This window comes from Rhinolophus hipposideros (assembly GCF_964194185.1).
Source record: "Rhinolophus hipposideros genome assembly, chromosome: 13".
Classification (NCBI taxonomy): domain Eukaryota; kingdom Metazoa; phylum Chordata; class Mammalia; order Chiroptera; family Rhinolophidae; genus Rhinolophus; species Rhinolophus hipposideros.
This window is the reverse complement of record NC_138059.1, coordinates 39,065,678-39,338,973: the sequence shown is the minus strand read 5'-3', so window position 1 is coordinate 39,338,973 and position 273,296 is coordinate 39,065,678. Positions and strand designations below refer to the sequence as shown.

The 273,296-nt window shown below is 38.8% G+C and overlaps 1 protein-coding gene across 1 annotated transcript; it reads right to left on the bottom strand.

Moving 5' to 3' along the window:
* Positions 1-136,240: 136,240 nt before the first annotated feature.
* On the bottom strand, positions 136,241-272,201 carry CDH17 (cadherin 17; the record flags this gene model as incomplete). The annotated part of the gene is made up of 17 exons (XM_081070799.1): positions 136,241-136,338; positions 166,014-166,127; positions 166,264-166,380; positions 183,575-183,814; positions 186,925-187,055; positions 190,213-190,457; positions 200,267-200,458; positions 202,407-202,483; positions 207,655-207,870; positions 212,239-212,389; positions 212,691-212,822; positions 215,172-215,371; positions 215,475-215,633; positions 224,128-224,266; positions 225,135-225,266; positions 261,901-261,999; positions 272,151-272,201. The coding sequence occupies 17 exons, from the start codon at positions 272,199-272,201 to the stop codon at positions 136,241-136,243; spliced, it is 2,493 nt and encodes an 830-aa protein (XP_080926925.1).
* Between the last annotated feature and the right edge of the window lie 1,095 nt (positions 272,202-273,296).

Here is a 273,296-nt window from a genome sequence, read left to right as displayed (position 1 = left end):
GTTTTATCTTGTATACCTTAAAGATAGGACTTTTTTTTTTTAATGCCCATTAAACAAACGAAAATTTTTTATGGTGATACATGTGGAAGGATTAGAGTGTGCTGCTTTGCTATTGATCTCTCTGTACCTTTCCCACTCAAGAATTTTGTTGAGTTAATTCCTTAAATGATTGAGCTAATGACTATCCTACAAGAAAAAGGCAAATTATACCTTGGTTTTTTTATGGTCTTGGTTTATTACTCCATCAACCATTGCTTTATGATTAGGGATGAGGAAGGAGATAGCTTGAATGCTGACTGTTAAATTAGGAATGGGATGGCATGACTGACTTGAGTATTTCTGCTTTTATTAAAAAGATTAACATTGCCAAGAATGAGCTTTCCTGTTGTCTAAACATGCCTGAATATGGATTATTGTTAGCTTTGTCCTTGGGGATAGCAAGAGGGTCTAGGTAACTGTATCCTTAGTCTGTAGGTTAGTATACCTTAATTCTGACCTTTTTCATAAATAATAAAACAGTTGCTATTCATTATGGAATTTTTCAGATCTTCAAAAGCTGAGTCCCAGACAAGCTGGGAACCATGTTTCCCCGAAAATAAGACCGGGTCTTATATTAAGTTTTGCTCCAAAAGATGCATTAGGGCTTATGTTCAGGGGATGTCATCCTGAAAAATCATGCTAGGGCTTATTTTCTGGTTAGGTCTTATTTTCGGGGAAACACGGTAGATGAACACATCATAATGGCATGTGAACTGACTTGTTACAGTATGGTCATTTCCTTTGTTCCTTTCAGAATTTTGAAAGCCTATTAAATCTGTCTGCCAAGTTCTTATGACAAAATTTATACCTTGGGTTGAATCCTAACAATATATAGCATTGTTTTCTAAATTGTTTCTAAATAACCCTCAAATTACAAGCCTTCTAAGAATGATGAAATTCATGCATTTCATGTGCCATAAATTATTATCCAGTGCACATACTTTAAGGACCACACAATTTATGCTCAATTATTTAGGTTCATAAAATGCACATACTTGATTTTAAATTGTTTTAATAATTTTTAACTTTATCTTGTTTATAAAGATTTTCAGTTTTTTAAGAGCAGGGTTCTTGTGTTTTGTTTCTCTCTTTGAGCTAACATTGAATAAAAAATGTTCAGCATTTATTTTACATTGAAGATACGAGTATATATTCAATTTTTTAAAAACCTAAGTGAACTTTAAGAAATTCTCTCCTTTGTTCATCACAAGGTAACATCTCAATCCAGATACAGAGAAATAACTTATTCCTGTAGCTATAGTTTCATTTTATAGTAAGATTCAATTATTTCTTGAACTAGTTTAAGTTAATACTTAAAAGAAAAAAGTGCCAATATACAAATTGTACCCTTCACAGGCTTAGCCCTCCCAGGGAAATGTCTATCTTTCTTAAGAGAGATCTCAAAGAATTGTCAAGTGAGTATTGTACACAAGTAAATTCAGGTTTCTCAGTAAAACTGCTAAATGGTCCTCATCCAATCCTTGACATCCCCCTCACCCCACCCCAAATCTAATGCACTGAATGGGAGAAGTGTTCTTGGAGGACGCACCAAGAACTGTAGCCATTATTTGGAAGTATCTGGCACCTAGCTCCAGAAAGACTGAGTATTTCATCTTGATTCATCTTACTACCCCAAGAGGTGGTGGGGGGAGAACATTTTCCATCTAAGACCCTACCATAGAATCACACTTCTCTGCTTTTTTAATCCATACCCAATTCACTGACTTCTGTCTGTAGCAGACTCAACTAAACTGCACAACCAAATTTTACTACAGTGCAAGCAGGTTAGTGATCACAGCCTTTCAGAAACCTCAGACCTTGTGTTCTAAGCAACAAACAAGCAGTCAAGAAGAGTCAAAGAACCAAAGATTTTATCTGATTAATCAGTTTGTCTCCTTGAAAGACAGGAACAGTTTGATTGGATGGCAGTGTTGACTGAGAGGCCAACCTAGCATGAAAGTTGAGAAGAATGGAAAATGTGAGAAGAGACCTGAGAGGGGAGAAAAACAGAATAGAGAAGGAAGAGAATGGTGTTGGGCAATCTCAGTAGTGATTAAAGGCAGTAACGGGGCAGCGGAGCATCAGATCCTCTGACGCCTTGGACCAGTGACAGGGATGAAAGGAAAGCAGAGAAAAGACAGCAGCAAGGTGAATGGTGGTGAGGTAAAGGATTTTTAAAAACTTCAAACCTTTATGAGATTGTGTATTTTATGTTAGGACAGCAGCAGTTGGAATGCTAGATAGATAATTTCCATTAGCATGGCCATTTTGTCTCAGCTCATTAGATAAAAGGGAAAAGGAAAGTCTTTGAAACTGACCATAGGGAAAGGGATCTGTGTTGCCCAGATGGACAGTTTCTCAAAAGAACTTTGCTTAGAAATTATTTTTCCTTGCTCCAAACCTGGGGACAGGTTAAAAACAGTCTAATTTAGCTTGATGAAAACAGACTGGATCACTAAAGCCTTGGTATTAGAAGAAACAAGGCTATAAGAACGAGGAGATGAGAGAGAGCTCATTTCTAAAGTAAGGCTTTGTAATCATGAAGTCAATTGCCTGTGACTCTTGCTTAGAGGGGCTAAGATGGCTGTGAGTATAGCCAGACAGCACACTGACCTGTAGCCATTCTAATACTAACAGTAATCACAACTATTAGGTTGGTACAAAATAATTGCAGTTTAAAGGGTTAAAAATAATTGCAAAACCCGCAATTCTGCACCAACCTAATACTATTTTCTTGAGCAGATAACTAAGTGCTAGGTCCTGTGGAAAGTACACTATGTACATTTTCTCATTTAACCCTTGTGCTGGCTAGTCTCTGACCCCTCAACCCCTTCTCGAAGCCAGCTCTGCCCTGCTGTGTGTGCCAGGAAGCCAAACCCTGCAGGCTGCACCTTCCAGGCTCACTTTTCTCCTGACTGCCTGTGGGGACAGAGCCCCAGAGAACAGTTTCCAGGCTCTCAGCCTCGCGAGGGGAGGTGCTGGCTCGGGTAGTGAATGACTGTGGACTGTGAATGGTTGGCCATCAGCTGTGACCGGTTGGCCAATTTGCTACTGATGTAACTGCGGGGCTGCATTGATTGGTTGGCAGGCAGAGAAGTAAATGGCGGACTTCGGATCGTGTGGCTACTGCTGCGGGTGTCTCACCCAGCTGCCAGAGAGAGTATAGTGGTATGACTCCGCTATCTATGGCTCTGTGGGTGTTCCTTTTTGGCCTGACCATGTCCTGCATTCTTGTGTGGGGAGCGGGACTAGGGGCCCTATAGGCTGCCCCGCATGACAGATGGCACAGCGAGTAGGGTCTCCACATGAAACTGCCATTTACATTCAACCAGTGAGTAACACCAGCAGGCAACCAGAGGGTGGGATGAGAAAAACACCAGGACATTTTTCCCTCATTGTCTCCATGCTTCAGGCTGCATCTCCAGCCTTCACCGTGCCCCTACACACTATAGTGCCCTGGGGGAGGGGTCCATTCCAGTTCTCAGTGGCTCAGCTAACACTGTTCCTCCCTTTTTCCTTTCATCATTAAGGATGGTAATGGCTTCCTGCTGTTGCTTGTCTCTGGGTGCCTCAACAACCCTGTTTTGTTCCCTCATCCTTGCTCCCACCTCTGTAAGTAATCAGTTCATTTGAACAATCTGGGTGGAATCAGTTTCCTGGCAGGACCTTACCAATGTAATCTTCAAAACAAGCTGAAGTATTATCTCCCCTTTTTTACGTAGCACACAGAGGTAAGGATACTCGTCCAATGTCACACACCAAACAAACTCATATTTGTATATTTCACAGACCATGTTTAATCACCACATCACACTGCCTGCCCTCTTCCTGTAATCAGAATGATCCTTTTGGAACTGAGAACTGAGGACTATCAAGCGGCCAATAAACAAGTGACCGACCCCTTGAGAAGCAGAGGAAAAGATCCTTAGAAGAAGTTGCAAGGGTTGACAGCTTAGTAGTTAGTCAAGCACAAAGGGAATGCAGCCGCACACGGATGTAGTGTGCCAAGTGAGGACATAAACAGTATTGTAGTTTTACAGAGTATAATCAGAGGTGTCTAGTTTAGCAGTGCATTGCAATGTCCAGATGTCATGCCGGGCGGCCTGCGGGGCCTCTGGTCGTGCTGCCCACATAAGAACACAGGACATGGTGAGGCCGAAAAGGAGCACCCATGGAGCCATAGGTAGGGGAGTCATACCACTATATTCTCGGTGGCAGCTGGGTTGGAGACACAGGAAGCAGGAGCCACACAGTCTGCAACCCGCTGACCGCTTCTCTGCCAACCAACCTCACTTGCTAACTGCAATCTGCCTCTCTGCAATCCACAATCCACAATCTGCGCTTGCCAACCATCATCTGCTGCTAGCTTAGCCACAGCCGTTATATTAGTGACCAATGGCTCACTGGTTACAGCTGATGGCCAAATAGCCACAGCTGATGGCCATTTACTAACCAAGCCAGCACCTTTTCATGTGAGACCAAGAGCCTGGAAACTGCACTCCTGGCTCTGTCCCCACAATGTTTAAAAAAAATTAAAAAATACCCTTAAGTAATTAAGAATAACTCAGAAATTGAAACAAGCACAAGTTCCAACAATAATCCAGAAAAGAAAGTGATTAACTCTCCTGGGTTCCACAGGGACAAGGTAGGCCCTGGAAAGTCAGGAAATTTTCATTAGCAGGAAGAATCCTTGTGCAGAGATTTGAAAGGTGAAAAGAAGTTTCCTAGACAGAACAGGACCTGGGACTGACATTCCTGGAAAAAGGAGAGCATGTATCAAGGCACAGAAACATGAAACAATACTGTGTGTTTGAAGATCTCTGAGTATCTTTTATATGAGTAGAATATGCACTATGAGGGGGGACCATGGTGGAAGATGAGATAGAAAGAAAGGAACTGCGGGAAAGAGTCTTCAATAAATACACAGTGACTGCAGCACCATTGCATCCAGTGTACCTTTATTTGAGAAGGCAAAGACTGGCCAAAATAATCATGGGATGCAAGAGTTGGTAGAGGCAAGGGTGAGAGGGAGAAGTACAAAACAAGGCCAGGCAGAGCCATATCAGTCTCTGAGATCTGGCTTCTAGACACTGGTAGGTGGGAGATTTGACTAATTCTAAATAAAGAAGGACTGATTGGTGGTTAAGCAAGAGAACATCTGTTATTTACATACTTCCATCAGTAATTCATGTGTCTACAGTCACATTTAGAAGAAACAGGGCTGTTATGTAAACCTAGTATGTTTAGTTCGTTAAACATGGTAACATTTTTACTCCTCTCAGTTCCTTGGTTATCATAGCACACGATCGCTGATCTCTACTCAGGTATGGGGCAACTTGACAACTAAACTTGGGTGACCTAACCAGTCATCTTTCTTTCTTTTTCTTTTTTTTTAATTTATTGGGGAGACAATTGTTAGTGAAATTACATAGATCTCAGGTGTACAGTTCTGTATTACATCATTTATAAATCCCATTGTGTGTTCACCACTCAGAGACAGTTCTCCTTCCATCACCATATATTTGATCCCCCTTACCATCATCTCCCACCCCACCCACCCCCTTTACCCTCTGGTAACCACTAAACTATTGTCTGTGTCTATGAATTTTTGTTTCTCATTTGTCTGTCTTGTTCTTTTGTTGTTTTTGGTTTATATACCACATATCGGTGAAATCATAGGGTTCTCTGCTTTTTCTGTCTGACTTATTTCGCTTAGCATTATACTCTCAAGATCCATCCACGTTGTCACAAATGTTACTATATCATGTTTTCTTACCACCAAATAGTACTCCATTGTGTATACATACCACAACTTCTTTATCCATTCGTCTATTGAAGGACATTTTGGTTGTTTCCATGTCTTGGCCACCGTGAACAAAGCTGCAATGAACATTGAAGCACACGTGCCTTAATGCATAAATGTTTTCAGAATTTTTGGGTAGATACCCAGGAGAGGGATTGCTGGGTCATGTGGAAATTCTATTCGTAATTTTTTAAGGAACCTCCACAATGCCTTCCATACTGGCTGCACCAGTCTGCACTCCCACCAACAGTGTATGAGGGTTCCTTTTTTCTCCACAGCCTCTCCAACACTTGTTACTATTTGTCTTGTTGATGATAGCCATTCTGACTGGGGTAAGGTGATATCTCATTGTGGTTTTTATTTGCATTTCTCTGATGATTAGTGATGTTGAGCATGTTTTCATATGTCTATTTGCCATTTGTATGTCCTTTTTGGAGAAATGTCTCTTTAGGTCGTCCGCCCATTTTTCAATTGGATTGTTATTGTTTTGTTGTTGAGCTTCACGAGTTCCTTGTATATTTTTGATATTAGCCCCTTATCAGAGGCACTGTTTGCAAAAATCTTCTCCAATTCAGTTGGTCCTCTCTTTATTTTGTCCATGGTTTCTTTTGCTGTGCATAAGCTTTTAAGTTTCATATAGTCTCATTCATTTATTTTCGCTTTTACTTCCATTTCCTTTGGAGTCAAATGCATAAAATGCTCTTTGAACCCAATGTCCATAAGTTTAGTACCTATGTTTTCTTCTATGCAGTTTATTCTGTCAGGTCTTATGCTTAAGTCTTTGATCCATTTTGAATTAATTTTGGTACATGGTGACAGATAGCAGTCCAGTTTCATTCTTTTCACGTGGCTATCCAATTCTCCCAACACCATTTATTGAAGAGGCTGTCTTTCCTCCATTGTATGTTTTTAGCTTCTTTGTCAAAAATTATCTGTCCATATTTATGTGGTTTTATTTCTGGGTTCTCAAATCTATTCCATTGGTCTATGTGTCTGTTTTTCTGCCAATACCATGCTGTTTTGACTATTGTAGCTCTGTAGTAAAAACTAAAGTCAGGGAGTGCGATAGCTCCAGGATTGTTCTATTTTCTTTCTTTTTTTTTTTTTTTTTTTTTTTTTATTAATTAATTTATTTATTAGTTTCAGGTGTACAAAACAAGGTAATACTTAGACGTTCATCATTTATATCCCTCATACTGTGAACCCCCCTCCCCCCATCCACTATCCCTCCGACCTCACACTGAACCATCACATTATATATATAAAATTATAGTTGGCATTCATTAATGTTTAGCTTCTGATGTACAATGCCATGATCAGGTATCCACAGTATCCCTGAGGTGGTCTCCCAAATAGGACGCATGTCCATCGGATACCCAACAAAATCTTTACAACATTATAGAATACCTTCCCCAAATTAATTTTCAAAAGAAAAACCCTGAGGCCATCTTGTGGTTACCAGCTGCTTCCAAATCCCTTTACCTTTCCCCTTATCCCCAACCCCCTCCCACACACCCATCTAACCACTCTCGGTTTTTTCTCTGCGTCCCCAAAACTGACTCTGATTAGTTCATTCACATAGTCTTTTCTTTAGATTCCATATATAAGTGAGATCATATGGTACTTGTCTTTCTCTTTCTGACTTATTTCACTTAACATAATGTTCTCTAGATCCATCCATGTTGCTGCAAATGATAAGATTTCTTTCTTCTTTATGGCTGCGTAATACTCCATTGTATAAATGTACCACAGCTTCTTAATCCAGTCATCTACCGATGGGCATTTTGGTTGTTTCCATATCTTGGCTATTGTGTAAAGTGCTGCAATAAACATAGGAGTGCATACAGATTTTTGAATTGGAGTTTTGGATTTCTCCGGGTAGATGCCTAGGAGTGGAATTACTGGATCATAGGGTAGTTCCATTTTCAGATTCCTGAGATACCTCCATACTGTTTTCCATAGTGGCTGCACTAATCTGCAGTCCCACCAACAGTGCACTAGCGTTCCCTTTTCTCCACATCCGCGCCAGCATTTGTTGTTTGTTGATTTATTGATAATAGCCATTTTGACTGGAGTGAGGTGGTATCTCATTGTGGTTTTTATTTGCATTTCTCTGATGGTTAGTGAGGTTGAGCATTTCTTCATATGTCTTCTTGCCTTCTGTATGTCCTTCTTAGAGAAATGTCTCCCCAAGTCCTCTGCCCATTTTTTAATTGGGTTGTTTGTTTTTTTGGAGTTGAGTTGAGTAAGTTTTTTATAGATTTGTGATATTAATCCCTTATCAGATATATCATTGGCAAATATCTTTTCCCATACAGTAGGATCCCTTTTTGTTTTATTGATGGTTTCCTTTGCTGTGAAAAAACTTTTTAGTTTGATGTAATCCCACATGTTTATTTTTTTTCTTACTTCGCTCGCGCGAGGGGATATATCAGTGAAAATCTTACTCCGGGTAATGTCCATGAAGTTTCTTCCTATATTTTCTTCTAGGTATTTTATGGTTTCAGATCTTACATTTAAGTCTTTAAGCCATTTTGAATTTGTTTTTGTATATGGTGTAAGGAGGTGGTCCAGCTTCATTTTCTTGCATGTGTCCGTCCAGGTTTCCCAACACCACTTATTGAACAGACTATCTTTACCCCATCGTACATTCTTGCTTCCATTGTCGTAGATTAGATGGGCATATAGGCATGGATTTATGTCTGGACTCTCTATTCTGTTCCATTGATCTATGTATCTATTTTTATGCCAGTACCATGTTGTTTTGATTACTGTAGCCTTGTAGTATAGTTTGAAATCAGGTATCGTTATACCTCCCACTTTGTTCTTATTTCTCAAGATTGCTGAGGCTATCCGGGGTCTTTTATGGTCCCATATAAATTTTAGGATTATATGTTCTATTTCTGTGAAAAACGTCGTTGGTAGTTTGATAGGAATTGCGTTGAATATGTATATTGCCTTAGGCAGTATGGACATTTTAATTATATTAATTCTTCCTATCCATGAACATGGAATGTGTTTCCATCTATTTATGTCTTCTTTCATTTCTTTCTTCAGTGTTGTATAATTTTCTGAGTACAGATCCTTTACATCTTTGGTTAGATTTATTCCCAGATATTTTATAGTCTTTGGAGCAATTGTAAATGGAATTGTTTTTTTAATTTCTCCTTCTGCTATTTTATCATTGGTATATACAAATGCAACTGATTTCCGAATATTAATTTTATATCCTGCTACTTTACTAAATTCATCTATCAGTTCTAATAGTTTCTTGGTGGAGTCTTTAGGGTTCTCTATATATAGTATCATATCATCTGCATATAATGATAATTTTACTTCCTCCTTACCAATTTGGATGCCTTTTATTTCTTTCTCTTGTCTGATTGCTGTGGCTAGAACTTCCAGCACTATGTTGAATAGAAGTGGAGAAAGTGGGCAACCTTGTCTTGTTTTTCTTTCTTTTTTTAAAAAAATAATTAAATTTATTGGGGTGACAAAAGAACAAGACAAACAAATGAGAAACAAAAACTCATAGACACAGACAGTAATTTAGTGGTTACCAGAGGGTAAGGGGGTGGGGGGTGGGTGATGAGGGTAAGGGGGATCAAATATATGGTGATGGAAGGAGAACTGACTCTGGGTGGTGAACACAATGGGATTTATAGATGATATAATACAGAATTGTAACCTGAAATCTATGTAAATTTACTAACAATTGTCACCCCAATGGATTGTTCTATTTTCTTAAGATTATTTTGGCTATTCAGGGTCTTTTGTGGTTCCAAACAAATATGATGATTTTTTGTTCTGTTTCTTCAAAAAATGCCATTGGTTTTGATGGGGATTGCATTAAATCTGTATATTGCTTTGGGTAATATGGCCATTTTAACTATGTTGATTCTTCCAATCCATGAGCATGGAATGTCTTTCCATTTCTTTGTGTCTTCTTCAATTTCTTTCAAAAATGTCTTATAGTTTTCAGCATATATGTCCTTCAGATTCTTGGTTAAATTTATTTCTAGGTATTTTATTATTTTTGCTGCAATTGCAAAAGGAATTGTTTTTGTATTTCTTTTTCTGAGATTTCATTGTTGCTGTATAGGAATGCAATGGACTTTTGTACGTTGATTTTGTAGCCAACAACTTTACTATATTCTTTTGTTCTTTCTAATAGCTTTTTGGTGGAGTCTTTAGGGTTGTCTATATATAGCATCATGTCATCTGCAAAGAGTGATATTTTAACTTTTTCATTCCCAATTTGGATACCTTTTATTTCTTTCTCTTGCCTGATTGCTCTGGCAAGGATTTCCAGCACTATGTTGAAAAGCAGAGGTGATAGGGGACAGCCCTGTTGTGTTCCTGAACGTAGAGCAAAGGGCTTCAGTTATTCACCATTAATTATGAGATTAGCTGAGGGCTTGTCATAGATGGCCTTTATTATTTTAAGGTATTTTCCTTCTATTCCTATTGTATTAAGTGTTTTAATCATAAATGGATGTTGTATCTTGTCAGATGCTTTTTCTGCATCAATTGAGATAATCACATGATTTTTGTTCTTTGTTTTGTTTAAGTGATGTGTCACATTGATGGATTTGCGGATGTTGAACCATCCTTCTGCCCCTGGGATGAACCCCTCTTGGTTGTGATAAATTATCTTTTTAATGCATTCTTGTATTCGATTTGCTAGAATTTTGTTTAGGATGTTTGCATAAGTATTCATCAGAGATATTGGTCTGTAGTTTTCTTTTTTTGTGTTGTCCTTACCAGGTTTTGGTATCAGGGTAATGTTGGCCTCATAAAATGAGTTAGGGAGTACTGTCTCTTCTTCAATTTTTTGGAAGACTTTGAGCAATATTGGTATTAGATCCTCTTTGAAAGTCTGGTAGAATTCACTAGTGAAGCCATGTGGTCCAGGACTTTTGCTTTTGGTAAGGTTTTGGATGCCTGATTCAATTTCGTTACTGGTGATCAGTCTGTTTAGATTTTCCAGTTCTCCGTGGCTCAGCCTTGGAAGGCTATGTGTTTCTAAGAACTTGTCCATTTCTTCTAGGTTATTGAATTTGGTGGCATATATCCTTCGTAGTATTCTTGGATGATCCTTTGTATTTCTGTGGTGTCCGTGATAACTTCCCCTTTTTCATTTCTGATTTTGTTAATTAGTGTCTTCTCTCTTTTTATCTTAGTGAATGTCAATTTTGTTAATCTTTTCAAAGAACCAGCTCTTTGTCACATTGATTTTTTCTATTGTCCTTTTGTTCTCTATTTCATTTAGTTCTGCTCTGATTTTTGTTATTTCCTTTCTTCTGCTGAACTTGGGTTTCACTTGTTGTTCTTTGTCTAGTTCTTTAAGGTTTAACATGAGGTTATTTATTTGGGATTTTTCTTGTTTCTTGAGATAGGCCCGTAATGCTGTAAATTTCCCTCTTAAAACTGCTCTTGCTGCATCCCCAAAATTTTGGGAGGATGTATTTTCATTGTCATTTGTTTCTATATGTCTTTTGATCTCTCCTCTAATTTCTTCTTTGACCCAGTCGTTCTTTAAAAGTATGTTGTTTAATCTCCATGTATTTGTGTTTTTTCCTGCTTTCTTTTTGCAGTTGATATCCAATTTCAAAGCCTTTTGATCAGATAATATGCTGGGTATGATTTCAATCTTCTTAAATTTGCTGAGGCTGATTTTATGTCCCAATATATGGTCTATTCGTGAGAATGTTCTATGTTCACTGGGAAAGAATGTATAATCTGATGTATTAGGATGAAGAACTCTATATATGTCAATGATGTCCATTTCATCTAATGTGTCATTTAGGGCTGCTATTTCATTATTTATTTTCTGTTTGGATGATCTATCCATAGCTGTCGATGTATTTAAGTCCTCTACTGTAATTGTGTTTTGGTCAATTTCTCCCTTAGGTCTGTTAGTAGTTGCTTGGTATATTTTGGTGCTCCCTGATCGGGGCCATAAATATTGATGACTGTTATGTCTTTTGTTGTATAGTCCTCTTTATTGTTATGAAATGTCCATATTTGCTCCTTGTTATCTTTTTCACCCTGAAGTCTGTTTCATCTGATATCATTATGGCTACATCTGATTTTCTCTGGGTACCATTTGCTTGGAGTGTCAATTTCCATCCTTTCACTTTGAGTCTATGCTTGTCCTTGTAGCTGAGATGTGTCTCTTGGAGACAGCATATGGTTGGGTTTAGTTTTTTGATCCAATCTGCTACACAGTGCCTTTTTATTGGTGAGTTCAGTCGATTTACATTTAGGGTGATTAATGATATGTGAGGATTTTCTGTCATTCTATCTTTAGTTTTCTGGTAAGGATGGGTCTCCATTGTTCCTTTGCCTTTTTGTTGTTGTCTATTATTTCTGTGTGGTGGTATTCTATGATGTTTCCCTCTGTTTCTTCTTCTATTACAGTATATATTTCAGTTCTGGATTTTTTTTGAGTGGTTACCCTTAAGTTATGTAAAGGAAAGTTTCATATTTAGAGTATTCCATTTTCTTCAGCACACTTACTTTCTCCATACCCATATTCCAGTTCAGGCCTTTACTCACCCCCTTTTCATGTTTTGGTTGCCACAAAATGTCCCTGTTGATTGTGGATGAATAGCTTCCTTTAGTATTTCTTGTAGTGCAGGTCGTGTATTAGAAAATTCCCTCAGCTTCTGTATGTCTGGAAAGCTCTTTTCCTCCTTCATATCTAAAGGATATCTTTGCTGGATATATTATTCTTGGCTCATAATTTGTCTCTTTCAATAGTTTGAGTATTTGGTTCCACTCCCTCCTTGCTTGTAGAATTTCTCTGAAAAATCTGATGATAATCTAATGGGCTTTTCTTTATAGGTTACCGTCTTATTTTCCCTGGCTGCCTAGAGGTTTCTTTCTTTGTTATTCATTTTATACAGGTTCAATACAATGTGCCTTGGAGAAGGCCTGGTGGGATTGAGATAATTAGGTGTTCTATTTGCTTCTTGGATTCGAGGATCCAGTTCTGTCCACAAGTTTGGGAAGTTCTCATCAACAATTTGTTTGAATATATTCTCTGTTCCCTTCTCTCTTTCTTCTCCTTCTGATATGCCTATTATTCTTATATTGCTCTTTCTGATGGAGTCAGAAAGTTCTTATAGAGTTCTTTCATTTCTTTTAAGTCTCAAGTCTCTTTCTTCTTTCATCTGTGTACTTTCCAGGTTTCTATCTTCCTGGAAATTCCCAGATGTCACTGATTCTTTCCTCCATCTGGTCAACTCTACTATCTAAGCTGGTTATTTCATTCTTAATTTCTTCTATTGAGTTCTTAATCTCCAGAAATTCCATTTGGTTCTTTTTTAAAATTTCAATCTCTTTCGTGAAATGCTCATGTTATTCTTTGATTGCGTTTCTGAGTTCATTAAACTGCCTTTCTGTGTTTTCTTGCATCTCGTTCAGTTTTATGTATATAATGTGATGGTTCAGTGTGAGGTCGGAGGGATAGTGGATGGGGGGAGGGGCGTTCACATTGTGAGGGATATAAATGATGAAAGTCTAAGTATTACCTTGTCTTGTACACCTGAAACTAATAAATTAAAAAAAAATATATATATATATATACATATATATATATACATATATATGTATATATATATATATATCATACAGCCTTACCTTTCCATTCGTAGATGTTTATTTAAGAAATAAAATAGCATATGTCCATGCAAAGACTTGTATATGAATGTTCATACTAGCATAATTCATATTATCCCCAAACTGGAAATAACTTAAATGTGTATCAATCAATAAATGGATAAAAACAATATGTAATATTCACATCACATTTGTCAGATGCAAAGTTCTATATATTATATGATTGCATTTATATGAAATGTTCAGTAAAGCCAAAGCCATGGAAACAAAAGCATATAAGTGAGTGGGGCTTAAAACAGTGTGTAATGACTGAAAATGGCAGGAGGAAACTATGAGGGTAATGAAAATGTTTTAATATTGGATTGCAGTGATAGTTACATAGCTCAATAAATTTACTCAAAATAAATAAATTAAAAAAAAAAAGAAATGCAGAAAGTAAAAAGAAAAGTTCACTTGAAGGCCTCAACAGTAGATTTAAACTGGCAGAAGTAAGAATCAGAAAACTTGAAGATAAATCAATAGAGATTGTGCAGTCTGAAGAACAGAGAGAAAAAAGAATGAAGAAAAGACTAGGTACATCGAGAAATGTGGGACACTATTAAATGTACCAACATATGCATAATGGGAGTACCAGAATGATAGGAGAAAAACGAGAAGAAAAAAAAAATATTTGAAAACTTTCTGATTTATTTGAAAAATATTAATCTTGAAAAATTAGAATACATTTGGAGGACTCATATCTATAATCAAGACTGTGCAGTATTAGCATATAGATAAACATATAGACCAATGAAATCTAATTGAGAGTCCAGGAATAAACCCTCACATTTATGGTCAAATGATTTTCAGCAAGGACACTGAGATAATTCAAGTGTTTTCAACAAATGGTGCTGCTAAAACTGTATATAGCCATATGCAATACAATGAAATTGGATACTTTCCTTATGCTATGACTCAACTTGGATCAGAGGCCTAAATGTAAGGCTAAAACAATAAAACTATTAGAAGAAAATATAGGAGTAAATCTTTGTGACCTTGCATTTTGTTAAGCCTTCTTAGATATGAAGTCCAAAGTGGGATTATATTAAGATAATAAATTAAATAAACTTGTCGGAACAGTTGAGCAAATTTATGAATATTCTGACTTCCCATTTAGTGTCACCATCCTAGTTTTTGTGGATAACTTTATTAATTCCTCTCTAGTTCTTATAAAGTTCTTCAATTTCTTCTTCAGGGTTGTAGTAGAGCCATCACTACCCACTATAATGAACAATGCATTTCACTATTTGTGTGTGGTCTGAAAACCCCTAATTCATCCCTATCTTCTAGGTATTCATTAAGAGACTTCCCTGTTTGTAGGCAACTTCATTGAGTGCAATGGTCCACAGGGTTTCTAGCATTGTTTAAATAATTCTTTCCCTCTCTTTGTCTGCCTCCTGCTTGGTTTGAAGATTAAGCTTGTCCACATATAAGAGAAATCCAAAATAATAGTGGCTTAAGTAAGAAAGAAGTTTATTTCTCTCATAAAAGAAGTCCAGAAGTAGATAGCACAGGGCTGTTTTGGTGGCTCCAGCCATTTGGGGCCCAGGCTCCTTCCCCCTTTCTGCCATGCCATTCTAGTTCATGGCTTCCATCCTCATGGTGGCTGGAGCTCCAGCCATTGCATCCACATTCCAGACAGCAGGAAGGAGGCAGAAGAAAGGAGTTGTTCAGGAAAGTTATCCAAAGTTGAAAATAAAGCAAAAGGTGCTTATGTGTCCTGCCAATGTCATACTAGAGCATTGTCAAGTTCCCAAGAGTTATATCACTTGGAGAATGACATACTTTTTGGTTACTGTTGGTTAGTGTTCAGCCTCTAAAATTAGACGCCAACTTGTAAAACACTGCTGACTTACAAATGAATTTTTCTTAGGAAAGATAGTTTCAGTACTTTGATGAACATTTACCTCTTTTGTATCTAACCTAACATTCTTATTTCAGGATTTCATTTTTCCCTACTAAACTGGCTTTGTCAGCTTGCTGGCTCCTCTCATTAATGAATCAATCACATTTTGGCATGTGCTTGGATGATGTATGGGAATTACGTGGGTTTTTTGTTGGTGTTGTTTTGTTGGTTTTTGTTTGTTTGTTTTAACATTTATATGTTTCAACACTAGGAAGGACAAAATGGCTTTCTCCTAGCTGAGTCAGCAATCTTCCTACACTTCCCACCTAACATATCTACTTATATCTCTTTGGCCAGAACTTAGGTAGTAATAAGGCCACACCTAGCTGCAAGGGAGGCTGAAGAATGTAGTCTTTTATCTAAATGCATTGGTACCCTGATGAAAATCAGGTTCTATTACTAAGATAGGGAGGCAGAAATTAGACAGAAGAGAGCAACTGATAGTCTTTGCCACAAGAACATAGAAACCCTGATTATGCCCCCTTTATCCGGGATTTTTGCCTTTCTCTCTCTTTGCCTTGGCTTCTTTCCAGCAGTCTAAAAGCATACTCTAAGAGCTCCAATAGCTGTAACCCCTTGGTCCTGATTCCTTCTCCAGCTATCATGACAACATTCCTCTTCTTTCTTCATCCACTTTCATCAGAGTTTGGTTCCTCTCACCCTACTAAACCTGCTCTCATAGAGTACTGCTAATCTAACATCAAACTCAAATCAACTGCATCTTGCACAAATCAAATGTTTAATAAATAATTACTGAATTATTTCATTTGTTATTCCATTTCAATTATTCCATTTGTTATTCTTTCTTAGGACAGTGTTATTTTCTATTCTTCTTAAATGTAAAACTAATATTTTAATTTTATTATGGATTAAATGGGTTCTTTTCACCTGTTCATGAAAACCTAATTATCAGACATCACTTTGGTTCTGTGCAAAAATTCATTCTAACTTTCAAAAAATTAACCTAACAGCACACTTTGGAAATGACGTTTTGTAGGCTCAGGTTTTTTTTTTCTCCCCTCTAGTGCATAGAAGAAAGAAATTGGATGTTTGTTGCTAATAAAAGCGGATTGCATTTAGGTTGTTTCTGCAGCACAACAGAGGCAGTGACAAGATGTTTACCTGGCTAAGTTGTAAGGGAACTCTACCCATTTTGAACCTAACAAGGGAAAAACGCCAATAAGATCCTTTGTTTTCATGTTTTTGAAACTCCCTCTTGATTCTTTATCAAAATATGGATCTAGCTATTTTTAAGTTTAATTTGTCCTAAACCAGAGAACCTAGTGTCCTAAATGTATATATACCTTGCTGTCCATAAGCCTCTTCTGCTTTTTCCTTTATCACAAAGGAGTCCTCTACAGGGATTTGGGGCTGGGACAGTGGGAACCCAGATGGTTAGAGATTGCAGGCAGGATGTAGTTGTGCTGCCCCAATATGGCAGATTCCTTCCATTTCAAATGCTGCCTCATTTTTTCTCTCATGCTTCTTTGAAAAACCAACACACTAATGAGGAACAGTTTCTTAGTGAGTACATCATAGGATATTAAAGGGGTGGTATAGGTTTTAGGGGGACCCCAAAATTTCTACCACCCCTTCCTCCTAGGTTTTGGGGGACACAGGGAGGTAAGATGAAAGCTCAGAACTTGAGTAAATCACCATCATCTGCTATATCTGAAGAGCATCTCTAGCAGGGAGAAGGCAAAACCCCCAGGGAAGTAGTTGGTCAGTTTTTAATTAGCTGGAGTTTGTCTGCCAAACTCTAGGTTGCAAATTTGGGACCCACAAGGTAAATATGGCCTTCAGACATTCTGTATTTGGCTGATACAGTGCTTTTTTGTTTATGCTTGGTTTTAAGTTTTAAAAAAATATTTAAAAGGAAGATTTCATATAAAAATACAGACTTCTGGCTCCTTGATATTGTATTACTCAGTTGTAGCAATATTTGATTGGAACTGAGTAGTTGCTCTTACCTAGATAAAATTTGCCTTCTGTATTTTGTCACAGTCCTCATTTCTTTTTATTAGACACCCAGGTGCTTCCCTCATTTACAATACCTACTGTGCCACTGTAGGCAGTTGAGTTTAGAATCCCTATTGTAAACAGCGAGAGATGGGGAAGGAGGTAGAGGTATAAAGGAAGACATCACAGAGAAAGGGAACTTAGGCTGGTTCGTTAAAACTGAGTAGAAATGTTCTAGGTATAGTGGAGAAGTAAGTAAGGGCACTCCAGGTAGAACAGACAGGCAGAGAAAAGACATAGAGTTATAAAGTTTGTTGGAAAGGATCAAATAGAACCTTCAAAAATGCTAGAGTAGATCAAAATGGTGGTGTGAGTTGAGCCTCAGTAAAGCTACCCTGGAATTTACAACTAATCGAACAACAATGGCTCCACAAAGGACTCCATGCACAGCAGAGAGGCAAGACGAGGAGGCCCACTACTGAATTCACCTCCAGGTGGGCGAATCGCACGAGCGGGGGAGGAGGGAAGGGAGAAGTACAGAGATGGAGCCGTGGGGGCGCAGGACGCAGACATAGCTCAGTGCTCCCAGCTCGCTGCATCCTTGAACTACTGCAGCTGTGGGAGAGGGAAGAACTTGGACTACTAGGGCTCCGCTTATAGCCCACAGGGCTGAGGGGGCAGCATATAACACGGCTGAACCCAACGCTCACGGCAGAGGCCTGGCAGAAAAGACTGAGGGAAGAAGGCTGAAAACGGTGGTTTAAGCCCTCACTGCAGCAAAGAACAGGCGCCTGTGCACTGAGACTACCGCCCCCTCCCTGCCTTACCAGAGCTCGCCACACCACAACCTGCCCGGTACTAGAAGCGGAAGAGTAGCAGTGTCAGATCAAAAAAACAGAAAACTTGCTGTTCTGAGAACTGTGGACTGTGGACACAGATTCCTGGCCAAGCTAGTTCCAGCAAAGGGGAGGGAGCTGATGAGGCTGGACAGGCTGTGGTGGTGGTCACCGCCATTGCTCTGGGTCACCTCTCACAACTCACCCCACCCCTGGCCCCACCTATCGGGCGGACCCCTGCAGAAGTAAACAGAACTGCTGAAATATACGGGCTCTGAATCTGGTGCAGAAAGAGATTTGGAACTTCAAAAGCTCTCCTCCTCCCAACAGGGATGTGGCGCCATATAACCCAGGTAAACTGTTAACAGAGGAGAAGCCCGTTTCCATAGGAATCTCCACATTGTGTGAGAAGCTGGAATAGTGCACAGAAAACATAGCACTACTGTGTGAGAGAGGCAGAAAAAGGCTGCAGTCGAAGAGAAAATAAAACATTCTACCAACAAGTATTGGAAAACAAAAGAAAGACCTTTTCCTATCAACCTATTGCAGAAACCACTCCTGTAGATGTCTAGGAAGAGAAATAATAAATCAGTAATTGCCACGAATGACCAAAGCAACAAGACAGCTCACAAAGAAAGTGAAAATCTCCAGAAAAGGAACTTAAAGATATGGCAATGTGTGACTTAAATGACAGAGAATTCAAGATTGCAGTTCTGAAAAAAATCAATGACATGCAAGAAAACAAGAAAGGCAATTTAAGGAACTCAGAAACGCAATCAAAGAACAACACGAGCATTTTACGAAAGAGATTGAAATTTTAAAAAAGAACCAAATAGAATTTCTGGAGATTAAGAACTCAATAGAAAAAATTAAGAATGAAATAACCAGCTTAGGTAGTAGAGTTGACCAGATGGAGGAAAGAATCAGTGACATCAAAGATAGAAACCTGGAAATGACACAGATAGAAGTAAGAGACTTGAGACTTAAAAAAATGAAACAACTCTACAAGAACTTTCTGACTCTATCAAAAAGAGCAATATAAGAATAATGGGCATACCAAAAGGAGAAGAAAGAGAGAAGGGAACAGAGAATATATTCAAACAAATTGTTGATGAGAACTTCCCAAACTTGTGGACAGAACTGGATCCTCGAATCCAAGAAGCAAATAGAACACCTAATTACCTCAATCCCAACAGGCATTCTCCAAGGCACATTGTATTGAAGCTGTCTAATATCAATAACATGAACAATCCTCAAGGCAGCCAGGGAAAAGAAGACGGTAACCTACAAAGGAAAGCCCATTAGATTATCATCAGATTTTTCAGCAGAAACTTTACAAGCCAGGAGGGAGTGGAACCAAATATTCAAACTATTGAAAGACAGAAATTGTGAGCCAAGAATAATATATCCAACAAAGATCTCCTTTAGATATGAAGGAGGAATAAAGACCTTTCCAGACATACAGAAGCTGAGGGAATTTTCTAATACATGACCTGCACTATAAGAAATACTAAAGGAGGCTATTCGACCACCATCAACAGGGACAATTTGTGGCAACATAAAAAGGGGGAGAGTAAAGGCCTGAACCAGAATATGGGAATGGAGAAAGTAAGTGTGCTGAAGAAAATGGAATACTCTAAATATCAAACTTTTTTTCCAAAAACATAAGGGTAACCACTCAAAAAATAATCCAGAACTGAAATATATACTGTAATAAAAGAAGACAGAGGGAAACATCATAGAATACCACCACGCAGAAATAATAGACAACAACAAAATGGCAAGGAAACAATGGAGACCATTCCTTAATGAAAACTAACGATAGAATGACAGGGAATCCTCACGTATCAATAATCACCCTAAATATAAATGGACTGAACTCAACAATAGAATGGCAAACAGTAGCAGACTGGATCAAAAAACTAAACCCAACCATATGCTTTCTCGAGACGCACATCTCAGCTACAAGGACAAGCATAGACTCAAAGTGAAAGGGTGGAAACTGACATTCCAAGCAACTGGTACCCAGAGAAAATCAGTGTAGCCATAATAATATCAGATGAAACAGACTTCAGGCTAAAAAAGATAACAAAGAACAAAGATGGACATTTCATAATGGTAAAGGGGACTATACAACAAGAAAACATAACAGTCATCAATATTTATGCCCCCGATCAGGGAGCACCGAAATATACCAAGCAACTACTAACAGAACTAAATGGAGAAATTGACCAAAACACAATTATATTAGAGGACTAAAATACATCATAGACATTCATGGATAGATCATCCAAACAAAATAAATAATGAAATAGCAGCCCTAAATGACACATTAGATGAAATGAACATAATTGACATATATAGAGCACTTCATCCTAAAACATCAGACTATACATTCTTTTTGAGGGTACATGCAACACTCTCAAGGATACACCATGTATTGGGACATAAAAACAGCCTCAGCAAATTTAAGAAGATTGAAATCATACCAAGCATATTCTCTGATCACAAGGCTTTGAAATTGGATATCAACTGCAAAAAGAAAGCAGGAACAAACGCAAATACATGGAGATTAAACAACATACTTTTAAAGAACCACTGGGTCAAAGAAGAAATTAGAGGAGAAATAAAAAGATACATAGAAACAAATGACAATGAAAATACATACTACCAAAAATTTTGGGATGCAGTGAAAGCAGTTTTAATAGGAATGTTTATATCATTACAGGCCTATTTCAAGAAACAAGAAAAATCCCAAATAAATAACCTCATGTTACACCTTAAAGAACTAGAAAAAGAAGAACAAGCGAAACCCAAGTTCAGCAGAAGAAAGGAAATAACAAAAATCAGAGCAGAACTAAATGAAATAGAGAACAAAAAGACAATAGAAAAAATTAATGTGATAAAGAGCTGGTTCTTTGAAAAGATTAACAAAACTGAAAAACGCTTCACTAGACTCACTAAGATAAAAAGAGAGAAGACACTAATTAACAAAATCATAAATGAAAAATGGAAAGTTATCACAGACACCACAGAAATACAAAGAATCATCCAAGAATACTACGAAGAATATATGCCACCAAATTCAATAACCTAGAAGAAATGGACAAGTTTTTAGAAACATATAGCGTTCCAAAGCTGAGCCATGGAGAACTGGAAAATCTAAACAGACCGATCACCAGTAAGGAAATTGAAACAGTCATCCAAACCTTCCCAAAAGCAAAAGTCCGGGTCCATATGGTTTCACTAGTGAATTCCACCAAACCTTCAAAGAGGATCTAGTACCAATCCTGCTCAAAGTCTTCCAAAAAATTGAAGAAGAGACAGTACTCCCTAAATCATTTTATGAGGTCAACATTACACTGATACCAAAACCTGGTAAGAACAACACAAAAATAGAAAACTACAGTCCAATATCTCTGATGAACACTGATGCAAAAATCCTAAACAAATTTCTAGCAAATCGAATGCAACAATGCATTGAAAAGATTATTCATCACGACCAAGTGGGGTTCATGCCTGGGGCACAAGGATGTTTCAACATCGGCAAATCCATCAATGTGATACATCACATAAACAAAATAAAGGATAAAAATCATATAATTATATCAATTGAAGCAGAAAAAGCATTTGGCAAGATACAACATCCATTTATGATTAAAACACTTACTAAAATACGTATAGAAGGAAAATACCTTAACATAACAAAGGCCATCTATGACAAGCCCTCAGCAAACCTCATAATTAATGGTGAAAAACTGAAACTCTTTCCTCTACGTTCAGGAACACGACAGGGCTGTCCCCTATCACCTCTGCTTTTCAACATAGTGTTGGAAGTCTTGCCAGAGCAATCAAGCAAGCGAAAGAAATAAAAGGTATCCAAATTGGGAGTGAAGAAGTTAAATTATCACTCTTTGTAGATGACATGATGCTATATATAGAAAACCTTAAAGACATCACCAAAAAGCTGTTAGAAACAATCAACAAATGCAGTAAAGTTGCTGGCTACAAAATCAATGTACAAAATTCCATTGCATTCCTATATACTAACAATGAAATCTCAGAAAAAGAAATACAAAGAAAAATTCCCTTTGCAATTGCAGGAAAAAGAATAAAATACCTAGGAATAAAGTTAACCAAAGATGTGAAGGACCCATATGCTGAAAACTATAAGACATTTTTGAAAGAAATTGAAGAAGACACAAAGAAATGGAAAGACATTCCATGCTCATGGATTGGAAGAATCAACATAGTTAAAATGGCCATATTACCCAAAGCCATATACAGATTTAATGCAATCCCCATTAAAATCCCAATGGCATTTTTTAAAGAAATAGAACAAAAAATCATCAGATTTGTTTGGAACCGCAAAAGACCCCGAATAGCCAAAGCAATATTAAAAAAAAAGAACAATACTGGAGGTATCACACTCCCTGATTTTTGCCTGTACTACAGGGCTACAATAATCAAAACAGCTTGGTATTGGCGGAAAAACAGACACATAGACCAATGGAATAGAATTGAGAATGCAGAAATAAAACCACATAAATATGGACAGATAATTTTTGACAAAGAAGCTAAAAACATACAATGGAGGAAAGACAGCCTCTTCCATAAATGGTGCTGGCAGAATTGGATAGCTACGTGCAAAAGAATGAAACTGGACTGCTATCTGTCACCATGTACCAAAATTAATTCAAAATGGATCAAAGACTTAAGCATAAGACCTGACACAATAAACTGCATAGAAGAAAACATAGGTACTAAACTTATGGACCTTGGGTTCAAAGAGCATTTTATGAATTTGACTCCAAAGGCAATGGAAGTGAAAGCTAAAATAAACAAATGGGACTATATGAAACTTAAAAGTTTCTGCACAGCAAAAGAAACCATCGACAAAATGAAGAGGCAACCGACTGAATGGGAGAAGATTTTGGCAAACAGTGCCTCCGATAAGGGGCTAATATCCAAAATATACAAGGAACTCATGAAGCTCAGCAACCAAAAAACAAACAACCCAATTGCAATATGGGCAGAGGACCTGAAGAGACATTTCTCCAAAGAGGACACACAATTGGCCAATAGATCTATGAAAAAATGCTCACCATCACTGATCATCAGAGAAATGCAAATGAAAACCACAATGAGATATCACCTCACCCCAGTCAGAATGACTATCATCAATAAGAGAAATAGTAACAAGTGTTGGAGAGGCTGTGGAGAAACAGGAACCTTCATAAGGTGTTGGTGGAATGTCGACTGGTGCAGCTGTTATGGAGAGCACTGTGGTGGTTCCTTAAAAAATTACGAATAGAATTGCCATATGACCCAGCAATCCCTCTCCTGGGTATCTACCCCAAAAATCTGAAAACATTTATACATAAAGACATGTGTGCTCCAATGTTCATTGCAGCTTTGTTTACGGTGGCCAAGACATGGAAACAACCAAAATGTCCTTTGATAGATGAATGGATAAAGAAGTTATGGTATATATACACAGTGGAATACTATTTGGCGGTAAGAAAAGATGATATAGGAACATTTGTTACAACATGGATGGATCTTGAAAGTATGATGCTAAGCGAAATATGTCAGACAAAAAAAGCAGAGAACCATATGATTTCACTGATATGTGGTATATAAACCAAAAACAACAAAAGAACAAGACAAACAAATGAGAAACAAAAAGTCATAGACACAGACAATAGTTTAGTGGTTACCAGAGGGTAAGGGGGGTGGCGGGTGGGAGATGAGGGTAAGGGGGATCAAATATATGGTGATGGAAGGTGAACTTAATCTGGGTGATGAACACGAACGGGATTTATAGATGATGCAATACAGAATTGTATACCTGAAATCTATGTAATTTTACTAACAATTGTCACCCCAATAAATTTTTAAAAAAGTAGATCTCTCTAGACAGTATATGTGGACTCCTAGACTGTAAGAGGCTGAGGGAGAGATCAAACTCTTTTCAGCTTCTTAGATGGATGGCAGGGGAATGTGCATAATTATCTATCTGGTTGTCATTTATCTCCAGCAGTTCTCCCCACCTGAGGCAGGCTACATTCCTATCTCCATAACTTGGCTCTCAGATAGTATGACAGAGGTAAGACATGACAGTCCGCAACTGCCAGAGTGTACTTCTACTATTGTTTTCTGCTCACTAGTCCTGCCTTCAGCACTTGTAGGAACCACATCTCCCAGCATGCAATGTGCCTCTGCCAGTCCCTCAGTCCAATCTCACTTTTTCTCTAATTGTGTTCTGACAATCTCTGAGTAATGAGGGAGAGCAAGACGAGAGGAAAAGAAGAGAAGCACTCTAGTTGCCCATTTTTCTGGTTGGTCCCACCTTTGAGTTTCTCATCCAGGATTTGCATATAAAGGGAAGATTTCTTATGGCATACTTGCTCTAGTTCTGGCATCAAGTCATAGGTGATATTGTAGGTTAAATAGTGTGCCACCTTCTCCCAGGATGTCTGTATCCTAATCTCTGGGACCTGTGAATATGTTACCACACATGGCAAAAGGGACTTGCTGTTGTGATTAAGTTAATGATGTTGAGATGAGGAGATTGATTATTCTAGATAGTTTGGGTGGTCCCAATGTAATCATAACAGTTTTTGTAAGGTAGAGGAAAGGGGATCAGAGAAACACATGTGATGACAGAAACAGAAGTTAGAGGGATTTGAGAAAGGGGACATGAGACAAAGAATGCAGGCAGCCTTTAGAAGCTGAAAAAGGCCTGGAGGCTCTTCCAGAACCTCCATAAGAAATGCAGCCCTGACAACATCTTGATTTTAGAACTTCTGACTTTCAGAACTAGGATGATAAATTTGTGTTGTTTTAAGTGATGATGTTTGTGGTAATTTGTTACAGCAGCAATAGAAAACTGATACAAGTGGACCATCAATTTAATATATCATCTAGTTCTAACTGTTGTAGTTAGTGAAAACTGTTTCTGATGCTGGTGATAGGTCAATATTACACTCTGAATAAAAATTGTCATAACTTCTGATGAATGTTGAGTTTTTGTATTTTTCTGCACTATTTATGCTGCTGCTGCTTCCTTTTTTTGTGTTCTTTATAAATTTTAACATAGGCATTCCAGTGTAATGTGGAAACTGCCTTGCCTTTTGCAAGGTTTGTGGTATCCTCCCTCTGAGCAGGAAAGAGTAACTCCCTCTTCCTGGTGATGGAGCAGATTATTTATTCCTAACCAATTTGAGTCAGTTGTACATTTCCTATGCAAAGTTTAGTATTAATCACCAACCCAAATTTTGAGAGTCGCTTTGTGGAAGGGAACTAAGGTAGAATAAAAACCACAAAAATACCTTAAAATGCTATAAACATTCCATCTAAGAAAAAGTCTTGAACATTTTAGGTTATGGTCTAGGTATTTAAAATAGGTTGTGAAATGGGACTGGGAAAAGAAAGCATTATGTGGCTGGCATAAGACAAGCACCCTCACTTGACTTGCCACTACTCATTCAGCACTGAGCAGGTCACTTAACTTTCCTGTGCTCCAGCTTCTCTCTCAGGAAACAGTGATTGAGTATTTCAAAATTCATTTTACATTTTATCTATTTACATAACTTTGAAACTATAAAAATTAAGATGGCACAGTCCTTACTCTTGAGTACATCAGGGAAGACACACAGCTCAACAAATAATTACAATGCAGCATGGTAATTGCTGTGGGACAAGGACAAGATGAGCAACTAACAGAACTAGAAGAAAATGGTAGAGGTATTCATTAACTAATTAATCAATTCAAACTGCTACATGCAAGCACTATGTCAGACATTGGATAATCACTTACTCTGAGAATAATAAAAAGCTGTGAAAAGAAATGTGGTGGAAACTCTAGGCCACAGAAACTCAGGACTTCCCCATTTCTGCCCCCTGCAATGTCAGTGCTTGTTTTGAAGTGATGACACATATGCAGGCTAGACACACCTTTAGACACAACTCCAGGTGTGAGGCAGCCACAATCATGGGCTTAAGAAAGAACTTACACCCTACCCTCTGAGGCCTTAGACAGTTCTCTGCTCAAAAATTGTGCCCTTTTCAAACTCTATCAAGCCTCAGTGCTGGGGTTGGAGTGACCGTCTGTATAACATATCACCCAGGACAGACATAGCAAATGTGTCTCTGAGATTCAAATACTGCCAACCTCTTCATACTCTTGCTTTGATTTCTCCCTTCTTATTCGAAGTTGGTTTGTTCACTTTCATAGTCAAAAAGTCTGATGCTCCCACATCTATTTTGGTTTTCTTGTATTTGAACTTATCTTAGTTCTCAAAGACCCTCTTCATAGGCTGTGGTAGAAAAATTAATCTTGCCAATTCCAGGTAATCTTGTCACTTACCTAACCCCTGATTAAATTGAGTGGCTCCTCATATCCATGGGATCCATCCCAACTACATCACATGGTATATTACAGTCCTTGCGCTACTCTCCCACTTTATCTCTAGTTTCACCCCCTTCAAATTCTGTCTCAACCATACTTTACTTATTTATAAAACAAACAAACAAACAAAAAACAAACCTAAAATGTATCTCATTCTCATTCTCTTTGGACATAATGTTTTTTCTGCCTGGAAAACTGCTTCTACTTCCCAACCACCCACCCAAAATATTGACCCACACCCCAAACTCCTCTTTGCTTGATTAATTTCATGTTATCACTCAGATTTTAGCTTAGTCATCCCCTCTCTCAGGAAGACTTCCATGACTCCTGGATGCTATGATCCAGAGCACCTGGTACATCTGTGGTACACTCCGTATACTGTATTGTAATTCTTTTTTACTTTTTTGCAAGCCATCTTAGACCAGGACTTTGCCCAGGTGCCTGGCACTTAAAAGGAATTCAGGAATTATTTGTAGAAGAAATCAATGCACAAATGTCTGAGGTAGGTTTGGCTAGTCCCATTTGCAGAGCACTTCGGAGACTTGCCCCAAATCAGCCACAAAACAGGGAACAGAGTTGAGATTCAAATGCAGGCCTACCAAGTCCTAGTTAAGTGCTCTTTCTAGTATTTTGTAAGGCCTGACATAAGCCTGACTCTTTGGAAAGGCATAAGGGAAACATGACCTTCAGATGGAGTATCATCACCTATATAAATAATTAGAGAAAAATCTGGAAGAAAACACACTAATAGGAAATCATGGTTGTCTCTGGGGAGATGGAAAGTAGTCGGGGATCTTGAACCATACCTATAAATTTTTTTAACAAAGAGAATGTATTCATGTATTACTTATCTAGTCAAAAATTAAATGTAAAAAATGAGCACTATCCAAGGATTTTCTGTACCACATTCTCTACTTGATGAATTTTTCCATTCAAGGATTTGGAATGAGCATTGATGTTTTCCTTTGCTGCTTATTCAGAAAAGAAGACAACCAAAATACTTTGGTCCCAAGTTTTTTAAATGCTCGCCATTACACTCAGTATTAAAACTAATTGAATTGAGAAGATAGACTACAGCAAGTGAAATGTGACAGTGACCAGACTACTTAATTTGTTGGTTTCTTTAAATTTATGATTCTTCGTTATGGACAATTTGTCTTGAATATTTTTTCTTTTTTTGTGTTTATTTCTAGTCATGAAGCATCTGGTCTGTATAATTAAGGGGAGCTGAAAAAATATTATTAGCCAAACATGCAGGAAGTAGGTAGCAAGTTGTCTTTATGACAGAAATGTAGCCCCAGACCATATTCCTTCTTGGATAAATACATTATTCATAGACTCGTATAGGATTGTAAACACTGAATTCTCCATTCCCTAAGGACATTCCTGTATAGCTCCATCTGGTGGATGATCTGTTTAAAAACCCACCTGCACAAGTTGCTTCTTCACCCGTCAGCCCCAATCCTGATTCTGGATGCATGTATAAAACTCCATACTTGTTGGCTTAGAAATGCCCTTAGTGGATGTATATGAGGATGGCTTAAAGTCTAGTTCAAAAGTAAATGCCATTTGGATCCATATAAAGAAAAATGCCAGAGGAAGAAATCAAAGCAAAAAAAGCAGCAACTTCTAGGTAATCATGAAACCCCAATGGGTGTACACCACACCATTTTCTAGAAAAGATGGGGTGGCAATGTGACTACACATACACAGACTTTGGTGCCCTTTGAACAAGCTCTATGTCCAGATGCCACAGTTGAGTATTCATACTAGGGACAGACTGATTACGTGTTATGGGACATAATTGGTATTATCATTATGATGTCATAAGAGACAAAGGCTGTTATAACCATAAGGGTATGGACAGTTTCATATGTAAGGACATATGTGGAGCCTGAAGTGTGAAGGATTTCTAAGTAATTCTGTTTATACAATTCCTTGGATGTGCTTTGTCTAATGGTGAATAAAGCTGATCTGAAACAACAAGAAAACACAAACCAAATGCCCCCAGCAGGCCTGACTGTAATCTGTGGCTGGAAATATGTTGAAAGAGCAACAATCCACATTTCATTACCCCATTTGCTGAGTAAAATACTGGGAAAGCACCGGGCCTCTGAAACAGAAGGATCTGTGTTCAAAGCTGAGACATTGCTCTCCCCTACATGTAACTTTGGGAAAGTTGCTCAATCTCTCTGTGCCTGGTTTACTCACTTTATGATGCCATGGTGCCTGTTACATAAGGTGATGAGGATTAAATGAGTTACTGTGACTAAAGAGCTTAGGAGGGGGCTATGCACATGCAGTCTGAGTAACTGATAACTATTACTGTTCATTTTCACTTCCTTTGCTCCCTTATTCCTCATCCCCCTAGATCCCCAGGTGTGTCTCACATTTGCTCACAAACAAGTAGCATCTGTCATGGTCTCTTGGTTCTCCTGTGGCCCTGCTCACAGAGCTAGGTGACAGTACATTTTCACAACCACCAGGCCTCATCATCACGCAGCAATGGATTTTCCTTGGGATGAGTGCTTGCTTGACACCATCCTCTCTCCTTTGGCTCCCATGGTACTACCTGGCCTATGTGAACCTGGTCCTCTCCATGAGTAGGTAGTTTAGGAGATATCCCTTGATCTGTGCTGTGCCAAGCAGTACCTGTCCTCTGTGAATCTGAAACTTAGATCAAACAGACTCAGAGTTTGTCTGTTTTGCAGCTACAGCATGCTAATAAGAAGGTTTTGTGAGTGCATGCAACGGCCACATTCCCAGACACTCCTTCTTCAACTTCTGAGTCAGCTCCTGCTTTTCGAGAGTTGGAAGGTGGGTGCCTGTCCCATTCAGAGCACCTTTCTTCACTTCTATCACCTCACTAATGTGAGGATCAGTGCCTCAAAGCACAAATTCTCTGCCCCTCCCTTTAATCAGCAGGATAAATAGCCGGTTCGATGATTCTTCCCAAGCTGGAAGTAAGTGTTTTGCTTACAAAACTAAAGCAGGCAGAAGAGTTATCATCTGGAGAGGAATGGAGAACATCTGTAAAATGAGTAGATCTCCTGTTTTCCATGGCATCGGGTATTTAAAAATGTCACAGATGGCTTCACTAGAGGATTATGGACAATGTGCAGAGATCCAAACACATCTGTTTATTTGTTGCCTCATCTCTTGAGTGCCACAATTGTGGGAATAGTTGGGAGACAAAATGGTATAAAGAAAAGAACATTGGCTTTGAGAGCCAGGCAAACTCAGTTTCAAAAGCCCTAGCATGTGTTCTTGTGATCACAAGGGATTTAGCTAACTTCTCTGTTATCAGTTCCCTTGTCCGTAAAATCAAGATAACAATAAAATACACATGATCTCATTCAGGACTCCTTAAGTTGCAATTGATAGAAATCCAACTTGACCTTACTTAATCCAAAAACAGAGACTCTATTAGGTCATATAATCCAGTCAACGAAAGGCCTGGCCTAAGAACTGGCTGGATTCAAGGACTGGATCACTACCAGAAATCTCTGTCAGGTTTTCCTCTTTCATTACTTCTGAAAATTGGTTTCATTCTCTCCTTCTAAAGATAGGTGGCAATTGATGGCATGGAATATGTTCTAGACTCAGATCTTTCCAGATAGAGATTTTGTTCTTTGAGCTTCCACTGGCGACTTTTCTGAGGACTTTGATTCCTCAGCCAAGGACCTCTGCTTACCTTCGACCAATCATGGGGCCAATGGGAGGAGGAACTATACTTGGCTAAGCCTAAATTGTGGGATAGCCTTAGGTGGTGGCATAGTGGGGCTTTTGAGCAAATCACTAAGAGATGTCCCAATGTGTCTACTTCCTCACAGTATCTTTGTGATTTGAAGGAATACAGCACTTGCTTCTGGAATATTCCCTTTGCTGACAGGCCTCCTGGAAGACACTTTGGAGAAAATGTGGGCTACTTGGCCTTTTAGTTCCCCTGACACTTCAGACTCATTCTGTCTAGCTTGGAACTTAACAATTCTTTCCACATGTCTTCCTGACTCGCTGCTTCTGCAGATGGCCCCACTACTAGGCCTAAAGCCATGCCAGCACCTTTGGTATTTCCATGGCCCTTACAACCTGACACTGCTTCTATGCAGCCACATGGCTCTCCTCTGTGCCCTCTTTTCCATTCCCAGGATCATCACTATGGTCTGTTACCTCACAACCTCCTAAACAGGAGAAAGCTCTGATCTTGTCATTGCCCTGATTCAAAGTAACAGTGACTGACTATTACCTTCCAAATGAGGGAAAGACTCCACAGCTTGGCATTCAAGGACTTCCATGATATAATCCTGAGCAATTTCTAAGCCACCCTTGAAGGTACTGGGTGTTCAGATCTTGCTACTGCAGAGCAAACAAATAGGAGAAAACTTGTGAGGACCAGCGTAAAGAAACGAACAAGAAGGAGTGGGGCTTACTGCTGGCAGGTTGCTAGGCAACTATGCAGTGATAAAAGCAACTTGTGCTGAGGCAGATGATGCCAGAAACCAATAAAAACTGCTGCATTCTTTGATTTATATTTTAGTTGGAAAGACCCACCAATTTAGGGTAATATCTGATTCAATTTTTTGAAGGCATTTACCTCTCATACTTAATATGTTCAGGCTCAAGAAAATTTTCCCTCTTTAGTGATAAAAAAAAACCTACAAACTACTATTATTTTTATTGGGGTATGTGTGGGGGGACAGTTAGTTGGTATAAAGTGGGAGACAATTTCTAAGTAGCAAAAAAGAAGAACAAAATGAAAGTCTTATTCTGCTTTTCAAAACTAGTTGCCATTATTTCATAATGGCTTCCTAGAAACTTTGTTTATGTTATTTATAAAGAAAGAAATGCTTAACTCAGGCCTAGAAATTCAAATGAAAAACATGCCACTCTCAGCTCTGAGATGCTGTTTTTGGACTATGAGGCTAAGATGCCATGCTTGCCTGCATCCTTCTGTCTCAAGACTATCTTTTCAATCTCCTAAAAAAGAAAATTTATATACATTCGCACACGCATGCACATGTATATGTACATACAAATGTGTATGTGTGTACATATATTTAATAAATATTTGAAGCCACTCAGAGGTTTTATTTACTAAGCTGTTTTTTAAAAATTACAATGAATAATTATTGTCAATAGCCATCCATTTATTCTTAGAATTGCTTGCTAACACTCCTGGCACCTAAGCATAATTAATATGGAGAGGAGTATAGAAAATGCAATGCAGGGGTGGCTGATAATCCAATTTCTGCTTGTCATCGCCTTGGCCCGGCTCAGCTACTCACACAGATGAAGGAGGAGGACAGCGACAAGTGAGGCTTCAGATTTGGCAGCTGTGCATCAAATGACTCATAGGTCAAAACCAGAATTTTCAAGCACTGCTCTGGCTGAAAAGTTCCAGTTTCCCTGTGCTTCACATCCTGTTCTGTTTTCATGAAAGAGAACATTAAAACTATACATGTGTGTGAGAGGGGAAAAAAATGGCGGCGTGAGGTGAGCCTCTGTAACGCTCCCCTGGAATTTACAACGAATCGGACAACAATAACTCCACAAAGGACTCCTTGCACAGCAGACAGGGAAGACGAAAAGGCCCACTACTGAATTCACCTCCAGGTGGGTGAATCGCGCGAGCGGGGGAGGAGGGAGAGGAGAAGTGCGGAGAGGGAGCCGTGTGGGCGCAGGACTCAGACCTAGCTCAGTGCTCGGAGCCCGCGGCTCCCGGATATTCCGCAGCTGCGGGAGAGGGAAGGACTCGGACTGCTAGGGCTCCGCGTATGGCCCACAGGGCTGAGGAGGCAGCATATAGCACAGCTGAACCCAACGCTCCCAGCAGCAAAGACTGAGGGAAGAGGGCTGAAATCGGTGGTTTAAGCCCTCACTGCCAAGCGGAGAAAGGAAGCCCTAGGCACGGAGACTAGCCGCCCCCTCCCTACCCTCCCAGAGCTCGCCCCGCCCCCACCTGCCCGGTGCTAGAAGTGATAAAGTAGCAGTGTCGGATAAAGGACAGAATATTTGCTGCTCTGAGAACTGTGGACCGCAAACACAGATTCGCACCTCAACTAGTTCCAGCAAAGGGGAGGGAGCTGTGGAAGCAGGACTGGCTGTGGTGGTGGTCGCCGCCATTGCTCTGGGCCACCTCTCACAACTCACCCCGCCCCTGGTCTCACCTATCTGGGCGGATCCCTGCAGGAGTAAACAGAACTGCTGAAACATATGGGCTCTGAATCTGGTGCAGAAAGAGCTTTGGAACTTCAAAAGCTCTTCGCATACCTATCAACCTGTTGCAGAAGCCACTCCTGTAGATGTCTAGGAAGAGAAATAGTAAATCAGTGATTGCCATGAATAACCAAGGCAACAAGATAGCTCAGAAAGAAAGTGAAAAGTCTCCAGAAAAGGAACTTAGAGATATGGACATTTGTGATTTAAATGACAGAGAATTCAAGATCGCAATTCTGAAAAAACTGAACGAGATGCAAGAAAACACAGAAAGGCAGGTTAATGAACTCAGGAACACAATCAAAGAACACCATGAGCATTTTACAAAAGAGATTGAAATCTTGAAAAAGAACCAAATAGAATTTCTGGAGATTAAGAACTCAATAGAAGAAATTAACAATGAAATATCCAGCTTAGGTAGTAGAGTTGACCAGATGGAGGAAAGAATCAGTGACATCGAAGATAGGAACCTGGAATTTACACAGATGGAAGAAGAAAGAGACTTGAGACTTAAAAGAAATGAAAGAACTCTACAAGAACTTTCTGACTCCATCAGAAAGAGCAATATAAGAATAATGGGCATACCAGAAGGAGAAGAAAGAGGGAAGGGAACAGAGAATATATTCAAACAAATCATCGCTGAGAACTTCCCAAACTTGTGGAAAGAACTGGATCCTCGAATCCAAGAAGCAAATAGAACACCTAATTACCTCAATCCCAACAGGCCTTCACCAAGGCACATTGTATTGAAGCTGTCTAAAATCAATGACAAAGAAAGAATCCTCAAGGCAGCCAGGGAAAAGAAGATGGTAACTTACAAAGGAAAGCCCATTAGATTATCATCAGATTTTTCAGCAGAAACTCTACAAGCTAGGAGGGAATGGAACCAAATATTCAAACTATTGAAAGAGAGAAATTATGAGCCAAGAATAATATATCCAGCAAAGATCTCCTTTAGATATGAAGGAGGAATAAAGACCTTTCCAGACATCCAGAAGCTGAGGGAATTTTCTAATACACGACCTGCACAACAAGATATACTAAAGGAGGCTATTAGACCACCATCAACAGGGACAACTTGTGGCAACCGAAACATAAAAAGGGGGAGCGTAAAGGCCTGAACTGGAATATGGGAATAGAGAAAGTAAGCGTACTGAAGAAACTGGAATACTCTAAATATCAAACTTTCTTTTACATAAACTCAAGGGTAACCACTCAAAAAACATCCAAATCTGAAATATGTACTGTAATAAAAGAAGAAACAGAGGGAAACATCATAGAATACCACCACACAGAAATAACAGACAACAACAAAAAGGCAAAGAAACAATGGAGACACAGCCTTACCAGAAAACTATAGACAGAATGACAGGAAATCCTCACATATCAATAATCACCCTAAATGTAAATGGACTGAACTCACCAAGAAAGAGACACAGAGTAGCAGATTGGATCAAAAAACTAAACCCAACCATATGCTGTCTCCAAGAGACACATCTCAGCTACAAGGACAAGCATAGACTCAAAGTGAAAGGGTGGAAATTGACACTCCAAGCAAATGGTACCCAGAGAAAATCAGGTGTAGCCATAATGATATCAGATGAAACAGACTTCAGGGTGAAAAAGATAACAAGAGAGAAAGATGGACATTTCATAGTGGTAAAAGGGACTATACAACAAGAAGACACAACAGTCATCAATATTTATGCCCCCAATCAGGGAGCACCGAAATATACCAAGCAACTACTAACAGAACTAAAGGGAGAAATTGACCAAAACACAATTATACTAGGGGACTTAAATACATCATTGACAACTATGGATAGATCATCCAAACAGAAGATAAATAACGAAATTACAGCCCTAAATGACACATTAGATGAATTGGACATAATTGACATATATAGAGCACTTCATCCTAAAACATCAGACTATACATTCTTTTCTAGTGTACATGGAACATTCTCAAGGGTAGACCATATATTGGGACACAAAATCAGCCTCAGCAAATTTAAGAAGATTGAAATCATACCAAGCATATTCTCTGATCACAAAGCTTTGAAATTGGATATCAACTGCAAAAAGAAAGCAGGAAAAAAACACAAATACATGGAGATCAAACAACATACTTTTAAAGAACGACTGGGTCAAAGAAGAAATTAGAGGAGACCTCAAAAGATACATAGAAACAAATGACAATGAAAATACATCCTACCAAAATTTTTAGGATGCCGTGAAAGCAGTTTTAAGAGGGAAATTTATATCATTACAGGCCTATCTCAAGAAACAAGAAAAATCCCAAATAAATAACCTCATGTTACACCTTAAAAAACTAGAAAAAGAAGAACAAGCGAAACCCAAGGTCAGCAGAAGAAAGGAGATAACAAAAATCAGAGCAGAACTAAATGAAATAGAGAACAAAAAGACAATAGAAAAATTAATGTGACAAAAAGCTGGTTCTTTGAAAAGATTAACAAAATTGACAAACCCTTGGCTAGACTCACTAAGATAAAAAGAGAGAAGACACTAATTAACAAAATCAGAAATGAAAAAGGGGAAGTTATCATGGACACCACAGAAATACAAAGGATTATCCAAAAATACTATGAAGGACTATATGCCACCAAATTTAATAACTTAGAAGAAATGGATAAGTTCTTAGAAACATATAGCCTTCCAAGGCTGAATCATGAAGAACTGGAAAATCTTAACAGGCCGATCACCAGTAACAAAATTGAATCAGTCATCAAAAACCTTCCCAAAATCAAAAGTCCTGGACCAGATGGGTTCACCAGTGAATTCTACCAAACCTTCAAAGAGGATCTAATACCAATCCTGCTCAAACTCTTCCAAAAAATTGAAGAAGAGTCAGTACTCCCTAACTCATTTTATGAGGCCAACATTACCCTGATACCAAAACCTGGTAAGGACAACACAAGAAAAGAAAACTACAGACCTATATCTCTGATGAATACAGATGCTAAAATCCTAAACAAAATTCTAGCAAATCAAATACAACAATGCATTAAAAAGATTATTCATCACGACCAAGTGGGGTTCATCCCCGGGGCACAAGGATGGTTCAACATTCGCAAATCCATCAATGTGATACATCACATAAACAAAATAAAGGACAAAAATCATATGATTCTATCAATTGATGCAGAAAAAGCATTTGATAAGATACAACATCCGGAGTGACGTCATAGGAATGGCGGCAGCGGGGCACATTTTCTGAGTTCTCCTCCGGATTTTATTACAAACGGGACATATAACCCATCAAACAACTCTTCGCTCATCACGCAGAACAGCTAAGAGACTCCTAAGAGACTCGTGTAAGGATTACTTGAAGCTGCGCAAATTGGGCGAGCAGGGGAAGAAAGAAGGGAGCGGAGAGGAAACGTGCGGTCGCGCGGTGGAATCAAGCCGGCGGCGGCGGCTGCGGCGGTAAACTGCAGCTCTAAAGACACAGGGAGATATAGAACACGCAGAACAGCGGGGAGACTCGTGGAGGAATTTACCTGAAGGTGTGCACGGATTACAAGCAGGGGAGGAGGCAGGACAGCGAAGTGGAAGCGCGCCCCCCCACCCCCACCCACGCGGAGCCGAGGCCAGCGGCGCCAGGACTACGGAGCGCAGACTCCTGGAAGCGGAGCACAGGCCGTGCAGCGTTGCTGCGCGGCTCCCAGGTCGGACGGAGGCTCGTGGAAGGTTTGCTTTGAGGTGCACTAGGTGGGCGAGCGGGGGGGGGGGAGGAGCGTGCCCACAGGAAAAGTGGAAGGCAGCACCCGGGGCTCTAGAGTCCCACGGGAGCCCAGGGTGTGGCGGAGAGCGTAGGGTCCAGGAAGTGGGCTCTTTCCCTGCGTCCCACAGTTGATCGCTCCCGCTGGGGCGGGCAGCTCGTGGGCCCTAGGGCAGACAAAGAACTCAGACGCCACACCTGGGCCCCTCACCGCGCTTTTCAAATCCTCCCCCCGCCCTCCCAGAGACGTAAACTACCCCTAAACTGAGGAGTGGTGTCAGATTACAGAGGGGCGTCTGTGCTCAGGCGCTGGGAAGATTGGCAGCCGGCTCTGACCTTCGGAAGAGGCTGGGAGGAGGGGATTTTCGCTGGACGAGGAGAGAGGAGACTCCCACACCCCCAGCCACCACCTTTTCAGGCCTGCGGGAGGAGTGTGAGTGGCTGGCCTGGGAGGGAGGAGACCCCTCCATCCCCAGGCCCCACCCTTTCTGGCTGGCCTGGGGCGGGGCAAGGGCAACCGCGGAAGCAATCCCTGAGTTCAGCAGTAAGCGGCAGACGCAGCTCCCGGCTTTCAGCAGCTTAGAGATCTCCCGCCCGCCCCCTCCCACAAACCCACGGAAGGAGGGCCCTAAGACTCAGGAGTACTGAGCACAGGGCTGGTGGAGCTACTTTCAGCGTGCATTTGTGCAGGAAAGGACAGAAACTGCATGGTCTCTCTGAAAACTGTCATCCAGGCCCCTCAGCCCCTCGCATTTAAACCTACACTCCCAAATTCACTCTGGGCACCAGGTGACTAGTGCTGCCTGCGCACTAGGCAGGGAACTCTTTGGCACAGCGGAGGACAACCTGGAGATTACCTGGTGGGCTTAAACCAAGACTGGTGCTGATTTCTGTTTTGCTTTGCTTGGTGATTTTTTTTTGTTTGTTTGTTTTGTTTTGTTTTGTTTTTGTTTTTTTTGTTTTGTTTTGTTTTTTTTGTTTTTTTGCTTTTGTTTTTGTTTTTGTTTTGTTTTGGGTTGTTTTGCTTTGTTTTTCTCTTTTTTCCTTTCTTTTCTTTTTCTTTTTTTTCTTTCGTTCTCTTCTTTTTTTTCTTTTTTCGGCTTGTTGTGATTTGCTTTGTTCTGTCTTTATTTCTTTGATATCTTTGCCTATGCTGAGTGGGGATTGTCGGTTGTATTTTACATGTAAATGTACTTGATTTGTTTTCTTTGTTGTTGTTGTTGTACTTGGTAACTTTATTTGTGCTGAAAACTGCCCTACCAGGGCCCAGCTTAAGAGGCACAAGATTCAACATATCCAGAAGCCAACTCTGGACCAAACCAGAGTACTACCGGGTTTGACCTACAAGTCACCCATGGAAGGAGGGCCCTAAGACTCAGGAGTACTGAGCACAGGGCTGGTGGAGCTACTCTCAGCGTGCATTTGTGCAGGAAAGGACAGAAACTGCATGGTCTCTCTGAAAACTGTCATCCAGACCCCTCAGCCCCTCGCATTTAAATCTACACTCCCAGATTCACTCTGGGCACCAGGTGACCAGCGCTGCCTGCGCAATAGGCAGGGAACTCTTTGGCACAGCGGAGGACAACCTGGAGATTACTTGCTGGGCTTAAGCCAAGACTGGTTCTGCTTTCTGTTTTGCTTTGCTTGGTGTTTTTTTCTTTTTTTTTTTTTTTTCTGCTTGTTGTGATTTGCTTTGTTCTGTCATTATTTCTTTGATATCTTTGCCTATGTTGAGGGGGGATTGTTGGTTGTATTTTACATGTGAATGTACTTGATTTGTTCTCTTTGTTGTTGTTGTTGTTGTACTTGGTAACTTGATTTGCGCTGAAACTGCCCTACTAGGGCCCAGCTTAAGAGGCACAAGATTCAACATACACAGAAGCCAACTCTGGACCAAACCAGAGTACTACCGGGTTTGACCTACAAGTCACACACCCAGAGGGAATCCTCTGAAGGCCCAAGAGCCCATAGAGGCCAAACCACATTTAAGTGGCCAACACTCACCCAGCAGAACATCCTGAGGTGAGCAGAGCCAAGTTTCACAAATAGACGGCCTAGGAGTTAAACCCACCTACTCACTAGCAAAAAGCAATTAAAGTTCTTCTTGAACAGGACGATGTACTAAACACACGACCACCTGTGGAGCACATGCAGAGAAGAACGAAGTAGTCCAAGTCAAATATAAAGGACACATACTTCATAAGATAACCCAGCAAGAACTAAGAGCTCTAGGGGATCTTCCTAATACAACAAAGCAAACACAGAGAGTCAGTCAGAATGGGGAGACAAAGAAACATGTCCCAAATAAAAGAACAGAAGAAACCTCCACAACTGGAACCAAATGAAGCAGAGGTAACCAACATGTCAGAGACAGAGTTCAGAACACTGGTGATAAGAATGTTTAAGGAGCTTAGAGAAGACATAAAGAAGGATATAGAAATCATAAAGAACAACCAGTTAGAGCTAAAAAAGGATGTAGAAATCTTAACGAACAACCAGCTAGAACTAAAGAACACAATTACCGAAATTAAGAACTCACTTGAAGGAATGACCAGCAGGTTAGATGAAGCAGAGGACCGAATCAGCGACTTAGAAGACAAGTTAGCAGAGATCACTCAAACTGAACAACAGAAAGAAAAAAGAATAAAAAACAATGAAGATGGGTTAAGAGACCTCTGGGATAACATCAAGCGCAACAACATGCGCATCATAGGAATACCAGAAGGCGAAGAGAAGAAGCAAGGGATTGAGAACATATTTGAGGTAATAATGTCCGAAAACTTCCCTAACCTGATGAAGGAAACCAACATACAAGCCCAGGAAGTGCAGAGAGTTCCAACCAGGATAAACCCAAACAGGCCCACACCAAGACACATTATAGTCAAAATGGCAAAGCTTAAAGACAAAGAGAGAATCTTGAAAGCAGCAAGAGAAAGGCAGAAGGTCACATACAAGGGAACTCCCATAAGACTATCAAATGACTTTTCTTCAGAAACATTGAAGCAAGGAGGGAGTGGCAGCAGATACTCAAAGTGATGGAACACAAAGGCCTACAACCTAGATTGCTTTATCCAGCAAGGCTATCATTTAAAGTTGATGGAGAGATAAAGAGCTTCCCAGAAAAGAACAAACTGAAAGAATTTATGACAACCAAGCCAGCATTGCAAGAAATACTAAAAGGACTTCTGTAAATAGAAGAAAGATGAAAACAATTTACTACAAATCTAAAAATGGCAATAACTATGTACCTATCAATAATCACTTTAAATGTAAATGGATTAAACGCTCCAATCAAGAGACATAGGGTGGCTGAGTGGATAAGGAAAGAAGACCCTTGTATATGCTGTATACAAGAGACTCATTTCAGATCAAAAGACACACACAGGCTGAAAGTGAAGGGTTGGAGTAACATATTTCATGCAAATGGAAGCAAAAAAAAAGCTGGAGTTGCAATACTTATATCTGACAAAATAGACTTTAAAATGAAGAACATATTAAAAGACAAAGATGGGCACTATATAATAATAAAGGGATCAATCCGACAAGAGGACATAACCCTAGTAAACATCTATGCACCTAACATAGGAGCACCTAAATATATAAAACAGGTACTGATGGACATAAAGACAGAGATCAACAGCAACACTATCATAGTAGGGGACTTCAACACACCTCTGACAACAAGGGACAGGTCCTCCAGACAGAAAATCAATATGGAAACAACAGCCTTAAATGATACTTTGGAGCAGTTGGATTTAATTGATATTTTCAGAGCATTTCACCCCAATGCTGCAGAATACACGTTCTTTTCAAGTGCACATGGAACATTTTCTAAGATAGATCATATGTTAGGACATAAGACAAGCCTTGATAAATTTAAGAAAATTGAAATCATACCAATTGTCTTCTCTGACCACAGTGCTATGAAATTAGAAATGAACTACAGGGGAAAAAAACCAGGAAGATACACCAATTCATGGAGGCTGAATAACATGTTGCTAAATAATGAATGGGTCAAGCAGCAGATCAAAGAAGAAATCAAAAGATATCTTGAGACAAATGAGAATGAGAACACGACGACCCAAAATCTATGGGATGCTGCGAAAGCAGTCCTAAGAGGGAAGTTCATAGCACTGCAGGCCTACCTAAAGAAACAAGAATCATCACTAATTGACAGTTTATCTTCACACTTAAGGGATCTGGAAAAAGAACAGCAAAATAAACCCAAAGGGAGCACAAGGAAGGAGATAATAAGGATCAGAGCAGAAATAAATGAAACAGAGACCAGAAAAACAATACAAAAGATCAATGAATCCAAGAGTTGGTTCTTAGAGAAGATAAACAAAATTGACAAACCTTTAGCCAGACTCATTAAAAAAAGGAGAGAGAGGACCCAAATTAATAAAATCAGAAATGAAAGAGGAGAAGTGACAACAGACACCACAGAAATACAAAAAAATTTAAGAAATTACTATGAGCAACTATATGCCAACAAATTTGACAACCTTGAAGAAATGGACAATTTTCTAGAGGCGCACAACCATCCAAGGCTAACTCAAGAAGAAACAGAAAGCCTGAACAGTCTGATTACCACCAGGGAAATTGAATCAGTAATCAATAATCTCCCAACAAACAAAAGCCCTGGACCAGATGGCTTTACAGGTGAATTTTTCAAAACGTTCAAAAAAGAATTATCACCTATTCTCCTCAAGCTCTTCCAAAAAATCCAGAAGGAAGGAAGAATCCCAAACACTTTTTACGAAGCCACTATCACCCTGATCCCAAAAGCAGACAAAGACACCACAAAGAAAGAAAACTACAGGCCGATATCTCTAATGAACATAGATGCAAAAATTCTCAACAAATTATTAGCAAACAGTATTCAGCAATACATTAAAAAGATCATACACCATGATCAAGTGGGATTCATTTCTGGTATGCAGGGGTGGTTCAACATCCGCAAATCAATTAATGTGATACACCACATTAACAAAATGAAAAATAAAAATCACATGATCATATCAATAGATGCAGAAAAAGCATTTGATAAAATACAGCAACCTTTTATGATAAAAACCCTTAAGAAAGTGGGAATAGAGGGATCATATCTTAACATAATAAAGGCCATATATGACAAACCCACAGCTAACATCATACTCAATGGGGAAAAGCTAAAACCATTCCCCCTAAGATCAGGAACAAGACAAGTTTGCCCACTTTCTCCACTTCTATTCAACATAGTGCTGGAAGTTCTAGCCACAGCAATCAGACAAGAGAAAGAAATAAAAGGCATCCAAATTGGTAAGGAGGAAGTAAAATTATCATTATATGCAGATGATATGATACTATATATAGAGAACCCTAAAGACTCCACCAAGAAACTATTAGAACTGATAGATGAATTTAGTAAAGTAGCAGGATATAAAATTAATATTCGGAAATCAGTTGCATTTGTATATACCAATGATAAAATAGCAGAAGGAGAAATTAAAAAAACAATTCCATTTACAATTGCTCCAAAGACTATAAAATATCTGGGAATAAATCTAACCAAAGATGTAAAGGATCTGTACTCAGAAAATTATACAACACTGAAGAAAGAAATGAAAGAAGACATAAATAGATGGAAACACATTCCATGTTCATGGATAGGAAGAATTAATATAGTTAAAATGTCCACACTGCCTAAGGCAATATACATATTCTACGCAATTCCTATCAAACTACCAACGACGTTTTTCACAGAAATAGAGCATATAATCCTAAAATTTATATGGGACCATAAAAGACCCCGGATAGCCTCAGCAATCTTGAGAAATAAGAACAAAGTGGGAGGTATAACGATACCTGATTTCAAACTATACTACAAGGCTACAGTAATCAAAACAACATGGTACTGGCATAAAAATAGATACATAGATCAATGGAACAGAATAGAGAGTCCAGACGTAAATCCATGCCTATATGCCCATCTAATCTACGACAATGGAAGCAAGAATGTACGATGGGGTAAAGATAGTCTGTTCAATAAGTGGTGTTGGGAAACCTGGACGGACACATGCAAGAAAATGAAGCTGGACCACCTCCTTACACCATATACAAAAACAAATTCAAAATGGCTTAAAGACTTAAATGTAAGATCTGAAACCATAAAATATCTAGAAGAAAATATAGGAAGAAACTTCATGGACATTACCCGGAGTAAGATTTTCACTGATATATCCCCTCGCGCGAGCGAAGTAAGAGAAAAAATAAACATGTGGGATTACATCAAACTAAAAAGTTTTTTCACAGCAAAGGAAACCATCAATAAAACAAAAAGGGATCCTACTCTATGGGAAAAGATATTTGCCAATGATATATCTGATAAGGGATTAATATCACAAATCTATAAAAAACTTACTCAACTCAACTCCAAAAAAACAAACAACCCAATTAAAAAATGGGCAGAGGACTTGGGGAGACATTTCTCTAAAAAGGACATACAGAAGGCAAGAAGACATATGAAGAAATTCTCAACCTCACTAACCATCAGAGAAATGCAAATAAAAACCACAATGAGATACCACCTCACCCCAGTCAAAATGGCTATCATCAATAAATCAACAAACAACAAATGCTGGCGCGGATGTGGAGAAAAGGGAACGCTAGTGCACTGTTGGTGGGACTGCAGATTAGTGCAGCCACTATGGAAAACAGTATGGAGTTATCTCAGGAATCTGAAAATGGAACTACCCTATGATCCAGTAATTCCACTCCTAGGCATCTACCCGGAGAAATCCAAAACTCCAATTCAAAAATCTGTATGCACTCCTATGTTTATTGCAGCACTTTACACAATAGCCAAGATATGGAAACAACCAAAATGCCCATCGGTAGATGACTGGATTAAGAAGCTGTGGTACATTTATACAATGGAGTATTACGCAGCCATAAAGAAGAAAGAAATCTTATCATTTGCAGCAACATGGATGGATCTAGAGAACATTATGTTAAGTGAAATAAGTCAGAAAGAGAAAGACAAGTACCATATGATCTCACTTATATATGGAATCTAAAGAAAAGACTATGTGAATGAACTAATCAGAGTCAGTTTTGGGGACGCATAGAAAAAACCGAGAGTGGTTAGATGGGTGTGTGGGAGGGGGTTGGGGATAAGGGGAAAGGTGAAGGGATTTGGAAGCAGCTGGTAACCACAAGATGGCCTCAGGGTTTTTTTTTTGAAAATTAATTTGGGGAAGGTATTCTATAATGTTGTAAAGATTTTGTTGGGTATCAGATGGACATGCGTCCTATTTGGGAGACCACCTCAGGGATACTGTGGATACCTGATCATGGCATTGTACATCAGAAGCTAAACATTAATGAATGCCAACTATAGTTTTATATAAATAATGTGATGGTTCAGTGTGAGGTCGGAGGGATAGTGGATGGGGGGAGGGGGGTTCACAGTATGAGGGATATAAATGATGAACGTCTAAGTATTACCTTGTTTTGTACACCAGAAACTAATAAATAAATTAATTAATTAAAAAAAAAGATACAACATCCATTTATGATTAAAACACTTACTAAAATTGGTATAGAAGGAAAATACCTCAACATAATAAAGGCCATATACGACAAGCCCTCAGCTAATCTCATAATTAATGGTGAAAAGCTGAAGCCCTTTGCTCTACGTTCAGGAACACGACAAGGTTGTCCCCTATCACCTCTGCTTTTCAACATAGTGTTGGAAGTCCTCGCCAGAGCTATCAGGCAAGAGAAAGAAATAAAAGGCATCCAAATTGGGAATGAAGAAGTTAAATTGTCACTCTTTGCAGATGACATGATGCTATATATAGAAAACCCTAAAGACTCTACCAAAAAACTATTAGAAACAATCAATGAATACAGTAAAGTTGCTGGCTACAAAATCAACGTACAAAAGTCCATTGCTTTCCTATATAACAACAATGAAATCTCAGAAAAAGAGATAGAAAAAACAATTCCTTTTGCAATTGCAGCAAAAAGAATAAAATACCTAGGAATAAACTTAACCAAGGATGTGAAGGATTTATATGCTGAAAACTATAAGACATTTTTGAAAGAAATTGAAGAAGACACAAAGAAATGGAAAGACATTCCGTGCTCATGGATTGGAAGAATCAACATTGTTAAAATGGCCATATTACCCAAAGCCATATACAGATTTAATGCAATCCCCATTAAAATCCCAATGGCATTTTCTAAAGAAATAGAACAAAAAATCATCAGATTTGTTTGGAACCACAAAAGACCCCGAATAGCCAAAGCCATATTAAAAAAAAAAGAACAATACTGGAGGTATCACACTCCCTGATTTTTGCTTGTACTACAGGGCTACAATAATCAAAACAGCTTGGTATTGGCGGAAAAAAAGACACATAGACCAATGGAATAGAATTGAGAACCCAGAAATAAAACCACATAAATATGGACCAATAATTTTTGACAAAGAAACTAAAAACATACAATGGAGGAAAGACAGCCTCTTCAATAAATGGTGCTGGCAGAATTGGATAGCTACGTGCAAAAGAATGAAACTGGACCGTTATCTTTCACCATGTACCAAAATTAATTTAAAATGGATCAAAGACTTAAGCATAAGACCTGACACAATAAACTGCATTGAAGAAAACATAGGTACTAAACTTATAAACCTTGGGTTCAAAGAGCATTTTATGAATCTGACTCCAAAGGCAACTGAAGTGAAAACTAAAATAAACGAATGGGATTATATGAAACTATAAAACTTCTGCACAGCAAAAGAAACTATTGACAAAATAATGAGGCAACCAACTGAATGGGAGAAGATTTTCGCAAACAGTTCCTCTGATAAGGGGCTAATATCCAAAATATACAAGGAACTCATGAAACTCAACAACAAAAAAACAAACAACCCAATTGAAAAATGGACAGAGGACCTGAAGAGATATTTCTCCAAAGAGGATATACAAATGGCAAATAGACATATGAAAAAATGCTCAACATCGCTAATCATCAGAGAAATGCAAATAAAAACCACAATGAGATATCACCTCACCCCAGTCAGAATGGCTTTCATCAACAAAACAAATAGTAACAAGTGTTGGAGAGGCTGTGGAGAAAAAGGAACTCTCATACACTGTTGGTGGGAATGCAGACTGGTGCAGCCGCTATGGAAGGCAGTGTGGAGGTTCCTCAAGAAATTACGAATAGAATTACCATATGACCCAGCAATCGCTCTCCTGGGTATCTACCCCAAAAATATAAAAGCATTTCTCTATAGAGTCACGTGTACTCCAGTGTTCATTGCAGCTTTGTTTACGATGGCCAAGACATGGAAACAACCAAAATGTCCTTCGATAGGTGAATGGATAAAGAAGTTGTGGTACATATACACAATGGAATACTATTCGGCGTTAAGGAAAGATGATATAGGAGCATTTGTGACAACATGGATGGATCTTGAGAGTATAATGCTAAGTGAAATAAGTCAGACAGAAAAAGCAGAGAACCCTATGATTTCACTGATATGTGGTATATAAACCAAAAAGAACAAGACAAACAAATGAGAAACAAAAACTCATAGACACAGACAATAATTTAGTGGTTACCAGAGGGTAAGGGGGTGGGGGGTGGGTGATGAGGGTAAAGGGGATCAAATATATGGTGATGTAGGGGGAGCTGACTCTGGGTGGTGAACACACGGTGGGATTTATAGACGATGCGGTGCAGAGTTGTGCACCTGAAATCTATGTGGGTTTGCTGACAATTGTCACCCCAATAAATTTAATTAAAAAGAATATATATATATATATATATGTGTGTGTGTGTGTGTGTGTGTGTGTGTGTTTGTATATATATACCGATTTCCCTGGCTGACTTTTCTTTCTGGTTCTAAGAAGTTTCTCTTGCATTCTCAAAAGCCTGCAGTTAATTTAGCATTTGAAATGTGAGTTTCTAAAACAAACTCATGAATGCTGCATAGCCATGTTTGTTTTTGCTGTTCTCTTGAAATCCCCTTCTGGTTTTTGTTCATATTAAGACCAAAAGAGAGAGAGAGAGAGAGAGAGAGAGAGAGAGAGAGAGAGAGAGAGAGAGAGAGGGGGGGGGGCAGGGGTAAGGATTTTTCAATGTGTTTCCAAAATAGCCACTTCTAGACAAATACCAGAAAGGCAAGATATTCTCATATTGCAGTAACAGTTTTCCAGGCACCAAGAAATAAGTCATGTTGCAATAACTAAGATTGCACAACATAATCATTGCCTTTTTCTCTTAGAGAAGCCAGAATTCTTCAAGCATTCTTAAAGACTGTAAGATTTTCTGTGCCCTTAGAGATTGTGAAATTTCAGTCTTCATGAGATGCATGTCAATATTTCTAGAGGAGAAAAAGTGCCACATGAGTTTAAATGGCAAGCTTATGATCACCAAGAAAGGAAAACTATACTTATTACAGGTGTGATCACTGCTTTGTACCATGTGCCTAGACTAGTATGCTTACCTAGTCATTCATTCATTCACTCCATATTTATAATCAGTAGTGAACATGACAAACAGAATTTCTCTTCTAATGGACTTTGCAGGCTGTTGTGGGAGGTGATGGAAGAATGCAGACAGACATTGAATAAGTACTTACAAGTGCACTTAGTTTTACAGAGAATGGGTGGTGCTTTATGTAATAGTCAGAACTAACCTAGTCTGAAAGTGTGTAAAAGATTGCTGCAAAGATGACCACCAGCTTTTCCTTCTAACCCTCTAAGTATTTGCCACTCCAAGAGATGGAGTCTTTTTTACCTCCTTCTAATCAGGGATGGTCCTGTGATTTGCTTTGATTGGTAGAATGTAGCAGAAGGGACATCATGTGACTTTCAAGCATGGTCCTTAAAGTGCTTTTAAGGTTTCATTTTCACCCTCTTGGAAGCCAAACACCAGTGTAGAAGTCCAGGTGGAGAAATCTCATGGGGAAATAGTGGGACCCAAGCAGCCATTCCAACTGAGGTGCCAGACATGTGAGTAAGCCATTTTGGATTCTGCAGCCTCAGCCAAGCTAGTTTAGCCGATGCTACATGGAGCAGAAATGAGCTGTCCTCAGTAAGCTCAACTCCATCACATATTCATGAACAAATAAATGGTGGTTGTTTTAAGCCCCTACATCTTAAAGAAGTTTGTTATGCAGCAATAAATAACTGAAACAGAGGATCAAGGAGGCTTTCTGAAGGAAGTTCTATTTTAGCTAAGATCTGAAGAGTAGGTAGAATTCAACTCTTCGGGAAGGGGCTGGTGTTCCAGGCAGATGGAGCAGCATGTGAAAACCCAAAGGTTGGAGAAGCATGGTGTCGTCCAGAACTAGAAGAAGCCCAGTAAGTCTGGATGTAAGGAAGCTAGGGGAGAGTAGTGAGTGTGCAGGATGGGAGGTAGACAAGGACCAGACCATGCAAGGCTCGTAAGTAAGAAAACAATATATGAAGTGTGATCAAACAATAGGGTGAATGCTGCTGCTGAGTGCCATCCAACAGAAAGGCAGGATCTTCAACACAGGAAGTGGCATGTAACAGTGTGTGACAAGTTACCTTAGTAACAGTGTGTGACAAGTTTCACCTTGTTCAGTGCAGTCAGTCGGGTGTGACCTACGTTTGAGAGAAGGTGTGTTTTAAAGTGTGCTGTAAATCACCCTCCACTATGACAACGCTCCATGTCACAAATTGCTTCTGGTATGGCAATTTCTGTCAAATAAAAACATTATGGTGTGTCCTCATCCACCTTATTCACCAGATCTGGCAAGTTGCGACTTCTGGCTCTTTCCCAAAGTCAAAATAACCATGAAAGGTAAACATTTTGAATCAATTCAGGATATCTAGGCAGCCACAACAGCACAACTAAAGACACTCAAAAAACAGGACTTCCAGAACTGCTTCAGAAAGTGGCAAGAATGATGGGATAAGGGATAAGTGTGTTCGAAGTGAGGGGGAGTATTTTGAGGGGGATTAATGGCAATGTGTTTTTTGCTGTAATAATTTTTTTAAATTTAAACATTCACCATAATTTTTAATTACACCTCGTACATGATCCTTCCCTTCATTCTACATGGTTAGCTTAGCAAAAATGAAAGTAAGATCTTTGCCCAGAGGGGAAAATTCCATCCCATAGGTCCTGCTAGCTTTAACATAAAGACACATCACTGATTACAAGTAAGGTATGATGAGAAACAGAAGATTCATTTATCCAAGGAATATTTGTTGAGCAGCAGTCACCTTTATCATGGGGGGAAAAACTCACAGTGCTTGCCTACTAAACATGAGTCAGTGACATGCACACAAAAACACATTTCAGAGGTCCACACACCTGCCAAAATCCAAAGGGGGCTTAGTGTCAGGCAAGCCTGTGTCACTTCAGGAAAGTCACTTAATTTCACTGAGCTTCATCTGTAATATTGCAATAATAACACTCCCTCTATAGGATTATTGGGAATTTTAAATGAGAAAATCTATGTAAAGTATTTAATGAAATAAATACATGAGTTGCTCAAAAAATGGTAGCAAATTTAAAGAGAAAATATACAGATACAGTTCAGAGCAAGATATGGCAAATCTAGCTCACAGTAGAAGTGGAATTCAACCATTTAAGACAACAGAAAAGTGCCATTCTTTTGCCTTCCTTATTGTATTTATCAGGAAATCTATTTCTGTCAGTGGATGTGGACTATTCTGGAAAAAAAAAATCAAAAAATGTTTGTGTTGTTAGCAAAGCCTTTTCCTGGATCCATCTCTATACTCAATGACATGATAGGTAATCAACAACACATCTTTTGAGACTGTTTGCTACAGTGACGTTCAAATGTGCAACAAGGAATATAAATGAATGATAGTTGTTCCAGGCATGGTGTACACATAAAGTCATTTACCTCCCAAGCAATCCCCAGTAATACATGTTAATCTTCTTATTTTGCAGATGACGAAAATGAGAGTCAAAGAAGTAACTGACTTCCCTGTCACTGGGTCCCACAACCAGAAAGTGCCAGACCCAAATTCAATTCCAGGTGTGCCTGACTCCAAATCTTATGCTCTTTGCCACAGGCCAAGCCAACTTTCCATGTACCTAAGTTTAGATGCACTGTCATTTCTGAAGGAAGTTATCCCAATTAAAAAGTTATGGGACTTCACAAGGGGCGTGTACTGTCTCTTTCAGGACAACCCTAAGTTAGTGTATGTTTTAAAAGCAAGTAATATATCAAAGTAGATGAACCCAAGGGAAGTGGATTATTTCTTGGGAGAAGCAGCATAGTGAGGCAGTATTGTCAATTTACTAGAAACTCCTCAAGAAAAAGCCAAAATGGGATCTGACAGCAATGACCATCTTCTTGTTATTTGCTTATTTTTAAACGTATTAATCTATTTGAAACCTGTCAAATTACTTGAGAGTCAATAGAGATTATCACTAAAGGCCATTTTAGCTCCAGGATTCTATTATTTCACAAATTCTGCCATGTTAAATTGCTTTGGAAAGATGGAAATGTCTATGAGCAGAGCTCTTATTCCTCTAATCTTGGATACAGACTCACAGATATCTAAGAATGAGACTCTTTAAGACAGTACAAGCTGAATGACTTCTTCCAAGGAAGGAAGAAAAAAAGTTATTAAATTTTGTTTTGTGAGACAACCAAGATGGTGTAGTAGGTAAACACTGTGTTTACCTTCTCTCACACCCACGTCAAAATTACAACTAATCTACATATCAGCCATAACTGACAATTGCCTAAAATCAAGCTGAACTGAAGCCTTTCAACTAAGGATGTGCAAAAGAAGGCATCTCCAGACTGGTAGGAACGTCAGAGACACGGAACGGGCTGGTCCTACACCCATGTGTGACCATTAAAGATTGGGAGAGTATTTCAGCTGTGGAGGGCCCTCATCCCCTAAAGGAGCGAGAGATACTCACCCCACCCAAGCCCAGGGTTCTAGTGCTAGGGAAAGAAGTCCCCATAATTTTTGCTTGTGAAAAACAGTGGAGATTGTGACTGAGTGAGATAGTGCAGCTGCACTCACAGGTGCTCCTCTTAAACAGACTGCCTGTGGACTTACTCACCAGTGGAATCACTTGCTCTGAGCTCCAGTGCTGGGGCAGCAGCTGGAAAGGTGGCAGAGACATATGGTGGGTGTGGGGACAGAGCCCCAGAGAGCAGTTTCCAGGCTCTCGGCCTCACATGGAGGGGTGCTGGCTCAGGTAGTAGATGGCCGTCAGCTGTAACCAGTGAGCCATTGGTCACTAATATAACTGCCATGGCTTTGCTAGCTGAAAATGGGGACTAGCAAGAAGATGGTGGCTGAGCCTGCAAGCGGTGCAGTGAGGGTTGCAAACAGTGTGGCTCCGACTTCCTGTGTCTTCAACCTAGCAGCCAGCGAGAATATAGTGGTATGACTCCCCTAACTATGGCTCCGTGGGTGTTCCTTTTTGGCCTCACCATGTCCTGCGTTCTTATGTGGGGATTGGGAGCTGAGACCCTGCAGGCCGTCCCACGTGACTCCCTGCATGACAAATGGTGCGAGCAGGGTCTCCCGCATGACAGTGGGGAACTGAGTTGTCTGGCTTGGGACGGGGACTGGAGAGGTGGTTTTATCCTGGATGGGGGAGCTGGTGGAGGCCATTGTTTCTTTGTTGAGCCCTTCGCCTTCCTGACATACGAACACAGGCTGCTGCCATTTTGGAGTCTCCGCTGTTCGTTCGCTATGCCCTCGTGATTTGAGACCTGGCCCCGCCCAACTTTTAGGCACACCCAGGCTACTCTCAGTGTCTTTTTCATGCAGACCTCCTGTCTTGGCTCAAGCTTCACTTTTCCTAGGGTCTCTCAAAGGTTTGCCGAACCCAGACAAGCAGCATTTGGCTCGAGCGTGTCCTGTACCTCTGGCTGAGCAGCCCTAAGCCGGCACTGGTGGCAGCTGGCCTTGGATCATGGCTTGGCTTCTCAAAGCCTCTTCCAAACACAACACAGGTGGCAGACATCTGCAGATTTCTTTCTGGCTCCTACTAGGTGGCCCTGGGTGGGGCACAAACTAGCTGAAGTAGACGTACAGCAGATCCCCTCCAAGGTGGTTCTGGGGCTGGCTTCCCCAGTGGCCAGCTTCAGAATGAGCTGGAACATCACCTAGCTGTCTCCAAGTATGACACACTCAAGGGGCAGATTGGGCAGGCACCAGAGTCCTGCTGAGGCAGATCCTGCTCTGTAATATCAGCCCCTGCACAACAACCTTTCCACTGTAGTCAAAGCCAGTCCTTACAAACAGTGAGCCCAAGAGTCAGTCCCTTACATTAATGCGCAATTATCAATCAAGGCTCAACTACAAGAGGAGGGCACACACAGCCCACACAAAGGATGCACCGGGAGTGTGTGACTCGGGTGACCAGAAAGACTGCACTACTGAAGCCCACAGCACACCTATTACATAAGGCCACTCTACTAAGACTGGAAGACATAGCAGCCCTACATAATACATAGAAACAAACACAGGGAGTCAGCCAAAATGTGGAGACAAAGAAACATGTCCCGAATGAAAGAACAGAACAAAACTCCGTAAAAAGAACTAAGCGAAACGGAGATAAGCACTCTATCAGATACAGAGTTCCAAACACTGATTATAAAAATGCTCAATGATCTCATAAAAATGGAGATGGAAACCATGAAAAAGAACCAGTCAGAAATAAAGGATACAATAATGAAAATGAAGGATATATTAAAGGGAATCAGCGGTAGATAAGATGAAGCAGAGGATCCAACCAGCAATGTAGAAGATAAGGTAGCAGAAAACACCCATCCAGAAAAGCAAAAAAGAAAAAAGATTCCAAAAAACTGAAGAAAGTTTAAGGGGCATCTGGGACAATATCAAGCATACCAACATTTGCATTATTGGGGTACCAGAAGGAGAAGGGAGAGAGCAAGGAATTGAAAACCTGTTTGAAGAAATAATGACAGAAAACTTCCCTAGCCTGGTGAAGGAAATGGACATACAAGCCCAGGAAGCACAGAGAGTCTCAAACAAGATAAACCCAAAAAGGTCCACACCAAGACACATCATAATTAAAACGCCAAAGTTTAAATACAAAGAGAGAATTTTAAAAGCAGCCTTAGAAAAGCCATTAGTTACCAACAAGGGGAACCCCATAAGACTGTCAGCTGATTTCTCAACAGAAACTTTGCAGGCAAGAAGGGAGTGGCAGGAAAAGCAACGACCTACAACCAAAATTGCTCTACCCAGCAAGGCTGTCATTTAGAATTGAAGGACAGATAAAGAGCTTCCCAGACAAGAAAAAGCTGAAGGAGTTCATCACCACCAAACCAGTATTACAAGGAATCTTAGCAGGGACATCTTTAAGATGAGAGGGGAGTTAAGGATGGGTGAAAGGGGAAGGGATTAAGAAGAACAAATTGGGTGTTATACAGTAGTCATGGGGATGTAAGTTATAGCATAAGGAATATAATCAACAATATTGTAATAACTAGGTAAGGTGCCAGATAGGTACTAGCTCTATCAGAGTGATAGATAGGAATGGGGTTGGGGTCACGGTGAAAAAGGTGAAGTCATTCAGAAATATAAATTGATAGTTAATATAGTATGGGGAATACAGTCAACAATGTTGTAAAGATCATGTAAGATGCCAGATGGGCACTGGACTTATCAGGGGGATCACGTCATAGACTGTGTAGATGCCTGACCAATGCACTATACACCTGAAGAGCTGGAGTAGAATAATCTTGAATGTCAACTATAACTAAATATATAGCATATATAGTCACAGGATGTGGAGAACAACATAGGGAAGGTAGTCGATGGTATTGTAATAGCTGTATAAGATGTCAGATGGGTAGTAGCTTGGGGCGGTGGGTTATCACTTCATGAAGGGCTTAAATATCTAACTATTATGTTGCTTCGTACACCTAAAACAAATAAAAAATTTTGTTTGTTTGTTTTGTGCCAGGAAACTTGTTAAGAATTTCCCTTATGTTATCAATCCTAAATCTGGCAACCCAGTCTATCAAGGCTAAATTTGGCCTGAAAGCAGTTTAAGAAAAATTCCATCTTTATCACTGGTATCTGTTTGTTGTGGAATAGCACTGGCTGAGGTGGGTAGATATCCATTCATCCGTGCTTCAAAATACTTGATTAGCTTGATATGTGATATGCAGAGCAAAAACTGGAAGAATTACAAAAAAGAGCTTGGTAAACAGCAAAGAATACATTTCAGTGCTTTCGTAAGACATGCCAGACACAACCCAGAAAAGAAGTGAATATCCAGCCTTCATTGGGGGTGAAGGGCAGTATGAATGGGCTTTGTTGGGACACCAGAAATATGGGTAAAGCCAGGAGAAAGAACAACAACAGATGCTACAAGAAGCAGACAAAAGAGGTGACAAAAGTAATAAGCATGATAATGGCTATCAGGAGCCTGAAATACATAAACATCAGGCCACCTCTTTGACATGCATAAGAAATAATGGCGTACACGTGTCTCTATAGAGAAATGCTTTTATATTTTTGGGTTAGATACCCAGGAGAGCGATTGCTGGGTCATATGGTAATTCTATTCGTAATTTCTTTTTTTTTATTATCTTTTTTTAAATTTTTTATTTATTAGTTTCACGTGTACAAGACAAGGTAATACTTAGACGTTCATCATTTATATCCCTCACACTGTGAACCCTCCTCCCCCCATCCACTATCCCTCCGACCTCACACTGAACCATCACATTATATATATAAAATTATAGTTGGCATTCATTAATGTTTAGCTTCTGGTGTACAATGCCATGATCAGGTGTCCACAGTATCCCTGAGGTGGTCTCCCAAATAGGACGCATGTCCATCGGATACCCAACAAAATCTTTACAACATTATTGAATACCTTCCCCAAATTAATTTTCAAAAAAAACCCTGAGGCCATCTTGTGGTTACCAGCTCCTTCCAAATCCCTTCACCTTTCCCCTTATCCCCAACCTCCCCCCCCATACACCCATCTAACAACTCTCGGTTTTTTCTTTGTGTCCCCAAAACTGTTTCTGATTAGTTCATTCACATAGTCTTTTCTTTAGACTCCATATATAAGTGAGATCATATGGTACTTGTCTTTCTCTTTCTGACTTATTTCACTTAACATAATGTTCTCTAGATCCATCCATGTTGCTGCAAATGATAAGATTTCTTTCTTCTTTATGGCTGCGTAATACTCCATTGTATAAATGTACCACAGCTTCTTAATCCAGTCATCTACCGATGGGCATTTTGGTTGTTTCCATATCTTGGCTATTGTGTAAAGTGCTGCAATAAACATAGGAGTGCATACAGATTTTTGAATTGGAGTTTTGGATTTCTCTGGATAGATGCCTAGGAGTGGAATTACTGGATCATAGGGTAGTTCCATTTTCAGATTTCTGAGATACCTCCATACCGTTTTCCATAGAGGCTGCACCAATCTGCAATCCCACCAACAGTGCACTAGCGTTCCCTTTTCTCCACATCCACGCCAGCATTTGTTGTTTGTTGATTTATTGATGATAGCCATTTTGACTGGAGTGAGGTGGTATCTCATTGTGGTTTTTATTTGCATTTCTCTGATGGTTAGTGAGGTTGAGCATTTCTTCATATGTCTTCTTGCCTTCTGTATGTCCTTTTTAGAAAAATGTCTCCTCAAGTCGTAAATCCATGCCTATATGCCCATCTAATCTACGACAATGGAAGCAAGAATGTACGATGGGGTAAAGACAGTCTGTTCAATAAGTGGTGTTGGGAAACCTGGACAGACACATGCAAGAAAATGAAGCTGGACCACCTCCTTACACCATATACAAAAACAAATTCAAAATGGCTTAAAGACTTAAATGTAAGATCTGAAACCATAAAATATCTAGAAGAAAATATATTCGTAATTTCTTGAGGAACCTCCACAATGCCTTCCATAGCGGCTGCACCAGTCTGCATTCCCACCAACAGTGTATGAGAGTTCCTTTTTCTCCACAGCCTCTCCAACACTTGTTACTATTTGTTTTGTTGATGAAAGCCATTCTGACTGGGGTGAGGTGATATCTCATTGTGGTTTTCATTTGCATTTCTCTGATGATTAGCGATGTTGAGCATTTTTTCATATGTCTATTTGCCATTTGTATATCCTCTTTGGAGAAATGTCTCCTCAGGTCCTCTGTCCATTTTTCAATTGGGTTGTTTGTTTTTTTGTTGTTGAGTTTCATGAGTTCCTTGTATATTTTGGATATTAGCCCCTTATCAGAGGAACTCTTTGCGAAAATCTTCTCCCATTCAGTTGGTTGCCTCATTATTTTGTCAATAGTTTCTTTTGCTGTGCAGAAGCTTTTCAGTTTCATATAATCCCATTCGTTTATTTTAGTTTTTACTTCCATTGCCTTTGGAGTCAGATACTCCAATGTTCATTGCAGCTTTGTTTAAGGTGGCCAAGACATGGAAACAACCAAAATGTCCTTCGATAGATGAATGGATAAAGAAGTTGTGGTACATATACACAATGGAATACTATTCGGCGTTAAGGAAAGATGATATAGGAGCATTTGTGACAACATGGATGGATCTTGAGAGTATAATGCTAAGTGAAATAAGTCAGACAGAAAAAGCAGAGAACCCTATGATTTCACTGATATGTGGTATATAAACCAAAAAGAACAAGACAAACAAATGAGAAACAAAAACTCATAGACACAGACAATAATTTAGTGGTTACCAGAGGGTAAGGGGGTGGGGGGTGGGTGATGAGGATAAAGGGGATCAAATATATGGTGATGGAAGGAGAACTGACTCTGGGTGGTGAACACACAATGGGATTTATAGACGATGTAATACAGAATTGTACACCTGAAATCTATGTAAATTTACTAACAATTGTCACCCCAATAAATTTAATTAAAAAAAAAAAGAAATAATGGCACCAACCGTTTCCTATCTGAATACTAAGAACAAATGTGAAATTATATTGTCTGCAATGCAAGGGTTAGCCACACAAAATTTAGTCCTAAAATTAATCCTGAAGTCTAAAGGCTTTTAAAGGAAAGTGGAACAAAAGGAACCCAAGTCTCTGGAATGCTAATTTGATAGGAGATGACAGTTGCTTGAAGTAGTCAATAGATGGAGCTGGGGGATTGCTAACTCTGATTTCAGCAGGAATCAGGGCATTTGCGCAGAAAACAAGGCTTCCTGCCGATAGCAGAAATCAGTGCCATCACTTACATGCTAATCAAATATATACACACATGCCACACAAGACCCTGTTTGTGTGGTGGGAAAAATATGATTCCAATACAAGTAAGACGTGGGCAGCTGATGGCACAGTGATGTGTGTGTGGATCCTGCCAAGACTCTGACGCAGCCCAGGACAAAGCTAGCCCTTTTTCTACCTTCAGTACTTGGGGAGGATCTGTGTTCCCATACGCTGAACTTCAAAGAGTACCCACTTTGGAAAATACAGGAAATCTGGCCCTTATATTTTATTTAATTTGTTTACTTACATTAGTCTCACTTATAAATGATCTCATCTGTCCAGAATCGGCATTTTCTCTAACAAAGATACGTCTATAAAAAGAAAGAAAAATCAGCTAGAAAGGTCCCCATTGTGTTGCCTGATGTAATTGAAATGAACTAGGGACTTGGAGAACCAGCCTAAAATCAGCTGCAGAGCTAGGCTCCTGGGGAAAAGAGGGACAGCCACTCCTCCATGGGGGGCAGTCCCCCTAACAGCATGACAGGGTTTAAGCTCCATGAAGGCAGATTTTACTTCTCATTTTATCCATTCTATCCCTGACATAGTTTATGGCACATAGTTGGTGCTCTAAACTTTACTGTTGACTGAATGAATGAAAAACATGAATAAATAAAAGCCACTGTGGCTTTGGAAGCCCAATAGGAAGACTTTGAGCTAAACAGATCTATAGTTAAACTCTGGCTCTTCAATTCTGTCACTGATAATGTACTGGGTAAGTTATTTAACCTCCTCTTGGCCATTAGTTCTTCAACAATAATAAGCTGTATTCATCACTATATTCTCAGTGTCTGAAAAATAATAGGTGTTCAATAAATATTTTATGTAAATGAGACTCTATGCCTCTGTTTACTTATCTGTTGAAGAGGTTTCATAATATCTATCTAGTGAGATTAACTGCTATGAAGGTTAAATGAGATACTGTATTTAAAGTTCCTGGCACATAAGAAGTTGAATAAATACATGGTAACGATTATTTTTGTTGCCAAACATTGCAACTGCCCTTTGTCACTGTACTCTAGGTAATCCTCAAATATGAACATGAGACATAACACTATGAACTTCTCCAAGGACTTTGTAGCAGCTGTTTGTATTCTGCCTGCCCTCTTTTACTCACCCTCCAAGTATCTGGGCTTGTACTCAGACACTGAGGGGTGTCTGATTGGGGAGGCCTTGATCAGAGATCATTAAAAGGACTGTTTTCATTAAAATGACTCAAATTTTACATTTTATAGAAGTTAAATATGAATCTCTTTCCTTTCAAATTCTAATAATTAGTTGCAAATACGTGACAACTATTTCCCATGAATTTGTCTTCTGAAATATATATGAAGGAATGTCACCTTAGGGAAATACTTTTCTCAAAAAATATGAAAAGTTGTGCCATATAATTTGAAACAATTTGAACCATGATTGATTCTTGGATAGGTGAGGACTCTTCCTTTCTGAAATATATTTCTTAAATTTCATACATATTTACTTGTTTGTCAGCTTTGACATACACATGATCTAGAAAGCAAAACTGCCTTAAGATGAATTCAGCCGTGATTGATTTGATTGTTTGAATGATTTAACAGCTGTATAATTTACAAAGTGAAGTTATAATCACATACATGTTTTTCAGAATAACACTGTCACAAATTCAATTTCTTCACTCTTGTTTCTGAAGATATTTTTTTCTTGTTTTTTTTTTTAATTTATTGGGGTGACAATTGTTAGTGAAATTACATAGATTTCAAGAGTACAATTCTGTATTACATCATCTATAAATCCCATTGTGTGTTCACCATCCAGAGTCAGTTCTCTTTCCATCACCATATATTTGATCCCCTTTACCCTCATCTCCCTCCCCCCACTCCCCTTACTCTCTGATAACCACTAAACTATTGTCTGTGTCTATGAGTTCTTGTTTCTCATTTGTTTGTCTTGTTCTTTTGTTTGTTTTTGGTTTATATACCACATATCAATGAAATCATAGGGTTCTCTGCTTTCTCTGTCTGACATATTTCGCTTAGCATTATACTCTCAAGATCCATACATGTTGTCACAAATGGTCCTATTTCATCTTTTCTTACCGCCAAATAGTATTCCATTGTGTATATATACCACAACTTCTTTATCCATTCATCTATCGAAGGACATTTTGGTAGTTTCCATGTCTTGGCCACCGTAAACAAAGCTGCAATGAACATTGGAGCACACATGTCTTTATGTATAAATGATTTCAAATTCTTTGGGTAGATACCCAGGAGAGGGATTGCTGGGTCATACGGTAATTCTATTTGTAATTTTTTGAGGAACCTCCACACTGCCTTCCATAGCAGCTGCACCAGTCTGCATTCCCGCCAACAGTGTATGAGGGTTCCTTTTTCTCTACAGCCTCTCCAACACTTGTGGCTATTTGTCTTGTTGATGAAAGCCATTCTGACTGGGGTGAGGTGATATCTCATTGTGCTTTTTATTTGCATTTCTCTGATGATTAGTGATGTTGAACGTTTTTTCATATGTCTATTTGCCATTTGTATCTCCTTTTTGGAGAAATGTCTCTTCAGGTCCTCTGCCCATTTTTCAATTGGGTTGTCTGTTTTTTTTGTTGCTGAGCTTCATGAGTTCCTTGTATATTTTGGATATTAGGCCCTTATCAGAGGCACTGTTTGCAAAAATCTTCTCCCATTCAGTTGTTTGCCTCTTTATTTTGTCGATGGTTTCTTTTGCTATGCAGAAGCTTTTAAGTTTCATATAGTCCCATTTGTTTATTTTAGCTTTTACTTACATTGCTTTTGGAGTCAAATTCATAAAATGCTCTTTGAACCCAAGGTCCATAAGTTTAGTACCTATGTTTTCTTCTGTGCAGTTTATTATGTCAGGTCTATGCTTAAGTCTTCGATCCATTTTGAATTAATTTTGGTACATGGTGACAAATAGCAGTGCAGTTTCATTCTTTTGCACGTGGCTATCCAATTCTCCCAGCACCATTTATTGAAGAGGCTGTCTTTCCTCCATTGTATGTTTTTAGCTTCTTTGTCAAAAATTATCTGTCCATATTTATGTGGTTTTATTTCTGGGTTCTCAATTCTATTCCATTGGTCTACGTGTCTGTTTTTCTGCCAATACCATGCTGTTTTGATTATTGTATCTCTGTAGTACAAGCTAAAGTCAGGGAATGTGATACCTTCAGTATTGTTCTTTTTTCTTAAGATTGCTTTGGCTATTCGGGGTCTTTTGTGGTTCCAAACAAATCTGATGATTTTTTGTTCTATTTGTTTAAAGAATGCCATTGAGATTTTGTTTGGGATTGCATTAAATCTGTATATTGCTTTGGGTAATACGACCATTTTAACTATGTTGATTCTTCCAATCCATGAGCCTGGAATGTCTTTCCATTTCTTTGTGTCTTCAATTTCTTTCAAAAATGTCTTATAGTTTTCAGCATATAAATCCTTCACATCCTTGGTTAAATTTATTCCTAGGTATTTTACTCTTTTTGCTGCAATTTCAAAGGGAATTGTTTTTAGTATTTCTTTTTCTGAGATTTCATTGTTAGTATATAGGAATGCAAAGAACTTTTGTACGTTGATTTTGTAGCCAGCAACTTTACTGTATTCATTGACTGTTTCTAATTGCTTTTTGAAGGAATCTGTAGGGTTTTCTATATATAGCATCATGTCATCTGCAAAGAGTGGTAATGTAACTTCTTCATTCCCAATTTGGATGCCTTTTATTTCTTTCTCTTGCCTGATTGCTCTGGCAAGGATTTCCAACACTATGTTGAAAAGCAAAGGTGATAGGGGACAGCTCTGTTGTGTTCCTGAACATAGAGCAAAGGGCTTCAGTTTTTCACCATTAATTATGAGATTGGCTGAGGGTGTGTCATATATGGCTTTTATTATGTTAAGTTATTTTCCTTCTATACCAATTTTATTAAGTGTTTTAATCATAAATGGATGTTGTATCTTGTCAAATGCTTTTTCTGCATCAATTGATAGAATCATATTATTTTTTTCCTTTATTTTGTTTATGTGATGTATCACATTGATGGATTTGTGTATGTTGAACCATATTTGTGTTTTTGGAATGAACCTACTTGGTCGTGATAAATTGTCTTTTTAATGCATTGTTGTATTCGATTTGCTAGAATTAAGTTTAGGATTTTGCATCAGTATTCATCAGAGATATTGGTCTCTAGTTTTCTTTTTTTGTGTTGTCCTTACCAGGTTTTGGCATCAGGGTAATGTTGACCTCATAAAATGAGTTAGGCAGTACTGTCTCTTCTTCAATTTTTTGGAAGAGTTTGAGCAGGATTGGTATTAAATCCTGTTTGAAGGTTTGGTAGAATTCACTAGTGAAGCCATCTGGTCCAGGACGTTTGCTTTTGGGAAGGTTTTGAATGACTGATTCAATTTCGTTACTGGTGATCGGTCTGTTTTGATTTTCCAGTTTTTCATGGTTCCACCTTGGAAGGCTATATGTTTCTAAGAACTTGTCCATTTCTTCTAGATTATTGAATTTGGTGGCATATAGGTTTTCATAGTATTCTCGGATGATGCTTTGTATTTTTGTTGTGTCCGTGATATCTTCCCCTTTTTCAGTTCCGATTTTGTTAATTAGTGTCTTCTCTCTTTTTATCTTAGTTAGTCTAGCCAAGGGTTTGTCGATTTTGTTAATCTTTTCAAAGAACTAGCTTTGTCACATTAATTTTTTCTATTGTCTTTTTTTTCTCTATTTCATTTAGTTCTGCTCTGATTTTTGTTATTTCCTTTCTTCTGCTGACCTTGGGTTTCACTTGTTCTTCTTTTTCTAGTTCTTTAAGTTGTAGCATGAGGTTTTTTATTTGGGATTTTTTTTTCTTTCCTGAGATAGGCCTATAATGATATAAATTTCCCTCTTAAAACTGCTTTCGCTGCATCCCAAAAATTTTGGTAGGAAGTATTTTCATTATCATTTGTTTCAATATATCATTTGGTCTCTCCTCTAATTCTACTTTGAGCCTGTCGTTCTTTAAACGTATGTTGTTTAATCTCCATGTATTTGGTTTTTTTCCTGCTTTCTTTTCGCAGTTGATATCCAAATTCAAAGCCTTGTGATCAGCGAATATGCTTAGTATGATTTCAATCTTCTTAAATTTGCTGAGGCTGATTTTATGTCCCAATATATGGTCTATCCTTGAGAATGTTCCATGTACACTGAAAAAGAATGTATAGTCTGATGTTTTAGGATGAAGTGCTCTATATATGTCAATGATGTCCATTTTAGCTAATGTGTCATTTAGGGCTGCTATTTCGTTATTTATCTTCTGTTTGGATGATCTATCCATAGCTGTCAATGATGTATTTAAGTCCCCTAGTATAATTGTGTTTTGGTCAATTTCTCCCTTTAGTTCTGTTAGTAGTTGCTTGGTATACTTTGGTGCTCCCTGATTGGGGGCATAAATATTGATGACTGTTGTCTTCTTGTTGTATAGTCCCTTTTACCATGATGAAATGTCTATCTTTGTCTCTTGTTATTTTTTTCACCCTGAAGTCTGTTTCATCTGATATCATTATGGCTACACCTGATTTTCTCTGGGTACCATTTGCTTGGAGTGTCAATTTCCACTCTTTCACTTTGAGACTATGCTTATCCTTGTAGCTGAGATGTGTCTCTTGGAGACAGCATATGGTTGGGTTTAGTTTTCTGATCCAATCTGCTACTTTGTGCCTTTTTATTGGTGAGTTCAGTCCATTTACATTTAAAGTTATTATTGATACGTGAGGATTTCCTGTCATTCTATATTTAGTTTTTTGGTAAGCCTGTGACTCCATTGTTTCTTGGCCTTTTTGTTGTTATCTGTTATTTCTGTGTGGTGGTATTCTGTGATGTTTCCCTCTGTTTCTTCCTTTATTACAGTATATATTTCAGTTCTTGATTTTTTTTTTGAGTGGTTATCCTTAAGTATATGTCAAAGAAAGTGTGATATTCAGAGTATTCCATTTTCTTCATCACGCTTACTTTCTCCATTCCCATATTCCAGTTCAGGCCTTTACTCTCCCCCTTTTTATGTTTCCACAAATTGTCCCTGTTGATGGTGTTCGAATAGCCTCCTTTAATATTTCTTGTAGTGCAGGTCGTGTATTAGAAAATTCCCTCAGCTTCTGTATGTCTGGAAAGGTCTTTATTCCTCCTTCATATCTAAAGGAGATCTTTGCTGGATATATTACTCTTGGCTGATAATTTCTCTCTTTCAATAGTTTGAATATTTGGTTCCACTCCCTCCTGGCTTAGAGTTTCTGCTGAAAAATCTGATTATAATAATGGGCTTTCCTTTGTAGGATACTGTCTTCTTTTCCCTGGCTGCCTTGAGAATTCTTTCTTTGTTGTTGATATTAGACAGCTTCAATACAATGTGCCTTGGAGAAAGCCTGTGAGGATTGAGGTAATTAGGTGTTCTATTTGCTTCTTGGATTGGAGGATCCACTTCTGTCCACGAGTTTGGGAAGTTCTCATCAACAAGTTGTTTGAATATATTCTCTCTTCCCTTCTCTATTTCTTCTCCTCCTGGTATGCCCATTATTCTTATATTGCTTTTTCTGATAGAGTCAGAATGTTTTGTAGAGTTCTTTCATTTCTTTTTAGTCTGAAGTCTCTTTCTTCTTCCATCTTTGTAATTTCCAGGTTTCTATCTTCGATGTCACTGATTCTTTCCTCCATCTGGTCAACTCTAACACCTAAGCTGGTTATTTTATTCTTAATTTCTTCTACTGAGTTCTTAATCTCCAGAAATTCTCTTTGGTTTTTGAAAATTTCAATCTCTTTCACAAAATGCTCATGTTGTTCTTTGATTGCGTTTTTGAGTCATTAAATTGCCTTTCTGTTTTTTCTTGCATCTCGTTCATTTTTTTTCAGAGCTGCAATCTTGAATTCTCTGCCATTTAAGTCACATATTTCCATATCTTTAAGTTCCTTTTCTGGAGACCTTTCACTTTCTTTCTGAGCTGTCTTGTTGCCTGAGTTATTTTTGGCAATTACTGATTTATTATTTCTCTTCCTAGACTTCTACAGGAGTGGCTTCTGCAACAGGTTGATAGGAAGAGGTCTTTCTTTTATTTACCAATACTTGTTTGTAGAATGTTTTATTTTCTCTCCGACTGCAGCCTTTTATTTCCTCTCTCACACAGTAGTGCTATGTTTTCTCTGCACTATTCCAGCTTCTCACACAATGGGGAGATTCCCTGGGAAATGGGCTTCTGCTTGTTAACAGTTCGCCTGAGTCATAGGGTGCCACGTCCCTGTGGGGATGCAGTGAGCTTTTGAAGTTCCAAAGCTCTTTCTGCACCAGATTTAGAGCTGGTATGTTTCAGCAGTTCTGTTTACTCCTGCAGGGATCTGCCCAGTTAGGTGGGGCCAGAGGCGGGGTGAGTTGTGAGTGGTGGCCCAGAGCAATTGCAGCAAAGGACACCATAGCCGGTCTCGCTTCCACAGCTTCCTCCCTTTTGCTGGAACTAGTTGGGCTGCGAATCTGTGTCTGCGGTCCACAGCGCTCACAACAGCAAATATTCTGTTTGTTTGATCTGACACTGCTACTGTTCTGCTTGTAGCACTGGGCAGTTGGGGGCGGGGCGAGCTCTTGGAGGGTGTAGAGGAGGCGGCTAGTTTCAGTGTCTAATGCTTTTGTTCTCTGCTCGGCACTGAAGGCTTAAACCACCGTTTTCAGCCTTCTTCCTTCAGTCTTTTCTCTGAATTCTCTGCAGTGAGCGTTGGGTTCAGCCGTGCTATAAGCTGCACCCTCAGCCCTGTGGGCCATAAGTGGAGCCCTAGCAGTCCGAGTTTTTCCCTATACTGCAGCTGCGGTAGTTCCGGGATGCAGCAAGCTCGGAGCACTGAGCTAGGTCTGCGTCCTGCGCCCGAGCTGCTCCACCTCCGCACTTCTCCTTTCCCTCCTTCCTGGCTCTAGGGATTCTCCCACCTATAGGTGAATTTAGTAGTGGGCCTCTTCATCTTGCCTGTGTGCTGTGTAGGGAGTCCTTTGTGGAGTTATTGTGGTTCAATTAGTTGTAAATTTCAGGGGAACTTTACAGAGGCTCACATCATGCCTCCATTTTGATGACATTCTGAAGATATTTTTAAAAGAAATCAGCAATAGGACAATCCCTTCTGTTCGAATAAATGTGACAGGCAGCCGTCTATGTCTGGAAAGGTTAGAATTAATTTTAATGCTGAACTTCATTAGTTCATTCATTCATTTATCAAAAAAAAAAAAAGAAACAAAAGAAAAAAATCATTCTACATACCAAGCATTGCTATCTAGGCATGGATGACGGTGAATGAAACTCGTGGTTCCTGCCCTCGTGGAACTTAAAGAGTAGTGTGGTTTTACTCACTGTATGTCCTTAGGCAAGTTACAATACTTCTCTGAGTTTTCTTTTTTACTGTAAATTATGTAATAATGGATACTAAAATACTGAAATAAATGAATACTAAAATGCATTTTCACAATACTTTGTGAAAATTGAAGCAGCATAAAGCATCTGATTCATGACAGATGGTCAGTAAATGCTGTTGTTTCCCCGATTTCATTAAATCAAGTTCAGCAGCAGAGGGCAGTAGAATCTCTTATGACCTTTGTAGTCTTAAAATTCCACAATTTGGCTTTTATCCTCAAAAACTTCTAGAAGAAAATACAGGAAGTAAGTTTGCAGACATTAACTTTAGTAATATTTTGACTGATATATCCCCTTTGGCAAGAGAAATAAGAGAAAAAATAAACATATGGGATTACACCAAACTAAAAAGTTTTTTCACAGCAAAGGAAACAAACCATCAATAAAACAACAAGGCATCCTACTGAGTAGAAGATATTTATTAATGATGCATCTCATAAGGGGTTAATATCCAAAATTTATAAAAGACTCAGTCAACTCAACACCAAAAAAGCAAACAACCCAATTAAAAAATGGGCAGAGGGCATGAAGAGACATTTTTCTAAAGAGGACGTACAGATGGTAAACAGACATGAAAAAATGCTCAACCTCACTAAATATTAGAGAAATGCAAATAAAAACACAGTGAGTACCACCTCATTCCAGTCACAATGGTTATCATCAATAAATCAACAAACAACAAATGCTGGCGAGGATGTGGAGAAAAGGGTTCCCTCATGCACTGCTGGTGGGATTGCAGATTGGTCCAGCCACTATGGAAATCAATATGGAGCTATCTCAAAAAACTGGAAATGGAACTACCTTATGACCTAGCAACTGCACTCTTAGGTATCTATCCAAAGAAATCCAAAACTCTAATTTGAAAAAATTTAGGCACCTCTATGTTTATTGCAGCTTTATTCACAATAGCCAAGATGTGGAAACAAACAAAATGCCCATCGGTAGATGACTGCATTAAGAAACTGTGGTACATTATACCATGAAGTATTGCTCAGCGATAAAGAAAAATGAAATCTTACCATTTGCAATGATATGGATGGACCTAGAGAACATTATGCTAAGTGAAATAGACAGAGAAAGATAAACACCATGTGATCTCACTTATACAGGTATCCCCTGTATAACATAGTTGTTCAATTCCTAAAAATGCCATGTTATGCAAATCTGTGTTATATGAAACAAAGAACTAGTAAAGAAAAGAGGGTTAGATTCCAAAAATTAAAAAAACATACTATTACATTTTTATAATTAAGAGAAATATCTTTATTAAAGCAATTTTCACCAAAAGTATAACATATTAATACTTTTTAAATATTTTCTTCATCATCACTACTAAGCACCATTAACTGAGAACATTTTCTTTTTGACAAAATATCTTCATCCTGTGAATTTAATACTCCATAAATAAAATGGATTTAAAATTCGAATAAATTTTAAAATTCTGCAGTCAAATCTGATATTACATCCATGCTCGAATGCAAAATTTCAAATGAGATATGTTTTGCTCTTAAAAGCTTTAATTATGTTCTGTGTTATTTGGCGATTTCCTTAATTTCGAATGAGATATATTTTGCTCTTTAAAGCTCTTATTGGGTTGGCCTGGTGGCTCAGGTGTTTGGAGCTCCGTTCTCCTAATGCCAAGGTCGCTGGTTGGATTCCCACATGGGCCAGTGAACTGCACCCTCTACAGCTAAGATTGTGAACAACAGTTCTCCCTGGAGCTGGGCTGCCATGAGCAGCAGGAGGTCTGCGTGAGCTGCTGTGGGCTGCCTTGTGCTGCAATGAGTGGCTGTTGGCCAGTGTGAGCTGCCTGCAGCCATCGTGAGCTGACAGCAGCCGGTGAGAGCTGCCGTGAGCTGCTGTGAGCAGCCTACCATTGACTGGTGACCAACTGCCTCAGCCGGGAACAGCAGAAGGCTCATAATACCAGCATTGGCCAGGGAGCTATGTCCCATGCAACTAGACTGAGAAACAACGGCTTGAACCAGACTGGGGTGGGGGGAGGTAAAAGAAGGGGAAAGAAAAAGCTCTTATTACGCTCCATGTTGTCTGGGGAATTTCTCTAATTCTCAAACCATGTTAGAGTGAAACCGTGTTCTAGGATGCCATGTTGTGCGACGGTTTCCCCCAACTCTCGAACCGTGTTACAGCAAAATATTCTTATTTTACTATAATATCAGACCAGGTCTTATCTACATAATATAATGTAATACTGGGTCTTATATTACTTTTTGCTCCAAAAGACACATTAGAGCTGATTGTCCGGCTAGGTCTTATTTTCAGGGAAACATGGTATATACGATGTCAGAAGGATAGTAGTTTGGGGGAGGGGCGTTATCACTTTGTGAGGGGTATAAATATCTAACTATTACATTGTTTTGTACACCTAAAACTAATTAACAAAACAAAATGCTACTCACTGAAACTGCTCTCATAGACCTCCCATAACTGGAGATCAGTGGGCTTTTCTTAGGCATCATCCTCTTCTAAGCCCTTGGCAGAACACTTTGCTGATCATGACCTCTCACTTGAATTCTCCCTCTCTTGGCTTCCCTAATTCTATGCTCTCTCTCCAGGTGCTCTTTCTACTTTCCAGCTCCTTTCTCTTCCTCCTCCCCCCTACCCTATTTATGAGTACCATCTCAGTTCACAAGGCACCCACATCTTGGTCGGCCCTGACTGTTCTGTGCTCCAGTCACATATGTCCAACACCTCCAGCTGAACAATTCTAGAACTGACTATCATATTCTCCTCAATGAGACCTCCTCCTCTTACTTTTCTATTTCTATTTATGAAGTCACTTAAGCTCTCAGACACCCTGGTTGGAAAACCTGGAATCTTTTGGACTCTCCCTGTCCCTCAGTTCCCACATCCAAATAATGACCACATGTTGTTGATTTGGCCAAATCTCCTGACTCCATCCTCTCCTTCTCCTTTCCATCACCCTGTGCAACCTCACACACCTCTTATTCAGACTACAGTAACAGCCTCCTAACAGGGCCCTGCTCAGTCTTTCTCCAGCCCACCTTGTTTCCATCTTGGTTATTACTACTAGATTCAACTCAACTCTGATCACCTTGCTTCATTGTTCAAAAACCATTAATGACTCCCAAAGAATACAAAGTCATGTTCAATTTCCTCAGTCTAACCTCTCAGCAACTCTTCACAGTCTGACTTTAGCTGACATTTTCCTGTCTTATCTCTTTGGCAACCTCTAGTCTCCTCCCCAAACTCCTGTAATTTACAGTCCAGTGGGGGAATGAACACTAATCAATCATCACAGGAGCACACATCTATGAATTATGACAAAGATTCTGAATGGCAGTAGAGGATGTTTTCAGATCATAAAACTGAGAGCCTGGTTTGGAACATTCAGGGAGCTGACAAAAGATTGGAGAGACATGAACCGAGGGGATAGTGTATAGATGTGTGCAGCTGGAGAGGTGGCAGGGCCATCCATTCAGGGCTTTAGGGAGGCCCTATATGGATTTTGTTCTTTCTCCTAAGAGCAATGGAAAGCTATTGGATGGTTTTAAATGTAATGAGTGGGATTGAAATCCATTTTTAAAAGATGATCCTGTGGCAGGTAAGCTCCCTGATAAGGAGGACTTTGCCTTTAGTTTTTGGTGTTTTTCAGAGTGCTTGGAATAGCATCTTCTAAGACTAGGGCTCCTCAAGGAGCTGTAAATGAATATCTGGACAAAAGGAATGAAAGCAAATGTAAAAGAAGAAGAGAAGTTGAAAGAAAGAAGGGAAAATAAGGAGAGCCAGTTAGATTGACTGTAGAGAGGTGAAATCCATTTGCTATTCAAGATGTATGTGTAAAACAGTGAGATACTTTCACACAAACATTCTAAGTGTGGGCTGCCATTTCACAGCTGTCACCACAAGTGGGTAGAAACCCTGCTGGAATTTGGCTTTGGGATTGCCTTCAGAGGCTGCTTATCAATTACACACTTCAGATCTCATTACTTTACTCTCAAACTTTGTACAAAGTTGGTCTATTTTTTTGCATGTTTCCCCCCATGCCTATATGTTCTTTTTATATGCCTCTTTATATTGTTTTCTTGGGTTATAAATTATATGCCTATTTATATTGTTTAGTTGGATTGTAAACTTCTAGAAGAACGAGACCAGATCTTTTAAATAAACTTTAATAGGAAAGGCAAATGTTATGGAGCTGAATGCCCCATTGGGATTTCTGTTTACTAGGAAGGTGGAAGGGGAGTGGAATGAGGGATTGAGGAGTTGAAAGGAAGACTAGGATGAGGGCGAGGAAAGGAGGCTTCTGCCTTTCTTCTTTCTTCTTTATCTAGTACACAGGATTTTGAACTACTTGAAATAATATATACTATCCTAGAGAAATAGCCTTCCTATGAAGAATATGGTTCCAGTGGTTTAAGCATGGGTTCTAGAGTGCCTGCCTGGGTTTAAATTCAGGCTGCATTACTTACTAGCTGAGGGGCCTTGGGCAAGTGACTTAAGCTCTCTGTGCCTCGTTTTTATTATCTGCAAAATGGGCTGGTCATATTGTCTATCATATAGTTGTTCACAGATTAAACGTGGAAGCCTTTCCTGGGGAGCACTAATATTTTGAATATTACTGTTCATAAGCAAGCACATAATATTTGTGCTTCTTCCAGTTTTAAGATACTTTGTTCCAAAAGATTTAAAATTGCAATTATGAAGTTTGATGCACATTATTCATTATTCTTCTACAGACTTTGTTCTGATGGTCCACAGAACTGTAATTAGCATCGTGCAAATATTTTGGTTAGGACTAAAAGCTGCCTCCAAAATTTATCACAAAGAACAAAATGTAAGAGTTTTCACGTGAATGTGAGATCTCTGTGAGTAAATCCCCTAACAAGTGAGAGATTTTGAATAAACAGTAATTTTGTAGCAAAAACCTAAGAAATAGCTGCAGGGAGTATTGAAACAAACAGAGATGAGGGGTTTGTGTAAATGCCGGATATAACCTGGTGGAATAATTTATTATCTGGAACAACTGAAGTACCAACTGAAGTTGAAGTACCAACTTCAGTTGAAGTACAACTGAAGAATGAAAATACTTCTATGTCATCTTGGAACATTTATTGCCACAGTGTTTACTTTTCAAAAGTAGGTATGATATTAGCCAGCTGTGGTTTACTAGTATGGTGTGTAATAATAGTAAAACATGTATATTTATTTGATATTCTCAGAATTTCCAGTTATTTTCTAGCCTGAGTGTGGCAGCAATTTTCCATTTCCTCATTATTTTTATTCAGCAGCAATTTTTGAAAGGATTTTAACACTTAAAGTAAATGATGACTCTGATTAGTTCATTCACATAGTCTTTTCTTTAGATTCCATATATAAGTGAGATCATATGGTACTTGTCTTTCTCTTTCTGACTTATTTCACTTAACATAATGTTCTCTAGATCCATCCATGTTGCTGCAAATGATAAGATTTCTTTCTTCTTTATGGCTGCGTAATACTCCATTGTATAAATGTACCACAGCTTCTTAATCCAGTCATCTACCGATGGGCATTTTGGTTGTTTCCATATCTTGGCTATTGTGTAAAGTGCTGCAATAAACATAGGAGTGCATACAGATTTTTGAATTGGAGTTTTGGATTTCTCCGGGTAGATGCCTAGGAGTGGAATTACTGGATCATAGGGTAGTTCCATTTTCAGATTCCTGAGATACCTCCATAGTGTTTTCCATAGTGGCTGCACTAATCTGCAGTCCCACCAACAGTGCACTAGCGTTCCCTTTTCTCCACATCCGCGCCAGCATTTGTTGTTTGTTGATTTATTGATGATAGCCATTTTGACTGGGGTGAGGTGGTATCTCATTGTGGTTTTTATTTGCATTTCTCTGATGGTTAGTGAGGTTGAGCACTTCTTCATATGTCTGTTTGCCATCTGTATGTCCTTTTTAGAAAAATGTCTCCTCAAGTCCTCTGCCCATTTTTTAATTGGGTTGTTTGTTTTTTTGGAGTTGAGTTGAGTGAGTTTTTTTTATAGATTTGTGATATTAATCCCTTGTAAGATATATCATTGACAAATATCCTTTCCCATTCAGTAGGATCCCTTTTGTTTTATTGATGGTTTCCTTTGCTGTGAAACTTTTTAGTTTGATGTAATCCCACATGTTTATTTTTTCTCTTACTTCCCTCATGCAAGGGGATATATCAGTAAAAATCTTACTCCGGGTAATGTCTGTGAAGTTTCTTCCTATATTTACTTCTAGATATTTTATGGTTTCAGATCTTGCATTTAAGTCTTTAAGCCATTTTGAATTTATTTTTGTATATGGTGTAAGGGAGTGATCCAGCTTCATTTTCTTGCATGTGTCTGTCCAGGTTTCACAGCACCATTTATTGAACAGACTATCTTTACCCCACCGTACATTCTTGCTTACATTTTCGTAGATTAAATGAGCATATAGGCATGGACTTATTTTTGGACTCTGTATTCTGTTCCATTGATGTATGTGTCTATTTTTATGCCAGTACCATGCTGTTTTGATTACTGTAGCTTTGTAGTATAATTTGAAGTCAGGTATCGTTATACCTCCCACTTTTATCTTATTTCTCAAGATTGCTGAGGCTATCCGGGGTCTCTTATGGTCCCATATACATTTTAGGATTGCATGTTCTATTTCTGTGAAAAACGCTGTAGGTAGTTTGATAGGAATTGCGTTGAATGTGTATATTGCCTTCGGCAGTACAGACATTTTAACTATATTAATTTTTCCTATCCATGAACATGGAATGTGTTTCCCTCTATTTATGTCTTCTTTAATTTCTTTCTTCAGTGTCTTATAATTTTCTGAGTACAGATGTTTTACTTCTTTGGTTAAACTTATTCCCATGTATTTTATAGTCTTTGGAGCAATTGTAAATGGAATTGTTTTTTTTAATTTCTCCTTCTGATATTTTATCATTGGTATATACAAATGCAACTTATTTCTGAATATTAATTTTGTATCCTGCTACTTTACTAAATTTATCTATCATCTCTAATAGTTTCTTGGTGGAGTCTTTACGGTTCTCTATATATAGTATCATATCATCTGCTATAATGATAATTTTACTTCCTCCTTACCAATTCGGATGCCTTTTATTTCTTTTTCTTGTCTGATTGCTGTGGCTAGAACTTACAGCACTATTTATAATAGAAGTGAAAGTAATGGAAAACCTCACCTTGTTTTTGATCTTAGGGGGAATGGTGGTTTTAGCTTTTCCCCATTGAGTATTATGTTAGCTGTCAGTTTGTCATATATGCCCTTTATTATGTTGAGATATGATCCCTCTATTTCTACTTTCTTAAGGGTTTTTAGCATAAATGGTTGCTGGATTTTATCAAATGCTTTTTCTGCATCTATTTATATGATCATGTGATTTTTATTTTTCATTTTGTTAATATGGTGTATCACATTAATTGATTTGCGGATGTTGAACCACCACTGCATACCAGGGATGAATCCCACTTGATCATGGTGTATGATCTTTTTAATGTATTGCTGAATTCTGTTCGCTATTATTTTGTTGAGAATTTTTGCATCTATGTTCATTGGAGATATCGGGCTGTAGTTTTCTTTTTTTGTGGTGTCTTTGCTTTTGGGATCAGGGTGATAGTGGCTTCGTAAAAAGTGTTTGGGAGTCTTCCTTCCTTTTTGTTTATTTTCTCTAAGAACCAACTCTTGGATTCATTGATTTTTTGTATTGTTTTTCTGGTTATAATTTCATTTATTTCTGCTCTGATCTTTATTATCTTCTTCCTTTTTCTCCCTTTGGGCTTATTTTGCTGTTCTTTTTCCAGATTCCTTAAGTGTGAAGAAAAACAGTCAATTAGTGATGTTTCTTGTTACTTAGGTAGGTCTGCAGTGCTATGAATTTCCCTTTAGTACTGCTTTTGCTGCATCCCATAGATTTTGGATCGGTGTGTTCTCATTCTCATTTGTCTTGAGATATCTTTTGATTTCTTCCTCGATCTCCTCCTTGACCTATTAATTATTTAGTAATAAGATATTCAGCCTCCATGAATTGGTGTGTCTTCCAGTTATTTTTCTGTAGTTCATTTTTCATTTCATAGCACTGTGGTCAGAGAAGACAATTGTTATGATTTCAATTTTCTTAAATTTATCAAGACTTGTTTTGTGGCCTAACATATGGTCTATCTTGGAAAATGTTCCATGTGTGCTTGAAAAAGATGTATTTTGCAGCATTGGGGTGAAATGCTCTGAAAATATCGATTAAATCCAAGTGGTCCAATGTATCATTTAAGGCTGTTGTTTCCATATTGATTTTCTGTCTGGAGGACCTGTCCTTTGTTATCAGAGGTATGTTGAAATACCCTACTATGACAGTGTTACTGTTGATCTCTGTCTTTATGTCAGTCAGTACGTGTTTTATATATTTAGGCGCTCCTATGTTAGGTGCATAGATGTTTACTAGGGTTATGTCCTCTTGTCGGATTGATCCCTTTATTATTAAGTAGTGCCCATCTTTGTCTTTTAACATGTTCTTCATTTTAAAGTCTACTTTGTCAGATATAATTATTGCAACTCCATCTTTTTTCTCATTTCCATTTTCATGAAATATCTTACTTCAACCCTTCACTTTCAGCTTGTGTGTCTTTTGATCTGAGGTGAGTCTATTGTATACAGCATATACAAGGGTCTTGCTTCCTTATCCACTCAGCCACACTATGCCTCTTGATTGGAGCATTTAATCGCTTTACATTTAAAGTGATTATTGATAGGTACATAGTTATTGCCATTTTTTAAATTTATAGTTAGATTGTTTTCATGTTTCTTGTATTTACAGAAGTCCTTTTAGTATTTCTTGCAATGCTGGCTTGGTGGTAATAAATTCCTTTAGTTTATTCTTTTCTGGGAAGCTCTTTATCTCTTTATCAACTTTAAATGATAGCCTTGCTGGATAAACCAATCTAGGTTGTAGGCTTTTGTTTTCCATCACTTTGAGTATCTCCTGCCACTCCCTCCTGGCCTTCAATATTTTTGTAGAAAAGTCATTTGATAGTCTTATGAGAGTCCCTTGTATGTAACCCTTTGTCTTTCTCTTGCTGCTTGTAGGATTCTCTCTTTGTCTTTAACCTTTGCCGTTTTAACTATAATGTGTCTTGGTGTGGACCTGTTTGGGTTTATCCTGGTTGGAACTCTCTGCACTTCCTGGGCTTGTATGTTGGTGTCCCTCATCAGGTTAGGGAAGTTTTTGGACATTATTACTTCAAATATGTTCTCAATCCCTTGCTTCCTCTCTTCACCTTCTGATATTCCTATGATGCGCATGTTGTTGCGCTTGATGTTATCCCAGAGGTCTCTTAAACCATCTTCATTGTTTTTTATTCTTTTTTCTTTCTGTTGTTCTGTTTGGGTGATCTCTGCTAACTTGTCTTCTAAGTCGCTGATTCGATCCTCTGCTTCATCTAATCTGCTGGTCATTCCTTCAAGTGAGTTCTTAATTTCGGTAGTTGTGTTTTTTGGTTCTAACTGGTTGTTCGTTATGATTTCTACATCCTTCTTTATGTCTTCTCTGAGCTCCTTAAACATTCTTATCACCAGTGTTGTGAACTCTGTCTCTAATAGGTTGGTCACCTCTGCTGCATTTGGTTCCAGTTGTGGAGGTTTCTTCTGTTCTTTTATTTGGGACATGTTTCTTTGTCTCCCCATTCTGACTGACTCTCTGTGTTTGCTTTGATGTGTTAGGTAAATCCTCTAGAGTTCTTAGTTCTTGCTGGGTTATCTTATGTAATATGTGTCCTTTATATTTGACTTGCACTACTTCGTTCTCCTCTGTGTGTGCTCCAAAGGTGACTTTTGTGTTGTGTATATTGTCCTGTTCAAGAAGACTTTAATTGCTTTTTGCCTGTGAGTAGGTGGGTTTAACTCCTAGGCTGACTAGTTGTGAGACATGGCTCTGCCCATCACAGGGTGTTCTGCTGGGTGAGGGTTGACCACTTAAGTGACGTTTGGCCTCTATGGGCTCTTGTGCCTGCAGAGAATTCCCTCTGGGTGTGTGACTTGTAGGTCAAACCCAGTAGTACTCTGCTTTGGTCTGAAGTTGGCTTCTGGATATGTTGAATCTTGTGCCTCTTAAGCTGGGCCCTGGTAGGGCAGTTTCAGAACAAAGCACATCACCAAGCACAACAACAACAACAACAACAACAAAGAAAAAAATCAAGTACTTTCACATGTAAAAACAACCGACAACCCCCACTCAACACAGGCAAAGATATCAAAGAAATAAAGGCAACAAAGCAAAGCAAAATAAACAAACAAACAAAAACAAAACAAAAAACAAAAACAAAAAGAAAAAAACACAAAGCAAAGCAAAACAAGAAGTAGCACCAGTTTTGGCTTAAGCCCACCAAGTAATCTCCAGGTTGTCCTCTGCTGTGTCTAAGAGTCCCCTGCCTATTGCACAGGCAGCGCCGGTTACCTGGTGTCCAGAGTGAATTTGGGACTGTAGATTTAAATTCGAGGGGCTGAGGGGTCTTGATGACAGTTTTTAGAGAGTCAGTGCAGTTTCTGCCCTTGCCTGCCCATATGCATGCTGAGAGTAGCACCACCAACCCTGTGACCAGTATTCCTGAGACTTAGGACACTTTGTCCGTGTGTGTGTGTGGGGGGGAGGCGGGTAGGAGATTTTTGAGCTGCTGAAAGCCAGAAGCTGCCTCTGCCGCTTACTGCTGATCTCAGGGAGTGCCTTTGCAGTTGGACCTGCCCGCCCAAGGCCAGCCAGAAAGGGTGGGGGCTGGGGATGGAGAGGTCTTCTCTCTCCCAGGCCAGCTGCGTAAAACTCCTCCCACAGGCCCGAAAAGGTGATGGCTGGGGGTGGAGGAGTCTCCTCTCTCCTCCACCGAAAATCCCACTCCTCCCGGCCTCTTCCGTGGGTCAGAGCTGGCTGCCAATCTTCCCAGAGCCTGAGCACTGAGGCTCCTCTGCAATTTGACACAACTCCTCAGTTCAGGGGTCAGTTTAAGTCTCTGGAAGGGCAGAGGTAGGATTGGAAGAGCGGGCGGAGGGGCCCAGGTGTGGAGTCTGTGTTCTTTGTCTGCCCTAGGGCCCACCAGCTGCCTGCCCTGGCAGGCGAGATCAGCTGTGGGATGCAGGGAAAAGCCCATCTCTTGGCTTTTGTGTTCTCTGTTCCGCCCTGGGCTCCCATGCTGCTGCTGTCTGCGCGTGCTGCAGGGCTGAAGCTCTACCGTGTGTGTGTGTGTTTGTGTGTGGTGGGGCACGCGGGCGTTTCTTCTCGCCTTCCTCTCTCCTCCCCCGCTTGCCCAATTAGCAACCACCTAAGCATCCTTCCACGAGTCTCTTAGCTGTTCTCTTGGGTTCTGTGCTCTCCGTTCCGCCCTAGGCTCCTGTATGTCTCTGGAGCTGTGGGTGCTGCCGTGCTGCTGCTGTTGTCAGCGCGTTGCCGTTCCGCAACTTTACTGGGGGAGTGCGCTTCTCCACTTCGTGCCCCTCTTTCCTCCCCCACTCGCCCAACTAGTGTACCCCTAAGCAAACCTTCCACGAGTCTCTTAGTTGTTCTCCTGGCTCTTGTGTTCTCTGTTCCGCTGTGGTTCCCATGCATCCCTGGAGCTTTGGGCGCTGACGGCCACGGCTCCGTCGTGGGGGGGGGACGCGTTTCCACTTCGCTGTCTTGCCTCTTCCCCTGCTCGCAATTAGCACGCACCTTCAAGTAATTCTTCCACGAGTCTCCCAGCTATTCTGCATGATGAGCAAAGATCTCCTTGATGTGTTATATTGTTGCGTCCTGCACAACACAAGCCATGGGAAGGCAAGGGAGGCGGCGAGGGTTAAACTCTCATAAAGAGACAGAGACTCAAATGTAGTTAAATCACAGAGGACCAAGGGACTCACAGCCTCAAAGGACTGGAGCCCCGAATCGGGTCACCGTGGGTATTTATTGATCTTTCACAATAGAGATCACATGATTAGGGGCAGGGTCTGTGAAACTCTTACACCACACAATAATCCTTATCCCATAATCCAATAATCGTCCCAAAGCAACTGATGCAGATCATCCCCCAAATGACCAAGGTGTGGTACATACAATCCCTGGGGGGAGCAAGTCTCACAAGATAAGATTAAGATTATCCCATGAGCCAAACAGGAGGGGCGAGATGCTATTGTTCCTGAGGGTAAAGGACAATAGTTGAGGCATGCGTCAGCAGCTTCTCAGAAGGAGGGGCACAGCTACCTCCTAACTTTACATTAGCTCATGGGGGTCCTAGGGGGGTCCTGTCTGGCTTAGGTTGTTTCTCCCGTGAGAAATCTTACCCATCTTTGACTGCAGACCCTGTTTACAAGGACCAAACATGGAGACTTATAGTAGCATAAACTCAACCCCAATGAGGGACAATCCCACAGGGTCACCTTTCCCTAAGGAAAGATTGGAGGGGACAGACTGCTTGGTTGCTGTGTGACTACATTATATGTCCCGTTTGCAACAAGATCCGGAGGAGAACTCAGAAAGTGCACCCCGCTGCTGCCATTCCTATGACGTCACTCTCGAGATGGACTTTTGATTTTCAATGGAGACAAATGGGAGGTTCTGTGGGAAACCAGAGAGCTCCAAGTTTTTGCCATTACTACAAGGAGCAAGGACATTGGAGAAGGAATTGCCATAAGTTTAGGCATACAAGACACTCTCTGCCTTCTGACCAATCTCTTTCAGGCCTCCCTAAATCCCTGTGATGAGGCTCCGAGAAACTACAGGTTTGTTTTGTTTTTTCTCCAGTCTTTCCCGTTAATCATCTTGGAGAAACTTCTCTTCAAATTGGGGAAGAAACTATAACTGTTCTTATTGACACTGGTGCTACACTCTCGGTGCTCAACCCCACTGTTATAGACTGGCCCCTGCCTTGGAGTAATAAGACTAATAATACAGTGGGGATTTCAAATAAACCTCAACATGTCCATGTATCTGAACCTATTCCCTTTTGTCTAGGTCCGTTAAGAGATGAACATTGTTTTCTCTTTAGTTCTTCTGCCCCTTACCTATTTATTAGTCAGGGACTTCGTAGAGAAGTATGCTGGATTTTCTTCCTTCTGAGACTGAGGAAGCTCCTCATGGCTGCCTGACGTTAACAGATCACCTCCTGACTCCCCATGGTTGATCTACAGAAATCTCTTGGTAAAGCTGATTTCTCGTGGTTTACTGATGGTTCTTACTGAAGAAACAACAATGGTAAGCACTGTGCTGGTTATGCTGTTGTGACTCCTTCTGAAGTCATCGAGGAGCACCTTTGCCTCTGGCCACTTCAGCACAGCAGGTTGAATTTTATGCCCTCAGTGGAGCTTGCATTTTAGCAAAAGACAAAGCTGTCAACATCTATACCCACAGCAGATATTCCTTTGAGGTGGCTCATGACTTTGGAATGCTATGGAAACAATATGTTTTCCTTACCTGCAATGGAGATAAAATTAAAAATGGTCCATATGTAGCAAAATTATTGGTCATTATACTTTTACCTGACACTTTGGCCATTATTAAGATTCCAGGGCATTCTAAGCTTGACTACTTGGAAGCCAAAGGGAATCACCTGGTTGACATTTCTGCTAAAACTGCTGCCCTTAAAAGCATCAGCAGTAGTCAGGTCTCTGTCATAGTCCAGAGAGAAGCTTCTCCAGCTGGTGACTTAGAAAAACTGGCCAGAGAAGCCCAACAATCAGCTTCTGGGGAAAACACACACACACACACACACACACACACACACACACACACAAAAAAAAAAACCATAACTGGAAATCCAGCAATTTTTGGTTTAATAAGGAGAAAAGACTTTGGTTTGGACCAAATAACAGCCTAGTCCTACTAGAAAGTCTAAAATTCCTACTTTTAACCACTGTACATGGTCAACTGACAAAATGGTAGCTTTCATGCACCAATATTGGTGAGGAAATATTAATAAGGCTGCAAAAAGTGTCTACCTCAGGTGTCCCACCTGCCCTAAGTATAACTCAGGGAAACCTATTCACACTGCCCCTGGACATTTTAAGTTGCCAAATGGACCATTTGATGTCTGGCAACTAGACTTCACACAGCTTCCCCCATATCATGGATACAAGTATGTTTTAGTCATAACATGTATGTTTTCTCACTGGAGTGAAGCTTTTCCTTGCAGACAAGCTAATGCGTCTTCAGTAACCAAAGTGCTGTTACAAAAGATTATTCCTACTTGGGGAACTCCTCTTGAACTCCACAGTGATCGAGGAACCCATTTCACTGGTCAGATGCTAAAGTAAGCCTGTGCTCTTGGACCAGTCCTACAACATTTTCACTGTGCTTACCAGTCTTCAGGATTGGTTGAATGCACTAATGATATTATTAAGACTTAATTGACAAAATTTATAGAAGCTCTTCATGTACCTTAGCCAAAAGCATTGCCATTAGTCCTTTTAAATCTCAGATCTACTCCTTTTGGGATTCATAAACTCACCTTTTGAGATAATCACAGGATGTCCTATGCATCTGGTCCCTGCCTCTCTTGACCCACAGCTAGTAAAAGGAGACATACTTGAGTACTGTAAAGGCTTAATTAACTCTATCAACAGAAATCATGCCTTAGTCAAACAATCATTTCACCATACACTCCAGGGAGGTGAAAGACTAAAAATTCATGCTTTGCAACCTGGAGATTTTGTTTATTGGAAAAGACACCTCAAAAAAAATTCCCTCCAGCCACGCTTGAAGGGCCCTTACCAAATACTGTTAACTAACCCCTGTGCTGCTAAACTACAGGGAAAAGATTCTTGGATACATGTGTCACACCTAAAAAAGGCACCAAACCCTGACTGGAAAAGCACACAGTCGGGTGACCTGAAACTAAAACTGTCAAGATTTAAAGCAGGTGACCGCTAAATAACTTGAGTTCCCAGTCTATGCCTGCCACATAAGCTAAGTTGCTATGTTCTAATTCTATTTTAACTTTCATCTGTTTAAGCTCTGTTTCTGATGCCGGTTGACACTGGACGCCAGCTGTTTCCCGATACATGCACTCTTCCCCATGATATAAGAGATGACATCCAAAAGAGAAGCGTCTGACATCGAGGGACGGGAGGCTGAACAGACATTGAGGGACAAAGGCTGGACACTAGAAACTCTGAGACTAAAAGACCTGACTGTTGATCAAAGATACTTTTCAGAGAAAAGATCTTAATCAAGAGGGGAGAATGCTATTCATCACGACCAAGTGGGGTTCATCCCTGGGGCACAAGGATGGTTCAACATTCGCAAATCCATCAATGTGATACATCACATAAACAAAATAAAGGACAAAAATCATATGATTCTATCAATTGATGCAGAAAAAGCATTTGATAAGATACAACATCCATTTATGATTAAAACACTTACTAAAATTGGTATAGAAGGAAAATACCTCAACATAATAAAGGCCATATACGACAAACCCTCAGCTAATCTCATAATTAATGGTGAAAAGCTGAAGCCCTTTGCTCTACGTTCAGGAACACGACAAGGTTGTCCCCATCACCTCTGCTTTTCAACATAGTGTTGGAAGTCCTCGCCAGAGCTATCAGGCAAGAGAAAGAAATAAAAGGCATCCAAATTGGGAATGAAGAAGTTAAATTGTCACTCTTTGCAGATGACATGATGCTATATATAGAAAACCCTAAAGACTCCACCAAAAAGCTATTAGAAACAATCAATGAATACAGTAAAGTTGCTGGCTACAAAATCAACGTACAAAAGTCCATTGCTTTCCTATATACCAACAATGAAATCTCAGAAAAAGAGATAGAAAAAACAATTCCTTTTGCAATTGCAGCAAAAAGAATAAAATACCTAGGAATAAACTTAACCAAGGATGTGAAGGATTTATATGCTGAAAACTATAAGACATTTTTGAAAGAAATTGAAGAAGACGCAAAGAAATGGAAAGACATTCCGTGCTCATGGATTGGAAGAATCAACATAGTAAAAATGGCCATATTACCCAAAGCCATATACAGATTTAATGCAATCCCCATTAAAATCCCAATGGCATTTTTTAAAGAAATAGAACAAAAAATCATCAGATTTGTTTGGAACCACAAAAGACCCCGAATAGCCAAAGCAATATTAAAAAAAAAGAACAATACTGGGGGTGTCACACTCCCTGATTTTTGCTTGTACTACAGGGCTACAATAATCAAAACAGCTTGGTATTGGCGGAAAAACAGACACATAGACCAATGGAATAGAATTGAGAACCCAGAAATAAAACCACATAAATATGGACAGATAATTTTTGACAAAGAAGCTAAAAACATACAATGGAGGAAAGACAGCCTCTTCAATAAATGGTGCTGGCAGAATTGGATAGCTACGTGCAAAAGAATGAAACTGGACTGCTATCTGTCACCATGTACCAAAATTAATTCAAAATGGATCAAAGACTTAAGCATAAGACCTGACACAATAAACTGCATAGAAGAAAACATAGGTACTAAACTTATGGACCTTGCGTTCAAAGAGCATTTTATGAATTTGACTCCAAAGGCAATGGAAGTAAAAACTAAAATAAACGAATGGGATTATATGAAACTGAAAAGCTTCTGCACAGCAAAAGAAACTATTGACAAAATAATGAGGCAACCAACTGAATGGGAGAAGATTTTCGCAAACAGTTCCTCTGATAAGGGGCTAATATCCAAAATATACAAGGAACTCATGAAACTCAACAACAAAAAAACAAACAACCCAATTGAAAAATGGACAGAGGACCTGAAGAGACATTTCTCCAAAGAGGATATACAAATGGCAAATAGACATATGAAAAAATGCTCAACATCGCTAATCATCAGAGAAATGCAAATGAAAACCACAATGAGATATCACCTCACCCCAGTCAGAATGGCTTTCATCAACAAGACAAATAGTAACAAGTGTTGGAGAGGCTGTGGAGAAAAAGGAACTCTCATACACTGTTGGTGGGAATGCAGACTGGTGCAGCCGCTATGGAAGGCAGTATGGAGGTTCCTCAAGAAATTACGAATAGAATTACCATACGACCCAGCAATCGCTCTCCTGGGTATCTACCCCAAAAATATAAAAGCATTTCTCTATAGAGACACGTGTACTCCAATGTTCATTGCAGCTTTGTTTACGGTGGCCAAGACATGGAAACAACCAAAATGTCCTTCGATAGATGAATGGATAAAGAAGTGGTGGTACATATACACAATGGAATACTATTCAGCGTTAAGGAAAGATGATATAGGAGCATTTGTGACAACATGGATGGATCTTGAGAGTATAATGCTAAGTGAAATAAGTCAGACAGAAAAAGCAGAGAACCCTATGATTTCACTGATATGTGGTATATAAACCAAAAAGAAGAAAGGAACAAGACAAACAAATGAGAAAGAAAAACTCATAGACACAGACAATAATTTAGTGGTTACCAGAGGGTAAGGTGGTGGGTGGTGGGTGATGAGGGTAAGGGGGTCAAATATATGGTGATGGAAGGAGAACTGACTCTGGGTGGTGAACATTCAATAGGATTTATAGACGATGTGATACAGAATTGTACACCTGAAATCTATGTAAATTTACTAACAATTGTCACCCCAATAAATTTAATAAAAAAAAAAAGAGGGGGGAATGCTGAAAGTAAACTGACACCTTGGGATTCTTAACCATGGAGATGGAAGGACTGTGGGTGGAGTAGGTCTCCTTGCTGACTCTCTAGTCTTAGCTTCCTTTGAACTCTGTGGTAGCCTCCGGAGGGAGGGAGGTCAATATAGGAGGGAGCCATGTTGGGCTTAGCCCCTCTCTTTTTCTGGGCCAGGGAAGACTGCTCTCTGTGTGAGGAGGCGCACCTGCCTTCTCTTGATGGTTCCATTTTCTTTTTTTCTTCCCGGATAAACCGTTTACTTTTGGTGGATTATCTGGAGAATTATTTTAGCAGATGACATTATGTATGTAAGTGCTATGGAAACCATAAAGAATCCTCTAAACTCCAGTTCTTTTATAGGCAGCTTAGAGTTTGCCCAGGTTCAGATTGAGTGTGTATCTGAGTTGATAGGGACTGTAGAGTTCTGCAACCCCTGCTTTGAAATCAGAGTTCAAAGGACATGTGCCCTACATCTCCAAGATAGAGAGCACTGAATTTGAAACCATGGCCCATACTTTACTAGTTTATGGCAAAATGGGCAAAACAAAGGTGTTGTCATATATTTGTAAATAAAGCTACCTGCATGCAAATTTGAGGGCTATCCTTTTTTTTTTCCCCCTGAGATTATGTTCTTTCTTACTTTGCTGCCAAAAGATTGTTTTGAAAATGAAATTAGGGCAGTAGTAGAGATATATTTATTTTGAATGTCCTTATCTAGCAAATAATAAGATGCCAGTTCTATATCACTCCTTCAATATTTGTTTGGAATTTTATTCACCCATAAAACCCCAATGTTCAGCAACTACTACCCCAAGAGAGTTTTGGATGGACACACAGGAATTTGGTGCCATTGCTTCAGTGCCATTTTCTCATCCTTCAACCTACTAAAATTTGACAGTCATAGAAAGAGTTAGAAATTATTTCAGTAGAAATAAAACATGTAAAGCCTTATTGGAATGTTGTTCTTATGAAACAGTGAGATACAATTTTTTTTTTTTTTGGTTTTTCTTGACATCTCTTATTACCAAGATAAATGACTAAGAAGTCATTAAACCAAATGGAAGCAACAGCTTAAACATGAAGAGATCAAATTGTTTATGACAACTTAATGGCTGGTTTAATTGACTGGGCAAAATGAGATGCCAGTTTTAACTTGACTACATTGGCATTTTTCATCTCTGTCTTTTCCAAGATAACTTATAAAAGGCTGGTTTGACCAGATTGAGTAGGTTTTGACCAGATAGGTATCAATAACATTTTGACTTTTACGTATATCTGTGTCAGTTCACAAGTCAAGATTGAGGCATATAAGCGGCCATTAAGAATTTGCAGTTGGAGTTACCCTTTATTATTCTTAATAGTTTTTTATTCATTTTAGTGTGTGGTAGATATTTGCATCATCCTCAGATCACTTGTCCTCAAGTCATTTTTAGACCGTTTCATTTTTTCCAGCTCTTATGGCTCCTGATTCTCCTTTATGATAGTTTGTCTTTTCATGTGGGTTGTGATTTTTGATCATGAGCTCATTCCTGGAAAAGGTTTTTTTCCCTCCTAATGAAGTTCTATGAACCTGGGGCTGTAATATAGAGCAGTTTGACATTTATATCTACTGAAGCCCTAGAGTTTTCAATGTTCCTTTACTACTTCTTATATTAATTTCTTAGCTCAGGGTTCTGGTACCACATACTTATGGATTCTGATGAACATGGACACAGACCTGGATTTTCAATTTTCCTTAACCAAATTTTGCCTACTTGAAACACTAGACAGACAACAAGCCCAAACATTTTTTGGGTAACCCTGTGAATTTTCACGTTATTTTTACATGCCCTTTTGTCACCATTGATCTACCATCGATTGAGTGCTTTTTATGTGTCATATCTTTTGCAGACACTATTCTATAAAGGCCTACTCTATACACTGAGTCAATATCAGTGGGCTTTACCCATTTCTTGTACCTCTCCTTATCAATACACGGAGGGCATTTTTACTTTAGGGCATTATAAGCATAAAAAAGAGGATTTGAACTTATATTTTGGATTTAATATATGTAGCAAAGCAGCATATTTATTTACAAATGGTCCATAGTATGGCCCTAATGTTAACATCGATTCATTCCCTACCAGGGTGTTGGGGAAACCCATAGTCTAGAGTAACTGGAATCAAATCATGTATCATACTATTAGAGTTCAGATCATCTTTTTTTTTTTTTTTTTTTTTTTTTTTTTTTTTGTCCTAGTCTATCTCTGGCCCTATTCCCATGATCAATGCTGCTCCACCTAGATCTACTTCAGACTAATTTTAGCATCCGGCTGTAAGTATGTGATTTACAGAGCTTTTAAAAGTTTTTCTCAAGGCAATTGCTCAAAATTTAGGTACTAAAATATGTTAAATGACATCAATTTCCAAACTTACCATTCTTCTTCATAGTCCTTGTGGAATTCCTCTGCCTGGAACGCCACCTTAACCTTCCCGTCTGACAAATTCCTATGTTTTTCCAGATCCAGTTAAAATTCAGAGCCTCCTTTGTGATGCCTACTTTTAGCCTCCCAGTGAATCCATTCTTTCTCTATGCTTGCAAAGTACCTTCTGCATAATTGTAACTGGATCACATTTATTTGCACATATGTGTATTTCTCCCATTAAATATAAGCCGCCTTGAAAGAAGGGAGTGTACTTTACCTGTTATGTGTCAGGAACTCTTGCTTACTAAAGACACAGAAATGATTGGGGAGTGAATGAATGAAGGTTAAAGCCTTTTTACTTGATCAACTGTATTTCTATTCTTAAATAATTTCTCTCCTTTCTGCTATTATACAAATATGTTTAATGTAGGAAATAGTACAGAAGTGTTTATTCGTGTCAATGCTAATGACTTTTACAAAATGTCAATGAATGCCTTCCACAAACTGTGGTGGAGAAGGTTTTATAGAATTTATCAATCTGGATGAAGATCTCAATTTGGCTGTTTAACAGTCTAATGCTCATGACTCATAGGTAAACTCATAAAAACTCATGTGATCCCAGCCAAAGGCAGAAGCAGCAGAAATCAATGACATACCTTATTAAGAGCCTCTGGGTTATACATGTTATTCCTGGAAGCACTGGACCCTAACTGCACTTCCAGCTTATAAATACCTCATCACTTTGAAAGTGTTTACAGTTCTAAGACCAAGCCATTGCACACAGCTCTCCAGCTTTCCAGGACATGTGACACAGCTGGAAAGCTGTCAAAATTAGCAGAATGATGGCCTGGAACTCTGCCACCCAAACATTTGGGTCATGCAGATGTACTCATAGAAATAGATGGCTAGACATGAAAGAAAGTCTTGCTTTTGACTTTTGCTTTATAAATTCAGCAAATTGGGCAAAGCAGCAAAAGTTAGGTTCTATCTGTATCACTCTCAGCAAACCCGGGGTTTTGCTGTTCTGTACTGCTTCCCATGGCTCTATTGCTTTTCCAAAACAATGCCATCTTTCATCCTGATCAGATAAAGGGAATAAATGCTGATTTGGCAGCAATTCTTGCCAGTAAGAATATGAATCAGGGCTCCATGTTTTTCTTACATTTATCTTTGTTTGGGATCATTGAATGCTGAATCCATGCCTTGGCCACTCATCCCTCCATTATCCTATCTTTTCTTGATAAGAAGACAGTGAAAAGTAGATGGGTTATGAGTAATGTTGTTAATAATGTGGGCCTTCCTACATTGTTTTCCCTTTTTTATTACAGTTTGATCTTATATACCCAGTCATTAGGTACAATTATTAACTGGTTGCTCAAAGGGGCATATACAATTTTGCTCTCAGATTGTCCTCTCACCTCTGATGGAGTGCTTCCTGTACAGGGAACTAACTATTGAGAAAGGTAACTCAACCTATGTGATATTGTTGGTTTAGGAGGCAAGATATCTAGATATGAGTCTTGATGCTGTGATTTACTGTTATGTGTTCTTGTCCTCTCTAAATCTAGGTTATCTAATTTGTGAAATGGGGATAATAAAGTGTTTGGTTCAGGCTGAAGATCAGCTAGGATGGCACTAATAAATACCATGTCAGCAACAAGCAAGGTAGAGCTGGGATGCTGCCCAAACCAATCACCCCTGAAGTGACTCAAGTAAGAAGGCAAGGGCAAACTAATGTGCATGTGAGGAGCAGAGAGATGATGGGGCTGAAATGTCCCATCAGGCTGGGAAGTGGGGCAGGGAACAAGGAGATCCCTTTCTCAGTGGCTGCTTAGGAAGCAGAAGGCAATAATGAACAGATGTTGAGATGATGGCTCACATTTTGGACCTGCCATTTACTGTTTGTGTGACTGCTGGCAAGTTATTTAATGTTTTTAAATCCCATTTTTTTCATCTGTGAGTTGGAAGAATAAAACCTATTTGTGGAGTTGCTGGGAAGCTTAAAATAATGAAGTTAATGCCTGGAAAGCATTTAGCAATAGGCTTGATTTTAAGCATGTAGCAAATGCTTAAAAATGGTAGCGTAAAGCAAATAAGTAGCTGGAAGGCAGCATAGCCCAAGAAAATCTGTTCATACCTGGTAGAATCCCTGTCCATAACAGGACAGATGAAAAGGGGACAAGCTCTCCATTTGCGACGGGTGTTGGTAAGAGCCAACAAGTACAACTGTGGCACTGGAGTGCAGGCTGGGGCTCTGCTCTGCAGGCGGCCATGCTATTGGATAGAATTAAGGATTGGGTATTAGGCTGGATCTGGGAATCCTGGGAGACCTGTGGCTCTCATCCTACATGAGAGGGTACCCAGGACTTTGCAAAGGACAGTATCAAGTGGGGTGGACCTGTTGGAGGCTCTATTATGCATCCCCCAACTCTCAGGATGAACTTTATGTTTAAGCCTATAGGTGGGACTACTGCTGAATGCAGCTTTCAAGAGCTGACTTAGATCTTGGGGGAAAAAGAAGAGAGCTGACAGTTGCCTAGTTGCTCACAGCGTGCATTGACTGAAAATTACTGCCTGAGCTCCTTAACATGGCATATAAAGCTCTTTATGACCTGGCCCCTCTGTATCTCTTTGGCTGCTCATACTTTGAGCTTTAACAATATTATCATTAATACAATGCTGATTTATGCCTCTGCATTTGTTCTTCCCAAACCTTCAGCCTGAAGTGCTCTTCCTTCATTCCTTCATTTGGCCAACTTTCAACATTCTCCAAGGGTCAGCAAAAGGAATTGCCTCCTCCAGGATGCCTTCCTTGAGTCCCACGGGATACAAATAGCAATCATTTATTGAACACTTAACTGAGTACCAGGGAAATGTCATATGTATTCTGTATTTTATGTCATGTAATATTTCAACAACTCTGAGGAAACAGCCTCAAAAATGTTGAGTGACTTTCTCATGGTCCACCCTAATATCTAGGATATGCTGAAGCCTTGATTTTAAAATAGATTTGCCTAAACCTAGTTAATGGTCTCTAATCAATACAATATTCTGTCTCCCTACCATGTGTCTTCTTTTAATTCTTCCACAAACCCCTTTGCAATTTCTCTCTAACCATGTGAAATGGAAATTATTTGCTTCTATCTTAGTCTCCACTAATAGATAGAAAATCCTCCAGGACAAGAGTTATTTGTACCCAGTTCTAAGTGTCATGTCTGACACAGAGTGATCATTCAGTAAAGGCTAAAGCTATATAAAATGATTCGAAATGTATGAAACTTATATTTAAATGGTGATGGAAAAAAAAACATGGGTTTGGAGAAGCTTCTTATTCAGCATGGAACAGGTAATCATTAACAAGCAAGGTAATTCAATGGGACAAAAGAAAATCTTTAAGGCAAATCTTTAAGAAAATCTTTAAGAAAAAAAACATGGGTTTGGAGAAGCTTCTTATTCAGCATGGAACAGGTAATCATTAACAAGCAAGGTAATTCAATGGGACAAAAGAAAATCTTTAAGTGCTGGAATAACTGGATAAATGTATAGAAAAAAAACAAGCCTTAACTCTGACCTCCCACCATTCACAAAAGTTAATTCAACATGGATCAGAGATAGCCCTGAACATAAAAGCTGAAAATATAAAACTTCTAGAAGGAAACCTAAGAGAATATTTTTGTTACTACTATGTGTTAGGCAAAAATTTCTTAGGTTAAAAACAAGCACTAAGTATGAAAAAAAAAAGTTGTATTTGACTTCATAAAAATTAGCCATTTCTGCTCATCAAAAGATACCTTTCAAAAAATGAAAAGATTAACTGCACACCGAGGGAAATATTCACAATATACATTATCTGATAAAGGACTTGTGTCCAGATAATATAAATAATTCCTATAATTCAATAATAAAAAAGACTAACAACTCCCCCCAAAAAATGGGCAAAAGACCAGAAACTTCATAAAAGAATATATGTTAAAGGCTAATAAACACAGGAAAGATGATCAAGTTCATTGAACGAATTCAAATTAAAAACATAATGACCACTTCACATCCAGGAGAATGACTAAAATGGAAAAAATAAACAAACTGCTAATACGAAATGTTAGCAAGAATATGGAGCAAGGAACTGGTCATACATTGCTGACACAGCCATTTTGGAAAATTATTTGTGAATTTCTTATAAATTTAAATATTTACCTACATTACGATTTAGAAATTGCACTCCTGGGTATTTCCCCAAGATAAAAACAAAAGTCCATAAAACTACTTGTTTATTGAAGCTTTATTTGTTATAGCCCCAACTGAAAACAACCCAAACAACCATCAACAGGAGAATGGATAAACATCCATTTAGTGGAATACTACCCAATAACAGAAAAAAACAAGTACCGATACATGCAACACCATGGAGAAATCTCAAAAACATTATGCTAACAGAAAGAAGCCAGTCATAAAAGAGTACATTCTATATGATTGTATATATATATACAATTCTGGTAGAGGCAAAACTAATCATAGTTGTAGAAATTAAAATAGTGGTTGCTAATAGTGGTTGGCTTGTTTGGGCTGAGAAAAGGCATGGAGAAACATCCTGCAGTGATGGAAATGTTCTCTATCTGGATTGGGCAGAGCATACACAGGTATATGTATTTGTCAAAACTCAGAACCACATGCTTAAAATCTATTTTTAAATAGAGTATTAGTTCAAAAGAAGAAATGGAACCACTATGCTCTGTTCAAACCACACTTGAAATATTATGTTCAGTTTTGAATACATCTTAAAAACAATAAATCAAACTATGTTTAGTCAGGGTTATCAGAATGAAGAAGAATCTGGAAGCCACCATGCAATGAGAAAGGTAAGGAATGGGGGAGATACAGGCTGGAGAGAAGACAAGGAGGGAGTATTGTCCTGTTTAATCACTGGGAGGGCAGGTGTGTGGTAGAATGCCTTCCTTTACTTATTAAATCTAGAGGGCATAACCAGGACCAGCGGATAAATTACAAAAGAGGAAGATTTTTCTAGACACCAGGAAATGAAACTGCAGAAAAAAGTAAACCTTGGATAGTCATCAGGAGACTAAGGATAAGAGTAAAAAAAAAAATGGCAGCGTGAGGTGAGCCTCTGTAACGCTCCCCTGGAATTTACAACGAATCGGACAACAATAACTCCACAAAGGACTCCTTGCACAGCAGACAGGCAAGACGAAGAGGCCCACTACTGAATTCACCTCCAGGTGGGTGAATCGCGCGAGCGGGGGAGGAGGGAGAGGAGAAGTGCGGAGACGGAGCCACGCGGGTGCAGGACATAGACCTAGCTCAGTGCTCGGAGCCCGCTGCACCCGGATCTTCCGCAGCGGTGGAAGAGGGAAGGACTCGGACTGCTAGGGCTCCGCTTACGGCCCACAGGGCTGAGGGGGCAGCATACAAAACCGCTGAACCCAACGCTCGCTCACGGCAGACCTCGAAGCAAAGACTGAGGGAAGAGGGCTGAAATCTGTGGTTTAAGCCCTCACTGCCGAGCGGAGAACGGAAGCCCTAGGCACGGAGACTAGCCGCCCCCTCCCTACCCTCCCAGAGCTCGCCCCGCCCCCACCTGCACAGTGCTAGAAGCGATAAAGTAGCAGTGTCGGATCAAAGGACAGAATATTTGCTGCTCTGAGAACTGTGGACCGCAGACACAGATTCGCAGCTCAACTAGTTCCGGCAAAGGGGAGGGAGCTGTGGAAGCAGGACTGGCTGTGGTGGTGGTCGCCGCCATTGCTCTGGGCCACCTCTCACAACTCACCCCGCCCCTGGCCCCACCTATCTGGGCGGATCCCTGCAGGAGTAAACAGAACTGCTGAAACAAACGGGCTCTGAATCTGGTGCAGAAAGAGCTTTGGAACTCCAAAAGCTCTTCGCATACCTATCAACCTGTTGCAGAAGACACTCCTGTAGATCTCTAGGAAGAGAAATAGTAAATCAGTGATTGCCATGAATAACCAAGGCAACAAGATAGCTCAGAAAGAAAGTGAAAAGTCTCGAGAAAAGGAACTTAGAGATATGGACCTTTGTGATTTAAATGACAGAGAATTCAAGATCGCAATTCTGAAAAAACTGAACGAGATGCAAGAAAACACAGAAAGGCAGTTTAATGAACTCAGAAACACAATCAAAGAACACCATGAGCATTTTACAAAAGAGATTGAAATCTTGAAAAAGAACCAAATAGAATTTCTGGAGATTAAGAACTCAATAGAAGAAATTAACAATAAAATATCCAGCTTAGGTAGTAGAGTTGACCAGATGGAGGAAAGAATCAGTGACATCGAAGATAGGAACCTGGAATTTACACAGAGGGAAGAAGACAGAGACTTGAGACTTAAAAGAAATGAAAGAACTCTACAAGAACTTTCTGACTCCATCAGAAAGAGCAATATAAGAATAATGGGTATACCAGAAGGAGAAGAAAGAGGGAAGGGAACAGAGAATATATTCAAACAAATCGTCGATGAGAACTTCCCAAACTTGTGGACAGAACTGGATCCTCGAATCCAAGAAGCAAAAAGAACACCTAATTACCTCAATCCCAACAGGCCTTCACCAAGGCACATTGTATTGAAGCTGTCTAAAATCAATGATAAAGAAAGAATTCTCAAGGCAGCCAGGGAAAAGAAGACGGTAACTTACAAAGGAAAGCCCATTAGATTATCATCAGATTTTTCAGCAGAAACTCTACAAGCTAGGAGGGAATGGAACCAAATATTCAAACTATTGAAAGAGAGAAATCATGAGCCAAGAATAATATATCCAGCAAAGATCTCCTTTAGATATGAAGGAGGAATAAAGACCTTTCCAGACATCCAGAAGCTGAGGGAATTTTCTAATACACGACCTGCACTACAAGAAATACTAAAGGAGGCTATTAGACCACCATCAACAGGGACAACTTGTGGCAACCGAAACATAAAAAGGGGGAGCGTAAAGGCCTGAACTGGAATATGGGAATAGAGAAAGTAAGCGTACTGAAGAAACTGGAATACTCTAAATATCAAACTTTCTTTTACATAAACTCAAGGGTAACCACTCAAAACACATCCAAATCTGAAATATATACTGTAATAAAAGAAGAAACAGAGGGAAACATCATAGAATACTACCACACAGAAATAACAGACAACAACAAAAAGGCAAAGAAACAATGGAGACACAGCCTTACCAGAAAACTAAAGACAGAATGACAGGAAATCCTCACATATCAATAATCACCCTAAATGTAAATGGACTGAACTCACCAATAAAGAGACACAGAGTAGCAGATTGGATCAAAAAACTAAACCCAACCATATGCTGCCTACAAGAGACACATCTCAGCTACAAGGACAAGCATAGACTCAAAGTGAAAGGGTGGAAATTGACACTTCAAGCAAATGGTACTCAGAAAAAATCAGGTGTAGCCATAATGATTTCCGATGAAACAGACTTCAGGGTGAAAAAAGGAGACTAAGGATAGAGACTAGACAAGAGGTAGTAAAAGCTTGGCCCTCACACTGCTATGAGTATTGAAGGGAGAGTGGGTTTGAGAAATGGCAGGAAGTAGAGTTGACAAGTGCCGTGTCTGTTTGGGATATACAAGGGACAGCAATGAACTAAGAATGACTCATATTTTACCTAAGAAGACTCCATTGATTTTAATTTGTGTCATAGGATCTTATGAATCATGAAATTGTTTTTATTTTTTTAATTTTATCTTTTTTATAAATTTTATTGGGGAACAGTGTATTTCTCCAGTCCCTATCCAAGTCGTTGTCCTTCAATCTAGTTGTGGAGGGCGTATCTCCACGTCCAGTCGCCTTTTTCAATCTTTAGTTGTAGGGAGCACAGCCCATCATCCCATGCAGCAATTGAACCGGCAACCGTGTTGTTGAGAGCTCACACTCTAACCATCTGAGCCATTCGGCCACCCCATGAAATTGTTTTTAAAATGTTAGACCTTAAAATTGTGCAATTGTGTCTAACTAAGCGATTAAAATGGATTTTAAAGAAAATGTGACTGAGTCACAGCTATTGAAGACAAGAACCAGGAGCCACACCACTCACCTGTTTAAACTTTCAAGGTAACAAAATAAGTTGTGGCCAGTCAATCCTCCTCATACCACTCTATTTCAGTTTCCTGAACTTATCTCCACCTGATATTTTTATTATTTCTTTTGTATTTTATAATGTTTGTTTCTGTCCACTAGAACATAATCTGCTTAAGAGCAAGGAGTTTATGCTCTTATTCACTGCTATGTGTCCCAGCTCCTAGACTATGCTAGTCACAAGAAAGTGCTCAGTCAATAACTGAGGTAAGAATGCAGGTTTAAGGCAGAGCTTATTTGGTGATGGCTTACCAGTTGGTAGGTATGAAAAGGAATTGCAGAAACATATAATAGAATATGCCAGCCATTCGCAGAAGCTGTGCAAGCATTTCTGATGTTTCCTTAAGTCTGACACTTTTCTAATACCCTTGTGATAACATACACCTTGTGCAGTGCAGGTCCCCTTAGCCTAACTTCCTGCTTAAGCTGCTGCTGCTCAAGCAGGTTCCAGACAGAGTTGTATGCAAATTGTCACTGCAAGAGTATTTCTCTCTTTCCTGCCTGGGGCTTCTCTGATGCCAGTTGGTGAGACTTCCCAGGACCCTGCTGGGCTTTCACTAGTGTGCAATTCAGAAATATGATCACTACAGGACCACCTTTCATCACAGGGAGATGGGGGTTAATGGACAAATGCTTCCCCCTTAGGTAACAGGTCCAGCGGTTCTGAAATGATGCATTGCTGGAGGCTCCTCAGAAAGTACAGACAAAATCAAGCAGCACTCACCCCACAGAAAGGGCCAAATTGATAATGCATCCATACTATGTTGACTTTCCTCTTCCCGGGTTTCTGCGAGGTATGATCAAACAATATGGTGAATGTTTAAATTTTTTAAAAAATTATTACAGTAAAGGACACATTGCCATTAATCCCCCCTCAAAATACTCCCCCTTGCTTCAAATACACTTATCCCACCGTTCTTGCCACTTTCTGAGCAGTTCTACAAGTCCTCTGTCAGGAGTGTCTTTAGTTGCACTGTCATGGCTGCCTTGATGTCCTGAATCAATTCAAAACATTTACCTTTCATGGTCATTTTGACTTTGGGGAAGAACCAGAAGTTCCATGGTGCCAGATGCGGTGAATAAGGTGAATGAGGACACACTATAATGTTTTTATTTGACAAAAATTGCTGTACTAGAAGTGATGTGTGACATGGAGCCTTTCTGTTGTGATCACAAAATATGGTGAATGCTACTGCTGAGTGCCATCCAACGGAAAGGCGGGGATCTCCAATTTGGGAAATGGCACATCGAATCTTAGTAACAGTGTGTGACAAGTTTTAGCTTGTTCAGTGTAGTCAGTTGGGTGTGAGCTATGGTTAAGGGAAGGTGTGTTTTATTTATTTATATTTTTTTATTAATTAAGGTGTACAAAACAATATAATAGTCAGACACTTATCACTTACATCCCACATACAGTGATAACCACCCTCCCACCATCTACTACCCCTCTGACATCGCATACAGCCATTACATTTCCATTGTCTCTATTCCTAATACTGTACTTCACTTCATATATATATATATATATATATATATATATATATATATATATATGTGTGTGTATATATGGGGAGCTGATGCATAAAGAGTTAAACTAAATGAGTCAAGGACAACTTGACAGAAAAAAGCCAAAGGAGAACTTGGCTAATAAAGAGATACAAATAGAGAACTCCCAAGGGGAACTTATCTAAACAAAAGAAACAAGTAAAAACCATCTGTTCTGGGAACAAGGATTTATCTAGAGGCTAGAAAACAGTCAGGACCAAACATCTAAATACAACAGGGTTACTTTATATTTTCTGTCTCAGCCTTCTGATGTAATCTTCCTGTCTTTGTGTGGGGACAAAGCCCCAAAAAACAGTTTCCAGGCTCTCGGCCTCACATAGAAAGGTGCTGGCTCAGGTAGTAAATGGCCATCAACTGTGATCAGATGGCCAGCAGCTGTGGCTAGTTGGCCGTCAGCTGTAACCCGTAGCCATTGGCCACTAATATAACGGCTGTGGCTACGCTAGCAGGAATGGAATGGGGGCTAGCAAGAAGATGGTGGCTGGCAAGCGCGGACTGCTGTTAGGCAGATTATGTAGATCCTGCTTCCTGTGTCTCCAGCCCAGCCGCCAGCGAGAATATATTGGTTTGACACCCCTATCTATGGCTCCGTGGGTGTTCCTTTTTGGCCTTACCGTGTCCTGCGTTCTTGGGCGGGGAGTGGAAGCTGAGACCCTGCACGACAAATGGCGCAGCGAGCAGGGTCCCCTGCGTGACACATGGCGTAGTCGGCAGGATACGGTGCTGGCCAAAGCTTTCCGAAGGGCAGTGGAGCAGTTTGTGCGTATGAAAGCTCAGTCTGAGGAAGACCAGGAGGAGCCGCTGCTGGAGAGCTCGATTCCCGTGGAGGGGTGGAAAGACGTGGACGGTTCCCCAACCAGCAGAGGCCAGAGAAAGTGGAGAAAGCGAAGGTTGTTGCTGCCCTGTGGGCTGGGAACTGCTTGCTGAGGCAACTTGGATGCGGGACTTGTCCCAGGAGGAAATGCATGCTGAGTCCTCCGTGGGAGATGAGGGTGAGGTCAAGGTCATCCCTCACCTCCAGGACAGCCCTGGCGAATGACTATGGACTATGAGGAATTGCCTTCTATCCCTGATTTAATGGACGCTTGACTGTTTGGGAACATACCATCATGTAGTGGGACTGGCGGATGTTTGCTTTTGTGTCTTGACTGGCCACCATTGATAATATGTAAGCACCTTGATGTGAGCCGCTGTTGTTCCAGCACAGTACCCCGAGAGGCCCAGAGAGAGACTGGCAGTGCCCTGAGAGCCCTGGCTGTGTCCAGGAAGTCTGGCTGTGTCCAGAGAGAGTGGCAGTGCCCTGAGAGGCCCTGGCTGTGTCCAGGAAGTCTGGCTGTGTCCAAAAAGAGTGGCAGTGCCCTGAGAAACTCTGGCTGTGCCCGGGGAGACAGGTGGTACCCTAAGAAGCCCAGGAACTCTGGCTGTGCCCAGAAGTACTGTGGTGGTGCCCTGAGAAAACCTGGCTTTGCCTGGGGAAACAGGTGGTACCCTAAGAAGCCCAGGATGTCTGGCTATGACCAGAAGTACTGGGGTGGTGCCCTGAGAAACCCTGGCTGTGCCCGGGGAGACAGGTGGTACCCTAAGAATCCCAGGAAGTCTGGCTGTGCCCAGAAGAACTGGTGGTGCCCTGAGAAACCCTGGCTGTACTCAGAGAGCCTGGCTGTGTCCAGGATATTGCATTCACCTCCAGGCTCCTTGCACAGGGCCCCTCGCAGAAGACGCTTGTCGCGTAGATTGTGAGGCGAGACCCTGTAGGGGTGGAGTGTGGGGACAAAGCCCCAAAAAACAGTTTCCAGGCTCTCGGCCTCACATAGAAAGGTGCTGGCTCAGGTAGTAAATGGCCATCAACTGTGATCAGATGGCCAGCAGCTGTGGCTAGTTGGCCGTCAGCTGTAACCCGTAAGCCATTGGCCACTAATATAACGGCTGTGGCTACGCTAGCAGGAATGGAATGGGGGCTAGCAAGAAGATGGTGGCTGGCAAGCGCGGACTGCTGTTAGGCAGATTATGTAGATCCTGCTTCCTGTGTCTCCAGCCCAGCCGCCAGCGAGAATATATTGGTTTGACTCCCCTATCTATGGCTCCGTGGGTGTTCCTTTTTGGCCTTACCGTGTCCTGCGTTCTTGGGCGGGGAGTGGAAGCTGAGACCCTGCACGACAAATGGCGCAGCGAGCAGGGTCCCCTGCGTGACACTTTGTGCACATAAAAGAGAGCTGTAAAATAAACTAGGTGCAGCAGTCTAAGGAGAACTGCTTGCCCTCCTGACCCCATCTTTGTCTCTTGTCTTCTTTTTTCTAATCCTCACTCCCTACTCAGGGACCATTCGTCTGGTCAGCAGGCTCTCTGACAAGTGGCACCCGAACAGGAACCCTGAATACTGGGAATAAAGTGAAGGACACCGCACGGAGTTAAGACGCGCGTCGAAAGAAGGTAGGTGCGATAAGGTACCATAGTCGGCAGTAATAAATTATGGGTCAGGGAAACAGTAAAAGACTGTTTACCCATATGTTGAAGAGCATGCTAAAAGCTAGAGGAGTGAAAACCAGTGAAGCAGAAATTGCTTAGATTTCTAGAATTTATAGAGCAAATATGTCCTTGGTTTCCTGAGGAAGGGACTTTAAATTTAGAAACTTGGGAAAAGGTGAGGGATCGTTTACAGGGATATTATGATGTTCATGGGCCCTCTAAGGTACCAGTGGACACCTTTTCCTTATGGAATTTAATTAGAGATGTAATAGACCCCAGACATGAAGGAATAAGACATTCTGCAGGCGACCCCTCAGGCTTGGACGCTCATCCTGATGCCAAGCCTGCCCCGTCTGCTCCTCCTGATTCTTTATACCCTCAGTTACATGAGGAGGATGATCAATTGACCCCACAAAATGAGGAGGATTTAGAGGATACAGCTGCTCGTTATCATAATCTTAAAGGATTCATTGGGGCGGTCCATGAAACAATCCCCGTCGAGCAGTTGAAACAAAAAAAAAGCCAGTCTCCTTTGGAAGTGGAGATGCAAAGATTACAAGCTGCCCTCACTTCCCTTTCTGTTCAAATGCAATTAGTTCAGGCACAATAAACTGGTCCTTTATTAGAATCACAGTCAGAATGGAAACCTAGGTTGCAATTTGAATCACAGTCAGAGTGGAAGCCTCGGTTACAATTAAGTTCTCCCCCAAGTGTTGTTGCCGGGCTGGATCTGTTACCCGAGGCCCCTGTTGTAGCTCCTGTAACCATTACAAAAGTGCCCGGTGTGCTGGATACCAAGTCCCCTTTACAAAATATTTTAATAACAGCCAGTAAAACGGGAGAAGATGTTTCAGAATATGGCCTGACTTGTCCGGTAATAGAACAACAAGATGCCAAAGGAAACCGGTGTGGGTTCATGTGCCTTTTGCTTTTAAAAGCTTAAAGGAACTAAAAAATGCTTGTGCTCAATATGGACCTAATGCTCCCTTCATTCAGGCATTGCTTGATTCCTTAGCAACGGATGCTTTGCCACCCAGTGATTGGAAACAGCTTGCTAGAGCCTGTCTGACAGGAGGAGAATATCTATTATGGAACTCTGATTTTGCAACATTTTGCCAAAATACTGCTGAAATTAATCATCAACAAGGCATTCCTATTACGTTTGACATGTTGGCAGGGGAAGGGCCATACCGTGATCTGAATAACCAATTAAATTTCAATCCCGCTGCCTATGCCCAGACTAATGCTGCAGCAAAAAAAGCATGGAGAAAAATTCCCATGCCAGGAAAAAGGGTGGAAGAACTAACTAAAATAATACAATAATAACTAAAATAATTTCAAGATTTTCTTTCTCGATTATTGCAGGCAGCTGGTAGAATATTAGGGGATTCTGACACAGGAATATTCTTAGTAAAACAGTTAGCCTTTGAAAATGCAAATTCTGTATGCCAAGCTGCTATTCACCCTTATAGGAATAAAGGAGGTCTGTCTGATTATGTTCGATTATGTTCAGACATTGGTCCCTCGTATACTCAGGGACTAGCTATGGCCGCAGCCCTCCAAGGTAAGACAGTAAAAGAAATGTTGTTCCAACAACATCAACAAAAGAAAATTAAAGGACAGGGCATCTGTTTTGGGTGTGGACAGCCAGGCCATATGATCAAAAACTGCCCTACAAAACAAGGTCGGCCTCAAAGGAAGGAGGGCCCAAAACAACCTGGATTATGTCCAAGATGAAAGAAAGGTAATCATTGGGCCAAAGACTGTAAGTCTAGAAGAGATGCCTCTGGTAGCCCTCTTGTTCCGGGAAACGAGAAGAGGGGCCAGCCCCAGGCCCTGCAACAATGTTATGGGGCACTCCAACAGTTTGTTCCCACAGCAACAAAAAATCCATTCAGGAACTCTTCCGAGCAACCCCAGGCAGCGCAGGATTGGACCTCAGTAGCACCACCTATACAGTACTAACACCTGCAATGGGAATGCAAGCTATTCCTACAGGGGTCTTTGGGCCTCTGCCTCCACAGACTGTGGGATTAATCTTAGGAAGAAGTAGTACTACTATAAAAGGGATATTGGTAGCTCCAGGAGTTGTGGATATGGGTTATACAGGAGAAATTAAGATTATGACACATTCGCCCAGAGGTATTTCAGTGATCAATAAGGGACAACGCATAGCACAATTATTGTTAATTCCATATATCAAATCAGGTAAAACAACAGGCCATAAACCCCGAGGTGATGCGGACTTTGGTTCATCAGATACTTATTGGGTCCAGGCCATTCAACACCAGAGGCCAGAATTACAATTATCCATCAATGGCCGTTCCTTCATGGGCCTTTTAGACACTGGGGCTGATGTCTCTGTTTTAACTGCAGATCAGTGGTCTAGCCACTGGCCAAAACAACAAACAGTAACCCAGTTACAAGGCATAGGACAATCTCAATCACCAGAACAGAGCAGTAATATATTATTGTGAAAAGATCAAGAGGGACATGAAGGATCTTTTCAACCATATGTAGTGACAGGATTAACTGTCAATCTATGGGGCAGAGATGTCATGAGTCAGATGGGAGTTTACCTGTACAGCCCTAATCAACAGGTCACTAAGATGATGTTTAATCAAGGGCTTCTGCCTAGAGATGGCTTAGGTCCTTCTGGACAAGGGAGAAAAGAACCTATCTTTCCCTCGCCCTTACCACAAAGAACTGGCTTGGGATATTTCTAACGGGGGTCACTACTCCTCCTGTTCCCCATGCAGATGCTATCACTTGGAAGAGTGACACACCTGTCTGGGTAGAACAGTGGCCCCTATCTTCAGAAAAGCTACAAGCTACAAAGTTGTTTGTACAGGAACAACTTGATAAGGGACGTATTGCTCCCTCTAATTCTCCCTGGAACTCTCCCATATTTGTAATAAAGAAAAAATCTGGTAAGTGGAGATTGTTACAAGATAAAACCATGGAAATAATGGGGACTTTACAGCCAGGTTTACCCTGCCCTACAGCCATACCAAAAAATACATATAAAATTGTTTTAGATCTAAGAGATTGTTTTTATACCATTCCATTAAATCCCAAGGATTGTGCTAGATTTGCCTTCAGTGTTCCTTCTGTCAATTTACAGGAACCCTTTAAAAGATATCATTGGCTAGTATTACCTCAAGGAATGGCTAATAGTCTACCTTGTGTCAAAAATTTGTATCAGCAGCAATAGAACCTGTCCGGAAAATTTTTCCAGATATCTATATTATCCATTACATGGATGATATACTTCTTGCCCACTTGTGTGAACCAAGACTGCTAGCTGCTTTCGCTCAGTTACAAAAAGAGCTCCATAATTGTGGACTGGTTATAGCTCCAGACAAAATTCAACAGGTGCTTCCTTACTCCTATTTAGGATATTGCTTAAAACCTCAAACAATAGAACCTCAAAAAATACAAATTCGGCGAGACTGTTTAAAAACTTTACATGATTTTCAAAAGCTATTGGGGGATATAAATTGGATTAGACCTCACTTATGGTTGACAACTGGAGACTTACAACCGTTGTTTGATATATTATGTGGAGAAACTGATCCTACCTCTCCCCGTGAAATGACTAAAGAGGGATTAGAAGCTTTAAAAAGGGTAGAAATTGCCATAAGTAAACAACAAATATTATATATAGATTATGTTCAACCCTGGGAAGCGTACATTTTACCTACAACTCTTACCCCAACAGCAGTTATTTGGCAACAGGGACCCCTAAGATGGATCCATCTTCCTGTTTCTCTTTCAAAACTGTTAACTCCGTATTATGAAGCGGTGGCACTTTTGGTTCAACTATGTCGGGAAAAATCCATCAAATATTTTGGAAAAGAACCACATACCACTACGGTACCCTTTACTATACATCAAATAAATTGGCTGTTTCAACATTCTAACACTTGGGGTATTGCTTTTGCTGGTTATTCAGGACAAATTAGTATACATTACCCAACCCACAAGTTACTACATTTTGCCATTACACATGCTTTTATTTTTCCAAAAATTGTTCAATTACAACCTATTAAAAACACTGTTCTTGCTTTTACTGATGGTTCCTCTAATGGTAATGCCACCTATATTATTGGTGATGTGTCACATGTGATTTCATTGCCCCCTGCGTCAGCTCAAGTAATTGAATTATGGGCTGTCAGTGCAGTGTTTCAAACATTAAGCTCAGTTCCTTTTAATCTGTATGCAGACAGCCATTATGTGGCCCAATCAATTGATAAACTTGCAACTGTAACATCCATTAAAACTCAAAATAATACAATTCAAGAACCATTCATTCAAATCCAGGCTTTTATTAGACAACATACATGTCCTTGCTTTGTTGGTCATACCCGAGCCCACTCAGAGCTACCTGGCCCTCTCGCCAAAGGTAATACCACTGCAGATCAACTCACAAAGTTGGTGGCTTTAACTAACGTAGAATTAGCCACTCAGTCCCATAGGTTACATCATCAAAACAGTAAAAGTCTACAAAAACAGTTCCAACTTACAAGAGAAACAGCTAGATAAATTGTAAAACAATGCTCGGTCTGTCCTACTCATCACACAGTACCACATCTAAGTGTTAATCCTAGAGGTATTAAACCCAACCAGTTATGGCAAATGGATGTGACCCACATCCCTGAGTTTGGTAAATTAAAATTTGTCCATGTATCAATAGATACGTTCTCAGGGTTTATGATGGCCACAGCTCAAACAGGAGAGGCCACAAAAAATGTCATCAATCATTGTTTACATTGCTTTTCTGCAATGGGCATGCCTGAAATAATTAAAACTGACAACGGTACAGGATATACAAGTAAAGGATTTCAACAGTTTTGTTCATAGTTCTCTATTATTCATAAGACAGGCATTCCTTACAACCCTCAAGGCCAAGGGATTGTAGATCGAGCCCATGGCATTTTAAAAACTCAAATACAAAAAATTTAAAAAGGGGGAGGTGTACCCCATTTCTCCACATACAGTTCTCAATCATACCCTCTTTATTTTAAATTTTTTAAATGTGGATGCGCGCGGCAGATCTGCTGCGATCGTTTCTGGCATCCCAGTACACAGCAAGATTATGCTCAAGTAAGGTGGAGAGATCCACTCGACAATCAGTGGCATGGGCCAGACCCAGTCCTAATTTGGGGACGAGGGCATGTTTGTGTTTATTCACAGTGATGGAGGAGCACGATGGCTACCGGAAAGGTTGGTGCGTTTTGCTGCAGACCCTGCTCGGAACTTCAATGATCCTGAGCTCAGCTGATGAAACCACATATTGGGCCTACGTCCCTGATCCTCCACTCCTGCATCCCACGGTGTGGGAAGGACCTGAGGTGCTCGTCGGGACCAATGATACTGCCTTGTTTATTCGCCCCTACTACACCCCGGATTTAACTTCTGTACCTTACAACTATTCCGGAGTGGGTAAGGGACTGCCTATATGTTTTGTCAAAAGCACAGACAATGACACCACGGGATGCATTCCTACCTGGTCTCGGACAATTGAGAGTTATTTTCAAAGAGTTATAATACGGGCTTCTTGTGATGGGATAAATGTCACTTCTGAAGAAACTCCTCCACCTACAATTGACCCGTGTGAAAGAGAGACTCGTAAAAGCAACAAAACCGTTTTGTGGAGAGACTGATATATTGCAGCCTGGAGATATCCCATCCCAGGTTTTAATAGATCCTTTATTGACTGGTCTGGAGGAAATGCGACAAAACAATTCCCTGGACAATTCGGAGTAGTAACAGGGCTATGGTGGACTGATTCTTATCCTCAACATCATATTTAGAAAATTGCGGGTGTGCTAGATTCTGCAGAGTTTGCAGATACTAGTGGTAACCTTATTATTAGACAACAAAATACTACTGCTTGTGTTAAACCCCCACATGTGTTATTGATTGGCAGTATTATCATTAATAATATAAAAGATTTTCAGTTCAATGTCACTTGTAACAATTATAAAATTAGTAGTTGTGTCATTTGGCTCCCCAAAAATCAAAGCGTTATGGTATTACACCAACTTTCCTTTGTAATGTTACCTGTTAATATAACAGGGGAGTGGTATTCAGATAGGGGATAGCAAGTGTTAATTAAGCTAGAGAAGGCTCTCTGGCGACCTGTTCGGGCACTAGGACTTATTATAGCTGGTATAAATGCACTAATCATACTCATAGCTTCCTTTGTAACAGCAGCCATTTCTCTATCACAGTCTGTTCAAACTGCTACTTATGTTAATGAACTATCTAAAAATGTATCCACTGTTTTAGACACACAAGACCTCATAGACCAAAAACTAAATGCCAAGATTGATGCCTTATATGAAATGGTGTTTTGGATGGGTGATGAAGTACAAGCCTTAAAAATAAAGACAAGATTGTCTTGTCATGTAGATTACACCTGGATCTGTGTGACAGCAAAACCCTACAATCAGTCTGAAACACCTTGGGATAAAAATCAAACAACATTTGTTAGGTATTTGGCATTATAAAAATGTTATTCTTGACCTTATTCAATTTCATAAAGAGGTCCTGATTCTGCAAGAAACTTCCCCTTTCAATACCGATATAGCTGATACGCTCAACAAACTTGTTTCTAGCTTTCATAATGTATTTCCCTCATACTCTTCTATGTTTAAGGTCATGGCTCCTTTTTTGATTCCTCTTGTTGTGATCCTCTTGATAATGTGCTTCCTCCCCTGTATCTTCAAAACTGTGATCTGGACAGTCACAGATATTTATGGAGAAATCCATAAGTTAAAGCTCAGTATGGCTGTCAAACCAAAGACAAGCACCCATGTCTAACCCCTAAGGAGATCGGTAGCCAATGACGGGTAAAGATTAGTAAGCGTTTTTACGACCTAAAACAGGAATCGATCGCCTTGATGATTGATATCCCATGACGGGTAAGTAAAGGCATCTGTACTGGTCACCTAAGCCAGGCACGATCTCAAAAACTACAAAAGGGGGAATTGTCGGGAGCTGATGCATAAAGAGTTAAACTAAATGAGTCAAGGACAACTTGACAGAAAAAAAGCCAAAGGAGAACTTGGCTAATCAAGAGGTACAAATAGAGAACTCCCAAGGGGAACTTATCTAAACAAAAGAAACAAGTGAAAACCATCTGTTCTGGGAACAAGGATTTATCTAGAGGCTAGAGAACAGTCAGGACCAAACATCTAAATACAACAGGATTACTTTATATTTGCTGTCTCAGCCTTCTGATGTAATCTTCCCGTCTTTGTGCACATAAAAGAGAGCTGTAAGATAAAGTAGGTGCAGCAGTCTAAGGAGAACTGCTTGCCCTCCCGACCCCATCTTTGTCTCTTGTCTTCTTTTTTCTAATCCTCACTCCCTACTCAGGGACCGTTCGTCTCGTTGGCAGGCTCCGACATATATATATATATATATTTATATACACATATAAAATTGTAGTTGACATTCATTATTGTTCAGCTTCAGCTTCAGGTGCATGGTGCATTGATCAGGCATCTACATCATCCCTGAGATGGTCTCCCTAATGAGAAAAGTGTCCATCGGATACCACAATATCTTTGCAACATCATCAATTACATTCCCCAAATTGACTTTCGTATCCCCGTGGCAATCTTGTGGTTACCAATTGTGCTTTATAATCAATCCCCTCATGTTCCCCCTATCCCCAGCCCCCATCTAGCAATCCTCAGATTTTCCTCTATGTCTCTGAGACTGTTTCTGATTAGTTTGTTCATTTATTCATTTCTTTAGATTCCACATATAAGTGAGGTCATATGGCATTTGTCTTTCTCTGTCTGACTTATTTCACTTAGCATAATATTCTCTAGGTCCACCCACATTGTTGCAAATGGTAAGATTCCATTCTTCTTTATAACTGTGTAATACTCCATTGTATAAATGTACTACAGTTAATCCAGTCATCTACTGATGGGCATTTCGTTTGTTCCCATGTCTTTTGTGTATAGTGCTGCAATAAACATCGGGGTGCATACATTTTTTTCGAATTAGAGTTTTGGATTTCTCTGGATAGATACCTAGGATTGGAATTGCTGGGTCATAAGGTAGTTCCATTTTCAGTTTTTTGAGATATTTCCATACTGATTTCCATAGTGGCTGCACCAATCTGCAATCCCACCAACAGTGCACAAGGGTTCCCTTTTCTCCACATCTGCGCCAGCGCTTGTTGTTTGTTGATTTATTGATGATAGCCATTTTGACCGGGGTGAGGTGGTATCTCATTGTGGTTTTTATTTGCACTTCTCTACTGATTAGTGAGGTTGAACATTTTTTCATATGTCTGTTTGCCATCTGTATGTCCTCTTTACAAAAATGTCTCTTCATGTCCTCTGCCCATTTTTTAATTGGATTATTTGTTTTTTTGGTGTTGAGTTGAGTATTTTTTTATAAATTTGGGATATTAACCACTTATTGGATATATGATTGGCAAATATCTTTTCCATTCAGTAGGATCTCTTTTTGTTTTATTGATGGTATCCTTTGCTGTGAAAAACTTTTTAGTTATATGTTTATTTTTTCTCTTATGTCCCTTGCCCAAGGGGATATATCAGTAAAAATCTTACTCTGGGTAATGTCTGTAAACTTTCTTCCTATATTTTCTTCTAGGAGTTTTATGGTTTCAGATCTTACATTTAAGTCTATTATCCATTTTGAATTTATTCTTGTATATTGTGTAAGGAGCTGGTCCAGCTTCATTTTTTTGCATGTGTCTGTCCAGGTTTCCCAGCACCATTTATTGAATAGACTGTCTTTATCCCACTGTAAATTCTTGCTTCCATTGTCATAGATTAAATGACCATCTAGGCATGGATTTATTTCTAAGCTCTCTATTCTGTTCCATTGATCTATGTCTCTATTTTTATGCCAGTACCATGCTGCTTTGATAACCATAGCCTTGTAGTAAAATATAATGTCAGGTATTGTTATACCTCCCACTTTGTTCTTATTTCTCAAGATTGCCGAGGCTACCTGGGGTCTTTCATGGTTCCATATAAATTTTAGGATTGTATGGTCAATCTCTGAGAAAAATGTCCTTGGTAGTTTGATAGGAATTGCGTTGAAACTGTATATTGCCTTAGGCATTTTAACGATATTAATATTTCTTATCCATGAGCATGGTATGTGTTGCCATCTATTTGCCTCTTCTTTAATTTCTCTCAGCAATGTCTTATAATTTCTGAGTCAGATCTTTTACTTCTTTGGTTAAATTTATTCCTAGGTATTTTATAGTCTTTCAAGCAATTGCAAAGGGTATTGTTTTCTTAATTTCTCATTCTGATATATTATTATTGGTATATACAAATGCAACTGATTTCTGAATATTAATTTTGTATCCTGCTAACTTTATTAAATTCATTTATCAATTCTAATAGTTTTTTTGTGGAATCTTTAGGGTTCTCTCTATATAATATCATGTCATCTGCATATAATGACAATCTTACTTCCTCCTTGCCACTTTGGACGCCTTTTACTTCCTTTTTTTGTCTGATAGCTGTGGCTAGAACTTCCAGCACTATGCTGAATAGAAGTGGAGAAAGTGGGCAAGCTTGCCTTGTTCCTGATCTTAATGGGAATGGTTTTAGCTTTTCCCCTTGAGTATGATGTTAGCCATGGGTTTATCATATATGGCCTTTATTATGTTGAGATATGGTCCCTCTATTCCAAATTTCTTAAGAGTTTTTATCATAAATCACTGCTAGATTTTGTCAAATGCTTTTTCTGCATCCATTGATATAATCAATGATTTTTATTTTTCATTTTGTTAATGTAATGTATCACATTAATTGATTTGCGGATGTTGAACCACGCTTGCATACCAGGAACGAATCCCACTTGATCATGGTATATGGTCTTTTTAATGTATTGCTGAATTCTGTTTGCTAATATTTTGTTGAGGATTTTTGCATCTGTGTTCATTAGGAATATCAGCCTGTAGTTTTCTTTTCTTGTAATGTCTTTGTCTGATTTGGGGATCAGGGTGACAGTGGCCATGTAAAAGTGTTTGGGGGCCTTCCCTCCTTCTGGATTTTTTAGAATAGTTTGAGGAGAATAGGTGATAATTCTTTTTTGAATGTTTTGTAAAATTCCTCTGTTAAGCCACTTCGACCAGGACATTTGTTTTGGGGAGCTTGTTGATTATTGATTCAATTTCCCTTGTGGTAATCAGTCTATTCGGGTTTTCTGTTTCTTCTTGAGTTAGCGTTGGAAGGTTGTATGCTTCTAGAAAATTGTCCATTTCTTCCAGATTGTCTAATTTGTTGGCATATAGTTGCTCATAGTAATTTCTTAAAATTTTTTTGTATTTCTGTGGTGTCTGTTGTCACTTCTCCTCTTTGATTTCTGATTTTATTAATTTGGGTCCTCTCTCTCTTTTTCTTGATGATTCTGGCTAAAGATTTGTCAATTTTATTAATCTTCTCTAAAAACTGGCTCTTGGATTCATTGATCTTTTGTATTTTTTTTTTTTCTTTTTGGTCTCTATTTCATTTGTTTCCACTCTGATCTTTATTACCTCTTCCTTGTACTCCCTTGGGGCTTATTTTGCTGTTCTTTCCCAGATCCCTTAAGTGTAAGCATAAACTGTTGATTTGTGATTTTTCTTGTTTCTTTAGGTAGGCCTGCATTGCTGTGAATTTCTCTCTTAGGACTCCTTTCACTGCATCCCATAGATTTTGTGTCGTCGTGTTTTCATTTTTGTTCGTCTCGAGATATCTCCTGATTTCTTCCTTGATTTCATTGTTGACCCATTCATTATTTAGTAACATCTTATTCAGCCTCCATGTATTTGTGTGTCTTCCAGTTTTTTTTCATGTAATTGATTTCTAATTTCAGAGCACTGTGGTCAGAGAAGACAATTGGTATGATTTCAATTTTCTTAAATATTTCAAGAGTTGTTTTGTGGTCTAACATGTAGTCTATCTGGAAAATGTTCCATGTGTGCTTGAGAAGAACGTGTATTCTGTAGCTTTGGGATGAAATGCTCTGAAAATATCGATTAAATCCAACTTGTCCAATGTGTCACTTAAGACCGCTCTTTCCATATTTATTTTCCATCCAGAAGTCCTGCCCCTTGTTGTCAAGGTAATATGTGTCCTTTATATTTGACTTGCACCACTTCCCTGTTTTCCTGTGTGTGTACTCCAGAGGTGAACCTTGTGTTGTGTATATTGGCTTGTTAAAGTTGAGATTTAATTGCTTTTGGCTTATCAGTAGGTGGATTGATTCCTACACTGAGTAGTTGTGAGACTTGGCTCTGCCCACAGTGGATGATCTGCTGCATGAGGGTTGACTGCTCAAATGAGGCTTGGCTCCTATGGGATCTTGTGCCTGTAGAGAATTCCCTCTGGTTGTGTCACTTGTAGGTCAAACCCAGTAATACTCTGGTTTGGTCTGGAGTTGGCCTCTGGGTGTATTGAATTTTGTGCCTCTTGAGCTGGGCCCTGGTGTAGCACAAGTTCAGAACAAAGCAAATCACCCAGCACAACAACAACACCTACAAAGAAAAAAAAACAAATACACTCACATGTAAAAACAACCGATAATTCACACTCAACACAGGCAAAAAATATCAAAAAAACAAAAACAAAACAAAACAACACAGAAAAAGCAGAACCAGTCTTGGCTTAAGCCTACCAAGTAATATCTAGGTTGTCCTCTGGTGTACCTAAGACTCCTCTGTGTGTTGTGCAAACAGAGCTGGCCACCTGGTGCCCAGAGTGACCGTGGGACTGCAGTTCTAGATAAGTGGGGCTATGGGGTCTGGATGGTAGTTTTTACAAAGTCAGTGCAGTTTCTGATCTTGCCTGCACATATGCTCACTGAGAGTAACACAGCCAGTCCTGTGCCCAGGTCTCCTAAGTCTTAGGGCACTTCTGTGTGTGTCTATGTGTGTGTATGTGTGTGTGGATGGTGTGAGTTTTCTGAGCTGCTGAAAGCCCAGATCTGCCTCTGCCACCTGCTGCTGACCCCTGGGAGTGACTCCGAAGTTGTAATTGCCCTGCCCTAGGCAGGCCAGAAAAGGTGGGGGCTGGGGATAGAGGAGTCTTCTCTCTCCCGGTCCAGCAGTGTCATACTCTTCCCAGCCTCTTCCCTGGGTCACAGCAGCTGCAACCTGGGTCCTCCCAGATTCTGAGCACTACTGCTCCAATGTAATCTGACACTACTCAGTTCAGGGGCCAGGTTGAGTCTCTGGAAGGGTGGGGGTAGGATTGGGAGAGTGGAGGGAGGACCCAGGTATGGTGTTTATGTCCTTTGTCCAACCTAAGGCCCAGCTGGAGGTCTTAGCTGAGGATACTGCCTCAAAGGCTGGATATGCTGCTCTCTCAGCATGAGAGTTCAGCTGTGGGACACAGAGAAAGAGCCCACCTCCTGGCTCTTGTGGTCTCTATTCTGTCCTGGGTCTCCCTGCATCTCCGTAGCCACAGATATGGGCCACGTCTCCACTCCATTCCCTTCCCTCTTGCCTTGCTTGCCCAGTTTTCCCACCTTCAAATAATCCTCGTATGAGTCTCTTAGCTGTTCTGTGTGATGAGCAGAGAGTCCATTGATGGGCTACAGATGTTCAATTTGTGGTAAGTTCCAGAGGATAACTCAAGATAACCTCTCTGCCGCCATTCCTATGACGTCACTGGGAAGGTGTGTTTTAAAGTGTGCCATAAATTACCCCTCCTTATGACAATGCTTCGTGTCACACATCGCTTCAGGTATACAACTATCTCTGTCAAATAAAAACATTACAGTGTGTCCTCTTCCACCTTATTCACTGGATCTGGCACTGCTTGACTTCTGGCTCTTCCCCAAAGTCAAAACGCCTCAGGATATGGAGGCAGCCGTGACAGCACAACTAAAGACACTTACGAAAGAGGACTCCCAGAACTGCTTCAGAAAGTGTCAAGAACAATGGGATAAGTGTGTTCAAAGCGAGGGAAAGTATTTTGAGGAGGATTAATGGCAATGTGTCTTTCACTGTAATACATATATTTTCAATTTAAACATTCACTGTATTGTTTGATCATTGTCTTGCAGGGTGTCACGTTGGGCGGCCTGTGGGGTCTCAGCTCCCGCTCCCCACATAAGAACGCAGGATATGGTGAGGCCAAAAAGGAACACCCACGGAGCCATAGATAGGGGAGTCATACCACTATATTCTTGTTGGTGGCTGGGTTGGAGATGCAGGAAGCAGAAGCCACACAGTCTGCAACCCACCGTCATAACTGCAATCTGTGCTTGCCAGTCACCATCTTCTTGCTAGCCCCCATTTTTCTGCTTGCGTAGCCACGGCAGTTGTATTAGTGGCCAATGGCTCACTGGTTACAGCTGACGGCCAACTAGCCACAGCTGATGGCCATCCAATCACAGTTGATGGCCATTTACTACCTGAGCCAGCACCTTTCCACGTGATGCCGAGAGCCTGGAAACTACACTCCTGGCTCTGTCCCCACACTCCACCCCTACAGGGTCTCGCCTTACAATCTACCCGACAAGCGTCTTCCGCCAGGAGCCCTATGCAAGTACGCTGTGTGAGGAGCCTGGACACAGCCTGGCTCTCTGGGCACAGCCAGGGTTTCTCAGGGCACCACCAGTCCTTCTGGGCACAGCCAGACTTCCTGGGCTTCTTAGGGTACTACCAGTCTCCCCAAGCACAGCCAGGACCTCTCAGGGCACTGCCATTCTCTCTGGGCACAGCCTGACTTCCTGGACACAGTCAGGGCCTCTCAGGGCACTGCCACTCTCCCTGAGCCTCTCAGGGTACCGTGCTGGAACAACAGCCACTCACAGTCAAGGTGCTTACATATTCTCGAAGGCGGCTGGTCAAGACACAAAAGCAAACACCCGCCAGTTCCACTACATGGTGGTATGTTCCCAAACAGTCAAACAGTCCATTAAATTAGGGATAGAAGGCAATTCCCCATAGTCATTCATCAGTGCTGTCCTGGGGGTGAGGGATGACCTTGACCTCACCCTCATCTCCCACGGAGGACTCAGCAAGCGTTTCCCCCTGGGACTACAAGTCCTGCATCAGGGCTGCCTCAGCAAGCACTTCCCAGCCCACAGGACTGCATCGACCTTCACTTTCTCCGGCCTATGCTGGTTGGGGAACTATGGGGACAAAGCCCTAGAAAGCAGTTTCCAGGCTCTCGGCCTCACATAGAAAGGTGCTGGCTCAGGTAGTAAATGGCCATCAACTGTGATTGGATGGCCATCAGCTGTGGCTAGTTGGCCGTCAGCTGTAACCCATAAGCCATTGGCCACTAATATAATGGCTGTGGCTACGCTAGCAGAAAGAATGGGGGCTAGCAAGAGGATGGTGGCTGGCAAGTGCAGACTGCTGTTAGGACTGCGGGTTGCAGATTATGTAGATCCTGCTTCCTGTGTCTCCAGCCTAGCTGCCAGTGAGAATATATTGGTTTGACTCCTCTACTTATGGCTCCATGGGTGTTCCTGTTTGGCCTTACCGTGTCCTGTGTTCTTATGTGGGGAGCGGGACCAGAGACCCCGCCAGATGCCCTGCGTGACACATGGCGTAGTCGACAGGATACGGTGCTGGCCAAAGCTTTCCAAAGGGCAGTGAAGCAGTTTGTGCGTATGAACACTCGGTCTCGGGAAGAACAGGAGGAGCAGCTGCCAGAGAGCTCGATTCCCGTGGAGAGGTGGAAAAATGTGGACGGTTCCCCAACCAGCAGAGGCCGGAGAAAGCGAAGATTGTTGACACCCTGTGGGCTGCGAAGTGCTTGCTGAGGCTGCCCTGATGCAGGACTTGTAGTCCCAGGAGGAAACGCTTGCTGAGTCCTCCGTGGGAGATGAGGGTGAGGTCAGGGTCATCCCTCACCCCAGGACAGCCCTGGCAAATGACTATAGACTATGAGGAATTGCCTTCTATCCCTGATTTAATGGACGCTTGACTGTTTGGGAACATACCACCATGTAGTGGGACTGGCGGATGTTTGCTTTTGTGTCTTGACTGGCCGCCATTGATAATATGTAAGCACCTTGATGTGAGCCGCTGTTGTTCCAGCACAGTACCCCGAGAGGCCCAGAGAGAGAGTGGCAGTGCCCTGAGAGGCCCTGGCTGTGTCCAGGAAGTCTGGCTGTGCCCAGAGAGAGTGGCAGTGCCCTGAGAGGCCCTGGCTGTGCCTGGGGAGACAGGTGGTACCCTAAGAAGCCCAGGAAGTCTGGTGTGCCCAGAAGTACTGGGGTGGTGCCCTGAGAAATCCTGGCTGTGCCTGGGGAGACTGGGGGTACCCTAAGAAGCCCAGGAAGTGTGGCTGTGCCCAGAAGTACTGGTGGTGCCCTGAGAAACCTTGGCTGTGCTCAGAGAGCCTGGCTGTGTCTAGGATATTGAATTGACTTCCAGGCTCCTCGCACAGGGACCCTTGCAGAAGACACTTGTCAAGTAGATAGTGAGGCAAGACCCTGTAGGGGTGAAGTGTGGGGACAAAGCCCCAAAAAACAGTTTCCAGGCTCTCAGCCTCACATAGAAAGGTGCTGGCTCGGGTAGTAAATGGCCATCAACTCTGGTCAGATAGCCAGCAGCTGTGGCTAGTTGGCCGTCAGCTGTAACCCGTAAGCCATTGGCCACTAATATAATGGCTGTGGCTACGCTAGCAGAAAGAATGGGGGCTAGCAAGAGGATGGTGGCTGGCAAGTGCAGACTGCTGTTAGGACTGCGGGTTGCAGATTATGTAGATCTTGCTTCCTGTGTCTCTAGCCCAGCTGCCAGCGAGAATATATTGGTTTGACTCCCCTATCTATGGCTCCATGGGTGTTCCTGTTTGGCCTTACCGTGTCCTGTGTTCTTATGTGGGGAGCGGGACCAGAGACCCTCAGGCTGCCCCGCATGACAAATGACACAGCGAGCAGGGTCTCCTGCACGACAGGAACCATCCCCATCTTTCCACCCCTCCACAGGGGTCCAGCTCTCTGGCAGCTGCTCCTCCTGGTCTTCCTCAGGCTCACGCACAAACTGCTCCACTGCACTTTGGAGAGCTTTGGCTGGCACCGTACCCTGCACGCTGTCATTTGTCATGCGGGGTGGCCTGCGTGGTTTCAGCTCCCGCTCCCTGCACAAGAACGCAGGACATGGTGAGACCAAAAAGGAACACCCACGGAGGTAATTTTCATTACCTTGAATCTGGAAGTGCTTTCTCATTATTGAAAAATCACCTGTATACAATTTAGAAGATTCTTCCAATAAGAAGGACTCACTAAAATCCTCTCATGCCCTTTAACTCTCTGATCCCTTGAAGTTGCTGAGGCAAACTGGATGAGCATGTGGCCCTCATATAAAGACAGAGTCCCAGGGGCCTCACCAACTACTGCCTAAGCTAACCCTCCCTGAGAAGAACAGCTGAGGACAGAAGCCATCATCAAATGTGAAGGATGAGTGCAAATCTGGGGTGGCAGCTGACTGGAAGCTAATTGATAGGCTAGACAAGTCGATGGCATGGAGATCTCAACTTCCAGCTCCACACACCTGTAGCAACTCAATGAGATCTTTGGTGAGGGAGGCATAGAGGCCCTGGGGCTAGAGATGGACAGACAGTCACCAGCAAAATTTCTTCCTCTCTGATGGGATCTATATCTCATTCCCTGGCTATTTTTTGTTCCTTTTATTGAGGTAAAATTCACATAACATAAAAGTAACTATTTTAAAGTGTATAATTCAGTGGCATTTAGTACACTCGCATGTTGTACAACCATCACCTTTATTTAGTTCCAAAACATTTTCATGTCCATAAAAGGAAATCTTGTACCCATTAAGCAGTCAACCTCCATTATCCCACCCTCTTCCCAGCCCCTAGCTACTACTAATCTGCTTTCTGTCTCTATGGCGTTACCCATTCTAGATGTTTCATATAAAATGAAATCATATAATATGTGAACTTTGTTTATGGCTTCTTTCACATAGCATAATGTTTTCAAGGTTCATTCATATGGTGGCATGTACAGTGCTTTATTCCTTTTTAAAGCTACATAATATCCCATTGTGTGTGTGTGTGTGTCTGTGTGTGTGTGTAATTTTGTTTATGCTTCAGTTGATGGACATTTGGGTTGTTTCCACCTTTTGGCTATTGTGAATGGTACTGCTATAATCGCTTGTACACAAGTACATGTTTGAGTCCCTGCGTTCAATTCTATGGATATGTAACTAGGAGTGGAATTGCTCCCTATCCATTGTTATGTGTGCTCTTTTTACCAACATGCCTGTTTGAGCCCCAGTGACTCTATCTGCCAACTGGCTTCCAGAGAAAATCAATAACCACTTTAAGTTAAAGATCTGTAGAAGGATTTAAGATGATCACTTAAATATATCCCATTTGGCCAAAGTTAAGGAAGTTGGCTGCTGGGAATGCGAGAGGGAGCTGGCTTAAGTGATTCCTGCCTCCCTTTTCTTTACAACAAAGATCTTGGCCATATTGTGAACTTACTCATATGGGCTAGATGAATTTGCCCATGGGTGAGCCATGTATGTGTACAAGTATGAGCATGAATGCTGGCTTTAGGTAAATCTATGAAATGATTACAAAAGGGCAAGCCAGCAATGTCTTTGTACCCTTATTTTTGTATTCCCTTGTGGGAAGTCTTTCAGCTGGATGACTGGTTATTTATATTGGTTGCCATGTAAGCATTATCTAGGACAAATTTTGAAAAGTACAAAAACAGAAGAAAAATAGAAATGATTTGATACTAACCAAGTTTAAGGTCAAGTCTCTGAATTAAAACACACTACCTGTACTGTAATAATCTGATAGAAAGCATTCTGTTTTCCTCTGTGTGAATGCCCTGTAGACTGAATTTAGAAACATCTCACTGTGGCAGTTTTAAGACATTAAGTCACGCTTGGCTTTGATTAGTACTAATTCTAAGAAATGGATACTGTTTTAAACAACAAATGTCCCAGAGTTCTCTTTTGGCAAACTGTTCTATTTTGGAAAATTAAGCATGTGCCTGAGTAAGTATGTTAGTGGAAGAAGAATCTATGGTCAAGATCAAGACAAGAAATACTAAATCAAAGCAATATGTATAATGACATACAATGTGTTGATAATATTTGCTGGCAGTCAGGAGTCCTTCTCTCACTCTTTGACCTTTTAATTCAATTTAAGAGCTGTTACTTGTGATGTGTGCAAAGGTGTCCAAGTGCCTATGAAAGAGTGGTGTCTCACTTTCTCGGCTGTGGTGTGCCAGGTGCTATGAACCCTCAAAACTCCCTCCCCTCCTGTCTCAGACTCAGATTCCACTCTGGAGGTCACTGATAGTGGAACAATTAAACAGAGGTGGAATCTCTGAAATATTATAAGTTTCTCTCCATAAATCGTGATAGGAGCCTTGCCCAGGCCCTGTTTAGTTTTGTTTTGTTTTTGGTTTTGGTTATGATTTTTCAGAATCCCAAGGTCAACAGGAAAAACCCTTTGGGAGCCAGCTTGCTATTTTGATTTTTTTTTTTTTTTTTTTAGATACCATTATTTTTATTTTTTTTTAAATTAAATTTATTGGGGTGACAATTGTTAGTAAATTTACATAGATTTCAGGTGTACAATTCTGTATTACATCGTCTATAAATCCCATTGTGTGTTCACCACCCAGAGTCAGTTCTCCTTCCATCACCATATATTTGATCCCCTTTACCCTCCTCACACACCCCCCACCCCCTTACCCTATGGTAACCACTAAATTATTGTCTGTGTCTATGAGTTTTTGTTTCTCATTTGTTTGTCTTGTTCTTTTTGGTTTATATACCACATATCAGTGAAATCATAGGGTTCTCTGCTTTTTCTGTCTGACTTATTTCACTTAGCATTATACTCTCAAGATCCATCCATGTTGTCACAAATGCTCCTATATCATCATTCCTTAACACCGAATAGTATTCCATTGTGTATATGTACCACCACTTCTTTATCCATTCATCTATCGAAGGACATTTGGTTGTTTCCATGTCTTGGCTACCGTAAACAAAGCTGCAATGAACATTGGAGTACACGTGTCTCTATAAAGAAATGCTTTCAGATTTTTTGGGTAGATACCCAAGAGAGCGATTGCTGGGTCATATGGTAATTCTATTCGTAATTTCTTGAGGAACCTCCACACTGCCTTCCATAGCGGCTGCACCAGTCTGCATTCCTACCAACAGTGTATGAGAGTTCCTTTTTCTCCACAGCCTCTCCAACACTTGTTACTATTTCTCTTGTTGATGAAAGCCATTTTGACTGGGGTGAGGTGATATCTCATTGTGGTTTTCATTTGCATTTCTCTGATGATTAGCGATATTGAGCATTTTTTCATATGTCTATTTGCCATTTGTATATCCTCTTTGAAGAAATGTCTCCTCAGGTCCTCTGTCCATTTTTCAATTGGGTTGTTTGTTTTTTTGTTGTTGAGTTTCATGAGTTCCTTGTATATTTTGGATATTAGCCCCTCATCAGAGGAACTGTTTGTGAAAATCTTGTCCCATTCAGTTGGTTGTCTCATTATTTTGTCAATAGTTTCTTTTGCTGTGCAGAAGCTTTTCAGTTTCATATAATCCCATTCATTTATTTTAGTTTTTACTTCCATTGCCTTTGGAGTCAGATTCATAAAATGCTCTTTGAACCCAAGGTCCATAAGTTTAGTACCTATGTTTTCTTCAATGCAGTTTATTGTGTCAGGTCTTATGCTTAAGTCTTTGATCCATTTTGAATTAATTTTGGTACATGGTGACAGATAGCAGTCCAGTTTTATTCTTTTGCACGTAGCTATCCAATTCTGCCAGCACCATTTATTGAAGAGGCTGTCTTTCCTCCATTGTATGTTTTTAGCTTCTTTGTCAAAAATTATCTGTCCATATTTATGTGGTTTTATTTCTGGGTTCTCAATTCTATTCCATTGGTCTATGTGTCTGTTTTTCCACCAATACCAACTGTTTTGATTATTGTAGCCCTGTAGTACAAGGAAAAATCAGGGAGTGTGATACCTTCAGTATTGTTCTTTTCTTTTAATATTGCTTTGGCTATTCGGGGTCTTTTGTGGTTCCAAACAAATCTGATGATTTTTTGTTCTATTTCTTTAAAAAATGACATTGGGATTTTAATGGGGATTGCATTAAATCTGTATATGGCTTTGGGTAATATGGCCATTTTAACTATGTTGATTCTTCCAATCCATGAGCACGGAATGTCTTTCCATTTCTTTGTGTCTTCTTCAATTTCTTTCAAAAATGTCTTATAGTTTTCAGCATATAAATCCTTCACATCCTTGGTTAAGTTTATTCCTAGGTATTTTATTCTTTTTGCTGCAATTGCAAAAGGAATTGTTTTTTCTATCTCTTTTTCTGAGATTTCATTGTTGGTATATAGGAAAGCAATGGACTTTTGTACGTTGATTTTGTAGCCAGCAACTTTACTGTATTCATTGATTGTTTCTAATAGCTTTTTGGTGGAGTCTTTAGGGTTTTCTATATATAGCATCATGTCATCTGCAAAGAGTGACAATTTAACTTCTTCATTCCCAATTTGGATGCCTTTTATTTCTTTCTCTTGCCTGATAGCTCTGGCGAGGACTTCCAACACTATGTTGAAAAGCAGAGGTGATAGGGGACAACCTTGTCGTGTTCCTGAACGTAGAGCAAAGGGCTTCAGCTTTTCACCATTAATTATGAGATTAGCTGAGGGCTTGTCGTATATGGCCTTTATTATGTTGAGGTATTTTCCTTCTATACCAATTTTAGTAAGTGTTTTAATCATAAATGGATGTTGTATCTTATCAAATGCTTTTTCTGCATCAATTGATAGAATCATATGATTTTTGTCCTTTATTTTGTTTATGTGATGTATCACATTGATGGATTTGCGAATGTTGAACCATCCTTGTGCCCCGGGGATGAACCCCACTTGGTCGTGATGAATAATCTTTTTAATGCATTGTTGTATTCGATTTGCTAGAATTTTGTTTAGGATTTTAGCATCTGTATTCATCAGAGATATAGGTCTGTAGTTTTCTTTTTTTGTGTTGTCCTTACCAGGTTTTGGTATCAGGGTAATGTTGGCCTCATAAAATGAGTTAGGGAGTACTGACTCTTCTTCAATTTTTTGGAAGAGTTTGAGCAAGATTGGTATTAGATCCTCTTTGAAGGTTTGGTAGAATTCACTGGTGAAGCCATCTGGTCCAGGACTTTTGATTTTGGGAAGGTTTTTGATGACTGATTCAATTTCGTTACTGGTGATCGGCCTGTTAAGATTTTCCAGTTCTTCATGATTCAGCCTTGGAAGGCTATATGTTTCTAAGAACTTGTCCATTTCTTCTAAGTTATTAAATTTGGTGGCATATAGTCCTTCATAGTATTCTTGGATAATCCTTTGTATTTCTGTGGTGTCCGTGATAACTTCCCCTTTTTCATTTCTGATTTTGTTAATTAGTGTCTTCTCTCTTTTTATCTTAGTGAGTCTAGCCAAGGGTTTGTCGATTTTGTTAATCTTTTCAAAGAACCAGCTTTTTGTCACATTAATTTTTTCTATTGTCTTTTTGTTCTCTATTTCATTTAGTTCTGCTCTGATTTTTGTTATTTCCTTTCTTCTGCTGACCTTGGGTTTCGCTTGTTCTTCTTTTTCTAGTTTTTTAAGGTGTAACATGAGGTTATTTATTTGGGATTTTTCTTGTTTCTTGAGATAGGCCTGTAATGATATAAATTTCCCTCTTAAAACTGCTTTTGCGGCATCCCAAAAATTTTGGTAGGATGTATTTTCATTGTCATTTGTTTCTATGTATCTTTTGAGCTCTCCTCTAATTTCTTCTTTGACCCAGTCGTTCTTTAAAAGTATGTTGTTTAATCTCCATGTATTTGTGTTTTTTCCTGCTTTCTTTTTGCAGTTGATATCCAATTTCAAAGCTTTGTGATCAGAGAATATGCTTGGTATGATTTCAATCTTCTTAAATTTACTGAGGCTCATTTTGTGTCCCAATATATGGTCTATCCTTGAGAATGTTCCATGTACACTAGAAAAGAATGTATAGTCTGATGTTTTAGGATGAAGTGCTCTATATATGTCAATTATGTCCAATTCATCTAATGTGTCATTTAGGGCTGCGATTTCGTTATTTATCTTCTGTTTGGATGATCTATCCATAGCTGTCAATGATGTATTTAAGTCCCCTAGTATAATTGTGTTTTGGTCAATTTCTCCCTTTAGTTCTGTTAGTAGTTGCTTGGTATATTTCGGTGCTCCCTGATTGGGGGCATAAATATTGATGACTGTTATGTCTTCTTGTTGTATAGTCCCCTTTACCATTATGAAATGTCCATCTTTGTCTCTTGTTATCTTTTTCACCCTGAAGTCTGTTTAATCGGAAATCATTATGGCTACACCTGATTTTTTCTGGGTACCATTTGCTTGGAGTGTCAATTTCCACCCTTTCACTTTGAGTCTATGCTTGTCCTTGTAGCTGAGATGTGTCTCTTGTAGGCAGCATATGGTTGGGTTTAGTTTTTTGATCCAATCTGCTACTCTGTGTCTCTTTATTGGTGAGTTCAGTCCATTTACATTTAGGGTGATTATTGATATGTGAGGATTTCCTGTCATTCTGTCTTTAGTTTTCTGGTAAGGCTGTGTCTCCATTGTTTCTTTGCCTTTTTGTTGTTGTCTGTTATTTCTGTGTGGTGGTATTCTATGATGTTTCCCTCTGTTTCTTCTTTTATTACAGTATATATTTCAGATTTGGATGTTTTTTGAGTGGTTACCCTTGAGTTTATGTAAAAGAAAGTTTGATCTTTAGAGTATTCCAGTTTCTTCAGTACGCTTACTTTCTCTATTCCCATATTCCAGTTCAGGCCTTTATGCTCCCCCTTTTTATGTTTCGGTTGCCACAAGTTGTCCCTGTTTATGGTGGTCTAATAGCCTCCTTTAGTATTTCTTGTAGTGCAGGTCGTGTATTAGAAAATTCCCTCAGCTTCTGGATGTCTGGAAAGGTCTTTATTCCTCCTTCATATCTAAAGGAGATCTTTGCTGGATATATTATTCTTGGCTCATGATTTCTCTCTTTCAATAGTTTGAATATTTGGTTCCATTCCCTCCTAGCTTGTAGAGTTTCTGCTGAAAAATCTGATGATAATCTAATGGGCTTTCCTTTGTAAGTTACCGTCTTCTTTTCCCTGGCTGCCTTGAGGATTTTTTCTTTGCATTGATTTTAGACAGCTTCAATACAATGTGCCTTGGTGAAGGCCTGTTGGGATTGAGGTAATTAGGTGTTCTATTTGCTTCTGGATTCGAGGATCCAGTTCTGTCCACAAGTTTGGGAAGTTCTCATCGACGATTTGTTTGAATATATTCTCTGTTCTCTTCCCTCTTTCTTCTCCTTCTAATATGCCCATTATTCTTATATTGCTCTTTCTGATGGAGTCAGAAAGTTCTTGTAGAGTTCTTTCATTTCTTTTAAGTCTCAAGTCTCTTTCTTCTTCCCTCTGTGTAAATTCCAGGTTCCTATCTTCGATGTCACTGATTCTTTCCTCCATCTGGTCAACTCTACTACCTAAGCTGGATATTTTATTGTTAATTTCTTCTATTGAGTTCTTAATCTCCAGAAATTCTATTTGGTTCTTTTTCAAGATTTCAATCTCTTTTGTAAAATGCTCATGGTGTTCTTTGATTGTGTTTCTGAGTTCATTAAACTGCCTTTCTGTGTTTTCTTGCATCTCGTTCAGTTTTTTCAGAATTGCGATCTTGAATTCTCTGTCATTTAAATCACAAAGGTCCATATCTCTAAGTTCCTTTTCTGGAGACTTTTCACTTTCTTTCTGAGCTATCTTGTTGCCTTGGTTATTCATGGCAATCACTGATTTACTATTTCTCTTCCTAGACATCTACAGGAGTGTCTTCTGCAACAGGTTGATAGGTATGAGAAGAGCTTTTGGAGTTCCAAAGCTCTTTCTGCACCAGATTCAGAGCCCGTTTGTTTCAGCAGTTCTGTTTACTCCTGCAGGGATCCGCCCAGATAGGTGGGGCCAGGGGCGGGGTGAGTTGTGAGAGGTGGCCCAGGGCAATGGCGGCGACCACCACCACAGCCAGTCCTGCTTCCACGGCTCCCTCCCCTTTGCCGGAACTAGTTGAGCTGCGAATCTGTGTCTGAGGTCCACAGTCTCAGAGCAGCAAATATTCTGTCCTTTGATCCGACACTGCTACTTTATCGCTTCTAGCACCGGGCAGGTGGGGGCGGCGCGAGCTCTGGGAGGGTAGGGAGGGGGCGGCTAGTCTCCGTGCCTGAGGCTTCCGCTCTCCGCTCGGCAGTGAGGGCTTAAACCACCGATTTCAGCCCTCTTCCCTCAGTCTTTGCTCCGAGGTCTGCCGTGAGCGAGCGTTATGTTCAGCGGTTTTGTATGCTGCCCCCTCAGCCCTGTGGGCCGTAAGCGGAGCCCTAGCAGTCCGAGTCCTTCCCTCTCCCGCAGCTGCTGAAGATCCGGGAGCAGCGAGCTCGTAGCACTGAGCTAGGTCTGTGTCCTGGGCCCGCAGGGCTCCGTCTCCGCACTTCTCCTCTCCCTCCTCCCCTGCTCGCGCGATTCACCCACCTGGAGGTGAATTCAGTAGTGGGCCTCTTCGTCTTGCCTGTCTGCTGTGCAAGGAGTCCTTTGTGGAGTTATTGTTGTCCGATTCGTTGTAAATTCCAGGGGAGCGTTACAGAGGCTCACCTCACGCCGCCATTTTTTTTCCGGGATTTTTGTGTTTTTTTTTAAGGTTAAAGTTTAGATCATTGATTTTAGGCTCTCCTCTTTTCTAATATAAGATTGGAGAGTTACAAAATTCCTTCTAAAAACTGTTTTAACTGCATCCAAGACATTTTAATATATTTTCATTTTCATTTAATTCAAAACATTTTCTAAAATTGTTTGTAGTGGTGTCTCGTTGTAATTTGAAGTTCCCTAATGAGGTAGGATGTTGAACATCTTTTCATATGCTTATTTTTCTTTTGTATATCTTCTTTAGTGGGTGTCTATTTAGGTCTTTTGCCCATTTTATAATCAGGTTGTTCATTTTCTTATTTGAGTTTTAAGAGCTCTTTGTGCATTTTGGATAACAATCCCTTATCAGATATGTCTTTTGCAAATATTTGCTCGTCTATGATTTGTCTTTTCATTCTCTTAAACTGCTCATTTTTCTCTGTGCTTCAGTTTGGGTAGATTCCATTTTTATGTGCTAAAGTTTAATAATGTTTTCTTCTGCAGTGATTAACTGGCTACTAATACCATTCATTGAACTTCTAAAAATTTCTTATATTTTGTTTTTCATCTCCAGAATTTATGTTGGGATTCTTACTTATGTCTTCTGTTGATCTCCTCACTATATATTTTCCCCTCTAAATATTCTGAGATAGCTATGATAGCTGTCTTAATATCCTTGTCTGCTAATTCCTTTATCAATGTCATTTCCAGATCTATTTTTATTGACTTACTGATGCATCATGTTTTTCTCCTTAGCATGCCTAGCAATCTTTCAGCGGGTGTTGGACATTATGAATGTTACCTTGTAGATTTTCTTGTATTTCTTTACAGAGTATTGGGCTTTATGTTTCAACCAGTTATTTGCAAATCTTTTTGAAGCTAGTTTTTAAGCTTTGCTAGGGTGGGTCTAGAGTATTCTTTATTCTGAAAATGGTAAAGCCCTATTTTTATGGTGTGACTCTTTTGTGTTCTCCACTGTATGTTGTGGGTGATCAGAAATAATTCATCCGTCTGATTGGTCAAAGCTCAAATCTCTCCCCTCCCTGTGTGAGCTCTGAGAATTATTCAGCTTATTAGTCCTTGGTCATTCTGTTGTCAGCCTTGCGAAATTTCACACTTTATGTACACACAGCATAATACTCAGAAAAGACTCAAGACAAGCCCTACATAAATTTTTGTAGTTCTTTTTCTTTATTACTTCCCACTTTTTGAAAGTCTGTCCAACAATTACAGTCACCTCTGCCTCCCCAAATTCTTATCTCCATCTTTTCAATTCAGCAAGTCTGCTGTCAGTGGTCCATAACTGACTTTGGGCAGAAGACTGTGACATTCACAGGATTCACAGGGCTCACCTTTCTCTTTCCCTTTTCTCAAAAATAACAGTTATATTCTGTTATGACTGTTACAACAGTCATATGACTTGTTATAACAGTCATATTCTGTTATAACAAGGCTGCCTGTTGTCCAATGTATGAAAACAATTGTTTCATCTATTTTATCCAATTTTCTAGTTGTTTGTAGTCTGAAGTTAAGTCCAGACCTCCTTACTACATCTTCACAGGAAGGTAAAGTTTCTCCAGATGATTTTTCTTTTTTTCTTTTATCATTTTTAAGGAGAGTGCAGCTCACAGTGGCCCATACAGGGATCAAACCGGCAACCTTGGTATTATCAGCACCATGCTCTAAGTAATTGAGCTAACCAGCCACCCCTGTCCACGTGATTTTTAATATGCAGCCTTGTTTGGGAACTACTAGTATTAACAACTTTGCCATAATTCTCACATATTTTATCAACATTATGTTATTAATGGAATCACCTTTCCAGGTCCAATTTAAATATCTGTTTCTGATAACAGAGCTAATAATGTATAATATATTGTACCAGGTAGTCTGGTAAGGGTTTCATTTATATCATTTAATTTAATCTACACAAAAATTATTATTAAACCTATTCTCCAAAAGAAGAACCTAAGGTTCAAGATATTAAATGATTTCTCCCTGTTTCATATTGCTAGTAGATGGTATTTTAACAGCATATCCTGTTCTCTTTTTAATTAAATTTATTTGGGTGATAATGGTTAGTAAAACTACATAGGTTTCAAGTGTTTAATTCCATAATATATCATCTATATATCATATTGTGTGTTCACCACCTAGAATCAGTTCTTCTTCCATCACCATATATTTGACCCTCTTTACCTTGTTCTACCATCCTCCCTCCTCCTTTACCCTCTGATAACCACTAAACTGTTGTCTGTGTTTGTGAACTTTTGTTTCTTTGTTTGTCTTGTTCCTTTGTTGCTTTCAGTTTTATATCCCACATATGAGTGAAGTCATGTAGTTCTTGACTTTTTCTTTATGACTTATGCCTCCAAATACTTGACATTTTAAAATTGCCATGTTGATAATCAGCTTATTTTAATGTCACCTAAAATTATCCCACTAAAATTTTACATTTTAAAAATAACTCCACAATACTGTGCAGTTGTTATATTTACCTCATCCTGAAATTCCATCCCATCTTCAACTCCTACCTGGAAATTAGAATCAAAATAGTCTAGGATGTGGGAGGAGCGGGATAGAGAGATCCTCTAATCTGTTGGGTACATCACCAAATAGTTAAAAAAAAAATAAAAACAGTAATTTTTCATTTTGATGAAACATCAGAACAGTCGGGCAAAACAGTCACATCAAATATTTCTTAATTCAAAATAACCACATCCAAATGGCTGTATTAGTCAATCCTTTTAAAATGTTTTTCTTTAGGTACTTTTCTTAAAAAAAAAAGTGACTTTAAAACAAATTCTATTTTAAAAGATCATAATTTCTGGGCTATTTTGTTTTGGCTCTTAGTCAAATATTTTGTCTCTTTAGTCAAAACTGATTGGAATTTTCTAAACAGACCTTGAAGAAACAGCAAAGAATGAGTAAGGAGACCAAGGAGTAAACTAAATGTGAGACAACATCTATCTTCTCAGGTCAGTCATTTAGGAAGGATGTCTCCTGTCTCCATCCTTAAGTGCATAGGGCCACCACTCTTTGCTCTTAGGTGAGAGACTGGCTACAATGTGATCTTCAGCAATAACATAGCAGTACTTCTTGAGATAAGTGAAAGAAATCCATGTTTAATTTATACATATTCCTAACGTTGTAAATTATTGCAGAAATGTACTTGAATACACATGGCTGGTGGCTGGCCTCAGGTCCATGCTGACTATTGGCCAAAAGTGTCAGGATTTTTTTGTCTTGTGACTCTCTCCATAAGGCAGCTTACAGTGGGGCAGCTGGCTTCCTCCAAAACAAGCAAATGAGAAAGTGAAAATGAGAGAACAGCCCAAGGGAGAAGGTGCAGTCCTTTTTTTACCTGATGTCAGAATTCACATTCATCATCACTTATACCAGTTTCTCTTACTAGGGTTGTGTCACTAAATCCAGCCCACATTTACAATAGGGGATTACACAAGGGCATAAATGCCAGGAATTTGGAGTAACCTTAAAGGCTGCCCACTGAATTAGTATTGTATGCAAATTTTAACTATTATCATCCAAATTACCACTTTGTTGTTAAATCCACTTAACACTTATTAGTTCTAATTTTGAGACATCTTACTTCATTTGACCTTATCAACTACTCATTACTTTTCATAATATTCTTCTCTAATTTTTGTCAACACTTTGGTCTGCAAGTTTTTGTCTTACTGTTTTTTGGTCACTGTTTTTATTCTATTTCATAGGACCATCTTCCTCTGCCAAACTTTAAGAGTTTTCACCTTACATAGACCCCCTTATTAATGGGGAATATGTCCCCCCCATTGGATGCCTGAAATCAGATTGTACCAAACCCAATTTATACCATTTTTATATACATATATATACCTATGATAAAGTTTAATTTGTAAATTAGACACAGTAAGAGAGTAACAACAATGGCTAACAATAAAATAGAATAATTATAACAATATACTGTAATAAAAGTCATGTGAATGTGCCTTCTCTCTTTCTCTCTCTCTCTGTCGCCCACCCTACCATAACTGATTTGATAACCCAGATGGCTACTAAGCGAATAACAGGCAGGTAGCATACACAGTGAGGATACATTGGACGAAGGGATGATTCATATCCTAGGCAGATGGAATGGGACGGATGCCATGAGATTTTACCAAACTATTCAGAATGGTGCACAATTTAAAATGTATGAATTGTTCATTTTTGGAATTTTCCACTTAATAATTTCAGACCATTGTTGAGCACAGGTAACTGATACCATGGAAAGAGAAACCACAGATAAAAGGGGTCTACTGTATTCTCTTCATCAGATGTCATTCATACATGTATTTGTGTATCAATAAAATTAGCATTTACTGAGCATCTACCATGAATTAGATGTCCAAACATTATCCACTGTAATTGATAGAACCACTTAAAGATTAAACTCTTTTGAATCAATGGTCTAAGATTTCTATATTCACATTATTGGCTCTGAGCACAGACATACTGGAGATTTCTTTGGACTCCACTTTCCCTGTATTAAATCTGAATCACCTGCATAAGCAGGTGGGTTAAGAACAGACCATTCTGTTTTATTGTTTTCTGTTTTGGTTTTGGAACATATGATGTAGTTTAAAAAGTTGGTAATATCGGCTCTAAATTTGCCCATCTGAAAGTAATTTCAGTTGAGAAATTTAATGATTGGAACATTTCAGAGCTTTTTCTAAGGCACCAAAACTATTAACATGGTTTATAAATTCTGCATCACTCTCTGGCTGACTGTTCCCAGCTGTTACGAAGCCTTTGTCAAGTCTCTCTGTAGCTCCATAGGCCTTGCAAAAGGTTTTTATACCTTTCATTTCTTTAAAATGTTTTTCAGTTGATCAGGCTCTGACTGTGGTAAAATACCAGGGACAGGAATGGTTCAAGGTGGGTAAATGTTACTGTAAATATTTACTTAATAATCATTTGGTGGAAGATTCTTTAATGTGGAGTGTGGAAACATCCAAAATTCCTTCTGACGTCCTGACAGGGTTCTGTTAAGTGAGAAGATTAATGGAAAGGAAACTGCATGAACAAAGGCTGTAGTGGTAGTTACCACAACTTCTTACCTGCTAATTAGGAACAAAAAAGTAATTGATAATAATTTGTGGATTAAGTGTATAATGCATGAATCCAAAAAAGTTGATCCTAAGTCCTGAGTTTCCTAATTCAGGGAACAAATATCCTGTCAACCATTGAGATGACTTTATGGCTAAGGCTGTCATTCTCAGAGCAGGCTTCATGAGCGCTGTTGTGCAGGGCGGCCTGCAGGGTCTCTGGTCCCACTCCCCACATAAGAACACAGGATATGGTGAGGCCAAAAAGGAACACCCATGGAGCCATAGGTAAGGGAGTCACACCACTATATTCTCGCTGGCGACTGGGTTGGAGACACAGGAGGCAGGAGCCACACTATCCACAAGTGGTCATCTGCTTCTCTGCAATCCGCACTCCACTCTCCACGCTTGCTAACCCAGACACCATCTTCTTGCTAGCCCCCATTTTTCTGCTAGCATAGACATGGCAGTTATATTAGTGCCCAATGGCTCACTGGTTACAGCTGACGGCCAACTAGCTACAGCTGATGGCCATCCAATCACAGTTGATGGCCATTTACTAGCTGAGCCAACAACTTTTCTATGTGAGGCCGAGAGCCTGGAAACTGCTCTCTGGGCGGTTTCTCTCAGGCGCTATCGGGGTAAAGGCTCACTCACTCTCAACAAATGCTTTATTCCTTACTTTTCTTTCCTTTCCTTCACTCGAGAATTTTTCCAGGCTCCCTTTATATTCTAAACATGATTTTATAAAAAGGCTATGAACATTACAAATGTTAAACTGTATTAAAGGGCTAGGCATAACGTCAAGAAAAACACTATTCAAGGCAGAATTCCAGAAAACATATACCCAAATGACTTCTTTCCTACCCCGATTGCATGGTGCTATCCTTTGCCAAAATGTGACAGTTAATATTCCTTTCAAATTTTAAAGTACCATCGCTTCTCGGCCTTTTGGCTAAGATCAAGTGTAAATTTTAAAGTACCTAGAAGCTTCTTAAAGGTTTGAGATTTGTGGTGAAGTGTTTTGCTTAGATTTTTAAAAATTGTTGGTTGGTTGTAGCAGAAAGTTATTTTTAGTTCACTCTTCTGTATTCTTGTTCAATCCTGTCTAATATTGGGTAAGAAGAGGCTTCCCAAATTAAGTCACAGATCAATTAAGGATAAAACAAGATTTCTGCTGTTTAATAGTCTTTGACAAGGAGGGCGCTGATTTTGGTTTATGTGGTTAACAAGCAATAACCTTGGGCTCAATTGAATTGAGGCAATTTGCTCTGCTAAAAAGAGCAAAGAACCGAACTTCTAGAAGGTCTTGGAACTCAGCATTTACCAAGAAGCTGTTTTGAAGATTATTTGCTAGCAGCAGACTTACAATGATACTAAAACTTGGTCTCTTGCCCTCAAGGAGCTCAGAGGGTATGCTTGATGGGAGTGGAATGGGAGGAATTGAATACATGAACAATTAATAAAAACAAGACTTCATACTCTATAAAGAGACAAGTAATAAATGTCCTTTTAGACAAGTAAGATAAATAAATTCCTATTGAACCACAGGTAGAACATATATAAAATGGTAACATGTCTTGACCTTCAAAATATGTGGTATGGAAACCCATGAAATTCAAAGTTATGCAAATACATAATTCAGTGAATGAGTCAAATGATGTGCTTTATTATATTTCTGTGTGGGGGAAAAACACGAACAGCTGACTGAAAATAGTATAATTAGTGAGCTATATCTCTATTTCTAAAATCTTTGAAGGGATTCTAAAATATGGCCACCTGAGGTGCTTTCTGAACATTGGGCGTTGCTTTGTCTGTGATGCACAATAAAAGTGAGGTCAGCAATAAAACATAATGTATCAAACAATCTATTTCTTTGATTTGATCTACACAAGTGAAAATATATAATTAGGGACAATCTAAGTGGAATTTTTTTCTAAACAGGTTAACCTAATATAAATACTTGAACATTAATATTTGAATAAACTAAACAGAAAAAAAATGTTTCTTTTACCAGTTAATGTATAATTCACTAATGAAGACTAATTGTATAATATCAGTAGAGTATAATAAAATCAATTATGTTTCTTAAAAAAAAAAAAGTGAGGTCAGCATCCATAATGGTTTCCTTAAAACATCCTCATTCTTAGGCTGAAGAGCCATATGAGAGTTCACTCTCAATGTTGTGTTTGGTACCCCAAGGGAGACCACCAGAGTACTCTGAGGAGAGAAGGCTGAACAACTGGCCATTATGGCCTTAGCCCACTTTCCAATAAATAGAGAGAAAACCCAGGAGGCAAGGAAAGCTCAGGTGATTCCAGATAATGAAAATGAAGGTGCTTCAAACCAGAAAGGAAGAGAAAACTGTATTTTGTCCTCGCACTGACTGGATTTTCTCCGCCAGCTGGTTTTTCCTCCCTGATCATCCCTAAGTCCCTGAGTTCTGCCCACCCTGTTCAATTCTTATGTCTCTTTGACAGTTTTCACACACACATCAATCTTTCCATTCTTTGATCAGTTCAGCAGCGATTTTTTATGTCACAGATGTACATCTTGGTTCCACAATGAGATTCTAAGCTAAGCCATTTGTCCATTTGAATATGGAGACTCTGCTATATTCCAGGTACCATGCATAATGCTAGGACACAGCAGTGAACAAGGGTTCTGCCCCTAGAGATGTAAATTAATAAAGGACATAATTACACACTATAAAACGTGCTAGGAACAAAATTAACAGGTGCTATGATGGAAAATAACATGCAGGACAGCTTTGAGGATAAAGCCTTAACACTGAGACCTAAAGGAGGAGAAAAGACCAGTCACACGAAAGGGGTTGGGATAGAAGGATGTTCCAGGCATAGGCATATGTAAAGGAACACAAGTGGAAGGAATACAGCCTCCTCAAGGAAGTGGCAGATAGTCAATGTGACTAAAGCATGGTGAGCAATGGGGGCAGGAGACTAGGTCAGATAAAACAGGGACCAGACAAGGCAGGCCTGCAAAGGGACCCAATATTGTACTTCAGTCAGTCAACATTTGGTGCTAAGCCCAAGACTTCCTTCAGTAGTTCCCTTGATGCCCAGCACAGACTTACAGACTTTTGCTCAGGTTAAACTTTCAGCAAATATTCAACAGTTGAAAGAATTGAGAGGTTCCAGTCATGCACCAACATTTCCAGAAACTCCCACTCAGCAGTCATCAAATTCAGAGTAGAGACTCCCAAAGGTTTTGCCTCAATTCTTGTGTTTGACAATGATCAGCCCTCAATTCATGCTTCTCCCAGAAAATGAAGAACTCAGTGGATGAGAATAACTTTGGTAAGTATATCTCATAACTAATTCGCTTCTTCTTTTTTTTCAGCTTTATTGAAGTATGATTGACATATAAAATGGTTAGATATTTAAAGTGTACAACGTGATTTGATAGACATGTGCTTTTTGAAAGGATTCCCCCCATCAAGTTAATTAACACATCCATCATCTCACATATTTACCCCCAATTTTTTTGGTGAGAACATGTAAGTTCTACTCTCTTAGCAAATTTCAATTATGCAACACAGAGTTATCAAACTAATTTACTTCTAAAAGGTGGTACAGCAGTGTGGGTAAAATCTGAAAGTTGGGAGCCAGGCTGCCAGAGATTCTTATCCTGGCTCATTATCTACTAGCTATGCATTGAAGGGTAAATCATCTCACCTCCTTAGCCTTGGGTTCCTTTCCTGTAAAATGGCCCTAGTAAGAGTACTTTCTCATAGGGTTTCTCTGAGTATTAAATATGAGGTCTGACAACTAAGTTTGAGAACTCACCCTAGAAAAAATGCTACATACCTCATTGCTGAATATCACTATGGTCACCTCAAAGTACTCCCCTTGGGAAACTATGCACCAGTGCCAGCACCTAGTCTACCCTTCAAAGCAATTTTGGAACTCTTTTTCTAGAATGGCAATCAGAGCTGTTGTCGTATTACTCTTGATGTCCTAGTGTCATCAAATGTCTTCCTTCCAATATTTCCTTTATCTTTGGGTAAAGAAAGAAGTCATTGAGGGCCAGATCAAGGTAGGGTGTTCCAATACAGTTATTTGTTTACTGGCTGAAAACAGCACTGTCCCCCATAGACAGTGCCTGTGAGCTGGTGCATTGTCGTGAAGCAAGAGCCATGAATTGGTGAAAAGTTCAGGTCATCTAGCCTTTTCAGCACTTCCAAATAGTAAACTTGGACTTGTTTGTCCAGTTGGTACAAATTCTTAATGAATAATCCCTGTGATATCAAAAAATGTTAGCAACATTGTTGCAACAAGTTCATGAACTTAATTGTCAGACCTCGTAGGATGAGGCATGAAAAGCTCATAACACAACACCTGGCACATAGTGAGCACTTAATACATGACTAGCAATTGTTATATTATTATTAGCATTATCAACAATGGCTCTTAAAATACTTAAAATTTCCCATTTCCATCCTTCCTTTCTCTATTTGGAGAAATCCTAAGGTGCAGCTGGGTGCCACTCCCTCTGTGGGGGGTTTGCAGACACCTCAGGAAGCAGTGCTGATTCACTCCTCTTTTTGTCACTGCAGCAGTGCCTGTGCTCCACTCTGGTGATACTTGATACTGTGTTGCATGACAACTGTTCAGGTCTGTCTCCCCTATGGGATTGTGAAGTCCCATGGGAGCCTTATTCCAGTGTCCATGTTTGGCATAAACTGTGCCAGTAAGGCAGGATATGAAGCCTAGGAAATTGACAACCCCCTCCAGGATACAACCTGAGACACCTCACTGGTTACACAAGTAACAAGTAACTGTATCCAGCACCTTGAAGCCAGGGAAGAACAAGAACCAGTTTCACCCAGCAAGGTTAATCCCCTTGACTGGGACTTAACCTTTAGCTAATTATAATGTCATAATCTCATTTACATTATGGTTTCTACAATGGGATGTTACAAAATCCTGCCCCTGGGGGGTATAAATGCCCATGGTCAGGACTTCCTTAATGAAAACCCAATCTCTGAGTCCACCTGTATTTCTCTCTCAAGTGTGTACTTTTGTTTCAATGAACTTCCTGTGCTTTCCTGCATCTGTCTTGCTCTTGAATTCTTTCTTGTTCAAAGATAAGAATCTGGTCACTGCTGCTCCTGGTTGAGTACTCTCTTGGACACCCTTATGAACCCTTGACTACACCAGGATTTTAGGGAGCATGCATCAAGCTACACTTGCTTACTCAAGGAAATCACTTCCTCTTTGCACGCCCCAAGAAGGCTGAGATCATACTGCAAAAAGCAAAATTTAGTGGGGAACCTCAGGCAAGGCTTCTCCCCTCCTGCCCCACAGTGGACCTGATCGTTTCAAAAACATTTCCCTGGTTCTTTGTACCCACCACCAACCAAGGCCATGCTTTATTTTGGTTGTGCCTGAGCACAGCCACAGGAAATTCTGCTCTTGTGTTCTTTTCTTGGCCAGAAGCCAAAGGGGCCCAGTTTTGTTTTTTGTTACCAACAATATATTCTGTTTCCTCCTAGTCCTATGCTTAATTCAAGAGTGATTAAAAATGCTGGGTAAACCCACATGCTGTTTTTATTCCCACATCCCATGTGCATACCCTCCTTCTCTTCTAAATGTAGCCTTTCAAACCCTGGACTCACTGTTGCAGTGGAAAAAAATGAAATGTTCTCTCTCAATCAGATAAATAGTTGTTTCTACAGCCTACCCCTTCTTCACTTGCCTTCCTGTCTCACTGCTCACTCAGCTGGCCCTCCAAGGATAAGGATCATATGAAAAAGAAGGGTTTTTCTGTTCAAAGAAATCAGTGATTGTTGGCAACAAATAACTCATGGACGTCTCATATATATGACTTGTGCTTCAGCCATCGACATTATTAGACCTGGATGCCAGGGCAGTCCCTTAGCCTTTAGAATTATCTACCATCTCAGGAAGTCACCCTCCTTGTTTTAAAAGTACAGATGGCTTACAAAGGAGTAACACATAGCTCATACTGAGGAAATTGTTTTGAAATGTCAAATGGAGCTTGTATCATGTGCTAGTATGTGAGAATGGAAAACCAATAAAACATGAAGTAATGGTTTGTATTATAAAATATTCTTTGTTTTTTACATTGTCAATAATGTTCCTTTAAATAGCCAACTCTCCAAGCATAAGTCAGGTATTGTGCTTTACACAAACATGTATTTTACATGTATTTTTAAGGATCACTTTACACAAACATGTATTTTTTAATTTTGAGAGATGCATCTATAGTAAAAAGTGAAGCATTGCTGCTCATTGCTCTCAGCTCTGGCATAAAAGAGGGCTGCTCTCCTACAGGTAAAACTAGCTTCTTTTTTCTCAGCTTCATAGTTGGGATTCGCAGGTTCCAACGTCGTGGCAGAGGGAACTGGGTCTGAACCCAGCAGGCTGCTCTTAGTTGAAGGGTCTCTGTGGACAGAAGAATAGCTCCTGACAGTGGCCCCTGAGCTCTGGGCTGTGGTCTGTATTTGTATCTGGACAATGGTCTGAGCAGGGCTGGTTAAGGTGAAAGGTGCCCAGAAAGTTGAAAGGGTTGGGGAGTCAATGTTCTGAGGAAGGATGCTGATTCAGACCCTAAAAAGGATCATATTCCATAGCAGTCTGGTACTAACTTGGCCCTCTGGGGATTCTTCTGGAACAAGAAGAAAGAATTCTTGTGGTTGCACATTAGAATCATTTGGAGAGATTTTTAAAAAATACTAAAGGTAGGGCCCCCTACCCAAAAATGCTACTTTAGTTATAGATAGGGTTCCTGGAATGAGTGTTTTTTAAAAACTCCTCCAGGAGATTCTAACATGCATCCACTGAGGACAGCTGGCCATTCAACACCTCACGACACTTCTTGGCGCTAAGCCAGAATGAGATGCTTTTGTCAGGAGAAATGTGAGAACAATGCCAGTTTATGTGGTGTTTGGGGAACACATGTGCATTGTGTATATATTGTGTAGATATTTTCACATGTGTATAAAATGTACATTTAAGTGCATACAATGTGTGCACAAAAAATAAAAAATAGCATTAGCCTTGCGATAGTTTTCTCTTGAGATAACTTCTAAATTTGAATGCTACTTTCTCTTTTTTTTCTCTCAGCTACTATTTTAAAGTGTATTTTAAAACATTGATATTTTGGACAAAAATTGTATAATTCCATTTATATGAGGTGCTTAGAATAGTCAAATTCATAGACACAGTAAATTAGAATAGTGCTTACCAGGGGCTGGGGAGGAGGAAGGGAATAGGGAGTTAATAGGTAGAGTTTCATTTGGGAAGGTGAAAAAATTCTGGATATGGATGGCGGTGATGGTTGCACAACAATGTGAATCTACTTACTGCCACTGAACTGCACACTTAAAAATAGTTTAAATGATATTTTTAAGTTGTATTATAACCACAGTGTGGAAGTTTAGGTGGGGCATGGGTCTGGTCTCCTGCAGGAAATCTGAGAAGGCATCCCAGAGGGACCAGTATTTAAACTGGTCTTTATGGCCTTAAGAAAGCTTAGGATCTGGTCATGGAAGGACGCAAAGTTTGAGAAGAAACAGCACAAGAAGTACAAATATTAATCACTGATTTTAGATGAGAAGGTTATATGTGTTCAGCCTATTATTAGGTGATATAAATTGGTCCGGAGAGGACAACATTAAATTAAGACAGGAGAGATCTCCTGAGACTACCTCAGCAAACCTGCCTTCAGACTCTTGGTCTTTCAGTAATGATAATATGATTCATGAAAATAAGCAGGGCAAGCAATAATGCAATTAAAGTGACATAAATGTCAAGTCACAGTAAAATACCTATAGAAGCTGCTGATAAAGTTGGATTATTCCTTAGGTTAGGGTATAATTTGTGAAGTAAATTTGCTTTTGGTGCTCTTGGATTTTGTTTTCTTTTGTTTTATCTTTTAATGTGTGGTAATACAAGAGAGAACCTTACCCAGTCTGAGACTTCCAATGGCCTTGTGTGAAAAAACAAACAAACAAACAAACAAAAATAGGTAAAAGAGTTTGAAGCACAAGATCATATAAAAGAAAGCAATAATACTGAAGTCTTAGAAACAGAGTTGAATATTTTCTTTTGTTCTCTGTTTTTGACTTAAAAAATATAATAGAAGCTCACAAAGAGATTATTTATGAGAAATACAGTTCTGTGGCCTGCTTCAGCCATCATTGTAAGAGCACCTTTTTAGATATGAGTTCTTTTCCAGAATATTCTAGAAAATTTTGAGAGGTTGTGTAATGTGGAGTGCTTTCAAAGCTTAAATCAGGAGTCATACAACAGCTCTGAGCCTAGAAATGCTTCCACATCTCTAAGATCCTCTTACTTAAAATTTTAAAATTCCTAGCATATCTGCCTTGAACCCCTCAATCCATGGTGATGAGTGGTGAACTTTCATTTCATTGTAGACCCTCTGCTTGTACTTACTGCATGCAAGGTAATATTGATAAACAATAGTTAACCACTGTTATCCAGCCCTTTTCTCAACAAATGCGAAGAATCAGGAAGCAGAGCCAAAGAAATTTGGGAAACAAAAATAACTACAGCTAACATTTTTATTCTTGATTTTTGTCACTACTTCTTTCATGCTTCCTTATTTTCTTCCTCATATTAAATATACAATAACCAAAATTTTATTAATATACACATAAAGAAAACATGTGCAGCATGTAAGCTTGGTGGGTAGTGAGTAAATGTTGTCAGTGTTGGTTTCTGCAGCAGGCCTCCTTGTGGCCTGTGGTGGGTTTGTGCCATTTCCAAGTGGAAAAATCTCAAATGAAGAGTAACATAAGCCACACTGAGTTAAAGAAGGCTAATAACACCAGAGTTTCTGTTCAAAATAAAGGACAAGCCTAATCTTTTAACTTTTAATGAAACTTCTCTTTGTTCTTTTCTCCAAAATGTCTTTAAATTAATAAAATACCAAAGGAGACATTCCTTTTCAAATTCAGTTTCTCAGAGGTTTGACTTCAGACGCCTGAGCATTTTCGACATTATCTCTGCCTTTATTCTTCATTTGAACAAACACAACTGCTAAAATCATACCTGAAAGAGAAAACTCAGGGTCAAAAAGCTGGAATCTTAAAACATACTATTACATTCATTTATAAACTTTTGTACTCTGGTAGGAAAAAAATGACTCATACAACTTCATTTTTGTTTGTGGTTCAACAAAGTTTCATTGTCCTGGTGAAGAAGGGATTCTTGGATAAGAAAACATCACTTATCTCATTGTTACTAAATATATACCAAGTCCCAAGTCATATCTAAGCTGGTGGCTATTGCTGGGTCTATCAAGGAATATAGAACCTAAGCATCTGACAGAGTTCCTGAACTTTGTACATACTCAGTAAATGTTGATTCCAGTCCTTTCCTTTCCCTAGAATAAATAGTCCAATCCCAATCGGGACAACAAGAAAGCTGTTCCCAGACTTGTTCATCTACCTAAAGTCTACTTTCACTGTCTCCACACCAAATATCACATTTTCTTTGGCACCTTCCTTCTGGTTCCAGTTTGAGTAGACTACCTAACCTTTCAGATTTCTCCCATCTCTAAACTCTTACAAAATTATATTAGTCATTTTAGCACTAAATGTGCATTATAAACCAGAGACCAATATGGAAAAGGGAGTTGTTTTAAGGAAATTAACCTGGCAGTAAGTTCAGAGGAGGAATCATGGCAAGGACCCTGATCAAGATGGTAGAGTGGGGAGATCCTGGGCTTACCTCCTGCCATGGACATACCAATAATAGTGTGAACTATACCTGAGAACTAGTAGAACAGATGATCTACAATTGAGAATGTAAAGAAAAAAACATATTGAGATGATTAGCAGGGGCAAAGATGCAGTCTAGTTAGGACCCACACCCTTAGTGTGATGTCCTACAAGCAGGATGGATATCATGGACACAGAAGTCCCCCTGCAGAGCAATGGGTCCAAGACCCATGTTGGTCTCCCCAACCTGGGTGGCATGCACCAGTAAAATGAGGCTCCAGAACATCTAATTTTGAGGACCAGTGAAACTTGCGTCTGGGAGATCTAAGAGGCTGTGGGAAATCAAGACTTTGCTTTTAAAGGGCCTGGCCTGCCCACAAACTTAATCACTCCAAGTCCCAGAACAGAGGTAGCAGTTTCAAAAGTGCCTGGGTCATACATGAAACACATACACCAACTAATTTTGAGACATTTACCAGAGAAGTAAGAATCTATTGAAACTTTCTCTGGGCATGGAGGCATTGACAGGAGCCATTTTTTCTTGGTTGCTTTTGTTTTACTATACATACATCTAGCTTTCTCCACCACTGATGGGCACCATTTCTGACATTTCATTAACTTGCTAATGGTTTACCATGCCCCAGAGTTCCCCTGACAAACCACTCAGCCCAACCCTCATGTCCCACCCAGAACACACCAAAGCCACTCCAAGTGGTGCCCTACCCTCCAATACAATAGAAGTCTCAGAACAACCCCTAAATCCCTCGAAGGTGACACCCCACTCCCAGCACCCAGTGTGCTCTTCTGGAGCCCCATCCAAGGGAGCAACCCTCCCTCCAGTACCCAGCAGGTAGACCCTGGTGGCTTCAGAGCCCCTTGAAGGCAGCAGACCACCCTCTAGCACCTGGAATCTGGCTCCTGGTGGACCCAGAGCCCCTCCAAAGCAGTGCCCCAATCAGGGGGGCCAGCCCCCACACACTAATGCACTCAGAACAGTACAGACTGGGTCTCACAGCCACCCACACCAGAGGACTTCGTGGCACACCAGCACTTCAGCAGCAGTCATGGCTGAACACAGCAGCCAGCTGAGGCAGGGGTCTGCCCCATACACCAATGCACCCACAACAGCTGTGGACAGGCCTTGTAGCCAGAAAGGCCAGTGGGCAGCCCTGGACAACAGCATACCCAGAACAGTTGTGGCACAACCACAATTGAGGGTGAATGCAGCCTACATGGACACCCCTGGAGCACCTGGCTCTGGTTACCACGAGTGATTTTGCCACTGGGCTCCATAGGATAGCTTCTACATAAGGGCACTCTCAAAACTGCAAGACATCGCTGATCTACCTAATACATAAAAGATACATAGAGACTTAGTCAAAATGAGGAGAGTAATATATTTCAAACCAAAGTACTAAACAAATCCCAGAAAAAAACAAAACGAAACTAAAACATAATAGAGATAGGCACTCTACCAGACAAAAAAGTTCAAAGTAATGATTATAAAGATGCTCACTGAACTCAAGAGAAGTATGGGTTGGGGTGGCCGGATGGTTCAGTTGGTTAGAGCATGACCTCTGAACAACATGGTTGCGGTTCAATTTTCACATGGGCCAGTGAGCTGCGCCCTCCACAGCTAGATTGAAGACAACGAGCTGCCATTGAGCTGCCAGAGAGGCAGCTGGATGTCTCAGTTGGTTAGAGTGCGAGCTCTCAACAACAAGGTTGCTGGTTCAATTCCTGCATGGGATGGTGGGCTGCACCCCCTTCAACTAAGACTGAAAAAACAGTGATTGGACCTGGAGCTGAGCTGAGCCCTCCACAACTAGACTGAAGGACAACAACTTGGAATTGATGGGCCCTGGAAAAACACTGTTCCCAATATTCCGCTAAATAAATAAATAAATAAATAAATAAATAAATAAATAAGAGTACTTGCCCTTCTTTAACAAAAAAAGAGAGAAGTATAAATGAACGCAGAGAGAATTTCAACAAAAACATAAAAAATATTAAACAGAACCAATGAAGAACTGAAGAATACAACAACTGCAATGAACAATACATTAGAGGGAATCAACAGCAGATTAGCTAATGCAAAAGAACAGATAAGTGATTTGGAAGACAAAGTAGTGACAATTACCCAATCAAAAAAGAAAAGAAAAAGGAAATCAGAAAACTGTGGAGGGTATAAGAGACATTTGGGACAGCATCAAGTTTACTAATATTTGCATTACAGGGGTCCCAGAAGGAGAAGAAAGAGAGAAAGGACAGAAAAACCTATGTGAAGAAATGATTTCCCTAACCTGGAGATGGAAACAAATATCCAAGTTCAGGAAGCACAGAGAGTCCCAAACATTATGAACCCAAAGAAATCCACATCAAGACACATCATAATTAAAATGTCAAAACTTAAAGACAAAGAGAAAAATCTTAAAAGCAGAAAGAGAAAAGAAAAGTTACATACAAGGTAACCTTCATACGATAATCAGCTGATATTTCAGCAGAATCTTTGCAGGCCAGAAGGCAAGATATATACAAAGTGATAAAAGGAAAAACCTACAACCAAGAATACTCTACCAGGCAAGGTTTCATTCAGAATTGAAGGACAGAGAATGAGTTTCTCAGACAAGCAAGCTAAAAGAGTACATCACCACTAAATGGGCATTGCAAGAAATATTAAAGGAGCTTCTTTGAACAGTAAAACAAAAGGCAAAATTAGATGTAAGAAAATATATGAAAGGGAAAAAATCACTGGCAAAGGCAAAAATGTAACAAAGGTAGTGGATCAACCATTTATAAAGCTAATATGGAGGTTAAAAGACAAAAGTAGTAAAATCATTTATATTAACAATAATTATTTAAGGGAGATACACAAACACACAAAAAAAGATGTAAAAGATGATGTCAAAAACATAGAACATGGGGTGTAGAAATGTAGTGCTTTTAGAATGCATTTGAACTTAATCAGCCATCAATTTAAAATAGACTGTTATATACAAAGGTTGTTATATATGTATCTGATGGTAATCACAAACCAAAAACTTATAATAGATACACAAAAAATAAAGAGAAAGGAATCTAAATACTAAAGAAACTCATCAAATCACAAGAGAGAAAGAGAAGAAGAAAGGAATGGAGAAGATTTACAAATACAACCAGAAAACAATTAACAAAATGGAAATAAACATATACCTATCAATAATTACTCCAATCAAAAAACTTAGAGTGGCTGAAGGTATTGAGGAAAACAAGACCACAAGACCTATACATATGATGCTAAAAGACCTATACATATGATGCTAAACTTCAACCTAAACACAAACACTGACTGAAAGTGAAGGGATGGAAAAACACATATCATGCAAATGAAAATGAAAAGAAAGCTGGGATAGCAATACCTAGACAAAATAGACTTGAAACAAAGACTCTAAACAGAGACAAAGAATGGCATTACATAATGATAAAAGAATCAATCCAACAAGAGGATATAACACTTGCAAACATCTATGCACCCAACGTAGGAGAACCTAAATTTGTAAACAAATACTAACTGACACAAATGGAGAGAATGACAGAAATATAATAATAGTAGAGACTTTAACATCCCACTCTCATCCAGATCATCCAGAGATAATCAACTCAGAAACTTTGGCTTTAAATGAAACATAAAACCACATGACTATGTTAGATATATACAGAACATTCTATCCAAAAATAGCAGAATACACATTTTTTTCAAGTGCACATGAAACATTCCCCAGGACAGATTACATGTTAGGTCACAGAACAAGTCTCAATAAGTTTAAGAAGACGGAAATCATACTAAGCATCTTTTCTGACCAAAATGACATGAAATTAGAAATGAACTATAAGAAGAAAACTGGAAACAAAACACAAATACATGGAGACTAAACAACATGCTACTAAACTACCAATGAATGAGAAAATCAGAAACTACTTTTAAACAAATGAAAATTAAAACACAACTTTTCAAAATTTATGGGATGCAGCAAAAGCAGTTCTAAGAGGGACATTCATAGCTATACAGGCTACCTCAAAAAACAAGAAAAAATCCCAAGTAAATAATCTAACTCTACACCTAAAGGAACTAGAAAAAGAACAAACCCAACGAAAACAGAAGAAAGAAAATAATTAAGATCAGAGCAGAAATAAATGAAATAGAAATTTTAAAAAACAATAGAAAAGATCAATGAGACTAAGAGCTGCTTGTTTGAAAAGAAACAAAACTGATAAAACTTTAGCCAGACTCAAGAAAAACAGTGAGATAGCCCAAATAAATAAAATAAGAAATGAAAGAGAAGTTATATCTGAAAGCACAGAGATACAAAGGATCATAAAATAATACTATGGATAATAATTATACACCAACAAATTGGAAAATCTGGAAGAAATAGATAACTTCCCAGAAACATACACTCTTCCAAGACTGAATCAGTAAGAATCATAAAATCTAAACAAACGTATTACTAGTAATTAAATTGAATCAGTAATCACCTCTCCCCCCAAAAAAAGAGCCCAGAACCAGAAAGCTTCACAGGTGAATTCAACCAAGCATTTAAAAAAGAGTTAGCATCTATCCTTCTCAAGCTATTACAAAAGAATTGAAGAAGAAACACTTCCAAACTCATTCTATGAGGTCAGTATTATGCTGTTACTAAAACCAGACAAAGACACTACAAAAAGAAAAAAAAAGAAAAGAAAAAGAAAATTACAGGCCAATATCCCTGATAAACAAAAATCTTCAACAGAATATTAGGAAACAGAATTCAACAATACATTAAAAGGATCATACACCATAATCAAGTGAAATTTATCCCAGCAATGCAAGGATAGTTCAATATCCACAAATCAATAATGTGATACCACAACAAAGCAAAGAATAAAATTTGTATGATCCTCTCAATAGATGCAGAAAAAACACTTGACAAGATTCAACATTCATTTATGATCAAAACTCTCAACAGAGTAGGTATAGAAGAAACGTACCTCAACAGAATAAAGGCCATATATGACAAACCCAAAACAAACATCATAATCAATGGTAAAAAGCTTAAAGCTTTTCCTCTAAGATCAAGAACAGGACAAAGAATCGTACTCTCAACAGTTTTATTCAACATAGTGTAAAAAATTCTAGCCACAGCAATGAGACAAGAAAAACAACTAAAAGGCATTCAAATTGGGACAGAGAAAGCAAAACTGTCACTATTTATAGAAGACATGATACTATATACAGAAAACTCTGAAAAACTCCTCCAAAAACTATTAAAACTAATACATGAATTCAATAAAGTTGCAGGATACAAAATTTATATATAAGAAACAGTTGTGTATCTATGAACTAATAACAGACTATCAGAAAGAGAAATCAAGAAAACAGCTTCATTTACTATTGCATAAAAAAGAATAAAATTACTAGGTAAATTTTTAACCAAGGAGGTAACGTCATAGAAATGGTGCCAGTGAGGTGGGCTTCTTGAGTTCTCCCCTGAAAGTTACTACAAATTGAACATCTATAACTCATCAAAGGATTCTATCTGTTCATCACACAGAACAGCTAAAACACATGCACAAAGATTACCTGAAGGTGGGCAAACCGGGCAAGCAGGGGAAGAGGGAAGGGAGAGATGTGGAGATGCGAGCCACATCTGCAGCTGTGGAGACGCAGGGCCCCAGGACGCAGACCACAGATCGCAGCAGCCAGGCTGTGAGCTCTTTTCCTACACCCCATAGTCCTGCCAAGGTATCAGCATATAGGACAGTGGTGCCCAGCATCCCAGGCAGAGACCTCAACTGAGAACTGCTCTCTTGATCAGACAGAAAACAAAGAAAACAACATACCTAGACCCTTCCTCCCCATTCTCCCATAGCTCTCCTTACCCCTGCCCTTCCAGAGATTTAAGCTAGTCCCAGAATGGGAAAAAGGAGTAGTGTCAGATTACAGAGGAGCTGCAGCCCTCAAGAACTGGAAAGAGCCCATTTGTAGCTGTGACCTAGGGAAGAGGCTGGGATGAGTGTGACACTGGCGGGCTAGCCAGGGAGACAAAGGCGACTGCCTACCCAGCCCCCACCTTTTCTGGATGGCTCCTGGCAGGACAATTAGAAATATGGAGACACATACAGATGTCAGCAGCAGGTGGCAGAGGCAGCCCTGGGCTTTCAGAAGCTCAGAAATCTCATGCCCTCCACACCGCCTGATGGAAAAAGTGCCTTAAGACCCAGGAGACCTGCGCACATGGAAGAACCCCCCTCCCAGTTGCTGGCTGTGGTGCTTTCAGTGTGCATTTGTGCAGGCAAGAGCAGAAAATGCACTGACTTTGTAAAACTTCACAACCACACCGCATAGCCCCACCCATCAAGGACTGCATTGCCAGAGTCACCCTGGATGCCAGGTGGCCAGCTCTGTCTCCATAAAACACAGGGGAGTTTTTGTACAGCACAGAACATCCTGGAGATAGCTTCGTAGACTTAAGCCAAGACTGGTACTGTTTATTTTTTATTTTTTAATTATTATCATTTATATATATATACGTGTGTATGCGTGTGTGTATCTAAGAAACAATAATATATATATTCCCCTTATTTTGTTCTTTTCTTTTTCCTTTTTCTTGCTGTAATTTTCCTCCTTCTTTTCATTTTTCTGCATTGACTATTTCTTTTTGGTGTTGCTATTTTTTTTTTGTTTTTTTTTGCTGTTGTGTTTGTATTTTTGATATTTTTTTGTGTGTTGAGTGCTGGTTGTTGGTTGTTTTCATATGTGAGCATACTTGTTTTTTGTTGTCATTGTTGTTGTAGTCATTGTTGCACTTGTTGGTTTGTTTTGTTCTGAAATTGCTAGGCATGAGGACCAAGCCTAAGAGTCACAAGAATCAACACGCCCAGAGGCCAACTCCAGACCATACCAGAGCATTGCCAGGTTTGACCTACAAGTGACACACCCAAAGGGATTTCTCTACAGGCACAAGAGCCCAGAGGGGCCAAGCCTCATACAGCAGCTCATACACTGAGGGCATAGCCAATTCTCACAGCTAGTCAGCCTGGGAGTCAATCCCACCTACTGACAAGCCAAAAGTAATTAAACCTCAACTTCAACAGGAGAATATACACAACACAAGGGACAACTCAGGAACACATGAACGGGAGAATAGTGAGACTGTGCAATTCAAATATAAAGGACACATACTACATAAGTCCACCCAGGAAAGACTAAGAGACCTAGGGGATCTACCTAATACATCAAAGCAAACACAGTCAGCCTGAATGAGGAAATAAAGAAACATGTCTTGAATAAAAGAACAAAAAAATCCTCCAGAATTGGAACTAAATGAAATAGAGGTAACCAACCTAACAGAGACAAAGTTTAGAACACTGATTATAAGAATGTTTAAGGAACTTAATGAGAATGTAAAGAAAAATACAGAAATCATTAAAAAAAACAACTTAACCAGTTAGAACTAAAAAAATACAATAACTGAAATAAAGAACACATTCGAAGGAGTTACCAGCAGATTTGATGAAACAGAGGATCAAATCACCAATTTAGAAGACAAGGTAGCAGAAATCACCCAATCAAAACAACAAAAAGGAAAAAGAATTAAAAAAAGTTTAATAGTTTAAGAGACCTGTGGGATAACATCAAATGCAACATTTGCATCATAGGAATACCAGAAGGAAAAGAGAGAGAACAAGGAATCGAGAACATATTTGAAGTAATAATGACCGAAAACTTCCCTAACCTGGTGAAGGAAATTGACATACAAACCCAGGAAGTGCAGATAATTCTAACCAAATGAACCCACAGGCCACACCAAGACATATAGTTAAAATGGCAAAGGTTAAAGACAAGGAGAGAATCCTAAACCCAGCGAGAGACAGACAGTGAGTTCCTTACAAGGATACTCCCATTAGACTATCAGCGGACTTTTCTACAGAAACTTTGCAGGCCAGAAAGGAGGGGCATGAGGTATTCAAAGTGATGAAAAAAAAGTCCTACAACCCAGATAGCTTTATCCACCAAGGCTATCATTTAAAATTGAAGGAGAGATAAAGAGTTTCCCAAAAAAGAAAAAGCTAAGGGAATTCATTACCACCAAGCAAACATTGCAGGAAATGTTGAAAGGGCTTCTTTAAGCAGAGGAAAGATGAAACAACCTAACTAATGAAGACCAGAGATACAAATAACAAAATGGCAATAACTACATACCTATCAATAATGACTTTAAAGGTAAATGGATTAAATGCTCCAACCAGATAGACGTCATCAAAATGGCGCCTTGAGGTGAGCCTCTGTAAATCTCCGCTGGAATTTACAACTAATCAAACAACAATAACTCCACAAAAGACTCCCTGCACAGAAGATAGACAGGCAGGCAAGACGAAGAGGCCCACTACTGAATTCCTCCAAAGGCGGGAGAATCGCGCAAGCGGGGGAGGAGGGAAGGGAAAAGTGCAGAGACGGAGCCCTGTGGGCACAGAATGCAGACCTAGCTCAGTGCTCCAAGCTCGCTGCATCCTGGAACTAACGCAGCTGTGAGAGAGGGAAGAATTTGAACTGCTCGGGCTCCGCTTATGGTCCAGAGGGCTGAGGGGGCAGCATATTACACGGCTGAACCCAACGCTCACGGCAGAGACGTTGGAAAAAAGAATGAGGGAAGAAGGCTGAAAACGGTGGGTTAAACCCTCACTGCCAAGAGGAGAATGGAAGCCTTAGGCACTGAGACTAGCCGCGCCCTCCCCAGCCTCCCAGAGCTCGCCCCGCCACCACCTGCCCAGTGCTAGAAATGGAACAGTAGCAGTGTCAGATCAAAAGAACAGAATATTTGTTGTTCTGAGAACTGTGGACCACAAACACAAATTCGCAGCCCAACTAGTTCCGGCAAAGGAGGGAAGTGGGATCGGCTGTGGTGGTGGTCGCCGCCACTGCTCTGGGCCACCTCTAACAACTTACCCTGCCACTGGCCCCACCTATCTGGGCGGATAACTGCAGGAGTAAACAGAACTGCTGAAACATAGGGGCTCTGAATCTGGTGCAGGAAGAGCTTTGGAACTTCAAAATTTCTTGGCATACCCACAGGAATGAGGTGCCCTATGACCCAGGCAAACTGTTAACAGAGGAGAAACCCATCTTCCAGGGAATCCCCTCATTGTGTGAGAAGCTGGAATAGTGCAGAGAAAACCTAGCACTACTGTGTGAGAGGGGAAAAAAAGGCTGCAATCAGAGAGAAAATAAAACATGCTACCAAGTATTGGAAAACAAAAGAAAGACCTCTTCCTATCAACCTTTTGCAGAAGCCACTCCTGTAGATGTCTAGGAAGAGAAATAATAAATCAGTAATTTCCATGAATAACCAAGGCAACAAGATAGCTCAAAAAGAAAGTGAAAAGTTTCCAGAAAAGGAACTTAAACATATGGAAATATGTGACTTAAATGACAGAGAATTCAAGATTGCAGTTCTGAAAAAACTCAACGAGATGCAAGAAAACACAGAAACGCAATTTAATGAACTCAGAAACACAATCAAAGAACAACATGAGCATTTTACGAAAGAGGTTGAAATTTTTAAAAAGAACCAAAGAGAATTTCTGGAGATTCAGAACTCAATAGAAGAAATTAAGAATGAAATAACCAGCTTAGATAGTACAGTTGACCAGATGGAGGAAAGAATCAGTGACATCCAAGATAGAAACCTGGAAATTACAAAGATGGAAGAAGAAAGAGACTTGACACTTAAAACAAATACAGAACTCTACAAGAACTTTCTGACTCTATCAGAAAGAGCAATATAAGAATAATGTGCATACCAGAAGGAGAAGAAAGAGAGAAGGAAACAGAGAATATATTCAAATAAATTGTAGATGAGAACTTGCCAAACTTGTGGACAGAACTGGATCCTCGACTCCAAGAAGCAAATAGAACACTTAATTACCTCAATCCCAAAAGCATATTGTATTGAAGCTGTCTAAAATCAACGACAAAGAAAGAATCCTCAAGGCAGGCAGGGAAAAGAAGACATTAACCTATAAAGGAAAGCCCATTAGATTATCATCAGATTTTTCGGCAGGAACTCTACAAGCCAGGAGGGAGTGGAATCAAATATTCAAACTGTTGAAAGAGAGAAATCATGAGCCAAAAATAATATATCCAGCAAAGATTACCTTTGGATATGAAGGAGAAAGAAAGACCTTTCTGGACATACAGAAGCTGAGGGAATTTTCTAATACACGACCTGCACTACAAAAAATACTAAAGGAGGCTATTCGACCACCATCAACAGGGAAAATTTTTGGCAACATAAAAAGAGGGAGAGTAAAGACCTGAAACGGAATATGGGAATGGACAAAGTAAGCGTGCTGAAGAAAATGGAATACTCTAAATATCAAACTTTCTTTTACATAAACTTAAGAGTAACCACTCAAAAAAATCCAGAACTGAAATATATACTGTAATAAAAGAAGAAACAAAGGGAAACATCATTGAATACCACCAGAAAGAAATAATAGACAACAACAAAAAGGCAAAGACACAATGGAGACACAGCCTTACCAAAAACTAAAGATAGAATGACAGAAAATGCTCACGCATCAATAATAACCCTAAATGTAACTGGCCTGAACTCACCAATAAAAAGGCACAAAGTAGCAGATTGAATCAGAAACACTAAACCCAACCATATGCTATCTCCAAGAGACACATGTGAGCTACAAGGACAAGCATGGACTCAAAGTGAAAGGGTGGAAATTGACACTCCAAGCAAATGGTACCCAGAGAAAAGCAGGTGTAACCATAATGATATCAGATGAAACAGACTTCAGGGTGAAAAAGATAAGAGACAAAGATGGACATTTCATAATGGTAAAGGGGACTATACAACAAAAAGACATAACAGTCATCAATATTTATGCCCCCAATCAGGGAGCACCAAAATATACCAAGCAACTACTAACAGAACTAAAGGGAGAAATTGACCAAAACACAATTATACTAGGGGACTTAAATACATCATTGACAGCTATGGATAGATCAACCAAACAGAAAATAAATAACGAAATAGCAGCCCTAAATGACACATTAGATGAAATCGACATAATTGACATATATAGAGCACTTCATCCTAAAACAACAGACTGTACATTCTTTTCGAGTATGCATGGAACATTCTCAAGGATAGAAAATATATTGGCACATAAAATCAGCCTCAGCAAATTTAAGAAGATTGAAATCAAACCAAACATATTCTCTGATCAGAAGGCTTTGAAATTGGATAGCAACTGCAAAAGGAAAGCAGGAAAAAACACAAATACATGGAGATTAAACCACATATTTTTAAAGAACGACTGGGTCAAAGAAGAAATTAGAGGAGAGATCAAAAGATACATAGAAACAAATGACAATGAAAATACATCCTACCAAAATTTTTGGGATGTGGCAAAAGCAGTTTTAAGAGGAAATTTTATGTCATTACAGGCCTATCTCAAGAAGAAAGAAAAATCCCAAATAAATAACCTCATGTTACACCTCAAAGAACTAGAAAAAGAAGAACAAGTGAAACCCAAGGTCAGCAGAAGAAAGGACATAACAAAAATCAGAGCAGAACTAAATGAAATAGAGAACAAAAAGACAATAGAAAAAATTAATATGACAAAGAGCTGGTTCTTTGAAACGATTAACAAAATCGACACACCCTTGGATAGACTCACTAAGATAAAAAGAGAGAAGACACTAATTAACAAAATCAGAAATGAAAAAGGGGAAGTTATCACGGATGCCACAGAAATACAAAGGATCATCCAAGAACACTATGAAGAACTATATGCCACCAAATTCAATAACGTAGAAGAAATTGACAAGTTTTTAAAAACATATAGCCTTCCAAGTCTGAACCATGAAGAACTGGAAAATATAAACAGACCAATCACCAGTAACGAAATTGAATCAGTCATCGAAAACCTTCCCAAAAGGAAAAGTCCGGGACCAGATGTATTCACTAGTGAATTCTACACAACCTTCAAAAGGATCTAATACCAATCCTGCTCAAACTCTTCCAAAAAATTGAAGAAGAGATAGTACTCCCTAACTCATTTTATGAGGCCAACATTACCCTGATACCAAAACCTGGTAAGGACAACACAAAAAAAACGTACTACAGACCAATTTCTCTGATGAGTACTGATGCAAAAATCCTAAACAAAATTTTAGCAAATCTAATACAATAATGCATTAAAAAGATTATTCACCATGACCAAGTGGGGTTCATCCTTGGGGCACAAGGATGGTTCAACATCTGCAAATCCATCAATGTGATACATCACATAAACAAAATAAAGGAAAAAATCATATGGTTATATCAATTGATGCAGAAAAAGCATTTGACAACATACAAATCCATTTATGATTAAAACACTTAATAAATTAGGTATAGAAAAAAAACACCTTAAAATAATAAAGACCATATATGACAAGCCCTCAGCTAATCTCATATTTAATGGTGAAAAAATGAAGCCCTTTGCTCTACATTCAGGAACACGACAGGGCTGTCTCCTATCACCTCTGCTTTTCAACATAGTGTTGGAAGTCCTCGCCAGAGCAATCAGGCAAGAGAAATAAATAAAAAGCATCCAAATTGGGAATAAAGAAGTTAAATTATCACTCTTTGCAGATGACATGATGCATTAAGAAAACCCTAAAGACTCCACCAAAAAGCTATTAGAAACAATCAACGAATACATGAAAGTTGCTGGCTACAAAATCAACGTACAAAAGTCCATTGCATTCCTATATACTAACAATAAAATCTCAGAAAAAGAAATACGAAAAACAATTCCTTTTCCATTGCAGCAAAAAGAATAAAATAACTAGGAATAAACTTAACTAAGGATGTGAAGGACCTATGTGCTGATAACTGTAAGACATTTTTGAAAGAAATTGAAGAAGACACAAAGAAATGGAAAGACATTCCATGCTCATGGATTGGAAGAATCAACATAATTAAAATGGCCATAGTTATTACCAAAAGCAATATACAGATTTAATGCAATCCCCATCAAAATCCCAATGACATTTTTTAAAGAAATAGAACAAAAAATCTTCAGATTTGTTTGGAACCACAAAAGACCCCGAATTGCCAAAGCAATCTTAAGAAAAAAGAACAATACTGGAGGTATCACACTCCGTGACTTTAGCTTGTACTACAGGGCTACGATAATAAAACAGCATGGTATTGGCAGAAAAACAGACACAGAGACCAATGGAAAAGAATTGAGAACCTAGAAATTAAACCACATAAATATGGACAGATAATTTTTGACAAAAAGCTAAAAACATACAATGGAGGAAGGACAGACTCTTCAACAAATGTTGCTGGTTGAATTGGATAGCCACGTAAAAAAAAAAAATACTGGACTGTTATCTGTTGCCATATACCAAAATTAATTCAAACTGGATCAAAGACTTAAGCATAAGACCTGACACAATAAACTGCATAGAAGAAAACATAGGTACTAAACTTATGGACCTTGGGTTCAAAGAGCATTTTATGAATTTGATTCCAAAGGCAATGGAAGTAAAACCTAAAATAAACGAATGGGACTATATGAAATTTAAAAGCTTCTACACAGCAAAAGAAACCATCAACAAAACAAAGAGGCAACTGACTGAATGAGAGAAGATTTTTGCAAACAGTGCCTCCGATAAGGGTCTAATATCCAAAATATACAAGGAACTCATGAAACTCAACAACAAAAAACAAACAACCCAATTGAAAAATGGGCGCAGGACCTGAAGAGACATTTCTCCAAAGGGGACATACAAATGGCAAATAAACATATGAAAAAATGCTCAACATCACTAATCATCAGAGAAATGCAAATAAAAACCACAGTGAAATATCACCTCACCCCTGTTGGAATGGCTATCATCAACAAGACAAATAGTAACAAGTATTGGAGAGGCTGTGAAGAAAAAGGAGCCCTCATATACTGTTGGTGGGAATGCAGACTGGTGCAGCCATTATGGAAGGCAGTGTGGATGTTCCTCAAAAAATTACGAATAGAATTACGATATGACCCAGCAATCCCTCTCCTGGGTATCTACCCAAAAAATCTGAAAACATTTATCCCTAAAGACACACGTGCTCCAATGTTCATTGCAGCTTTGTTTACAGTGGCCAAGACATGGAAAAAACCATAATTTCTTTCGAGGGATGAATGGATAAAGAAGTTGTGGTGTTAATGCTAAGTGAAATAAGTCAGACAGAAAAAGCAGAGAACCCTATGATTTCACTGATATGTGGTATATAAACCAAAAAGAACAAGACAAACAAATGAGAAACAAAAACTCATAGACACAGACAATAATTTAGTGGTTACCAGAGGGTAAGGGGGTAGGGGGTGGGTGATGAGGGTAAAGTGGATCAAATATATGGTGATGGAAGGAGAACTGACTCTGGGTGGTGAACGCACAATGGGATTTATACACAATGTAATACAGAATTGTACACTTGAAATCTATGTAAATTTACTAACAATTGTCACCCCAATAAATTTAATTAAAAAAAAAAGAAGTTGTGGTGTATATACACAATGGAATACTATTCGGCGGTAAGAATGGATGATATAAGGACATTTGTGACAACATGGATGGATCTTGAGAGTATAATGCTAAGCGAAATAAGTCAGACAGAAAAAGCAGAGAACCCTATGATTTCACTGATATGTGGTATGTAAACCAGAAACAACAAAAGAACAAGACAAACAAATGAGAAACAAAAACTCATAGTCACCGACAATAGTTTTTTTGGTTACCAGAGGGTAAAGCGGGGGTGGTGGGTGGAAGATGAGGGTAAGGGGCATCAAATATATGGTGATAGAAGGTGAACTTAATCTGGGTGGTGAACACACAATGGGATTTATAGATGATGTAATACAGAATTGTACACCTGAAATGTATCTAATTTTACTAACAAATGTTGCTGCAATAAATTAAGAAAAAAAAAGTAAAAGAAAAAGCCATCCTACTGAATGGGCGAAATTATTTGTCAATGATACATCTGATACAGACTTAATATCCAAAATTTATACAAAACTCCCTCAACTCAACACCAAAAAACAAACAACCCAATGTAAAAATGGGCAGAGAACATGAAGAGATACGTTTCTAAAGAGGACAGACAAGTGGCCAACAGACCACTATGGCCAACAGACCACTATGAAAAAATGTTCAACCCTGCTAATCATTAGAGAAATTTAAGTAAAAACCACAACGAGATACCACCTCACTCCGGTCAGAATGGCTATCATCCATACAGCAACAAACAACAAGTGCTGGCAAGAATATGACGAAAAGGAAATCTTCGTGCTCTGTTGGTGGGATTGCAGATTGGTGAAGTCAGTATGGAAATCAGTATGGAGTTACTCAAAAAACTGGAAATGCAACTACCTTTGACCCAGCAATTCCATTCTTAGGTATATATCCAGAGAAATCCAAAATGCTAATTCAAAAAGTTTATGCATCCTTATGCTTATTGCAGTGCTATTCACAATAGCCAACCATGGAAACAACCAAAATGCACCTTGGTAGATGACTGGATTAAGAAAATGGTACATTCATACAATGTGGTATTACTCAGCCATAAAGAAGAATGAAATCTTACCATTTGCAATGACATGGATGGACCTAGAGAACATTATGCTAAGTGAAATAAGTCAGACAGAGAAAGACAAATACCATATCATTTCACTTATATGTGGAATCTAAAGAATAGAATAAATGAATGAACTGACCAGAAACTGTTTCAGAGATATAGAGAAAAACTGAGTGTTGCTAGATGGGAGGGTGGGTATGAGAAAGAAGGTGAAGGGATTAGAACGCACACATTTGCAACCATGAGATTGACACAGGGATATGAAAGACAGTTTGGGGAACATACTCAACAATGTTGTACAGATTTTTATGGTATCTGACGGATCCTTGTCTTATTAGGGAGATCACTTCAGGGACAGTGTAGATGCCTGACCACTGCACTGTACACCTGAAGCTGAAGCTGAATAACAATGAATGCCAACTATAATTTATATATTATATCTATGTATATATATATATATATAATTTATATATTATATGTATATATATACATACATATATATGGGCACAATATATATGAACAACATATATATATATGGACACAGGATGTGGAGTACAGTGTAGGGAATAGAGTCAATGGAATTGTAACAGCTACACGATGTCAGAGGGGTAGTAGATTGGGGGAGGTGGTTATCACTTTGTGAGGGGTTTAAAGGTCTAACTATTACATTGTTTTGTACACCTGAAACTAATTTAAAAACAAAAAGAAAAAAATTTAACCAAGGAGGTGAAATACATTCTCTGAACACTACAGAATATTGATGGAAGAAATTGAAGAAGGCACAAATAAATAGAAAGATATACCATGTTCATAGATTGGAAATAATATCATTAAAATGTCCATACTACCCAAAGCAATTTACAGACTCAATACATTCCTTATCAAAATATGAGGTGTGCCCCAAAATATGGTGAATGTTTAAATTTAATAATATTTATTACAGTAAGATACATTGCCATTAATTCCCCTCAAAATACTTCCCTTTGCTTCAAACACACTTATCTCATCATTTTTGCCACTTTTTGAAGCAGTTCTGGAAGACCTCTGAGTGTCCGATGAGTGTCTTTAGTTGCACTGTTGTGGCTGCCTCAGTGTTCTGAATTGATTCAAAACATTTACCTTTCATGATCATTTTTGGAGAAAAGCCACACTTTGGAGAAGAGCCAGAAGTCACACGGTGCCAGATCACATGGTGAATAAGGTGGATGAGGACACACTGTAATGTTTTTATTTGACAGAAATTGCCATACCAGAAGCGATGTGAGACATGGAGCATTGTCATGATGGAGGATGATACTGTTTGCCCATTTCTCAGGCCATTTTCTATGCACATCATTTCTTAAAAGCTCTAGTAAGCCCTTATAATATTCAGAGTTCACCACAGTATTCCTGGGTACAAACTTAGTTCGCACAATTCCATCAAGGCCAAAAACACAATTAACATCACCTTGATGTTAGCTCTTGATTGACATGCTTTTTTCCTACAAGGAGAACTCGGTGATTTCCACTGAGAACTCTGTACCTCGTCCTCAGGATCATAACCATATGAGTAGACCCAAGCTTCATTTCCCATGATGACATGTCTTAAAGCGCTGGAATCTGAAGCGGCATGATCACACAACTCTAATGAAATGGAAAAAAGCTGTGGCTTTTGCTAGACAGTCAAAATGCATGGAATAAATTTCACACTCACTTGCCTCATGTTTAAATCTGTTGTTGAAATGCTTTGAACAGAACTATAAAAGATGATCCGATCCTCAGAAATTTTCTTAATAGTCAATCACCTGTTTGATCAAATCATTTTGCTTACTCTTTCAACATTCTCTTGGGTTTTTTGATGCTGAAAGACGTCCCAATCTCTCCTCATCTTCAATCAATTCACAACCATTATGAAATCACTCGAACCATTTGTAAACCATTTTCGTGGTTACTGCAGCATCACCATAAACTAATTTTAACATTTCGTGTGTTTTTTAGCATTTTTTTTTTTTTGCAGTTTGAAGTAAAATTTCATCTTAATGCATTGTTCGTGATCCATGATTTATGGCACACTTTAAAATACACCTTCTCTCAACCATAGCTCACACCTGACTAACGGCACTGAAAAAGTTGAAACTTGTCACACACTGTTACTAAAGTTCGATGCTCTACTTCCCCTATTGAAGATCCCATCTTTCCATTGGATGGCACCTGGCAGCAGCATTCACCATATTTTTTTTCAATCATACCTTGTACCTATGACATTTTCCACAGCACTAGAAAAATAATCCTAAAATTTGTATGCAATCACACAAAACCCCAAATAGCTAAAGCAATCTTGAGAAACAAAAACAAAGTTGGAGGTATCCTGCTTCCTGATTTCAAACTATACTGCAAAGCTCTGTAGTAATCATAGCACAAAAACAGGCATATAGGTCAATAGAACAACATAGAGAGTCCAGAAATAAACCCATGCTTATGTGGCCAATTGATGTATGACAAAGGAGGCAAAAATATACAATGGAGAAAAGACAGTCTCTTCAATAAATGATGTTGGGAAAACTGGACAGCTACATGCAAAAAAAAAAAATGAAACTGGACCACTTTCTTACATCATTTACAAAATTAAGTTAAAAATGGATAAAGAGTTAAATGTAGGACCAGGAACTATAAAACTCCTGGAAGAAAATATAGGCAATAAACGTTTTGATATCAGGCTAATAAATATTTTTTGGATAGTCTCCCCAGGCAAAGACAAAAATAAAAAGGGAACTACATCAAATTAAGCTTTTGCACAGCAAAGAAAACCATTAACAAAATGAAAAGGTAGAAGATATTTACAAATGATATATCTAATAAGGGGTTAATATCTAAAATGTATAAAGAAATCATACAACTCAATATAAAAAACACCTCAATTAAAAAATGGACAGAGGACATGAATAGCCATTTTTCCAAAAAGGAAATAGAGATGAACAACAGACAAATAAAAAAAACTCAACATCACTAATCATCAGGGAAATGAATATCAAAATCACAATGAGATATTACTTCACATTTACTAGACAGACTACTATCAAAAAGACAACAAATAGTATATGTTGGAGAGGATGTGGAGAACAGGGAACCCTTATACACTGTTGGTGGGATTGTAAATTGGTGTAGCCACTGTAAAACACAGTATGGAGGTTCCTCAAAAAACTAAAAATAGAAATACTGTATGACCCAGTATTTCCATTTCTGGCTTTCTATCCAAAGAAAACAAAAACACTAAATCAAAAAGATATATGCACCCCTGTGTTCATTGAAACATTATTCAGAACAGCCAAGATATGGAAGCAACCTAGGTATCCATCGATAAGTGAATGGGTAAAGACGATTTTATATATACATATATATAATATTATATATAATATTATATATAAGATATATAATATTAAAAATATATAAATTTACATATATATTTCTATATATATAAATATATAGAAATATATATTAATATATATACATAAAATTTATATATATATATATCTCATTAATAAAACAATAAAATCTTTCCATTTGTGACAACATAGATGAACTAGAGGGTATTACGCTAAATAAAATAAGTCAGGCAAAGAAGGGCAAATACTATATGATTTCACTTATATGTTGAATCTAAAAAACAAAAAATGAACAAACAAAACAGAAACAGACTCACAGATAAAGAGAAAAAAACTGATGGCTGCCAAGGGTAGGGGAATCAGTGGATGGGCAAAAAAGTTGAATAAGAATAAGAGGTAAAAACTTCTAGTTATAAAATAAATAAGTCACAGGGATATAATGTACAGCACATGGAATATAGTCAATAGTATCATAATAAGTTTGCATGGTGACAGATGGTTACTAGATTTATCACAGTGATCACTTTGTAAGATATACAAATGTTTAATAACTATATTGTATACCTGCAACTCACATAAGTTAAGTCCCTCTAACATTCCTTGTAATACTGATTTGTTGGTGATGAACTCCTTTAGCTTTTTCTTGTCTGGGAAGCTCTTTATCTGTCCTTCAATTTTAAAGGATAGCCTCGCTGGGTAAACTACCCTTGGTTGTAGATCCTTGCTTTTCATCACGTTAAATATTTCTTGCCAATCACTTCTGGTCTGCAAAGATTCTGTTGAGACATCAGCTGACAATCATATGGGAGATCCAATATAAGTTACTGTCTGCCTGTCTCTTGCTGCTTTTAGGATTCTCTCTTTGTCTTTAATCTTTGCCGTTTTAATTATAATGTGTCTTGGAGTGGGCCTATTTGGATTCATCTTGCTTGGGACTCTCTGTGCTTTCTGGACTTATATGTCTATTTTTTTGCACCAGGTTAGGGAAGTTTTCAGTCATTGTTTCTTCAGATAGTTCTCAATCCCTTGCTTTTTCTCTTCTCTTCTGGTATCACTATGATGCAAATATTGTTACACTTGACGTTGTTCCAGAGATTTCTTAAACTATCCTTATTTTTCTTGTTGTTGTTGTTGTTCTGAAAGGGTGTTTTCTGCTACCTTGTCTTCCTAATTACTGATTCAATACTCTGCTTCTTCTAGTCTGCTGGTGATTCCTTCTAGTGCATTCTTCATTTCCGTTATTGTAGTCTTCATTTCTGACTGGTTCTTTTTTATAGTTTTTGTATCATTTTTTTTAAATTAATTTTATTGGGGTGACAATTGTTAGTAAATTTACATAGATTTCAGGTGTACAATTCTGTATTACATCGTCTATAAATCCCATTGTGTGTTCACCACCCAAAGTCAGTTCTCCTTCCATCACCATATATTTGATCCCCTTTACCCTCATCACCCACCCCCCACCCCCTTACCCTCTGGTAACCACTAAATTATTGTCTGTGTCTATGAGTTTTTGTTTCTCATTTGTTTGTCTTGTTCTTTTTGGTTTATATACCACATATCAGTGAAATCATAGGGTTCTCTGCTTTTTCTGTCTGACTTATTTCACTTAGCATTATTCTCTCGAGATCCATCCATGTTGTCACAAATGCTCCTATATCATCTTTCCTTAATGCCGAATAGTATTCCATTGTGTATATGTACCACAACTTCTTTATCCATTCATCTATCGAAGGACATTTTGGTTGTTTCCATGTCTTGGCCACCGTAAACAAAGCTGCAATGAACATTGGCGTACACGTGTCTCTACAAAGAAATGCTTTTATATTTTGGGGGTAGATACCCAGGAGAGCGATTGCTGGGTCATATGGTAATTCTATTCGTAATTTCTTGAGGAACCTCCACACTGCCTTCCATAGTGGCTGCACCAGTCTGCATTCCCACCAACAGTGTATGAGAGTTCCTTTTACTCCACAGCCTCTCCAACACTTGTTACTATTTGTTTTGTTGATGAAAGCCATTCTGACTGGGGTGAGGTGATATCTCATTGTGGTTTTCATTTGCATTTCTCTGATGATTAGCGATGTTGAGCATTTTTTCATATGTCTGTTTGCCATTTGTATATCCTCTTTGGAGAAATGTCTCTTCAGGTCCTCTGTCCATTTTTCAATTGGGTTGTTTGTTTTTTTGTTGTTGAGTTTCATGAGTTCCTTGTATATTTTGGATATTAGCCCCTTATCAGAGGAACTGTTTGCGAAAATCTTCTCCCATTCAGTTGGTTCCCTCATTATTTTGTCAATAGTTTCTTTTGCGGTGCAGAAGCTTTTCAGTTTCATATAATCCCATTTGTTTATTTTAGTTTTTACTTCCATTGCCTTTGGAGTCAAATTTATGAAATGCTCTTTGAACCCAAGGTCCATAAGTTTAGTACCTATGTTTTCTTCAATGCAGTTTATTGTGTCAGGTCTTTGATCCATTTTGAATTAATTTTGGTACATGGTGACAGATAGCAGTCCAGTTTCATTCTTTTGCACGTAGCTATCCAATTCTGCCAGCACCATTTATTGAAGAGGCTGTCTTTCGTCCATTGTATGTTTTTAGCTTCTTTGTCAAAAATTATCTGTCCATATTTATGTGGTTTTATTTCCGGGTTCTCAATTCTATTCCATTGGTCTATGTGTCTGTTTTTCCGCCAATACCAAGCTGTTTTGATTATTGTAGCCCTGTAGTACAAGCTAAAGTCAGGCAGTGTGATACCTCCAGTATTGTTCTTTTTTTTTAATATTGCTTTGGCTATTCGGGGTCTTTTGTGGTTCCAAACAAATCTGATGATTTTTTGTTCTATTTCTTTAAAAAATGCCATTGGGATTTTAATGGGGATTGCATTAAATCTGTATATGGCTTTGGGTAAAATGGCCATTTTAACTATGTTGATTCTTCCAATCCATGAGCACGGAATGTCTTTCCATTTCTTTGTGTCTTCTTCAATTTCTTTCAAAAATGTCTTATAGTTTTCAGCATATAAATCCTTCACATCCTTGGTTAAGTTTATTCCTAGGTATTTTATTCTTTTTGCTGCAATTGCAAAAGGAATTGTTTTTTCTATCTCTTTTTCTGAGATTTCATTGTTGGTATATAGGAAAGCAATGGACTTTTGTACGTTGATTTTGTAGCCAGCAACTTTACTATATTCATTGATTGTTTCTAATAGCTTTTTGGTGGAGTCTTTAGGGTTTTCTATGTATAGCATCATGTCATCAGCAAAGAGTGACAATTTAACTTCTTCATTCCCAATTTGGATGCCTTTTATTTCTTTCTCTTGCCTGATAGCTCTGGGGAGGACTTCCAACACTATGTTGAAAAGCAGAGGTGATAGGGGACAACCTTGTCGTGTTCCTGAACGTAGAGCAAAGGGCTTCAGCTTTTCACCATTAATTATGAGGTTAGCTGAGGGCTTGTCGTATATGGCCTTTATTATGTTGAGGTATTTTCCTTCTATACCAATTTTAGTAAGTGTTTTAATCATAAATGGATGTTGTATCTTATCAAATGCTTTTTCTGCATCAATTGATAGAATCATATGATTTTTGTCCTTTATTTTGTTTATGTGATGTATCACATTGATGGATTTGCGAATGTTGAACCATCCTTGTGCCCCGGGGATGAACCCCACTTGGTCGTGATGAATAATCTTTTTAATGCATTGTTGTATTCGATTTGCTAGAATTTTGTTTAGGATTTTAGCATCTGTATTCATCAGAGATATAGGTCTGTAGTTTTCTTTTTTTGTGTTGTCCTTACCAGGTTTTGGTATCAGGGTAATGTTGGCCTCATAAAATGAGTTAGGGAGTACTGACTCTTCTTCAATTTTTTGGAAGAGTTTGAGCAGGATTGGTATTAGATCCTCTTTGAAGGTTTGGTAGAATTCACTGGTGAACCCATCTGGTCCAGGACTTTTGATTTTGGGAAGGTTTTTGATGACTGATTCAATTTTGTTACTGGTGATCGGCCTGTTAAGATTTTCCAATTCTTCATGATTCAGCCTTGGAAGGCTATATGTTTCTAAGAACTTTTCCATTTCTTCTAAGTTATTAAATTTGGTGGCATATAGTCCTTCATAGTATTCTTGGATAATCCTTTGTATTTCTGTGGTGTCCGTGATAACTTCCCCTTTTTCATTTCTGATTCTGTTAATTAGTGTCTTCTCTCTTTTTATCTTAGTGAGTCTAGCCAAGGGTTTGTCGATTTTGTTAATCTTTTCAAAGAACCAGCTTTTTGTCACATTAATTTTTTCTATTGTCTTTTTGTTCTCTATTTCATTTAGTTCTGCTCTGATTTTTGTTATTTCCTTTCTTCTGCTGAGCTTGGGTTTCGCTTGTTCTTCTTTTTCTAGTTTTTTAAGGTGTAACATGAGGTTATTTATTTGGGATTTTTCCTTTTTCTTGAGCTAGGCCTGTAATGATATAAATTTCCCTCTTAAAACTGCTTTTGTGGCATCCCAAAAATTTTGGTAGGATGTATTTTCATTGTCATTTGTTTCTATGTATCTTTTGAGCTCTCCTCTAATTTCTCATTGACCCAGTCGTTCTTTAAAAGTATGTTGTTAAATCTCCATGTATTTGCGTTTATTCCTGCTTTCTTTTTGCAGTTGATATCCAATTTCAAAGCTTTGTGATCAGAGAATATGCTTGGTATGATTTCAATCTTCTTAAATTTGCTGAGGCTGATTTTGTGTTCCAATATATGGTCTATCCTTGAGAATGTTCCATGTACACTAGAAAAGAATGTATAGTCTGATGTTTTAGGATGAAGTGCTCTATATATGTCAATTATGTCCAATTCATCTAATGTGTCATTTAGGGCTGCAATTTCGTTATTTATCTTCTGTTTGGATGATCTATCCATAGCTGTCAATGATGTATTTAAGTCCCCTAGTATAATTGTGTTTTGGTCAATTTCTCCCTTTAGTTCTGTTAGTAGTTGCTTGGTATATTTTGGTGCTCCCTGATTGGGGGCATAAATATTGATGACTGTTATGTCTTCTTGTTGTATAGTCCCCTTTACCATTATGAAATGTCCATCTTTGTCTCTTGTTATCTTTTTCACCCTGAAGTCTGTTTCATCAAAAATCATTATGGCTACACCTGATTTTCTCTGGGTACCATTTGCTTGGAGTGTCAATTTCCACCCTTTCACTTTGAGTCTATGGTTGTCCTTGTAGCTGAGATGTGTCTCTTGTAGGCAGCATATGGTTGAGTTTAGTTTTTTGATCCAATCTGCTACTCTGTGTCTCTTTATTGGTGAGTTCAGTCCATTTACATTTAGGGTGATTATTGATATGTGAGGATTTCCTGTCATTCTGTCTTTAGTTTTCTGGTAAGGCTGTGTCTCCATTGTTTCTTTGCCTTTTTGTTGTTGTCTGTTATTTCTGTGTGGTAGTATTCTATGATGTTTCCCTCTGTTTCTTCTTTTATTACAGTATATATTTCAGATTTGGATGTTTTTTGAGTGGTTACCCTTGAGTTTATGTAAAAGAAAGTTTGATATTTAGAGTATTCCAGTTTCTTCAGTACGCTTACTTTCTCTATTCCCATATTCCAGTTCAGGCCTTTACGCTCCCCCTTTTTATGTTTCGGTTGCCACAAGTTGTCCCTGTTGATGGTGGTCTAATAGCCTCCTTTAGTATTTCTTGTAGTGCAGGTCGTGTATTAGAAAATTCCCTCAGCATCTGGATGTCTGGAAAGGTCTTTATTCCTCCTTCATATCTAAAAGAGATCTTTGCTGGATATATTATTCTTGGCTCATGATTTCTCTCTTTCAATAGTTTGAATATTTGGTTCCATTCCCTCCTAGCTTGTAGAGTTTCTGCTGAAAAATCTGATGATAATCTAATGGGCTTTCCTTTGTAAGTTACCGTCTTCTTTTCCCTGGCTGCCTTCAGGGATTCTTTCTTTGTCATTGATTTTAGACAGCTTCAATACAATGTGCCTTGATGAAGGCCTGTTGGGATTGAGGTAATTAGGTGTTCTATTTGCTTCTTGGATTCGAGGATCCAGTTCTGTCCACAAGTTTGGGAAGTTCTCATCGATGATTTGTTTGAATATATTCTCTGTTCCCTTCCCTCTTTCTTCTCCTTCTGGTATGCCCATTATTCTTATATTGCTCTTTCTGATGGAGTCAGAAAGTTCTTGTAGAGTTCTTTCATTTCTTTTAAGTCTCAAGTCTCTTTTTCCCTCTGTGTAAATTCCAGGTTCCTATCTTCGATGTCACTGATTCTTTCCTCCATCTGGTCAACTCTACTACCTAAGCTGGATATTTTATTGTTAATTTCTTCTATTGAGTTCTTAATCTCCAGAAATTCTATTTGGTTCCTTTTCAAGATTTCAATCTCTTTTGTAAAATGCTCATGGTGTTCTTTGATTGTGTTTCTGAGTTCATTAACCTGCCTTTCTGTGTTTTCTTGCATCTCGTTCAGTTTTTTCAGAATTGTGATCTTGAATTCTCTGTCATTTAAATCACAAATGTCCATATCTCTAAGTTCCTTTTCTGGAGACTTTTCACTTTCTTTCTGAGCTATCTTGTTGCCTTGGTTATTCATGGCAATCACTGATTTACTATTTCTCTTCCTAGACATCTACAGGAGTGTCTTCTGCAACAGGTTGATAGGTATGCGAAGAGCTTTTGGAGTTCCAAAGCTCTTTCTGCACCAGATTCAGAGCCCGTTTGTTTCAGCAGTTCTGTTTACTCCTGCAGGGATCCGCCCAGATAGGTGGGGCCAGGGGCAGGGTGAGTTGTGAGAGGTGGCCCAGAGCAATGGCGGCGACCACCACCACAGCCAGTCCTGCTTCCACAGCTCCCTCCCCTTTGCCGGAACCAGTTGAGCTGCGAATCTGTGTCTGCGGTCCACAGTTCTCAGAGCAGCAAATATTCTGTCCTTTGATCCGACACTGCTACTTTATCGCTTCTAGCACCGGGCAGGTGGGGGCGGGGTTAGCTCTGGGAGGGTAGGGAGGGGGCGGCTAGTCTCCGTGCCTAAGGCTTCCGTTCTCCGATGGGCAGTGAGGGCTTAAACCACCGATTTCAGCCCTCTTCCCTCAGTCTTTGCTCAGAGGTCTGCCGTGAGCGAGCGTTGGGTTCAGCGGTTTTGTATGCTGCCCCCTCAGCCCTGTGGGCCGTAAGCGGAGCCCTAGCAGTCCGAGTCCTTCCCTCTCCCGCAGTTGCGGAAGATCCGGGAGCAGCGGGCTCCGAGCACTGAGCTAGGTCTGCGTCCTGCGCCTGCGCAGCTCCGTCTCCGGACTTCTCCTCTCCCTCCTCCCCCGCTCGCGCTATTCACCCACCTGGAAGTGAATTCAGTAGTCGGCCTCTTCGTCTTGCCTGTCTGCTGTGCAAGGAGTCCTTTGTGGAGTTATTGTTGTCCGATTTGTTGTAACTTCCAGGGGAGCGTTACAGAGGCTCACCTCACGCCGCCATTTTTTTTCCCCTCTTTTGTATCATTTTTTATGCTTGCAATTTCTTTGTTGAAATCCTAAGTTCCTTAAGCATTCTGATAACCATTGTTTTGAATTCTGTATCTGGTAGGTTGCTTGCCTCCAGGTCATTTATTTCTTTTGATGGAGTTTTTTCATTTGCTACGCATTTTTTTTGCTTCCTCATTTTGGCTGCCTCTCTGTGTTTGTTTTTAGGTATTAAGTAGATGTGATATATTTCCCAGTCTTGGCCAGGTGGCCTTATGTAGTAGGTGCTTTGTGGGGCCCTGGCACAGTCTCCCTGATCACTTCTCAATGCTCCAGGTGTGTACCTTGTGTGGATAGTGTGTGCCCTCCTGTTATAGTTGAGCCTTGATTGTTATTTACATATCAGTGGGTGAGATTGACTCTCAACCTGATTGGCTGTGGGGTTTGGCCACATCCACAGCTTATGAGCTATTATATAGGGGGCTTACCACTAAATGGGATTCACCCCAGCAGGCTCTGGTTCCTGTTGAGACCACCCATTGTGCATGCCACTATTCAGCTTAATTGGGTGGTAATCTGCTATGGTCTGAAGCCAACCTCCAAGTATATTCATTCTGGGGACTTTTGGGAGGGGTTTCAGTGCAGGCCCAGGTCAGCCACTACCTATGACCAGTCAGGGACTACCTGGTAGGAGATACAAAGTGATCCACAGTTGTTTGCTGCCTGTGCTACACCTGGAGGTATGTGGAAGAGGCCACACAGCGAACCAAGAACAGGTGCCACCAGTATTGGGCCTGGGGTAGCTCCGCGAAAAGCCAAAACACCCTGAGCCCTGCTGCCACCTGCTGGCTCCCTTAAGGTTCAGCTGCTGATAAAGACTCATGCGGTATGCAAGTAGTGTAAGACAGGGTCTCATGGAGACATGAGAATGGGAAGAGTTGTAGTCACCAAGTTAATGTAGACTCTGGTTTGGTGCCGGTGGTGAGCCTGGAGCTACTCAGCAAAAGTCTCAGAGCACACTGAGGTCAGTGGCTGCCTGCCTGAGACCTGGAGACTCTAATAGTTTTCCAAGAAAGAGTGTAATGCAGGAGGGCTGGCTGCTCACCAAGAAAGTTCCTCCAGTGTTGGTGGAGTTGGGTGGGGAGAGGACCTAGTGGAGCTTACCCAGACCAATTTAGATTTAGATTTTGCCATGGGCATCGGGAGGGAGGGCTCAACACAGGAAAGATGGTGACTGTCCTACAGCCTTTGACCTGAAGCCACATATGTCAGTCTGCCCCATATGTCTCCCACATCCCCCGAATCACCATCCCTCCACCAGAGCCCAGGGTGAGTGCTTGCAAGTGAGTCTGTGTACAGTCCCTTTAAGAGGATGCCTGATATTTCCACAGCCTTCTGTTCCACCTGGATGTTAGGAATCCCCACTGTTTTTCACAGCCAGATGTTGTGGGGTCTTCTCTTCCAGCACTAGTACACTGGGCTAGGGAGTCTAGTGTGGGGTTGGGATATCTCTCTCCTCCAGGGAGAACCTCTGCAGCCAGGATAGCCCTCCTAATTCTCAACTGCCATGCAGAGGTTTGAGACACGTTTCATGTCTCTGCTCCTCCTACCAGTTTCAATATGGCTTCTTCTCTATATCCTTAATTATAAAACTTTTGTTCAGCTAGACTTCAGATGGTTCTCCAGATTGATTGTCCTATACTTTTTTTGTAATTTTAATGTATTCATAGAAGAAAGCAGGTACAGTGTTTATGTACTCTGCCCTCTTGGTTCTCTCCTCCCCAGCCCTTTTTTTAAAAGAGAAAGGATGTGAAACTGTAAACTTCTACACTCATTGCACGTAAACTGATGAAGTATCTATTTCTAATACTTAACTTGTGATGAGTACAACAGTTGAAAAACTAATTGCTATAGTAGGCACTGAGCTGTTCACAAAAATGTAGACAGCTAGAACGGAAACTCTGATGTCTAGCCAGTCCAGGAGCCCAGGCAGAATGAGTCTTGAAATGCAGTGGAATTATTTGGCGGTAGTAAAGATTCATAGTCCACAGTCATGGAAATATGCAAAGGGAAGTTCTGCAACATTTCAGGTATGTCAGTATCTCCACTGGAAGCCTAACTACCTCTTCCAACAATGGTAGATTAGATCATAAGCTCTGTGAGTGTAAGTGCCTTTATGTCCTTCCCATCACTATATCCCCATACCAAGTAGAGTGAACGTCTAACACATAGTAAAGACTCCAGGTACTGTATTTCTTTTTCCATCAAGAATGCTTGACAACTAGGCATAAAATATAACAATTTATGCTTTAAAGCCTCTTATGTTATATTTCTCAAACTAACCAACAAGGCAACAATAGGTAGAGGGTGGTACTAAAGCAGTGTCTTCCAAGCAAGTTATCTATATTCTTGACTATTACCTAGGTTGACATTTGAACAGCCACCAGAACAGCCCATGAAGCAGACCCTCAGGTGAGCTCATGTTTCTGAGCACCAGGACATAAATCCTAGAATCTGAGATATGATACTCACCAATGACCAAAAAGGTAGTGAGGAGTATGCCAACTGCCATGCCCACAGTGGGCATCCCAGGCTGGTGACCTGTTGGCTGGAAACAGCTTCCTTCCACACATGTGCAGAAAGTAACTGGGAAGCAGAACAGTATTTGGTATTATAAATATTTAAGTGAACAATTGCAGAATCCCACATCAAATACTAGAATTCTTTCAAACTACCCATGTTAACAGACATTATCCCAAGTTCCCTGTAACAAAATGCCTACCTGGTAAAGAGACAGTCCCTTCTAAGGGTGGTCGACCACCATCGTTGATGAGGATTGGGATGTTATAAACTCTCTCCTCAAATCCTGTGTGCTTGGTGGAGAGTCTTGCATGAGTTCCTGTCAAAAAAGGGGTAAAATGAATGACGTGGAAGACAACTTCAGACCCCTGGATTGGCAGAAATAAAGCTCATTTTTGTATAATATACTAAGGTTGACTAGGATATGGTTAGGTATAAGGTAAACTACCTAAAGTATCAGCATTCCACATGTACCTTTCATAATGTGAAAAGAGGCTAAAACATTCTTTGAGTCCTCAATTCATGATTTTTCTGTAGAAATGAATACTAAATACAGTTGGTTATCATTATTCCCAGCACTTATGTTCTACAAAGTAGCCACGAACACTGAATTAGGAAGAAAAAATATTTGAAGAAATAATTGCTAATTTTCCCTCAAATTTAATACAAACTAAATCTTCAATCCAAGATCAGCAAATCTCAGGGAAAAGAAAAAGGAACAAAACTATGACAAAAATATAAAACTCAAATTGTTTAAACTAATAATAAAGAGAAAATCTTAAAATCATCTAGAGAAAAAAACACATTATATTCAAGGGAACAAAGAAGAAGCAACACAATGTAGACATATTGGAGAAATATCTTTAAAGCCCTGAAAAATAAAACAGTCTTTGTAAATTGAAAAGTATTCCAGATTACATCATAAAAATGGTGTCATAAGGTGAGCCTCTTGAAATCTTGGAAACTAGGCATAAAATATAACAACCTATGCTTTACAACAAGTTGAACAGCTATAATCCCACAAAGGGGCTTGCAGACAGGCAAGACTAAGAGATGCATAATTGGAATCATCTAAAGGTGGGCAAATTGGGCAAGTGGGAAAGGAGGGGAGGGGGAAGTGCGGAGACACGGGCCGCAGAGTGCAGATGGAGTTCGGAGCTCCAAGCTCCCTGTATTACAGAGCTATTGCAGTCATGGGAGAGGGAAGAATTCCGACTGCTAGTGCTCTGTTTATGGCCCACAGTCCCGCCTGAGGGATCAACATATAACACTACTGAACCCAATGCTCACGGCAGAGACCTAGGAACAAAAATTGAGGGAAGAAGGGTGAAAATGGTGGTTTGAACCCTCACTGCCAAGCAGAGAATGGAAGACATAGGCGCGTAGCCTAGCCAACCCCTCTCTACCCTCCCAGAGCTTGCCCCACCCCACACTCCCAGTGCTAGAAGAGGAACAGTAGCAGTGTCAGATCAAAAGAACAGAATAATTGCAGTTCTGAGAATGTGGCCCACAACCATGGACTTGGAGCCCAACTACCGGTACTTCTGGTGAAAAGGAGGGAGTCCTAGGTGCAGGATGGGCTGTGCTGGGGGGTCACAGCCATTGCTCACAGCCACATCTCACAACCCACTCCGCCCAGGTGTGACCCAGGTGACCTGTCTCCACCTAACTGGGAAGATCCCTACAGGAGTAAACAGAGCTGCTGAAACACACAGCCCTGAAACTGGTAAAGGAAGAGCTTTGGCTCTTCAGAAGCTTTGCACACACCACATGGAGGCAGAGCCTGTGACCCAGGTGACCTGTTCACAGAGGAGAAGCCCACCTTCCAGGAAATCCCCCATTGTGTGAGAAGCTGGAATACTGCAGAGAAAATATAGCATTACAGTGTGAGAGAGAATAAAGGGCTGCAATGAGAGAGAAAATAAAACATTAAAGATGTCATCAAAATGGCGACGTGAGGTGAGCCTCTGTAAAGCTCCCATGGAATTTACAACTAATCGAACAACAATAGCTCCATGAAGGACTCCCTGCACAGCACACAGTCAAGACGAACAGGCCCATTACTGAATTCACCTAAAGGTTGGAGAATCGTGTGAGTGGGATAGGAGGGAAGAAAGAAGTGAGGAGACGGAGCTGCGTGGGCACAGGACGGAGACCTGGCTCAGTGCTCCGAGCTCGATGCATCACAAAATTACCACAGCTGTGGGAGAAGGAAGAACTCGAACTGCTAGGGCTCCGCTTATGGCTCACAGGGCTGAGGGGGCAGCATATAACACAGCTGACCCCAACGCTCACAGCAGAGACCTTGGAATAAAGACTGAGGGAAGAAGGCTGAAAACGGTGGTTTAAGCCCTCACTGCTGAGCAAAGAATGGATGCCCTAGGCACTGAGACTAGCCGCCCCCTCACTACCCTCCTAGAGCTCACCCCGCCCCCACCTGCCCGGAGCTGAAAACGGAACAATAGCAGTGTCAGATCAAACAAACAGAAAATTTGCTGTTCTGAGAACTGTGGACTGAGGACACAGATTCACAACGCAACAAGTTCCAGCAAAGGAGAGAGAGCTCTGGAAGCGGGACAGGCTGTGGTGGGGTCGCTGACATTGGTCTGGGCCACCTCTGACAACTCACCCTGCCCCACCTATCTGGGCGGATCCCTGAAGGTGTAAACAGAACTGATCACACATACCCGCTGTGAATCTGGTGAAGAAGGATCTTTGGAACTTCAGAAGCTCTCCACATCCCTACAGGGACGGGACGCCCTATGACCCAGGTAAACTGTTAACACAGGAGAAGCCCGTTACCCAGAGAATCCCCTCATTGTGTGAGAAGCTGGAATAGTGTAGAGAAAACACAGCACAACTGTGTGAGAGAGGGAAAAAAAGGCTACAGTCGAAGAGAAAATAAAACATTCTACCAACAAGTATTGGAAAAGAAAAGAAAAACCTCTTCTTATCAACCTGTTGCAGAAGCCACTCCTGTAGATGTCTAGGAAGAGAAATAATAAATCAGTAATTGCCATAAATAACCAAGGAAACAAGACAACACAGAAAGAAAGTGAAAAGTCCCCAGAAAAGGAACTTAAAGATATGGAAATATGTGACTTACATGACAGAGAATTCAAGATTGCAGTTCTGAAAAAACTCAACGAGATGCAAGAAAACACAGAAAGGCAATTTAATGAATTCAGAAACGCAATCAAAGAACAACATGAGCATTTACGAAAGAGATTGAAATTTTAAAAAAGAACCAAATGGAATTTCTGGAGATTAGAATTCAATAGAAGAAATTTAAAATGAAATAACCAGCTTAGGTAGTAGAGTTGACCAGATGGAGGAAAGAATCAGTGACATCAAAGATAGAAACTGGGAAATGACACAGATGGAAGAAAAAGACTTGAGACTTAAAAGAAATGAAAGAACTCTACAAGAACATTCTGACTTTATCAGAAAGAGCAATAAAAGAATAATGGGCATACCAGAAGGAGAAGAAAAAGAGAAGGGAACAGAGAATATATTCAAACAAATTGTTGACGAGAACTTGCCAAACTTGTGGACAGAACTGGATCCTCGAATCCAAGAAGCAAATAGAACACTTAATTACCTCAATCCCAACAGGCCTTCTCCAAGGCACATTGTACTGAAGCTGTCTAAAATCAATGACAAAGAAAGAATCCTCAAGGCAGCAAAGGAAAAGAACGGTAACCTACAAAGGAAACCCCATTAGATTATCACCACATTTTTCAGCAGAAACTCTACAACCCAAGAGGGAGTAGAACCAAATATCCAAACAATTGAAAGGGAGAAATTATGAGCCAAGCATAATATATCCAGCATAGATATACTTTAGATACAAAGGAGGAATAAAGACCTTTCCAGATATACAGAAGCTGAGGGAATTTTCTAATACACGACCTGCACTACAAAAAATACTAAAGGAGGCTATTCGACCGAAATCAACAGGGAAAATTTGTGGCAACATAAAAAGCGGGAGAGAAAAGGCCTGAAACGGAATATGGGAATGGAAAAAGTAAGCATGCTGAAGAAAACGGAATACTCTAAATATCAAACTTCCTTTTACATAAACTTAAGGGTATACACTCAAAAAAAAAAAAATCCAGAACTGAAATATATACTGTAACAAAAGAAGAAACAGAGGGAAACATCATTGAATACCACCACAAAGAAATAATAGACAACAACAAAAAGGCAAAGACACAATGGAGACACAGCCTTACCAAAAACTAAAGATAGAATGACAGAAAATGCTCACGCATCAATAATAACCCTAAATGTAACTGGCCTGAACTCACCAATAAAAAGGCACAAAGTAGCAGATTGAATCAAAAAACTAAACCCAACCACAGGCTGTCTCCAAGAAACACATTTCAGCTACAAGGACAAGCATAGACTCAAAGCAAAAGGGTGGAAATTGACACTCCAAGCAAATCGTACCCAGAGACAAGCAGGTATAGCCATAATGATATCAGATGAAACAGACTTCAGGGTGAAAAAGGTAACAAGAGACAAAGATGGACATTTCATAATGGTAAAGGGGACTATACAACAAGAAGACATAACAGTCATCAATATTTATGCCCCAATCAGGGAGCACCAAAATGTACCAAGCAACTACTAACAGAACTAAAGGGAGAAATTGACCAAAACACAATTATATTAGGGGACATTAATACATCATAGACAGCTATGGATAGATCATCCAAACAGAAAATAAATAATGAAATAGCAGCCCTAAATGACACATTAGATGAAATGGACATCATTGACATACATAGAGCACTTCATCCTAAAACATCAGACTATGCATTCTTTTAGAGTTTACATGGAGCATTCTGAAGGCTAGACCATATATTGGGACACAAAATCAGCCTCAGCAAATTTAAGAAGATTGAGATCATACCAAGCATATTCACTGATCACAAGGCTTTGAAATTGGATATCAACTGCGAAAAGAAAGCAGGAAAAAACACAAATACATGGAGATTAAACCACATACTTTTAAAGAACGACTGAGTCAAAGAAGAAATTAGAGGAGAGCTCAAAAGATACATAGAAACAAATGACAATGAAAATACATCCTACCAAAATTTTTGGGATGCAGCGAAAGCGGTTTTAATAGGGAAATTTATATCATTACAGGCCTATCTCAAGAAGCAAGAAAAATCCGAAATAAATAACCTCATGTTGCACCTTAAAGAACTAGAAAAAGAAGAACAAGAGAAACCCAAGGTCAGCAGAAGAAAGGAAATAACAAAAATCAGAGCAGAACTAAATGAAATAGAGAACAAAAAGACAATAGAAATTGACAAACCTTTGGCTAGACTTACTGAGATAAAAAGAGAGAGAAGACACTAATTAACAAAATCACAAATGAAAAAGGGGAAATTATCACGGACACCACAGAAATACAAAGGATCATGCAAGAATACTATGAAAGACTACATACCACCAAATTCAATAACCTAGAAGAAATGGACAAGTTCTTAGAAACATATAGCCTTCCATGGCTGAACCATGAAGAACTGGAAAATCTAAACAGACCTATCAGCAATAAAGAAATTCAATCAGTCATCCAAAACCTTCCCCAAAGCAAAAGTCCTGGACCAGATGGCTTCACTAGTGAATTGTACCAAACTTTCAAAGAGGATCTAATATCAATCCTGCTCAAACTCTTCCAAAAATTTTAAGAAGAGACAGTACTCCCTAACTCATTCTATGAGGCCAACATTACCCTGATACCAAAATCTGATAAGGACAACACACACACAAAAAAACTACAGACCAATATCTCTGATGAATACAGACGCTAAAATCCTAAACATAATTCTAGCAAATCAAATACAACAATGCATCAGAAAGATTATTCAGCACGACCAAGTGGGGTTCATCTCTGTGGCACAAGGATGGTTCATAATCCGCAAATCCATCAATGTGATACATCATACAAACAAAAAAAGGACAAAAATCATATGATTCTATCAATTGATGCAGAACAAGCATTTGACAATATACTACATCAATTTGTATTAAAACACTTAATAAACTAGGTATAGAAGGAAAATACCTTAACATAATAAAGGCCATATATGACAAGCCCTAATCTAATCTCATAATTAATGGTGAAAAACAGAAGCCCTTTGCTCTATGTTGAGGAACACAACAGGGCTGTCCCCTATCACCTTTGCTTTTCAATATCATATTGGAAGTCCTCGCCAGAGCAATCAGGGAAGAGAAAGAAATAAAAGGCATTCAAATTGGGAATGAAGAAGTTAAATTATCACTCTTTGCAGATGACATGATGCTATATATAGAAAACCCTAAAGACTTCACCAAAAAGCTCTTAGAAACAATGAATGAATACAGTAAAGTTGCTGGTTACAAAATCAACATACAAAAGTCCATTGCATTTCTATATACTAACAATGAAATCTCAGAAAAAGAAATACAAAAAACAATACCCTTTGCAATTGCAGCAAAAAGAATAACATACCTAGGAATAAACTTAACCAAGGATGTGAAGGAACTATATGCTGAAAACTATAAGACATTTTTGAAAGAAACTGAAGAAGACACAAAGAAATGGAAAGACATTCCGTGCTCATGGATTGGAAGAATCAACATAGTTAAAATGGCCATATTACCCAAAGCAATACACAGATTTAATGCAATCCCCATAAAAATTACAACGGCTTTATTTAAAGAAACAGAACAAAAAATCATCAGATTTGTTTGGAACCACAAAAGACCCCGAATAGCCAAAGCAATCTTAAGAAAAAAGAACAATACTGGAGGTATCAGACTCCCTGATTTTAGCTTGTACTACAGGGCTACAATAATCAACACAGCATGGTATTGGCAGAAAAACAGACACGTAGACCAATGGAATAGAATTGTGAACACAGAAATGAAACCACATAAACATGGACAGATAATTTGTAACAAAGAAGCTAAAAACATACAATGGAGGAAAGACAGCCTCTTCAATAAATGGTGCTGGGAGAATTGGATAGCCACATGCAAAATAATGAAACTGAACTGTTATCTGACACCATGTACCAAAATTAATTCAAAATGGATCAAAGACGTAAGCATAAGACCTGACACAATAAACTGCATAGAAGAAAACATAGGTACTAAACATATGGACCTTGTGTTCAAAGAGCATTTTATGAATTTGACTCCAAAGGCAATGGAAGTAAAAGCTAAAATAAATGAATGGGATTATATGAAACTTAGAAGCTTCTGCACAGCAAAAGAAACCATCAACAAAATAAAGCAGCACCCAACTGAATTAAAGAAAATTTTTGCAAACAGTGTCTCCGATAATGGGTTAATATCCAAAATATACAACGAACTCATGCAACTCAACAACAAAAAAACAAACAACCCAATTGAAAAATGGGCACAGAATCTGAAGAGACATTTTTCCAAAGAGGTCTTACAAATGGCAAATAAACATATGAAAAAATGCTCAACATCACTAATCATCAGATAAATGTAAATGAAAACCACAATGAGATATTACCTCACCCCAGTCAGAATGGCTATCATCAACAAGACAAATAGTAACAAGTGTTAGAGAGGCTGTGGAGAAAAAAGAACCCTCATACACTGTTGGTGGGAATGCAGACTGATGCAGCCGTTATGGAAGGCAGTGTGGAGGTTCCTCAAAAAATTACGAATAGAATTACCATATGACCCAGCAATCCCTCTTTTTGGTATCTACCCAAAAGATTTGAAAACATTTATGCATAAAGACACGGGGGCTCCAATGTTAATTGCAGTTTTGTTTACGGTGGCCAAGACATAGACAAAACCATAATGTCCTTCGATAGATGAATGGATAAAGAAGTTGTGGTATACATACACAATGGAATAGTATTCAGCGGTAAGAAAAGATGATATAGGAATATTTGTGACAACATGGATGTGTCTTGAGAGTATAATGGTAAGTAAAATAAGTCAGACAGGAAAAGCAGAGAACCCTATGATTTCACTGATATGTGGTATATAAACTAAAAACAACAAAAGAACAAGAGAAACAAATGAGAATCAAAAATTCATAGACACAGACAATCATTTAGTGGTTACCAGAGGGTAAGTGGGGTGGGATGAAGGAGATGAGAGTAAGGGGGATCAAATATATGGTGATGGAAGGAGAACTGACTCTGGGTGGTCAACACACAATGGGATTTATAGATGATGTAATTCAGAATTTTACACCTGAAATATATGTAATTTTACCAACAAATGTCACCCCAATAAATTTTTTTTAAAAAAAGAAACGTGGCAAAAAAAAAGAAGAAAATAAAACATTCTACCAACACCTACTGGAAAACAAAAGAAAGACCTCTTTCTGTCTGCCTGTTGCAGAACCCACTCCTGTAGATGTCTAGGAAGAGAAATAATAATTCATTGTTATGCATAACCCAGGTAACAAAACAGATCAGAAAGAAAATGAAAAGTCTCCAGAAAATGAACTTAAAGCCGTGAAAATATGTGACTTAAATGACATAGAATTCAAGATTGGTGTTCTTAAAAAACTCAACGAGTTGAAAGAAAACACAAACAGGCAGTTTAATGAACTCAGATACACAATCAAAGAACAAAATGAACATTTTACGAAAGAGATTGAAATTTTATAAATGAACCAAATAGAATTTCTGGAGATAAAGAACTCAATAAAAGAAATGAAGAACAAAATAGCCAGGTCAGGTAATAGAATTGACCAGATGGAGGAAAGAAGTAGTGACATCAAAGATAGAAATCTGGAAATGACACAGATTGAAGAAGAGAGAGATTTGAGAGTTAAAAGAAATGAAAGAACTCTACAAAAATTTCCTGACTCCTATGGAAAGAGCACTATAAGAATAATGGGTATACCAGAAGGAGAAGAAAGAGAAAAGGGAACAGAGAGTGTATTCAAACAAATAGTCAACGAGAACTTCCCAAACTTGGAGAAAGAACTGGATCCTGGAATCCAAGAAGCAAACAGAACACCTAATTACCTCAATCCCAACTGGCCTTCTCCAAGGCACATTTTATTGAAGCTGTCTAAAATCAACGACAAAGAAAGAATCCTCAAGGCAGCAAAGGAAAAGAAGACGGTAACCTACAAAAGATAGCCCATTAGATTATCATCAGATTTTTCAGCAGAAACTCTACAAGCCAGGAGGGAATGATCTCAAATATTCAAACTATTGAATGAGAGAAATTATGAGCCAAGAATAATATATCCAGCAAAGATATCCTTTAGATATGAAGGAGGAAAAAAGACCGTTGCAGACATATAGAAGCTGAGGTAATTTTCTAACACATGATCTGCACTACAAGAAAGAATGAAGGAGGCTATTGAACCTGACACAAAAAAGCAAAAGTATGCAAAACCATGAGTAGCATTACGAAAGACAGAAGTAGGAAATGGTAACCCCTACACCAAATAGGATACTATACACTTAAACATAACATACAGGGTAAAGAAAGGAAAAAAAAAACACATTTAAATAAAGAGGAAAGACAACTTGCTACTGAAGCACAGAAATCAAGTCACAGGATAAATACAGATAATTTGTGACAACAAAAACATAAAAGGGGAGAGAGTAAAGATTTGAACCGGCACAAGGGAATGGAGAAAGTAAGCATGCTGAAGAAAATGGAATACTCTAAATATCAAATTTTCCTTTACATAAACTTTGGTAACCACTCAAAAGAAAAAAAATCCAGAACTGAAATATATAACATAAAAAAATAAGAAACAGAGGGAAAAATCATATAATACCACTACACTGAAATAATAGTCAGCAACAAAAAGGCAAAGAAACAATGGAGACACTGTTTTACCTGAAACCAAATAGGACATAGGATAGAATAGAATGATAGGAAATTCTCATATATAAATAATCACCCTAAATGTAATGGACTGAACTCACCAATAAAAAGGCACAGAGTAGCAAATTGGATCAAAAAATTAAATCCAACCATATGCTGCCTCCAAGAAACACATCTCATCCACCACAACAAATACAGAATCAAAGTGAAATGGTGGAAGCTGACAGTCCAAGAAAATGGTATTCAAAGAAAATGAGGCATAGCCATACTGATATCAAATGAAACAGACTTCAGGATAAAAAAGGTAACAAGAGACAAAGATGGACATTTCATAATGATAAAAGGAACTATACAAGAAGACATAACAGTCATCGATGTTTATGCCCCCGATCAGGGAGCACAGAAATATACAGAGCTAATACAACACAACTAAAGGGAGAAATTGACCAAGACACAATTATAGTAGGGGATCTAAATACATCATTGACAAATATGGATAGATCACCCAAACAGAAAATAAATAAAGAAATATCAGTCCTATATGACACATTAGAAGAAATTGATATAATTGAATTTATAGAGCACTTCATCTTAGAACATCAGACTGTACATTCCTTTTTAGTGTACATGGAACATTCACAAGGACAGATCATATATTGGGACATAAAACTAACCTCAGCAAATTTAAGAAGATGGAAAGCATAGTCTCTGATCACAAGGCTTTGAAATTGGATATTAGATATCAACTGCAAAAGGAAGCAGAAAAATACCACAAATATGTGAAGATTAAATGATGACTGGACAAAGAAGATTAAACAATGACTTTTAAAGAATGACTGGACAAAGAAGAAATAAGCAGAGAAATCAAAAGATACATAGAAACAAATGACAATGAAAATATATTTACCAAAATTTTGGGGATGCAGCCAAAGCAGTTTTAAGAGAAAAATTAGTATCATTACAGGCCTATCTCAAGGTACAAGAAAAATCCCAGTAAACAACCTCACTTTACACCTTAAAGAACTAGAAAGAGAAAAACAAATAAAACCCAAAGTTAGCAGAAAGAAGGAAATAGTAAAAATCAGAGCAGAACTAAATGAAACAGAGAACAAAAAACCAATGGAAAAAAAATTAATGCAGCAATGAGCTCATTCTTTGAAAGATTAACAAAATTGACAAACCCTTGGCTACACTCACCAAGCTAAAAAGAGAAAAGACACAAATAAACAAAAACAGAAATGAAAGAGGGGCAGTGACCACAGAAAGATGCCTCAGAAATACAAAGGATCATCAAAGAATATTATGAAGGAGTATATGCCACCAAATTCAATAACCTAGAAGAAATGGACAAGTTCTTAGAAACATATAACCTTCCTAGTCTGAATCACGAAGAATTGGAAAATCTAAATAGAACGTTCACCAGTAAGGAAATTGAATTAGTCATCTGAAACCCTCCCAAAAGCAAAAGTCCAGGACCAGATGGCTTCACTAGTGAATTTTACCAAACCTTCAAAGAGGACCTAATACCTTTCCTACTCAAACTCTTCCAAAAAACTAAAGAAGAGACAATACTTCCTAATTCACTTTATGAGGCTAACATACCTTTATACCAAAACCTGGTAAAAATAACACAAAAAAAGAAAATTACAGATCAATATCTTTGATGAATACAGATGCAAAAATCCTAAATAAATTTAACGCAACAATGCATTAAAAAGATTATACATCAGGACCAAGGGGGGTCCATACCAGGGGCACAAGGATGTTTCAACATATGCAAACCAATCAATGTGATAAGTCACATAAGCAAAATAAAGGACAAAAATCATATGATTATATCAATAGATGCAGAAAGCATTTGACAAGATACAACATCCATTTATGATTAAAACACTTGATAAAATGTGTATAGCAGGAAAACACCTTAACATAATAAAGGTCCCTCAGCTAATATCATAATTAATAATGAAAAACTGAAGTCCTTTGCTCTACGTTCAGGAACACAACAGGGCTGTCCCCTATCACTTCTGCTTTTCAAGATAGTGTTGGAAGTCCTCGCCAAAGCAATCAGGCAAGAGAAAGAAATAAAAGGTATAGAAATTGGGAATAAAGAAGTTAAATCATCACTTTTTGCAGATGACATGATGCTATATATAGAAAACACTAAACACTAAACCAAAAAGTTATTAGAAACAGTAAATGAATACAGTAAAGTTGCTGGCTACAAAATCAACGTACAAAAGTCCATTGCTTTCCTGTATACTAATAATGAAATCTCAGAAAAAGAAAAAGAAAACAATTCCTTTTACAATTGCAACTACAACAAAAAATACCCAGGAATAAACTTAACCAAGGATGTGAAAGACTTATATACTGAAAACTATGAGACATTTTTAAAAGAACTTGAAAAAGACACATAGAAATGGAAAGACATTCCATGCTCATGGATTGGAAGAATCAATATAGTTAAAATGGCCATAGTATCCAAAGCAATATACAGATTTAATGCAGTCCCCATCAAAATCCCAATGGCATTTTTTAAAGGAATAGAGCAAAAAATTATCAGATTGTATGGAACCACAAAAAAAACGGAATAGCCAAAAGAATCCTAAGAAAACAGAACAATGCTGGAGGTATCAGACACACAGATCAGTGGAATAGAACTGAGAACCCAGAAATAAACCCACATAAATATGGACAGACAATTTTTGACAAAGAAGCCAAAAATATACAGTAGAGAAAAGACAACCTCTTCAATAAATGGTGCTGGGAGAATTAATAGGCTACACGCAGAAGAGTGAAACTAGACTGCTATCTGTCACCGTGTACTAAAATTAATTCAAAATGGATCAAAGACCTAAACATAAGACCTGAAACAATAAACTGCATAGAAGAAAATATAGGTACTAAATTTATGAACCTTGGGTTCAAAGAGCATTTTATGAATTTGACTCCAAAGGCAAGGGAAGTAAAAGCTAAAATAAATGAATGGGACTATATCAAACTAAAAAGTTTCTGCACAGCAAAAGAAACCATCAACAAAATAAAGAGACAACCAACCCAGTGAGAGAAGATCATTGCAAACAATGCCTCCAATAAGGGGCTAATATCCAAAATATATAAGAACTCACACAACTCAACAACAACAACAAAAAAGCAATCCAACTTAAAAATGGGCAAAGGACCTGAATAGGCATTTCTCCAAAGAAGACATACAAGTGGCCAATAGACATATGAAAAAATGTTCAACATCACTAATCATCAGAAAAATGCAAATAAAAACCACAATGAGATACCACCTCACACCAGTTGGAATCACTATCATCAACAAGATAAATAATAACAAGTGTTGGAGAACAAAGAACCCTCATACACTGTTGGTGGGAATGTAGTTTGGTACAGCCACTATGGAAGGCAGTGTGGAAGTTCCTCAAAAAATTAAGAATAGAATTATCATATGACACAGTAATCCCTCTCCAGGGTATCTACCCAAAAATTCTGAAAACATTTATCCGTAAAGGTATATGTGCTCCGATGTTCGTTGTAGCTTTATTTACCGTGGCCAAGACATGGAAACAACCAAAGTGTGCTTGGATAAATGATTGGATAAAGACTTCGTGGTATATATACACAATGGAATACTATTTTGCCATAAAAAAGAGGAAATAGTACTATTTGCAACAACATGGATGGATCTTGAGATTCTTATGCTGAGCAAAATAAGTCAGACAGAAAAAGTCGAGAACCATATGATTTCATTGATATGTGGTAAATAAAACTGAAAACAACAAAAGAACAAGACAAGCAAATGAAGAAACAAAAACTCATAGACATAGACAATAGTTTAGTGGTAATCAGAAGGTAAGGGGGGAAGAGGGTGGTAGATGAGGGTAAAGGGAATCAAATATATGGTTATAGAAAGAGAACTAACTCTGGGTGGTGAACATACAATGTGGTATATATAGATGATGCATTACAGAATTATACACCTGAAATCTATGTAACTTTACTAACAGTTGTCACCCCAAGAAACTTAAAAAAAAGAAAAGAAAGTATTCCAGTCAAGTGTTCTTGGTCAGTATGGCATTAACTTAGACACCAATAACCAGAAAGCTATAGCAAATACCCAAATATTTGGAAAATAATTAACACACTTCTCAATAATCCATGGGTCACAGAAGCAACCTAAAGGAAAATTAGAAAGTATTTCAAACTGAATGAAAATGAAAACACAATATATCTAACTTCATGATACTAAGAGATAAATTTATAACACCAAATGCCTATGTTAACAAAGAAAAGAGTTCTCAAATTGATTACCTCAGCTTCCACCTTAATGAAAATAGAACAAAAACAAATTAAACATAACATAAGAAGAATAAAGGAAATAATAAATATCTGAGCGATGAAATACAAAACAAAAACACAATAGAGAAGAGTCAGTGAAACCAAAACCTCCTTCTTTGAGAATATCAATAAAATTAATAACCTCTAACCATATTGATTAGGGGAAAAAAAGACACAATTTTCCAATATCAGAATGAGGTGACATCACTACATATTCTGCAGATATTAAGACAATGATAAAATGTTATAAATAACTTGTGAAACTAAATTAGACATATCAAATGAAATAGACAAATTTTTGAACGATACGAACTAACAAGCTCAACCAAGAAGAAATCTATAACTTGAATAGCCCTATTTATTTTAAAAGTAGTATTTGTAGATAAAACTTTTTACAAAGAAAAGTCCAGGCCAAATGCTTCACTGGTGAATTGTAAAACAATTTTACACAAACACATCCAGATAACTGAAGAGGAAGACTTCCTAACTCATTCTATGAGGCCAATATTACTCTGACATCAAAAACAGACAAAGACACTACAAGAAAAGAAAAATATAGACTAAGATACCTTATGAATATGTGTGGAAAAAATTCTTAAAATTGTATGAAATTAAATACAACAATATAAAATAATGCTAATATTTCACAATCAAGCAGGCTTTATTCCAGAAACAGAAGACTGGTTTCATATCCAAAAGCTGATTGATATTAATATAATTCACCAATTAACAAACAAAAAAAACCCCCCAAAAACCCAAAACCAAATCAACCATATAATCATCTCAATAGATGCAGAGAAAGCTCTTGAGAATTTTAGTACCCATTCTTAGTTTTACAATGGAAACAAATCTCTCAGTAAGTTAGGAATAGAAGATAAAGTCTCAACCTGATATAGGGTATCTACAAAATCCTAAAGCTCACTTTATACTTTATAGTGAAAGATGAATGCTTTCTCCCTAAGATCAGGAACAAGTCAAGTTATTTCTGCTCTCACTACCTTTATCAACACTGTACTGAAGGGTTTAGCCAGTAATAAAGCAAGATAAAAAAATTAAAAGGCATTCAGATTGGAAAGAAAATAAAATTGTTATTATTCATGGACAACATGATTGTCTGTAGAAAATTTATGGAATCTGAAAAAAAGAGAACTGATAATGAGGTCATCAATTTTATAGGATACAAGATCAATACACAAAAACCATCAATTATATTCATATACCCTAAACTAAAAATTTTGAAATACCATTTCAAAAATATGAAATGCTTAGGGGAAATATTGCAAGAATTATACACTTAAAATTAAAACGCAATGCTCAGAGAAATTAAGGATGACTTAAACATACTTAAACATACTTAAACATACGTCATGTTCATGGGTTAGAAGATTCAGTTTTGTTAAGATGTCAGTTCTCTCCCAAGTTCAGGTATAGATTCACACAATCTCAACCACTAGCTCCACAGTCCTTTTTTTGTTTTGTTTTGGCAGGAATGGATAATCTAAATTCTCAAATGTATATAGAAATGTAAAAGACCTACAATAGATCAAATAATCTTAAAAAAGAACAAAGTTGGAATAAATTATACTACCTGGTTTCAAGTCTTATTATAGCTACAGTAATCAAAACAATGTAGTATTGGTATAAAGATAGGCAAAGAGATCAATGAAACAGAAACAAAAATCCAGAATTGGATCCTTATACTTGTGGTCACTTGATTTTTGACAAACCCGCCAAGACAATTCAGTGTGAAAAGTATATTTTCAATAAGTAATTAGAATAATTAGATAGCCATATTAAAAACAATGAACCTGGACCATTATCACACACCATATACAAAAATTAAAGAGAAATGTATCATAGAAATAAATATAAAAGGTAAAACTTTAAAACCCTTGGGGGAAAGCAATTGGAAAATTTTAGTGACCTTGAGTTTGGCAAAAATTTCTTGAACATCACACAAAAAATGTCAAAAGTTATACAAGAAAAAATAAGTAAGTTAGATATCATCAAATATTTAAAATTTGCTCTTCAAAAGACACTGCTACAAAATGAAAATGCAAGCCACACCCTGGAAGAAAATATTTATAAACATGTGTCTGACAGAGAATTTGTAGCTAGACTATACAAAGAATGCTTATGACTCAACAATAGAAGCCAAACAGCAAATTTTTTTAAACAGGCACAATATTTGACCAAACCTTTCACCAGTGAAGATATATGAATGGCAAATAAGCACATAAAAAGATGCTCAATACCATTAGTTATTAGGGAAATATAAATTAAAACTATAATGAAATAGAATGGCTAAAATTAAAAAGATTGAACACAGCAAGTATCGGGGAGGCTGTTGAGCAACTAAAACTCTCATACATTGATGGTAATAAAAAATGTTACAAACTATTTGAAAAGCGATTTGACATTTTAAATTTAAATTTAAAAAATTTAACCATACAACTACCATATGATCCAGCCATTCCACTTCTAGATATTTAACCAAGAAAATGAAAGCATATGCTCCAACAAAATATTTGTTCACAAATGTTCACAGGGCTTTATTTGTAGTAGCAAAAATTGTAAGCAACCTAAATGGCAATAAACAAGTGAATGGATAACAAATTGTGATATAGTTAGCTATATAATGAAATGCTACTGCACAATAAAAAGAAGTGGAGTATTGATACATACAACAGCATAGATAAAACCCAAAATAAGTATGCTAAATGAAATTGGCCAGACAAAAAAAGAGTACATATAATATTATTTTATTTTGATAAAATTCTTGAAAATGCAAACTATAGTACACAGAAAGCAGGTAAATGGTTTCTTTGGGATGAGGGATGAGCAGAGTGAGCTGAAAATAGGGATTGCAACAGATCGTGCAAAACTTTTCGTGGTGGTGGAAATATTCTTATCTTGATTGTGCTGATGGCTTCAATGGTGTATAAATATTTTAATTTTTATAAAATTGTATGCTTTAATATGTGCGGTTTATTGTGTGTCAATTATATTGCAATAAAGATGCTTTTAAAAATAATTATGAAATCTGTTTCTCAGCTGCCATTGGAAATTTTGCAATTGCTGCTGATTGTACAACTATCCATTTACTCTAAGTGGGATGCTGTGTGTTAACAATCTTTACTCCCTCAAAACTTGGGGCTTTCTCCCCTCTGGAGAGCTTCCCTGTGCAAATTTCAAAAGCATGAAATTTCTTCCTGGAGCATAAAAGAAAGCTCTGTGTTGAGTCCCACAAGCACACCAAGATAAATAGCAACTAATTTCACCATCCATCAGTTTTTCTTGATGTACTTTTGACAACTCACCATTGATTTTGGAAACTTCCCAGTCGTTTTGTAAGCTTTCACTGCCAAGGGAAAATGTAAAGTGTGGACTGTGAGATGACTGCTGATCATCATCAGTGGCCTCGAAAATGAGACTTCCAGCTTCTCTGAGGGGATAGCAGAAGAGCAAACCTGTGTACTCCTTGACTAGCCGTGGGGGGTTGTCGTTCACATCCCTAAGAGTCAGGTGAAAACTTGCTATGGAGCTCAAGGAGGATCCACCTAAGGAATTGAGTGATTGAAACATGGTATCAGCTCTTTCATTTCCTCTTAATAAGAAAGAATATTTTCTTTCAAAATATTTTACAATTCAAGCAACTGGGTATACTGAGGTAGTAGAAAGATTACAAGCTTTTAGAATCAGACCTGGTTTCATTTCCTGGTTAAAAAGTCTCTTCGCGCCCGCCTCTTTCTTCTGCCTCCACCCCCCAACTCCAGTTCAAGCCATTGTTTTTCAGTCTAGTTGTGTAGGACACAGCTCCCTGTCCCATGCTGGTATTATGAGGCTTGCGTTCCCCCAGGTGGAGGCAGTTGGTCGCCAGTCATTGGTCAGCCACTCACACCAGCACACGGTAGCCCACAGCAGCAGCACACAGCAGCCCACGGCAGCACATGATGGTTGCTGGCCACTCATGCTGGCCACTGGCTGCTCATGGTGACACACGATAACCCATGGCAGCACTCAGCAGCCCAGGGCAGCTCACGCCAACCCCCAGCTGCTCATGGCAGCCCAGCGCCAGGGAGAGCTGTTGCTCACAATCTTAGCTGTAGAGGGCGCAGCTTACTGGCCCATGTGGGAATCGAACAAGTGAACTTAGCGTTAGGAGCACAGCACTCCAACCACCTGAGCCACCAGGCTGGCCCTTAAAAAATCTTAATGATAATGATAATAACTAAGATTTATGTGCTAATATTTTATATACATTACTTCAAAACAACTCTGATTTACATTTACAGATGAGAAGACTGAGGCTCAAAGAAGTTTTATGACTTACCCAAGGTCACAGATGAAGAGGCTTCCAACCCATGTTAGAGCCCACACCCTCAATTGCTCCTTAACACTGACTTAGGCATGTATGTTAAGTTTTCTAAGCCTCATTTCTTCAGCTGTAACACATGTGACTTTATAAGGATCCCACATGTAGTGTTCTTAGAAAATAGTAAAGACTACACAATAGTTATTTACTATGATATAATGATGAAAAATTTGGACTCTGTAGCCTGGTAACTGCTATGTGATTGTGGGCAACTTAATTGCTCAGTGCCTTGGTTTCCTCATTCATAAAACATGGTCAATAATAATACCTACCCTATAGTGTTGTATGAGGACTAAGTTCTTACACTGGGTACTTAGAACAGGGTTGTCAGTGCAATCTAAAACACTGACTGTTGTCATTCTCTCTGATCTCAATCACAGATACTGTTTCTACAATTTCTGCCTCCAACAGGCTTCAATTCCAGTAAACTCTGTTTTCTTGCTTTCCTTTTCAACTGTCTTCTCTCTGTTCCTGACTACACTTAACCAAAGGAGGAAAAGCCACTGTGCTCTTAAAATTATTTCATCTGTTTGTATCATTTCAGGGCTGACAACTGCAAATGGAGCAGGGTTTTGGACCGTGGTTTTGATTCATGAAACTGCTAAATGTGAGATGCCTTTAGGACACATCCAAAGTGAAGTGTTGACCCCCACAGTATGTTGTAGTGGAATGCACAGCATAAAGGCCCACCCAGCCAGAAACTTCTTCCTCATTCATCTGGAGCTTTTAAATCAAAAGCATTAGGAATAGAATCAGTGGAAATGTAATGGCTGTATGTCATGTCAGAGGGGTAGTAGATTGGGGGAGGGAGGTTATCACTGTGTGAGGGATATAAATGATAAATGTCTGTTACATTATTTTGTACACCTGAAACTAATAAAAAAAGAGTTAAATGGGGGCTGATAATTAGCTCAGTTGGTTTGAGCATGGTACTCTTAACAAGGTTGCTGGTTCCATCCCCACATGGGCTACTGTGAGCTGAGTCCTCCACAACTAGATTGAAACAACTACTTGACTTGGAGCTGATGGGTCCTGGAAAAACACACTTAAATAAATAAAAGTTTAGAAAAAAAGAGTTAAATGTATACAATGTGATAATGGAATGTGCTTAACTAGAAGCAAGCAGCGGGGAGAGCCAGTGCCTGATCAGCCTCAGCAAGGCCCGTCCACTGACATCCATTCTAAATTTGGCACACACTTCTGCATTTCTACCCTCACTAGTTTCACTTGACTGCAGTACTTGTTTTTATTAATCCTTTCACATGCAGGGAACATTTTTATGATTCTCACCTACTGGAATATTCCCCATTCTAGCTCCCAATTCAGTCTCACATTTTGAAAGTTTATCTTTTGGTCTAAAACTATATTTCTTTAGTCAAGATTTGTTCAACTCTCATTATTTGGTTAACCACACATATATTTATTAAAGGCTCTAATCAGCATAAGATCAACAGAATTCCTACTCTAAGTTGGAAAATTTAAATGCAAAGAAACTCAATGTTTTAATCACCAGCCTTGTCACTGGTAAACATACTATTTCCGTGAGTTTAGTTTTATTTTAATTTTTTAAATTCCCTGGAACTCCACTTTCAGAACCAGGGTGATATATATTATCACAACTGAATTAAATGGGATACAAAGATTACATAAGAGTGATTCAAATATTCTTGGCTCATCTAAATAATAAGTCTTTCTTTTCCAAAGTTGACCCTATTTCATCAAAACACAGATACTCAGGGCCACCCAAACCCACTGAATCCGAATCTTCCAGAATGAACTCCTAGTGTCTGTACTGAATAAGCTCCCCAGGTGATTCTGGCACATATCAAAGTTGAGAACACTGCATACAACATTTTGTTTCAAAAGAGATGAAACCTGAGGTATTGCAATTTAAGGCTCAAGGAGCAAGTAATGGTCTAGGTCAACAGGGCAATGGTCGGACCTGCACGCAGGAGAAACCCTCCACCACTTTAGAGAAGGTGGGTAGTTCGGTGGGCACATGGGAACCTTCCTAGAGCTGTGGCTCCTACAGGAAACCACAGAGTGAGCAGCATCCATGAAGCCTAGACAGAGTGCAGGTACAACTCTACCTGAAAGATCCCTGCTCAGGGCACAAGTGGCTCTCATCTTGAACAAAACCAGGAAGCACTTCCCTTCACTTTTGTACCATTCTTGTCCTTCCGCTATACGATGTTCTGACAATTTGACCCAGTAAATTTTTCCACATTCCTTCCCCTCCCTCCCATGTTTAATGATGTATCCCCTAATAATTTATGTTACTTTATTTTTGCTCACCTACTTCGGTTGCCACCACTTGTACCCGATACAGACTTTCAGCTTCTCTGTCCAGCGGAGCCACACTAAAGATCTCACCAGTGACAGGGTCAATTTTAAGCCAACCTCTCATGTCGCCTCTCAGTGAATAACTTCATAAGGTGAAAAGAACAAAAGAAAGTCCACATTACTCTGTGTGAAAACATGAATTTAGTTTATGCATCACTATACTATTGTATCAGAACCATCCCTTACATATTATTTACAGCATATTTAAAGGATCATTATTTAGTATTATTATTGCTCTGTTTACATAACATCTATCTTCAAAAGGAGGATTTGTTCATCTTTACAAAGTTGTACTTGTTCTGTTAAAAAAGGTATAGATGATGTAATACAGAATTGTACACTGGAAATCTATGTAACTTTACTAACAATTATCACCCCAATAAACTTTAATTGAAAAAAAGCCCCAAAACTCTTATATTCAGCAAATAAATAAAAAAAAAAGGTATAGTTACAAACTCTGGGGGAAAAAGTTGAATTTTTCTGGCAATCAAAGAATTCCAAAGAAAACCTGGAAGTGTCTTTTAAAACTGATTAGCAACCCACCCCTCTAAGAAAACTTGAACACCCAGTGCTAAAGACTTTGTATGAATGTGTGAATCGGTGGATACTCAGAGGCTGCTGTTAGCCCAGTGAATTCTTTCATTCAACAAACATCTATTGAGTGCTTAGCAAGTACTAGGTAGTAGGTCAAGAGAGGAGATTACAAAAGGGGGCCAGTGGAGGAGACAAACACAGAAATAGGTAATTCCAATAAAATGTGGTAAATGAAATGGAGGGTACCCTATGGAATCCCAGAGACATTCATAGGAATCAGAGCAGTCTTTCTGAAAAAGTAGGTATTAAATAAGACCAGAAAAAAGAGGCTGCTTCAAGCAGAAGCATTGCCCAAGCTAACACAGAAAGGTTGAGGAATAGTTTGCAGGTGTGGGGGAGTCAGACTTTCGGCAGTGTTTGGATAAAAATAGGAAGTAGTGGATGGAAAAGATGAAGCCAGAGAAACTGGAAAAATCCAGTTCATGGGAAGCAGTGGGCAGCCGTGGGATGGTGTTACACAGGAAGATGATATAGTCATGTTTGTGTTTTCAGTGGCACTCAATGGTAGGTGTATGAAAGATGAATTTGAGAGAGACAAGACTAGAACCACAGAAAAACCAATTGGTACAGCCCTTTGTAAAGCAATACAGCATAGCCATAAGGATGTCCATATCTTTAGACTGAAGAATCCCACCTCTGGAAATTCTCCCCAAATAAAAAACAATTTAATAGAAGTTGAAAAAGGATTATATGCATGTATAGTCAAAACATTTTAAATAATAATAATAAAATACTGGAAACAACCTACATGTCCATGAAAAAGGTAATGATTAAAAAGTTATGATGTATTAATTAATCAAATTAATTTTTTCCCCAATGTTAGTATATTCTATATGCCAAGTACTGTGTTAGGCTTCATGTACAGGAGATGCAATAAGAAATCCTATGTAATCAGGATTTCATCCTGAGTGAGATAGAAACTCTTTGGAGAGTTTCCAGAGGGGTCATATGATCTGATTTACTTTTTTAAAGGACCATTCTGATTGTATCAAATAGATTTAGGGTAGGGTGGAGGAGTGGCAGGGGCAAAGATGAATCCAGAAAAGAGATGATGGTGGCCTGAACCTTGGCAGAAGTGGTGAGAAGCACTTGCATTCTGAATAGATTTCAATGAATTAACTCTCTAATAGTTGCTGGTGTGTGGGATTACGATACATTGGGTATTGATGGATTCTAAGGTTATGGAACTGAGAGAAAGAGAAGAATTAGCTTACTCAGACCAAAAACTTTAGTCCTCTTAATGTTTAACTGTTTAATTATTAGCATTTGAACTACTGATTATTCCTCATTCTCAAAACAGTTCTGTCATTTGTCTTCCAGGACTGTGTTTTACAGGACACTTCCCTTCTTGGTCTTCTTCCTCATCTCCTAATTTCAACTTAATAGAATATACATTATATCTTTTCTTTGATCTGAGAAATTTTCTTAAATGCTTTTGTTTCCCCACTAATAAGTTCAAATTTTTATTCACTTATTTTTAACTAATGATTTTTATAGCATTTTCATGAAGAGCATTTATTAAACGATAAATGGTTGTAAAATTATAAACATTTGTTCCCCATCATAATTTGCGACTGATGTATACACTAAAGCATACAGTATAGTCTTCAATGGTCTTTCCTCTCTTATGTTTGTCTTTATGTAACTAGAGAAGGGGTAAACTAGAAGAGTAAAACAGTAGGTGAGAACTTTACTCCTTGACAGAGCGTTAGAAAATGGTCTTAGAACTGATTCCAAGTGCCTAAATGATGGTTCACTGGAAGGCAAGGCTCCCCTCAACTGTTTAGAGAAAGTTAAGGAATACATGACCACATACATTGGTTTAAGTCATGCTGAAATATATGTTATGCCTTAGACAGTAGGACTCATGTTATACAACAGAAGCAAAAGATCTGGGTTCAAGCCCTATCTATGTGCTAATTATGTGATCTTAAAGAGTTTAGAGATATTGACACAGATATAGATATATACACATACATATATTTCTGGGCAAATTAATTATCGTTGTACTTTTTAAGGAAAATCTATGTGGATCCTATTACACTGGGGGGAAAAATGGTTGAAAATTGCTAAGATGGAAAGATTTATACGCTTTGTTTAACCACCTCACCCTGAACACTAGCCTCCCCTGGGGTGGGCTCTGGAATAAGTCTTGTTGCCCCAGATCTGCTCTCTGAAGAGCTAAGGGACCTATACACTCTACATCCAGAAGATTCCCTTAACCCTGGTTGAGTCTGCCCAGTTGGACTTTTGCTTTATTCTCTCTGTTTAGAACTCTAGTGCACCTTAGGGGCTTGGCTGGAACTCTTCCTCAAACCCTGGCCCGTAGGACTAGTTCAGACACAGGGCTGTCTCTAGATCCCCTCTCTTGAACTCACCAGTTCTCAGCGGGACCCACAGTGAGTGTGGGGGAGGGAACCTGACACGTTTCCCACTTGTCTGAGCCTGAATCTCCACACCCCCAGGCCCCAGCCCTCAGTGTACTGATGCCTATAGAAACCAAGTTCAAGTTTACCATGTGCACTGAGATATGGCTTCAGATCACTGGCTGCTCCCTTAGAAGAGAGCCCTGGAGTCAGCCCTCCCTCCTCCTCACTGGCCTTTGTCATAGCATCTCTAGGCCTGTCCAGCCCTGATCTTCTCTACCTTATGTCCAGACCTTCCGGATCCTTGGCAGTCACATTGCCCACTTTAGTGCCTATAGCCACATCCTCACTGACTTTTGCTTGGAATACTTGTTGAGAAAATTGGGGTGCTTCATTCACATCCGTCACAAAAAGATTGAACGTGGCAAAAGAGCTGGCGTTGTACTCTACACCAGGCACCAGAGGCTCAGGATTTTCTGCTTGGAACACAATGTTGTGAATGGCTGCTGTTTCAAAATCAAGAGGCTGTTTAGGGTAAAAAGAGAGAAAATTAATTTGGGGATGACTAGTTCCCTTAAAAGATTATTTTCCCTAGATTCCTTTAAAAATTATCTTACAGAGCAGCAGTTCTCAATTCAGTGTCAGCAAAAAACTACTTCAAACGCTAAGAAAAAAAGCAGGTTACACATATATGTAAACGATGATACAAATACAACCACATCTTTTATTATGTATGTTATATTTGTTATATATATTAGATATGTCATATATACATATATATGCTATCAAAAGATATACTCAAACAGTTTAATTAATGTTATCTCTGGTTGGTGAGGTTAATAGATATTTGTATTATTTCTTTAAATATTTCAAAGTTGTTTTATAATTTTATGTAATGAACGTATATTATTTTTATAAGCAACAAAATGATATTGTTATTTCTATACATTTAAAAGATGTTCTATTAAATAGAAAAAGACTTAAAAAGAAACAACTAATTTTTTAATTACTACTCTGGTATTTATTTCATGAAAGTAGATGAGAAAACATCTAATGTTTTAAATATTGTCACCAGTATGCATATATATACATATATATATACATATATATATATATATATATGTGTATATATGTGTATACATATATACGTATATATGTGTGTGTGTGTATATATATATATATATATATATATATATATATATATATATATATATATATGAAACTGGCAATGCTATTTGATTCTTTTTACTCCAAAGCAAAGAGGAATAGAGATACATTATGTACCGTTTTTTGCCTATTTTTAAGAGTCATTATTATATATTGCTTTGTGTCACTTTACTATGTGTGATAATCTCCCCAAATGAATCACAATATATTTTTTTAAAAAACAACCTACTTCTCAGAATGGTAATAGAGCCATGAAAAAGTCTGTGCTGCAGTATTTATCAGTTTTTAAAACGCTAATATGCATTATGACTCTCCTAGAAGCAGAAATCAATGCAGTACTTCTCAAATTTATTTAATCCTGGAGTAGTTCATTCATTCAGCAGAAAGTTGTTGATTCTTTCAAGAGAGTTCTCAAAAGACAGTAAGGGAAATGCTTACATACAGATTTCCACATTGTGTGGAGAATGAGTTCCCAGGAACCTCAGGATCAAACCCCAAAATAAAGGTCCTTAAACTCAGGGAGGGAAGAGATGATTGAAAGATAGATTATCTGCTCTTATTCCAGGTCATTCCAGACAGGGCCAAAAATGAAAAATCAAGAAAACCATTTTGGTTTAGTATGAGGAAGACTTTAACAGTTAGAGCTACCCAAGACAGAAACAGTTGTTTCAAAAACAATAAGTTCCCAACTCTGGAAGCTTTCAAGAATAAGTTTAAACAACATGTGACAGGCTAGTATAGCAAGAACTTAAATATTATTTAAGCAATTGGTTCTATGGGACTTTGCGGGTCTCTCTCAAGGCACAGAGTCCATAATTCAATGAGAAAAACTTCCTAATCTGAGAGACCTGCTGAAAAATAGAACAACCCCTCAAGTCGGGCTTCCTAACTGAAATGAGAGGGCTTCTGGGGATCTGTGAGCCCCTAGAAACCAAAATCTAAATATTGTATGTATGTGTATATATGAATTTTGTTCTAAGAAGAAGATGTGTTTCTTTGTCAGAGTCTCAATGGTACTCAGGACCTCAAAAAGATGAAGGAACCAAAGCAAAGCCCAAAAGGTACATTATGGATTATAGAAACTGCACTATTTTATTCACTCTTCCATGCCTGGAGGACCGAGGACCTCTTGGTGAGCTGTCCTTTAATTTTTATTTCCATTTATATCAGTGGTTAAACAAAAATAATAATATCCATTGTAAAGAGAAAAACTCATTAAGGTTTTGACACATGATTGCATTAGCTCAGCCTGCCCTTCCCAAAATCTGAAAAAATTCTCCCCCTCAGTCAGGAGTTGGCTCAATGCTATCCTCTCCAGATAGGCTTCCCTGACCCCCCATCCTGTTTCCCCACATCCTCTACAATCTCATACTACCTTACCCAGTGTCCTATTTGTTTCAGTATCTATATTAAATTCTTACTGAACATAAGCTCTCTGAGAGGAAGAATTGCGTTATATTCATCTTTGCTTCTCATCTCCTCTTTTATATGCAGTACCCATTGTATATCAGTCAGGAAACATAAAGATGAGAAGGCCTTTGTCCTTCTTGAGCCCTTGTGGGCTCTAGTGGAAAAGAGTCTGGAGAAGATCCCCACTCTCCAGAAACCCCTCTCCTCCGTGCACACACAAACGCACATAACATCATAACCCAATTTTAGTTCAATAGAAAATACAATAGAAAGATTGCTCATGTGGGAAAGAAACAATTATATGTGGAGATGCAAGGTCATTTGAGATAGAAAATAAGAAGCAATTGACAGGAGATAATATACAGGATATAAAATGTTGTATACCAGCTGAGATGTAAAAAGAGAGGGTGTTCACACAGAGATAAGCCCCCAATGTCTGGAGGGCATGGCCACACAATGACCTCTTTGTTACTACCATGTGGTCTGGTAGGGCTCCACACCTGGGGGGCCGAGTTGTGCAAGATAGAGATTCTGACTCCCAAGGACCCATTCTTCATTTCAGGGGATAAAATCAGGCGTGTCAAATTGAGAAATTCTGGTAGATGGAGCAGAAAGGCAGCAGCCCTCAGAACAAGCCTTCAATGAAGACAAAGGATGCATTCTCTATCCTTGTTAGTCAAGCGACACTCAGGCTCTGGCAGGCAGCACAGCATCTATGTGCTCAGTCAGAGGAGGTGCACACTATCCTTGCCATCAAACAGGTCCTAAGTCCCCTCTCTGTCTTTCCCATCCCATCACTGTGGCACCCAGAGGTGAGGGGTAAATAAATGAAATGGTATGTCTGCAAATGAGAAGCAGCTTGTGTTACCAGAATAGAACACGTGAGGCTGAGAGTAGAAACAGGTGGTGTTTCTGTGTGCATCAAGCTAAAGGGTTGGGACTTTATCCTTGAGGAGCAGAGAGAGGTGTTAAGCACCAGACTGACAAGGTCAGATTAGTGTTTTAGAAAGATAACTCTGGGAGCAGCCACATAAGAATGGATTTGAGGTGATCCAGACGCAGATAGGGAGACCAGCTAGGAAAGGTGACAGTGCTTCTTAAACACTTATTGAATGGGAAGAACAAATGAGAAAAAAAGCAGCCTGACATTGATCAATCTGCTTAACTTACACACCAGCAAAAACACTGAACGAAATCTTCCAGGGAAAAAATTAGAAACAAAAGATACCAAATTAGCAAATGATAATCAGCAGAGCTTAATCAAATACAAGCCTTGTCAAGCCATGTGAATCACCTTTTATAATATGGGGGTGTGCCTGAAAAGCCAAGTCAAGAAATCTATCACCACCTCTTGGAATGGCCTCAGGTCCTGTATGGGAGACAAAGTCATCATATAGGCTGAAAAAATATGTTCATGCCACAGTTCCTCTTCTGCACACAACTGCCTGAAAGGTCAAACCCAGTGATTTAGATTCAACCTGAAGGCAGAGATAAAAGTATTGAGGTAGAGGAATTGCAACAGGGGATATTTAACATTTTCACCAGTGATTAGTGATGAGAAAAAAGTGTATGCATTTGTTTCCAGATGACACTCGGGCTGGTTAAAAATAGGTCATGTACTGAGAATTCAAAAGGACCAGAAATAACGGAGAAGAGACAAGATTTGCATTAAAAAACATTAAAGCTATAACAAAGCTCTGAAGTCTCAGAAGAGTTATTGGTGAGCTGGCAGGCCTCAAAGAAATAGCCTTCCTGCTCCTGACACCCACTTTGCCTGGAGAGTGTCATGATCTATCCCACATGCCAGGTCAGAGTTTTGGGTGGCAGTCAGTACTGAGTAAGACAGCATTTCTAGAAGCTAGCTCTAGAAGCTAGAGATTGAGTTAATGATCAATTTTGTCTACATGATGAAGCCTCCATAAAAATCCCGCAAGTACAGGGTTCAGAGAGCTTCCATGTGCTGGAAGAGTGGCGCACCACAACTCCATGGGCACTCAGAACCATCCCAGGCCTTGCCCTATGTATTTCTTTACCAGGCTATTTACCTGTATCATTTCTAAAGCTTGTTTAATCCTAAGCATCACTTGGCACATTTGAAATCATAGAAAATAAGTATATTGGTTTCTACCTCCAGTTCCTGGCACAGCCCCTAAAACCCTTGTAATTTCCTAAGTGATAAGAGCACTAAGAGCATCTTTTGTTGTGATATTTGGTCTTTGACCATATTTCATAACACTGAGCTCCTAAATCCCTTGGAATTTCCTGAGTAATAGTACTGCATTTTGTTCTAATAAGGCAACTCTTGGTGGGCTCCTGGATAGTTTCAAGAAGGGGGCTAAATCACCAGAAAGACCAAGCCATGATTAGAAGCTTGGAACTTTCAGCCTCACCACACCATCCCCTTCAGAGAAGAGAAGCTAGAGATTGAGTTAATGATCAATTTTGTCTACATGATGAAGCCTCCATAAAAATCCCGCAAGTACAGGGTTCAGAGAGCTTCCATGTGCTGGAAGAGTGGCGCACCACAACTCCATGGGCACTCAGAACCATCCCAGGCCTTGCCCTATGTATTTCTTTACCAGGCTATTTACCTGTATCCTTTATCATATACTGTAATGTATAATAAACTAGTAAATATTAGTGTTTCTCTGAGTTCTGTGAGGTGTTCTAGCAAATAATTGAACCTGAGGAGGGAGTCATGGGAACAACCGTTTTATAACCAGTTGGTCAGATGTATAGGTGACAACGGGGATTTTCAATTGACTTCTGAAGTAGGGGCACTCTTGTGGAGCTGAGCCCTTAAACTGTGGGATCTGTGCTATCTCCAAGTAGATAGTATCAGAATTGAGTTGAGTTGTTGGACATCAGGCTGATGTTGGAGAATTGTCTCATGTGTGGAAAAATTGCACATCTGGTGTCAGAAGTGAAATATGGGAGTAGTATAAGAGTATAGGAGAAAAACAAGTATTTTTTCCCCTTTGCAGGGCTCTTGTTAAAATTACTGATTTCCAGGCCCTCCGTGGAGGAGGCTGACTCAACAGTCACCAGTGGGAAACATTTAACTCTTAGATCAAGCAAATTTGGCCCCCTTAAAAAGAGGGGAAAGCACATCTCTCCACAGGCAGAATCCTGGCTTCTGTATTAGTTCTAATTAAGCAGAATTAAGATAATGCTGAACATTTAAGTTTACTATCTGCTGGATTCTATGTATTTTCACAATTAATACTCTAAGATCCTTACGAAGAAGGTGCTACAATTTCACCCATTTTTTACAAATCAGAAACCTTAGGCCTGAGGGGTTACTTCATGTGGTCAAGGTCACAGAACTAGTAAGGCCAACACCAGGCTTCAAGAAATCATTTCCTGAGAGAAGCCAGAGACTTGGGTCAAGTTTTCAGCTCTGCCATCACAGGTAGACCTGATTATATCTTGCTGTGGGCCTGAACCTCATCTGTACAGTGGAACTTATTCCTGCCTCCCCCAGAATCAGTGTGAAAAGCAAAGGAGAGAGTATACAGAAGTGCTTCATAAAATGAAATGGACTATAGTTGTGGGGTATGGGTTTCTCAGTGAATATTACCTACAATTGGCACATTTATAATTCAGATGAACAGTTGCTGATAGAATTGTGATTAAGAGACTTAGTTCCTAGATGTGAGCCCAAAGGCACAGGCAACAAAAGCAAAAATAAACCAGTGAGACTATATCAAACTAAAAAGCTTCTGCACAACAAAGGAAAGAATCAGCAACGTGAAAAGGCAACTGACTGAATGGGAAAAAATATTTGCAAACCATATTTCTGATATATATTTCTGATATATGCAAAATATATAAGAAACTCCTACAATTTAATGGCAAAAAACAAACAACCTGATTTCAAAACAAACAAAACACTTTAATAGACTATTTTCCATAGAATACATACAACTAGGCTACAGGTACATTAAAAGATGTTCAACATCACTAACCATCAGAGAAATGCAAAACAAAACCACACCTGTTAAGATGGCCATTATACTTTTTTTTTTAAAAAAAGAAAGTAAAATAAGTCAGACTGAAAAAGTCGAGAACCATATGATTTCTTCACTGATATGTGGTATATAAAACTAAAAACAACAAAGGAACAAGACAAACAAATGAAGAAACAAAAACTCATAGACACAGACAATAGTTTAGTGGTTACCAGAGGGTAAGGGGGTAGAGGGGTAGTAAATGAGGGGTGAAAATGAGGGTAGAAGGGATCAAATATCTGGTGATGGAAGGAGAACTGACTCTAGGTGGTGAACACACAATGTGATACATAGATGACGTATTACAGAATTGTACACCTGAAACCTATGTAGCTTTACTAACAATTGTCACCCTCAATAAACTTTAATTATAAAAAGAAAGAAAGAAAGAGAGAGGGGGGGAGGGAGGGAGGGAGGGAGGGAGGGAGGGAGGGAGGGAGGGAGAGGGAGAGAGAGAGAGAGAGAAAGAGAGAGAGAGAGAGAGAGAGAGAGAGAGAGAGAGAGAGAGAGAGAGAGAGAAAGAGAGAGAGAAAGAAAGAAAGAAAAAGAAAGAAGGAAGGAAGGAAGGAAGGAAGGAAGGAAGGAAGGAAGGAAGGAAGGAAGGAAGGAAGGAAGGAAGGAAGGAAGGAAAGAAAGAAAGAAAGAAAGAAAGAAAGAAAGAAAGAAAGAAAGAAAGAAAGAAAGAAAGAAAGAAAGAAAGAAAGAAAAAAGAAAATAACAAGTGTTGGTAGGGATGTGGAAAAATTGGAACCCTTGTGCACTGCTGGTGGGAAGGTGAAATGGTGCAATAGCTATGGAAAACAGCATGGAGTTTGCTCAAAAACTTAGAACTAGAATTACTGTACAATCCAGCAATCCCACTTCTGGATATTTATCAAAAAGAACTGAAAACAGTATAATTTTACTCTCATTTGCATTGCAGCATTATTCACAATAGCTAAGAAATGGACACAATCAAAATGCCCACTGACAGATGAATAAAGAAAATGTTAAATACACAGACAATGGAAAACTTTGCAGCCTTAAAAAAATTAAGGAAATCTTGTCATATGCTACAACATGGAAAAACCTTGAGGACATTATGCTAAGTGAAATAAGCCAGTCACAGAAAGAAAAATATTATATGACTCTACTTATATTAGGTAACTAGAGCAGTCAAACATATAGAAGTGGAAAGTAGATGGTGGTTGCCAGGAGCTGGAGGTGGGGGGAATGGGTAGTTCCTTATTCGAAGGGCACAGAGTGTTATTCATGCAAGATGGAAGAGTTCTAGAGATCTGCTATACAACAACACTCATATAGTTAACTGTACACTATAACATTTAAGAATGTATATTTCATATAATGTTTTTTACCACAATATTTTTTTAAAAGCCTTAGTTTAAACACTTAAAAATGACTAACATGGTTCAGAAGAAATGGTAGTCCCCTGAGAGCTTAATGGACAGGGAATTAGGTAAGTCTAAGTCATACACAAGAAAACACATTATAGAGTTTAATCTATTTAAAACACCAAAAACAATACAAATATATACACCTGTCACAGTAAGTACATATACATCCTAGGGGCAGTTGGCTAATATTTGGTGTATCCTAATGAAGAATCTACACCTCAGGGGTGATTGTTGCTTAGCATCTATCTGAAAGACTCTAATCAGAGATCTGTACTCCAGAAACAGCTACCACAGGCCTTGAGCTAGCACTGTCTCAAGCAGCACTAGAAAGTTTGTTAATTGGCAAAGTGATCTTACAAAGAAATTTTATTACATTAGTGGTATTCAAGACATGTAGTTTGGTTAAATATACATATCTTTCAGCCATCACATGAACAAGAGTGTAAGCATCTAGCTAGTCCAGCAGCTTATTCCCTTCCAGGACTTCAGTTCTGTTCAGTCCAGGATCACCTTTCTATGGATCGTCAGACAATCCTCTCGCTGGAGAGCTATTATCACAGTGTCTAAGGGATAGAAAGCTGAAACTTTACAGGCATAAAGCAAAGTTGGATGATCATTTTTGAGCCTGCTTGTTAACAATTGTATATGGGACAGAATTCAATTATTTATTTAGTCAACCAATATTTATTAAACTTCTACTATGTGTCAGACAGTATTCCAGACACTTGGAAAACAACCATAAACAAAATCAGGATATGACAAAGATTTTAGTCAGAGGCCTGCTCTATTGTAACATACTTTCTCAAGGTTGTATGGGAGGATACTTGCAGCTCTCACATACCACTAAATCATCAGGGTTACCAACACCTCCCTAAAGGTGCCCATTAGCCATAAATGGTCAAATTAAGTTAGTTCACAACAAGCCAGCATGAAAAAAATGCTGACTTGGAATCATTTGTACTAAGATGCATAGGTCTCCATCTTCTCATAGATTTCTAAAGAGCTCTGGTCCTAGAGGAGGATGGGAGATATGCTGCCTGGAACACCTACTGCAAACTCTGAAAAATGCCCTTTCCCTTACCCTTTCCTTCTGCAGTTCTTTTTCTCCGTGTAGACTGCATGAACAGAAGGTGAAGTTGTAACAGAACCTATTCCAAATGTCACACTGACACAGAATGCTTATGGTTTGAGCTGGTCCACACACAAATCTCACTGCTAAAACCCAGTGAGGCCCTTTGTTAGAGTCAGAGTATACGGTAATAATGAGATCAGAATTCTGACACTGCCCTAGGGCTTGCTCCACCACTAGCATTCTTTTCCTGGTCAGTCTATCCATTTCCTATAAAATTATTCTGTTTTGTTTTCAAAAGCCTCTGCTTCAGCTTTCCTTTATTCTGTTTCAAAACTTTCCTCCAGAGCCTTTTTTTTTTGCAGCTTCCAAGCACACTATACTACAAACCTTCAGCATTCAACCATGTTTGCCAAGTCTCTTTTGCTGTACTCTGACTCATTTTAATTCTAAATACGTTGGATGACATTGAATGCTGCTTCCTATTGAGTCACCTGGTAAACCAGCTACATCCTTTGAATCATAGATGAGGCAGCCACAGAGAAAAAGGTCAAGAATTAGATGTACATGGATGGGAGTAGATTAGGGAGGGATAGGAAGATCCTGCACGAAGAAGCAGGTACTATGGTAATCAAGATTTTGGCTCCAGTCTGCCTAGTCCTTGTAGAGGGAGGGACAAAGTAAGAGCCAGTGGGCTTAGTGATACCATAAAAGATGAAAGTAAGGAATGGGTATGGAAGAAGAGATGAAAGCATAAACTTGTCTACCAAGCCTTGAAAAGATATCTACTAATTTCCAGTCATTTTCAAAGAGGAGTCTGTGGCTGGCACATTAGATTAAAGGGTCTATAGCCTAAAGGGCTCGTGGGGCTCATCCCATCTAACACCCCACATTTGCAAAGGGACAAGAAAAGCCCTGAGCACACCCCCCACCCAGATTTAGCAAATAAAAATATAGAACGTCTAGCTAAATTTGAATTTCAGATTAACAACAATTTTTTAAGTATAAGTATGTCCCAAATATTGCATGAGACATATATTAAAAAATTGTTTTTCATCTATTTTATATGGCAATCCTACCTTCCTCCACAAGGCTTACTTTGTCAGTTAATGATGGACCCAGAACTAGATGCCAGGCCTTTTGTCTTTCAGGAGGACAGGAATAACTGAAAGAGCTCTAGGAGTCCATTGCCCTGCTAATACATCACCTCTGCTTATTGGTCCTTGCATGGTCATAAGTAAATTAATCAATGAAAAAGACAAATTCTATTAAAGGGCTATTTACCTTTTTAATCATGACATATCCAGTGTTGGTTTGGGGGTCTGTGTCAATCCCCAGTCGCCCCTCACTGTCTCCCTGTGTAATACGATACAGGATTTTAGAACTCCCAGTAAATGGCTCATCAGCATCGGTGGCCTGGATGACTAAGATGATGGACCCAACAACTGTGTCTTCAGCGAGAGTTAGGTTTCCATACTAAGAAGGAAGAAAAGGAAGGAAATGATGAAAATGTTCATTGTCATCAAGCATAATTTCCAAAGGGCTAACATGTCTCTGGTTTCAGAATGGGCACAAGTCATATATTGCATCAATACTTACCAAGCATGTTTTCCCTATTGATGAATATATAGCAGTTGATTTTGACATCAGTCATACTCATAGACTGATATCTATTGAACCAAGAAATACATCTCAGGAATCTACTGGTAAAATTCTAAAACAGATTAACCCTCTGACATCCAATACATTTAACTGTAATTATTATACTAGTGATTCTATAAATAAATACTATGTATTGAGTACTTATAATGTGACAGAAACTTTACATATATTATTTTAATTAATCCATAATCAACCAAGGAATAATAGCTAAGAGCCTGAACTTTGGAGTCAAATGGCCTGAGTATGAATCCTAGGCTTGCCACTTATTAGCTAGATGACTTGAAGCAAGTTACTTAACATCTTTAAGTCTCGGTTTCATCATCTGTCTAATGGAGATAATAAAAATAGAATTACTTCATATTTGCTGTGGATATTGAGAAATAAAGCATGTAAAGACCCAAAATGCGTGGCCAATAGTAAGTACTCCATAAAGATAACCAACAAGCCTATTGAGTAGCTATATTATCATCTCCATTTGACAGAGGAGCAAAGGATTGAAGAGGTAAAACCCACCCAAGACCACACCGAATTGGGATTCAAACCCATGTTTGTCCAATTCCAGAGCCTATACTCTTAATCACTGGCCTAAACTATCTCCCACTCCTCCAGTGAAAATCCCCCAGATCATCTCTCTGGGCATCATGATCTTATAGATGGAAATAGGTAGGGTCTAGGAGAAGACCACAGCAGTGAAAGCAGCAGACTCACTCTGTAGAGCCCAGTTTGCATTTCCAAGCTCTGAGACTTCAGAGCAGGATTTTCATCCTCAATCTAAAACCACTGTTGAGATGTAGTGCAAGGAAATCACAACACAACGAAGGGATCATGGAGGCTGAGAAGAAGGGATCATGGAGGCTGAGAAGAAGGGATCATGGAGGCTGAGAAGATATAAGCAAGCATATATCCCATGCTTTCTTAGCCTCAGTGCCTGTTACATAAATTACATGCAGTCACTCACTTCTTACTACTCTGAACCCTCTCATAAATCAATTCCCCTTCTTTGTCACAGCTGTGTCTTTTTTTTTTTTTTTGATTTATGAACATCATCACTGGGCTCTGGGCTGCCTCATAACTGACTTCAACTAAGACATAACAATCTAGTCAAATGGGCTTCTCTCTGCTCCAGAATAAATAAATGGAGACATCCCTTCTAAAGGGAGCAATGATAAAACTACCCCCAAGTTTAAAGTCCACATCAACAATAAGTAAACATTCTTTTTCATATCCTCAACTGATCTTTTTGCTCCTGCTTTTTCTGCCCAATATTTCTAATTCTTACAAATGTCTTGAGAGTCAGAGATTAGTTTTTTCTTCTCCTTTTCTCTTAACCCAGTTATTACAAAATAAGTTTAGATTGCCAACATTCTAAATATTAAATTTTTTACTAAAAATGCTTGTTTGAGAACTAGCAGTAATCTATTTATTAACCTATTATACACAAAATATGTAATGACAAATTGAAACTAGCCATTCAACTCTTTTCAATTTGACAAAGATTGTGGTTGAGCTTTCAAGCAGCCCTTGGAACAAATGAGCCATTGGTGGAACCTTATAAACAGATGTTCCCAGATACTATAACTGAATGTTATGGTTCCCTGAAGATTTCTACTGGAGAAAGTGTCTGTGTTTGTTACCAGTGCATTGACCAAGGCTACCTGTGAAGTCTGGCATTTTTCCTAACTATTCTCCAGAAGTAGGGGTCAAATAATATGAACAAAATGAAAAAAACAAAACAAACAAAAAACAGGTGAAAATTACTCACATCTGATTTTTCAAAGATGGGGATCTGATCATTGATATCAATAACATTGATCTGCACATGACAGAGGGTCTTGAAATCTGAAAATCAAAGTCATGTCATAAAAATTTTCAATGAAAAATTATGCACTAAAATCAGAATCCTGCAAGAAAAAAATTGTCAAGTAAAGTTATAGCCATTGTCACAACTTTGCTATTGACATGCAATTTATGTGGAAACAGGAGTCTCTGCTCCCCACCTGAGCCCACAAGCAGGTCACCACAGGGAAGCTAAAGAAAGTCCTGAATGAAGTTCTCCTGGGATTCCCATTGCCCTCCACCTACCTCCTCCTGAGTAAGGTTTGTTTCTGAGTAAGAATGTTCCTTTTCTGTGAAGCAGCCTCTTTTTTCTAACTAGTGAAACTTATATTGTCTTCAAATCTCAGTGCAAAACTATCCTCCCAGAAAGCCTTTCCTGAGCATTCCAGACAGCTCTTTCCTTCTCTGAATATCCCAGCACTTAATGTCCTACATCTCCTGTGCTCTCTATGGTGGGAAGGTTTGGGGTGCCTGCTCCCTCTCCTCTAAGTGAGGAAGTGGTTCAATTAGTCCCCTTCAAAAGGCCTGACTGTCCAGCCTGCTAGAGACAAGAGAGAGGCAGAGATGGCTCATGGAACCCTGGGGAAATGACACAGGCTTTGAGGAGTGGGTTTGACAATTTAAAAACCTAGTCAGAGACAGCAGGTTCAACCTCGGTCCAACATGAGCATAGAGTATGGGTAGGAATGGGGTGCCTGAGGAAACATCCAGAATAAGAAACAACAGGTTCTTTTTGGGGGTTGCTATTGTTCTAATAACTGTGACATACTATAGCATAAAGATTAAGAATCTGGGTTCTGTGAGGTGACATCTCATTGTTGTTCATTTCTCTGATGATTAGTGACATTGAACATCTTTTCATATGTCTATTGGCCATCTGTATGTTCTTATGGAGAAATATCTATTCAGGTGCTCTGCCCATTTTCTAATTGGATTGTTTGTTTTTTTGTTGCTGAGTTGTATGAGTTCTTTATAAATTTTGTATGTTAACCCCTTATTGGATATATCATTTGTTAATAGCTTTTCCCATTCAATAAGTTGTCTTGTTTTGTCAATGGTTTCCTTTGCTGTGCAAAAACTTTTTAGTTTGATGCAGTCCCATTTGCTTATTTTTTCTTTTGTTTCCCTTGCCTGAGGAGATATATTAGAAAAGTATCACTAAGAGCAATGGCAGAGAGTTTATTGCCTATGTTTTCTTCTAGGAGTTTTATGGTTTTGGATCTTACATTTAAGTCTTTAATCTATTTTGAGTTTATTCTTGTATATGATCTAAGAAGGTGGTCTTTTTTCATTTTTTTGCTTGTATCTGACCAGTTTTCCCAATACCATCTATTGAATAGAGTGTCTTTACCCCATTGTATGCTCTTGCCTCCTTTGTCATAGATTAATTGACAGTATAGGTGTGGGTTTATTTCTGGGCTCTCTTCTCTCAGAATGGCTGTCATCAATGAATCAGCAAATGACAAGTATTGGTGAGGGTGTGGAAAAAGGGAACCCTTGTGCACTGTTGGTGGGATTGAAAATTACTGCAGTCACTTTGGTAAACAGTTTGGAAGTTTCTCAAAAAATTGAAAACAGAACTACTTTATGACCCAGGAATTCCACTTCTGGGTATTTATCCAAAACTAATCCAAAACACTAACTCCAAAAGTTATGCATCCCTATTTTCATTGCAGCATTATTTACAATAGCCAAGGTATGGAAGCAACCCAAGTGCCCATCAATAGATGATTGGATAAAGAAGAAGTGGTTCATATATACAATGGAATATTACTCGGCCATTAAAAAGAAGGAAATCTTAGCATTTGCAACAACATGGATGGATCTAGAGGGTATTATGCTAAGTGAAATAAGTCAGACTGAGAAAGACAAATACCATATGATCTCACTTATGTGTGGAATCTAATGAACAAAATAAACAAACATAGAAAACAGAAACAAACTCATAGATAAAGAGAACAAACTGATGGTTTCCACATGGGAGGGATTGGGGGGCAGGGTAAAAAAAGGTGAAGGGATTAACAAGTACAAATTTATAGTAACAAAAATGTCATGGGAATGTAAAGTACAGCATAGGGAATATAGTCAATAATATTGTAATAACTATGTATAGTGCCAGATGGCTACTAGACTAATTGGGGGAATCACTTTGTAAATCATATAAATTTCTTACCACTAAGCTATACACCTGAGACTAATATAATACTGAAAGAGAACTGTAAGTGGAAAATTAAAATTAAAAAAAGAACTAAAGTTCTTGACATAAAACAAATTGTTAGCACTCTCTATTTACTAGGCACTGTATTAAGTGCTTTACCTGCATTACTCATTTCATTTTCATACTAACTTCATGATGTAGGTGCTATTATCATTCTCATTTAGTTCACAAATGAGGAAGCCAAAGAATAGAGAAGTTAGGTAACATGACCAAGGTCACACAACTAACTAGTGATTGAGCCAGAATTGAAATCCATGTACTTCCTTTGTCCTCTTCATCCACTCTCCATCCTCTACCCTGCTGTGTCCAGAAGGCCCACCTTATGAACTGCATCAGTGGGCATTCTGGCCCTCTGGGTAACAGTTGGGTTGTGCCAGTGGGAGCACTGGCAGGAGATGGGAGGAGGGGCAGGAGAAGAAAGGTCTGGTATAGTTCCCCATTGCCAGCAGTCTTGTCTACGGCCACAGGCATAGGTCTTGCCACTTCGGGAAATGTTCCCTTTCTTCAATGCTTCATTCCTTTGGGTAAGAAAGACTGTGCAATTTGCTTCACACCTCCTGTTGGTTTCCCTTCACCTTGCCTACATCCTTTACAAATAATCTCTTCTTAAACCTCTTTTTGGTTACTCCTTTTGAGGTGGGGGGCAGGGGTCTCTATTTCCTGCTGGGATTCTAACAGATATACTCAGACAGTCTTATTCCAAAGCTTGTGCTCAATGCCCTGGACATGAGGCCAGACATGTAATCTAATGATAATCAAAGTATAAATAAATGAACATTAATTAAACATTTGTAGACAACAAGAATGGCAAGATTAGGGGACCCCATGACCTACACACATTGGCTCCCTGATCTGCACGAACCTCATCTGGGTTAGCAGGGGGTCCTCCTGGGTAACAAGCCCTCCCTGATTTCACATAAAACTATGTTAATTACAGCTTATTCTCTAAGTTTCTGTAATGCACACTTGAATGTTTCATTCCATCAACACACACACAAACACATATATTTATGTGTAAATATATTTTATAATCTGGCCCATATTTTCTATACATGTATTCTTATACATAGACAATTTGTAATCTGATTTCCATTTTATGCTCTTACAGCCTTAAATTGCTTCAGGTCCCCATGCATTTGCACATAGTGTAGGGCTTCTCTGTAAGCCCTACACGATTTTGTAAGTTGCTATATCCATCCTTCAAAACTTGGCTCAACATCATCTCTTTTGGAAAGCCTTACCCATTCTCTCCCTCCACTGAGTCAATCATTTCCTTCTCAGGCAACCTTATATATGTTTCTTGCAATTTACTTATTCACATGTCCATCTCCTCTATCATGAGAGCTCCCTGAGGACAGACATTGGGTTTTATTCACAGGTGTAGCCTCAATACCTTGAATGGTAGCCTCAAACAAGGTAAACGCTCAATAACTGTTTGCTAAAAGAATGGATGGCTAATGGTATAAGATTGTTAATTCATCATGGTTTATTATACTCATTATCACTTTTGTTGTACCTCTTAACATAATGCTAGATAAATGTTAGGCCTTTAATATTTTCCAAATTACTAAATTTCAAACATTATGCCTTGGGGGCCCGTTAAACGCCAGTTCTCTCCAGTACATCAACATCTGCATAAAGGAAAAAATGTGAAACAGTGTGAAATGATGCCCTTTTCTTCTCCATACTTACATTATCTGTGCCTCCTAGCATAACCCTTACCGAACTATTTGTTAATCTAAGATTCAGTGAAAATTAATTCAAAGAAAGGTTCTTAACCAAGGAATGTGTCTGCCCCTAAAATAAGTCTGTCACTAAATAGATCCATGTTCTGTGTTTGTGCACATTTGTCTGACAACATGGGCATTTGTTTGAGAATGAATAGTTTTCATCAGATTCTTAGTCTTGTGACCCAACAAAAATCAAGAACCACTTGCTTTGAAATTTTATAAGGAGTAGGAAAAAATGTTTTCTGGTATGCCAAATGGCCAACTAGAAGCTAATAGGAAAAGACAAAATTTCCCGAAAGATTTATTTTCCCTCCACTTTCATACAGTTGAATCCTTTGAGTCCAAAAGGAATAATTGGGAAATACAATTAATTTTCTTGTTCATGATTATGGTGGCCATGACAGAGTGCGTAGCTGACATCTAAAAACAGGGATCTTACTTGACAATGGCTGCACTACTGCATTCTGAAATTTATCACCACATTTCCACCAAGGACTTGCTTCCCATGGCTGTCCCCAGCCAGTGACTAGACAAGACAGGCCCATTCCTAAAGATCACGGACTCTTTCAAAGTCCAATTTTGGACTTCCAAGTGACCTTGCCAAACTTTTATTTGACTGCTCAGTGGTCTATGATACTCCCAACAGCCTTCCTTCCCTACTTCCTTCACTCAGGGTCAGGCTTGTACTGTAGTCTGATGGTTCTCCTAGCCTTCTCTGTATCTCTCCCGATTTATTCCCATAGGCATTTTCCCTTAAAAAAAAAAATCTTTTTTCATTTAATCCCATCTATGCATCTGTTTCTTGGAGGACCAGGACCAATACAATAGTGTTGCCTGAGCTGTAACAGCTGCATGTGTGTTTTACATACCATGTTTCCCCCAAAATAAGACTGGGTCTTATATTAATTTTTGCTCCAAAAGACGCATTAGGGCATATTTTCAGGGGATGTCTTCTTTTCTCATGTACAATAGTCTATGTTTATTCAAATACAGTCATTTTATCTTCTTCTGGAACATCATCATAATGTACTAAATGCATCCATCTGGCTGAGTATCTTAACTGGGGCTTATTTTCGGTGTAGTTCTTATTTTCAGGGAAACATGATAGGAAGCAAGAACACTTAAACAGCATCCTTCCGCAATACACCCAGGCATTAGAGCAGTCTAACAAATCACAACTAAAAGGTAAACAAATGTTTTCACTCTTGACTGAATGTGATACTAACCTTTGTCAGACACCTCTACTGTTAAGTGGTACTGAGGAGTGTCTTGTTTCTTCAAGGACTGCAAGGCTAACTGGAACACCCCTGTATAGGCTTGGACCAGGAAGAGTCCTTCTTTGGGAGACTTTGGAGTTTGATCCACAATTCTGTATTCTAAAACACTGTTGATAGTGTTTGCTTCATCCATGTCATGGGCAGCAAGAGTCCCAATATTACTTCCTATGGAGAAGAAAAGAACGAAATCCATCCATTACAGGCTCTATTTAATCTATTAAAAAATGGTTTCACTGGATAAGCAGGTTCCTAGAAATCACTGTAAATAACTTTGAGTAGCTGACTAAAGTTCTTAGATGTATTTTGGTTCTTCTAACCCTCTCCATAGTGTAGTGTGTTGAGTAGTATATTATTAATTTGATAGGGTTGCCATCACAAAGTACCACAGACTGGGTAGCTTTAACAACAGAAATTTATTTTTTCACAGTTTCTAGAAGCTAGAGCTCCGAGATCAAGGTTTGGTTTCTTTTGAGACCTCTCTCCTTGTCTTGTGGATAGCTGTCATCTCCACATGTCTTCATATGGTCCTCCCTCTGTATGTGTCTGTGTCTAGATTTTCTCTTCTTAGAACACCATATTGGAGATGGATTCAGAATGTTGGGTTAAAATTGAGTCTATTCTATATATGTAGGGTAAAAGAGGTACAAAATAAAGCCACTGCCTTTTGAGGGGCTTACTGTCTAGATCAATAAAATACTAAATTATTCCTTAGTATGTGTATATTCTCTTGTTTGGTGTCATACTAGTCATAATCTTGCGGGACTCAATTTCCCAAGTCTTAGCAATGCCAACTTTAATTCATATTGGATTATGACATTATAATGACATCATTTTAACTTTATTTCTTTAAAGACCCTATTTTTAAATGACAGCCACCCTTAGAGGTACTGGGGGTTAGAACTTCACCATATGGATTTTGGGGGGAAAGAATTCAATCCATAACAAATAGTGTCCTACAAAAAATTTAGGTTCACCCAAAAACCTCAAAAGTGACCTTATTTGGAAATAGGGTCTTTGTGATGTAATTAGTTACGGATCTTGACATGAAATCATCCTGGATTTAGAGTGGGTCCTAAATCTACTGATTGGTGTTCTTATAAGAAGAAGAGAATACACAAAAACACGCAGAAAGGATAAGGCCATGTGAATTAGGAGCAGAGATTAGAGTTATGCTGCCACGAGCAACCAAGGCATGCCAAGAGCCACCAGAAGCCAGAAAAGGCAAGAAAGAATTCTCCCCTAGCTGGCACTTTGATTCCAGACTTCTAGCCTCCAGAACTGTGAGAGAATAAATTTTTGTTTTTTAAGCCACCAATTTTGTGGTAATATTTTATAGCCTCCCTTGGGCATTAATACACAAGGCAAATGGTATAACTAAAGAAGGCAACCCAACTGTGGGTCCATTCTAAGCAATTTTTTGGAACAATTGCAGAGACTGACTCCACCCCAGAGATAACACGGGATCAAAGAACAGGCATGAATCCTCTCTACCTTGTTGCAGTTTATGGCCCTAAGTATTTTATTCCTGTGAGTGTTTTAGTCACTCACTTCTGAAATTTAGAAATTTCAGAAGTCAGAGGCTGACTCAGTTTTCCACTCGGCTCTGGTTGAGGTCTGATAGGTTCTGGATCACGTTACTCTGTGAAATGGGAATTGTGGGTTTCTCTACATGTCGCAAGAACTGCACCGTGGTACTAAAACTTGAATACATCCCATTTGTGGGGCTAGGTTTAACTCCCTCTCCTATATCAATTGGCATCAATTTACTTATATGAAAAGCTGGTGGGTTTTTATTGTGGCGGGTACGAAAGTACTTATGTTACATCTATAATGGAGCTGGAACCATGCAGGTGTGTCTTATGGGCCAAGGAAGGGGGGCATCGTGAGCAATAGAGCAGAAGAAAATATATACCTAGTATATTAGCAGTTGTTATTTCTGAATCCATCACAACCAAGTCACCTTTGTGGTATGCATCTGCCCTTGTAAGAAAAGTATCTGTGTGTTGGAATGGAAGAGTATCTTACTAAACTGTGATCCTTTGGTATCTGAGCGGCCCTGCTTTGGACCTTTCCCTCAACCAGTGAGCATAACACAGAGGACACTGTTCTTCTCTCACTCTACAGGAAACTTTCAGCTGTCAGAGGCACCATGAGGCTGTTGACATAAGTGACTAGGGAAATTTCAGTAGAGGAGGTCACTCATTACGAGCATAGAACTTTGTGGAGAGGAGTACCATGTCTCTAAGTGACAAAAGCCAGGAACAAGTGGTAGCTCAGATTGATTTGGAGGTGTATATAGCATCTTTTGGGGCATTCAGTAATACTTTACAGAGGTGGTGCTTTTATGAAACGCTAAATTTCCTGTTTGAACACGTAGGACTTGGTAGTAAGTGGGATTTCAAAATTAATGTTGGTGTTGCTAAAACTTGAATTCATGAGTCTCACAAGCTTCTGGCTAATAGAAGACACCAAACAAGAGAATATAACATACTAAGGAATAATTTAGTGTTTTAGTGAGCTAAACAGTAAGCTCTGCAAAGGGCAGGGACATTGTTTTATACTTCTTTTAGCCCATATATATAGAGAACAGACTCAATCTTTGTTGATTTATAAGAATTCCTTGTCCATTAAGTCCACTATTCAAAACTTTGAAATATTGTTACAAAAGAAATTCTCACTTTTAGAGAGGCAAAGAGCATTAACAATTGATTCTACCTAAACAGTTTATTCTACCAACAATGACTTTCACCAGTGTCAGAAAACTAGTACTGTTCTCTTCCCAAATAAGCCTCTAAAATGGCTCCTAACAAACCTCCACACACGGACATTGGTGTTTCATGTAATCCTCTCCTGTTAAGTGTAGGTTGGGTCTAGTGACTTGCTTCTGATGAATAGAATATGAAAAACATGATGGGATGCTACTTCCAATATTAGGTTATAAAAAGACTGACTTCCATCTTGCCCAACACTTTTTGAGCACTCTCTCTCTCTCAACTCTCAAAGGTACCCAGCTGAGCTGCACCCAGATTCCTGGGTTGTTTTAACCTGCTACATTTTGGGGCAATTTGTTATGCAGCAATAGACAACTAATACACTAAATGTTAGGCTATATGCAGATTTGAAGGATCATCTACAAAAGTCTTCAAATGTCTTCTGCCTTCATTCAGCATCACAGACCATCCCAGATTTCCAAACAAGGTAATGCTCAAGTGTTTCTTGGTTATTGTTACACATTCCATTGTCACACAACTGTTGCTATTAGAAGACTCTTATAATTAACTAAAATCCTTCAAGTCATTTAACACATCCTATTGCAGCAAGAATTGAAATAAATGAAAATGAGAGGACCTAAGTGAAACACACTGACAATGGGTAGCCTACGTATATCTTCTAACAGAAAAAAAAAAAAATAAGCATTGAGCAAAAAAGCCATACAACCAGTGTCTACTAAGCTGCCAGGACAGTACCCACTGTGTCAGAAGTATGTGGCAAGAAGAATAGTTATAAAAAAAATGTATTTAAAAAAGTAAATACAAACAGAAATTGTGGACTTCGTAGAGAGGAAAAAACCTAATAAAGATGAATAAAAAAAGAGAAAAGAATAGAGAGATCAAAAGAAAATGATGAGAAAATCCACAGGCATGTGAGAATCTGCCAGGAGAGCAGCAAAGCCCTAGGAATGGTAGTCATAAAAGGCTGCTAACCTTTAAAGCCTCTGAAACTTATATGAAACAAGAGACAAAAACGTTTCAAGAAGTGCCAACCTGCTCAGCCGATAAGCTTAACATCAAGGAGTAATAGATAGAATTTTCTTAAATCCAAGGAAGTCATAAAACTCTGAAACATAATGTCCCATAATAATTGTCCCTGTATAAAACTAAGGCTATTATAAGATGAAGTAAAAGAAATAAAGCAAGTCAAGAACAAAAGGACAAAAATAGATAGGACTTGACCTTCATCTACCAACCTCCTGAACTATTATCACCTTCCTAGAGAGGAAGCATGAAGGATCAAAAGTCAATTTCCGTTTGTTGTGCTTATTTACTGCAGGATATCTGAAATTGGGTATAAATGTTGATTTAAATTATTTAGAAAATTTGATGAGATTTTATCTGTTACTGAGTTTATTAGAGGGCAAACAACAATCTATGGAAAAACCTTGCAAATGAGATAACCTTATATATGTATACAGGATACTAGTGGAAGTGGTTATAGTGCTAATGATCGTGGTAAGGGTGGTAGTAGCAGTAATAGTAAGAATAGTAACAGTAATAATAGTGGCACTAATAGTGGTAGTAGTGGTGATGGTAGTTATAAAAGCTCCAGTTTAAGAACACTACCCAGATACTGAGTGAGCCAAAAAACCTGTGTGAGTCTCAAGGTATATTCAACCTCTATGCTGTGCTACTCACGGACAATTGATCCCTGATCAGGTTTACATGCCCACCTTTTCCAGAACAGAAAGGAGAAAGGGATTACAGAGTTAACATGGGAAGGACAGCTACACAGCTTAGAACAGATCTTATTTCTTACCAATTTTTTCATTCTCCTGGACCTCAAATATAGTCACTGTAGATGGACACGTAGGTGGATTATCATTAATGTCGTTAACTTTCACATGAATTTGTAGTGGGAATGCAAGTGGTTTTCCAAGCTCATCCTTTGCAACTGCATAAAAAACATACTAAAACAGAAAGATCAGTTAAGATATGACTCTTTCTTCACTACCTTTAAAAGGCAGAGAAAACAGCTCTTTCGATTCTACTTCGATTCTATTTACCACCTTATTTTCAATTACTTAGAACTGGGAACTGAGAGAAAAATGTGGGGATATTATCATATGTTTGAGAGCAATAATGTTCTAGGGTTCAGAACAGTTTGGGGTTTTAGTTATTGTTTTTAAGTAAAATCTTTTCTGCTTTCAGCTGTCCACAGGCACAGGACGTGGTCTTGTCGCCTATGAGACTCCTCCAAGTTCTACTCACTGAATCTTTTTCTTCTCGGTCCAAGGGCTGATTCACATAAATATCTCCTTCCTGGTCAATTGAAAATGGGAATCTTGGCAGCTTCTCCTTTTCAACTAAGGAATATTGTGCACCTGGTTCATTCCACCGCACCTACAGGGCCCAAAGTGAATTGTGAGGAAAAATACATCTGGACCAAGAGAACTGGAAAGGAAATAAACAATTTCCTGGTTCTTAATTTGAAATTTCTGACAACCTTGCTGTCTGTGGTTTCTTATAACTACTGAATTACATTTTTCATTTTCAACATAAAATCAGCTTTTTTATTTTTCCAAATTATGTTGCTCAAAACATATTTTTCTTCTCTAAAGCAATTTTGTGAAACTTCTAAAGAATTTGTGGGTTTTTCTTTTGGAAATCTGATTGTGGAGGCTTCATATTCATAAAACATCAATTTAAGAAACAAAATGTACTTTGTAGCTGCCATTATCTGAGGACTAAGCCACGATGTATGATACTGAATTTTTAGGGCAGAAGGGGCACTCACTTAGAACTTAGGCTTCAAAAACTCACCAGTGAAAATAAGAACAAAGGAGACACTTCAAACTCTTCTCTGTGTGATTATTTAAGTAAGACAAATGATACATAAATAACATTTAGTCTTAAAGACTTCAGGATAAGAATAATTTCCAATTCCTAGCATTGTTTTGTAAATAACTTGGCAAAATCAATAAAGTTAATAGTAAGAACAGTCTACTTCCTAGAGACAGAGCATGGCATCTCTGATGTTCTATACTAATAGTACACTTATTGAGGGCTTACTACATTCCAGACACAATTTGAAACATTTTTATGCATTATGTCATATATCCTCAAAAGCACTATGATATAGAAACTATTGTTATCCCCATTCTATAAATGAGGAAACTAGGGCACAAAAAGTTTAAGGGATTTGTCCAAGTTCCTATGGCTATTTGAAATTTCCACACAACTATTCTCTCAAACCAGCTTGGTAAGTGTATCAAGAAAGCATCATTGTCTCTTGCCAGCTATTTAAGCATCACCACCTGTCCAAGCCAAACACCATGTTTCTAGTTTTAAGTGAGTGCCCTTTCTGCCCTAAAAATTCAGTATGAGTTCTCCTCTCTTGAGTTGTTCCCCTCCATTCTTCTTCTTGGGTTTTAAGACACACAAAACACTTTTCCCAGGCCTAGATATTGGGTGTGGCACTCCAGAATTTCTTTTCTTTGACAGCCCTGAGAGCAAACAAGCACATGCATTCTTTTTAGCATTTGTAAATCCTTATGGGGCTAACCTAAATAATAAATAGGAAGACTTTAGTAAAGGCCTTAAATCTGCAATTCTTATGGTAGTGAGTCCTGACATACATTCTTAGCTGGCAAAGCAGAATATCGCTTGCTTTCATTCTTTTTTTCCTGACAGTAAAGTTCATTAATTTAGCATTTAATAAATAAAATTATTTTAGGGTATGCAATAGATATGATGGGATAGGCCGTTCCAGGGCCCCTTAACAACAACAGTGTCATTTTAAAACAATCTTAAAGGAACCACAGACTGGGACTCCTTCACAATATTAATACCTGTTATTCACTTTCACAGACACTATCTCTCAGTTAATCTTCACAACAACCCAGAGAGGTATTATTATCCCCATTTTACTGATGAGAAGTTGGGGCTCAGAATAGTTAAATGACTTATTCATGATCAATCATTAAAGTAACAGAGCAAGGACATGGTTTGGGTCATCTGCTTTTAAATCCAGTGCTGTCTCACTAACTCACAGCTTTCATGTTAAAGAACCTCCTGATCTTCCAGAAAAGATCAGATCTTGGTGGAGACCAGAGTGGATTTCCAGGAGCCAAGGTAGGAGGGGACTCAGGGGGAGAGCACCAGTCATGGAGGTGGGAAGGGGGAGCACATGTGAACAGAGAGAAGAGGCACACAGAGGAGAAGGAGTTGGGAGAGGGTGGTCTCCATGGGTAAAGGTTCCCTACTCAACTCTTACTCTAGGCCAGTCCTGTCTCTGTCCTTCAGCCTATGATGGGATGAGTCCACTGGATAGAGGTTTTTACCACAAAAAGAAGAAGAAGCAGCCTTTCAAAATTCAAATAATATAATCATACACATGTACATGTACACCATACACAACCCACTCTAGTACAACCATAATCCAGACTAGTGACAGGGAATAAACATCAGTGGTATCTACTTGTAAAATGAAGCTGAATGAAGTTATATTAAATATATATATATATATTCTCCAATTTGGTGAAGTCCAGAGTTTACCCATGATAAGATAATACATAAAAGAGTCTAGTTTACTCCAGAGACTTGGGTTCAGAAACTTTGTCTATGTAGTTTGCTTTATAATTGCATAATGTAAAAATGTACCTAATAAATGTATCAGTGAAGACCATGAAGATGGACTTCTACAAAGTGAGGCCATTACCTAGTAGGCTCTAGGCATTCCTGGGGCACTACCTGAGTGATTTTGATGGGGTGAGGATTTGTTGAGTTTTCTACAATCTCCACAGGTTCTGGTGCTTTCCAAATATTTTCCTTCACTGTAATATCCACAGATGTACTGTCACTGAAAGAATTCTCATTCTGGCCTCCCATGTCTTTCACTGAGACCACCAGATTATAGGAAGGATTCTTAATGGGATCCAATTCCTGAGATCCTATGGAAAGTAGAAAAATAAAAAAGAAATGTCTCTAAAGGTGACACAGATCTAGGTCCCTTTTTCTGACTCAGTTGTCCAATGAGGGCATCACTTGACTTACCTTCTGAGGTAAGTGAAATTGCCCCTGTTTTGTTGTTGATCTGAAAGTACATGACATTGTTGATCTTGGGAAGCTGGATAACAATTTGATAAATAAGCTGGCCATTGGGAGTGGCTGGATCATCCAGGTCTGTAGCATTGACATACATGAAGGGCTTTCCTATTTAAAAAATGTACCCAGAAAAAAAGATATATTAATTGAAATTCAAACCAACCATAGCTACTTTTACCTTCTAAGTGGCAGAGATAGAATGGGGGAAGGTGCCATAATTCATATCAGTGGGGAAATAAATCTTTATTTTGCTCCCTTCCCCTAGGATGAGGTTTTTTGAAGCATAGTCCAGGGAACTCTAGGGGTCTCTGAGAGGCTAAATTTATGCATGTGTAAAAGATCCACTCAAAGCACAAATTAATGCAATGGATTTTAGAGTAAAGGAGTAAAAGAAAAGAAAAGAAAAGAAAAGAAAAGAAAAGAAAAGAAAAGAAAAGAAAAGAAAAGAAAAGAAAAAGGCATTGATATGGTTTCAGCTTCCACATTGTAACCAGCCTTTAAGAGACCACCACTTGTTGAGTTTTGGTATAGTACCAAAAAATATCCAGACGTCATCAAAATGGCGGTGTGAGGTGAGCCTCTGTAAAGCTCCCCTGAAATTTACAACTAATCGAACAACAATAACTCCACAAAGGACTTCCTGCACAGAAGACAGGCAAGACAAAGAGGCCCACTACTGAATTCACCAAAAGGTGGGAGAAGAGCACAAGCCTGAGAGGAGGGACTGGAGAAGTAAGAAGATGGAGGGGCATGGACACAAGACGGAGACCTGGCTCAGTGCTCCGAGCTCGCTGCATCCTGGAACTACCACAGCGGCGGGAGTCGGAAGAACTCGGACTGCTAGGGCTCCACTTATGGCCCACAGGACTGAGGGGGCAGCATATAACACGGCTGAACCCAACATTCACGGCAGAGACCTCGAAGAAAAGACTGAGGGAAGAAGGCTAAAAATGGTGATTTAAGCCCTCACTGCTGAGCAGAGAACGGAAACCTTAGGCACTGAGACTAGCTGCCCCCTCTCTACCTTCCCAAAGCTCACCCTGCACCCACCTGCCCGGTGCTAGAAGTGGAACAGTAGCAGTGTCAGATCAAAGGAAGAGATCATTTGCTGTTCTGAGAACTGTAGACCGCAGACACAGATTCGCAGCCTAACTAGTTCCGGAAAAGGGGAGGAAGCTGTGGAAGCAGGATAGGCTGTGGTGGTGGTTGAGGCCATTGCTCTGGGCCACCTCTCACAACTCACCCCGCCCCTGGCCCCACCTACCTGGGTGGATCCCTGCAGGAGTAAACAGAACTACCCAAACATATGGGCTCTGAATCTAGTGCAGAAACAGCTTTGGAACTTCAAAAGCTATCCGCATCCCACAGGGACGAGGCCCCTAAGACCCAGGCGAACTGTTAACAGAGGAGAAGCACGTCTCCGAGGGAATCACCCCATTGTGTGAGAAGCTGGAATGGTGCAGAGAAAACAAAACACTACTCTGTGAGAGAGGAAACAAAAGGCTACAATCGGAAAGAAAATAAAACATTCTACCAACAAGTATTGGAAAAGAAAAGAAAGACCTCTTCCTATCAACCTGTTGCAGAAGCCACTCCTGTAGATGTCTAGGAAGAGAAATAATAAATCAGCAATTGCCATGAATAACCAAGGCAGAAAGACAGCTCAGAAATAAAGTGAAAAGTCTCCAGAAAAAAAACTTAAACGTATGGAAATACGTGACTTAAATGACAGAGAATTCAAGATTGCAGTTCTGAAAAAACTCAATGAGATGCAAAAAAACACAGAAAGGCAATTTAATGAACTCAGAAACGCAATCAAAGAACACCATGAGCATTTTACAAAAGAGATTGAAATTTTGTAAAAGAACCAAATAGAATTTCTGGAGATTAAGAACTCAATAGAAGAAATTAAGAATGAAATAACCACCTTAGGTAGTAGAGTTGACCAGATGCAGGAAAGAATCACTGACATCGAAGATAGAAACCTGAAAATTACAAGGTGGACAAAGAAAGAGACTTGAGACTTAAAAGAAATGAAAGAAATCTACAAGAACATTCTGACTCTAACAGAAAGAGGAATATACGAATAATGGGCATACAAAAACAAGAAAAAAGAGAGAAGGGAAGAGAGAATATATTAAAACAAATTATTGATGAGAACTTGCTAAACTTGTGGACAGAACTGGATCCTTGCATCCAAGAAGCAAATAGAACACCTAATTACCTCAATCACAACAGGCCTTCTCCAAGGTACATTGTATTGAATCTGTCTAAAATTAACACCAAAGAAAGAACCCTCAAGGCAGCCAGGGAAAAGAAGACGGTAATCTACAAAGGAAAGCCCATTAGATTATCATCAGATTATATAGCAGAAACTCTACAAGCCAGGAGGGAGTGGAACCAAATATTCAAACTATTGAAAGAGAGAAATCATGAGCCAAGAATAATATATCAAGCAAAGATATCCTTTAGATATGAAGGAGGAATAAAGACCTTTCCAGACATACAGAAGCTGAGGGAATTTTCTAATACACGACCTGCACTACAAGAAATACTAAAGGAGGCTATTCAACCACCATCAACAGGGACAAATTGTGGCAACCGAAACATAAAAAGGGGGAGTGTAAAGGCCTGAACTGGAATATGGGAATGGAGAAAGTAAGCGTGATGAAGAAAATGGAATACTCTAAGTATCAAACTTTCTTTTACATAATCTTAAGGGTAACCACTCAAAAAAAATCCAGAACTGAAATATATACAGTAATAAAAAAAAAAACAGAGGGAAACATCATAGAATACCAGCACCCAGAAATAATAGACAACAACAAAAAAGCAAAGAAACAATGGAGTCACAGCCTTACCAGAAAACTAAAGATAGAATGACAGGAAATCGTCACATATCAATAATCACCCTAAATGTAAATGGACTGAACTCACCAATAAAAAGGCACAGAGTAGCAGATTGGATTAAAAAATTAAACTCAACCATATGCTGTCTCCAAGAGACACATCTCAGCTACAAGGACAAGCATAGACTCAAAGTGAAAGGGTGGAAATTGACACTCCAAGCAAATGGTACCCAGAGAAAATCAGGCGTAGCCATAATGATATCAGATGAAACAGACTTCAGGGTGAAAAAGATAACAAGAGAAAAAAATGGACATTTCATAATGGTAAAGGGGACTATACAACAAGAAGACATAACAGTCATCAATATTTATGCCCCCAATCAGGGAGCACCAAAATATACCAAGCAACTACTAACAGAACTAAAGGGAGAGATTGACCAAAACACAATTATACTAGGGGACTTAAATACATCATTGACATCTATGGATAGACCATCCAAACAAAAAATAAATAATGAAATTGCAGCCCTAAATGACACATTAGATGAAATTGACATCATTGACATATATAGAGCACTTCATCCTAAAACATCAGACTATATATTCTTTTCGAGTGTACATGGAACATTCTCAAGGATAGACCATATATTGGGGCATAAAAGCAGCCTCAGCAAATTTAAGAAGATTGAAACCTTACCAAGCACATTCTCTGACCACAAGGCTTTGAAATTGGATATCAACTGCGAAAAGAAAGCAGGAAAAAACACAAATACATGGAGATTAAACAACTTACTTTTAAAGAACGACTGGGTCAAAGAAGAAATTAGAGAGGAGCTCAAAAGATGCATAGAAACAAATGACAATGAAAATACATCCTACCAAAATTTTTGGGATGCGGCAAAAGCAGTTTTAAGAGGGAAATTTATATCATTACAGGCCTATCTCAAGAAGAAAGAAAAATCACAAATAAGTAACCTCATGTCACACCTCAAAGAACTAGAAAAAAAAGAGCAAGTGAAACCCAAGGTCAGCAGAAGAAAGAAAATAACAAAAAACAGAGCAGAGCTTAATGAATTACAGAACAAAAAGACAATAGAAAAAATTAATGTGACAAAAAGCTGGTTCTTTGAAAAGATTAACAAAATCGACAAACCCTTGGCTAGACTCACTAAGATTTAAAGAGAGAAGACACTAATTGACAAAGTCAAAAATGAGAAAGGGGAAGTTATCACAGACACCACACAAATACAAAGGATCATTCAAGAATACTATGAAGGACGATATGCCACCAAATTCAATAACCTAGAAGAAATGGACAAGTTCTTAGAAACATATAGCCTTCCAAGGCTGAGCCATGAAGAACTGGAAAATCTAAACAGACCAATCACCAGTAAAGAAATTGAATCAATCATCCAAAACCTTCCCAAAAGCAAAATTCCGGGACCAGATGGCTTCACTAGTGAATTCTACCAAACCTTTAAACAGGATCTAATACCCATCCTGCTGAACCTCTTCCAAAAAATTGAAGAAGAGTCAGTATTCCCTAACTCATTTTATGAGGCCAACATTACCCTGATACCAAAACCTGGTAAGGACAACACAAAAAAAGAAAACTACAGACCTATATCTCTGATGAATACAGATGCTAAAATCCTAAACAATATTTTAGCAAATCGAATACAACAATGCATTAAAAAGATTATTCATCACGACCAAGTGGGGTTCATACCTGGGGCACAAGGATGATTCAAAATCCGGAAATCCATCAATGTGATACAGCATATAAACAAAATAAAGGAAAAAAATCATATGATTCTATCAATTGATGCAGAAAAAGCATTTGACAAGATACAACATCCATTTATGATTAAAACACTCAATAAAATAGGTATAGAAGGGAAATACCTTAACATAATAAACGCCATCTATGACAAGCCCTCAGCTAATCTCATAATTAATGGTGAAAAACTGAAGCCCTTTGCTCTACGTTCAGGAACACGACAGGGCTGTCCCCTATCACCTCTGCTTTTCAACATAGTGTTGGAAGTCCTTGCCAGAGCCATCAGGCAAGAGAAAGAAATAAAAGGCATCCAAATTGGGAACGAAGAAGTTAAAATATCACTCTTTGAAAATGACATGATGCTATATATAGAAAACCCTAAAGACTCCACCAAAAAGCTATTAGAAGCAATCAATGAATACAGTAAAGTTGCTGGCTCCAAAATCAACGTACAAAAGTCCATTGCATTCTTATATACTAACAATGAAATCTCACAAAAAGAAATACAAAAAACAATTCCCTTTGCAATTGCAGCAAAAAGAATAAAATACCTAGGAATAAACTTCACCAAGGATGTGAAGGATTTATATGCTGAAAACTATAAGACATTTTTGAAAGAAATTGAAGAAGACACAAAGAAATGGAAAGACGTTCCATGCTCATAGATTGGAAGAATCAACATAGTTAAAATGGCCATATAACCCAAAGCCATATACAGATTTAATGCAATCCCCATTAAAATCCCAATGGCATTTTTTAAAGAAATAGAATAAAATATCATCAGATTTGTTTGGAACCACAAAAAACCCCAAATAGCCAAAGCAATCTTAAGAAAAAAGAACAATACTGGAGGTATCACTCTCCCTGATTTTTGCTTGTACTACAGAGCTACAATAATCAAAACAGCATGGTATTGGCAGAAAAACAGACACATAGACCAATGGAATAGAATTGAGAACCCAGAAATAAAACCACATAAATATGGACAGATAATTTTTGACAAAGAAGCTAAAGACATACAATGGAGGATAGACAGTCTCTTCAATAAATGGTGCTGGGAGAATTGGATAGCCATGTGAAAAAGAATGAAACTGGACTGTTATCTGTCATCATGTACCAAAATTAATTCAAAATGGATCAAAGATTTAAGCATAAGACCTGATACAATAAACTGCATAGAAGAAAACATAGGTACTAAACTTATGGACCTTTGGTTTAAAGAGAATTTTATGAATTTGACTCCAAAGGCAATGGAAGTAAAAGCTAAAATAAACAAATGAGACTATATGAAACTTAAAAGTTTCTGCACAGCAAAAGAAACCATCGACAAAATGGCAACTGACTGAATGGGAGAAGATTTTTGCAAACAGTTCCTCCGATAAGGGTCTAATATCCAAAATATACAAGGAACTCATGAAACTCAACAACAAAAAAACAAACAACCCAATTGAAAAATGGGCAGAGGACCTGAAGAGACATTTCTCCAAAGAGGACATACAAATGGCAAATAGACATATGAAAAAATGTTCAACATCACTAGTCATCAGAGAAATGCAAATAAAAACCACAATGAGATATCACCTCACCCCAGTCAGAATGGCTATCATCAACAAGACAAATAGTAACAAGTGTTGGAGAGGCTGTGGAGTAAAAGGAACCCTCATACACTGTTGGTGGGAATGCAGACTGGTGCAGCCGCTATGGAAGGCAGTGTGGAGGTTCCTCAAGAAATTATGAATAGAATTACCATACGACCAGCAATCGCTCTCCTGGGTATCTACCCAAAAAATTTGAAAGCATTTCTCTATAGAGACACGTGTACCCCAATGTTCATTGCAGCTTTGTTTACGGTGGCCAAGACATGGAAACAACCAAAATGTCCTTCGATGGACGAATGGATAAAGAAGTGGTGGTATATATACACAATGGAATACTATTCGGCTGTAAGAAAAGATGATATAGGAACATTTGTGACAACATGAATGGATCTTGGGAGTATAATGCTATGTAAAATAAGACAGACAGAAAAAGCAGGGAACCATATGATTTCACTGATATGTGGTATAAAAACGAAAAACAACAAAAGAACAAGACAAACAAATGAGAAACAAAAACTCATAGACACAGAGAATAGTTTAGTGGTTACCAGAGGGTAGGGGGGTTTGGGGGGTGGAAAATGAGGGTAAGGGGGATTAAATATATGGTGATGGAAGGAAAATGATTCTGGGTGGTGAATACACAATGGGTTTATAGATGATGTAATCCAGAATTGTACACCTGAAATCTATTTAATTTTACTAACAAATGTCACTCTAATACGTTAAAAAAATATCTATAATCATCTAAAGATGCTATTACAATACTCTTCCCCTTTCCAGCTACATATCTGTGTGAGATAAGTTTTTCATCAAATGCTTCAACCATAACAGCGTATAGCAACAGAATTAATGCAGAAACAGACATGAGAATCCAATTGTTTTCGATTAATTTAAATATCAAAGACATTTACAAAAATTAAAACAATGGCATTCTTCTTAACTCTTTTTGTATTTGAAAATATGGTTATTTTCATTAAAGTATGTTCATTTTTTTAAATGAATTAATAAATATTTTGAAGTTTCTCAGTTTTAATTTCTAATATGATAAATATTGGTAGATATAACCATGATGTACTAGAGCCAGCTTGTGAGACCCAATTGTTTAATTTCCATATGACCATATGACTCAGCAATTTTGAACCAATTATTAACACCATTGGTAAATTAAAACAGGCCATGGTGGTAGGGAGTATTTTTACCACAGAAATTGGTAAATGCTACAAGCAGGACTTTTTGCCCCAGAGAGACAGCACTCCCTTATATATAACCCATATATAACAACACTGGATATATCAAAAAGAACTTTGGAGTCCTTAATAATTTTAAGAGAATACAGGAGCACTGAGATTAAGAGGTTTGAGAACCACTAATCTAGAAGATCCTATTAATGAAGACACAAAGGGGAAGTCCTGAAAGATTCTTATTTAGCATAACTTATTAGTCAATTTTAGTATGTAATTTCAGGGACAGAGAGAGTGAAAATGTTCAACATAATAAAAAAATATTTTTCCTGAGTTATTGGAAGTGGTTATTAAAGAATGAGAGACAGAGAAGATAAAGTAGCATAGAGAAAAACTTGACAGTGAAAAGAAAAGAAATCTTCACAATAACCCAGAGAGGTATTATTATCCCCATTTTAATGACTAAGTAATTTCTATTACCCATGGAAATGGCTAAGACTCTCTGAGAATGCAGAAGTCTAATATTCATGTTTATTTTGTGCACTGTTATGATGTAATACGCCATCTCCTCAAATCTTCACTAAAGCCTGTGGCATGCACCTATGCCTTGATGAGGGGCTTTTGAGGAAATGAAGGTTATAAGCCTAGTGAATGGATAAGTCACAGGTTGGAAGAGATAAAAAAGAACTGGGAGCTAGCAATGACCATGAGAATGTAGTTTCCTGAGAGGATAGGAGAGTGAGTTAATCTTTCCAAAGTGTTCTAAAGTGTTATAGAGCTCTACAGTGTTCTAAAGCTCACCTTAGAATAGTGGTTCTCAAATGTGTGGGATTTTGCCTACCAGGGGATTTATGGCATGTCCAAAGACATTTTTGTTGTCGCAACTTGGTGTTGCTACTGGCATCTGGTGAGTAGATGTCAGAAATGCCACTAAATATCCTACAATGCACAGAATAGCACCTGACAAAAAAAAGAATTATCAGGCCCAAGACGTCGATGGTACAAAGGTTGAGAAACCATGCCCTGGAGTAATAGGGATAATAAAATAACTCCCAGATGATTGCTATGAAATTTGAATAAGATAGTAACTGCTTAATGTGTGATAGCTGCAGCTGTTAGCCACTCAAATATGATCTTTTGCTTGACATCCTTCCATTTTTTTTTCATAAATATCTCCAGGCTCCTGCTTATTACCTGGGCGAGAATTCTGTCTTACTGAGCCTTCATACTTTGACTGGAGAAACACGGGTCGATTGTCATTGATGTCCTTCACTTCTATGGTGATGGGGACTGGGCCCTCCACTGTAGCTCCATGAGCATCCAGGGCTGAGACCTAATGTTGAAATGAAAAGGAAACCACCTTGGTGAGTCTGGACTTCATATCACACAACAAAAGTGACTTAAGAGAAACCAGAACTCAAACAAATAACCTGGTGACTATAGGGGAGAAAGACATCCACAGAATCACAATTTGGGGGATGCTAAAATAGGGGCCCTCTAAGTTAAACCTGGCTAATCAAGACTGTGTTTTTCCAGCAGTAGGGTATGCTGGACACTGGACATGCTTCTTTTGTACATAGCGGGAGTCTGAGAAATAAGAACACTTTGACCCTTGAGGCTATAGAATAGTTATGTCTTCTTACCAGACTTTTTAGTGGTCAACCTGAAGCAGACAAAAAGCTTTTGTCTTGTTCTTTTTCCCCACAATTAGCTCTCTACTATTCCTGCATATTCAGATACCAACCATGGAAACTAAGAGGAAAAGACAGGGAGAAGGGTCTTTCTAGTTAGCCTTTGACCATTGGTTATTCCTGCCTTTTGCAAGGTCCAAAGGAGCTCCATCCCAGCACTGATGCTACCTTCTTTGTGTGTCCAGAACCAACACAACAGATATAGGCACATATCAGGAAAGTGCTGGCTTGGTTTTGATCCAGGTGCCTGAATATGGCCACACTTGGACAAGTAATGCCACCTGTAGGCCTTGACAATGTAAGGTGAAAAAGCCTAAAGAAGAAGGGACCTCTGCCATACCGCTTTGTAGTTGGTAAAAATGGACAAAAGAAGTTTACAAAGCATGCCATTAATGTAAAAAAAGCCCTAACAGGATGCAATACAAGAGGTGAAAATGCCAGTGTTAACTTCCAGGACAAAGGGTTCTCAGAAATGTTTGAGTTAGGTTCCTTTTTCTGGTATGAACTCACCTGGAGTTTATGAACAGCTCTTGTTTCCCTGTCCAGAGCTCTGTTGTGATACAGAAGTCCATCTTGTATATGAAATATTCCATCTGTCTCCCCACTTAGTTTAAAAGTCACAGCAGGAGGACTGGATTTAAACTGGGAAAAAGAAAAAGTTAGATGAGGTTGTAATAAAAAAAACAATGTTATAGAATTTGTAGAAAGTCACCAATTTTAGGTAATGATTTCATCTGTACAATCATAAAATAAGAAGTTCTGAGCTTTTAAAGTGATACATTCTAAAAGTATGCTTGAACATTAACTATTTAACATTCAAAACACATTTCCCTGAAGGAAAAAAATGTATGGTAAAATTTAATATACTGACAAAAGTCTATTGATGTTATAAACTGTAATTGAAGCTAGATAAGATTTTTCTGGGAATATCTGAAAGCTACAACATTACTAGCTTCTAAGAAATATTTAGTTTAACTTTATTGCAAGGATAAAAGGATTTCATTTAGCATTTGTAAAAATTGTGACAAAGAATAAAAGATATTTTAATATTAAGGAATATAATTTAAAAGTAGCTTTAACCTGATAAGATTCTATATGACAATTTCTTATAAGAAGAAATTTCATATAAGAATTCTTATGAGAGGGGAAAAAAATGGCGAAGTGAGGTGAGCCTCTGTAACGCTCCCCTGGAATTTACAACGAATCGGACAACAATAACTCCACAAAGGACTCCCTGCACAGCAGAAAGGCAAGAAGAAGAGGCCCACTACTGAATTCAACTCCAGGTGGGTGAATCACGCGAGCTGGGGAGGAGGGAGAAAAGAAGTGCGGAGAGGGAGCCCCGCGGGCGCAGGACACAGACCTAGCTCAGTGCTCGGAGCCCGCTGCTCCCGGATCTTCGGCAGCTGTGGGAGAGGAAAGGACTCGGACTGCTAGGGCTCCGCTTACGGCCCACAGGGCTGAGGGGGCAGCATATAGCACAGATGAACCCAACGCTCGCTCACGGCAGACCTCGGAGCAAAGACTGAGGGAAGAGGGCTGAAATCGGTGGTTTAAGCCCTCACTGCCAAGCAGAGAACAGAAGCCTTAGGCACAGAGACTACCACCCCCTCCCTACCCTCCCAGAGTGCGCCCCGCCCCCACCTGCCCGGTGCTAAAGCGATAAAGTAGCAGTGTAGGATCAAAGGACAGAATATTTGCTGCTCTGAGAACTGTGGACCGCAGACACAGATTCGCAGCTCAACTAGTTCCGGCAAAGGGGAGGGAGCTGTGGAAGCAGGACTGGCTGTGGTGGTGGTCGCCGCCATTGCTCTGGGCCACCTCTCACAACTCACCCCGCCCTGGCCCCACCTATCTGGGCAAATCCCTGCAGGAGTAAACAGAACTGTTGAAACATAGGGGCTCTGAAGCTGGTGCAGAAAGAGCTTTGGAACTCCAAAAGCTCTTCGCATACCTATCAACCTGTTGCAGAAGACACTCCTGTAGATGTCTAGGAAGAGAAATAGTAAATCAGTGATTGCCATGAATAACCAAGGCAACAAGATAGCTCAGAAAGAAAGTGAAAAGTCTCCAGAAATGGAACTTAGAGATATGGACATTTGTGATTTAAATGACAGAGAATTCAAGATCGCAATCCTGAAAAAACTGAACAAGATGCAAGAAAACACAGAAAGGCAGTTTAATGAACTCAGAAACACAATCAAAGAACACCATGAGCATTTTACAAAAGAGATTGAAATCTTGAAAAAAAACCAAATAGAATTTCTGGAGATTAAGAACTCAATAGAAGAAATTAACAATAAAATATCCAGCTTAGGTAGTAGAGTTGACCAGATGGAGGAAAGAATCAGTGACATCGAAGATAGGAACCTGGAATTCACACAGATGGAAGAAGAAAGAGACTTGAGACTTAAAAGAAATGAAAGAACTCTAAAAGAACTTTCTGACTCCATCAGAAAAAGCAATATAAGAATAATGGGCATACCAGAAGGAGAAGAAAGAGGGAAGGGAACAGAGAATATATTCAAACAAATTGTCGATGAGAACTTCCCAAACTTGTGGAAAGAACTGGATCCTCGAATCCAAGAAGCAAATGGAACACCTAATTACCTCAATCCCAACAGGCCTTCACCAAGGCACATTGTATTGAAGCTGTCTAAAATCAATGACAAAGAAAGAATCCTCAAGGCAGCCAGGGAAAGGAAGACGGTAACCTACAAAGGAAAGCCCATTAGATTATCATCAGATTATTTAGCAGAAACTCTACAAGCCAGGAGGGAGTGGAACCAAATATTCAAACTATTGAAAGAGAGAAATCATGAGCCAAGAATAATATATCCAGCAAAGATATCCTTTAGATATGAAGAAGGAATAAAGACCTTTCCAGACATCCAGAAGCTGAGGGAATTTTCTAATACACGACCTGCACTACAAAAAATACTAAAGGAGGCTATTAGACCACCATCAACAGGGACAACTTGTGGCAACCGAAGCATAAAAAGGGGGAGCGTAAAGGCCTGAACTGGAATATGGGAATAGAGAAAGTAAGCGTACTGAAGAAACTGGAATACTCTAAATATCAAACTTTCTTTTACATAAACTCAAGGGTAACCACTCAAAAAACATCCAAATCTGAAATATATACTGTAATAAAAGAAGAAACAGAGGAAAACATCATAGAATACCACCACCCAGAAATAACAGACAACAACAAAAAGGCAAAGAAACAATGGAGACACAGCCTTACCAGAAAACTAAAGACAGAATGACAGGAAATCCTCACATATCAATAATCACCCAATGTAAATGGACTGAACTCACCAATAAAAAGACACAGAGTAGCAGATTGGATCAAAAAACTAAACCCAACCATATGCTGTCTACAAGAGACACATCTCAGCTTCAAGGACAAGCATAGACTCAAAGTGAAAGGGTGGAAATTGACACTCCAAGCAAATGGTACCCAGAGAAACTCAGGTGTAGCCATAATGATTTCCGATGAAGCAGACCTCAGGGTGAAAAAGATAACAAGAGACAAAGATGGACATTTCATAATGGTAAAGGGGACTATACAACAAGAAGACATAACAGTCGTCAATATTTATGCCCCCAATCAGGGAGCACCAAAATATACCAAGCAACTACTAACAGAACTAAAGGGAGAAATTGACCAAAACACAATTATACTAGGGGACTTATATACATCATTGACAGCTATGGATAGATCATCCAAACAGAAGATAAATAACGAAATAGCAGCCCAAAAAACACATTAGATGAATTGGACATAATTGACATATATAGACCACTTCATCCTAAAACATCAGACTATACATTCTTTTCGAGTGTACATGGAGCATTCTCAAGGATAGACCATATATTGGGACACAAAATCAGCCTTAGCAAATTTAAGAAGATTGAAATCGTACCAAGCATATTCTCTGATCACAAAGCTTTGAAATTGGATATCAACTGCAAAAAGAAAGCAGGAAAATACACAAATACATGGAGATTAAACAACATACTTTTAAAGAACGACTGGGTCAAAGAAGAAATTAGAGAGGAGCTCAAAAGATACATAGAAACAAATGACAATGAAAATACATCCTACCAAAATTTTTGGGATGCGGCAAAAGCAGTTTTAAGAGGGAAATTTATATCATTACAGGCCTATCTCAAGAAGAAAGAAAAATCCCAAATAAGTAACCTCATGTCACACCTCAAAGAACTAGAAAAAAAAGAGCAAGTGAAACCCAAGGTCAGCAGAAGAAAGAAAATAACAAAAAACAGAGCAGAGCTTAATGAATTACAGAACAAAAAGACAATAGAAAAAATTAATGTGACAAAAAGCTGGTTCTTTGAAAAGATTAACAAAATCGACAAACCCTTGGCTAGATTCACTAAGATAAAAAGAGAGAAGACACTAATTGACAAAGTCAAAAATGAGAAAGGGGAAGTTATCACAGACACCACACAAATACAAAGGATCATTCAAGAATACTATGAAGGACTATATGCCACCAAATTCAATAACCTAGAAGAAATGGACAAGTTCTTAGAAACATATAGCCTTCCAAGGCTGAGCCATGAAGAACTGGAAAATCTTAACAGGCCGATCACCAGTAACGAAATTGAATTAGTCATCAAAAACCTTCCCAAAATTAAAAGTCCTGGACCAGATGGCTTCACCAGTGAATTCTACCAAACCTTCAAAGAGGATCTAATACCAATCCTGCTCAAAGTCTTCCAAAAAATTGAAGAAGAGTCAGTACTCCCTAACTCATTTTATGAGGCCAACATTACCCTGATACCAAAACCTGGTAAGGACAACACAAAAAAAGAAAACTACAGACCTATATCTCTGATGAATACAGATGCTAAAATCCTAAACAATATTTTAGCAAATCGAATACAACAATGCATTAAAAAGATTATTCATCACGACCAAGTGGGATTCATCCCCGGGGCAGAAGGATGGTTCAACATTCGCAAATCCATCAATGTGATACATCACATAAACAAAATAAAGGACAAAAATCATATAATTCTATCAATTGATGCAGAAAAAGCATTTGATAAGATACAACATCCATTTATAATTAAAACACTTACTAAAATTGGTATAGAACGAAAATACCTCAACATAATAAAGACCATATACGACAAGCCCTCAGCTAATCTCATAATTAATGGTGAAAAGCTGAAGCCCTTTGCTCTACGATCAGGAACACGACAAGGTTGTCCCCTATCACCTCTGCTTTTCAACACAGTGTTGGAAGTCCTTGCCAGAGCTATCAGGCAAGAGAAAGAAATAAAAGGCATCCAAATTGGGAATGAAGAAGTTAAATTGTCACTCTTTGCAGATGACATGATGCTATATATAGAAAACCCTAAAGACTCCACCAAAAAGCTATTAGAAACAATCAACGAATACAGTAAAGTTGCTGGCTGCAAAATCAACGTACAAAAGTCCATTGCTTTCCTATATACCAACAATGAAATCTCAGAAAAAGAGATAGAAAAAACAATTCCTTTTGCAATTGCAGCAAAAAGAATAAAATACCTAGGAATAAACTTAACCAAGGATGTGAAGGATTTATATGCTGAAAACTATAAGACATTTTTGAAAGAAATTGAAGAAGACACAAAGAAATGGAAAGACATTCCGTGCTCATGGATTGGAAGAATCAACATAGTTAAAATGGCCATATAACCCAAAGCCATATACAGGTTTAATGCAATCCCCATTAAAATCCTAATGGCATTTTTTAAAGAAATAGAACAAAAAATCATCAGATTTGTTTGGAACCACAAAAGACCCCAAATAGCCAAAGCAATCTTAAGAAAAAAGAACAATACTGGAGGTATCACACTCCCTGATTTTTGCTTGTACTACAGGGCTACAATAATCAAAACAGCTTGGTATTGGCGGAATAACAGACACATAGACCAATGGAATAGAATTGAGAACCCAGACATAAAACCACATAAATATGGACAGATAATTTTTGACAAAGAAGCTAAAAACATTCAATGGAGGAAAGACAGCCTCTTCAATAAATGGTGCTGGCAGAATTGGATAGCTACGTGCAAAAGAATGAAACTGGACTGCTATCTGTCACCATGTACCAAAATTAATTCAAAATGGATCAAAGACTTAAGCATAAGACCTGACACAATAAACTGCATTGAAGAAAACATAGGCACTAAACTTATGGACCTTGGGTTCAAAGAGCATTTTATGAATCTGACTTTAAAGGCAATGGAAGTGAAAACTAAAATAAACAAATTGGATTATATGAAACTCAAAAGCTTCTGCACAGCAAAAGAAACTATTGACAAAATAATGAGGCAACCACCTAAATGGGAGAAGATTTTCGCAAACAGTTCCTCTGATAAGGGGCTAATATCCAAAATATACAAGGAACTCATGAAACTCAACAACAAAAAAACAAACAACCCAATTGAAAAATGGACAGAGGACCTGAGGAGACATTTCTCCAAAGAGGATATACAAATGGCAAACAGACATATGAAAAAATGCTCAACATCGCTAATCATCAGAGAAATGCAAATGAAAACCACAATGAGATATCACCTCACCCCAGTCAGAATGGCTTTCATCAACAAAACAAATAGTAACAAGTGTTGGAGAGGCTGTGGAGAAAAAGGAACTCTCATACACTGTTGGTGGGAATGCAGACTGGTGCAGCTGCTATGGAAGGCAGTGTGGAGGTTCCTCAAGAAATTACGAATAGAATTACCATATGACCCAGCAATCGCTCTCCTGGGTATCTACCCCAAAAATATAAAAGCATTTCTCTATAGAGACAATTGTACTCCAATGTTCATTGCAGCTTTGTTTACGGTGGCCAAGACATGGAAACAACCAAAATGTCCTTCGATAGATGAATGGATAAAGAAGTTGTGGTACATATACACAATGGAATACTATTCGGCGTTAAGGAAAGATGATATAGGAGCATTTGTGACAACATGGATGGATCTTGAGAGTATAATGCTAAGTAAAATAAGTCAGACAGAAAAAGCAGAGAACCCTATGATTTCACTGATATGTGGTATATAAACCAAAAAGAACAAGACAAACAAATGAGAAACAAAAACTCATAGACACAGACAATAATTTAGTGGTTACCAGAGGGTAAGGGGGTGGGGGGTGGGTGATGAGGTAAAGGGGATCAAATATATGGTGATGGAAGGAGAACTTACTCTGGGTGGTGAACACACAATGGGATTTATGGATGATGTAATACAGAATTGTACACCTGAAATCTATGTAAATTTACTAACAATTGTCACCCCAATAAATTTAATTTAAAAAAAAAAGAAAAAAAAAGAATTCTTATAAGAAATTGTCATATAAGATTCTATATGACAATTTTTTTTTTTTAAATTAAAGTTCATTGGGGTGACAATGGTTAGTAAAGTTACATAGGTTTCAGGTGTACAAAATAATTTCTGTAATACATCATCTATGTATCACATTGTGTGTTCATCACCCAGAGTCAGTTCTCTTTCCATCACTATATATTTGATCTGGTTTTCCCTCATCTAGCATCCCCTTACCCTTACCCTCTGGCAACCACTAAACTATTGTCTGTGTCTATGAGTTGTGTTTGTTTGTTTGTTTGTTTGTTTGTCTTGTTCCTTTGTTGTTTTCAGTTTTATATACCATATATCAGTGTAATTATATGGTTCTCTACTGTGTCTGTCTGACTTATCTCAGCATAATTTCAAGATCCATTCAGGTTGTCACAAATAGTACTATTTCATCTTTTCTTATGGCAGAATAGTATTCTATTGTGTATATATACCACATCTTCATTATCCAATCATCTATCAAAGGACACTTTGGTTGTCTCCATGTCTTGGCCATGGTAAATAAAGTTGCAATTAACGTCAGAGTACATATATCTTTATGCATAAATGTTTTCAGATTTTTTGGGGATAGATACCCAGGAAAGGGATTTCTGGGTCATATGGTAATTCTATTCTTAATTTTTTTTTTTTTTTGTTAACCTTTTTTTATTTATTTATTTATTTTTTTTTTTTATTAATTAATTTATTTATTAGTTTCAGGTGTACAAAACAAGGTAATACTTAGACGTTCATCATTTATATCCCTCATACTGTGAACCCCCCTCCCCCCATCCACTATCCCTCCGACCTCACACTGAACCATCACATTATATATATAAAATTATAGTTGGCATTCATTAATGTTTAGCTTCTGATGTACAATACCATGATCAGGCATCCACAGTATCCCTGAGGTGGTCTCCCAAATAGGACGCATGTCCATCGGATACCCAACAAAATCTTTACAACATTATAGAATACCTTCCCCAAATTAATTTTCAAAAGAAAAACCCTGAGGCCATCTTGTGGTTACCAGCTGCTTCCAAATCCCTTCACCTTTCCCCTTATCCCCAACCCCCTCCCACACACCCATCTAACCACTCTCGGTTTTTTCTCTGCGTCCCCAAAACTGACTCTGATTAGTTCATTCACATAGTCTTTTCTTTAGATTCCATATATAAGTGAGATCATATGGTACTTGTCTTTCTCTTTCTGACTTATTTCACTTAACATAATGTTCTCTAGATCCATCCATGTTGCTGCAAATGATAAGATTTCTTTCTTCTTTATGGCTGTGTAATACTCCATTGTATAAATGTACCACAGCTTCTTAATCCAGTCATCTACCGATGGGCATTTTGGTTGTTTCCATATCTTGGCTATTGTGTAAAGTGCTGCAATAAACATAGGAGTGCATACAGATTTTTGAATTGGAGTTTTGGATTTCTCCGGGTAGATGCCTAGGAGTGGAATTACTGGATCATAGGGTAGTTCCATTTTCAGATTCCTGAGATACCTCCATACTGTTTTCCATAGTGGCTGCACTAATCTGCAGTCCCACCAACAGTGCACTAGCGTTCCCTTTTCTCCACATCCGCGCCAGCATTTGTTGTTTGTTGATTTATTGATAATAGCCATTTTGACTGGAGTGAGGTGGTATCTCATTGTGGTTTTTATTTGCATTTCTCTGATGGTTAGTGAGGTTGAGCATTTCTTCATATGTCTTCTTGCCTTCTGTATGTCCTTTTTAGAGAAATGTCTCCCCAAGTCCTCTGCCCATTTTTTAATTGGGTTGTTTGTTTTTTTGGAGTTGAGTTGAGTAAGTTTTTTATAGATTTGTGATATTAATCCCTTATCAGATATATCATTGGCAAATATCTTTTCCCATAGAGTAGGATCCCTTTTTGTTTTATTGATGGTTTCCTTTGCTGTGAAAAAACTTTTTAGTTTGATGTAATCCCACATGTTTATTTTTTCTCTTACTTCGCTCGCGCGAGGGGATATATCAGTGAAAATCTTACTCCGGGTAACGTCCATGAAGTTTCTTCCTATATTTTCTTCTAGATATTTTATGGTTTCAGATCTTACATTTAAGTCTTTAAGCCATTTTGAATTTGTTTTTGTATATGGTGTAAGGAGGTGGTCCAGCTTCATTTTCTTGCATGTGTCTGTCCAGCTATTCTTAATTTTTAAAGAAACTTCCACACTGCCTTCCATAGTGGCTGCACCAATCTACATTCCCACCAAGAGTGGGTTCCTTTCTCTACAGAGCCTCTCTAACACTTGTTATTATTTGTCTTAGTGATTATAGCCATTCTAATTGGTGTAAGGTGATATCTAATTGTGGTTTTTATTTGCATTTATCTAATGATTAATGATGTTGAGCATCTTTTCATATGTCTATTGGCCATCCATATGTCCTTTGGGAGAAATGTCTATTCAGGTCTTCTGCCCATTTTCTAAATTAGAAACCATTGACAAAATAAAGAGAGAACCAACTGAATGGGAGATTTTTGCAAACAACTCCTCTGATAAGGGGCTAATATCCAAACTATATAAAGAAATCATACAACTCAATAACAACAAAAACAAACAATCTTAATTATTTTGTCAAAAGTGAAGAAAATATCAACTACAGACAAAGCTATATACTTTTAAGACCATGAGAATAGAAAAGTTACATAAAATGAAGCAGACATAAAAGTTTGACCTCATTAATAATTTTTAGTATATTTTGTTTTTTATTAACAAATGAAAATCAATAACAGCCAATGTTTCAGAATGTTTTAAAGGCTGTAAAGAAACACATTATTGATGGAAATGTAAATTAGCACAATACTTTTGGAAATAACTGAGGCATAAATGTTTGTAGCCTTTAATAGTAAACATTACTAAACAGAATTTATTCTAAGGAAATATTTTTTAAACAGTAAACTACACACATGTAGTATAAATAGCCTTAATACTGGTAAAGTTGATAATGCCTAACTGGTCAAAAAGAAAGATGATGAAATTATAGCACATAAATTTGATATAATTTTAATCATTAAAATTATGAAGCAGCAAAAGAAAAATGTTATGAGGTAAAGTAGCAAAAAGAGAATAAAAGAGTAAATCTAGACTGTGATTGTTACAGTACCATAAGTATTCATATCAGTGGGTAGGAAATAGAATTTTTTAAAAAGTTGATGTGTTAAGTGGTTAGGAAGGTGGGTTAAGAGTTTTTTGTGATTGTTTGCTTATTGATATTATGTTGTTTATATAATAAAAGTATTATTATTTTATGTTTTAACTAAAAGTCCTGTATACAGTGGGAAAGGATTTACAAAAAAAATGCACTATATAAAAGCAATGAGAAACTGGCAAAAATTATAAATATCAACTTTTTCAGAATTGAATGCTGATAAAATCCAAAGAGTGTTTATTTAAGAAAATGACTACTATAAGAACTAATCTTTGTGGTTAATTTGCCTTGCCCTAATTTTATTGTCCTTTCTCAAGATATGCAGTAGTCTTGAAAACCAACAACCTCACAACCACTGTACTATGGAGGGAATAAAGTGGTTTGGAGGTTCCTAAATGTCTCATCCTCAGAAACTGTTTTTATCTGCCTATCCCAAAGTGCCCTGGAAACATTTATTCACACCGCTTGTCTTTTTTTACATAACTCAGAGTTCACTGACTGCAAACAATGTTTCTCCTGGGGAACTTGTCAAAAATAATCACCAGCCATTGTTTAATATTGCAGCTGCTTGAGGCAATTGATGTAAACAAGAAGCTGACCAAAAAACTTAAAAGGTAAAGATAGGGAATGAGATGTCCTTAGAGGGCATTAAAAATCTCCAGTATATTTATGAGAGTCTAGAACACCACATTCATGAGTAGGGTTATGCATATGCCCAGGGAAGACTTGAGAAGGCCCTAATCTCTCACCTCTGTCCAGCAGGAAGTGAAGGCAAAGTTGTAAACTGCTTGCCACATTCTTGAAGTTGTGCCCAACATGCACACAGAACACTTGGCAAAGGTTGGAAGACTTATTGGTTCAAGGCTTTTAAGGAAATCTCAGTTCAATCATTAGCTGAACACTAAGCTAACTGACCAGAGATTTCAATGGCCACACATGACAAAGAATACAGACTTTATAATATTAGTTCAAGAAAGTCATTAAACATACAAATTGCAACAATTTGTATGCAACAATTGCATGCAAATTGCAACAATACACCCTGGGAAGAGGAGGGGTTATGATTTCTAGAGTTGCCACATCATATTATTTAAAATGTCCAGTTTTCAACAAATGATTATGACACATGCAAATGAAAAGAAAGGCCCATATACAGAAAAAGAAGCTGTCAATAGAAACTTCCCCTGAAGAAACCCAGATGGTAGACTTACTAGATAAAAACTTCAAATTACCTACGTTAAATGGTTTCAAAAACTAAATACACCATCTCTGAAGAACTATGAGAAAGTATGAGAACATTGTCTCACCAAATAGAGACTATCAATAAAGACATATAAATGTCTGACTTATTTCACTCATATGTGGGATACAAAACTAAAAGCAACAAAGGAACAAGACAAACAAATAAAAAAGCGAAAACTCATAGACACAGGCAACAGTTTAGTGGTTACCAGAGGGTAAATGGGGAGGGAGGATGAGGGTAAAGGGGGTCAAATACATGGTGATGGAAGGAGAACTGACTCTGAGTGGTAAACACATAATGCAATTTATAGATGATGTATTATAGAATTGTACTCTTGAAACCTATGTTGTTTTGTTGACCACCATCACCCCAATAAATTTTAATTTAAAAAGACATAGAAATAATTTATAAAAAGATAAAAAAGAAATTCTAGAGTTGACAAGTATAATAACTAAAATGAAAAATTCATTAGAAAGCTCTCAATGATAGACCTGTGCTAGCAGAAGAAAGAATCAATAAAATTAAAATAGATCGATTGAGGTTACCCACCCTGATGAAAATTTGTAAAAATGAAGAAATATTAAAAGAATTCTACAGACAATGGAACATCATCAAGCAAACACATGCATAACAGGAGTCATAGAAAGAAAGGAAAGAGTGAGAAGGGCAGAAAGATTATTTGAAGAAAGAATAACTAAAAACTCCCCAAATTTGAGGAAAATATTAATCTACATATTCAAGAAATTTGATAAACTCCAAATACAATCAATTTAGAGAGAACTGAACTTAGATACATCATAATCAAACACTTGAAAGACAAAGAGAGAACCTTGAAAATGCAAAGATTCATCATACACAATAAAATGAACAGATTATTTCCCATGGAAGCCAGAAAGCAGTGAAATGGCATATTCAAAGTGCTGAAAGAAAATGACTGCAAACTGAGAACTGTATATCAAACAAAAGTATCCTTCAAAATAAGGATGAAATTAATCTCTATTACTATTAGAAAAGAAAGACTTTAAAACAATATTAATTTAAAACAAAAATTCTTACTAGAGACAAAAAAATGACATTCTATAATCATACAAGGGTCAATTCATGAAGAAACTATAACAATTATAAACATGTATGTACCTACCAAGAGACTCCAAAATACGTAAGGCAAAAACTGAAAATTGAAGGGAAAATATACAATTCAACAATAATCGTTGGTGACTTCAAAACTTCACTTTCAATAATGGATATAAGAGACAGAAAATCAACAAAGAAGTAGAAGACTTGAACAGCACCATAAAACAACTAAAAGCTAACAGACATCTATAGAACACTCCATACAACAAAAGTATAATACACATTCTTTTCAAATATACGTAGAACATTCTCCTGAATAGATCATATGTTAAGCCATAAAACAAGTCTCAATAAATTTTAAAGCACTGAAATTATACAAAATATGTTCTTTGACCACAATGTAATAAAATTAGAAATGAGTAGCAGCAGAATATATGGGTAAATCACAAATATGTGGAAATAACACACTGTAACAACCAACACATCAAAGGGGAAATCAAAAAGGAAACTAGAAATTACATTTAGATAAATAAAAATAAAAACACAGCACACCAAACGTTATGGAATTCAGATTAAGCAGTAGTTTACTTCATTTTATTGTGCTTAACTTTGTTATGATTCACAGATATTGTGTTTTTTACAAATTGAAGGTTTGTGACAACCCTGCATCAAGCAAGTCCATTATCGCTATTTTTCCAAAGAGTGTTTTCTCACTTTGTCTTACAAAGTTAAATTTTGGTAATTCTCTCAATATTTCAAATTTTTCATTATTATTATATTTGTTATGGTGATCTGTTATCAATCATCTTTGATGTTACTATTGTAATTGTTTTGGGACACCATGAACTGCCCCCATATAAGATGGCAAACTGAATTAAATGTGTGTCTTCTGACTGCTCCACTGACTGACCATTCCCTCACCTATTTCCCTCTCCTTGAACCTCTCTGTTATCTGAGACATAACAATATTAAAATGAGGCCAATTAGTAATGCTACAATAAGCTTTAAATGTTCAAGTGAAAAAAAGTAAATCTATGCAGAAAATTTCATTGTTGTCCTATTTTAAGAAATTGCTACAGCCATCCCTACCTTTAGCAACAATTACCCCAATCAGGGAGCAGCCATCAACACTGAGACAAGACTCTCCATCAGCAAAAGATTATGGCTCACTAAAGACTCAGATCATTGTGAGTATTTTTTAGCAATAAAATATTTTAAATTAAGGTATGTACATTTTTTAGACATAATGTTATTGCACACTTAATAGACTACAATATAGTGTGAACATAAATTTTATATGTACTGGGAAACCAAAAAATTCATGTAACTGGCTTTATTGTGATAGTTGCTTTAATTATTATGGTCTGGATCCTAACCTGCAATATCTCCAAGCTGTAGCTGTAAATGCTTATTTTTTAAAAAAAGGTCTAGAATCAATAATCTTGCATCTTATGACTACAATAAAAGGGGAAAATAAACCCCAAAGCAAGCAGAAGGAAATAAAGATTAGCGTGGAATTAATAAAATGGAAAATGCAAAAACAAAGGAGAAAATCATCAAAACCAAAAGTTGATTTTTTGGAAAGGTCAACAAAGTTAACAAATTATCTGGACTTACCAAAAAAAAGGAAAAATACAAGATTCAAATGAGTAAAATCAGGAATGTAAGAACGGACATCATTACCAAACTTACAGAGATTTTATACATACCTATATATTTAAAGGAAATACTATAAGCATTTGTTTTCCCACAAATTAAAAAACTTATGTGAAATGTATGAATCGATTTTATATTTATTTTTAAAAGATTCTTATTAAAAATATAGTTAACATACAATATATTAGGTTCAGGGGTCCACAGTTATTCAACATTTCTATTCCCAAAGAAGGGATCACCATGGTAAGTTCATCAACCATCTGACACCATTTTCTGCTATCATAATATTATTGATTATATTCCCTATGCTGTATATTACATCCCCATGACTTATTTGCTTTATACCTGGAAATTTGGCCCTTATTTCCCTTCACCTTGCCCCCCTTTAAATATTCAATTACAGTTGACATTCAATATTATTTTATATTAATTTCAGCATAGTGGTTAGACATTTATATAATTTAAGATGTTAAAGTACCCATCTGGCACTATGCAAAATTATTATCATATCATTGACTATATTCCCTATGCTTTACTTTACATCCCCATGACTACTTTGTAATTACCGATTTGTACCTCTTAATCCCTTCACCTTCACCCTGCCCCCCAATGCTCTCACATCTATCACCCTAATAAATCTAGTTCCCATCTTACACCATACATAGTTCATCAAAATTATTCATGATATTCCTTGTGCTATACCCTACATCCCCCTAACTACTTTGTAACAACCAATTTGTACTTAATCCCTTCCCATTTTTTCACCTAAACCCCAAAACCCCGTTTCATCTGGCAATCATCAAAATGTTCTCTGTATCTATGAGATTCTTCCTGTTTTATTTATTTTCTTCTTTAGATTTCACATATAAGCGAAATCATATTGCATCTGTCTTTCTATGTCTGACATACTCCACAAAGCACAAAACCTTCCGGATCCATCCATGCTGCCGCAGAAGGCAAGAATCCATTCCATTCCATGGCCAAGCAACATTCCATTGTATATGTGTACCAACCTCCTTCTCTTTATCCATTCTTCCATCGATGAACACCCAGGCTGCCTCCACATCTTGACCATTATAAACAATGCTGCAATGAACATATGGATGCACAAGTCCTTTGAAGTAGCTTTCTGGGTTTCTTCAGATAAATACCCAGAAGTAGGAGTACTGGATATTTCTTTGTCTATTGCGATAGCCTTTCTTTTAAACTCTATTTTGTCCGGTATAAGTATTGTTACCCCAGCGTTTTTTTCCCCGTTTTTATAAAATATCTTCTTCATCCCTTTATTTGAAGTCTGTGTGTGTCTTTCAATCTGAAGTGACTTTCTTGTATGTAGCATATGTAAGGGTTTTGTTTCCTTATCCATCTAGACACCCTATCTTTTGATTGGAGTATTTAATCCATTTATAGTGACAGTGATTGTTGATAGGTATGTAGTTATTGCCATTTTATTGTTCATATTTTTATCCTTTTTTCATCTCAAAGAAGTCCCTCTAACATTCCTTCTAATAACATTTTGGTGATGAACTCCTTTAGCTTTTTGGTGATGAACTCTTTTAGCTTTTTCTTGTTTGGGAAGCTCTTTATCTGTCCTTTGAATCAATGATAGCTTTTCTGGTGGTAGGTCCTTGCTTTTCATCACTTTCAATATTTCATGCAAAGTTTCGGGCCTGCAAAGTTTCTGTTCAGAAATCAGTTGACAGTCTTATGGGAGCTCTCTTGTAAGTTATTAGTTGCCTTTCTGTTGCTGCTTTTAGGATTCCTGCATTGTCCTTAACCTTTGCCATGTCAATTATAATGTGTCTTAGTGTGGGCCAGTTTGGGTTCATCTTGTTTGGGAATCTGCACTTCCAGGGCTTGTATGTCTATTTCCTTTATCAGGTTACAAAGCTTTCTGTCATTATTTCTTCAAATAGGTTCTCAATCTATTGCTCTTTCTCTTGTCTTTCTGGTACCCCTATGATGGGAATGTTGTTATGCTTGATGTTGTCCCATAGACCCCTTCAGTTATCCTCTTTTTTTTTTGGATTTGTTTTTCTTTTTGCTTTTCTGATTGGGCATTTTCTGCTATCTTATCTTCCAAATCATTGATTTGATCCCCTACTTCATCTAGTTGGCTGGTGATTCCTTCTAGTGCATTCTTCATTTCAGTTAATTGTATTCTTCACTTCTGACTGGTTCTTTTTTATAGTTTCTGTGTTATCTTTTATGCTTGCTATCTCTTTGTTGAAGTTCTCACTAAGTTCCTTGAAAATCTTGATAACCATTGTTTCGTATCTGGTAGGTTGCTTGCCTCCATGTTGTTTGGTTCTTTTTCTGGAGTTTTCGCCTATTCTTTCATTTGAGACATATTTTTTTGTTTCCTCATTTTGACTGCCTCTCTATGTTTGTTTCTATGTAGTAGGTAGATCTGACATGTCTCCCAGTTTTGGCTGGATGGCATTATGTAGTAGGTGCCATGTGGGGCTCTGGCACAGTCTCCCTGGTCACCTGCTCTCGGTGCTCCAGGAGTGTGCCCTCCTGTTATAGTTGAACCTTGCTATTGACACATATGTGGGTGGGATTGACCCTCAGGTTGGCTGGCTGGCGGATTTGGCCATGTCCACAGCTTACGGACTGCTATGTGGAGGGCTTACCCCACTGAGTGAATTTCATGCCAGTGGGCTCCGGTGCCTGCTGAGGCTGCCCTTTGTGTGTGCTACTTGTGGAGCTAATTGGGCAGTGCTCTGCTGTGGTATGAAGCTAACCTTCAAGTATGTTGGTTCTGGTTCCTCTTGGGAGGAGCTCAGGTTCAGGCTGAGGTCACTCACTGCCTGTGACCAGCCTACAAATATATAGTAGGAGCTACTATGTATTTTTTGGCTGCCTGTGTTAAACCTGGAGGCATGTGGGAGAGGCCATGCTGCAAACTGAAAATAGCTGCCACCAGTACTGGGTTTGGGGTAGCTCTGCAAAAAAAATGAGCTCCTTCCAAGGCCTGCTGCCACTTTCTAGCTTCCTTAAGGTTCAGCCACTGATAAAGTTTCTTGTGGTATGCAAGTTAGGTGAGGCAGTGTCTCAGGGAGTCAATAGAGTGGGAAGAGTTGTGGTCACCAGGTTAATGTAGATTTTGGTTTGGTGCCAGTACTGTGCCTGGAGCTACTCAGGAAAAGTCTCAGCATGCCTAGGTCAGTTGCCACCCACTTGCGGTCCGTGGACTCCACTAGTTTTCCAAGAAAGAATGCAATGCACAGGGGGTTAGTTGCTCACCTACAAAGTTCCTCTGGCTTTGGGTGAGTTGGATAGTGTGTGGTCCCAGTGAGTCAGAAGGGTGGAGCAGAGGAACTCACCATACTGATTCAGATTCAGATTTGGCCAGTTGCAGGAGGCTTCAACAAAGGAAAGACGGTGCCTGCCTGCCGGCAGACACTCACCCTACACAGGAGCATCACTCCACACAGGGAAAATGGAGACTGTCCTCAACCCCTTGCCTCGAAACCACACACCTCAGTTTTCTCCCTGTATGCCTCTAACGAATCTAATCTGAAATGTCTGAATTCTTGTACAGACAAAAACTACCAAGACTGGAGAGATCCAAGATGGTCGAGTAGATAAATACTATGTCTGCTACCTTTCATGAACACATTAAAATTACAACTAAATTATAGAAAAATCAATCTGAAGACCTACCTGAAGACTGGCTGAACAGCAGTTTTATAACTAAGGATGCAAAGAAAAAGCCATGTCGATACTGGAGGAAGCAGAACAGGCCAGCCCCACTCCTCCATGTGGCAGTAGAGAATTGGGAGGGATATCTCAGCCACAGAGGTCCCCCCAAGAAGAACAAGGGAACCCAGCCCCACATCAGGCTCCCCAGCCCAAAGTACTGGTTCAGGGAAAAGTAGCACTGCAACATCTGGTTGTGAAAAACAGTGCAACCAGCCAGGTGGAATGGAAAGCTGCCGGGAAACGCCAACATCCCCTTAAAGGGCCCACACACAGCCTCTCTTACTCGCAGATACTCACCTTGAGCTCCAGTGGAGGAACAGTGAATCAGGGTACATCAGAGACATATGGGGACAGAATGAGTTGTGTTGCTTTAGGGCAAAGACTGGAGGGACAGTCACCATTTTCTCTGTGTTGGGACCTTCTCCTGTGCAGCTGGCAAGTGGGTGCCATCTTCCCTGTATTGAGCCCTGCTCCCACACCCATGGCCAAATCTGAATCTAAGTCAGTCTGGAGAACTTTGCTGCTCCACCCTGCTGACTTCCTGGGACTCCACCCTACATAACTTCCCCAACATCAGAGGCACTTTCCCTGTAACCAGCCAGTCCTGCCCACATTACAGTGTTTCTTAGACAAAAATTGGGTCTGCAGTCACCCTGTGGTGGTGACTGGTCTTGGTGTGCTCTGAGACATTTGCTGAGTAGAACCAGGCTCACCACTGACACCAAACCAGAATCTACATAGACCTGATGAACATCACTTGTCCCACCCTGGTGACTTCCTAAGGCCTTTTCCTCACCCAACACACATACCACACAAGGTTCTATCAGTGGCTGAGACTTACAGGAGCCAGCAGATGGCAGCCCTCAGAAGGCCTTGGGCTTTTTGCAGGTCTACCCGAGGCCCAGTACTGGTGGTAGCCATTCTGAGATCACAGCGTGGCCTCTCCACATGCTTCCAAGTTGAGAACAGGAAGTAAACAACTGCAGGTCACTTTGTAGCTCTTACCAGACAGTCCCCAATCAGTCACAGGCAGTGAGTGACCTGAACCTGCATTGGAGTCCCTCCCAAAAAACCCCAGAACCAACATACTTGGAGGCTGGCTTCAGACAACAGCAGAGCACCACGCAATTATCTCTACAAGCAGCACACACAAAGGGTGGTCTCAACAGGAACTAGTGCCTACTGGGATAAATTATTCTAAGTGGGGAAAGCCCACCACACAGCATCCCCTAAGCTGTGGACATGGCCAAACCCCATAGCCAGTCAGCCTCTGTGTCAATCCCACCCACTGATGTGTCAATAGCAAGGCTCAACTACAAGGTCTGACAATTAAGTTCATGAATTTGTTGCAACGATATTGCTAACCCTTTTTCTTATCAGAGGGATTATTCATTATGAATTTGTACCAATTGGATAGTTAACCAAGTTTACTATTTAGAAGTGCTGAAAAGGATGCGTGAAAAAGTTAGACAAAAATGAGCTGAGCTTTTTGCCAGTCATTCATGGCTCTTGCATCACAACAATGTACTAACTCACATGGCACTGTCTGTGAGGGAGTTTTAGCCAGTAAACAAATAACAATGTTGGAACACTCTCCATACTCACCTGATCTGACCCCCAATGACTTCTCTTTACCCAAAAATAAAGGAGATATTGAAAGGAAGACATTTTGATTACATTCAGGACATCAAGGGTAATACAACAACAGCTCTGAGGCCATTCCAGAAAAAGGGTTCCAAAATTGCTTTGAAGAGTGAACTAGGTATTGGCATCGGTGCATAGCTTCCCAAGGGGAGTACTTCAAAGATGACCATGCTAATATTCAGCAATGAGGTATGTAGCACATTTTCTAGGATGAGTTTGCAAACATACTTGTCAGATCTTGTATAATAGGAGGGCACACACAACCCACTCCTGGAGCACCTGGCACTGGTGACCAGGGCGCCTGTGCCAGAGCCCCACAAGGCATCTACTACCTAAGGCCAGCCAGTTAAAACTGGGAGATGTAACCAATCTACCTAACACATGGAAACAAACAGAGAGGCAACCAAAATGAGGAAACAAACACATCCCAAATGAAAGAACAAGAGAAAACTCCAGAAAAGAACTAAACAACATGGAGGCAAGCAACCTACCAGATACAGATTTTAAAATGATGGTTATCAGGATGCTCAAGGAACTTAGTGAGAACTTCAACAAAGAGATAGCAAGCATAAAAAAGGACATAGAAACTATAAAAAAGAACCAGTCAGAAGTGAAGAATACAATAACTGAAATGAAGATTGCACTAGAAGGAATCACCAGCCAAATAGATGAAGTACGGGATCAAATCAATGATTTGGAAGATAAGATAGCAGAAAATGCCCAATCAGAAAAACAAAAAGAAAAACGAATCCAAAAATTGAGGATAATTGAAGGGGCCTCTGAGACAACAACAAGCATACAACATTCCCATCATAGGGGTACCAGAAGGACAAGAGAAAAAGCAATAGATTGAGAACCTATTTGAAGAAATAATGACTGAAAACTTTCCTAACCTGGTGAAGGAAATAGACATATAAGCCCCAGAAGTTCAGAGAGTTCCATACAAGATGAACCCAAACAAGCACATACCAATACACATTATAATTAAAATGGCAAAGGTTAAGGACAAAGAGAGAATTAAAAGCGGCAACAGAAAAGCAACTAGTAACTTAGGAGTTCTCATAAGAAATTCCCACACGTTCTCAGGAATTTTTTTTGCTTTCCCATTCCCGAACCCTGAGATACAAATTGTTTTTTGTTCTCCACGATGAATCATTTCTACAAAGTGAGTTGGCTGATACTACCACCCACTTGGGTTCAAAGCCAATTTTCCCGATCTCCCAACCAACTTTTCTCAGGATTCGGGAACAGGAAAGAGAAAAAATTTCCCAGAAACGGGCAGGAATTCCCACCCAGAAACTCTAAGACTGTCAACTTTCTCAAAAGAAACTTTGCAGGCCAGAAGGAATTTGCACAAAATAGTCAGAGTGATAAAAAGAAAGGATCTACAACCAAGAGTACTCTAGTCAGCAAAGCTATATTTAGAATTGAAGGGCAGATAAAGAGCTTCCTATATAAGAAAATGCTAAAAGAATCCATCATCACCAAACCAGCATTACAAGGGATATTAGAGGGACATCTCTAAGATTTTTTTTAACAAAAAGTAAAAAAAATATGAATAGTAAAATGGCAATAGCTACATATCTCTCAACAATTACTTTCAATGTAAATGGATTAAGTGCTCCAATGAAAAAATAGCACCCCTGAATGGATAAGGAAACAATGTCCTTACACATGCTGCCTAGAAGAGAGTCACCTCAGCTTGAAAAATACACACAGACTGAAAGTAAAGGGATACAAAAAGACATTTTATGAAAATGGAAATTGAAAAAAAAAAAGCTGGGTAACAATACTTATACCAGACAAAATAGAGTTTAAAAGAAAGGCTATCATAAGAAACAAAGAAGACCCAGTAATCCCACTTCTGGGTATTCATCTGAAGAAACCCAGAAGGCTACTTTGAGGGGATGTGCAATTCATATGTTCATTGCAGAATTGTTTATAATGGTCAAGATGTGGAGGTAGCCTGGGTTTCTATTGATGGGTGAATTGATAAAGAGTAAGTGGTACATATATATAGTGGAATATTGTTCGGCCATGGAATGGAATGGACTCTTGCCATAGATCTGGAGGGTATTGTGCTGAGTGGAGTATGTCATACAAAGAAAGACAGATGCACTGTAATTTTGCTTATATGTGAAATCTAAAGAAGAAAATAAACAAACAAAATAGAAACAAACACATAGATACAGAAAATATTTTGATGGTTACCAGATGAAAAGGGGTGGGGATGAGTAAAAAAGAGGAAGGGATTAAGTACAAACTGGTTGTTACACAGTAGTAATGGGAATGTAGGGTATACCGTAAGAAATGTCATCAATAATATTATAATAACTAGGTATGGTGTCAGATGGGTACTAGATTTATCAGGGTGATAGATGGGAGGGTATTAGGGAGCAGGGTGAAAAAAGTAAAGGTATTAAGAAGTACAAATTAGTAGTTACAAAATAGTCAGGCAATGTAAAATAAAGCATAGGAAATATACTCAATCATATGGTAATAACCATGCACAGTGCCAGATGGTACCAAACTAGTCAGGGTAATCACATCATAAATTATATAAATGTTTAACTACTATGCTGTACACCTGAAATTAATATAAAATAATATTGAATGTCAACTCTAATTGAAAATTTTTTTAAATGGGGCAGGTGAAATGGTGAAGGGGAATAAGAGGTCCAAATTTCCAGGTATAAAACAAATAAGTTATGGGGATATAATATACAGCACAGGGAATATAATCAATAATATTGTGATAGCATGGTACAGTGTCAGATGGTTGCTGGACTTCTTATGGTGATCAGTTCTTTAGGTATATAAATGTTTATAACTATGGTATACACCTGAAACTAATATAATGTTGTATGTTAGCTATATTTTTAATAAAAATCTTTAAAAACAACTACCAAGACTGACTAAAGAATAAATAGAAAACATGAATAGAACTATAACTCATAAAAAGATTGAATTAGTAATCAAAAAAGTTCCCGCAAAGGAAAGCCTAGGACCGGTGGCTTCACTTGTGAATTCTACCTAATGTATAATGAAGAATTAACACCAAACCTTCACAAATGTTTCAGAGAAGTAGAAAAGTAATTAACATTTCTCCCCTCATTTTATGAGGCCAGTATCATCCTGATATGCAAACTCAAAAAGACAATATAATAAAACTATAGACCAATATCTCTTATGAATAAAGATGCAAAAGTCTTTAAAAAATACTAGAAACATGAATCCAGCAACATATAAAAAGATTATATACCACAACCAAGTGGAATTTATCCCAGAATACAAGGCTGGTTCACGATCTAAATATTAATTAATTTAACACTGCAAAACCAAATGAGTATCTCAATAAAGGCAGAAAAACATTTGACAAAAATACAACATCATTTCATGGTAAAAATATTCAGCAAACTAGGAATAGATGGTAACTTCATTAACCTAATAAAAGCCTTCTAAGAAAAACCCACAGCTAATGTTATACTTTATGGTGAGACACTGAAAGTTCTCCCCATAAGATCAGAAAGAAGAAAAAGAAGCCCAATCTTGTCACTTCTAAATAACATTGCACTTCAGGTCCTAGGAAAGAAAAAGAAATAAAAGGCATCCAGATTGAAAATAAAGAAGTAAAACTACCTCTATTTGCAGATTACATAACCTGACATATGGAGAATCCTAAAGAATCTAAAACATTTTATTACAGCTAATCAATGAGTCCAATAAGGTTGCAGGATAAAAGACCTATATACAAAAATCAATTGTATTTCTTTACACTAACAAAGAACAATCTGAATATGATATTAAAAGAACAATTCCATTTACAATAAGTTAAAAAAATAACATACTTCAAAATAAATTTATTCAAAGAAACAGAAGATTTGTAAACTGAGAACTATGAAGCATTGTTGAACTAAATTAAAGATGATCTAAATAAATGGAAAATATCTCATGTACAAAGATTTTAAAACATATTAAAGAACAAAAAATAAGTATTAATATTGTTAAGATGATAATACACCCAACTTGAGACAATGATTCAGCCCAATCCTTATTAAAATTACAGTTGTCTTGTATGTAAAACTGACAAGATGATCCTAAAATTTATATGAATAGCCAATACTAAAACAGCAGAAAAAGTTGGAGAATGTAGCACTGTCCCATTTCAAAATTTACTACAAACCTACATTATTCAAAAGAGTGTGGTACTAGCATAAAGATAGTTATATGGATCGATGGAATCAAATCCATAGTCGAGAAATAAACTTTTACATTTATGGTCAATTAATTTCTGATGAAGGTGTTAATATAATTCAATTGGGAAAGATAGTGTTTTCAACAAATGGTGCTGGAACAACTGGATGTCAACATGGAAAAAAATAAAGCTGGACCCTTACCTGACACCATACACAAAAATTAACTAAAAGTAGATCAAAGATCTAAATGTAAAAGGTAAAACTATAAAACTCTGGGAAGAATTTACAGACATAAATCTTCATGATTTTGGATGAGGCAACAGTTTCTTAGATGTGACATCAAAGAAAACAATCAACAGAAGAAGAAAAAAATAAGTTGAATATCAAAAATAAGAGGTTTTATGTGGGATTACATCAAACTAAAAAGTTTCTTCACAGCAAAGGAAACCATCAATAAAACAAAAAGGGATCCTACTGTATGGGAAAAGATATTTGCCAATGATATATCTGATAAGGGATTAATATCACAAATCTATAAAAAACTTACTCAACTCAACTCCAAAAAAACAAACAACCCAATTAAAAAATGGGCAGAGGACTTGGGGAGACATTTCTCTAAAAAGGACATACAGAAGGCAAGAAGACATATGAAGAAATGCTCAACCTCACTAACCATCAGAGAAATGCAAATAAAAACCACAATGAGATACCACCTCACTCCAGTCAAAATGGCTATTATCAATAAATCAACAAACAACAAATGCTGGCGCGGATGTGGAGAAAAGGGAACGCTAGTGCACTGTTGGTGGGACTGCAGATTAGTGCAGCCACTATGGAAAACAATATGGAGGTATCTCAGGAATCTGAAAATGGAACTACCTATGATACAGTAATTCCACTCCTAGGCATCTACCTGGAGAATTCCAAAACTCCAATTCAAAAATCTGTATGCACTCCTATGTTTATTGCAGCACTTTACACAATAGCCAAGATATGGAAACAACCGAAATGCCCATCGGTAGATGACTGGATTAAGAAGCTGTGGTACATTTATACAATGGAGTATTACACAGCCATAAAGAAGAAAGAAATCTTATCATTTGCAGCAACATGGATGGATCTAGAGAACATTATGTTAAGTGAAATAAGTCAGAAAGAGAAAGACAAGTACCATATGATCTCACTTATATATGGAATCTAAAGAAAAGACTATGTGAATGAACTAATCAGAGACAGTTTTGGGGACGCAGAGAAAAAACCGAGAGTGGTTAGATGGGTGTGTGGGAGGGGGTTGGGGATAAGGGGAAAGGTGAAGGGATTTGGAAGCAGCTGGTAACCACAAGATGGCCTCAGGGTTTTTTTGAAAATTAATTTGGGGAAGGTATTCTATAATGTTGTAAAGATTTTGTTGGGTATCCGATGGACATGCGTCCTATTTGGGAGACCACCTCAGGGATACTGTGGATACCTGATCATGGCATTGTACACCAGAAGCTAAACATTAATGAATGCCAACTATAATTTTATATATATAATGTGATGTTTCAGTGTGAGGTCGGAGGGATAGTGGATGGGGGGAGGGGGGTTCACAGTATGAGGGATATAAATGATGAACGTCTAAGTATTACCTTGTTTTGTACACCTGAAACTAATAAATAGATAAATTAAAAAAAAATAAGAGGTTTTGTGTTTCAAATGACACTATTAAGAAACTGAAAAGATAATCTAAAGAATGTGAGAAAATATTTGCAAATCATATATCTGATAAGGAACTTATATGGAGAATATATAAAGAGCTCTTACAACAGTAAAAAGACAAATAGCTCAATTGAAAATTAGGAAAAGGATTTCATTAAACATTTCTCCAAAGAAGATATACAAATAGCCAATAAGTATACGAAAAGATACTCAATATCATTAGTCACTAGGGAACACAAACACAAACCACAAAGAAATACCACTTCACTCTTAGGATAGCTATAATAATGAAAAAAACACACATAGATAATAATAAGTGTTAGCAAGGATATAGAGAAGTTAGAACCCTTATACAATGCTGATGGGAATATAAAATAACTTAGTTACTTTGGAGAACAGTTTCCCAGTTTCTCAAAAAGTTAAACATTGGCTCTTTCCCCAGCTCGCTTCCAGTTCTGGAGACACCTGCCCTGCTAAGCGAGCGCTGCAGAGGAGCTGGACCAGAAGAGAGATAGTCCAAAGATGAGCCCTTCATGCTGGCCGGCCAGAACGCAGAATGGAGGAGGCAGACCGCAGAGGATGCGAAGAAGAGCCCATGACAATAAAAAAGGAACTACAGTGACGTCATAGGAATGGCGGCAGCGGGACGCAATTTCTGAGTTCTCCTCTGGATCTTATTACAAACAGGACATAAAACCCACCAAAGAACTTTTTGCTCATCACGCAGAACAGCTAAGAGATTCATGGAAGGATTACTTGAAGGTGTGCAAATTGGGCGAGCAGGGGAAGAAGGAAGGGAGCTGAGTGGAAATGCGTGGTCCCACGGTGGAATCAAGGCCGGCGCCAGTGGCAGCGGCAGCGGCAGAGGTGGTAACACGGTCGGCAAGAAGCACGGGACACCAGGGCGGAACAGAAAACACAAAAGCCAGGAGGTGGGCTCTTTCCCTGAGTCCCACAGCTGATTGCTCCATGGGGGAGGGCAGCTTGGTGGGCCCTAGGGTGGACAAAGAACACAGACTCCATACCTGGGCCCCTCCCCCAGCTCTTCAAATCTTACCCCCGCCCTTCCAGAGACTTAAACTGGCCCCTGAACTGAGGAGTAGTGTCAGATTACTGAGGGGCCTTAGTGCTCAGGCTCTGGGAAGACTGACAGGCAGTTCTGACCCAGGGAAGAGGCTGGGAAGAGTGTGATTTTGGCTGGGGTAAAAGAGAAGAGACTACTCCACCCCCAGCCACCACCCTTTCTGGCCTGCAGGAAGAGTGTGAAGCAACTGGGCTGGGAGAGAGAAGACCACTCCATCCCCAGCCCCGACCTTTTCTGGCCTGCCTAGGGCGGGGCAAGTGCAACTGGGAGGCACTTCCAGAGATCAGCAGTAAACGGCAGACACAGCTCCTGGATTGCAGCAGTTTAGAAATCTCCTGCCCGCCCCCTCCCACACAAACACACACTGAAGAAGGGCCGTAAGACTCAGGAGTACTGGATAGAGTGCTGGTGTTGCTATTCTCAGTGTGTATATGTGCAGGCAAGGGCAGAAACTACACTGACTTTGTAAAAACTATCATCCAGACCCGCCAGCCCCACGCATTTAAATCTACACTCCCAAAGTCATTCTGGGCACCAGGTGACCGGTTCTGCCTGCGTAATAGGCAAGGGACTCTTTGGTACAGCAGAGGACAACCTGGAGATTACTTGGTGGGCTTAAGCCAAGACTGGCGCTGCTTTTTATTTTGTTTTGTTTTGTCTTTATATCTTCGATATCTTCGCCGGTGTTGAGTGGGGGTTATCAGGTGTTTTTACATGTGAATGTATTCGATATTTTTTCTTTGTTGTTATTGTTGTTGTACTTGGTGATTTGCTTTGTTCTGAAATTGCCCTACCAGGGCCCAGCTTAAGAGGCACAAGATTCAACATATCCAGAGGCCAACTCCAGACCAAACCAGAGTACTACAAGATTTGACCTACAAGTCACACACCCAGAGGGAATTCTTTGCAGGCACAAGAGTCCATACAGGCCAAACCACATTGAAGTGGTCAATCCTCACACAGCAGAACACCCTGCGGTGAGCAGAGCCAAGTCTCACAACTAGTCAGCCTAAGAGTTAACCCCACCTACTCACAAGCAAAAAGCAATTAAAGATCTTCTTTAACAGGACAATATACACAACACAAGAGTCACCTTTGAAGCACATGCAGAACAGAAGAAGGAAGTAGTGCAAGTCAAATATAAAGGACACATATTACATAAGATAACCCAGCAAGAACTAAGAACTCTAGGGGATCTACCTAATACATCGAAGCAAATGCAGAGAGTCAGCCAGAATGGGGAAACAAAGAAACATGTCCCAAATAAAAGAACAGAAGAAACCTCCAGAAGTGGAACAAAATGAAACAGAGGTAATCAACCTATCAGAGACAGAGTTCAGAACACTGGTGATAAGAATGTTTAAGGAGCTCAGAGAAGACATAAAGAAGGATGTAGAAATCATAAAGAACAACCAGTTAGAACTAAAGAACACAATTACCGAAATTAAGAACTCTCTTGAAGGAATTACCAGCAGGTTAGATGAATCAGAGGATCGAATCAGCGACTTGGAAGACAAGATAACAAAGATCACCCAAACAACAGAAAGAAAAAAGAATAAAAAACAATGAAGATGGTTTGAGAGACCACTGGGATAACATCAAGCGCAACAACATGCGCATCATAGGAATACCAGAAGGTGAAGAGAGGAAGCAAGGGATTGAGAACATATTTGAAGTAATAATGTCTGAAAACTTCCCTAACCTGATGAGGGAAAACCAACATACAAGCCCAGGAAGTGCAGAGAGTTCCAACCAGGATAAACCCAAAAAGGTCCACACCAAGACACATTATAGTTAAAATGGCAAAGCTTAAAGACAAAGAGAGAATCCTAAAAGCAGCAAAAGAAACACAGAGGGTTACATACAAGGGAACTCCCATAAGACTATCAAATGACTTTTCTACAGAAACATTGAAGGCCAGGAGGGAGTGGCAGGAGATACTCAAAGTGATGGAACACAAAGGCCTACAACCTAGATTGCTTTCTATAGCAAGGCTATCATTTAAAGTTGATGGAGAGATAAAGAGCTTCCCGGAAAAGAATAAGCTAAAGGAATTTATTACCACCAAGCCAGCTTTGCAAGAAATACTAAAAGGACTTCTGTAAATAGAAGAAAGATGAAAACAACATAACTACAAATTTAAAAATGGCAATAACTATGTACCTATCCATAATCACTTTAAATGTAAGTGGATTAAATACTCCAATCAAGAGACATAGTGTGGCTGAGTGGATAAAGAAGCAAGACCCTTGTATATGCTGTATACAAGAGACTCATCTCAGATCAAAAGACACACATAGGCTGAAAGTGAAGGGTTAGAGTAAGATATTTCATGCAAATGGAAATAAGAAAATAGCTGCAGTTGCAATACTTATATCTCACAAAATAGACTTTAAAATGAAGAACATATTAAAAGATAAAGATGGCCATGTATTATGGACAGATAATTTTTGACAAAGCTAAAAACATACAATGGAGGAAAGACAGCCTCTTCAATAAATGGTGCTGGCAGAATTGGATAGCTACGTGCAAAAGAATGAAACTGGACTGTTACCTGTCACCATGTACCAAAATTAATTCAAAATGGATCAAAGACTTAAGCATAAGACCTGACACAATAAACTGCATTGAAGAAAACATAGGTACTAAACTTATGGACCTTGGGTTCAAAGAAAATTTTATGAATTTGACTCCAAAGGCAATGGAAGTAAAAACCAAAATAAACGAATGGGATTATATGAAACTGAAAAGCTTCTGCACAGCAAAAGAAACTATTGACCAAATAATGAGGCAACCAACTAAATGGGAGAAGATTTTTGCAAAAGTGCCTCTGATAAGGGGCTAACATCCAAAAGATACAGTGAACTTATAAAACTCAACAACAAAAAAACAAACAACCCAATTGAAAAATGGACAGAGGACCTGAAGAGACATTTCTCCAAAGAGGATATACAAATGGCAAATAGAGATATGAAAAAATGCTCAACATCGCTAATCATCAGAGAGATGCAAATGAAAACCACAATGAGATATCACCTCACCCCAGTCAGAATGGCTTTCATCAACAAAACAAATAGTAACAAGTGTTGGAGAGACTGTGGAGAAAAAGGAACTCTCATACACTGTTGGTGGGAATACAGACTGGTGCAGCCGCTATGGAAGGCAGTGTGGAGGTTCCTCAAGAAATTACAAATAGAATTACCATACGACCCAGCAATCGCTCTCCTGGCTATCTACCAAAAAAATCTGAAAGCATTTCTCTATAGAGACACGTGTACGCCAATGTTCATTGCAGCTTTGTTTACGGTGGCCAAGACATGGAAACAACCAAAATGTCCTTCGATAGATGAATGGATAAAGAAGTTGTGGGACATATACACAATGGAATACTATTCGGCGTTAACGAAAGATGATATAGGAGCATTTGTGACAACATGGATGGATCTTGAAAGTATAATGCTAAGTGAAATAAGTCAGACAGAAAAAGCAGAGAACCCTATGATTTCACTGATATGTGGTATATAAACCAAAAACAACAAAAGAACAAGACAAACAAATGAGAAACAAAAACTCATAGACACAGACAATAGTTTAGTGGTTACCAGAGGGTAAGGGGGTGGGGGGTGGGTGATGAGGGTAAGGAAGATCAAATATATGGTGATGGAAGAACTGACTCTAGGTGGTGAACACACAATGGGATTTATAGATGATATAATACAGAATTGTACACCTGAAATCTATGTAAATTTACTAACAATTGTCACCCCAATAAATTTAATTAATTAAAAAGAAAAAAGGTGGCCATTTATAATAATAAAGGGATCGATCCGACAAGAGGACATAACCCTAGTAAATATCTATGCACTCAACATAAGAGCACCTAAATATATAAAATAGGTACTGACTGACATAAAGACAGAGATCAACTGTAACACTATCATAGTAGGGGAATTCAACACACCTCTGACAACAAAGACAGGTCTTCCAGACAGAAAATGAATATGAAAACAACAGCCTTAAATGATACATTGGACCACTTGGATTGAATCAATATTTTCAGAGCATTTCACCCCAATGCTGCAAAATACATGTTTTTCTCAAGCGCACATGGAACATTTTCCAAGATAGACCATATGTTAGGCCACAAAACACGTCTTGATAAATTTAAGAAAATTGAAATCATACCAATTGTCTTCTCTGATCACAGTGCTATGAAATTAGAGATGAACTACAAGAAAAAAACTGGAAGACACACCAATTCATGGAGGCTGAATAACTTGTTACTAAATAACAAATGGGTCAAGCAGGAGATCAAGGAAGAAATAAAAAGATATCTCGAGACAAACGAAAAAGAAAGCACGACGACCCAAAATCTATGGGATGCCACAAAAGCAGGCCTAAGAGGGAAATTCATAGCATTGCAGGCCTACCTAAAGAAACAAGAAACATCACTAATCAACAGTTTATCTTCACACTTAACGGATCTGGAAAAAGAACAGCAAAATAAGCCCAAAGGGAACACAAGGAAGGAGATAATAAAGATCAGAGCGGAAATAAATGAAATAGAAACCAGACAAACAATACAAAAGATCAATGAATCCAAGAGTTGGTTCTTAGAGAAGATAAACAAAATTGACAAACCTTTAGCCAGACTCATTAAAAAAAAAGAGAGAGAGGACCCAAATTAATAAAATCAGAAATGAGAGAGGAGAAGTGACAACAATCAACACAGAAATACAAAAAATTTTAAGAAATTGCTATGAGCAGCTATATGCCAACAAATTTGACAATCTGTAAGAAATGGACAATTTTCTAGATGTGTACAACCTTCCAAGGCTAACTCAAGAAGAAACAGAGAACCTGAATAGACTGATTACCATCAGGGAAATTGAATCAGTAATAAACAATCTCCCAACAAACAAAAGCCCTGAACCAGATGGCTTTACAGGTGAATTTTACAAAACGTTCAGAAAAGAATTATCACCTATTCTCCTCAAGCTCTTCCAAAAAATCCAGAAGGAGGGAAGACTCCCAAACACTTTTTATGAAGCCACTATCACCCTGATCCCAAAAGCAGACAAAGACACCACAAAAAAAGAAAACTACAGGCCAATATCTCTAATGAACATAGATGCAAAAATCCTCAACAAAATATTAGCAAACAGAATTCAGCAATACATTAAAAAGATCATACACAACGATCAAGTGGGATTCATCCCTGGTATGCAAGGGTGGTTCAACATCTGCAAATCAATTAATGTGATACACCACATTAACAAAATGAAAAATAAAAATCACATGATCATATAAATAGATGCAGAAAAAGCATTTGATAAAATCCAGCAGCCATTTATGATAAAAACCCTTAAGAAAGTGGGAATAGAGGGATCATATCTCAACATAATAAAGGCCATATATGACAAACCCACAGCCAACATCACACTCAATGGGGAAAAGCTAGAACAATTCCCCCTAAGATCAGGAACAAGGCAAGGTTGCCCACTATCTCCACTTCTATTCAACATAGTGCTGGAAGTTCTAGCCACAGCAATCAGACAAGAAAAAGAAATAAAAAGCATCCAAATTGGTAAGGAGGAAGTAAAATTATCATTATATGCAGATGATATGATACTGTATAGATAGAACGCTAAAGACTCCAGAAGAAACTATTAGAGCTGATTGATGAATTTAGTAAAGTAGCAGGATACAAAGTTAATATTCAGAAATCAGTTCCATTTGTATATACCAATAATAAAACATCAGAAGGAGAAATTTTTTTAAAATCCCATTTACAATTGCTCCAAAGACTATAAAATACCTGGGAATAAATTTAACCAAAGAAGTAAAAGATCTGTACTCAGAAAATTATAAGACACTGAAGAAAGAAATGAAATAAGATACAAATAGATGGAAACACATATCATGTTCATGGATAGGAAGAATTAATATAGTTAAAATGTCCATACTGCCTAAGGCAATATACATATTCAACGCAATTCCTATCAAACTACCAATGATATTTTTCACAGAAATAGAGCACATAATCCTAAAATGTATATGGGACCCTAAAAGACCCCGGATAGCCTCAGCAATCTTGAGAAATAAGAACAAAGTGGGAGGTATAACAATACCTGACTTCAAATTATACTACAAGGCTACAGTAATTAAAATTGCATGGTACTGGCATAAAAACAGACACATAGATCAATGGAACAAAATAGAGAGTACAGAAATAAATCCATGCCTATATGCCCATTTAATCTACGACAATGGAAGCAAGAATGTACGATGGGGTAAAGACAGTCTGTTCAATAAATGGTGCTGGGAAACCTGGACAGACACATGCAAGAAAATGAAGCTGGACCACCTCCTTACACCATATACAAAAATAAATTCAAAATGGCTTAAAGGCTTAAATGTAAGATCTGAAACCATAAAATATCTAGAAGAAAATATAGGAAGAAACTTCACAGACATTACCCGGAGTAAGATTGTTACTGATATATCCCCTCGGGCGAGGGAAGTAAGAGAAAAAATAAACATGTGGGATTACATCAAACTAAAAAGTTTTTTCACAGCAAAGGAAACCATCAATAAAACAAAAAGGGATCCTACTGAATGGGAAAGGATATTTGCCAATGATATATCCGATAAAGGATTGTTATCACAAATCTATGAAATACTCACTCAACTCAACTCTAAAAATTAAAAAATGGGCAGAGGACATGAAGAGACATTTTTCTAAAAAGGACATACAGACGGCAAACAAACATATGAAGAAATGCTCAACCTCACTAACCATCAGAGAAATGCAAATAAAAACCACAATGAGATACCACCTCACCCCAGTCAAAATGGCTATCATCAATAAATCAACAAACAACACGTGCTGGCGCACATGTGGAGAAAAGGGAACGCTTGTGCACTGTTGGTGGGATGGCAGATTGCTGCAACTACTATGGAAAACAGTATGGAGGTATCTCAAAAATCTGAAAATGGAACCACCTTATGATCCAGCAATAGCACTCCTAGGTATCTATTCGGAGAAATCCAAAACTCTAATTCAAAAATCATATACAGTGCTATTTTTATTGCAGCACTATACACAATAGCCAAGACATGGAAACAACCGAAATGCCCATCGGTAGATGACTGGATTAAGAAACTGTGGTACATTTATACAATGGAGTATTACGCAGCCATAAAAAAAAGAAATCTTACCATTTGCAACAACATGGATGGACCTAGAGAACATTATGTTAAGTGAAATAAGTCAGACAGAGAAAGACAAGTACCATATGATCCCACTTATATGCGGAATCTAAAGAAGAGAATAAGTGAATGAACTAATCAGAAACAGTTTTGGAGACAAAGAGGAAAAACTGAGGGTTGTTAGATGGGCCGGGGGGTGGAGATAAGGGGGAAGGTGAGGGGATTAGAAAACAGTCGTTAACCACAAGAAGGCCACGGGGTTTCCACCTATAATTATATATATATATATATATATATATATATATATATATATATATATAAGTAGTTATGGGGATGTTGGGCATAGCATAAAGAATATAATCAATAATATTGTAATAAATATGTATGGGGTCAGGGATACTAGATATGTTGAGATAAAAGATGGGAGAGGGTCTAGTGGCAGGTTGAAAAAGGTGTAAGGATTAAGAAGTACAAATTAGTAGTTACAAAATAGACATGGGGATGAAGGGTATAGCATAAGGAATATAGTCAGTAATATTGTAATAACTATATATGGTATCAGATGGGTACTAGATTTATTGGGGTGATCACTTCATAAGTTTTATATATGTCTAATCACTGTTATACACCTGGAACTAATATACTGTTGTATATCAACTATAATTTAAAAATAAAACAATTATTTAATAAAAAAAGTTAAACATTGAATTAAGTATGTATGATTCAGCAATTTCACTCTTAGGTATATATCCACGAGAACCGAAAACATATCTTCTCAAAAAGTTGTACATGAATGTCCATAATAGTATTCATTATTCATAACAGCCATAAATGTCCATCAACTGACAAATGGATATTCAAAATGTGCTATATCTATATAATAGAATATTATTCTGCACTCTTTTTTTGACCCCGTCAGTGGCACTTTGCAGCCTACCACAGGATAAAGGCCAGTCCAGACGCTGCTGACCTTAGCAGCTTCACCTTTGACTGCATAGCACCTCCCACCCTAAACCATGGACCACCTGTCATCTTTCACTTTTTTGCTAAATGCACATCCTCATGCTTTTTGCCATGCTACACTCAGGGCCTGCTTTCTGTTTGTGACCACCTGCTCATCTTTGAATACTCAGTGTAGGGGTCAATGAAACCTTTTCTGTTTATCCATGACCATCCTCCTTTAAAACCCATCACCCTTCTTTCCCCTGCATTTTGTCCCACCAGACTGCAAACACAATCCTTCATTGCATGTGTTGGCATACTTGTTAGTTTTTTTTCTCCTACCCTGTGAGTTCAGTAGGGGTAAGAACATTGTCGGAGTCATCTCATATCCCCATACCTACCATAGGTCCTTGTACACAGCAGGTACTTCATACATGGTAAATAAAAGAAAATGAATGTGTACCTAGCCCACAAAGTTCTTATCAGCTTATGAAACATAAAATACATAAATGAAAGGAATAAAAAATGTAAGAGAGAGTCTACAACTAAGCACCCACTGGCAAGACAAAGTAAGTAAACAAGATCATCTCCCCCCCCCCCCCTTTATCTGCCTCCCCTCACCACTCGGTTCAAACTGTTGTTTCTCATTCTAGTTGTAGGACTCAGCTCCCTGGCCCATGCTGGTATTATGAGCCTTGCGCTCCCCTGCCCACCCCCAGCTGAGACAGTCGGTCACCAGTAGTTGGTTGGCCACTGATGCCAGCACGGCAGGCAGCTTACGCCAAGCTCTGGCTGCTCATAGCAGCCCAGTTCCAGGTATAGCCCTTGTTCATAATCTTAGCTGTAGAGGGTGCAACTCACAGGCCCATGTGGGAATTGAACCAGCGACTTCAGCATTAGAAGCACAGCGCTCCAACCACCTGAGCCACCAGGCCAGCCCAACAAGATCATCTCTTGGGAGAGGCTCTACCATAGACTCCTAATGGTGCCATACAACCTCTCTTTCTCTCCCCAGTTTGTAGCCAGAGCAGTCTTTTGTAAATGGAAACTTGATTCAGACCCATTGTTTTGGGGAGAAAACCTAAGAACCTTAGAAATCAGGGCCCTTCCTCCTCTCCCACCTTCTCCTTGTTTTTGCTCCCTGGGCACACTGGCCTTCTGCCAGCCCTTGGCCCTGCCCTCTTCCAGCAAAGGGCAGATGTCTATGCTGTGCCATTGCTGGGACTCTCTTTTCTCCCTTCCTCTCCAGGTGAATTCCTACCAGCCTCCAGCTCACAAAGCATTTGCTCCTCCCTCCCTGCCAGACTTCCTGGACTGAAAAGGTCAAGGCTTCTATAACACCCCTCACAACCAAGCTGGAGAGAGACACTCCTGCTAGCCAAACTCTGGAGCTCTTTATGCTAATCTGCACTAATACCAAATGAGAGAAGAAGCATGAGGCAGCTTTCAACCTCTTTGTGGACAGAACTGTCCAACAAAACAACGGAAGGAATCTGCCTTAGAAGGTAGTTTAGCAACCGTTTGTAGCTCTCCAGGTGTGTAGGGGAGTGGGAGTCATAGGTACCCCCCAGAGGATCATCAAAACTCCCTCAATACTCCAATGCTAAGTGAGCTTCCCCATGGGATTTCTGGCAAATGCATGTTTTTCTCCCTCTCCAATACATTTCAGGATTATTTCAGAGCCCTTTATAGATGAAGTCTCTCACTCCTACCTGCAGGCCACTCCTCAATCCAATGCTTTCTTCAGTTACCTAACTAAAGGAAATGACTGCCTCCCAGTGAACCATAAGCAAGAGCCCAGGCCTAGGCTCAGAGGCAGTGGTGTTGAAAAGCAAGCCTTTGGCCAGACAAAGAGGCCATTCCAGCACAATTCCAGAGAACCCACATCTTCAAACACTTCAAGCAACAAACACATCGAACCTACAGCCCAATGATCAGATGGTCATATCTCTCCAGAAACTGGTTCCCTTCCCATCCTTGAGGAGATGTAGAGTCTACAGGCAACAAGATCCCCACTCCTAGGATGGAGAACTTTCCCCAGACACAGCTGAGTGAGTCCAAATGAGGATGCCAGGTTCAACACCTTACACTATTGAGGCCACCCATCTCCCTGATTAACTTATATTCTGAAATCATGTTTGATAATGAGACCTGCCATGCCTCTATTTTATTTTCTGATGCATAATAGATAAGATTAAAAGTCCACTGAGAGAGCATGAGAAATAAAGATAACAGTGATGAAGAGTAGTCATTACCTGGAATATGATTTGACTCTGTTCTTGACCTTCAAAAATAGAAAATGTCATGGGTTTCAGAGGTCCACTAAACCTCCCTTCTTGGCCATATCCAGTTGTCTGTTAAAAAAGAAAAAGAAAATTAGCATCACCATTTATTATGAATTCATATGTGTCACTTGCTGATTTCATTATGGCTTCCAGAACTTATATATGAAACATAAGATTTTAACCCAGCTCAAAACAATGTGAAATCCAGTCAAAACTGGCAGAAAGAAGTCTAGTATTTGTTGAGGTTCTACTATATGAGTTTCAGGATGGCATGCTATAACCTTGCATTGCTTTTCTCATTTAACCATTCAAGTAATAGCACTGTAGGGAGAATATTAACTCCCATGTTACAAGTGAGGCTAAGAGAGATTAAGCTACTTGCTCAGAGTAAAATTCGGAAGTGGCTGACACAGCATATACATGTGGATCTAACTGAACAAAAGCTCATGGCCTTCCCATAGTGCCATTCTGCCTTCTAAATTCTAGATGGTTTTATACCAGCTTCTTAAAACACCTCCCTTCACTTCTATTAGCTTATAAGAAAATTTATGGAAGATTCCCAGAACTCCTGGAGAGATTCACAGTCTCTCCAGGGACAATTGAATTTATAAGGAAAAATAGAAATATGCAGATGTGTTTAGTAGAATGCTTGCTTGGCACATAGTTACATGGTAAATTTTAAAAAGATTACAGCTTTTATCCAAAGCAATATACAGATTTAAAGCAATCCCCATCAAAATCCCAATGGCATTTTTTTTTAAGAAATAGAACAAAAAATCATCAGATTTCTATGAAACCACAGAAGACCCCAAATAACCAAAGCAATCCTAAGATAAAAGAACAATGCTGGAAGTATCACATTCCTTGACTTCAACTTGTACTACAGGGCAACAATAATCAAAATAGTATGCTACTAGCAGAAAAACAGTCACACAGACCAATGGAATAGAATTGATTGAGAACCCAGAAATAAACCCACATAAATATGGACAGATAATTTTTGACAAAGAGGCAAGAAACATACAATGGATAAAAGACAGCCTCTTCAATAAATGGCGCTGGGAGAATTGGAAAGCCACGTGCAAAAGAATGAAACTAGACTGCTTCTGTCACTATGTATAAAAATTAATTCAAATGGATCAAAGTTCTAAACATAAACCTGAAACAATACACTGCATGGAAGAAACATAGGTACTAAACTTATGGACCTTGGGTTTAAAGAGCATTTTATGAATTTGACTCCCAACGACAAGGGAAGTAAAAATTAAAATAGAAGAATGGAACTATATCAAACTATAAAGCTTCTGCACAGCAAAAGAAACCATCAACAAAATAAAGAGGCAACCAACTGAATGGGAGAAGATTTTTGCAAACAGTACCTCCGATAAGGGGCTAATATCCAAAATATACAAGGAACTCACACAACTCAACAACAAAAAAACAAACAATCCAATTGAAACATGGGGAGAGGACCTGAAGAGACATTTCTCCAAAGAGGACATACAAATGGTAAATAGATATATGAAAAAATGCTCAACATCACTAATCATCAGAGAAATGCAAATAAAAACTACAATGAGATATCACCTCATACTAGTTAGAATGGCTATCATCAACAAGACAAATAGTTACAAGTGTTGGAGAGGCTGTGGAGAAAAAGGAACCCTCATACACTGTTGGTGAGAATGCAGACTGGTGGAGCCGCTACAGAAGGCAGTGTGAGGTTCCTCAAAAAAATTAAGAATAGAGTTACCATATGACCCCACAGTTGCTCTGCTCAGTATCTACCTGAAAAATCTGAAAACATTTATCTGTAAACACATATGTGAAGAACAGTAAAATAAGCCCAAAGGGAACACAAGGAAGGAGATAATAAAGATCAGAGCGGAAATAAATGAAATAGAAACCAGACAAACAATACAAAAGATCAATGAATCCAAGAGTTGGTTCTTAGAGAAGATAAACAAAATTGACAAACCTTTAGCCAGACTCATTAAAAAAAAGAGAGAGAGGACCCAAATTAATAAAATCAGAAATGAGAGAGGAGAAGTGACAACAATCAACACAGAAATACAAAAAATTTTAAGAAATTGCTATGAGCAACTATATGCCAACAAATTTGACAATCTGTAAGAAATGGACAATTTTCTAGATGTGTACAACCTTCCAAGGCTAACTCAAGAAGAAACAGAGAACCTGAATAGACTGATTACCATCAGGGAAATTGAATCAGTAATAAACAATCTCCCAACAAACAAAAGCCCTGAACCAGATGGCTTTACAGGTGAATTTTACAAAACGTTCAGAAAAGAATTATCACCTATTCTCCTCAAGCTCTTCCAAAAAATCCAGAAGGAGGGAAGACTCCCAAACACTTTTTATGAAGCCACTATCACCCTGATCCCAAAAGCAGACAAAGACACCACAAAAAAAGAAAACTACAGGCCAATATCTCTAATGAACATAGATGCAAAAATCCTCAACAAAATATTAGCAAACAGAATTCAGCAATACATTAAAAAGATCATACACAACGATCAAGTGGGATTCATCCCTGGTATGCAAGGGTGGTTCAACATCTGCAAATCAATTAATGTGATACACCACATTAACAAAATGAAAAATAAAAATCACATGATCATATAAATAGATGCAGAAAAAGCATTTGATAAAATCCAGCAGCCATTTATGATAAAAACCCTTAAGAAAGTGGGAATAGAGGGATCATATCTCAACATAATAAAGGCCATATATGACAAACCCACAGCTAACATCACACTCAATGGGGAAAAGCTAGAACAATTCCCCCTAAGATCAGGAACAAGGCAAGGTTGCCCACTATCTCCACTTCTATTCAACATAGTGCTGGAAGTTCTAGCCACAGCAATCAGACAAGAAAAAGAAATAAAAAGCATCCAAATTGGTAAGGAGGAAGTAAAATTATCATTATATGCAGATGATATGATACTGTATAGATAGGACCCTAAAGACTCCAGAAGAAACTATTAGAGCTGATTGATGAATTTAGTAAAGTAGCAGGATACAAAGTTAATATTCAGAAATCAGTTCCATTTGTATATACCAATAATAAAACATCAGAAGGAGAAATTTTTTTAAAATCCCATTTACAATTGCTCCAAAGACTATAAAATACCTGGGAATAAATTTAACCAAAGAAGTAAAAGATCTGTACTCAGAAAATTATAAGACACTGAAGAAAGAAATGAAATAAGATACAAATAGATGGAAACACATATCATGTTCATGGATAGGAAGAATTAATATAGTTAAAATGTCCATACTGCCTAAGGCAATATACATATTCAACGCAATTCCTATCAAACTACCAACGATATTTTTCACAGAAATAGAGCACATAATCCTAAAATGTATATGGGACCCTAAAAGACCCCGGATAGCCTCAGCAATCTTGAGAAATAAGAACAAAGTGGGAGGTATAACAATACCTGACTTCAAATTATACTACAAGGCTACAGTAATTAAAATTGCATGGTACTGGCATAAAAACAGACACATAGATCAATGGAACAAAATAGAGAGTACAGAAATAAATCCATGCCTATATGCCCATTTAATCTACGACAATGGAAGCAAGAATGTACGATGGGGTAAAGACAGTCTGTTCAATAAATGGTGCTGGGAAACCTGGACAGACACATGCAAGAAAATGAAGCTGGACCACCTCCTTACACCATATACAAAAATAAATTCAAAATGGCTTAAAGGCTTAAATGTAAGATCTGAAACCATAAAATATCTAGAAGAAAATATAGGAAGAAACTTCACAGACATTACCCGGAGTAAGATTGTTACTGATATATCCCCTCGGGCGAGGGAAGTAAGAGAAAAAATAAACATGTGGGATTACATCAAACTAAAAAGTTTTTTCACAGCAAAGGAAACCATCAATAAAACAAAAAGGGATCCTACTGAATGGGAAAGGATATTTGCCAATGATATATCCGATAAAGGATTGTTATCACAAATCTATGAAATACTCACTCAACTCAACTCTAAAAATTAAAAAATGGGCAGAGGACATGAAGAGACATTTTTCTAAAAAGGACATACAGACGGCAAACAAACATATGAAGAAATGCTCAACCTCACTAACCATCAGAGAAATGCAAATAAAAACCACAATGAGATACCACCTCACCCCAGTCAAAATGGCTATCATCAATAAATCAAAAAACAACAAGTGCTGGCGAGGATGTGGAGAAAAGGGGACGCTTGTGCACTGTTGGTGGGATTGCTGATTGGTGCAGCTTCTATGGAAAACAGTATGGAGTTATCTCAGAAATCTGAAAATGGAACTACCCTATGATCCAGTAATTCCACTCCTAGGCATCTATCAGGAGAAATCCAAAACTCCAATTCAAAAATCTTTATGCACTCCTATGTTTATTGCAGCACTATACACAATAGCCAAGACGTGGAAACAACCGAAATGCCCATCGGTAGATGACTGGATTAAGAAACTGTGGTACATTTATACAATGGAGTATTATGTAGCCATAAAGAAAAAAGAAATCTTACCATTTGCAACAACTTGGATGGATCTAGAGAACATTATGTGAAGCGAAAAGAGCCAGAAAGAGAAAGACAAGTACCATATGATCTCACTTATATGCGGAATCTAAAGAAAAGAATAAGTGAATGAACTAATCAGAAACAGTTCTGGGGACAAAGAGGAAAAAGTGAGGGTTGTTAGATGGGCGGGGGAAAGGTGAGGGAGGGTTGTTAGATGGGGATAAGGGGAAAAGGTGAGGGGATTAGAAAACAGTCGGTAACCACAAAATGGCCTCAGGGTTTTTGAAAAATAATTTGGGGAACGTAATCAATAATGTTGTAAAGATTTTGTAGGGTATCTGATGGACACGTGTCCCATTTGGGAGACCACCTCAGGGAAGATGTAGATGCTTGATCAATGTACTGTACACCTGAAGCTGAACAATAATGAATGCCAACTATAATTTTTATATATATATATATATAATGTGATGTCTCTGTGCGATGTCGGAGGGATAGTAGAAGGGGCATGCGGGGAAGGGGGTCTACAGGGTGAGGGATATAAATGATGAACGTCTAAGTATTACCTTGTCTTGTGCGCCTGAAACTAATTAAAAAAAAACACACATATGTGCTCCAATGTTCATTGCAGCTTTATCTTTTGATATAGTTTGATATTGTTGCCAAAACATGGAAACTAAAGTGTCCTTCAATAGATGAATGGATAAAGAAGTTGTGGTATATATACACAATGGAATAGTATTCAGCAGTAAGAAAAGATGAAATAATGCCATTTCCAACAACATGGATGGATCTTGAAATCATAATGCTAACTGAAATAAGTCAGACAGAAAAAGTAGAGAAACATATGATTTCACTGATATGTGGCATAAAGAACTAAACAACAAAAGAACAAGACAAACAAATCAAGAAACAAATACTCATAGACATCAACAATAGTTTAGTGGTTGCAAGAGTGTAAGGGGATGGGAGGTTCTAGAAGAGGTAAGTGGGTTCAAATATATGGTGATGGAAAGAGAACTGACGCTGGGTGGTGAACATGTAATGTGAGATATAGATGATGTATTACAGAATTATATACCTGAAATCTATATAACTTTGCTAACAATTGTCACCCCAATAAACTTTAATTTAAAAAAAATTACTATTTTAACACTTGATTAGAAATGCATCACCATTTAGAAAAAAAAATTAAAATACAAAATGATTACTTCAAGCAGTAGCCTCACAATGGTTCTAAAATCCAAAGACCCTGAATTTGAAAGGCAAGCAGCCCTCTGCAGATGCCCAAATCCAGGCTGGAATAGTAGTAAGCTGTGGCTGGGACAGTAAGCAGAGCTCAAACCTGCTAAGTTAGTAATGTGCTGAGCTCTGTCCTATCATATGGAGGAAAATTATTATTGTTAGCTCCATTTTATGAGTGAGGAGACTGAGATGCAGAGAAATTAAGTATTTTGCCCAGGTAGTGGCAAGAAGCAGGATTCAAACCTGAGACTCGGAAACCAGCCCTTTCAGTCACTGCATGCCCACCCCCAGAGGAGGCAAAAGCAGCAGAGACAACCTGGCAGGAAGCCAGCTGCATCAGGGATGTGTGGGAGGGTTAGGGTGGGTCTCTTATCATTCCCAACCAGGGAGAATGGGGAGCATTCAGCAGCAGCAGCCACTGCTATCCCTTAATTCCCAGGACTACTGCACATCTGAAAAGAAACACAAAGCAGAGTGGAGCAGGTGGCATTCAGGAAAGGACAGCCAGCCAAACACCTGTACAATGGAGAGGTCTCCTCTGGGAGGAAGAATTTTGCCCCTACACCCAACGCTAGTCTCCCCTCCTTCCTGAATGGTTCTTCAGACCTCCTACTTGTGGTAGAAATTAGGGGTGGGATAGGTTAAAATCAGTTGCATATGGCAAGTCAGCGGTTTTTGACTAGACAGGTAAAACCAAAAAAGTAAGAAGTGTGGAGTGGGGAAGAGAAAGAATTTGTTTTCCACTTCTTTAGGGAGAGCAAGTATATTCTTGCCATGGAAATACTGGCAATTAACCAAAAACAATTAGTATGAGAGTGATGGGAAAAAATGATCTTACACTAGATCCCTCGGTTCGTTGAATCTTAAATTGATATTGGTTGTCTGGTAATGGAACAATAACAAACAAGAAAGCAGAGGGATTTATTATTTGGTCTCCTTTCCTTCAGAATTGTTCCAGGCCCTTGGATTAGCTGCCCCAGCCATCATCAACCTGTCTCCCTTGGGAAGCCAAGTGGTCTCTTCCCCACACTCCCCTGCAACTAGGAGGGTAGCCAAGTGAAACAGTTCTGGTTCATGAAACCAAAGGAAAGTCTGCTGGGGGATTCTAGTCAAGTTTTTGTTTTCCTTGTTGAAAAACAAAACAAAACAAAACTCAGATGTGGTACTGCCCTTCAACCTTCCCTGTTGTTGTTCAGACAATGGATCTTGTGTGTATAGCTGTGGCAGCCATCATGAAAACGTGAGGGGACAAACCTGCTCAGAAAATGGTAAAGAGAAAGAAGCCCAAGTCTCTGATAACGTCACAGACCTGTTTAACCTGCCCTCGACTGATCATTTCAGACTTCTTGTTATCTGAGGAAAATAAACCCACATTAAAGACCTCTAAAGTTGAGCTTCCTTTTACTTATAGCTAAAAGTATTTTGCACCAACACAATAATTCTATGGACTTCTAGCTCATCTCTTCCTTTCTAAGTTTATCTTCCTCTGAGAGCTTTTTCTCCTTTCAACTTCTTTTCTACATCTTCTTGAGTTTCATTGGCTCCTCTGGAAGGTGGGGCACAGGAACTGGGTGCAGGTGGCCAGGTGCCACCATGGTTAGTCCCAGACAAGGGCAGTGATTTCTGTAGGGCTACTGCTTAACAGAAAAATGCCTTCATCAACTTTCCACTCATATCAGCAAGCTGTGAGCCTTTCTATAGATCACACCAGTGATGGCATTTGGAGGAAAACTACATTAGTCAGGCAAATCTCACAAACCAACTTGCGTTTTTCCTACATGGACAAGCTGGCTCACCTATCAGGTAAGGAGGATATGTCTCAGTTGCAAGGTTCAAAGTTCAGTTCTTATATCAGGGCAAAAAATCTTTCTTCCATTAATATAGCTATCTGGGCTATAAAGATTTCAAAATTCATGTGCACACCATGAGTCATCAGGTCGTACTGCCAGAACTGAAAAGGACTGTGTGGTGGAAATGTGAGCAAGGACCAGAGGGTTTATGAAGGAGTTGGAGGGAATAACATCAACCGTCTTGCACAAAGGTGAAAGGAAGGAAAGAGAATGAAACTGACATTTTTGAGTGTTTCTTGTGTGGCAGATATGGGACTAGACCCTCTACACACATCATTTCTTCTGTTCCTAGTAATATCAGGAAAGCATCTTCGGAGAAGTCCCACAGCAGAGACATAGATACTTGGTGCTACAGTGGGACAGAGCCAGCTCTATTGGACCACCAAGTCCCAACTCTAAACCATGTTGCTACACTGCCTTCCAGGCCATCAAAGGACATGTGCAATTGCCAGATCTGCTGGTCTAGTAGCTGTCTTCATTGCACTTTCCAGCAAGAGTTCTCTGTGTTGATTACATAGTATTTTTGCCAAATTATTCTTCCTTCTAGAAGCATAGTTCCAGGCAAAATTCTAATATAGGTGGTTTATCCTTGATTTCCCTGCATCTCTATTCAGCACCCTTTCCCAAATTCTGAATTTCTTACTTGCTCTCTCTTCATTGCCCTTGCAATATATTCATGCAGTGTTTCTAACCCCCTTATAAAGGCCAGTTCTCAGAAAATAACAGGAGAGCCATTTTCAGGATGGAATAAATGACTGGCAATCATTTTAAATTACTACCTCTGTGAAGAAAGCCTTATGCTAAAGGCAAGAAGCTCCAACTAAACTTTCATTCTTCATAGGAGAGGGTTTGGGAGTAAAGGTGGGGGGAGGCAGGAGAGAGAAGTGGCTCTGTCCCAACAGCCCTGGAATCCCACCACACAGGCAGCAATCTCCCTCCTTCAGCCAGAGACAGCTGTGCTTGCAGCTATCTCCCGGGCAAGGGTCTTGCTGTCAGCAGTGTTTGGGCAGTATTTCTTACTATAAGCAGAAATCTCATCAGGATGAGAGTAGAGAGAAGGAAAACTTGTATTCAACTTTTTTCCAGGAAGAAGAATGCATGTCTCATTTTTAGACAAAAGGCAGATGAGCCTGCTAAGATCAACTTATTATTATTATAGAATCTTCTCTCTCTCTTAGATATCATTGTTTCTTAATATAAGCTCAGAATTATGTGTTTATTTTCTGCCTTATTCCTGGCACTGTGCTATGTGCTTAAGTTTCAAAGATAACTAAAACACAGGCCCTTTCTCATAGAGGCCAGGGACCATATAAGTATAGACACTGAATATTAAAAATGCTGTAGTAGTGATAATAGCTAATATTTATTCAGTGCTTAGACTGTGCCAGTCACTGATCCGAACGCTTTAAAATGCAATGTCTCATTTAATTGCCACAACATTCTATAAGGCAAGTACTCATTGGACCCATTTAACAGGGCAGAAAACTGAGGTTCAGTGCTTAAGTAACTCACCCAAGTTCCAGGGATAACAGTGCCAAGTCTGAACTTAAGGCTGACTTCACCACAACTCTATGATAACACAGATAGCAAAGGATGTTTCAGAATAGGAAGAGGAGAGAAGTCAAGTGGGAATGTTTGATCCAATCCTTAAGCAGTCCTAGTGACAGCAGTCCCTGGTCTTTGAGGATGCACATTGCTCATAAAGTTTGAATTGCAGGTTACCTGCTCTCCCCCACCCCCAACCCTGTGGGGAAGACTCTGAGTGTTTCACAAATTTGGTTGAACTGTGTGGGCTCTAGAGACGTCTCGAGGATTTGAAATTTGATATGCTATTTTTGGGTCCCAGAAGAAAGGAACCAAGATTTGAGGTGTTAGCAATCTAGAAGCTTCCTCCTAAGGAGAAAGCAAGTGCTTCTCTATAAACTGGCTTCATAATACAACAAATTGGCAAGTGTATGACTTTTATGAGTCGCATGAGTAAAATCAGGATGGCATCTCACTACTGACCTGAAGTTGAGGGTTGGATTTCTCCAGGTTCCATCCAGCTCCAACCTCTAGAAGCCTATTAGTCAATAGAGTTAACTCAATGGCTAAAGACAAATATAAGTAAAAAACTCCGAAACACATATGGAAAGAAAAGTACAGAGCAGAGCAGGGTTGAAAATAGAGAAAATGCTTTTCTTTGTGTTTCAGTGGGAATTTTTCATGGTCGAAGTTAGATAAATAACGTCAAGATTAAAGGACTACACTAATACATGTGTCAATATGCTTTTATTTCCAGGTTCCCTGAAATATACATGAAGGTATAAACCTGAGTAAATAGATTTTTTTAAAACCTTTCCCATGCCTACACTTTTGGCTTTTAAGAGCTGAGAAGAAAGTACAGACATGTGACTTGTAGCAATTTTATCAAAAATATAATATTGGGGAAAACTATGTGTCCTTCGTGTACAATAATTTAATTTTGATAGACTATTTTTTTTAAGTGGTATCCACTGTTTCCCTGGTATGGGGTAGAAGAATGGTAGAAAATATTTTAGTAAATAAATAAAGACCATTTTCTTCTCTTACCAAATAAAGTGTAAAGAGACACAAGCAGTGCAGTTGGGCTTGCACCATCATTGTTTTCTTTATTCAATCTCCTGTGAATAAACCAGAGATAAAAGCAATTAGTTACCAGTCTGTTAAAATTATGTTCTTCCAACTAGAAAGGATCATTGTATGATATCCAACTACAAACATGGGATTTGTAAAGGTCAGTCTCTCTTCTGTATGGAGCTATCCAATCTTCCAGAAGCTTCATGATACCTTATCCATAACAACACACAAGTCAACATCCCAAATCAAGCTCATGCTTCCTCCATTTCTTTAGCCACTTGACTGCATTATAATCTTCATTTAAGGATTTTAAATTATAGGCAATAAGTATAATTTTCACCTTTATTATATGGATGAGGAAGCTATGTTTTGGCAAAGGCAGGATAACTAGATACTAAAATTTTAGTGGTTCTGATTCAAAGTTACAAATATATGAGATTCCTCAAGCAGAAATAATCCAAGAATGTTCACAATCCTTTATTCAAATACCTTAGCATCTACCTCTTTGGCCTTTTAAACATTGTTGTTAACTATGCAATAAACTTAAGGAAAACATGTACTTCTTATTACTCCAAAAACAACTAAATGAGAATCCAAATTCTGCCCTTATTCTCTGCTGTTCAATATCATTTTTTTCTTTTTTTCTTATGACTTCACATTTCAAAAAAATTATACCTCACCCTGAGACACATCATGACTAACAAATTTTAAGATCTGAGATAAATTTTCCACATGACCTATAAAGCAGGGTTGTTGCCTATCATATTGGACAAAACAAAATAAAAACCAAGAAAATTTAAAAATGTATTCAGAGTACCTCCCAAAAATAAGTTCATACACTTGTCCCCAATTTTTGCAACTGCCACCAAGAGGAATCCTCTAGATCCACTGGTCTGAAGGCCAGCAGTGTTCACAAATGTGGTCCCACAGGACTGTATAAACTTGCAGGCCTTAAAAACTATTGCCCTAGGGTCTAGCTTCCATTCAGCCTGAAAGTAAGTGCTGATTGAGATCTCACCCTTTGGAATACCCATAGGTCTTGGTGCACCCTCAAAAATTGGGACCTAACAAGAATAAATTAGGCTCCTTAGACAGTCACAAAGGTTGGAGAGACAAACA